General features: G+C 42.2%; 7 protein-coding genes and 1 long non-coding RNA gene across 11 annotated transcripts in view; 5 read left to right on the plus strand and 3 right to left on the minus strand.

Moving 5' to 3' along the window:
* Positions 1–216: 216 nt before the first annotated feature.
* golga1 (golgin A1) lies at positions 217–24633 on the plus strand. Of its 3 annotated transcripts, XM_084945778.1 has the most exons (24): positions 218–425; positions 1249–1531; positions 6034–6124; positions 10311–10385; positions 12336–12433; positions 12507–12539; positions 14624–14752; positions 14923–15092; positions 15248–15359; positions 15447–15530; positions 16466–16591; positions 16772–16867; positions 17232–17327; positions 17493–17588; positions 17783–17923; positions 18554–18628; positions 19472–19561; positions 19662–19764; positions 19877–20037; positions 20234–20395; positions 20512–20571; positions 21264–21488; positions 21594–21680; positions 21924–24633. In XM_084945778.1, exons 2-24 carry the CDS (start codon positions 1403–1405, stop codon positions 21999–22001), a joined length of 2517 nt encoding a protein of 838 aa, XP_084801904.1. In that variant the 5' UTR covers positions 218–425; positions 1249–1402; the 3' UTR covers positions 22002–24633. The 3 variants fall into 3 exon arrangements, with proteins under 3 accessions (XP_084801906.1, XP_084801904.1, XP_084801905.1); XM_084945780.1 differs by lacking the exon at positions 14624–14752 and having other exon boundaries at positions 217–425; XM_084945779.1 differs by lacking the exon at positions 10311–10385.
* Positions 24634–26165: 1532 nt separating this feature from the next.
* On the plus strand, positions 26166–28740 carry rpl35 (ribosomal protein L35). Its single transcript, XM_084945782.1, has 4 exons — positions 26166–26283; positions 26743–26879; positions 27750–27831; positions 28552–28740. The coding sequence occupies exons 1-4, from the start codon at positions 26281–26283 to the stop codon at positions 28699–28701; spliced, it is 372 nt and encodes a 123-aa protein (XP_084801908.1). The 5' UTR covers positions 26166–26280; the 3' UTR covers positions 28702–28740.
* Positions 28741–29774: 1034 nt separating this feature from the next.
* LOC146375562 (uncharacterized) lies at positions 29775–33917 on the plus strand. The gene is made up of 4 exons (XM_084945783.1): positions 29775–30508; positions 32751–32860; positions 32948–33166; positions 33676–33917. The coding sequence occupies exons 1-4, from the start codon at positions 30060–30062 to the stop codon at positions 33870–33872; spliced, it is 975 nt and encodes a 324-aa protein (XP_084801909.1). The 5' UTR covers positions 29775–30059; the 3' UTR covers positions 33873–33917.
* Positions 33918–33926: 9 nt separating this feature from the next.
* Positions 33927–42809, minus strand: LOC146375563 (uncharacterized). Its single transcript, XM_084945781.1, has 5 exons — positions 42647–42809; positions 39892–40091; positions 38678–38902; positions 36519–36660; positions 33927–35561 (listed from the first exon to the last, which is right to left on the minus strand). The coding sequence occupies exons 2-5, from the start codon at positions 40034–40036 to the stop codon at positions 35438–35440; spliced, it is 636 nt and encodes a 211-aa protein (XP_084801907.1). The 5' UTR covers positions 40037–40091; positions 42647–42809; the 3' UTR covers positions 33927–35437.
* A 40871-nt stretch (positions 42810–83680) lies between these two features.
* Positions 83681–106930, minus strand: olfml2a (olfactomedin-like 2A). Its single transcript, XM_084946634.1, has 8 exons — positions 106645–106930; positions 96245–96508; positions 95569–95676; positions 95249–95425; positions 93483–93720; positions 88534–88833; positions 88144–88329; positions 83681–86039 (listed from the first exon to the last, which is right to left on the minus strand). Exons 1-8 carry the CDS (start codon positions 106711–106713, stop codon positions 85435–85437), a joined length of 1947 nt encoding a protein of 648 aa, XP_084802760.1. The 5' UTR covers positions 106714–106930; the 3' UTR covers positions 83681–85434.
* A 5110-nt stretch (positions 106931–112040) lies between these two features.
* Positions 112041–226305, plus strand: nr6a1a (nuclear receptor subfamily 6, group A, member 1a). 2 transcript variants are annotated; one of them, XM_084946405.1, is made up of 11 exons: positions 112041–112356; positions 139491–139535; positions 177171–177194; positions 209968–210198; positions 212739–212794; positions 213642–213802; positions 214448–214678; positions 216758–217012; positions 219222–219343; positions 219424–219576; positions 220731–226305. In XM_084946405.1, exons 1-11 carry the CDS (start codon positions 112290–112292, stop codon positions 220859–220861), a joined length of 1476 nt encoding a protein of 491 aa, XP_084802531.1. In that variant the 5' UTR covers positions 112041–112289; the 3' UTR covers positions 220862–226305. The 2 variants fall into 2 exon arrangements, with proteins under 2 accessions (XP_084802531.1, XP_084802532.1); XM_084946406.1 differs by lacking the exons at positions 112041–112356; positions 139491–139535; positions 177171–177194 and adding an exon at positions 194445–194706 and having other exon boundaries at positions 220731–226304.
* Positions 147601–159117, minus strand: LOC146375566 (uncharacterized). The gene is made up of 2 exons (XR_014801817.1): positions 158632–159117; positions 147601–149811 (listed from the first exon to the last, which is right to left on the minus strand). It is a non-coding gene; the product is annotated as an uncharacterized LOC146375566 (long non-coding RNA).
* Positions 226306–269374: 43069 nt separating the features above from the next.
* nr5a1a (nuclear receptor subfamily 5, group A, member 1a) overlaps positions 269375–288358 on the plus strand; it is a 20669-nt gene continuing 1685 nt past the window's right edge. Inside the window, exons 1-7 of the mRNA XM_084945427.1 lie at positions 269375–269618; positions 271025–271143; positions 271472–271613; positions 272173–272828; positions 280387–280506; positions 281377–281524; positions 286705–288358. The exon at positions 286705–288358 is cut by the window's right edge and continues 1685 nt beyond it. Coding sequence (XP_084801553.1) covers positions 269387–269618; positions 271025–271143; positions 271472–271613; positions 272173–272828; positions 280387–280506; positions 281377–281524; positions 286705–286958 — 1671 coding nt within the window. The 5' untranslated portion in view covers positions 269375–269386 and the 3' untranslated portion in view covers positions 286959–288358. The remainder of the gene's footprint in view (positions 269619–271024; positions 271144–271471; positions 271614–272172; positions 272829–280386; positions 280507–281376; positions 281525–286704) is intronic.

The raw sequence follows: 288358 nt of genomic DNA on the forward strand, positions 1-288358 counted from the left end.
AACAAAACAAAACAAAACAAAAAAAAAAAATATATATATATATATATATTTTTTTTTTTTATTGTTTTATTTTTTTATTGAGCGTCTGTCTCAAAGCCACCGGGAATCCCCCGCTTCTGATTGTAATTGTGATTGCTCTTGGTGCCTACAGGGAGCGCTACATTTCCCCACCTCTAACTCCCTCTATCCAATGAGCAGAGGGCTAATCGTGACGTCTTCAGTCATCTGGGTGATTACGTGTAAAGTCTCCTGTATGAGCTGTAGCTCGCTGACTAGCACTGGCTAGCATCCCGTTGGAAACACAAAGTCTATAGGTCATATTACGGACTGCCACGGCTCCAGCCTTCCTTTCAGTGTTTGTAGAGAGCAAAAAGCATTTCACCCTCGAGAACCACACGAAGTGACTTTCAATCGAAGTGAAAATGGTAAGAGGAAGGCGACTTCAGTGTACGGGCAGTGTAACGTCAGCTAGCACCACCGGTGGTAATGTTAACTCTTATTGTTATGGTTAGAAGAGCTAGGTGGCTAGCTGTCTGTCAGAATAGACTCTCATGTCGTACTTTGTTTTTCCCCTTAATTAATTTAGCCCCAGGTTTGTCTTTGCTGCAGTTTGCGACTAAACTGGTTCTTTAGCTGTTGGGTTGAGTAGGGTAGGATACTCTGGAGCCAGGCCAGGGGAACTGATTTAGTTAGGAACTGCCCAGAGTCAGGGACAGTTGTTGTGATGAGTAACTGTAAGGTTTTCAGAGCTGCAAGAAAAGCCACATCAATGACACAAACGTTCAAAGGGCTGGTGCACTTGCAACAGGAACCACACAGAAACCTGTGGTCTCCTCGGAGTAACCAAAATGATTGGACTACAGTTGGAACCATGCTGGCTTCCCCGTGCCATGTCTGATGGACAAACGCTCTGTTTTACTGCCAGTAAAAGTTTGTCAAATAGGGCTGTTAGTGGGCTGTAGTGTAGCCAAATGAAACCGCCAGGATTTTGCCCGTCATAGATATGTGAGTCCAGCACGTCTACCACATGATGCCAAAAACTGTGGATCTTGTTCTGGACTCATTACAGCAATGTGACAGTTGTCAAGCGTGGACTTCTGAAGAATGTATAGTCTCCATGTTAAACACACAAATAACACATTACATATCCTTCCCTGTTGTGATTTCCTAACATCTCATACCACAGTCACATGTTGTGCACTAAGCTTCTTCCTGGATATTTAATAACTTTATTTTCTCATTTTGTAGATGTAGCAGTATGGAAGTACTATCAGGAACCTCTTTCAGGTGTTACTGCATAAGGAAGTGGTGCTGTCTGAGGCGACACAGCAGGGAGCCTTAAACTCTGAACACTGGGTGAAGAAACTGAACTGCACCCAAGAAGAGAAACTGAAAGAAGAATATGTTTGCTAAACTGAAAAAGAAGATTGCAGAGGAGGCCGCCACAGCACCTCGGAGTGGTGTTCGCATACCCCGTACCATCAGCAAGGAATCCATCACCTCAGTGGGAGCAGACTCCGGGGATGACTTTGTAAGTTCTTTAGAATTTTGACAGTTTGGTTACTAACATAAACCAAGTTTATTAATAGAAAAAAGGAGGAGTAGACTTCAGACTTGTCCTTGTTCTTTTTGCTTTAACATGACAGAAAACATTCATCTCTGGGTGGTCACTCAGTAACAGTTTGCAATATGTTTTCCTATATTACTTTAATGTGTTCACAGGTCCTTGGAGTGCTGCTTTGCATTAAATATTAAATGACCATTTAACACAGACATGATTGAGAAGTATTGTATCAGCAACAAAGTAAATGCATTTCACATTGTTTCTTTATGCTTTTGAACTCAGTTTTTCTCATGCTGACTCATGCTTATTTTTTAGTTTCATATTGTATTTCACTTATTTGTTGTTCCTGTTTTTGCTTTCTGCAGTTGTGGATCTACTAGTGGGATTGCGTATGCGTGTAAATTGTCAGTGTCAAAGCTCAGATATGAAGGCCTTACTGTGCTTCTCTGGCAGCTCCTGTTGATGCTAAACACTGTAGCCCTGGTAAATTAGTTATCCTCTGGCTGTCAGCAGAGCCATTCCTGGGTAGCAGCCCTTAGTTTTGATGGACAACGATCAATCAATCAATCAGACCTTTATTTGTCACATGCAAGTTGCCCTGCAGTGAAATGGGACCCCTCCACCCCCGACCTTACATACACAACAAAGACATCACATGGGGAGACAGGTCGGGGATCGGTAGTATTACAGAAAAACACTGAAATGCACACTACAATGGGAAAGTCCAAGAGTGAAAAAAGAGACCTCTACTCATGCTGGGCTCCTGGGAGGACAGCATGAGAACAGAAAACAAAAAAAAAACTCCTCTGCACAGAAAGCACATAAATGTCCACAGCACAACATTATGGAGCACGTGACAAGCAACTGGGGTGGGTAGGGGGTGAGGAGTAAGCAAACACAGCAGCCATCCTGCCCTGCAGCTATTTTTCCAGCGCTGGGCCCAGACCCGCCGTGTTCTCCAGGAGGGAACAAGCATCGAAGGCGTTTGGGAAGGGAGGGGGGGATGAGCGAGTGCGTATCAGTGTATGTGTGTGTGTGTGTCCAGAGTTCAGCTGAGACAGTCTGCCAGCATGCCTGTAGTAAAGGTGATGATAGAGTGGAGATGGGCTCTTTTGTACTGATTGTGTGTCTTCATGATCAGATTTGAGTCCAGTCTTAAGACCAACACATTTAATGCAATGCTGTGTATATTATGTTATTGTACTTGACTGTTTTCCTTATTTAAGAACAACTTTTTAAAGACAATTTCTTCCATTATAGTTTGTTAATCAGATCCATCTCAGTGTTAAAGCTCTGTTAGTAGATCTAATAAGTAGCTCTCGAGAGAGGAAGCCGGACTCCTGAGGCTCAGTTACAGCTGACTAAATAATTTAGTGAAGTTGCTTAGTCGCGTTACAGCCGGCTGATATGTTACTTTGTGTTTTTGGTTTGTAGTATAACAAACATAGTAGCATAGCTGCACACCCTGGCCAGCTTGTCTGCACAACTCTTACTGCTGGCACATGTATTTTTCTGTCATCCAATTTATTTTGTTAGAGCTTTCTTGCAGCTGACCAGCATTTGTCATGTGACCCAGCAGAACATCCTTCCATGATTTAAAACACTGGTTCTCAGATGGCATGCTGAGTCAAGTCCAGCCACCGCCATATTTTATGACAATACATCATTACTACAATCTACAACTACACAAAAGGTAGGATAAACTGTGCTGTCGGGAGTTGGCTAATGCTATCTTGGTGCCACAGGCTAAAGAGGGACTTGGAAACCAATCAGGCCTTCTGTTAGAAATCTAGCCTACTTTGAAAGGCACTGGGCCCGACCTATAGACGTCAAGACTCGGAGTCTGCGATGGTCTGACCATTGTGGCAAAGTCTATGTTAATAAAACACTGAATTGATGGCAAAACAGTAAAATAAAACTAGAAACACAATAACGGCAACACTCTCCAATAACATAGTGTAGATGTCCTGGTACGCTGAGATGCTAGAAAGGCTGTCAGTGTTGTCTTTGTTTGAAAATACAGTTACAAGAAGAATTGATGACATGTCAGATAGCATAGAGGCCTTTTCATGCGGACATGGATGCAGGTGTGCTTTGGTATATCTTGGACAAAATCTCAAATGACTGCATCATCCCTCCAGTAGAGCTCCAGAGGCTTGGAGAGTTTGTCAGGACACACTCCAGAGCATACGCAGTAGGGCTGCCACGATTAGTCGACTAGTCACGATTACGTCGACTATCAAAATCGTCGACGACTGATTTAATAGTCGACGCGTCATTTGAAGCTTTGTAAGATCACAAAAGACGCAGGAATAAGTAGTAGGATTTAAGAGTGTAATAACGGACTGAAACAGAAGATGGCAGCACTGCATGTACAAGGATGCCAGCTGCCGTTAAACCCCGAAGAAGAAGAAGTAGCTCTGTCCCAGAATTCATAGCGCGGCCCAGCGCAGCCCAGCTCATTTTCCAACAATGGCGGCAGCTAGTTAGTTTTAATGTTACTCTTATTATTCTTTCTGGGTCACAAAATAAACGTTTAACATATTTTCAGGCGAGAATGTAGCTGTGTAAACCTCAAATATCTGCTCAGTTTATCAAGACACCACATACTTTCAAAAGTGCTCCGACGTTTTCGGAGACGTCTGTTACCCACTAGCTCGATAGCGAGCCGGGGGCAAGGCTCAGTAGAGCCGGTGAGCACACCAGACTTCTGGCAAATCGTTTTCAAACCCACCGCCGTCTTTCGCTACTCAGGTTAAATATGATATATAAGTCACTTAGATAACTTGAAAATGTTATTGTTTGGCTTTTTTTTTAGTATTTTATTTGTTCCTGAGTGAATCGGTTTGGCTGAGATTAAAGTTATAGTTTTTACACAGCTGAATAAACGTCAAGCAGACAGCTGATTATCAGAAGTGTGAGATGCTCGAGAATTTACTCCGGTGTCCTGTTATATTTTAGATAGCAAGGAGTTTATTAAACTTCACCGAAACAATCTGCAAATTTCATTAAAATTTAATAAACTATCATCTTGTCTTTATTTTTAGTTAGCACATACCTTAAACACTTAAAGCTGTAAGCTAATGATAGTTATATAAGAGCAGATGCATGCTGGTGCAATAATCTGTACGTTTTACGTCCAATGGATGATGATCTGATTAGTCGACTAATCACAAAAATAATCGGTGACTAGTCGACTATCAAAATAATCGTTTGTGGCAGCCCTAATACGCAGAGCTTTGCAGACCGTCATCTACATGTTGTAGCTGTTAACTGACACCAGCGGGCCGTGTCAAAAATATGTGGACTGTCCTGCACGCTAATCGTGTTTGTTTGTCTTCTTTGTAGTGATGTAAAAACAGAGTATGAAACCATTCAAGTCGTGCCATGCTTCTCAGGGTGTTTTTCACCTTTGGTGCTTTATCCTGTTTCTCTCCCTCATGGTGAGCCCACTTTTCAGCCAGTCAGCATTTGTTCAGTACCTGTTGTAGTCAGATACCACACACAGACTTCCAGTGTGATGGCACCGGCTTTGCTGCTGCTTCAAAGTACAGGTCCTCTTCCACTTGCCTATGGTGTATCACGTAATGTTAAACTTGATTTAAGCCTCAAGTTTCAAATCCTGCATAGTGCTTACATTCTATTAAGTTAGACAACTGACCATGTTTTAAACTTAATGAAGACTAAACAGTCCATATCTGTCCCACTGTGAGATTTGTGTTGAAGGTCATGGAAACTCGCTGCTCTTTGTTAAAACTTCTATCAGGATTGTTGGTGTTACTTTTAACTTTGGATACTGATGTTAACAATCTGGTTTGTTCTCGCCTCTATCATTTAAGAAATATTACCAAGTTATGCTTGGCAATATTGGTGTCACACTCTGACCTTGTCATTCATGCTTTTACTTTATTTTGTCCGGATAATTATTAGTTAGCTGTCTCAGCAAAACCTCCCGGGAACCTCTTTTACTGGATGTTCAGAGCGTTACTGTGAGACTTCTGACAAAGTTGTCCAATTCCACTGCTGGTTTACTTATACTGGTTCCCTATTAACTTCAGAGCCACTTTAAGATTCTGGTTTTGACCTCTAGAGCTCTGCATGGACACACACCAGTGTGCATAAGAAAACCCTCACATCCATACGTCTCCGGCAGGTCACTGAGGTCATGTGATCAGAACCAGTTGACCGTCCATCACACTAGGCTGAGACCTAAAGGAGACGGAGCTTTTGCAACAGGGTCCAGGCTCTGCACACTCTCCCTCTGAGCCTGGCATCTGTAGACTCACTGATCACATTAAAGGAACAGCTAAAACTCATCTTTTTAAACTTGTATTTGTGTAACTTTTTGTTTTTATGTTCTAACATTATTTTGTTGTGAAGCACTTGATGAATGGACCAATGGATTGACCAGTTCCACTTCTATAAACGTCTGTATGTCTGATTTGTTTTATTATTTTATTTATTTTCAGGCATCTGATGGCAGCAGCTCCAGGGATGACCTTCCTGCCCAGCTCCTCAGAAGAAATGATCAGATCCGGAGGCTGGAGGCCAAGCTGTCAGGTATGATGTACAAGAGTAGTGTAAGCAGCTGAAGTGATGCAGTGTGCCGTTTTCAGGAGCAATCTGAGTTCAATTTAAATGCAAGTGCACCCTGTCTTAACTGATAATAATTATAATAATCTGAGAACATCTAAATGATTTCAGTTTTATCTCACACAAGTTAAAGATGCATATGTTAAATATAGAATTATAATGAGTAGAGGTAATTTGAGGATTAGCTGCATGAGACTGAGGCCTTTCAGCCAGGAGAAACCATGGAAACAAACAAGAAAATCGTATATACAAACATGCATTTAGACTTTTTATGGTCTTGGTAATAGAGTGTGAATGCTTCATGTTTATGAGCCCCACAGCACGACTGTTACTGCACAGTGTCAAAGCTGGGCAGCATGAATACTGGAGTTATTGTGCGTGTAAAGTATATGACTAAGGCAAAAGTCTGTGCTTAATCCCATTTCAATCAAATGGCAAACAGGTTTGAGTAGCAGGTGGGCGGGGCTGAAACAGATTTTTCAAAGCTGTTTGGCTCTCAGGGATTACGTGTACATGCATTGACCTTAATATGTGACACATATGACAGAAGATGAGGAAGAGCCTAATAGGCCCGTTTAAAGCAGGGCAGCTGATTTCTCTGCTCTCCATGCTGCAGTGCACAGACTGATGGCCATGAAGTGATTGTGTTAATGTCTCAGTGTGAATATTATTTTTAGTATTTAACTGTGTGTGGCTTTTTTTCTGTTGTAAATAAATATTGAACTACTTCTTTTTCTGTGAAGGTTCTCAGTCATCCAGGTCATCGTAGTCTAAGGAGCTTGCAAAGAAAAGCGTCTGGACTTCTTTAAGTTGCTTGAAGACGTTTCACCTCTCATCCGAGAAGCTTCTTCAGTTCTAAGGTCAAATGGTGGGGAGTCCCAGATTTAAACCCAGTGGGAGTTTCCCCCCACAGAGGGACAAAAGGACCCCCTGATGATCCTCTAATCACATGAGCCAAGGTGTGAAAGCGGGTGTGGGTCCCAATCAGCCAGGGTTTCGGGTAAACCCGCTGTGAAACCTAACCCCACCTTATCATGTGATTTCCTGAGGTCAGATGGCCCAGGATGTGAGTGGGCGTTAAGGCGTCTGGGGAGGGATCTCAAAACTGGATTATAGATGGCAGACAGTTGGTGTCGTAAGCCCCGCCTCTGTTCAAAGATGGTCGCTCACAGTGGACATAGATGCTTCTTTCACTCCTCTTTCAAACCATCTGTCCTCTCTGTCCAAAATGTGAACATTGGCATCCTCGAAAAAGTGTCCTTTATCCTTAAGATGCAGATGGACTGCTGAGTCTTGTCCTGTGGAGGTGGCTCTTCTGTGTTGTGCCATGCGCTTGTGAAGTGGCTGTTTGGTCTCTCCGATGTAGAGGTCTGGGCATTCCTCGCTGCACTGTACAGCATACACCACATTGTTAAGTCTGTGTTTTGGCGTTTTGTCTTTCGGGTGAACCAGTTTGTGTCTGAGCGTGTTGCTGGGTCTGAAATGCACCGGGATGTCATGCTTGGAGAAAACTCTCCTGAGTTTCTCTGATACACCGGCTACATAGGGGATGACAATGTTGTTGCGTCCTTCTTATCCTCCCTCGCTGGTGTCTGGTCTTCTTTTCTGTGCCTCTTTGCTGACTTTAAGAACGCCTAATTAGGATAACCGCATGTTTTGAGTGCTTCCTTTACATGTGTGTGTTCCTTCTTTTTCCCTTCAGGCTTAGAGGGAACATGTTCTGCCCGGTGGTGTAGGGTCCTGATTACTCCAAGTTTGTGTTCCAGAGGGTGATGGGAGTCAGAGAGGAGGTACTGGTCCGTGTGTGTGGGCTTCCGGTAAACCTCGATGCTGAGGTTTCCGTTCTCTTCAATGTGCACAGCGCAGTCCAGGAAAGGCAAACAGTCGTCCTTTGTGTCTTCCCTGGTGAACTTGATGTTTTTATCCACAGCGTTGATGTGCGCAGTGAAGGATTCCACTTCTTGTGTCTTGATTTTGACCCAGGTGTCGTCCACATATCTGTACCAGTGGCTGGGTACTCTTCCTTTGAAAGAGCCAAGAGCCTTCCTTTCCACTTCCTCCATGTAAAGGTTGCTGCAATAGGTGACACGGGGAGCCCATGGCACAGCCACGTTTTTGTCTGTAAAAGCCTTCGTTGTATTTGAAGTATGTGGTGGTGAGGCAGAGGTCTAACAGTGTGCAGGTCTGATCGGGTGTGAAGTTGGTCCTGTCTTCCAAGGAGCTGTCTTCTTGTAGTCGTTTTCTGACAGTCTCCACGGCCTCCGTGGTGGGTATGAAGAGAGAGACTACATCAAAGGACACCATGGTTTCATCTGGATCCAGGGGAAGTTTCTGGACCTTGTTGGTGAAGTCGGTGGAGTTCTTGATGTGGTGTGGGGTGTTCCCCACGAGAGGAGCAAGGATGGTAGCAAGGTGTTTAGCAATGTTATAAGTGGCTGAGTTTATGCTACTGACTATGGGTCTGAGTGGGACAGCTTCCTTGTGGATTTTAGGAAGGCCGTGAATACAGGGTATGGCATCCCCTGGGTAAAGGCGGTGATATGTAAGGCGGTCAATGATTTTGTCCTTTTCAAGGTCCTGAAGGCAAGCTATAACTTTCTTTTTGTAGCTGCTTGTGGGGTCTCGCTTCAAGGCTTCGTATGTATTGTTGTCACTGAGGAGAGTAGTGATCTTTGTGTGGTAATCTGTAGTGTTTAGGACCACGGTGCACCTTCCCTTATCAGCTGGTAAAACAGTGATGTTGTGGTCTTTGCTCAGGGAAGCGACGGCCTTCTTTTCCTGTATTGTGAGGTTGGATGGAGGGACTTTGGCACTGGAGAGCGTGGCTGAGACTTTCATCCTGATTTGCTCTGCTTCTGTCTGTGATCATTTATTAATCCGTATGGCGGTTTCTGTGGCTGTGATGAGGTCCACTATGGGCAACTGTTGTGGAGAAATGGCAAAATTGAGTCCTTTGGCTAATACTCTCTTTTCAGGTTCAGTGAGATTCCGGTCTGAAAAGTAATTCACCCATTTCTCCTGACTGACTTCAGGTGTGTTTTCTTCTCTGGGTTGTGTAGGTTCAGACTGAGGAGTGTGTGTTTTTGAAAGCAAGGTGTGAAATTTCCTGCGTTGTCTTTCTTTTCCTTTAGAGTGTTGGGCCCGCTGAGCCTTGTCCACAAACTTGTAAACCTCTTCTAAGATTGGAGAGGGTAGAAGGATTTCCAGTTCCTGCAGGGTCTGGCTGATCTTGCTCTGGAGGGCATCTATAGTGAAATGGACCTGTCTTATCCTTTCACTTAGAAGCTGATTTTGTGCTCTCTGTAGAATCAAGTCTGCTCTGTATCCCCTGACAGTGGATCCAAGGCGCAGGCTCTTAGGAACTACTCTGCTTTGTCTGCATCTTAGGTTGAAACGGAGATGGTTCCTATAATCCGCTAGTTTCCTTGATTCCCTTTCATACTCCCGCACCAGTTGAAGGGTGTTCCTCCCAAAATGTACGGCCTTAACGCCCACTCACATCCTGGGCCATCTGACCTCAGGAAATCGCATGATAAGGTGGGGCCAGGTTTCACAATGAGCTCACCCGAAACCCTGGCTGATTGGGACCCACACCCAGTTTCACACCTTGGCTCATGTGATTAGAGGATCATCAGGGGGTCCTTTTGTCCCTCTGTGGGGGGAAACTCCCACTGGGTTTAAATCTGTGACTCCCCACCATTTGACCTTAGAACTGAAGAAGCTTCTCGGATGAGAGGTGAAACGTCTTCAAGCAACTTAAAGAAGTCCAGACGCTTTTCTTTCCAAGCTCCTTAGACTACTTCTTCTTTTCTTCTCAGAATAATGGCATCCTTTTCCTTTAGTAGCTTTAATGACTTTCAATCCCTAGAAAAAGGTTAAAGGTGGCAGATTCTCACGCAGCCTTTAAACCATTATGGTTTTCTCAGATAAGCAAATCATCAGTATTTTTACCTTCCATTATTTCTCAACCATGTTCTCCCTTTTGTTTTCCCCCACTCCTTCTGTTCACCTCCTCTCCTGCTTCTCTCTTAACTGTCATCTGCCTCTTTCTCCTTCTTTGTGTGTGTGTGTGTGTGTGTGTGCCTCTTTCTCCTTGTTTGTGCGTGTGTGTATTGTTGATACCCCACCCTATCACCCTACTTCCCAACACTAGACTACGCTGAGCAGCTGCGAATTATGCAGAAGACCAAGGAGAAGCTTGAAATTGCATTAGAAAGGCATCAGGATTGTACGTACCTCTACTCTCCTCCCAATTAGCTTCCTTTCTGTTTCCTGTCTGTCAGCTGTACTAAACATTACCTGACACATTATCACTCAGAGATGGTTCAGGGTTCCAGATGCTAACGTCTTTAGAGAGTTGCTGTGGAAGTGCTTTTTCTTTTCTTTCAATCCAAAGTAGGATTGGGCTTTTTTTCAAACCACTGGTATGCAGTGTTCAGAGCACTGATTCCAGAGCCATGCTTTGTCTGTCACTTTGCTCTCAGTTTGTTCGCTTTTGCTAAGTGGTTTCTCAAATTTGCCAGAAAATATAGCAGCAGCTCCAAAGGCAGACTAATAAAACTCTCACACACAGTGTTTGAATGTTTGTTATAATAATGGTACACACCCAACATTTGCTACATTCTGGTCTATTAAACCTGGTACGGCCACCTATATGTTTATATACTCGTTTGTTGGGCTGTGTCTCTCACATTGTTTTAAGTTACTGTATTCACTGTGATGAACTAAAAACGGGGCTGGTAAGAAATATCAAAACCCTACCCGAATGCACGGTTGGATTGAGCAACAAGACCTACTTGCTTGTGACTCAGTAAGTGTAGCAATAGAATTTTTCCACTTTGTTTGGAGAGGAAGATTTGGGAACTTGGTCTGTGTGGCAGATGCTGATGCAAACAAAGTTTTTATACCTGCTGTAATACAAGCAAAGCTAAATATATTGGAGTATGCAAATGTTATATGTTCACACTAAAAGCCTCGAGCATTAAACACACACTGGCTGAACCTCCTTTTTTAAGTTTAGTAACAGGTGATTTGCAAAATCTTTAAATGTTAAACTTGACTTTTTGGCCATCTGTTTTAGCAAACTGACTCAGTTAATCTGAAACACTTCAGTTTGTCCCGTCTCTACCTTTGAATACACTCCAACCTCAGCATCTTGGATTGCAGCTGCTGATTTTATTCCTTGTTCTGCTCTGCAGCCTTCATGAGGGTCGTGCAGATTCAGGTAAAGCGACCCTCGTGCCCACAGCAGATCTCAAGACTAGAACAGAATCCACTGACCCCAGCTGCTATCAAGGATGGTAGATTTGGAGAATCCTCCGAAATGATATTGAGGACAACCACAACAGCAACATGGCCACCAACCAGTTGGTAGGAAAACATGAGATGCAAAGCAATGGAGCTGGCTTGCAGCAACAAACCATTCAAATTAAAAGCAAAGTGAATGGATAAAATAAAATACATTTAATATATAGTACTATAATATTGACAAATCTCTGAACTTTGCCTAAATGTTAGGTAAACATCTTTTTTGAAAACACAGGGATATCTGTCCCTCACAAAAATAATGGATTAGTTCAGGGAGATAAGTGATGTAAGCCTTCTGACAGTAGCACCAGGGATCGTGTGGCAAATGAGGAACTGGTTAGATGAGAGCTTATTGGAACATCCAGTCAACAACATCCTTAAGGAGTGAATCTTGGAAGAGTTAAACATTTCATCTTTAGCACTAAAACTATCAGCTATTCTCTCAAAGTTCTCCCTGAAACCTCTCGATTTAAAGCCCCACTGCCGTCCCTCCCTGCTTACTTCATAGTTTTCCTTCATAGTAAGATGGACTTGCTGCTCTGAGATTATTTGTCTTGTGTTGTAGTAATGTGAGTTGAACTCTGCAGTTTCTGGGGGTTCTAAGCTTTTAGTCTAGACGACGTCATTTCTTCAGGGTGGGTTTGTTGTGTTAGGATCTTTACTACCTTTCTGTTTCTGCCACGTGTCACGCGTTGCTCGTCTCTGCCTGTTTTTGCTTCTGGGATGAACACACTTGTTAAACTGACTCCAACTTTTCACAGCTACTAACGGCGCCGCTCTCTGTGCTGTTTAACATTTCTGTTCTGCTTGGTACATACAAACCTTTCTGTGTCCTGTCTGTCTGTCTCTTTCTCCCTCTCTCACTGCTCAGCATCCATAAAGAAACTTCAGGAACAGAATGACTCTCATCAGGTCAGCAGAGCCAAAATGGCAGAGGGGATGGCTTTAGCGTTGGAGAAAAAAGATCAGGTAAAGATGCGTTCTGTCTCACTTATTATAGAGGTCTGATTTGTTCTGAACACTTTCTATCCTCCTCCTGCAGGAGTGGATGGAGAAAATGGCCAATTCAGACAAAGTAAGTTACATTTCTTTTAAAACATGTAGAACAAATATAATTCTTTAATTTGAAGATTGCAAAATCTCCCCACAAAAATATAAAAGATGGACGTGGTCTGTAGGTTTAAAGGTTGGACCCAGTGCAGAATTACCTTAGCCTGCATTCTTTCTCGTGGCTTGACGGCGGTAACTTCTTCGCTCTAGTAGAGGAAAAAGTCCAGTTGTAAAGATCTATGGCAAACTGGACCTTGGCTTCTTGTCCGTTTGACCTCAGTAAACACTTCTCTGGTGGGTTTATGGGAGCAGTTGTTTCAGGTCAAGAATGATAAAGCCCAGTTTGTTTGGGGGGAGCTGATATTTCTGTGCTGTTCACTGATTGGAATGAATGTTAAACTGGTCAGATTTCTTTTAAAAATAAAGAAGCATTCTTTGTTTCACTGGCACAAATATTTAAATAACAGAAACAAAATAAGAAGAGTGAAAAATACATTACACCAGCAGTTGGGCAAATTATCATTCTTTAACACTCATATTCCTCAGAGTTTCAGTCATTACATTCCTACTAGAATACCATTACTTTTTATGTAAACATGGGTTCTGTCTTCTTGGTCACCCCTTTGTAATATGCTGAGTTATTGCTACCAACGTGCAACGTTTGGTGTATATCCCATCACAAAGAAGATAAAGGAGAAATTTTCCTTGTGGGGGGAAAAGAAGCTGCATAGTAATACTAGAGACCTTTACAATCGGTTCTTTCATGGTATTTGTCTTGTGTTTCACTGTGGGGAACGCCGGCTGCGTGACCTCAACAAAATCTCAAATACCATCAGCTCCTTTACACTTGCTCAGTGACACTCGTGTCAGGAGTGGCCAGAGCAGTGTTATATAATAGTGTCATAGCCTCAGATGTTATTCAAACACCTCTTGGTGACAAGTATACTATTGGGCAATAGACTCTGCCACTGCTTCTTTGTTCCCAGTATTTCAGTTGTAAATTGGCTCACGAGAGGTAGCAGTGCTGTTCTGTAGCTGATGCTGATGCTAAGGTGCCACTGGCATTTCTATCAGGAAGAAATACATCTTTTTAAAAAAAGTACAAGTACTTTTTACTCCAAGTTAACTGAAAAACACGAATATTCTTCTCAGTGCTTTAACCTGGTGGCTTCACTGTTTGTAACACTCAGCCTAAACGCTAATCGTGGCTGTAGCTTCTGTGTGCTAGAGCGTAGTCTCACAGGACTCTGTGTGAGCATAAGTAACGTATTTGAATCATAGGCCATCCCATTTCAGTGCTTCGTGGCCGTGATCCCATCATTTCTTCAGGTAGAAGAGAGTAAGGCATTCTACACCTTCGAGGTGTGTTTGGCCACTATTACAGCCTGCCATGTTGGTTTTATGTTGCATACCTCGTGTCCAGTCCATGCATTGTAGGTTTACCTGGACAGGACTCGGGGTTTTAGACGAGGACCAGTTACCTGTGTCCTGGACTAAACCACACGAGGCCTGTGTCTAAACATCGTCTTTCCCTTGGATAGCAGGAGCAGCTGCCCTTTGCTTTTACTAGCAGGTGTCTGGCAGCCTCATGGTTTCTCTTAAAGGGAGTTTCTGAGAGGTTTCTGCATAACTGTCTTACCCCACACATTTGCTAGGTTTTACCAGTTGGGTGTGTCTGCAGCATCTACAGAGCAGGTGAAAGTCCCACCCTTTTGAAGGGGACAGTTTCCCTCTAATGTTTGAATTACTGCAGCAGGAAATCTGCATTGTGACTTATGATGTAACCAGAAGTCACTCGTAACCCTACACCCTATCCTCACATGTAACCTAAGAAATGAAACTACGACTGGATGGCTTGGAAGGTTACTACGCAGTGCAGGCTTCCTGCAGGAGCTTGTTTTGACTCTGTCTGCCAGTTATCGAGGTGGGCCCTGTCCTGACGGGAGTGTAGCCAGCCAGGAGGGGGTAGTGTATTGGTATTTGAGCTCTTGGTGAGGCCATCAGTGAACCGGGGTCATATCCATAATCTTAAGATTCTGTACACCTGCATGAATCCAATAAATGGTGCATGTGAGAAACGATATTTACCTCAAAGGTGTGTTTGTTTAGGAGAAGGCTGCCCTGTCAGCTCGGCTAGAGGAGATGATGGAACAAAGCTTAGCACTCTTTCAAAAAAGGGACGACCTGGATGAACTGGAGGGCTTTCAGCAGCAGGAGCTCGCTAAAGTTAAACACATGGTGCGTACATGTGGTGTGCCAGCTTCTTCCTGACATTTTGCGATTAAGGAAAAATGGCAGTCAGTTATGTAGTCGTACATTGATTGTACCTTAGTGCAGGACTGGCGAGTCTCTACATTGGTTTGAAAACACTTTACGATGTGGTATGATGGTTGGATTCTGTTTATCAGTTGCTGAGGAAGGAAGAACTGCTGAGCCAGCAAGAGCGGGAACTTCAGCATAAGGAGGCTGATATTCAGTCGGCAAAGCGAGGGCTGGCCGAGGCTCGGGGGAAGCTCCAGACTCTGGAACGGCAGCACGAGGAGAGCTGCAGACTCAACTCTGAGCTGGAGATAGAGCGGTATGCAAAATGCAACGTTCGGTTTTTGTGGAGGGAGTCAGCATTTTCAACATTTAGTTGCTTGTTCTAGACGTGAGCTTGGATTTGTTGTGGGACTGTGATTTATTTTGTGACATGACACTGTAATTCAAAGAGCATTTATTGGCTCCATGTAGAGAAGAGCTGCTGCTGCTCAGAGAGGAGGCTGACAAGAAGGTCGGCGAGCTAGAGGGACGATGCCAGGAGCTGCAGTCAGTCATCCAGCAGGTCTCTGAAGACTTCCAGAAGGTCAGCACTGAGCACACTACACTACTACCACTACCATCCTCTCCAAAACTGCTTATTCACTTGCTGTTCGTTGCCTTTGTTTTTCAGTCACAGAGTATGGTTTCCACGTTGGAGAAGTCCCTCCATGAATTACAGACAGAACATGATGCTCTGAAGCTGCAGCAGCAAAAGGTCAGAACATGAGGGGCAGTAAAAATGTAATGCTCTGCAGCTAAACATCGACAGTCTGTGTCTAACTGGGCTTAAATGATATTTTATCATTTTTCGAACTCTCTGCATTTTGGCTCGTAGTTCATACTCGTTTTTTATGTCATCATTTTACAGTGGAAAAGCAAAAACAGGACTAATTTTTATTTACTAAAAATAATATAAACCTGGACTATCCATCTAAATAAACAGCAGCACAGCTGTTAGTGCGTCACTCTGCCAATCGGACATTTACAGTGAAGAAACCAGAAAAACCTTTTCTTCACTAAGACTTCCAGCACAGTTTGTCAAAAGGTGCCAAAGTCCATCTATGAGAGCGACCGGACTTCTTCAAGTTCCCTGAAGACGTTTCACCGCTCGTCTGAGAAGCTTCTTTAGTATCTATGAGATGCACAGTCTTCTGGTGTGATGAAAGAGTTTCAACCAGTATGTGTGCCATAAAGTAAACGCTCAGCACAACCTAGTAGTGGCAACATGATGCTGTGGGGTTGTGTACATGTGACACAAACTGGGACACCAGTTGGAGCAGAGGGAAACATGGATGCAAAAACATGTCATCCTGCAGGGAAACCTTTGCTCAGTGTTTAAGGCAATGACCTGAAGCACAATCAACTGCGTGACTCAGGGAAAATTCTGGAGCGGCTCAGTCCAAGAAGACTTCAGGCTGTTCGTTCCTGCCAAAAATGCTTCGACAAACTTGTTATTTTATTTTGAACTAAATTCACAAAACTCCCAAAAACCTGTTATTGTTCCACGTTTACGTTGTTGTTGACGTGTAAACAAATTGAATCTTCTTTTATAATGGGTCACATCAGTTTGTTCCACTTGTTTCAAATGCAGTTTCAGTCTTTTAAACCAAATGTTCTTTACCTGTTGTTGGCTTGTTGCTCCATCATCAGGCGGCTGTGACGGTGGAGGACAAGGAGCGCTTGTTGGTGGAGCTTCAGAAGAAGGTAACATCGTTGGAGAGACGACTGCAGGGGAACCTGAGCCAGGATGAGCACCTACAGGAGCTGCTGCAGGAGGTTAAGAACAAGTCTTGGGTCTACTTTATGACAGTAGCGCATGGCTGGCAGTTGACATGCTCACTGAGGTGTTGTTGTGTTTCATGGGCCCACAGATGTCTTTATAGTCAGGCTTCCTAATGAGAAAAAGAAATTAGAAGCACAAATGTAAGTTTATTCATTTTTTTGTTGTCTTTCCAGAAGTCTAGTCTGGAGCAAAGTCTGGACGGGACGAGAGCAGAGCTGCTGGCTGTCCGGACAGACCACGCTGATACCGTCAGCTCTCTGGAGGCTCAGGTAAAACAGCACATTCATACGCGATGGAGAACATTGTAAGGGGCCAAATACACATACCCTGTGTAAATAAATGTAATGTAATAGTCTGATGTAGTCAGCAGTGTGTCACTTTAGAGGGGACATAAGATCGAAGTGGGCCTAACAGCGTAAGCTGTGTTTTTTAAAATGTTCCCATTTAACTTCTTACTTTAGTTATGAAGTTGTTTTTTCTTCATTTCTGTTGCTTTCTGTGGCACTTTCCTCTTTTTACAACAGCTGCATGTTTATTTACTCCTGTTTTCTGGTTTTCATTCCTCGGATTACTTTGAACAAAAGGAGATATAACAAAAACAAACTTTAAGTGTTGTGTTTTTTGTGGCCTTAGGTGTCGAGGATGAGTGTCACTATTACCGAGCTGCAGACTCTTCTGCGACACAAAGACGACTCGTCCAGGGCCTACAGAGAGAGGACAGACACACAAGTAAGCTATGAGACAACAAACACTCTGCTCCGAGGAATAATGATAAAAGGATTCTAACCTGAGATTGCAAAGTGAAATTGAAAAGACTTTACATGGTGACATTTGGTATGATGAAGCCTCGATGAGTATTCATTCATATCATATTGATTGAATTGTGGTTTTCAGATTGCTCAGCTGGAGCAGCAGGTTGTAGAGAGCAGTGAGAGGCTGAGCAGTGCACAGCAGCAGATCGCAGAGAAGCAGCAGAACATGGAGAAACTGGTGAGTGCCACTCCAAGCACAGTTTGAGCCTTTAGAAAGGAGCCTGATATTATTTACTGAAGGCTGCAGTGTGCTCTTTCAAAGTCTGATCATGTTTGTGCTCAGTTTTTTGTTTCTTGGAGGAAAAACATGGACTTTCAGCATGATTACAGTAAAGAGTGCATGTCCAAACATACTTTTGTCCGTGTGCTCAGCAAGGAGAGCGGAGTGCAGAGAAAGCCTTTCTGGACCAGCAGCTGTCTTTGTTAGAGCAGCAGAGTCAGGAGAAGATGAGCCGACTGCAGGACTGTGTCGCCTCTTTACAGAAGGACAAACAGACACTACAGAACAGGCTGGTATGTTTCCTCCGTGTCATTGTTTTTATTCTGTTTGATAAATCAGTGTCTGATCTGTACCTGCAGACCCCAGACTGAACATGGAGGCTTTTCATATGGAATTTCCAAAAGAGGGATTAATCAGTAATGAGGTTTCCAGCCGGCAGTCGTCAGTCCGATAACTGACGACGTGGGATATATTCACTCAGGCGCAGACTTTGGATGGGCGGAGCAATGATAATCATTTGATTTGAGCGTTTAGAATTTATACGTTTTGTCTGGAGGGAATATTTTATTTTATTTTATTGTTTGTTTTAGTGTTGCTATAGCTACTTTCTGGATTAATCATTTATTGAGATGAAAGACTTGATTTCGAACTTACTTTTTGAGTGACGTTTTTAGAGTGGAAAGAAGAAGCCCCTTTCTCTTTGTTTCCCTTCCCACCATTGTGGGACATTTTGAAATGAATCGCTGCGTTTGGGCGCACTCTGAGGAGGGTGCAGTTGAAACAGCTGTTATTTTTTCTGTGGACTGCCTCTCTTAGATTCAACCAACATTATTAGCAAACTTATTCATCACTCTCGTAAAAACGATATATTCGTCCAACCGCCAACCTTAATCAGTACTTGTTCTGATGCGCACGTGTGGCAGGCTGATCTGGACAAGCAGATGAATGAGGTGGACTCTGTTCTGAAGCAGCGGACAGAAGAACTGGAGCAGTGCAGGGTAAGAACCACAACACACTGCTGGGTTGTTTTATTCAAGAATATGAACATGTATTTCATTTAAACAGGGATAATTGTGGTGTTGGGGGACAAAATGAAAACTACTGGGACAAAGAGAAGCTGAACAACCACAGAAATGGTCCAATCCAGAAAGTGGAGCACAAGAGAAACTATCAGAAAATTCCAACACAGTAAAAAGTTGTTTTACAACAAACAGCTTATTTCTGTTGGTTTGAAACCTCCATATTCTTCATGATGGAGCAGTTCACATTATTTGTCATCTCCGCTGAATAAATGTGAGGTTTTTTACCCCTCAGCAGTAAGAGGCCGCCGTGCAGGCTCACAGGCTGGTGGCTGGTTTGGACACCTGAGCCTGTCAATCTACCAAAACTCTGAGCCTAGTCTGAATGTTCATTAACATTTCATTTTTATTATCATCTTCTGCTTGATAGAAATCGAGTGTAGATTGTATCGAGTGGAAAGATTTTTCACTAAATGCTGGAAACGCAGTGAAGCAGCACTTTGTGTGTTTCTGATATATATCTGGTGTATAATTACTAATCTGGCAGTTGCTCTGGAGAAGCGCCGGCTTACTGCTCACCCTGTTGCTGTTGTCGCTGTTACTCCGTATATTACTCACTAATATTACCAGTGTTCACATTCTTTGGCACATTTGCCTCGTTAGTGCATCTTGAGTCATAAGTTGCAATCATTTGTTTAATGGCGCAGGTTTTTCACTCTGTCAGACGAAAAATACAACTTTAAAGTTTATTTTATTTAATGATTTTTGAAGTGAGCAGAGGTTATTTGTAGCCCACATTTTTGGTCTGTCTGTGTTTCCCAGGTGGAGCTAAACAGCCGACAGACGCTGAGCACAGAAATCGCCAAAGCTCTGGAAGAAACCAGACGGCAGAAGGAGGACCTGCAAACACAGGTCAGTGGATAAACTCAAACACGAACCTCTGCTGAAATAATGTGGTAACTCTGTGTGTACATCACCTCACTGTTTGTGTACGTGTTGTGCTTGATGTCAGGTTGCAGAGCTGAGTGCGGCTCTACAGAGCTCACAGCAGGAAGTGACCGCTGTCACTGAGAAGCTAGCACTCAGAGAGGAGGACATCAGATCACTGCAGAATGGTACACGCGTGTGCACTAAAGATCTTTAAAGAGATGGCGCTTAATAAAGAGCTTTAGAACAATAAGAGTTTAAAGCTCTTTATGTCTCCAAAATATTGTGTTTGCGTTGCAGAGGTGCAGGGGCGACAGGCGTCCCTGGTGGAGGTGCAGGAGGAGGCTGAGCGGCTGAGAGCCCAGCTGGAGCAGGTGGAGCTGGACAAAGACTCCCAGGTCACCAGCCTGAAGGAGGAGCTGCTCACACAGACTCAGCAGCTGGACGGCTGCCAGGCTCGGGTCAGCACCTGCACACGCTCAGACATCTTTGAACATACTTGTGCTGTATTTTATAATGTGATCGGCGTGCAGGTGATTTCCAGGCATTCACACTCATGGACTATTTTATCTTGATGGGATTTCTTGTTAAACTGAGACGGACTGAGTACTTTAATCAGACTGAATTAACAGTCCATGCTTGGTGTGAACTGTCTAGATCTCCTACCTGGAAGTAGAGGTGGAAACCCTGACCGAGCAGCTTCACAGTCATAGTGTAGTCTGTGAGGAGGATCAGAACGGCAGCGTGACCGTGGATGACCTGGATCACATCCAGAAAGTCAACAGAGAGCTGGAGCAAGAGCTCAGCGACAAGAACAGGGTCAGAGGCTTTTTGGCAATTCACATTTGGTCCTCTAGCTATGAATGAAAAAAACTACATGCATAAAGGCAGGTAAACTCACCGCCACACATAAAACTCTCTGATGATGTTTGCAGACCATAAAGCAGCTGCAGCAGAGACTGGCAGAACTGAAGAGGACGTTGCAGAAAGAACTGGTAAGACAATGAATGTTCAGTGCTGATCTTTTCTATTGTCATAAAATTGCCATTAATGTAAAGTCAGTTGTAGCAATAAAAAGTATGAAATATGTCTGAAGTGAAGTGTGGCATTAAAGCTTACTGCCCCACAGCAGCAGATCAGAATGAATTCTAACATTTTGTACATTTTCCAAATCACTGGAGTAAAACACGTTCGGTCATGTGACATTGCTTCATTCAGATGTTTAGGTAGAGCACACTTGGGCCGTGCACACAGAACGTACCCAGCAGAGGATCATGCACGTGAAACATTCTGTAAACAAACGACGTCCAGATGATTTTTAATACAGAACTCTGAACATAACCTGCTCCAGCCTGTTTTGGGTTTCAGTCTCTCAGCTGCAGACTCGGTGCTGTTTAAGGGTTTGAGAGTAAAGAATGACTTCCCCAGAGCGCGTTAGCTTCACAGAACAAGTTATTACGGCAAATTAGTAAGGCGTGAACCCTGAAGGTGCTTGGATAAGCCAGAATCCTGTCATACAGGCCTCAGGTTCCAAAGAAACAAAAACCTGTACTGTTGCTGTAACCTAAAACAATCGAGTTTTTTCTTAATTGTCAAATTTGTTATTGATTGGATTCTGCCTGCTTATCGGGTGTAAATGCAGAATGATTTGATTCTTTAAGTGCTTTTCTCTCTTCGTGCTCTGTAGAAATTAAAACCTGAGTCAGAAGCTGAAGGGAGGGAGAAGCTACCTGAAAGCAGAGCAGAAAAACCGGAGAGAGTTTGTCCTGACCCTGCACCTGCATCCACCCCGAGTCCCCCGACCTCCAACACCACAGTGACCAACACCTCGGACCTCAATGACTCAAGAGAAATTAATTTTGAGTATCTCAAGCACGTCGTCCTCAAGTTCATGTCATCCAGAGAGGCAGAGGTAACGTGTGGCTCTGCAAGAGTCTGGTTTGTGTTGACTGCATGACAGAGTCCAGCTGTGCTCCACACTCAGACTGAAGGTGCGCTGCTTGTTTTGCTCTGATAGGCATACCAGCTGATAAGAGCTGTATCTGTGCTGCTGAACTTCACTCGAGAAGAAGAGGACATGCTGAAGCAAACTCTGGAGTACAAGGTGGGCGGATTCTTCGCAAAAAGACATCTGTACAAATCTCTGTGGGAAAACCTTTCCGGACTGGTGACATGGCAGCTACCTCCATCTCTTCTATACAGTCTGTGGTAGTCACTGTGCTTTGCCTTTATAGAGCAGACCAACCTCCCGATACAGCCAAATGTCATCACGTGTATTATCATGTCTTCACCTTTGCTGCCTTATACTCGGTCTGTGCTAATGATTACTATCCCGTTTGTGTTGTAGATGTCCTGGTTTGGATCGAAGCCTTCTCCAAAGGGAATCGTCCGCCCTTCTATCTCAGGATCAGCTCATTGGAGCTGATTTTACAGCAGAAAGAGCTGAAGTGATGGAGAGACTGAGACAAAGACAGAGCACCTCCTTCCTGTCTAGCTCCCATCACTGAGCAGGACTCCAGCCTCCCAGTTTTTCCCTGGCTCTGTGGGAGGTACTGATGTGAGGACAGAGGAGGGGCTGCGCATCATCATTTAGGGACGAAGGCTTACTCATAATCAGTGGTGATTTTTAAAATGACGTTTTTGATTTTTCTTCAATCACATGACACTAATCTGATGGTTTTTTGTCAGCAAAAAGTGAGTTACTATGTGAGACATCACACAGGAGTAACGCTCTGACTGCTGTTTTTGGGGTTGTCTCGTTTCTGGTTAACTTGTTGTTTATCACTTCATTTTAACTCACAGAGGGCTTATTTAATGAAAACGTGTCACTTTACTGACCCGTACAGTTGGCTTTAGTATCAATGAGTTTATTTAATGGTATATAAATGGTTCACACTGGTGTCAAAGGACCAGCTGTTCTCACATTGAAGAGTGCTGCATTGGAGTCTGAAAGTCTTCTGTGGGTCACACAAGCCTTTGATTACATCTTTAATCTACACAGTGATCTGTCTTTCATCCCCGAGCAGAGCAAATCTGGGACCAGGTGTTTGGCTTTAATGGATTCATTTTGCTTCTCTTGCTGTTGATCCTCCATTAATAGTTTTTCTTCCATTTCTCTGCCACTGATGAGGTTTTCGGTCAACTGAGTCACCCAGAGACCGAGAGAAATAAAACACAACCAGTTCAAAAATTGGTCAATATAGAAATCTCTCTAATTAATCAATACTTGTATTTTATTTATTTATTTTTAATTTAATTTTAATAATTTGTTGAACATTTTTAATGACAAACTTTAAAGGTGAATTAAATGACCTGTGGTCCTCCTGCAGTACCTGCTTTGCTGTCTAGGCTGCAACTAACCACACTTTGGGACTCAGCAATCAAAGAAATCAAGGCTGTGATTAATGTCCAATATGATCATCATAATCCAACGTTTTCCTAATAGATGGCAATGCTGACCTTTCTCCAGCTTCCATGCATGTTGAACTGTAGTTGCTCTCTGTACTGTGGTGGATTAAAGATGTAATACCAATATGTGCCACAGTGTGGTGCAGTCACATTCTGATTTGCAGAGGCAGCCCGGGAAAGAAGACTGATGTGAAAGCTGTTTGATACACTCTGAGTCTGATCTCTACGGGCTGTTTTTCTTTTTCTCTCTCCTTTAACGCCAGTGTGAAAAATATAGGCTGTACATAAATTCAACTGAAATAATACAACTGTGGTCAAAGTTTTCATACATTCATCGTGTACATGAATGTGAAGTAATTTATGGTTTGTATTTCTTTGAACTGGTTCTTTTCCCAGGGTTGAATCATTGTAAACGTTGAAACATCGTACATGTTGACAAGGATACAGTCAGGCTCACTCACTCTCTTCCTGTTGGTGATTGTTATTGACTAAAATTGTTAGTTTCTCTCTGTCAGCATAAAGTTTTTGTTTGACAGCACTCACTGCATCATCCATTACTAAGAACAGTGGGAAGTCCAAGGACCTCAGTGAAGGTCGCAGAAGGAGAACTGTGAATTTACACAAGTTGGGAATGTCCATTGGACCCATTCCTAAACAACTACACTTTTCAAGATCATCAGTTCAACAATTGTACATAAGTACAAGTTATTCCAGTGTCTCACCACCTCACCGATGTCTGGAAGAAGAGTCGAGCTGTCATTCTGAAATGAGACACAACTGGTTAGGATGTTCAGGAGCAACCCAGAAACCACCAAGGGTCAGGTCTGCTATGAACTGCTAACAGCTGCTAATAACAGCATCCACAATGAAGGGAGTTTTACATCGCCATGGACTGAGAGAGTGCTGACCGAGAAAGAAGGCCCCGCTCCGAAATAACGTCTGCAAACTTGACATGAAGCCAACTGCCCTTTGGAGACGATTCAAAATAAAAAATAAAACCCAACAACACAAAATAATACCCAGTTCTTCTTCTTGTTTTTTTTAAGTTATTAAAGACATACTGTATAACCAATCCACCCTGGAAAAAGAACGGCTGAAAGAAATCACTGAAGTCCAAAATGAGAGTTTGTAAACTGACCACAGCTGTATATGATAAAAAAGGTGAATGCTCTGTAAATGATGAAGGAAAGGCTCTGCCTTCACCTGCCTTTGCTGATGTAAATCAAAGTACATTCCACTTGGCTGTTTATAAAGAGAAATCTGTACATACTGTATGCATTGAAAACTTTATAAATCAGTGAATGTCAACAGTGATCCGTTTATAATATTTATCGTTATCATAGACCTGAGCCCATACATGTTTCTGCCCCAGCTCGCCACACTGTCCATAACGGTGTCTTGTCCTGAGTGTCAGTCATGTGATTTGAAGTTTTATCTGTTTGTATATAGAGAAAGCAAGAGTACATCTTTGAATGCAGATTTGCCATCATGTTTTATTATTACAGGTAGCAGACTGACGTGGTTATGGACACTCCGTCAGCTTTTATACTCTGAGAATCAAAGAAATGACGAATGCACTTTTGAACCTGGTTGATTCTGCTGTGTTAAACACTCAAAGAGCTTTTCTGCCTTTTGTTTTTAATGACTCAGTGATGTTTCTATGACTGTTTTATTCTGTGACTCTGGGAGGCACCACTGCTACAGTGTTTGTTGTGTGAAAGTTGGTGGAGCCGGTGCTGTGCGTTGGTCTGGTTATTCACATTGGCTTTTCAACAGCTGTGAATGTCCACTTTATTTAGATCATAAAACAGTCTTAATTATGTGTTGCAAACTGTGGCCACCATGATATCACCCATTGGTTTATTATTATTATTATTATGAGGCCTCACCATTTTTTTTATAAACACATTAACACTAAACAAGTAAAACGATAATGAAATACAAAAACTTTCCTTACCAAAACTGAAGAAAAAGCTGATCTGTACCAGACAAGATAAAATCCATCAGATAATCCATTAAAATATCTCCAGTTCTGTGATCCTTGTAGTTCAGTTGGTAGAGTGTTAATCCAAAGGCTTTCCAATGCTGTAAAACTGGCATTTTAAAATGGGACACTTCATGGTCTGACTTCCTTTTAGCGGCAGCAGAAGTGGACCCTAGAGGAACTGCAGTGATGGTTTGAACTTATAAAGCTTCAGTGTTTTTTTCTGCTCGTTTGTTATCCTTTTAAAGAAAATGGAAATTGGAAAAGAAAAATGCAAACCCACACAGATTAGAAGTCTGTGTCCACAATTTACAAACTAAGGTGGATTCACAGTGCCTATTTTTGGTCATCTAAAATTATCCAGACCCCATTCAGATTGACCCCCCCCCCCCCCAGCAAGACTGTCCTATGTTTGTAACAATTCATTAACAGCATTAACTGTTATTTATTATTATTTGGTTTTCATATGTACCCGTTTTCAGTGATTTCAACTTTAATAGGAAATTAACCAGGCACATAATTCTTTCTCCCTTTTTTGCCATATTTTTCAAGTAACCTATATTTGACTACAGTGTAATAAAACTGGAAATTCTGTTTTTGGTGTGACACACCACTATTTTTAGTGGCCCCAATATGGCCAGCCTTATGAAAAAGGTCTGGAGGTGCCCCTGATGACCATGCAGATAATGGTTTTGGAGTTATACCGGGGAAAGCTGATATGTTTTGGTTGATGTGTCAGGGTTTTTTTTCCTAGCAGTAAACAAGAAAGATAAACGTAAAGGTAAATTAAAGGATCACGTAGTCTAGAGCTGTCTGTGTGAAGTAGTTTGGCTGTTTAGTTGGGTTTGAGAAACAGCACCTGCCTACAGCCCAGCATTTGTTTCAAATTCTGCACATTTGGCTAGAAAATCAACGTTACCTGATTTCCCCCCACACTTCTGACACTACTGTGGCAATATAACTCTGATATGCAAAGTTTTTTGCACACGTCCCATGTGCTGAGGTCAGGAAATGACAATAATACAATAATACAGTTGTACTTTTTTTGTTTAGCGGCTTCATTTGGTCTGTGATTATATCAAAGTTATATAAAAGTGTCTCTTTTCATTTGTTTGTACCTGTTTAGCTTCCGGGGGGTGTTCCACTGGAAGCGATTGTACTGCGTGGGTGGGTGTGTTGTTCAGTCCTCCGCGCCACGGTGGCGCTGTTTGCACGGTGAGAAACTGAAATGACGAAGAAAAAAATCTCCGGAAATTGCTTTTTGTGAGCACGCGGTGCGTCCGGCCTTTCCGACGGAGCAGCGAAAAGGAACATGGTGGGGGACTCTCACTCTTCGACTAACTGCCAAATTTTGGTCTTTAAGAGCCGCAGAAACTCGTCTGTTTCGTGCTATATGCGTTCATAAACTTCTTGGGTACTTGTTAGTGCGTATGTTGACAGGCAGGCTGCTACCAGAATAGAATAAAAGGATTTATTACGGAGCGCTCGTACCGACCAGCGCCGCTCAGCTGAGTTGCTAATCTGAAGCTAGTGGAAAAAATAGCGACAAGTAGCTACTGCTGCTGCGTAGTTGAACTGAAGCATTTGGTACAAATAACGTATCCTTGTTAATACTGGTAGCAAATAGCTTGAATATTTCCCCTAAGTAATGCGAATGTGTAACGTACGGATGATAATGTTAGATAGTCTTGCGTTGTGAGTGTTAGCCGAGCTGATGGCGTGTTAGATGCCCATGCTCTCATTAAAACGTGTTTGCTTGTTTTCTGTCATTCAGGCCAAAATCAAGGCAAGAGATCTGCGGGGCAAGAAGAAGGAGGAGCTGCTGAAGCAGCTCGACGACCTGAAAAATGAGTTGTCCCAGCTGCGAGTGGCCAAGGTTACTGGTGGAGCTGCTTCCAAACTCTCCAAGATGTGAGTACTGAACATAAATACATAAATCCTACTGAACCAAACCAACCCAGATGATCCTTAACCGGTCAGATAGGTACTTGTAGTCAGGGATGCATGGGATGTCATTCACTTAGCATCTGATAGCACTTGAGTAAATACTTTCCCAACCACGGTTGTAATGAGAAATGTTTAGTTTTGCTGTTGTTTCGCTGGGTTAATCTAGCTAATAGGCTAATAGGCTAATAGGTTTGGATTCCATGGCTCACTGCTGTCACTTGAAGAAGTACAGAATAAGTAATGACCATAAAGTCAGCAAGTTCAGAGTTGGCACACACTATGAAAGAGTTGTCCTGGGGATACATTTCTTTGCTATAGGTAACCCCATCTAAAGAGAAACTTGCATATAGTTTAACAGAAGTTTACATGGATGTTGAGTCATTTGAATAACATGTGACTGCTCAGACTTTTAGCTCTGGCTGATTTGTTGGCTGTGTCCGTTTTAATATGTTTAGGAAGCAATATCCTATTACAATGTGTAATTGAAATACCTGAGAGTGAATATGAACAATGACTTAAAAGCTAAGAAGAACAAATGAAGAAACAATGTAACCAAAAATGACTGTTTAAAGACCCACGGATTTGTCTTCAAGTCTTCATTTTTGCCTTAACATTGACAATTTCATTGACTTTGGTCCAGTGTTTTAAAAGCTTGTTTGTATATTGATGTGTGGTTCACTCTGTTTTTGTTGCCTGACCTGAAATACATACACAACAAGACATTTGTTAGAATCATTGCAGTTTTTTTTAGTACATTAAAACGGCTAATGTGCTCTTGTCTTGGACACTCTCCTAAGTGGTAGCACGGCTGACTTTGCTGTTTATTCTTCACAGCCGTGTTGTTCGCAAGTCCATCGCCAGAGTCCTGACTGTAATCAACCAGACACAGAAGGAGAATCTGAGGAAGTTCTACAAGGTGAGCCCCTCCAGCTGTTCCCATGTTAAACACACACATCTGTCTGCTTCAAACTCTTCTCCTTCGGTTCTTGCTGATGCATCGCAGCTGATTATCAAAATTACTTGTGACTGTATTTGATATTAACAAGTAAGAATTCTAAGCAAGGGACGACTGTGATTAGCCTGCTCTTCGTACCAGTAAGAATCACAAGTTAATTAAATGTTTTTGTTACTTCAATTTGATAAAATAAAAGTTTGTTTCCACCAACATCAATTAAATTTATAACAGCTAATCGGTCGTTTGACTAAAACAAGTAATCACTGTTATTAACAACAAGATTACTGCCTTTTTTCCCATTTATTCCAGGCTTTAAGATAGAAGAGGTGTGTAATAGTGGGTCTTTTTTTGTTTGTTTGTTTTAAGCACAGGGTATAAAAGCTGTGATGCTTTGACATGAGCCAGAATAACATTTAGAAACTTCTCCTGTGTCACTCTTTGTTCACTGTTACATGTTGTAAGGTTTTAGTCAGCTGCATTCGGATGCATTAATGCATCAGAATCTTACCTCTGGCAGCGCATTAATGCATCCGAATGCAGCCATGCTGAGTTCTTGTGTTTGCAGTGAACCCTCACACAAAACATTTTGCTCTCTAAAACATGACACATCCATGCTTGCAGGTGGATTTTTGATTGTGATTTATGCTTTTTAGCTTGACTGAAACATAACTGTTTTTGCAGGGCAAGAAGTACAAGCCCCTGGATCTGAGACCCAAGAAGACCAGAGCTCTGCGCCGCCGGCTCAACAAGCACGAAGAGAGCCTGCGCACCAAGAAACAGCAGAAGAAAGACCTCCTCTACTCAGTCCGCAAATATGCCGTCAAAGCTTAGAGGCATTTTCTAGTAACAAAATAAAATCTGTGGAACGTACTGTTTGTGTTGTTTCTCCATAAACACTTAAATACATAGAAACATGGCCTGGTTCATGTATGTATGTTATAGTAACGTTTCAGAAGTGTGTGCCTGCTCTTTAGTGTCTTTGTTACAGTCAGTCAAAAAGGAGATACCTGAAGTTAATTTCAGCAGCAATTCAAAGGGACATTTTGTGTTCATCAATCTAATGACCTGTGTATAGCCAAAAACACCACTAGAGGGCAGCACAGTCAGGGCAGTAACATCCCAAATACCGAATGACTCGTGCTGTGAATTTGTGAAGTCTTTATTTCAAAGGCACTGTGGCAACTACGAACAACTTCGTCGTAGCATCTGCTTAATATCAGATCTATCATGTCTACCAACAGCAGCTCAGTGATGGTGCTGGGTTAACTGGCACAATGCTGGAAGTCTCACTGCAGCCAATAACATGTTTTTCACAACAGGAGCTGGTACACGATGTTTGGGGACATACATGTATACCATTAGTCAGCAAACAGTGCCTCACGATATATGAACTTGAACTATTTAAAGTTATACAACCATTTAACTTTGTGTTTTTTAGGGCAACATGATGATTTCTGCCACAAACAAACACACATGCACATTTAAATACATCTGAAAAGACAATCACCAATTCATATCAGACTGAAGTGGTATAGAATTAATACAAAAGGCAAAAATTGATGACATGCAGCTCCCGGACCGCCTGCTTCATGTACTTTGGGTTCTGTCTTTCATGCTGATGTGACTTTACACGTACAGCTTATCTAAACAACTGTCTAACCCTTGATGGCAGTGATGTTCCCTGTTGCAAGCAGCCTCTTTCAGGAGGATAACACACCCTGCTGTACTGAAAACATTATTCGGGAAGGGTTTGAGGAACATGAAGACGAGCTCTTCATATTATCTACAGATTCCATCGATCTCAGCATCTGTTGGATGTGTTTGATTGACAGATCCAAACTGTACCTCTCTATAGAAGCTCTACCGTGTTCACAGGTTCAGTTTAATTCAGTTAAATCTTATGTATATAGAACCAAATCACAGCCACAGTTGCCTCAAGGCGCTTTATACTGCAAAGAGCCTACAATATTAATAATTAGCACCTGTAATAGTACTAATTGGTGCTAATCTCCTGAAGCCAGGACACCTTCACAGGTCCTGTAAAGTCTACGTTGTATCAGTGCTGGTCTACTGTGTACATAAAGTTAGGAAAATGGTTTTAATGTGTGATGATGGACGGCTTGTCTGTGTGTATTTCTGTGTATGTAGGGGCATTAATCTGAGCTTAGAGAGTCTTAGGAATGTGAGGAATGGTAATCACCTTTACTCTAATTACTTTTCTACCCTCACCATACTGTCAGCTACACTTGAGGTACCTCACAGCACATAACTCGCCCCTGTCCACTGCTGCGGCTCACACCGCCAGTATGATCCCTAACGCTGTCTTCCTCACACTATCTGTTTGTTTGGGCCTGTTTTGCCCGACTGCCTCCTCTCATGGGAGATCTGCTAAGAAGGCAGGCTGCTTCAGAGTCAACAGCTGCAAATGCATCATGGAGAATGGCAGCGGAGTTATAAACCTGAAGGCTATGGAAGATGCAGACGGCTTCCTGGGTCGTTTGAAGCCCGTGGCAGCAGGCAGTGTGGTCCCGGTGGACACAGAGGTCCTCCTGTCCTTCAGCCCCTGCCAGCATTTCTCCCTGCCGGATGACTTCACAGGAAGTGACTGCACCGATGTCGCAGCATGCCTCATTGTCAGGTAGAACGGATGCATTACTCTAACGAGCATGTAGATTTATGTCACACCAACTGTAGAGACTATTCGCCTCAGCACGTCTCTCTCTGTGAATTTGAGCTGTGGACAGTTCTCACCTGACTGTTTTAACCTCTGGTAAACATTTCGATAAACTCCAGTGGTTTCCACCATTGATTAAGGCTTCCTTTGTACTCTGTGTTGGCATCCAATCCCAGGAAATGTTGAACTGTAGACTCTTCGTTTCCTTCTCTCTGCAGTCATTTTTGAAGGAAACGTCTTGATTTATGTAAAGGAAACAAAAACAAGGCCGTGGCTCACAGCTTATTGAGTTTTCAGACTTTTAAGAAAAACACTAAATGTTAAACATCTTTCTTCCATAGTTGTAGACCTGCTTTGTGAATGTGAGCATAGGTTTTCTCTGAGCACTCAAGGATGCCTTACACGTCTCGCACGGGATATTTTAACTGTAAGACACCAAGTTTCCCACATTCTAGTTGTTAATGCACCACTTGACCTTTTCCAACATCAGCATCGATGTCTTTAAAGGAACGCATGCTCAAACTAAATTAGCACTGGCTGACACAAACTGGAAAATACTGCTGTGAGGTTTCTGTTCTGGATTGCTTTAAAAACATCTCTGCAGGTTTCTCAGGTAATTTTATCCTGATTGTCCTATTTTGTAAACATGTTTGACTCTGTTGTGCTGTTTTGTGTTTTCATCCTTCCAGAGATGGTTACGCATTGAGCTGACTGGTCTAACATCAGGCTTGTCTCGTGTCTTCATGAATGTGCATGTTCAGCTATAGCAAATGTGTTTTAATAGCTGAAAGAACCTTGAAAAACTCTCCAAACACTGCTCATCACACCCTCCTGTTCCTCACTGAGGACTGCTGTAGTAGTTCATCTGTTGTAAATGTATGTGTTCTAAATATTGGGGGAGTGTGTCCCCAGCGCTCCCGCCTGAAATCTACACCATGTCGTGACTCAAGAGGCTGTGCAGCTGCTGACTGAGATCACAGCACTGTGTGTGTTCTTGGTGTTTGGGAGTAAAAAAGGCCCGTGGCTGAAGAACCAGCCCAGTTAAAGGAATTTACTGAGTGATGTTACAGTCTTATAGAAGTCATCTCTTTCCTTCAGTCTTACTCGGGGGGTGAATGTACAATATTGTGCAAAATTCTCAACCCACCCCTCGTTTCTTTATATTTTACCCCCTTTAAACCCGCAGCTCTAATGGGATGTGTTTTTCTCGCCATTGAAAATATGCAGTTGTAGACTAATTGTTGCCTCTTTGGGTTTGATGTGACAGGCGTTCTTTGGTCATTTTCTTTTTTTACTGAATTCACAAACGTCTCCATCTGATAATTTAAACAACCTGTTTCCTCTAAATCCTCTTAAAGTGATGTTTGGTCATTTGTGATGAAGGTAAGTGGGCTTTTCCCCATAAATGTTGTCAGGTTAGAGTTGAAGTCTTTCAGTCGATTGCTGTGTGTGTGTGTGTGTGTGTGTGTGTGTGTATCGACACTGTAGCATTATTTCAGTACAGGTAACTGAAAAGTTGTAAAGTGCAGTAGCTCAAAGCACTAACAATGAGAGGTGAAAGTAGTTCTTTACCTTACTCACTAACATGTTATATGACAAGCAGTTAAAGTTAGTACCTAAAAATGGTAAAATCTTTGCAAACACTAATAAAGAATGAAAACCACTGTGAAATCTCCATCCATCTTCTTCCTCTTATCCAGAGCAGGGTTGCAGGGCCAGCAGCCTAAGCAGAGAAGCCCAGACCTCCCCCTCCCCACACACCTCCTCCGTCTTGTCGGGGAACACCAAGGCGTTCCCGGCCAGTCGAGAGATATCATCTCTGCAGCGCTAACACTACATTGGACACTGATGTGTCACTCCATACACATCAGTTGTCCAACTGAGTGGACATGTAGTAAACTCTTTGAAAAGTACATGTTTAAAAAATGACGTTTTAAAATCATAATTCATACACGACACGTTTAAACTCCTCCAACTGAATTCGTACTTAAAAAAAACACCAGCAAAGAGGTGTGAGGATGCTTAGAATTTGAAACTGTGATCCTGAAAACATTCACCGCTACAGGGTTTATTTTGTATTTTATTAAATATGCTTTTAAAACAGAGAATTTGAGATTATTTTATCACTAGAAGAAAACAATCCCAGTTTTTCTGCTTTACAAATGTGGCAGTTGCCTCAATCCCTCTGCTGTTCTTCTGTGAACAGGGATCACAGGCTCGGCGGACACGTCAGCCAGTATATCAACTATGGAAACCATGAAGGGAACGAGTTCTACTACAACGACACACTAAAGCTGCTGTCTGTCTCCTACTTTGGTGAGCCTCACTAACACACTAATCCAACATATACAGACGTTTGTTACTGTGCTGCCATACAGCCAACCCCTTCTTCTCCTGTCTCAGCTCACAACAAGCTCCCAATGACAGTCGTGCATTACCACTGTAATCCAAATCAGTCCACGTCTGTCAACCAAGAGCAGAGCCTGAGCAGCAGGGAGCCCCTGCAGATCTGGGTGGAGAGCCTCTGTGCTTGTCCAAATGCCTGTGCCGTGGGAGACCTGGGTGTAGGCACCATCTTCCTCATCATCCTCTCCTTCAGTGCAGCTGCATACTTCCTCCTTGGTAATGGTTTAAGTCCAATAAGTAATCCAAACCTAACAACTTATAAAATGCAACAAATTGAAGTATGTTGTTACATTTTATCATCATGTTCACTCCTCAGCAGGACCATGAAAGTGTTGCTTGGATTCAAAACAACATCATTTAGTGATGATGTTTATTGTAGATCAGATGTCACAAAGTCCACGACTGTTCAAGATGAAAGTGATACAAAGCAAATAGTGAGACTGTATACAAGTAACAGAGTCCAAACATCAGGCCGTGCTCATTTAATTTTCATTTAATGTGCAAAGTTTTGTTTAAAAAAAGTTTATAGTTTCTTCCCATCTTCTGTCGGAGAGAGGGGAACGTAGATGCTCATATAAACATAGCCAAGTTTCCAGTAACGCCATCAGTTGATGTAGAAGTAATCCCTGTGAGCCCAAAGCTCAGGCTCTCATCTGCTCTAAATACTTGTTTCTGCTTGTATGTCAGTGAGAGTCGCTCCCAGCTGTTCTTCTTCCTGCTGACAGGCTCCTGTGCACTGAGACCCTTTCGCAGCAGCAGTGGTGCCCAGATCTCTCCAGAGCACAGCGTGTGGTGCATGATCTGCTACCTGTTTGCCGACAGGAGGCCAGCAAGAAGACACGACACAGATGCGACAGATTGCACGCAGGACGACGAACACTGCAGCTCGCCTCGGCCTGGCTCTATTCTACAGTGTGCTTAAAGCACAATGAGAAAAATCACACACCTCTTACAGAACAAGTCAGACCCTACAGCTGATTTGTTGAATCCTTAATAAAAGACACTTTAACACTAACAACCAGCAGTGACGATAGCAATAACACACTGTCCCTTAAAAGGAGAACTTTAACTTTAGCCAAGAAGTTTTTCTTTGTACAATTAACTAATCAAACGAAAAAGAAATGTAACTCCAGCTCATTCATTTCCCACTGCTGCTGGAATAACTGGGACTTTAAACTGAGAATATTCAGTCAATCAAGAGATTTGTAAATATGATGTGAAAATGCATGTTTGGGTTGCCTTTTTTATTGAGCCACCAGATGGCAGTAATTTACAGGATGGATGCAAACAGTCATGAGAGAAACTTGGCAGACGCTGTTTTAGCCGTAATGAAAGAAAGGACTGACGGTACGTGGGTAATGAATGATCAAACACCGCTCATCCTGCTTGTCCTGACAGAAGGCTGCTGCTTTAGAGAGACAAGTGACTGAAAAACAGGCTTTTTCATTGTTTTCTGACACATCACTGAGTCCTTATTGACTCTCACGTTAAAAGACAAAAGTACAGCAATAACCTGTAACTTGGCCACTTGGGTTTATAAAGCCTTAAAGTTAGAACAGTGACTACAATAACCAACAGGTGCACCAACAGCAGCAGCTGTAGCTGATAGTGGACTGCCTGTCAGCAGACAACCATGGACTCTGTACTGGTGCCTTTGGATCATTTGTTTCCAGAAGGACAGCTGACGCAGAAAAATCACACATAGTTATTATAAATATAAGTAAAACAAATGAGTTATTTGTTTTATATACTAAGAAACAAACGTCTTTAACGAGACAAAATAATACACAAATTCTTCTTTCTATTCATTGATGGCTTCTCAGTTATTACAACACAAAACACATAATCAGGTAAATCAGGTAAACTGAATAATCATGAATCCTAAAACTGATAAAAGTCCAACATCCGTGTGGATGGAAGAAAAGCTGAATGTGGAGCATAACAAAATAAAATGTAAAAAGTCATTGACAAACCTATGTAGCTGTAGTTACAGGTGAACACACGAGAGTAACACGGCCTTCAAACTGACTGTTTGCAGTCTGGAAGTGCTTGATCAGCTCATCACATGACTTCAGGGAACTCTGTGGTTTCTATCGCTCTAATAACCTCAAGTCTTTGGTTGTGGTTTGTTAGCCGTGTCCTGTTCTCTTCATTCTCACGCTCTCCGTTTTCCACATTCTACGTTTTTCTAGTTTGTCGCTACAGCTGTCATTTGTCCAGGTTTTATTTTGAAACAATACTCCTGCTCCACTAACAGTATATGTATTGCACTGGCATGTCAGTTGTCCACAGAGATCTCATTAGTTTGACATTTTCTCAGGTGTCCCTGCAGTGCATAAACACCGTCGTCCATCAGAGGTCATCCGGCTCTCAGAGCAGAGCGTTGATATATATTCTGAGGAGAAACTACACCACCTCATTAGGTGTGTTTGTGTGGCTGGTCATGTGGTGATTCTTTTGGGGTTAAACTGGCTCAGAAGGTTGTGATCAGTTGGTGACGTGCTGTGGACTGCTGAGTGCTGGATTAGGCTCGTCTTCACTGGTGTGTGACATGTGTGAGATGGTTCGTTTGACCTCACGTTCTTCACCGCTGGTCTCCTCTGATAAATTCCTGCAAGGAAACACAATGAATATGTCCCAGTTTGAACCAGTATGATAAGTGTGCGTGGTACATAGTGTATAGTATATGTTTTTGTGCGTATGCAGGAGTACCTTAGCTGTTCCTACGAGATGTTTTAGACTATTTTTTAAAAGCTAACTAATGTTTTGTTTTCTAGTTTGTCACTGATCTTCACCACATCGGGAATAAAACGTCTCTAGCTAGGATGTAATGGTACAGTAATTCCATCGTTCCTTTAGGAAGTTTTTGTTTTTTACTGATGATCCTTTGAGAAATGTAATAAGAACATTCACAGCAGCAGGGGGCAGCACGTTACCAGCGACTGGGTTGAGATATTCCTTCCTCAAGAAATAAGAACATAAATAAGAAGAAACTGAAATAAATAAGAAGATGTTCTTAATGGTTAAATTCTGGGTACACCCTCTTGTGATACAGCTTCATGTTATATAAGCACAGCTCTGTCGTGGTCCAATATCAGCTCCTATCTCCTGAACACACTGATGGGAATAATATGCAGTCATTCTGCTTGCACCCGGCTGTGTGGGATTACTGCTCTTGGCTCTGAGAAACAAGACAATGTTGTACATGCTTGATAAACACCCAGCTCCAGTGAATCCCAGGGTCTCCCTCTGTCACTGCACTGGTATTTTACAGAGCTTCTTTTTATAAAACATCCTGTAACTTTATCCTTTTTCCTTCTTGTTGCATGGAATAATGCCATGGATATAACAAATCCCATTTAGGCCCAGCGGACATGACTTTCCATGCACTGCTGTTGCTCTAATTGCTTGGGAAAATAGTTTTTGTCTCCCCACCCTCGTGCTGACATCACTTCTGAGACCTGTTTGGGAAAGGAGGGTGAAAACTACAAATGTTTATCCCAAACAAAGCTGAAAGTGATGCAGATTAATCGTTTCCTATGACTTAGAACAGCCTCTGTGCTCATACCTCATCTCCCGTCCGTCTGTGTCCTGCTTCTCATCTTCACACAGTGATGACGGCAGATATAGATGGAGCTCTGAAACCTTTGTGGAAGCAGGATGCGTGTGTCGAGCCGGCCTCTCGCTGTCGCAGGGGGTTCTCGAGGTCTCTGTGCAGAGTATGTGTTTCAAAGAGTTTATCACTAAGACACGCAGCTTTGAACTTAGACACATCTACACTGCAGATGTCATTTACCGCTTGATCTGGGTGATAGATTGGGCATGACTACATCTGAACAACTGTGTCTGCTTATCACTAGAGGATATCCAAAAGGCAATTACCCAAACTGCAGCAAAAACATCCATTAATCCAAATACAGCAAAGCCAATAGAATAATAGAGAAAGAATGCAAAACAGAGACTTTCATGTCAGTTGGCAATGAAATGAGATGATTTGCTTAAGTCACCACAAACATCTGTTTCTCTCCAAAGCCAGAAGAAGAATTCATATACGCATGTTGTCTGGATATGATTATAGAGATTTACAGGCAGATGGAAGCTGTTGTGTTTGTGTGCATGTGTGTTGATCAAAAGCTCTTTTAAGTGGTTAGCAGTGTGAAAAAACAGCAGCTTTAGCCATCATTGCTAAACGTACACATGAATACCAGATAGTTCTCAATAATAAAGACGATATTGTGTTTGTTTTATCAAATCCCCAAATCACATCTGGTTTATTTTCATCAATCAAACTATAGAATTTCTCAAAGCTGAACATCAAAGACGTTTCTTAAATACCTATACATGAATCTGAATGACATCTACGTCTTACTTCAAAGAGCATTTACTGGGGTCAGGGTTGAGTTTGCTTAAAAATCACATTTTTAAAACCACGAGGTTACATTTCAAATGATTCATTTTGACATTTTAGTTTAAGAACTTTTATAATTGATTGATCCAAATGGTAACATTGTTATGAACAGAGGGATGTTAACTGAAGCCTAAGCCTGTGGGATGGATGAATTTGAAGAGGCTGTGTTTCTGTCTTGATTGGTATCAATAAGACAGAATCAGTCTGCTGTTAATGTGGGACTGAATGGGCTCAAGCTGTGAATGAGATGTTTTTAAAAATGTTTTTAATGATATGGAAAAAAACTGTAAACATATCTTATTTTTATTTCTGCAAACACAGAGATCCCTTAACTACTTAAATTCAGTCCAGCATAAGTTGAAACAGAAATTGTTAGCATCAATAGCGAGGCAGTTGTTGCAGGACAGCGATCGCCTTCTGACTGTGGTGGTCACTGAAATACTGAATATGAACACTTGAATGTATCACACATTTTTCCTGGTTGCAAGGAGGCTGCAATCCTATTTGTACTTTAGTGTGACTGAACTATAGGATTGCGCTTTGTAATATGTCACATGACCAAATGATACAAACGCCCCTAGAATTTAATGGGATTTTAATGTGTTTTATTTGAAACAACAGTGAAATTTTCATATTTCATATTTATCTTACAGGAAAGAAGAAATAACTGTAATATAAGTCATTTTAAATAGTGTGATGTTAAGCTGTGCATACATGTCTGCATTTAAAAGGAAAGTACACACAAATAAGACTGCAAGTCATTTTAAGCAGCGTGTAACTTCCAAGCAATTCAGTGGAAAAACAACATTTTCCCATCTTTCTATTCACTGTGCTTTTAGTGCCAATGACTATGTTATACTTGTGGCTTAACCTTGGCTTTCTATATTTGTATTATGCATTGTATTGGTTTGCATCACGGATGTTTAATTAGTCAGTTGTCCTTTTGTACTAAAAACACAAGAACTGATTCCACTTTTCATATTAGAAAAATAAATAAATAAATAAACAGCAGCAAATACTGCAGGACATAGGCCCATGTTATCTTATAATGATGGAGCCAAGGCAAAATTAAAGAAATAATAACTTTTCAAAAATATTTATATTCAAACCAAAGTGTAAGTGAGAATAAACAGAGTTGTGTGGAGCATTTTTCATCTTTTTGGCCTGTTAAACAAACATATTTGTGGATCTAGTGTAGAGTAATCACTAGAATTAAGCAAATGTAACATGTAATGAAGGCTGTGTGCCTGCTGTGGAGTGAAAACTGAAAACACATTGTTAACGTCATTAACACTGGACGTGCTTTTGGATTCATTCACCTGTTCTTTCATCGACTGGATCTTTGCTTTGGCCCACAGTGGGAGCTCCACTTTGTGAGGTCATCTCAGGTCTGCTCCCAGTCTTGGACCTTGATGCTGGTTTTGCTCTGCTTTCCAGCCTCAGCCTGATGCTGCTGAACAGTTTCTCATCTCCTCCCCCTCTGCTCTGTGGGATCACCCTTCCACTGCTGGGCCTCTGCAGGAGGGGGCAGCAGTACCCCTGCACTGTCACAGAAAATTGGAAAATGAATCTTCATCATATTATATACAATATTTAGCAAAACAAATGAGAATAACTCCATACATCACAAAACAAGACAGTTTTTATTCTCCTGACATTTACACTTGTCTTTTCCTTTGGGTTATGGTTAGTTATCAATGTGCCACTGCCAAAGAACATGCACCACCAATACAGGCTTTATAGGTATGTTAAGGAAAAGGGAGACCCTGGAGATAAATATCTTGTGAGTGCCTTCTTAAGTGGAAGCTCAAACTTTTAAAAAGTAAACTAAAGTGAAAAGAAAGAAAACTTTACTGTTAATCACAACTGAAGGTGTGCTGTGGTATCAGGCAGCAACAATGTTGCCAGTTAAGTCTTGTAACATACAGGTGGAACTGTCGTGGATCCCATTTGTTCCTTGAAGTCAAATAAAACACTGTGATGAAACATTACAACATGTGACGTATGGAATATCATTTCACAGGAATATTTATCGTTCCACTGGAACTGGTCTGTGTAACACTGACTGCAATCACAGCATGTTGTCAAGACTTAACCAAGGTCCTGCACCATGAGTAAAATAAAATAAAATAATATACAAAGAAAAGGGAATAAAAATAAAAATTGAGTAAAAATATAGTAACTAATATAATATATAAATGATAGTCAATAATAACAAAATAATAGAAGTAAAAGATAAGCACGTTACGTTAAAGCTAGTCTGAAGCTGAACAACCTAATGAAAAGAAGTATGTTTTCCATTGGGAACTGAAGACTGATAGTGAGGTAGATGAGCTAATCTGAAGAGGGAGAAGCTTCCAGAGTTTTGGGGCTGTGACTGAGAATGTACAAGCCAAGCAGGAATTTATAATTACTGGAAGGTACTGAGAAATAAAGTTAGCAGCATGGGACGCAGAACTGCTAGATACCAGGGAGTGAGGCCATGTGAGCACTCGTATGTGATCCACAATATTTTAAAACTGATACTACACACCTTGGAGGCCCAAACGCTCAGAGTCTCTGGACGAAAGCCACGTGCCAGTAGACGTCCTCAGTCTCGGTGGAAGGAGGTGGAGTCCTGTACCCGCTTGAAAGGATTTGGACTGAAAGTTCCTTCTTTGCTCACTGTGGTCATTCATGCTTTCACCTCTATCACAGTGCTGCTGTCATTCATCTGTCAGCAAACATGTTTAACTGCAAAGACAGAAAGGACACAGGCAGTGAGCATCAAATGTACCTTCACTAGGTTTGTTTTTGAACGCTATTACATTAAGCACTTTTATGGGCCTTGCAATTCTCATGAAATTAAGGAGTTACATGAAAAAAATACTTCTAAGAATCTGCACTGAACTTAGTAGGAGCTGAAACATATCTATCTATATATATATATATATATATATATCTATATAAATATATATAAATATATATAGATATATATTAAAAAAATCTGCATTCTCAGAGTAAAACCATGGTTTACATGTTACAACATAATGTGTCAACCACATGGCCTGGCCTGAATATTTCTTACTCTGCATACAGGAAGTCTGTAGGCGGTGCACAGGGCCTGGGACATCTGTACCACATTAATTACATTTTTTTAATTATTCATCTAAAGTCTCAGCAATGCAGAAAGTCATAAATAATAAAAAAAAACATTTTATTTTGGTTTCCTGTGCACACTAAACAACTAGTTTTTGTGTGTTTGCTTCTTTATTTGGTGGTGAGTACTAGTATAAAATCGAGACTGCAACCATTACTGCTCCATCTGCACATTATTTTCAAATAAACTTAATTTTTTGGTAACAAAACATTTGTGTAAAATTCCCACAAAACTGTAAAAATTTCCAAAATCAGCCAAGATGACATGTTGATATATGAAATTCAACAGTCTGTGAACCAAAATATGAACTGTATTATAACACATGACTGACAACACAACAGCAAATTCAGCAGTTTTTATGCTCACTAAAGGATCTAAATGGAAAATACGAATAGATACTGATTTATTTTCTAATGGCTGATTATCACTTTAGTTACTCTTATGCTTCTTTTAAAGAATGCAAAGTCTTTTACTCCTTCACTAATTCACAGTGTTGCTTTTTGTCATGATATCCATTTGCTTGCATATGGATATATGCGCCTGGTATGTTTTCTTAGACTGAAGAAAGAATTAAAATGAAAACCTTTAGCTAGCGTGGTAGTTAATCAGAGGTCTGTTCTCCTAGAGTCAGCCTACATCCATTCAAGCCTCATGACTGAGAGGAGCGAAAACAAAAATACACTCAGGAGTGTGCATCACCTCAGGGTCAACCCACAACCTCTGGGATAAAAATAATTCTAAACAGGGAGGGCTAGATGGATGTATCTGTCTTTGTTTGGGTGTTTGTTGGATGCCGCCCCCACCACGATGCCGCCCTGGGCAACTGCCCATGTCGCCCTTATCAAAAACAGCTACTGGCTCTGGCCATTGTGGTTCTCTGTATTATTGCACGGTCTTTACCTTCCAATATAAACCACCTTTAGGCAACAGTTGTGATTTGGCACTGCATGAATCAAAATGAATTGAACTGAATTAAACTGAGTCTTTAAATCACATTTGGACTGTTTTTGTGATTGTTCTTGTAATTTAAAATCCAATGTGGTATTTAGTTCATTTTGTGCATGTTTGTTTGTTTCAGATCAGCTTGCCACACTTAATGCCCGGTGTCAAAGCAATGGACAAGACAAGTGAAAGACAGTGCAGGGATGGTGGAGTGGGTGAAAACAAGCGTTAGGGATGATTTGTGACAACAAAAGCAGCAGAAGTGAAAGAGAAAGGAATGAAAGTAAGCTTTACAAGGCTGCAGTGACAGGAGACAGAGCTGGAGGTTGCAGATTTAAAGATGTCAAGGTCAAGTTAGAGAGGTAAGGTTGAGATGGTTTGGACGTGCAGAAGAGGGATGGAGGATAAAGTAGACAATACTCCATATACATGTTGAATATGGAGCAGCTAGGCAGGAGGAAAAGAGGAAGACCTCAGCAAAGGTTCATAAATGAAGGAGGACATTCAGAGAGTTGGTGTGACAGAGGAGGATGCCAGGCTTAGATGGAAGAAGCCGAGACAAAGAAATAAACCTTCAGTACTTTCTGTCCTCTTTGTCATGTTGTTCAGTGTGTAACCCTTCTGTTTCTGTATCTAACTCAGTATGGTCCTAAGAGAAATAAAATATTACTAATCACAACCACATGTAACAGTTGGGTGCCCCTCCCTCACCCTAGGTCATGCAGACGGCCTCTTCCTGTTCTCCCTCCCCACTTTTCCCAGGTGCTTGCTAATAGTGGATGATCTGATTGTTTAGATCCTCTCTTTAATAATGTGGGGTCTTTATCTCGCAAAATAAAGAAAAGACTGCTGCTGTGAACTGACACTATCTAGATAACGCTGCATTTTGTGGTCAGCAGCAGACTGATTAGAGAATAACCATTTGTATAGTATAAGAAGACCTGACAGACGTTTGTTTCTAACCTGGGACAATCCTGGCCAGCTGTTCACACAGGTTTTACAAGCCTGCTTTAACAGCCTCATGGATTTTAAAATAAAACAGACGGCATGCACCTCTGGAACGGATTTGGCCCTTTGGTTTCAGTGACTTGGACTTGCGGGGTTATCTACAGCATTTTAACAAGAAGCATGTGTGTGTGGTTAGAGTTACAGTTCATTAGACTGTCTTTCAACAACTTTCTAACTATGATAAAAGTTCTGCTCTTACCTGCTCTAATTCAAGTCTTTCAGCACGTCTCCCTGAGGAACCACATAGTGCAGTGTTGAATGAAATCCCATTTTGTAATGTTCCTCTGAGTATGGATCCACACCCAAACGCTGATTTTAGGAGCAGGCGTGTTACTGTAGTCCTACTCCACTGTTGCTAAGGAGCCGAGCGCTGCTCTCTGGGTCTGTTTGTGGTTGGTAGGGGTGCTGGAGAGGTGGGGTGACATGTTTTTCTTCTGTCATAGTTACGAGCCTTGGTTTGTATGTTACAATGGCATTATAGTCGATATTCCTGCTTTCTGGTTACCATGTTGAAGGTCTTAAGCTCAACAGTGGGCTGAAAACAGCTGATGGAGTTTATATGATCACGCGCAGCATGTTCATGATTTGACCCTGTGGTGTTTTTCCTCCTTTCCACTGGGTTAATTGGTGGGAACAGTGCTGCTGGAACATGGCAGCAGCATTGAGAGGCCTGTTAGTCCTGCGCCAACAGAGCTGTGGTTCAAGCTGTTAAAGCGTGAAAATAAAATCCAAACCAAGTGTTGTAAACTATCCCAAAGTACAAGGGTTTATGGGTAACACAGTCATAACAAAAATCTGAAATGATGCTCATTATTATCGGATGTGAACACCTTGAATCAGGACTGTCTGAAATCGCTACAGGATACCAACATTATTCCAAGTTAGAGCTTGTAACGACACCTTTTGTGCTTCTCCTTATTTTCTGTAGTAAACTCTTACATACATACTGTTACATACATACTGTTGTGAATATTCATATTGTGGCGTGTTGGGGGAGCAGCTAGTTCTCTCCCATCATGCCTTGGGACATGTGCTGCTGTTTAGATGTTCTTGTTTTATTGTTTATGGTTACGTTACTTTTAACTGTTATCTTCAATGTTGTGTTTATACTACGGTACAAAGTCACTGACAGTTATTGTTTTATAGAAATGCAGTACCATAAGTGAGCTCTGTTATGCTGTTATTGAGACTTGAAGCACATTGTAGCACTGGTACATGTTTAATATAGAGCTCCCCCTGCTGGCTTGGGGTTGAACAGCCGGCTACAATTTTCTGCAGAGCTTCATTGCTAAGATTTCTCTGCGTGCCACAATATTAAGTACGGCTAAAACTTCCAAATAACAAGCTCAGTGGATGTACAGGGAAGTTCTGCAACTCCTCTCTTTAGCGTGTTTCAGACTGTTTGTTTTTTTTCTCTCTCTTGTAACTTCAGAGCGGGTTCCTAACCTGGTGCTCTCAGGTAGACAGAGCACATCAACCCAGTGTTGCCAACTCCTCAGTAACGAAAATCGCTATTGGCTGTCCTAAAAGTCGCTAGAAGTCGCTAAATGACGTCATCGCCTAATTTGCATAATTGGTCATGCTAATCTAATTGTAACCTATGTTGTTGGAGAGAGAAATAACATCGTGGAAGAGGCATAAAGTGAGTAAACAACGTCCTAGATGCATTTAGAGTTTATTTAGAACTACAAATTACATTTCTTTTAGCAATTATTGGTTTTTTTAATGTCACAATTCCAACCCTGCTCCTTTACCCAGGCTTGGACCGGCAAAAGTGACCCGAAATAGGCACTCTGGTGGAGTTACTTTGTGTGTGTGTGTTTATAAGTAGTTTTAAACCTTGTGATCCACAAAACAGCATAAGAGTAAAAGAAGAACTGACTGCGTTACAGCACCCGCTGCTTGTTGAGAGTAAAAGCAATGCGCGCTTTCACGTCTTTTTTTAGCGACTTTTTTTAGAAAAAAAGTCGTTAAGGGGTCTGAAAACTCGCTAAATATAGCGACAAAGTCGCTAAGTTGGCAACACTGCATCAACCCACCTGCTGATCAAACCACCTGTTTAAGAGAGATAACAAATCAGAAGAAAGAGGGCTTAATGGGAGAGGGGAGGGAACTAAAGCATTTTGTTTCAGAGAGAGGATGAACTGAGGGGCTGAACAGTGTGATTTTAACTGCACCATGCAGTTACTTTAATGTTATTTGTTATCTTTTAAAAGTTAACATTCATTATGAGCGACACACTTGAGCCCGGACTTGCACTTGCAGCACTTTATTGCACCCTACCTTGTGGTTTTATGATTGGGTGAAACTGACCATGCTTACGAGTGGGTGTATATATGGATGTAGATATATGTATATACAGTATATGTATAGTATTTTTAGTGTCACTGTTGAAGGCTTCTTGTCTTATCTTTTGTTCCAAGCCGACTTCATAGATTCGGGTTGGGGAATAAAGCTATTCAATATGGATTTTTTAAAATGTCAACAGTAAAGTAAACGTAGGCAGACAGACACATATATCCTCCAGTATGTGGTTATGGTTGTTTTGGGAGTGTCTACTTTTCTCTGTAGTTTAGAACTTATATTTTAGTTTTACTTGAAGTATTTTTTGGCTGTTTTTACTGCAGCAAAAAGGTAAAACAGCAGTTGGAGATTAATGGACGACCAAAATTACTGTGACCGTGCGAAATAAAGGTGAAATCTTATTGCCTTTGGTTGCTGAGAAGATGGGGAGAGGACCAGGTGGGCAGCTACTCACAGGCAGGTAACATCTTCAGAGCAACTTTGGTCAATCAAGATGGCAATAAAATGACAGTTGGCTATCACTCATATTAGCATGGGACTGAGCTGGCAGTTACAGTAATACAGCAATTAACTCTGATAAACTGGCAAAAACCTCAAATGTGCCACTGTCACATACACAGAAATCCACAGTAACTATTTACATTAAGCATCCAGCAAGAACCTCATAGATTTGAAATTCAGAAATCCTCCACAAATAGTGACGTACTTTCTCTGCAAGATAGTGATTCATGTGCAAAACATCACCAAAATGTGAGCAGCTGCTAAGCATTTGAGCCATTATTTGAGAAATTTTGCTAATCTGTCTGAGAGACTAGCACATGTTTTGCTAGTCACCAAGAGGTTGCTTCCTTTTACTCTAATATGAGTGAAGCATTCAGACACAATATTAAAACCACTGAGAGCGAATGATACAGATCATCTTGTTAAAATGATCTGCTTGGAAACATTGTTTCCTAGCAATCACGTGGACACATATCACACACCTAGAGAGAACAAACAAACCTTCCTCTATGGAAACAGCACTCCCTAAAATCCCCCCCTGCAGGATAATGCACCACAAAACCTACTCAGAGTTGGCTTGTACAAAAGAGACTATGGCATCCAAATTCATGCAGAGGTCTTGTGTTAATCCTGTAGTGACTTACAGTTCTTTTGATAGCATGAGGTAGACCTACACAAGATTATACCAAAGATTCAGAGACTTTATTTAGAGCACCCTTTTATGTGAGCACTGCCGAGACAAGAGGAAGTGCATGCAAAGATGCCTGGCTGGGTAGTGAGCTGTGTTATGGTAAGGTGGCACATGCTTTAAAATGCCTCATTGACAGGATTTCAAGCAGGATTTCATTTTTATTTTTTTTATTTTATAATGGTGCAATCAGAGATGTCCTGCAGGCAGCAACATGAGGCAGTATACCCCTAGCTGTTATCAGCTAAGATAATAATTCAAAAGGTAAGTTACTAAAACTAAAGTCATGTGTGAGAAGTCAGCTCGACATTACTCAGTGGATTTAAGGTGCTTTTATCACCACATCCTACTGATTTAACCTGAACAGAGTGCAGGTGGAGAAGGAGTTCATAAAGTCTGCACTGCATCTGTCTTCACCTTCACCTTCGCTTGGGACCTGATAGAGCAGAGGAGAGTTTGTGGCCCTCAGGAGCGCATGTTACTTTTCATTTGCATACAGATTATATACAGAGCTGTTTGGTAACATTTATATCTGGTAAAGAAAACTGAAGCTGAGCTGACGATATGGCTAAATGCACAACATAGCATTTAGCTGAACAAAACACCCCGTCACTGGGAGTTTCTATGTTTTGTAATGTTGCTTCTGTACAGCACCAAAAACTGAACAAGATTTGTAGGAAGTTCAGACTTGTTCAATAGTCCAAAAGTATCGTGGAAACTCATTTTATACATATTCCTACATCTTAGAGTCTCACCAGGAATCATACATATTTACATAGTTTTAAATCTAAAGATTGGATCTTACATCCAAGTAATAAAAACAGTCTTAACTGGAGTTGTGAAACAACAGAAATACTCTGTACACAGGTTATGTTATTGGTGGACGGTGACTTACAGAAAGGCAAGCTGAGATGAAGTATATCAAATCTATTAATAAGAGGCTGCCTGCCTCACAGCCTCTTAGTTCTGTGCTTTCATCCTTTCTTGTTGGGGGGAGGGGCTTCCACCTTTATTAGATCTGAAGAGGAAACAGGAAAGCAGGGAGAGAGGAAGCGCTTGAGTCAGAGTCAAAGCAAAGCTACCACATTTAGTTTTCTGGCATATAGTCTCCTGCGAGCAGGTCCCTCCTTTGCTAATGGGACACATACTCACCCATGATCAACATCATGCTACAGATACCAGTGAAATCATAGTCACACAGAGGACAGCCATAAGCAGTAATTTGGACAGACTGATTCCCACAGGTGAGAAGCTTTATGGCAGAATGCTGCTTGAAAAGAAAGAAGAGATCCCTTTGGAATATTTTAATTCATGTAAGTTTTTAGATCTCAGTGGACAAGCGCTGGGAACCACCCATGAAATACCACTGGATTATACAATACAATACAACTTTATTTATATAGCACATTTAAAACCGAAGGTACACCAAAGTGCTTCACTACAAGGTTAAAACATAAGATATAAGATAAAAGGCTATAACAGAGTACAAAAAACCCCCAAAAGTACAGACAAAATAAGAAATAAAACATTAGAGCACAGTTTAGAAGATAAAATTAATAGGTATTCATAAATATAAGGTGGGGGTATTTATATAGTGAAACATTAGTAGAAGATAAATAACATAAGTGTAAAATATAGGGGATGTGCACTAACTAACTGAAAACACTCAGTCAAACAGGTAAGTTTTTAACTGAGATTTAAATAATTAGACAGAATCAGAGGCGCGAATAGCAGCAGGAAGATTGTTCCAGAGGCTCGAGGCTGCCGGGGCAAAAGCACGGTCGCCTCTGGTCTTTACCGGGATCCAGGCTGAACCAAAAGTAATTGTCCTGATGATCTTAGGGCTCTCCCAGGGGTATATGGACTAAGAAGTTCAGTGAGGTAGCAAGGCGCAGTATTGTTTATGATTTTAAAGGTAAGCAACAAAATTTTAAACTCAATTCGGTATTTGACAGGGAGGCAGTGCAGGTCAGCAAGGACTGGGCTGATAGAGGCAAACCTTGTGGTTCCAGTCAGAAGGTGTGTGGACAAGCTGCAATCTATAAGAAGGGCGGAGTGGAGACCAAAGTAAAGGGATTACAGTAGTCTAATCTAGAGGTCACAAAAGCATGGATACGTTTCTCAAGGTCCTTGTGTGGTATGTAGTGCTTGGCCTTGGAGATTTGACGCAGTTGGTAGAAACTACATTTAACTACAGAGGATACTTGCTTGTCAAACTTAAAGGAGCTGTCAAAGAGAACACCTAAGTGCCAGAAAGAAAGGCGGCAAGGGGTCCAAGAGTATCAGCAAATTGGCCCCGTGATGTATGGTTGTCGAACATCACAATTTCTTCTCGTTCAATATAAGAGAGTTATCGGAGAGCCAATCTAGACAGTGTAATGACGACGAAATGCCATTAGTCATCCGAAAGTAAATCTGAATATCATCAGCATAAAAGTGATAAGAGATATTACACTTCTCAAAGATAGAGCCAAAGGGCAGCATACAAAATGAAAACAACATAGGGCCCAACACAGATCCCTGGGGGAGACCACAGCAGAGGGAAGCAACAGAGGAAGAGCAGCCACCGATGGTGACGGAGTACGACCTATCCGATAGATACGATCTAAACCAGTTAAGGGCATTACCCCTTATGCCTACTGTATGTCCAAGCCTCGACAGGAGGATATTATGGTCCACCATATCAAACGCAGAAGTCAAGTCCAATAAAACTAAGACTGTAGCAAATAAGAGAAGGTCATTTAGGACAGTCAGCAGCACAGTTTCAGTGCTATGGCGCGGTTTAAAGCCAGACTGGAATTTGTCGCTGATAATATTTGGATCCAAGTAGGCCTGCATCTGTGAGAGGACTATTTTCTCCGATGCTTTAGACAAGAATGGAAATCGGCCTGTAATTTGGAAGGTCGTTATGATCAAGATTACTTTTTTTAGAACAGGCTGTACTACCGCATGTTTAAAGACTGTCGGGACGCAGCCGGAGGACAGTGATAAGTTCATTCTTTGACAAAGCGAGATGGGAGGATATCATGGACAGAGTTAGTATTTCTCAGTTGATCGATTATACGCTTAAGTGTGGGAAGTGACACCAGCTCAAACTGATGAAAAGTCGATGGGCATCCTAAGGTAGGGGCAGGGCTCCTCACTAAGGGGTGTAAGGCTTTTAAAGATCAAATTTTATCTGTGAAGTAATTTAAAAATTGTTCACAGAGAACATAAACTTTAAGTTTATGTTTAATAACCGAGGCTAGACCTCCACCTTTACCAGTGGGTCTGGGTGAACTAAAAAAAGATACAGTCAGGAGGGAGTAGCTCAGAGAAGGAGAGCGACTCCACAGGGCGCATCCAGGTCTCCGTCAGAAACAATGCGTCCGGCCCAGAGGTGAGGAAAAAATCCTTCAGAACAAAAGTCTTATTCACCAGCGACCTCATGTTTAGTTGCGCCATCCAGGTCAAGGGCGCCGTGTTTTTACTTGGAGCACGGCTCAATCAGCTTAGGTTGCTGCAGTGTACGCCACCCCGAAAAGTCCTTATCCAGGTCCGGATAGGCAGACAGGCCACAGGGAAGGCAGAGTTAACCTGTTGTCCGACGGGGCGGGTCCATCGATGGGTGACCAATCTAACAAAGAATCGGTCCCGGGAAGTGGGAGGATGTTGCAGGATTTCCATGGTAGCATGTAGATTAGCCACGGCCCGTGCTTTAAGGTAAGCCTTAAAACGTACACGAATACCACTCTGTTTACCCCACTTCCTGAAGCGTTTCTTGTACGGGAAGGGTAGAGGCGAGACGTGTGTGCTGGTGGAAAAATCCATCCGGGGCGAAGTGGCATCTCTCTCACCTCTGTTATTAACCTCTGTCTCTCTTCCACAGCATGTCTTTATCCTGTCTTCCTTCTCTCACCCCAACCAATCACAGCAGATGGCCCCGCCCCTCCCTGAGCCTGGTTCTGCTGGAGGTTTCTTCCTGTTAAAAGGGAGTTTTTCCTTCCCGCTGTCGCCAAAGTGCTTGCTCATAGGGGGTCATATGATTGTTGGGTTTTTCTCTGTATCTATGAAGCGCCTTGAGGCGACTTTTGTTGTGATTTGGCGCTATATAAATAAAATTGAATTGAATTGAATTGAATCTGCTATATTCCAACATGGATCCGGTCCATAGTGGTGAAAAGATCGAAGATTCAAAAGTGTTTGCCGATCGTAGGTAATTAGTACATTGCCACTTGGAGAGCAGATCAGGAGGATAAGGAAAATTAAACAGAGATCAAAAAGGAGGGGTCGAAAGCAGAGTCGAAGACAGCCAGTCATACACACCGGCGCCATCTTGGTAACTTGTTTACATTATATAATACATAAATGAACACAAATCTAATCCAAGTGTAAATAGTATCTCTGCCCTGTGAACTCAGATTGTTTCATACATCCTAGATATTTTCTTAAATTAAATAATAAATAAATAAATAAAGCTCACGAGGAAAATCAAAACTGTAAATCAAGAACGAGCCTTAGCTGTGAGAATAACCAGGAAACAAGAACAGAAGCTCTGACAGCAACAAAGGGACAACATGTTTATACATGGAAGACTTTTGGGGGTGAAAAACAAGACAGGAGAGAAAACCAGCTATCAGAAAAGATTCATACTAAACATGATACAGAGGCAGTGGGACACAGCTGCTCATAAGATAAGAGATTTTAAGGAGGAAAATACAAATCAATAACACCTTGTGAAGCTAAAATAATGAAATAAAAGCAGGTACAAAACCGAAACGTAACAAGAACTACAAACCCAGTAACATGACACACAGAGCCTTGACTGCAATACTGTATAAATACAATATAAAGCACCTTGAGACAACTGTAGTGAGTTGGTGCTACATAAATACAACTGAATTGAAACACACTGTCTGGCTTGGTTTTTGTAAGTTTTCACTTGTCTTTGTCCAAAAAACATTGTCCATACACAGATGTTATTACACAGTATAGTAAACAATGTAATTTCATGGCCTTGAATATGTCATCAGACTTCAAAAAACAGAGTGTGTGCAGTTTTGGAATCCATTCAATGAGGATGTTTATGTTTAGCACACTGGAAGATCAGCCTCATCTACAAGATTATATTAGAAAACATGTGAGTGCTTCCCACAGGCCCTGGGGACAGTGTTTCACATGACCTCTCACCACCACAGGAAAAAGGCGCTGCAGTGTTTTTCACCTGCCATTAGCTATTTAAGGCAGTTGGATGTTGAGCAGCTCTACTGATCTGCGGTGAAGACAGCTCAAGAACACTGAGCAATGAAAGGACATCAATCATCTGCTTCTTTCTGGGACCACAGTTTAATCTGTTGCTGCAAGAGGAAACAAATGATCCCTGTGGGGAAATTGGGTTGCAGCAATAATAAACTGTATGAAATAGTTTTCCTTCTTTCGTCTCCCTCCTTCCAGCTCGCCCCTTCAGTCTCCACTACTCATTAAATGCTTCACATCTTTATCCACTTTATCAGTTTCCCCATCGAAGCAATTAAATTGACCAATCCTTTGGAAGTCCTGCCTCCTCAAGCTATCGCCTTACTCAAATGTCACCGCTACAAACACAGTGCATTATATTCTTAACTGTGATTTCTTCTTATGCACACTTTTGGTCACTTGGTCTAACACATGAAGACACATGTTAATTTAAACATCCAACACCAATTTAGAGTCACAAAAGAGCAGTCACACAGAAAGGCTAGAATATACTTCAGAACTGGAATATCCAATAAAATGAATGTGGGTTTTATCACGGGGTAGTAAACAAGTCACTTATACAAAATATACAAAATATATTAACTTCTTCACATCTACCCGGTTCTGTGGCACTTTGATTTCAAATTGGGTTACAGTTAGGTGCTTTGTATACCCAAACGCAAACCTAAGAGAAGACCAAATTCTGTTTAATTTATATCAAGTCAATTCACAGCAACAAGGTGCTTGATACTGTGACATAAACGTATAACCCAGAGAAAACCCCGACCATCAAACCGCTCTGTGCACACGTTCTTCCCTGTGTGTGGGTTTCCTCTTACAGTCCAACATGCTTGTCAGGTTAATGAATAAATCTAAACTGACTATAGATGTAAGGATGTGGAAGTGTGAAAGGCTCCTGTGGTGGGAAAGAAATGGAGGCATCTTGACCACAGTGCTAATACTGTAGGGCTGCTTTGAGCATGTCAGAACTGCAGATAAATCTACAGTAAATGCACTGACACATGATGCTATTGAGATTTAATCCACATGTTAACCCTGGCAACACTCGCTGATGTCCAAAATAATGTGTGTTTACACCCCGCTTGTTAATCCCAAAGAAGCACGTCTGTCCACAGCCATCAGGCTTCTACACTTCCAGTTCTACAATGGAGTAAAAGTTGGCAGTGAGTACATGTTGCTGTAAAACCTGCCGTACATCCACCCATTGTCCGTCTGCCAAAGGGTTGGCTGGTAATTCATATGAAGCTGATTTTACTGTTGTTAGAGCACAGAGGGGCTGCAAACACTTTGGTGTAGTTCTTATGATGCATTATTAGAACATGTTAATTACAATAGTCTCTTGTTAGAAATGAAAATAACTTGCGGGATTTTTTGGGAAGTGATTACTAGAAAATTAAACAACTGCTGTTATTTTTCTGAATATTTTCCTTGCTCTCTCACTGGACTGATTTCTTTGGTTTGGGAAGGCTCAATAGAATAGTAATAATTTTACGCAATAAAATATTCTAATTTTACTGTCCAAAACTGAAGCACAAATTTACAAGATCACCTACCACACACGGGGTCATCTCATTTGTCATTTACGTCAATAAAATCATCTAAAAGGCACCAAAACGCACACATGGTTTATGCACAGTCTTCCTCAACCCATTAGAGAATGCTCTACACTCAATTTGTTTAAGGCAAAGGTTAAAAACTGGTTATGGACAAATCAAGTGTGTGATCATGTATGAGTTGTATAGTTTTAATGTTATATTTGGGAACAGAATGGTGTGTATGTGTAAGTTTGGTGATGGAGTTTTTATTATGAATGAATGATGAATTTTTATGAATTATTATGTCTATTTTTTTATGTTTAAGGACAACAGATGGAAATTAGCCTTTGGCTATAATCTGGCATGTTTACATTCATGTAATTTTTTTTTTTTTTTTTACATTTATGTTCATTAACATGCACTGTCCTAAATAAATTAAAAAAAAAAAAAAAAAAAATGCTGCCCCTGTTTTTGGCACTTAAATGCCATCACAGACACTGTTTGGTCAATCAAACACCCTGAGGGCTCGTCTAGACTTGTCACCAAACACGCACTCCCACAAAAAGTTTTGACACCAAAATTCCAGGTCCGTGATGCAACTCTGGGCCTATGCAGCTGTAATACAGGAGACGTTTCCAGGAACCTTTTCCTCTCAGCTGTTTCAAATATTTAAATTAGACGAATGTTTCTGAAACCATTTTGCTTTTGATTCACTTTGTATGGTTTGTGGTTCCGCAAAACGTCTGCATTTGTTGCATAACTGGAACAGATTAGATCTGGAAAAGCTAAGAGTGTCCACAATTGCTTACTGTTTGATATGGGCCTGTGTGACATTTTCTCCCCCTCTGCCTGAGGAATCCCCCCTCTGAAAGGATTCCAGTGGGAACTGATGAGTGCAAATGTGGAAATATTTCACAACACTGCTGGCCTTGTCTAAAGAATCATTATGCCACTTACTTCTTGTCATAATTCCAGGGTGGGGGATTGGGGGGTGGGGGTTTCCTGGTCAAAACATGATGTCATTGTGCATTTTCTCAGACTCAGCATATTGATTGCATTGTTCTTCGTGGGTGGGGGGTCAATGAAGCTTCACTGGGTCAAACCTCCCATTCATCTTGGATCCCCACAACACCGAGGAGGTGCTTCACTACACCTCCTGTGAGCTCGTGTCTTCAGCTGGGAGAAACGCTACATTGTTACATGCTCACAGCTGCTAAAGCAGGTAAGTGTAATGAAGCAAAAGAATCACCATGAAATCTGCTGTTAGCCTGAAGCTGTGATCAAAGTGTTTAAACATGGTACAAACTCAAAGGCATGAAAGGCAGATGAAAGACGCATGATCTGCTGTAGGCATAGAGGCCTTTTCATTTTGGGACACTAGAAAATGTGTTTCAGAAGCAAACACTATGTTTGCCTGCACACTGTCTTGTTTTACTTAATAATAATAAAAAATCCTCCTGAGCTTTTTCACTATTGATGTGCAGCATGAATAAAATCAGTTTTAAAGTGTCGTGGTATAACTATAGCTGTTGGGCACACTTCAGGGAACATTCACTCCTGGGCCAACTAAGATGTTGGTGTGGACATTAAGGCTTTGTCACAGCAAGCAATCCAAACCATGCAGCAACATATCAATGGCCTTGTGTTCTGAATGGGCTTATCTCATACTATGTGCTGGCTGAAGGTTGGTTCATTTTTGTTATATTATTTCTGCCCTAGAATGATGAGGACTTTACACCCTCATCTGTTATCTTCTCTGTGCTAATTTACATAAAAAGATGCAGACTCAGATTAAGCAGACTGAAAACTGACCTTCATTTAGGTAGAAGCAGCAAATACGTAAGGCAGATGAAAACAGAGTCAAATAATCCACACTGTTACAAACTAAGCATCAAACAAAACACTGAATAACAGAAATGAAAACCCAAACCACTGGATAAAAACACTGGATCATGACAATATTAACCTAAACAAAGCTCTATAACTACCAACCACGTTGCAGATCTTATGGTAGACTAACTTCACTAACTCTCAAAACATTGCTGTTATTTAGTTTTCCACTTCTGTTTACATCCAAAGTACAGAGCTGTACATTTTAGTTTATTAGAAAGACTTTAGGTAGAAACTAGCTAGCTAAAATCCTGCTACTTCTAAAACCATATAAATCCTCTTTTTCATGGATATTGGTTGTTGTTGAGCGTCCATACTGGTTTTTATTGGAACTTCAAGAATCTGGACTGTTTTTTTACTCTCATTGGTGCCTCATTGTTTTATTTTGGGAACCATAGGAGTGTTTGGACACAGAATTGGCCAATAATGTCAAACTTAACAAGTGAAATACTTAGCAACCTAAATGAAAAACAACATAATTCGTATGTATTTAGGTGTAAAGAAGTACAAGTGCATTCTGAAAAGGTTTACATTCAATGAATCACACATATTCCAAACAAGTGAACATCCCGGAATGTCTTAAGAAAAAACAAGTACAATTTCAATAATGCATGCATATCTCAGAATTCCACAGTTAGGCACCAAACGTTCATATGTAGTGTCAGGATTGAGTGTGTAGGTGCAAACGTAAGACACCAAGGGTGAAACAAAAGTGAGGATTTAATAACTGAAGAGTCCAAACGTAAGCTTATAGCAATGGCTGGAAGGTTGGTGTTTCAGTCAAATCAGTAACTCAGAGGAAAATAACGACACTTAAACAATTATTAGAGTCTAAAATTAAAAAAAAAATCCACAAGGAGCATTGGAGCTCATGAAATAGCCCAAAACAGAATATTCACAAAAAACACTGGAGCTCAGGAAACAGTTTACAAACAGTTCATGGGGCAGGTTGACGGCACAACAGTCTATAACAGAGTTGCTCAGGGGGCCAACCCAGAGGTTGACAGCACAGGAGTCCAGGAAGAAACAGTTCAGGGGGCCGACTGCGTGAAAAGCAGCAGCGCCAAAGATGACAGAACATTTCAGGAGGCCGGCCAAGTGGAAGGCGGCGGCAGCGCAGGTGAAGCAGGTTAATGGCCGGTGATGATGTGGTGTGGTGGATGAATTTGGCCGTGCTGGACGTAACAACTAGTGGCTCAGTGTTTCAACATTTGGAAGAAGGAACAGCTCTCACAGGTAGAGACTGACATGGTACAACACAAATGCTACGGCAAGGGGGAGCTGGGTGGCAGGTCAGGGGGGAGATTTCATCACCCCCACCCGAGATTGGGTACCAAGCCCCAAGTGTGATGGAAGAAGGATCATTTAGTGTGAGAGGTACTGACCTGAAAGATAGGATCATGGCGAAGCTTGAAACCTGGATCCTCCGTAGCCAGTTACCAAGATTACGTGAAGTGCCCTCAGAAGATCTACTAGATTATGTGAATGCAGCACTATGGGTGATACCTACCGTGACCAATACAGAGACTAACCAGCTGATCTACACTACAGCAGAAGAAATCAGTTGAAAAGCCACAAGAAGCAGTACAAGGAGCCACAAGGAGCAGGAACAACATGGAGAAGAAGACTAGAGGCCAAGATCAAGTTAGCATGGAGGGAGGTTAGCCAACTATCGGAGCTGCAGAAAAGTGCAATGAAGGAGGTGCCTAAGGAGTACAGGAAGCTGTCCATACCTGAGGCTTTGGAAACTGCCAAGCAGAGTCTCCACAGAACCAGCCAGGGTGTACTCTCAGTGGCAGGTGAACAATATGAGAACAGCACCACCAAGGCTGGAGACTGAGCAATACTGGATGTCTACATCCAAGACATCCAAGATAGACCACAGCGACCTCCCTGAACAGGGTCCAGTAACCATCACAGTGGCAGATATCCAAGAAAGGGTCTCCAGTATGAAGAGTTGGACAGTACCAGGGCCCCACGTGGTTCACGCCTATACCGGCTGAAGAAGCTGACTGCACTCCATGAGCGTCTGGCAGCACAAATGAACCAGCTGCTAATTGACAAGAATGGCTAACTGAAGGGCGGACAGTCCTGATCCAAAGGACCCCCAGAAGAGACCAATCCCATCCAACTACCTGACCAATAACGTGCCTTAGTACCACATGTAAACTCCTGTCAGGCATCATAGCGAATGGATGAATATGAATAGACATATACACCAGCTACTGGTCGACAAACCAGTCGCCTGAGACTGCAAGACTAGGCTGACCAACCTGTGCACTACCTGGATTGATTACAAGACGGCCTATGACTCAATGCCCCTGGATCCTGGAATGCCTAGAACTGTACAAGATCAACAGGACCCTAAGAGCCTTCATCTGGAACTTAGTTGGGATGTGGCGTACAACACTAGAGGCCAACCTCAAGCCAATAGCACAAGTCATGGCCAAGGGCGGGATATACCAAGGACATGCTCTGTCCCCACTGCTGTTCTGCATAGGCCTGAATCCACAAGCATCTGGGAATCCCACAGGCAAATGGAAACCACGAAAAGGCTGCGAGGAAAGCTGCAACCACCAAGTAACTACAGAGGTACAGTTCTCACCATTCAGCTGAGGTAAGAACAAGAGCCGGGCTATCAACACTTACGCTCTGCCCATGATCAGGTACCCTGCTGGGATAATAAGCTGGCCAAAGGAGGAGATGGAAGCCACTGACATCAAGACCAGGAAGCTCCTGACCACTGATGGAGGGTTTCAACCCAAGTCCAGCACCCTGAGGCTGTACGCTAAGTGGAAGGAAGGAGGCCGGGGACTGGTGAGTGTCAGCATCACAGTCCAGGATAAGACAACGAATATCCACATGACCGTCCGCGTGCTCAGTGAATACCTCAGGCAGCAGAAACCCAGGAAAGAGGAGGAAGAGGAGGAACCATCATGGAAGGACAGGCCCCTGCACGGTATGTACCACCAGCAGATAGAGGAAGTGGCTGACATCCAGAAGTCCTACCAGTGGCTGGACAAAGCTGAACTGAAAGACAGCACAGAGGCACTAATCATGGCAGCACAGGAACAAGCTCTGAGCACAAGATCCATGGAGGCTGGGGTCTATCACACCAGGCAAGACCCCAGGTGCAGGCTGTGTAAAGATGCCCCTGAGAAAATCCAGCACATAACAGCAGGGTGCAAGATGCTAGCAGGCAGGGCATACATGGAACGCCATAACCAAGTGACCGGCATAGTGTACAGAAACATCTGTGCCGAATATGGCCTGGAAGTGAAGTGGTCAAAATAGGTGACGCCCCCTACGGTGGTGGAGCATGACCGAGCTAAGATCCTGTGGGATTTTCGGATACAGACGGACAAAATGGTGGTGGCTAACCAACCGGACATAGTAGTGGCAGACAAGCAGAAGAAGACGGCCATAGTGATTCTGAATAACAGCAACATCAGCACGAAGAAACATGAGAAGCTGGAGATGTACCAAGGGCTCAGAGAAGAGCTGGAGAAGATGTGGAGGCTGAAGGTAACAGTGGTCCTGGTGGTAATCGGAGCACTCAGTGATGTTCCTCTATTCCACGTGCAGAAGTATTCTTGGGTAAGATATTGAATCTTAGTATCTTACCCAGTCTGAAGTGATCAAGTGGATGAAATCAAGTGAATCTGTCCATGAAATTAAAAAACATAATGCTTAAGGCATAAAACAAAGTGCCCTGTGAATGAATTGAGGCTATGGAAAACATGCCTTAAATACTCAGCTAGAATAGAAAAGCACTATGTAAGTAATAGTCAATTTAATATTCATTAAATATTAATATTGTTTAAAGTCTTTCTTCTGGTGCTTTGTTGTCCAAAGTGTTTCTACTTGTACAACAAGTTCTGAACCAAACTGTAGTGTTAATAATGCTTATTAAAACAGAGAGGTAAGGCAGGAGGCCGTTCAGTCTATAAACATCAGTAAGGTACGTCTGGATGCATGCTCAATCATCCAGGTAAGTAAATCTCCAAAGGTTGATTCTGTTCATCGGGACGCAGCGTTTTCAGTGGGAGAAACGTTTCCTCACTCATTCAAGTGACTTCTTCAGTCTGAGACTGAAGCATTAACGTTATTCATCTTGTTACAATTCAGTGTTCTCCTGGGAAACCCCAGGTTGTGGTATTTTTAAAGTACTAATTACTGTTTGAGCACTACATTTTGGTCTAATGCTCAAGTTTAACATGTTCTGTATAAAAGTTCAAATTTTGCCCTGAATGTGCTCATAAAGTCCAACATGTTCAACACAGAGAGATGTATGTATGCGCAGTGATGATCCTGCATACTGGAGGAACATCATGGCTTTTCTCAGATGTAGCCTGAGCCTGTATATTATACATCTTACTAGAATGATGAAAGTGTATGTGTGGGTGTGTGTTCCTTAAACCCTCCTCAAGATGTTAATCAATCTGGATGAAATTTGCTGTATGAACTCCCTGAGGAACCAGGATTACCAATCTTTATACAGTTATTTTATTATTATAACACTCAAATTAAAGATATTATTTATATTATGTGTAGTAGCTGATCTCAAACCAAACAGTAACACTATATCTACATTTTGTATATGTTGTTGACATTATGTCTCTGTTATGTTATGTATATGTTGGTAAACACATTTTGCTAAACAATTTTTAGTGCAGCAAATCTTGCACTCACCAAGGACAGACTAAAGTTTTCATCTGTAGAGAAAGACATTACTAATGGGTGGAGTGTAGCAGGCAAGGATTTCCACACGTGCTTGCCAGTGTGAACCATATATCACGAGTGTTACAAAATGCCTAAAGTGCTCTGACTGCAGAGATGGATTTAAAAAAAATGCTATCCTTTGTTATGCTTTTAAAAGAAGAAGTAATGCTTTTGCACATAAATTGTGCGTTCTAACAAAATAACCCTTCACATGATCCAAAGACAACAATCTTGATTTATTTCCCATTGTGAGGTCAGTTCTGCAGGGACAGTCAGATTTATGTTTTATGATAATAAGCCAAGTGAGCTCTAGTGATGCCACAGCAAAGGAATGTGTGTTTGCATGTCTGAAACGATTCAAGAGTCCAAAGTAAACAGGTAATGTTTATATTATGAAAATGCACATTTACACTATCACATATTTTACATAGGATAATCTATATTTTTATATGGATTAAATGAGATAATCAAAAGTTCAGACTTAATGAAAGAAAATGATCACCCAGCTCTAGACAGCATCTTTCAGCTCATTGCTTTGGATTCACAGCCTTCAGCTTTTGGCTCAGTGTGATCACACGCATAAGCCTAGTTTGCAACAGCAGGCAGCTGTTTTTAACCATAAACCATGAATCCACTGTGTGCAACCAACTCAGACACAAAAGGAGTTTTTAGCTGGTAAACTGGAGCAGTAGAAGCTCTTACAAGGCAGATACAAACTACAAGTTAATCTACTAGCCAAACAGCAACATGGCTGAACTTTGGGAGTAAACTACAGTTCACTTAGCAGAGCATTTTGATTAGTAGACTTTAGACTACACAGAAGGCGAACATGAAAAGTGAACCAGAGGGTGGTTCCTGTAGTTGGAGAAAGAAGTCTGAAGCAGCTATGTAGAAGTCTGTGGTAAAACATGGCTGTAGCTCAGAGGGTGGATCAGGTCATCTACTAATCAGAAGGTTGGTAGTTTGATCACTGGCTTCTCCATTCCACTGCCCAAGTGTCCTTGACTAAGATACTGAACCCGCAGTTGTGTTCACTGGAATGTGAACGTGTCTGAATATTAGAACGCACACAGGAAAAATGGTTGTGTGACTGGGTGAATGAGGCATGCTGTAAAAAATGTCACTACCATATGAAAGTGCAGTGCTTCTGGGCTTCATCGTGAGATCCAGTCCATGGTCTGTACGTCTCGCTTCAAACAGCTAAAATGGCCAAAACACTAACATCAAACCAAAAATTGGATGAACAAACCACTGAGAGACACTATGGTTATTACCTACATCTGTTATGTACACTTCATGATTTGATTCATGAATCTAAACTGGCCCCAGGCTGTCTTCTGTTAACTATTTGAAGCTAACATTTTCTTAGCGAGCTGACTAAATTGGCCACTTTCATCTTTAGCTTAATGCCAGGTGCATACCCATAGCGCTGATGTTGAGAACACCACTGCTATACACTTATACTTTCTACAGTAACAATGGCTGGAGCTTGTTGAGCTGAGAGGCATGCAGCTGTTTCTGGTTGTCTCTGGCTGCATTACTGTAGGCCACTGCCTAACTAGCAAGCTGGCCAACCTAACTGTAGCTTGTTTCCTGGCTATAGCATAGAGTTAATATCAACCCCCTTTTTGCTATGTGCAGGAGGTCAGGAGGGCCTATTTGTCTGTTGCAATGTTTTTGAAATGCTTTGTGGCATCTTCAGACGGTAAAGGCATTGAGCAAACATTTCAAAACGACTCATATTGAATATATCTAATACACCGGTTGCACAAACTCCTAGGACATAGCATAGCATAGCATAGCATAGCATAGCATCTTTATTTATAACGCACTTTACATCCAACAATGTTGACCAAAGTGCTACAAATATAAAACAAGATGACACCAATAGATTTTAGGTCTGCTGTATTTATTCACAAAACCTAACCTTAGCTCACTCTGAACGTGAACAACTTTACAGCAGCTGGAAACAGTATTTACAGCCAACATAGTTACAGGACCAGCTAAACATGGATGAATTGGTTACACTTGAAATTGACGTTTTAATGCGTCACATGAGCAGTAACAAGGCCCTGTGGTGACCTCCTGACTTCCATTTAACACATTTGGAAGTCAAATAACTTTGATCAGATTTGAGCTCATTTTTAGTGAAACAGCCTCTTAGCTGTTCCTGTGTTACTGTTTTGTTGTGTGCTGGGATATTAACACACTATTCGGGGGCTTTTCACCTTTTCTTATCCAAAATACCAAACACACAATCCTAACATGTCTTTACTCTCTCATTTTCAATCTGAACCAGTCTAAAGATTTCCAGTAAAAAGCATATTGTACAGATGTGTTGTGATTCCTACTGGTAAAACAATCAAACATGGATTTTAACACCACAGGGAAACAAAGATTCCTCAGAACATTATAAAGAAATATGGGTTTAAATGTTACTTTACTGTTTCTACAGAGAGGAACAACCTAAAAGCGCCAGCAGAAAATCCTGCTGCTGTGAGAGTTTAGAAATAATTTCCCAGTCATAATTATAACTTGGTGTATACCAATCCACAGAAGAGGAGACAGGAAATACTGGAGTAACAGTCCACTTAAAAGCATCGTAACACGTTCCAAATGTCTATAATGACACCAATGTTTTGTTGTTTTGTGCAAGCTGTTAACTTTAAATTATAGCCTATAGTTATGATTTAAAGTTAGGCAAACTCCATTGGCATTGTGAGTGCATGTAACATTTACAGTGGTACTCTCATCATTTGATCAAGTAAAACTCAAGTTTTGTCTCATATTTAAAGTGTAATTTGGTGTATTTCCCCCTAAGTTATCATCTTTTCCTGTGCCGGAGTTTTGGTGTCTGTTCCCCCCCAACAGCAAGTGAAAATGGAGAGAAAGCGTGGGCAAGAACTCATTCAAACACTAACTCATCCTCAGCTGACCCACTCACACTGTTTCTGATCCAGGAGACGCTCCCTCTCCAGGCTGCAGTAGACTCTGGGGCTCAACACTGTTTTTAATTAGATTCATTTCTCCAATTCCCCATAGCAGTTGCCTTAAGGCACTTTATATTGAAAGATAAAGACCCTACAATATTTAGAGAGAATACACAAACAATAGAAAAATATCCTATGAGCAACCACTCAGCAATAGTGTGGAGGGAAAATTCCCTTTTAACAAGAAGAGACCTCCAGGAGAACCATTCGACGACCATGGAAAAAACCATTTCCTCCCTTGTAATACCTGTAAAACCGTTCTGCTAGACCATCAATACAAATAACATTCTCACACATTAATACTGTGAGAAACTTTGGAGTTTTGGAATATCAGCAAAATTAGAAATATCCCGTCTCAGAGTGACGCTGAAAAACTAGTTCATGCATTTATTACTTCCAGGCTGGACGACTGTAATTCATTATTATCAGGAAGTCCTAAAAACTCCCTGAAAAGCCTTCAGTTAATCCAAAATGCTGCAGCAAGAGTCCTGACAGGGACTAGAAAGAGAGAGTTAGGGCTGGATCAGGGGACCCTGAATCCACCCTTAGTCACCATGATGCATTGAGTGTTTCTTCTTCAGTCACCTTTTTGACCCATTATGCGTTTACACCTGCCTGCATTTAATTATTAGTTATTAACCTCTGGCTCTCTTCAGCAGCATGTCTCTGTCCTGTCTTTATCCGCTCACTCCCAACCAGTCGTTGCAGATGGCCCCGCCCCTCACTGAGCCTGCTTCTGCTGGAGGTTTCTTCCCGTTGAAAGAGCTTTTCCTTCCCACTGGGTTTTCTGTTTTCTTTGTACTATTGTAGGATGTTAAAATATACAATATATGAATAAAACTGAATTTAATGAACTAGGAGCATCATAGTCAGGAGTGGATCTAGAGAAATTCTCTTCGGCTGGCACATTCAAAGCTTCATCTGCAGGTGTGACATTCACTAATATGTAAACATATATATTTACAAACATAGTTTAGAAATTTACTATTGTTATTAGCTCATGTAAACATATTAGTTGCAAAAAAATAAAATGCATTTTGATTTCATGTACTGTACAACCCAATTAGAACAAAGTCCAAACACACACAACACGAGGTGGCTCGATTAAAAACACCTGCAGTTTATTCAACATCTGTAACAGTTGCTGAAATTTACACAATCATGAACAAAATTATTTTAATTTTTTATCAGTTGATGTAAATAAGCAAGCACATTACCTTAGATGTAATTACCCTCATTATAGGCCAGAGCTGAAGAATATTCTGTCTGCATTACTGAACGCACACATTTCCATGTTGGGAAGCAAACGGCCTGATAATCTCATCCAAACTCTTTGCATTTCTTTTTAAGACTCACCTAATCATAAGTTTAGGTATTCAGTTTATTATATTTATTATATTTATTTATTTCACCGATCTGCACAATGTCGATCCACAGCTAATCAAAAAAGGCTTCAGTATGATAATGTAACATTGTTTTCTGGAGTAATTCAACTAGATTGGATTGGACAAGTCAACTAAAGCATTTATAAACATATTAGAGTCATCCAACACTTTTCTGAAAGAGAGCAATTGTTCCCTGATGAGAGCTCTTGGAGCACATATTAAAATAACAGACAAACTATTCATGATGTTGCAACGATTATCACCAAGGTGCTGCACTTCTCTTGGGTCCACATGAAACATTTGCTGCTGCCATTTCTAATAGACATGTCTGAATGTGTATAACTATTATAGTAGTTGCTATGGTAAGGATTAAGCACAGGGCACTATGGCAAACACAGAAAGCATTCTTGGACACCTCCTGTATGCTTGCTTATGGCACACCAGAATGTGACCCACTTACAGATGCCCCATCATACCCTTGGCCAACAAGGTCTGTAGTCCACCCCATGTTCCTCTAAACAACCAATAATCTTGCATGTAAACCCAGCAGCATCCAGTCTGTGTGCCTCTTGAAACCCCAGGAAACTCTAATGTACAGCATCATTAAGTATGAAAGAAATTTGGTCCAATTTACTGACATCCATGTATAATGACTAAAACGGCACTCTCTAACACTTCGCTTTATCTCCTCAGCAACCATTTCAGCCAAAGATGATAGAATTTCATTCTGGACTGTTTTGCTGGTGAATATTTTTGGCTTTTTGTTCCGATCTCCTTTAAATTTTTTCGTGGTTTATTTATATAATCCTAAAATCCCAATAACAGTCACCTCAAGTTCCCTGTAAAGTAAAAACCGTACAATAATACAGCCACAGGGTGACGGGGTTGCAAAGTGCGTTTGACATTTCGAGAAACATTGCCCTCAGTCTGCTCTGGCGTAGCCTGCTGCCAGCAGAGCCTGCAGGCTTGTCACTGCAGCCCACCGTGGGCTAGAGCAGGATTTTAAACCTGTTATACCTTTGAGATAACAAAGGAAAAAATGTAAGAATAAGCTCTGGTGGAATTGTTCTATGTTTGGATTAAAAGGGTATTAAGACACATTCCTTTAAAGACTGATTCAAAGAAACTCTCCCCAAGGTTTGTTGGCTTGTTTTTGAAAAGATCATTAACTCATGAGCTGTTAAAGAAGTTGCCAATGTCTTTAAAGATTCAACTGAGCTTCCACAAGTCTCCACTGGCCACCTGAATGGTCAGCTTCTGGAAAACACCCTGTAAAACACCCCACAGGAAATGACTCACCTGGTTACCAGTTCAGCACTGCAGATCCTGGACAACGACCACTTTCCTTCTTATTTGCTGTTGTTGCTCGTTTTCATTTGCTTTTTAGTTTTGTTTTTGCTCCCTTTCTCTGCTGCGACCGGCTGGGGTGAGACAAGGAAACAAGACAAAAGACATGCTGTGGAAGAGAGCCAAAGATTCAGTGCAGAGAGGTCTATTAACACACAGTGACTGAAGAAGAAACACCCAGTGCATCATGGGAATCCCCACTTTTAAATACTCTAGGAACAACAAGTAGGCCTGCAGTGTGAGAGCGAAGTGCTCTAACAGGGTGATATGGTACTACAAGGTCATTAAGATAAGATGGGGCCTGATTATTTAAGACCTTGTATGTGAGGAGCAGGATTTTGAATTCTGGATTTAACAGGAAGCCAAAACAGGAGAAATCTGCTCTCTCTTTCTAGTCCCTGTCAGGACTCTTGCTGCAGCATTTTGGATTAACTGAAGGCTTTCAGTGAGTTTTTAGGACATCCTGATAATAATGAATTACAGTCGTCCAGCCTGGAAGTAATAAATGCATGAACTAGTTTTTCAGCGTCACTCTGAGACAGGATATTTCTAATTTTAGAGATGTTGCGCAAATGGAAGAAAGCAGTCTTACATATTTGTTTAATATGTGCGTTGAAGGACATGTCCTGGTCAAAAATGACTCCAAGGTTCCTCACAGCGTTACTGGAGGCCAAGGTAATGCCATCCAGAGTAAGAATCTGGTTAGATACCATATTTCTAAGATTTTCAGGGCCAAGTACAATAACCTCAGTTTTATCTGAATTAAGAAGCAGAAAGTTAGCGGCCATCCAGGTCTTTATGTCTTTAAGACATTCCTGCAGTTTAACTCATTGGTGTGTGTTATCTGGCTTCATGGACAGATAGAGCTGGGTGTCATCTGCATAGCAGTGTAAATGTTTGCTATGTCTTCTAATGATGCTGCCTAAGGGAAGCATGTATAATGTAAACAGAATTGGTCCTAGCACTGAACCCTGTGGAACTCCATAATTAACCTCAGTGTGTGAAGAGGACTCTCCATTTACATGCACAAACTGGAGTCTATTAGATAGATATGATACAAACCACTGCAGTGCAGTACCTGTAATACCTACAGCATGTTCTAATCGCTCTAATAGGATATTATGGTCGACAGTATCGAACGCTGCACTGAGGTCTAGCAGGACAAGCACAGAGATGAGTCCACTGTCAGAGGCCATAAGAAGATCATTTGTAACCTTCACTAAAGCTGTTTCTGTGCTGTGATGAGCTCTGAAACCTGACTGAAACTCTTCAAATAAACCATTCCTCTGCAGATGATCTGTTAGCTGTTTGACAACTACTCTTTCAAGGATTTTTGATATGAAAGGAAGGTTGGAGATTGGCCTATAATTAGCTAAGACTGCTGGGTCTAGAGATGCTTTTTGAGTAAAGGTTTAACCACAGCCAGCTTGAAGGCCTGTGGTACATAGCCGATTATTAGAGATAGGTTGATCATATTTAAGATTGAAGAATTAATTAATGGCAGGACTTCTTTGAGCAGTTTTGTAGGAATGGGGTCTAAAAGACACGTTGATGGTTTGGAGGAAGTAATTATTGAAGTTAACTCAGAAAGATCAATTGGAGAAAAAGAGTCTAACTTAACATCAATGGTACTAAGAGTAGCTGTAGATAATATTACATCTGTGGGATGATTATTGGTCATTTTTTCTCTAATGATAAAAACTTTATTTGTGAAGAAGTTCATGAAGTCATTACTAGTTAAGGTTAAAGGGATGGTTGGCTCAACAGAGCTCTGACTGTTTGTCAGCCTGGCTACAGTGCTGAAGAGAAACCTGGGGTTGTTCTTATTTTCTTCAGTCAAGAGCTACTGATGACATTTTAATGGCTTCAGATGGAAATCACACCATTCTGATTTGGTTAGATCTGAGTTTAGCTTTGCTGAGCTTGTAGGAACCCTGTGACGATTAGCTTGTATATGATGCCTCAGTTCTCACCATCTGTATGCTGATGGCATTCAGTTGTCCTTTTCTTTGCAACTTACTTACCTGTTTGACTGCAGTCAAATATTTTTAAATGCCAATTTGAATTAAATTTGATCTTAAACTCTAACAGAGCCTCTTATCACTGCTCCAGATAATGACACCAAAGTATCAAACAATGCCTTGGTTCTCCAAGTTCTTGTGCAAAGTCCAGCTCTCTTTATGCTGTAGTTATCAGCCTGCTGTCTTTAGACACTCATGTCAGGACTCAGTCCTCATATAAGAATCATTGCCGCGTTTGTGCCATTTTTAATGAGGAATTGGTGCAACTTGTTAAAGCGTTCCAAAGTGGAGCTGTATGTCTTAACTAATTTTAGGAAGAGATAGCACATCTCGATTCATTTTAAAATCTTTTGACTGGCTCCCTGTTAGAGTCAATTTTAAAATTCTTGTGTTGCCTTAAAGTTTTGAATTGTAAAGCGCTCCAGTACATCTCAGAGCTTTCACTGACCTACTCTAACTGTTCCCTTCAGTCTGCAGAGCACATGCAGGTCTTTGTGCTGTGTAGTAGTGTTTTTTGTGATGTGTGGCACTTTGTGACCTTGCCTGTTAAAGGTGTGGTATAAATAAATTGTACTTATTATCAGAGATGGGCAGTAACGCGTTACTGTAATCTGATTACTTTTTTCAAGTAACGAGTAAAGTAAGGGATTACTGTTGCAAAAACGGTAATTAGATTACCGTTACTTTCCCGTAGGAACGCTGCGTTACTGCGTTACTAAAACCGTGATTTTTTTGCCAGAATGTCTCATGACAGTGACGTAAGCGACGTTCGTGACAACAGCTGTGTGCAGATCAACAATGGATCATATATCGAGTGCGGAGAGAGTATGAGCGTGCAGCGTTTAAAGCGTGGAAGTACTGACCTTACTTTGAGTTTGATTCCATAAAAAGTGACAAAAACATTAGTGTCCGTTGTGCGTGGGAAGAAAACTTCTTTTTACAGCGAAAAAAACCCCTAAACAAGCACCGAGTGCGCTATGACGTAATGGGAAATTCACAGAGAAACTGCCGTATCCTTCCACTGACCGCTGCGGCACACCTGCACCAGGGTAAACCTCCGCCTACCTCACTCCTGCTTTACAGGTGAAAATAGAGCAACAGGACCGCTAGATTTTGATTTTATTTATTTTCTGCTGTGTTTTACTTGCATCTATTTGAAAGAGTGAGTGTAAACACAAAAAATATTTTATTTTATGTGCTGGAATGTGCAGAAAATAGGTTTAGATATTAAACTAATTTCTTCCAGTCAGAGAATGGTGCATATAATTTAATTTTTGCTTGATGCATAAAGTTAAAAGATTAAAACTAATAAAACAAGTTTTAAAAAGAGACTTTTCCATTTGATTACATTTTGTATGATGGATTATGCAGAAAAAGTAGAACTGGGCTGAAAGATCTATCACTTTATCACCTATTCAGGTTGTAAATCATGTTTTAAAAAAGTAACTAAGTAACTAAGTAATTAATTACTTTTGAAAATAAGTAATCAGTAAAGTAACGGGATTACTTTTTTGGGGAAGTAATCAGTAATTAGTTACTGATTACTTTTTTCAAGTAACTTGACCAACACTGCTTATTATTAACCGCAGCAGATAGTATAACTATGCAAAAGAAGACAGTGATGCAGTCAGCACTCAAGGAATGTTCAATGCAACAAGCTAATGCTTGTATCTAATGACCGATGCTTCCTCTAAACTGTTTCCGTCTCCAGTGGATCCAGTTTGAGACAAACCATGAGATGGGTACAAGGCTTCAGAGTTGCACCACTGCACTTCAGTTACTTCCAGCACGGTTTTGTGAGAAGGAAAACTTGGTCACACACAGGCAACAAAAACACATCACTTCCTGTGAACTTTCCTTCCTGTTGAGGAAATACCAGACACAGTAAGCTGACTACAGGCTAAAGAACTGTGTCCTGTATTATTTATTGTAAATAAAATGGTAAATGGTCTGTATTTGTATAGCACTTTCCTAATCCCTAAGGACCCCAAAACGCTTTTACACATCCAGTCATCCACCCATTCACACACACATTCACACACACATTCACACACTGGTGATGGCAGCTACATTGTAGCCACAGCCACCCTGGAGCGCACTGACAGAGGCGTTTATCAGGTGATATAAAACCATATAAAGTCACAGATTATTTGTTTGATATCTGAACTCCACAAGCAGTATTTTTACGTTTTCAGGAATCCAGCCTTTGCAGTTTCCTTAGCAGACAATTCCTCAGAAAGAATGTCCTGGAATTATTCAACCTTTTGTGCACACCCCGCTTTCCTCACTGTTTTACAAGTGAAATGAAGTGTGCTCTGCCAACATCTGGCAGTAAATCTACTTTCATATTTGACTGTTTATGATTCAGCATGCTGTGATCCACCACATGATTCCTGTATTTGAGAACGGCAGGATGCAGAAACTGGATTCCTCTCACTGATATGCTTGGCAAGGCCACCTTAGTGGGTGAAATCACAGCTACGCCGGAATTCTGGCCGTCTCCGTTCCTGTCCCCTGTCTCCAGAGAAAAAAATTACAGCTCACTTTTATCCACAAAGCTGGGATTTTGCATGTGAGCTGAGGGAGTAAGGCTTAAGGAAGATGACCACGGCTGCTTTCTTTCGCTCTGTTCTCTTAGATCAGTGCAGGAGACCACATGTAAAAGGGCAGGGATGACTCACTTTTGTTTTTCCTAGCTCCATCTACATTTGCAGGGTGTCAGTTACATTCCAAATTCATTGGATTCACCACATCTTGAGCACATATGATAATAAATGAAAACAGTACTTTGAATTCTAGAGCTGATGGGAGACACATCAGCCGTCATAATCCAGTAAGCAAAGCATGAGTCACCATGAACATCTAACCTATTGCACCTTATGTTTCACAACATGGGCAGCTGCCCGAGTTGTCTTTTGTCACTTCCAGATGGTAATTTGACGTCCGTGTCGAATATTTGTCCCTGTGGGTCTGGAGGCATGAAAGATTTTAAAAATGCCAGAGCTCAGAGCAAACCAGTGTGAAACTGATCTGGATCCCTGCACCGGTGTCTCTGTGAACCAACCACAAAGAGGGGATTACACAGGATCTCCTCCCTTTTGACCTGTGGGTGAAATTGATTTAAGCAGCAGTTGGCCTCAATGCATCATCTTTGCTGTCAAAAGTGTGTCGTGGTTTGTTTTCAGCACTTTAAAGCTGACCGAGTTTTCAAACATTCTGTGCAGAGGCCACACGAAACAACACGCTGAAATGTCAGCACACTCCTGCATGCATATCTGCACTGAGCAGCCTCTATTTGACCCAACATGTCAGCAGTTGTTCTTTTGCCTCTTCACTACCAAATATCAGCAAACGACACTTTCACACAGTCCAATAAAGGTTCTTGTTTCCTCATTCGAGTCCAACGCTCTTTGGTTTCAAAGTATGCTTTGAGCTCCCTTCATTCCTCTTTTTAGGAGAAATGAGTTTGCACATATACTCAGGGTGAATTTTACTAATCATTCAGAACTTTTGGTGCAGTTGGTAAAATCCAGCAGCACCCATCGACTTGCTTCACAACACGTGCCATTTGGGAACTACTGGACTTGGTGATTTGTGCTAACTGACTGGAAATGTGTCTTTTTCTGTTTTCTACCATTTATGGCTGTTTGCAAGATCAGTCATACGAGAAACTTTTTAGGCTTCATCTCTCTATTGATTTAAGAAGAACAAATACTGAATATAGTCCTGGCTCAGAGTATATGAGATAAAGACTGCTGCCTGTTTTGCACAGTTGGTACCAAACACAGCAGAAAGCTCATGAATGTTAAGAAAACTGAAAGCTTGCTGTAAATGTGCTTCGCTGTTTTTGTTTTTGTTAGCCTGCAAATATAAATCTAACACTTCAGTCCTGTCAGTGATGCATTCCACATACAATTAAAAGCAGAGACTCTTCGGTCCACCGAATTTCCTTATTTATTGTAATCTGACAGTCTGCCTGCATGTTCCTTCTCTTTGTTCAGAGTTTTGAGGACTGATTTTTCCATTTTTTAAATCTACTATATCGCCTTGTTTCTCTGCATTGTATGTGTGTTTAGCTGACAGTGTTGGCAGGAGTCCGGCAGCTTCCCTCCCATGAAAAATGTAATAAAAGCCCAGTTACATGGTGTGGTCCAAAAGTGGGAGCCCACTAAATCGGTATGGATTAGTCCAGTAACCATAATCAGACAAAGTTATAACAAAAGGACTGTACTTTTATATTTTGGTTTGTTTTTAACAAAAGTGCTTTACACCATTTTCTCTCTCTCTCTCTCTCTCTCTCACACACACACACACACACACACACACACACACACACACACACACCTGTGGCAGCTGAGCAGCCAAGCACGTTTCTCACAGCTGCTGTTGGGAACAACTCGAGGTTTTCTGTCTTTCCTAAACAATCTGGATAATTAAGGAACTTGGGGTTGTCCACCGTGCATTATTTAACAGTCCACCTCTGCCACACGGGCAACTTGAGTTATAGAGCAAGCTGACAGAGTTACTTGGTTTTCTAAGTCTTCTTATCTTAATTAAATGTTCAATGGGGTTGAGGTCAGGTGATGAGAAAAGATAACAACACTTCTGTGTTCTTTAATTCAAGTATTTCTTTTAAGATTTTGGGTGCACTTCAGTTAAACAGATGCAGTATATCACATGACACCTCTCTCTGCAGATGCAAACCAGGGACAAGCCTGTCTCCTTGTCCTGGTGAGGCAGGAAACAGACCCAAGCATGCAGACTTGGAGCCAAACATGAAGAAGAGAAGACTCACCTTTTTGTAAATGGCAGCAGCAAATCCACAGCAATAATAGAAACAAAGAATTAAACTAAACTGAGGGCTTAAACACACACAAGATAATCAGGGAAAGAGACACAGCTAGGGAAAGTAAGGCACAGGGGAACAGAGTGAGTTAACGAGCAAGAAGGAAGCAAACGAGGTCAGGAGACTATCAAAATAAAACAGAAAACTAACACTGAGACTGAGACACACGAGCTTGACCAACACAAAGATAACTGGCTCTGCTGTCACTGCTTTGAGATCAGTTATGATCTGTGTATTGCATGTGTAGAAGTGCAGTCACTGAAAATGAATAGTTATGGTTCCTAATGAGGTCGTGACGATGAGCCCAAGGGCAATATCACGTCCAGGAAATCTAAGGGTTAACTAGAAAATTAAGGCTATGCAGGTTTAAAAATACAACAAAGGGAGAGCTATGGGTTCATATATGGAGCTAGTATTAGGAGGCTGTGGCGGAGGTGTGGTCCCGGGCGCGGCTGCAGGGGAGGAGTGGTGCAGTGAGCTCAACGGGGCGGTGCTGGAGATGCCGGTGAGAACAGCTGATGGCGATTTGGACTGATGGTGGTTTCCTTCCCTTTTTATAGTGAGACGGAGAGGAGCGGAGGGAGAGGGAAATCAGCTGGGACCGACAGCTGTCAGACGCTGTTCTGTCATAACCCAGTGGAAACTTTAAATAAATGTGGAATCTGATGATAAACACCTGTGTGTAGTGCATTTCACAGAGGCAAACAAGCCTTCTGTAATTTTTCATCTTAACAGACAAGTCATCTCTTACTAAGCACCTTGGGCAACCATGTCATGGAGAAGAATTGTAGTATCATCCTGTTTGCACATACTTCCTGTCACCCACTGTGAAATCCCCGTGTGTCCTACAGCGTTATGTTCTACATTCTGAAAACGTGACATCTGAGAGGGTCGATGATCTAAACTTCATTATCAGGAGGTGAACTCCAGGCATCATGTACACATCTGTTTTTTAAACTTGAAACTATTTTGTGAATCTCTGGGGTCATAATGCATACACACTCATGTGCACTTAAAGTAACCATATTAATAAATAAGAGTCTCATCCATGGATAGCTTGTTTACCCTGATGAAAGCCTGTTTATCACTCATGACAATTTGGATAGGTTTCAGACCCCCTTGACCCCGATTTGATAAATTAAGAAAACGTAGCTGTTTGAGCCCTTATAATGAAAATATATTCATCTTTACTTGTGTAAAGTCTTCAACACAAAAGCAATGAGAACAGCTATCAACTAGTGCAACAGACTCAAACTTCTCAAGGATAAAAGGAAGGAGACTGCTGGGGTTTGAATATAATACACTGCACTAACAATATTTCCACAGTTCACTTACAGCATCTTTGCTTCCTCTGGGTGACTCAGGAGACACAGACGCCCCATCATGTTGGTTCCTCCCTGATGGCAGACATGATAATAGGCTCCATTTTCTCACCCTACAAATGCTTTCACGCAGAACACTTAAACCTTCCAAGATTTTTCATTATGTCTATTAATAATTCAGAAATGCCCCAGATCACTTCCAGACGTTCCCTGCACTATTGTCCAGTGAATGAAGCCTGTGTGATTGTGTGCACGCAAGACAAATATGTGTCATAGCTGTTAGCCTCTAGACAACAGCTGTCTGTGGTGCAAGGAATAGTGGACAGAAACAGCAGAGCTGACCATCACTACAATGGTCTTATTCTATATTCGCCCAGATTCCAGCTTCTGACACTCTGCCAGAATTCAGCACGGCTGATGAGGGATATGGGGGGAGGCTCGCTCTGTGCTGAGCTGCAAGTATGTGTGGGATTGCATGGAACCATCAGAATACACTTTGATCAAAGCCCACCCATAATGTCTCTTTGCAACTGACATTTAGTTGCACTTAAGTGGTGCTGAATACTCGGGCCTCATTCGAATTCCTAAAGAAAATCTCGGAGACATCCTAAAATCTTACAACTGGAGAGTAAACAAAGAGCCAAGAGACGTGAATGCTTGAGAATAAAACAAGGCGATGGCATGCACTGAAACCATTACATGAACATTATGCAGCACTGACACACCAAAGACAAGCAATACCACTCTTGCACGAGTGCAGATGTACTGAATATCAGCACTGCTGTAGTACAGGCCAGACGTCTACTTTTACTACCGACCTTCATTATGATTCTGGGCTTTTGGCTCTACATGATCAGGTTTGTTTAGATTAGAGAAAGTTGGGTTTTGTTTTAGCCGCGTACCGCTGATGTCAAAGTCATTATCCACGTCAGCCCAGCTCTCACCTTATGCCATCGGAATATGAAATTCATGGAGGTTCTTTTTATTGTTCTTCCAAGTCGTAGTAATCAGGACAGAGATCGTTCTGACACGATTCAGAAGTTATTTACATTTCACTCAAAAACACAATCAGCCTGTCTTTCTCCTGCGTTGGTACCTTGTGGTATAGAGACTTTGTTGGGACCTCTAGTTTGAAAACTTGCACCGTCCCTTCTGCACAAGTTGAAAGTCTCGGGTAAAATTGCAGATGCCAGAAATGAACGTCATTTTTAAACTGATCCAAATCTCAGGTGAAGTACCCATGACTGTAAAGGCAGAGCTTTTCAGTGTCAGTATTTGATGAACCAACTGTATACTGGCTTCAGTTAAACATGGGCTTTACATGATCTTGAAATCATGGTATTCTGTTTTCACTGGATCCTTCCACAGCATCACAATATTTTTTGAAATGGGACAACAGGCGTGTATTAGGTGTACCGTGAATAAATCCAACAAATAAATCTTGTATGTGACGAGGCAACAATTTAACACTCAGCTGCAGAGTGGTGTTAATGTTTGGCTTTAGAGCTGGCATCTGTTGCTGGGTGTGACAGTGTGGCAGTGGAGCTGCCTGAAGACTGAAGCTCAACTCTTTTGTGGGCTTTCATAAATGCCAGCCAAGGGCAGCTGTTAGGATGTACTTATCACCAGTGTAGTTTGCAGTATTCGCTCTGTTAACTGAAAGTTAAAAACTAAAACTAAACAAATTTATTGCAATCATTACTGTTGGACGTACACAAAATCCAGGTCCCACTTATGGTTGTGGCGTTCCACGTATGTCCTGCCTGCTAGCATCTCGCACCCTGCTGTTATGTGCTGGATTGTCTCATCTTTACACAGCCTGGGGTCTTACCTGGTGTGATAGACTCCAGCCTCTGTGGATCTTCTGCTCAGAGCTTGTTCCTGTGCTGCCATGATTAGTGCCTCTGTGCTGTCTTTCAGTCCAGCTTTGTCGGGCCACCTCCTCTATCTGCCGGTGGTACATACCGTGCAGGGGCCTGTCCTTCCATGATGGTTCCTCCTCTTTCTTGGGTTTCTGCTGCCTGAGGTATTCACTGAGCACACGGTCGGTTGTGGCCATTTCACTGATGTATTTGTGGATGTTTGTTTTCTCATCCTGGACTGTAGTACTGACACTCACTAGTCCCTGACCTCCTTCCTTCCACTTAGTGTTCAACCTCAGGGTGAAACCCTCCATGCATGGTCAGGAGCTTCCTTGTCTTGATGTCAGTGGCTTCTATCTCCGCCTTTGCCAGCTTATTATCCCAGCAGGGTACCTGATCACGGGCAGGGCGTAGGTGTTGATAGCCCGGATCTTGTTCTTACTGTTCAGCTGACTCTTCGGGACTTGCCTGACCCTCTGCAGGTACTTGGTGGTTCCCAGTTGCCGGTGGGATTCCCAGGCACTGTCCTCAGTGTCTGGAATGTTGCCTTTTGGTACTGTGATCCCTGAGTTCGGACAACCTTCCCTCTCTTCGTTACCATCTGAAGATATATATGTGTGTGCTTCTCAAAAATAAAAGTAAAAAGTGTTTCCAGTATAAGTGGTCTGGAAGTAATTTGTCAGCTCTTTTCTAAGGGGCTTTCTCTCTGACAGGCTAGTAAAAGAGTCATCACTGCTGTTCCACTTCTTATGGACAGAGTCTTGGAAGAATTACATGGCATGTTTTCACTAATGTATATCGATTTATTCACTCAGAGCACAATGTGGGTGGATGTGCATAAGGTCTGTAACTGTAACTGCACAACATTTAGACTTGCAGTGTTTCTGGGGCAGAACAGGGAATGTGTGTGACGAAACTTGAATGCTTGCCCTGGGCAGGATGGGTCATCGCTGGAACAAAAACAAAACAATAATAGAGCAACTGGTGGGGGGTGTTGAGCAGCCTGTGTCCTTGGCTCAACTCTCAGATAACTAAAGTTGTAAAACATGAGAAATTCTTTAAAAGCTTGGGCATCACAGAAAGAGTTGTTCTCATTCATTGTTACAATTTGAAGATGTTGTATCACATTATTAATCAAAAGATGTCTGAGTGGAGCCTGGCTGGGTGTTTTCTCCTCATTCAGGTCGATTAGTGGGCAGACTTGGGTGGAGCTGCTTATACGAGGACTGTGGTTCTCTCCCAGACTGACTCTACCTACAAAGTAAGTAACTCGTACAGCACTTCAGGAGCACTTTATTAAAAGCACTTTAACTAGCACTTGCTTTATCACTGCACTTTAAGCATAGATTGGCACATCAGTAACCATTTGGACACAATAGGTTTAATTATTTATTGAATATTTATTGAGTATTGTATCAATTATCAGGTAGCCTGTTGTTCCAGGTCCTGCACAGCTGCTCCTCACTGATTGTGGTGGTTGTCTGTGAGGAGGAGAGAATTGCTACTGGGAACAAATAAGGTCTACTGTTAGGGAAAACATGGGCACATGTGTGTGCAAAGTCTAGAGGTCAGAGTGTTGGTGCAGAGAAGCTGCTGTGAGATGTGGTTACTCACCTGTGCTTTCTATGTCCTCTCCAGGGTGTTCGGACAAATGTTTCCTCGGAGGTCCGGACACCATTTAAACTTCCAGGAGGGAAGGGAGTGTGGGCAATCTCTGTACGTGGGGTTCTGGTGTTTTCATAATAGGCTTAACGTGTAAGGTTAAAGTATAAAAGATTTAATTATCAGAGAATGATAAAATGTGTGTATATATTTACAGAATGTTGGTGAAAAGTTAGAATTTGGTAAAGTCACAGAGTAAACAATGGTTTTGTCCTTAACAGCTCAGAGTATTTAAGGCTGCCATTTGTCATTAGACAAGGGAGTGGATGCTGTTGTTAGAAGACTTGGACTGCCACTGAGTGTCACGGCTTTAGATATATGTGGACACCTCTGGCTTCCACCATACTGTGTATTTAGTCTCCAACCCCACTGAGTTGGTGTCTTGTTTGTGCTCTGGTGGTGATTTCTGGTCTGTATATAACCAGACTCATAAAGTGAAATAGGCCAGTGGCAGAATTTTCTGGTGCTTGGAGTGAATGGTTAAAGTTTGAGTTGGCTACGAGACGTGAGTTTGAGAATTTGGAGAAGCTGATGAACTTGACTGTCCAGGTTGATATTTCCTTCTGTGCCAAGTCGTCTCCTTATCAGTGCAGAACTGAAGAAATCTGACAGCTGAAATGTACGGGAGGTCTGACCATGGACTGGGAAAAAAAACAGGAATCGTTGCATCACCGACACTAATCATACTGATGAAGCTCACACTTTATAACACACTAGCATCCATCTCCCTTTGAAGCCTGTCTGATCCAAGCCTGTTACTCAGATCACTGTGTCATCAGTTTAGGACCACCAGCATGTGGGGACAGAACCAGGAGGCCCTACACACGACTGCTGATTGGAACCAATGCGCTAACCAATAGGAGAGCCACAGACCCACGACATCATTCAGGTCAGAAAGTATTTTTATCTTCTAAAGCCATGACCTGTAAACTCAAAACCAGATATCTTGGTCCTTTTGTTGTTGGCAACGTGATGAATCCATCTGGCATCTGTTTCACCCTGATTTCTACGTCTCCCAGTTCAAACTGGTACCCTCCAGTCTCTGTGACACACCTGCAGCCCGAGCTAACTCTCCCCGTTCCTCTTTATAGACTCTGACTGCCAGTCGTTTATTGTGAGTCCTTCTGCCAAGTCTCTGTTCACCTTAATGAATGAATGTGTGAAAAAACCTTTACTGTGAGGTTCTTTGTGATATCGTGCTTTCTGGGTGCAATAAATCTGTAGCCGTGACAGAAAAGGAATGTATTACACATCACCTGTTACTTAAAAAAATGCATTGCATTACTGTACAACATGGTGCTCTGAGGTACACAGTCATACACAAGATCATTGTTTGAGTGTAGAAATATAAACACAAACCCAACAGCAAGGCTGAAGACGTCATAGTGCCTACAGGGATTCATCTGTAGAAATGGGGGCTACAGTGCTACAAGCCTGCATACATCACTGCGTCTGTTACCTGCTGGACAGCTTCGGCTGTTTGGATCAACATAAATTCAGCTCCAGGCTTTTTTCCTGGTAGCTTTATGCTAGCATGTTGTCTTAACAGGGGTTGTATATAAGCAGCAGTAGATGGTTTGTGGTTTGCACTTTAGCTTCATATAAAAGTTATGCACAAGGACTGAAATCACATCAGATAATCGTTGTCCAAACACTGGAAAAAAGGGCATTAATTGGTTTGTTTGTACTCTCTATTTGAGAATAATTTTATTGCAACTGAGTAAGATTTATAAGAATGAGTGGGGAGATGGGCAGGAGTAACATGACAAACAACACCACATAGGCTAAGACAACTAGAAGGTGAATGATAAACCTGTAGAATCAGCTGTCCTGCTAAAATATCTAAACTTTTTTACCCTCAGTACTCAGGTAATACTGTAAGACCAAATGGGTCTTGGGCCACCTGTGGCAACGATTACAGCCATGGTCAAAATGTCAGGTGGTAGAAACTTTGATTGATTTAGATTCTTGATCAGATTAACATAATCAGGAGTTTTCTGGTGTGGATCTAAAATGTCAATTTCTGCTGCCTTCTTCTAGTCTCAGAAATATCATTTTTAATCTCAGTAACATTTAAGCCAAATAAACAAGTGGTTATATAATAGTTATATTACTGGGAATGACAGCAACTCAGCCACAATGTGGTAGGCCACATAAAACCAAAGAGCGGGGTCAGCAGATGCATAGTGCACAGAGCAACTTTCTGCAGAGTCAGTTGCTGCAGACCTCCGAGCTTCATGTGAGTAGAGAGCTTCATGCAATGGGTTCCCATGGCCGAGCAGCTGCATCCAAGCCGTACATCACCAAGCGTAATGCAAAGTGTCGGATGCAGTGGTGTAAAGCACACTGTCACTGGACTCTAGAGCAGTGGAGACAGGTACTTGTCTGACTGCACTGTGCCAAGTGTAAGGTTTGGTGGATTATGGTCTGGGGTTGTTTTTCCAAAGTTGGGCTTGGCCCCTTAGTTCCAGTGCAAGGAATTCTTAATGCTTCAGCATACCAAGACATTTGTCACATTTCAAGTTTGGTGTGGATGAGCTTGACTGCCCTGCACAGAGTCCTGACTTCATTTAGAGAGGAGACTGTGAGCCAGGGCTTCTCATCGAACAGCAGCGTCTCACAAATACGCTTCTCTAAGGCTGGTCAAAATTTCCCATAAACAGCTGCTGTAGCTGATTAATCCAATAGAGAGAAGTACACCCTCTAATTGTATGTTACCCCACAATTCATAGCTCAACCATTCTATTTCTACAGTAAATATCTGTACCATTGTATTCCATTAAATCTATCGGATTATAAGCACACTACAGTAATTCTGTGGTTTCTGTAAACCAGAGTAATTTTAGGGACTTTTGTTCTCCTAAATGAAACATCTACATAATCAACAAACTATAACATTGTAAAACTAACTGTTTTAAGTAGTGTGGCTGAAATGTTTTGTGTATAAGTGATTGGTTTACTGACTGTTGGTAAATATAAATATAAATATAAATCCAGGAGCACAACAATAGTCACTTTTAGATTTCTGCAATGCTGTAAATCTTTGAGGGTTGTTTTTCAAGGCTGGGACAATAATTAACAGAAATGAAGCCGGTTCAGCCTAATTTAAGAACTACAGCAGCTTTTTTTCAACTTGTTTTATGAATAGTTTTTCTGAGCCTCATCTACTAAAGCACATTGTTCATAGCTGTATTTCTCATTTCTTCTTATCATTAGTCAGGTATAAATATTGCTTTGTTTAGAATTGTGCAACATTTGTCTTTGTTATTATTACACAAAGTAGCGTTATTGAAATGTGATGACAGCATCAGTTTCCAACAAGTGGAGCTGGGTGTGAGATTGCTTTGAATCCTTGATACAATTCTGCACAATTGATTCCGATGTTTCAGTTTTTCACAAAGCCTGCCATTCATCACTGGCAGGGAGGCTGAGAGACGCTCGGACCAAGTCTGAAGGAAAGACACGAGGGAAGAAAACTAACTGGCAAAGGAAAACAGAAGTTACAGAACGATAAGCAAACAGGGAAATGTGGCTACAAAAGGAAAACAGGCAGAAACACAGTGAACTAATAAACTCTGATATAAATAGTAAGTGCGACTGACCGTGACGGGCTCAGACTCTTTTACTGTGGGCTTTTTAGTCAGTTTGTTTTAGGAATTGATAAACAAGTGACACTTCATATGAATTCTCATACGTTTTGTCTCCACCCAGATGAAAAAGGGTGGAAGGTGTCAGGCTGGGTGAGTGGCTGTGTTTTTTCCTTGTTTTCACTCGCAGCCCCGCCTTTGGGCTCTCATCAACACACCTGGTGGGCTCACCTAACAGCAGTCCAGCCATCACCAGCCAGTGTTTAAGGCCAGCAGCTTATCTACCTTCCAACAGTTTGTCTGCTGACCAGTTAGTACCAGTTAGCTCACTCTGGTTCTTGCATTCTTTGTTTTTTATGTCTCGTCTTGTTTCTGCCTGTGCCTCTAGTGTTGCTACGGAAACAGTCTCTCTGGATATTTGGATCCTGGACACATGCTCAGCTTCACTCTGCTCACCTGCCTGCCCTCCCGCCTCCCTCATCTTGGGCTGCTGGACATTCCCAGGTCCACCTCTCAATTCCTGCACAGTCGTCAAGGATGCTCACCCAGCCACCTGCAGCCGTTCCACTCCCGGGACGCTCTCCACCTACTTTTAAAATAAGCCACTTGGTGTTAGGTTATTTAGTTCATCCTCACCCCGGTTTCCTCTTCTCAGCTAATCGTTCTCTCTTTCCATTCCAGAAGACCTACGCCTGTGTTACATCTTTCCTCCCCCCCGTGAATAGTTTCAGCTCTATAGTTCTGTCCCACACAAACATTTCCCTGTGAGACTTTTTCTAAATAGGATCTGTGTTTTGCGTCTCAGCCTGTCCGTGTCTCGTTCTGCCTCTTCGGGTCCACGTCCTCGTCATTGGTAAAATCCTACCCTAAGTCTAGGCGGGGTATTAAAATGTATCTTAGGTGTTAAGAGGTTAAACTCGAGCTTGAGCTCATTGAACAGATACAAAGAAAACAAATTCTAGAAACCAAGAATGTAAATGTAAGCAGTCGGACTAGAAAGATCTGGCACACACATGCCCTGATCTCCAAGAGGCTTTGGCAACATGCTGACTGTACAGCTTGCTTTAATGCACAATAATGAATATGAAGCAAGGCATTGCTAAATGTTCACTTTATCTTCTTATTTATGTAATATTACTTCAGTGATTTATTAAAGTCCGGATGCTGCACAGCTCTGTTGTTCCTGATTACAGACAGATGCATACTCCCCTCACACAACCAACAGATTGGGCTTCTTTCCTTGCCAGAGATGTTTGATCAGATTTGGAAAGGGACTCTACAGCTCCGTTTGTTTCTTTTATTTATCTCTGCGTGTGCCAGACTACCTGTTATCTAGTCATCATCCTCACATGCCAAAATCAGTGGGTGTTTCAGAACATCTTTGTCTGTGTTTCTCCTACAAAATGTTGATGCGAGGTCCTGACACAACCTCTCCTCCTCCATAATTTCCAAAGGCCTTCATTGTGTGTAACACAATGGCCTTCTTTGGTGTGCTTCTCACTGCCTAAACCTCAGGGAAGCCCCCCTTTGCAGAGAACATGGGACATTATTGAGTGTGTGCCAGTTCTCTTAGACGAGCTCAGAGAAGTGCTTCATAATTGGATTGTTACTCAGTATTAAAGAGGATTTCATGAAGCTTGGGGATAGAAAGAGGACTGATTCATTACACATTTCAGTGCATCTCTAGAAAGGATGGTGCCACATACTCACTGTCCAATCTCTGCTCTTACATCCTGTTCAGCTGACCTTTTCTTTCTGCTACAGGAAATAACCCAAAGGGGTTTTAATTGAAGACACATTGCCGTTCTTTACACTTGAGCAGTCGTGAGTCCTATTTCCGTTTACACTTTATTTTGAGCACGAATGTGTTTGCAATATGTTGCATACTTTAACTTTTCTGTCTTCTACTAATAACTTAAAGCTTAACTTGAAAGATCTGTCACATGGCAGGGATCTACATTTCTTTTTGGAAGAAGACGCAGCCATACTATTGTGTGCAAATCACAAATCCACAGCTCGCCAATCATCCCGTCGTTTATTCTCTCGTCTTCTAATCATAAGCAGAACAAAGCCAGAGTTGGACAGTTTTTATTTCGGTAAAAGCTTTTTAATTTGTGTCCCAAACATGAAAATTCAAAACAATAAAACATGGATGGATCTGCAACCTGATGATTCAATTTGGTTTTTAAATGTTTGTTGAATGCACAGGGTGAAGAGTCATCTGCTTGGGTTGGACTACATTATCAAACACATCCCTGCTGCTAAAGCAGTCTGTCATCACAAAGGGTTTTGCTTTATACCTTTGAATTTGAGGGGCATGCTTAGGGTATGGTGTTATTCTAGGACTAAAGATTAACGCCAGAGTTCATATGTTTGTCTTCTACACTCTCGGGCGTGTTCAGCTGAGTTATGCATGGATGTGTATGCCTTTATGTTTACACAGAGGTCCAGATAAATTGTTGCAGGGCTGGGTGTGTATCTTTAAATGTGCTTGAATCACGCAAAGGAAGTTCCTCTTAGTGAAGAAAGGCCTCAGTACAGTGGAGGCCTGTAAGGGGGAGTGCCACCTTAAATGAATTCAATTCCACCCATCCACATGAGTGTTATTGCTCAATAGTATAATTTCTGGCTCCACAGTGCAACATAGGAGACCAAAGGTTCTCTAGTAGAGGTACCGTGATGCCATGATGCTACATGATGCTAATAATCGGGAGGCTGACATGAGCAGGAGCAAGTCAAGATTTATCCTGATTTATCCATAGAAGGCCACAAATTGTCAGCATTCATCACTACAGCATGTGTGGACATCATTATTCCATCACAACATGTTCAGATTTGTGACAGAGTTCAGGACTGGACACACTATTAGTGCTGTACTCATCAAAGATACAGGCTTTTCTTACACCCGTTAATGAACCTCGCTATACGGGCGTAAAACTGAACATCTGAGTTCACCAACAAAATGAGGACCACATGCATGAAAGTACCACACCCATCATTCAGCTCAGTTTATTTCTGTGTCTCCCTCTAGAATTGCATGACGTGGAGCTCGAATTGGAAATGTTTAAATCTGCAGCCAAGATGCAGACAGCATGCCCTTATTACCATGACCTGGGGCTCCTTATGCTGTATTTTGGGACTTCAGATCAAGTGGAGCATGGTGAACTTTACCCAAAAACTAAACACAGCTCATGAGAGCGATGTTCTCCAGAAATCAGAAGATCTGAGTCACTGGTGGTCATCAGCCTTCAAGAGGAGGTGCAGAGGGAGGGGCGAGTCCTGCCGTGGGGTTTAACTGGTCGCTGTGGAGGGATTTACGAGGTTTACAACAAACGGTTATAATGGAAATTTTATTTCATGGCAAAGACACACACAGCAGGTTGTAAGTGCTATGTTTATGTTGCATAACATATCTGTATAAAGACTTGAACTAATCACTGCAAACGGCATTACAGTTATGACTGAACTTGCAGAGCTCCGAGATGAAGCAAACACGAACGCAGTCTTCTATAAAGAGTTACCTCATGGGCTTTAAAGCTTATAATCCTCAGTATATGTTGTCAAAACAAACAAAAGACAAAACATTCATGTTTTAATGAAGACTGCACAGCTAATGGTGACTGATCACACTTATTCCTTTCCACTGTTATAAAAAAAATACTCAATAGTGGTCATAGAGTTGTCATTAAAATGAGTAAAGCTTCATATTTCTTTTATACAGAAATGTAACCAGATCCATGGAAAGAGAAAGCGGTATGCTATTGTCAAATACACTCCTGAAAATATATACAAAAAACTTTGTGTACATTATTTGTTTTATCTTTCATATTTGACACATCCCTCAAAACAACATCAAAGAGACAGGAAGCACCGTGAAGTCGGACCGACAATCAAAGTGGAGTCACGATCAAAGTGCTCGGTCTCGGGATGGATAAGATGGCAAAGTGAAAAGAAAGTATTTCACAAAAGCAGAACTGTAGAGACAGAAATAATCTCATTGGTTGAGTTAAATGCTAAAGGGAAGGAGCCTGACAACGCTTTCATACAAGTGGTGGAATCTTGGATAGCAAACACTTGCTGAGATGTTGGTGGCTGAAGCCGATCTTTCATTGTAAAGTTCATCAGCACATCTGTTGTTGGCTAACTGGTGAATTACCATAGATAGCAAGTTAATACCTAACCAGGTTGGACTTGTGGCACCGATGAAGGCCAAACTATTTTATTCTTTATGCTACAAGTGTTACTGGGCCCTCCTCTCTGTGATGTCCCGCCACAGGTTCCTATCCTGCTTCTAAAACATGCCAAAATGATCTCCGGAATAATATCAGGACATTACTTGGAGTTTTCTAAGAGACACACTGCACTTATGTAACTGACTATATAACACCATAAATACTATGCCTGCTTTTAAGAGCAGGTTATACTAAGATTTATAAAGAAACATTTATGACTAAAGCTAAGCTAATCTATTATGATAGCGTCCTTCATTCTGAACTGTTGAAAAGCACGGTTAGTAGGTTGGCACTGCCTTACAAAAGTTTAGCCAAAGTTAATATGAGTCATGCAAAACAAGAGGAATGTTCTTCCACCTTTGACAGTGTAATCGAGTTAGGAGTGGAGAATTCGGTCAATAAACTGGAGGAATGACTTGCACAGCACATGCACACTGCTTCAAACACTCATTTTGAGTGTCTGTGTGATGTAGAAACAAACAAAGCTGTCTATTTGAAACTTTCTCTGGAGTAAAGCCTGCCAGCCTGCTGACATTTGATAAGTGAACATCTCTGAGCTTCTTGTCAACTTTAACTGAACTAGTGAGATTATTTCCACTGTTCCCTGTCCTTGCTATTAACATATTGTACAGTCATATCCCAATACATGTTGGAGGCAGATGTGCTTCTTGGTACACTTTGAGGTCTGCTGTTTGAATAGCGTGCATCGTACTGGAAGGCTGGTGTAAGTTCGTCCTTTGTCCCGTTGAGTCCAATATGGCTGCTTCTAGGCTGTCGAATACTAAGAATCTTCTTTCCATTTAGGTGCCACGCAGGCGAGTCTACTGTTAGCAAATCTGTAGCGCAAACTAACTACACTCACTCGTCAACAAAGTTCACCCGATATGTGACCTGGTGGCCATTGTCCCAGGCGTACAAAAGTTTTTCCTTTGGGTTGTAGTCAATCTGGGTGGTGAAGGAGTACTCGTTGGTAAAGGGCAGACGTGGGATGGCTTCAGTGTTGGTGTGGGTGTCATAAGCATAGCTCACTTCACCTTCTTTCTGGTTGTACACATTGACAGCATACAAAACGCCACAGATGATGAAGCAGTTTCCATAAGAGTTCCTCTTGAGGCCCGTTGTGTAGGTGGTTTCCTTTTTTAAGGACAGGTCTCCTGGATCGAGTTTACTGATGACGATCACCTCTTGGTCATTGTAGTCATAGTCAACAGAAGGATAGATTACCCACAGTCCACTTTCATCCACTGCAAAATCAATGTCGGAGTGGCCCCTCCACTTCCAGGGGGTGGTGTCCTCATAGACGACATCGTGCAGCTGTGTCCACGCTGCCACGTAGCGCATCCTCAGGTCGTACTTGATGATGTTCTTGGTGAAGGCCCGGTTATAGTAGAAAGCTCCGTTGTAAACCACGTGACCTGTGCCTATCCAGTTGTAAGGCAGTTTGAACAGGTTGCTCCAGCGCCCTGAGGTAAACGGGAAGATTCAAACGTTAGCTTTTGCTTATTTAGTATGTAACCATAGTCCTAAGTCTCCTTTGCCAATGAGCAGCACTTTTTCCTGCATCGAGTCCAAAAACTCAAAGACTGCTGCACTGCGATATATATAAAGAACAGATTATGTTTACTTCTCGTCAACCTCTCAAAATCTACTAGATTGCTAGTAACTCATCAGACAGACACAGGGTCTGCATTAAGTTGCTGTCCAGCCCTTTTTATACGACTTTTCCACAGAACAAATAGAAAACTTTTTAACCAAAGCTACAATGAAATATTGAAAGTAAGCGACTTCATTGGGTGGGTTTTTTCAACCCTAACCCTCGATGCACTGGTGGTGAGAAGTTGTACTTTTTTTGGCCTTTTTCAGCTTTGATAGACTCAGTGAAGAAAAGACAGGAAAGCAGGGGCAGACATGCAGCAAAGGGCCGGACCCAAACCCGGGCCGGCTGCTCACAGCTACATGGCGTGTAGTCGTCCGCTCAACGCACTGAGCTAAACCGGCGCCTGAGGTTGTACTTAATACTGGAGCTCGGCTGCATTAGCATATGTCATGTCTATATTTAAAGTAACAACGAGTACATCTAATTTCATGATTTTAAGAGTTTTTGTTGCTCAGTATATAAATTCCAAATTCCTTTTTTACCAATTCAGCTTTGATTCTGTATTTATGAACTTAATAGATACAATAGTATGCTTTATTATCATTTTAATTGTCCAGGACAGGAGATTTTGGAACACACATTAAATATGTTACAATGTATAGAAAATAGAGATGTAACCGACTGATACATCTTCATGTTGCAATGGAGTGACTAATTAGCTTTCACATCCTCTGCTGTATATATAATTTCCCCAACTGCTATCCTAACCTTTCAACCACATGATAATCAATTTTGATAATGATGATAACTGAGGGCCAGTGAAGGACAAAAACAGTGCGTGCCCCACCCCGTTCCCCTTCATACACATGTGCACACACACTAGGCCCATCCCTGAGGCCATACACGTAATCCTCCTCTGCTGTGCCCAGTTCAAAGGAAAGGCCAGAGCACATGTCAAGGAACAGCAGGCATCACCGCCACTCACCAAGATACCTAGTCATCCGCACACAGCTCTGAGCTCACCACGCTGCAGGACGCCTCACATGTAAGTGCGTTTAGAAAGCCCATTGTCCAACCACATCTAGATCAACAAGTCAAATCCTAAAAGGGGAGATCATCTTAACTCTCTTAGAGAGTGTAATCCAATTCCTCTGTTGATTTGGATGTAAAAGGAGTGGATTTTCCCACCCACTGGAGCCATGAAGCAACCAAGCAGCCTACATTCCACAGATCTCATCAATCTCACAGAGCTCATTGGATTATCAGCATGAATCAGTGTCACAAATGTTAGAACAAAAAACAGCTATTAGTTAAAGCAGTTACACAAGTATGTTAATAATAATGGATTGCATTTATATAGCGCTTTTCGGGACCCCTCAAAGCGCTTTACAATACCACTATTCATTCACTCTCACACTGGTGGAGGCACAGCTGCCCTGGGGCAGACTGACAGAAGTGAGGCTGCCATATTGCGCCATCAGCCCCTCTGGCCATCACCAGTAGGCGGTAGGTGAAGTGTCTTGCTCAAAGACACAACGACCGAGACTGTCCGAGCCGGGGCTCGACCGGCAACCTTCCGATTGCAAGACGAATACCCAAGTCTTGAGCCACGATCGCCTGTTGGGATCACACCATTTAAAAGACGCAGTAAACGTATCTGTTCGTGAACACTGTAAGGACTATAAGCTGCTTCAAAAACCTTCAATTCAAACTGTAACACAGACTAAGACATGGCTAACTTTACATTTCTAAAGAATTATTTTCACCCTGATTGTAGTGGCTGCTCAAGCTCATTAAGGCATACATAAAGGTGAGAACACGATTAAAGTAATAATTTATTTGTCTGTTTTTTTATCTAGGCTTTGGGTCTCGGATAGGTGTAGGACAATAAATGTTATTTAGCTTAGTCATGGGCTGAGGATGCAGAGACATAATAGACTTGATGCCGGTGTTGTACCGAGTACTGTCACCTTGTTTGAAGTTGTCCAGGTTCCGGAACTCCACGAGGTTGTTGCCATAGTAATAGTTAGTGACGTAGATCTTGGAATCCTTGGCCAGGGGATCCTTCATCCAGGCACCCTCATTGCGCCCATAACTGTGCTGCTTCTCTGGCAGTTCAATCGATGCTAAAGTCCCCTCACAGTTGAGGATCTTTCCTGAAAGTAACATAAGCAGAACATTCACCGTGTACGCCTGGGAGAGAGTGACTTGCATTACCATGAGCTTAAATCAATTTCACGCACAGACATGTGTTGGCAGAGAGAATGACCCAATTTTCTGCTGCTATAATCGTCTGTGTTACTGGAGTCAAAAGCCTGAAACCCAGAGCATGCTGAGCTCAGTGAGGATTCATGACTTACCTGCTCTGTGGAGACTGGGTCGGCTGTTGTTATTGGAGTTGTCGAGCATTAGCATGATAGTCGGAGCTGGTCTTTCAGATGCTGGTGCACTCTGAGTGGACACAGTAGTGGGTACCGAGGTGGTGGAAGGTGTGCCGCTGGTGGTAGTGGTGGTGGTTGTAGTTGTAGTGGTTGGAGCTGCTGTGGTTTCAGTGGGTTCAGCCACAGTGGACTCGGCAGTTTCAAGGACTAGCTCAGCTTCTCTGTCCTCAGACTGGTTTTCTGTGACGTGATGGACTGTGTATGTTTTGGCAGAATGGTCTGAAATGGAGGGCAGAAGCACACGAAGTGACACGATTGAACAGAAACATTCCTTTATAAACTTCTATAGATTACATATTGACTAATTTACTTTGTATTAATACAACATTTAAGTAGTTGAAGTTATTGGATAAATTTTATTATTGCATTTAACTCTGAGTGAACGTGGTGTTCCCCTCACGCTGCAACCAGCAGTAGACTGAATATGAATATGAGGCACTGAACAGGTCCCAAAAGTCTCCGGATCTAAATCTGTACACTCCTGTGATCACAATTGGAACGAGGCTTGTTTCCAGACTTGTTCTGGTTCAAGCCCGATCCACCCTTCAACCCACAGAACCAAAATATTTTGCTGCTAATATCCCAGTGCCAGACACCACAGGAGATTCTCTCCGCATGTCCAAACTGGTCAGAGCTCAGTCTGCTACTGCATTAATTTGTGTCTAAAGAGTAAAATGTTACTGGATAAAAATATGTAGCTGAAAACACAAACATAAATTTAAGAGTGCTAAACCTGCTCTGCAAGCTAGCTGCTGACAAACTGATTTGAAGTCACACAAGTACAACTATAACTAATATAACTCATTTCCAGTTGAATCATTCGTATATTAAAGAAACAACACTAACACTGTTTGCTCGTCTTTATGTAACTAAATATAGTGACTTCTCTGACGCTGTGAAAAACGTCCAACACTGAAACTCCACAGAGTTAGCTTTCATTGCAAATAAAGACTCCAGTGAGACTGCAAAACAAGGAAAGGCATCCCTCAGGCTGTGTGGTGACAGGAGACGTTAGCTATTTATAGCTGTAAACAAACAGTTTTTTGGGTTGTTTTGGCGATGGTTACTTTTGGGCTAGGTAGGTATATTGAGTTTTACCAAGGGTTTTTAAACCATGGATCGTGGCACATGCACAGTGGATACAGCTCGCTGATAAAGGGACAAATGTAACAGCCTGCAGTGCTCCAGAAGTTCACATCAAAGGCAAATTCTGTATGAATGATTCTGAATAATGCTGTTTGAGACAGGATATGAAATAAACTGTTTACCTGTTTAACCAAAACTACCCATATCAGTTGTTTCAGTCCTCTTTGTTGGGTACGATGGAGTGTTATGCCTATTCTGAAGTTCTAGAGTAGAGATCATTAAATGCTGTATAAGCGTTAAAATCCTGATGCTTAACTAAAACAAAAACCAAGCATCAAGCATTAAATGACATATGCTTGACTACACTAGCACACTGTTGTCAGTGTGAAGACAAAGAAAGCCAATACTAAAGTAGATAAGGTGCCAATTAAAGATAACTTCAGGGTTATTATACTATGAAAAATCTTGCAGTTGGCAATGAATGTTTCAAACATCATAGATCCATCGAGGATTATTAAATGTCTTCGTTATTATTATACATTTGACCATAAGGGGGCACCTCAGAGCTTTTAATTACTCCAAAAATCACGGTTTGAAATAAAGTGATTGGTAAAGATACCTTCAGTTTATGTTATTTCTACCAGAACACCCGGATGAAGCTTTAGAAAGACGGGAAGCCAATAACCATGAAAAATTCTTCTCAATATCCACATTCTCATGGCTAAAGATGAGAACACTATTCATAAAAGAGAAGTGGAAAAAGAGGGAGAGTTCAGTATTTAAGGTGAGAGCTAGAGAAGAATAGATCAGTATGTCAATTTAATTTAAACTGCAGTAATTCTGTTATAGTTTTTTGTTTGTTTGTTTTAAATTCGGATGTTCCCCTACAAAAACACAGTGACGACATTATGACAGGTGTTTGAAATAATGGCTGGAGTTTAAAAAATGTAGGAAGTAATAAAGTGTGCTCAATAGACCACAGGAAATGCCCCCACAACCTGAGGCTTAACTAAGGAATGATTCAGGGTCACCTGATCCAGCCTTACCTGTAATACCACACAGAGTAGAGCTCGTTAGCCACATGTTTGTGAAAACACCGACGTTTACTTTGAAATAAAAAGTGTTTCACATTTGCTCTTTGTAAGCAGCGCTGTTTCCTGTGCTCATAGTTATAGCATTAATTGATATGGTACATATGGTATTGATACGGTGTGTCTTAGTCTGCCTGCCCATCAATCTGCTTATTGGTTCCACTTGCACTTGTGCTGCAGTCAGGTGATTTTAATTAGGAACAGTGTACAGTGTGGATATGGACATGCTTTTACTTTTATTGCAGAAAAGGATGAGAGCGCAATGGTAAAGTGCAAACTGCATCCATGACAGAAACAACACCATTATGCTGCTAACAGCTTTTACAAGCACCTACACAGACAGCATGCTAACACTAAGCTAGCCAAGAGCTAGCCAAGCTGACCCCAGCCCAGCAGTCGAGCAGCCAAAGACCATGTGTGTGTGTCCTCACTAGGACAGGGATGTGTGCTGGATTCTGGGACTGTAGCCTATTAGTTTATATTGTTAAATGGTAATTATGAGACAGACAATGTCTATATTCATGTCATTACATTACATTAAAGTGTTCTAAGTAATATGTGTAATGCATAATGCTTTTTTGAATAATGACCCCAACTCCTATAACAACAACAATGGGAAATATCTGTAAAATGCACAAACATTTGACTGCAGTGCATGAAAATTATGTGCAGAAATGTGATGTATTTGATGTGCTGCTTGGTGGTGACTGTCAAAGCAAAGCCAGTGAGAACCCAATCGATGAGAGAATCCATAAGAAATGGAATAAATAAGTGATAAGTGATAAATAATGGAATATAAATTGCTGAATTCTTATCAGTTCCCATCCACACTGTATACACACACTGAATGCTTACTCTAGTTCTTCATCAAAAACAACAAATGTTTTGCTTCTTTCCTTATAATTCAAACTGCTGTTGCCATTAGTAAAATGTACTCAGTCTCCTTCTGGTCCTCACACAGTGACTTTGGTCCTGACAGACAGATGTGGGGAGCAGTGCTACATAAGCAGAGACCTTAACATACTCTAAGCGTATGGAGCTTATGGGCACCAGTGGCAACAATATTCTGAGAACATTACCAGAATCCTTCAGAAAAAATGAATGCTGGGTAAGTGTTCGAGGACGGGGCCTTCATCTGTGTTTGTAAAGCAGATGGGATACACATTGCACTACATAAAAAGAGCCTGTAAAATGCTTTGACATGGTGATGAAGATATGCAAGGCCATGGCACATGATGCCACGTTCTAAAGAAAAAGCATTGCCATACATCAGTCTCAGTCTGGAAAGAACTACTACAAGGTTTCAATGTCCCATGAGGTCAGTTTCATAGTTAATATGCAAATGAGCACTGATTAATGACCGTGAGTACCATCCAGAGAGTTGGTGAATGGCTGCAATCAGGGATTTAGACTTCACTGAACACCAGTTCCACTGAGAGGAGAAACCTTCATGCAAACAGCTGCGGTTCTCCTGAAGGTCACGAGACGCCTGTTCCAAAGGCGACTCCGTCTCCACAGACCCCCGTGTTGAAATGGCAAATTTAACAACACTCTGAACGTGTTTACAAAATGGTTTTGACCTTTTTTCGTGACTGGCAGCTTTTGCAATCAGAATTGCGATCTGAATGCAACGTTGTGCCAAACACAGTTGCTCTTCTGTAAATTCTCTCCGGGCTCGTCTTGTTGGTTTTGACCTTTATGGATAGTTTCCTCCACCATAACAGCTGCAGAGTGGGTGACTCAAGTTATCCACTTGGATAAGAGTGACGTTTAAAGGAAACTGTGATTGACAGGTGTGCTAACACAAACTGTGTGTCGCTGTAGCCAAATGTGCCGAGAGGCACAAAAAGCATCAAGCTTTCCCGGATGAATAAAGGTCCCTGCATCCGTGCTGCAGATTATGGAAATGTAGCCGAACAGCGATTTGACAAGAGCGGGTGGGCTCTGTCAGATTCTCATACATGGCAGAACACAGAGTGTGACAACCTTATGTGCGTGTGCCCTGTGCAAACGCAGCATACCTATTCACTCAACTAGACTTAAAGAGGATTGGAAGGAGTCAGGAAATGTTTTCTCTGCACTGGTGAGGGTCCCCTCACGTTATTGTGAGAAGTGAAGCAGAGGCATGTCATGGACATGGCAGCATTGCATTGAGACAGCATTCCATCAGCTCCATGTGTTTTGTCATTAAAAGATTTGGATTTCCTGCTCGCTGAATGTGCACCAGCAATCCAATTGGACACTCGCTGGAACAGCTTTGCTTGAAACAACACCGGAATAAACCTTGCATTATGGGGATCACATGTGCCACACAGTGATGGATTCCCAGTTTTATTAACTCAAGTGTAGAGTCTGCAACACAATTACAGCCTTATCTCACACTTACTTAAAGATTCTCAGGAAGGCTTTCTGCTGAAACCAAATCGAGCTGGTACATGCTCTGGTTCCATGACTCTGGCTGCAGGCTGATCCTGATCCAGGAAAGTATCATAGGCTCAGATTAGATTGCTGAGGAAAGTAATTTGGATCGTTTTCAACACCCACAGTGGATCACACACAGATGATCGCACACACATGGGAGAGCAAACTCAGCTAAAGTGTGAACACGCTGTTTGTTTTAGCTCGTGGAGGGCGGCGTTCTACGAACACACCGCTACACTCTGAGCGTATACAGAGAACCAAAACCCTCACCTCCTCTGTGCTCATCCTCGTCAGCTTTGGAGGCCTTGTAGTACGTGATGCCCCTCACCACGCCAGGCTGGTGGCCGACCACCTTGGTTTTGACTGTAGGATCAGGCTTTACCAGTTTCCCGTGTTTAATGACCTCTTTCTTGGGCTTGACAACCTTTTCTTTGGGAGGTTTGGGAGGGGGTTTAACAGCAGGGCTCTTTTTGTTGGGTATTTTTACAGCCTCCTTGGTTTTTGTAGCCTGGAAAGAAATTCACATTATGTCAGGATATTAGTAATAGTGGCCTGTGTGTTTTATACGTGGGTGATTAGTTCACCCTTCAGGTGTAATGAAAACGTAATATAACTGATGACTAATCTTACTACTACTGCTCTTCTTTTAGAGGTTTACTACATCCTTCTTTTCCTCCATATTAATGTATCTCTATGTTTGAATCTCTCTCTTTCTCTCGTACAGTCAAACGTTTGGACACCATCTCATTTATTGTTTTTCTCACTGAAGCCATCAACACACATGAAATATGAAAAATGTTTTATATTTAAGATTCTTTAAAATAGCCGCCGTTTGATTCCTGCTTTGCTCACTCTTGGCTCTCTTGATGAGCTTCATGAGGTCGTCACCTGAAATGGTTTAACAACAGTCTTGAAGGAGTTCCCAGAGATGCATTGGGTTTAGGTCAGGTGACAGTGGAGGTCAGGCCTCCATCGCTCTCCTTGGTCAAATAGCCCTTACACAGCCTGGTGTGTTTGGGGTCGTTGTCCTTTTTGAGAAATAAATGATGGTCCAACTAAAAGAAACCAGAGGACGGCATGTGGCTGCAGGATGCTGTGGTAGCCATGCTGGTTCCCCAACAGTGTCACCAGCAAAGCCCCCCACACCCTCACTCCTCCACCTCCATGCTTCACAGTGGGAACCATGCTTGTAGAGACCATCGTTCAGCTTTTCTGTGTCACAGTAAGACACGGCGGGTGGAACCAAAGAGCTCAAATTTGGACTTATAGGCCAAAGCACAGATTTCCACTGGTCTAATGTCCATTTCTTGTGTTTCTTGGCCCAAAACAAATCTTCTGCTTGTTGCTTTTCCTTAGTCGTGGTTTCTTAGCAGCTATTTGACCATAAAGGCCTGATTCACACAGGCAAACATGGAAACAAGGCAAAGGATGGCTACTTTGAGGAATCTCAACTATAAGACATTTATAGAGTTATATATTATCAATTTATTCTTTCCACATATCTTGCTTCATATATTTGATATCTTAAGTTTGTATCTACAATGTAGAAAGTAGTAAAATGATGTCCAAACTTTTGACTGGTACTTCCTGATAACAGTGGTTACATTTTGCAGCTCTTTTACATGCAGTATTCACACATGTCCTTCAGCTTCTAGTTAAAGTGTTGTTTCAGCAAACGTCCCCTGAGGAGACCCATAAATTCCTTTAAGAACGATGCACAATATTTTCTCAGCAATGTTTTCTTGAACATGGTCACTCAGAAGCAGTAAAAGTACAATAATACAAATGTGACGCAACATAGATTCCAAACTGTTTGTTTTGTTTGGATTATGACCAATATTGTAGCTAATCCAAGTTTGTAATGCCAGAGAACTCAGAATTGACAAGGACATAACTACAGGCATGTGTTCAGTTTAATTTAATTTAATAGTGTCGTGATTTAACTAATAACACACAGTACTGTTTTTAAAGTCTGTCACATACCCGTGCTGGCAGCAGCACAAAGACACACTGAAAGCTTAGACTGTGTTCCTAACCTGTGCTTTGCTCTCAGCTGAGTCTTTCTGCAGCAGCTGCAGGCTGAGGCTGGAGATCTCCTTCTTGATGCTCATCATAATGTTGGAATAGTTCTCGTATCTCTTAAACTGGTTGGTGAGGCTCAACATGCTGTCCCGGACGAATTCATTCTCACGTGTAAGGTTTGTCTTGATTGTCTACAACATACCAGCATTAGTGTCACATTTCTCTGTCCATGAGATTAAAAAAGAAAAAAAATCACAAAATCCTCAAAATTCCCAAGCCCGTGCATCCTGACCGAGACTTTGATTATAAATATGTCAGTGTGGGTTTTGCCTACCTCTTCCAGGGTGTTCATCTGAGACACCACCTTATTGATGTAGGAGTGGACTTTTAAAAGATCCATGCTGTAAAGCGTTCCCTCGAGGAGGTCCACCATAGATTGGAGCTGTTCGTTCATACGATAAAAGGAGAAGAAACGTCATTAATCATCGTCTCCTCGTGACACAGCTGACAGCTTTATGTGCTTCTGTTTAACCACAGTAATCGCTGAAGTGCCCTCCAAAGGCATTTACTATCACTCTGCCTGAGTGCTCTCATCCATCTCAGTGCTTTATGTTTGTGCTCTACTCCTAAGTGCAATCATATTAGGTTAATTCATTCTTCCAAGTGGAGCCGGAGACGTCAGAGTGGCCTTTAGGTTCATGTGGTACAGTGGGCTTCCTCTGCTTGTCCGATTCTGTGCGGAGATGGTTGTTATTGCTTTGCTTTTAGTTACATTTTGCGAACTAAACAAACTGAAATAACTGAAATAAATGCTATTTTGTTTTCTGTAAAATGACATTGATTACGTTTACTTTCTTCATGACTTCATCTTTTCGAAACTTAACAGGATTTTCAGTGTCTGAATTTCCTGACTCCTAGTGGGGGAAAACAGGCTAAAGAAAACTGTGTTTTTGCACAAACACATGCTGTGACTCTAATAATCACAGTGACTGCATGCTGCATGAGCTCACCTTTAATAACTCCGGGGCCTGTTTCTTCAGCTTCTCCATCTTCCACTCGTTCTCGCAGGGGTTGAGGGAAGATGGCGGGGCTGTGCACGAGCACTTACAGTCTGATCCAGAGCTGACCGTCTCCACTGTGTAGAAGTCCTCCACACGTACACTGCCACTCTTCAAGCGCAGACATGCATCCTTGCTCAGAGGGCGCATGATGCACTTACAGCGGCAGTCTGAACCTTCTGACGTCATGCGAACAGGCTCGGTCTCTCCGAAAATCTGAAAGAAACAATGTGATATATGTCCTTTTCAAAGCCAAAGAAAGAGAGTCATTTTCTGTGGCATTGTGTCATATATGTCATTAGGTACTTTACATACACGAAGTGGAAAACATCTTCGCTCTAATCCTGCCTTGAGCGAGCTGCTTCTGCATTACTGACCTGGATGGTACTGTTATCTACCAACCTTTTTTGGATTCAGGAGACAGACACTATCTCTACTTTTAAGATTAGGCTTCAAACTTTCCTTTTTGCTAAAGCATATAGTTAGGGCTGGACCAGGTGACCCTGAATCCTCCCTTAGTTATGCTGCAATAGGTGTAGGCTGCTGGGGGATTCCCATGATGCACTGGGCGTTTCTTCCTCACTCACTATGTGTTAACAGACCTCTCTGCATTGAATCATGCTTGTTATTAACCTCTGTCTCTCTTCCACAGCATGTCTTTATCCTGTCTTCCTTCTCTCACCCCAACCAATCAGAGCAGATGGCCCCGCCCCTCCCTGAGCCTGGTTCTGCCGGAGGTTTCTTCCTGTTAAAAGGGAGTTTTTCCTTCCCACTGTCGCCAAAGTGCTGCTCATAGGGGGTCATATGATTGTTGGGTTTTTCTCTGTGTGTATTATTGTAGGGTTTACCTTACAATATAAAGCGTCTTGAAGCGACTGTTGTTGTGATTTAGTGCTGTGTAAATAAAACTGAATTGAATTGAATTTTAAATGTTGCGTGTTACTGTTCCTTCCTCTACCAGGGAATCCGCAGCTTTTCCAGTAATCCAGTCTTAATCCCTGCTGGATTTTAATGAGTAACGAATGTTTTTTTTAATACAGGGAAACAAAAGGAAGGGAAGGAAACTGATCTTGAAAAATAACAGCGTGTTTCCCTTCTCTGGAGTTTTAACGGCTGTGACTCACAGGAAGCCTTCTGGGACAAACATAAATCATTCGGCTTCATCACCAGCTGGCTTGCTGCTGCCAAGCATGATGCCAATGCCTCTGGCATGCCATGGCTTACTTAAAAAACAAGAAGCAAAATACGGCAGCCAGAGCAGACATTTTCAACCTGAGGCTGTGCAAGCTGACATGAGGTGAGAAACCTTTCACACCGGAGTTCACCTTCAGATTTACTGGATATTTGATTAAACATTCAGGTGATGATGGTAACTTGGCAGTCTGAGCTCTCACACTGAAACATTTACACTCAGTTGTTGCACTAAGAAAGTTCTCCATAGTGTTCGGTCATGCCATTATAGCTGCTTTGTTGTGATGCAAACAAGTTGTCATTCTGCCTAATGTCCGTTAACACCAGATTGCCTGCAAACACAGAGGGACTGCGAGCTGTCAGATTACATCACCTAATTCACTCAGATTTACAGCTTTGTCCTACTGAGTTTAGCCATCAGTAAAACATATAAAAATGACACAAAGACCAAGACTCCCCACATTTAATTTTAAAGCACATGACAGTAAGCAGAGGCTCATCATTTTACCTTATTTAAGTTAGCTAGGGTAGGTATGTATGTAGCATTGGGTCCTCTTAACTTCTAATTAATCGATGGCACTATAGCAATACTCACATGTACAGCACACTGCAAGCTGTTAGCTGATGCATGACAACTGTTACGATCTGCGTCTTTATTACTAGCAGAATGAATGAATTGCAGCATTTTCACGTCTAAATACTAATAATTGTTTTCTCGCTGTGGTTAAAAAAAAGTGTTTCTCACTCTGCAGAATTGTTTTTTCAGACCATAATTCAAAGTTATTACTGCTGGGACCATGTGTTGGAGGAGGTCCCGCCTGTCATCCCTCCCTGGAGAGATTTAGGGTCTGCGATAAATCACAGGACAGGTGCACATGTGGGATCACTTTGCTGAGATTCTTCATTAATGAGCTGTGGTTCAGCCCTCACATGACTGAGCTTGGAGGGAGGATTTGATCCTCCGACCTCACGAGCCAACATCTTTGAGTTTAGTGTCTCTTTTCTAAGCTTCGATCTTTGAAAAACACATTCACAGAAAGTCTTTAAAGTGTTCAAAGTGTTGCACCTGCACGCTTGAAAAGTTACTCTCTGACCTGATCAGTTTATTGTTGTACACGATGCAACATCCAGCAGCTAGCTGTAAGTCAAAGACTTATACTATGATACATTTACTTTGTCTGTAAATGTGACAAAAGCCACCTCGTAACTGTATATATTGTGTAGGCGTAATGCTGATGTTTTATGGACTACTGGAATTGTCACAACACGGCTTATCTCATGCACCGCCGTCCTCAGATAACATTAGCTAAAGACAGCTAAATCAACTCGATGGCAAAACACTGATAAGACTGGACACAATTCAACTGGACCCCAGATGTGAGAAGCTTTATTTTGTTAATGTGACATTTTTTCACAAAGTTGGATCCAGGTAAACGTTCAGTCGAATTCAGCAGAATTTGTTGCATTAAGTGTGAGGTGTCACAGGCCGTGGATTCATATGTGACTGTAACAGCTCATTATCTCACAGACTGCTGCACACTTGTGAGGGTTAGCATCAGTTGGACGCAGTTAAGCTGGACATCTGTGAAAGGTTTGAATGACAGCGCTGTCTAGAGTCTGTCTGCTTCACCGTCCCAGATTAAAAGCTGAAAAAACCCCAGATACTGATGAAATGCACCTTTTGCAGTTTAAAAAAGGCGACACAATATATCACAATGTGTTATTGACATACTCGACAGCCTGCTGCCTGTACAGTCACTTGTGCGGATGGCTCAATATGATGTTCATGTTGTCTGTGTAGATGTGTCTCTCTCTCTAAAGCTAACACGTTTAATGTGAATACAGACGATTACTGGTTTGGTCAGAGGAAAACAGTTCATGTATTCATTTGTCAGCGTTTCCATTATTTGCATCTGACTGGCAGCAGGTCACTGAGAAAGACTCCTGCTTCTACTTTGATGGACTTTCATGTTCGGACTGCGTGGAATCAGCAGGCTGACCACATGAAAATAACCTGCACGTTTCCTCATCTTTACATGCAAATGAGACTGTGAGGTATTAGTAAATATGTAACTTTCTCCACTGATTATTCTGGACCTTGCTACAATATAAAACACAGCGAGTCGACTATTTACATAAAATCTCACGTATTTTCTATGTTTTGGTCGATGGTATATTAATGAATTTGTGACTGTTTGTCCTGGTCGAAGCACAGCTTTTGAAGTCTTTCTGTAGTGCAGCCGCAGGCTTAGTGATGGCAAAGAGGGTTAGTGGTAAAGGTGGTGGTGGGGGGGCTCATTAGTGAAGGAATGTAGGCCGAGTGATGGGAAAGGTGTAGAGGGTGTTTCGTTTTGGGGAGTGGATGATTTCCCCTACTCTACAGTACACATACTGGGAGGGGGTCTTGATATGGGGCAGGACTCCTGTGTGCAGAGCTCAGGTAATCCTGACCCATGTCAAGTGTAAAGGCAGCAGCCTGACAAATCACACACCCACATGAAAATAGAACGGATTAGCAGATTAAACTTCTTTAGCAGGGGCTCTGCCTATGGCCCCGCTGAGCTGCATTGTTCAACCCCAGCTTAACACCAACCGCTGCATAGCAACATCAGCTTTAAGGTGGAGAAATTCCAGCAAGATTGACTTTGGTGCCTGGTTTAAAGTCAAGAAGGACTGAGTCATTATCTTGTGGGCTTTTTTGTGGCACCTATTGTGAACAATCTGAATCCCTCTGCCGGTGAGAGCAGCTGCTTCCTTCATCTGTCAAATCAGATGTGCCTATATGCCTAACTGACCATCCAGCATCCCATGCCAAGCTGACCTATCAGCATGGGAACAGCCAACACAATTAACAGTGCTAATAATTAAGAGTACAGCGCATTTAACGCATGCTTTGAGCTCTGAGTCTTTGGCCTTGACCTATCAAGTGCAGTCAAGTTTCAGGTCAAAAAGAACACGGCTCAAATGTGAACTCACGTCTGCACGATAGGAGAAAAAGAGCCTGCACGCTGCAAGGAGCTCTATTAGATCAACTGCTGCAGCCGTTAACAGCTAACGTGCCCTGACAGTGATGAAGCGAAACCCCAATTGTGCTCAGGATTGTTTAAAACACACAACGTGCTACACAAAAGGCCGCCGCATTCATTAGCCAGTGTTTCGGGAGCACCGGCCTGTTGTATCTGCAGCTGTGCCCGTACAAACAAGGATATCCTCCCCTTTTAGAGATCTGCCAGCTGCTAATCACTGGGACAACTGTGTAGTGATGAAGGCAGGCATGGCAGGTACAGTATGTTCAGCTGCATCTTTCATCCTCCCTCAAACCCAAACATCAGCACTCTGTCTGTCTTTGGAACCATTTTCCCACAAATGCCCAGAGAGGGCACCGTGAGTTCTAACCCTTCAAGATTTATAGCAAGAACTATGCCTTTAAAATCCTCATCATCTCCTTTCAAGGGTACTCGAGAGCCAAAGTGTGATCCACGTTCCACTCCGACCTGATTTTTAATCTAATTAGCAGTACTGAAGACACACAGTGCCAATACAATGATTACCGTGGTATTTTTATTAAAGCCTTCAGTCTGGAGATGAACCTTGAAGTCGCTGGTTCAGACAAAACTACCAGCATTAGCGTGCAGATGTTAATTAGCTCAGCACAAAGTGTATCAAGCACTCGCAGCTTTTAGGGGTACACATCTACATTCCTGCTGGATCTGTGTATCTGAGCAAATAACACTTAAAGCTTTCAGTCTCTACTCAAAGACATATACACCTTCATGAGTTTCATTTCAGCCACAGTCATTTTACAAAAGCTCCGAAAAGTACTAAACACATTTTTTTTATGACACATAATTATTTTGTCGGTTTTTAAGGGTGCAAATCCGCTGAAATCTCACAGATGCAAATCAATCTGTCATTGTTGCACTATCGTAATAACTTCAAGTGCAAAGACACACTTCCCTAATTATTAGTGTCTGCTTTGTGACTTCAACCATGAGTGGAATGATTGCTGTTGCCAAAGCCTTTTCTCCAGATGATTTCTCATCCCAGATGTTTATTGGAGCCATTAAGAGCTGCAAATTCCATCAGTGTTCAGTGACACAGATCCTCTACTCCATTTTAAAGCCATTTATTCAACAAACTGATTCAACCGTGAAAAACAAATGCAATGCTTTGGTGGTATCAATGTGAATGCTATTTTTACTTGAACATAATATTTCCACAAATTCTGACCTTTACATTGAAGTAAAGCTATATTGTAACCTGTGCGCTTGGTTTAGCAGTGTTTCCTCACAGTGAACAGGTTTCCACACAGTTCTTCAACAAAGTAAATACGGTCAAGTATGGCTAGCATTAAGGAACTCAACTTTAAATGACAACTTAGAATTAGCCACTAGTTAGCTTAGCTACCTAGCCATGACCGTGCTTCGCTAAAAACCTAGAGACTTGCAGATCTGATATTTAAATGAGATATCAGTCTGATAGTGACCCAAGAAGTTTGATTAGATAATGATGAGGACAATGAATCAGTTTTATATTGTTTTGTCTTTATTCTGCAATGCAACAGCAGAGCTAACAGCAGAGCTAATGTAGCATAGAGGAAGCTAACAGTAGTTTACAGGTATTTCACGCTGCAACATCAACATCTTCTGTTTGTGTGTTTGTGAAAGTTTTTGACTTTTCAGCAAACTGTTGTTAAAGTGTGCTAAAATAAAAAGATCCAAGCATAACCACGGATTACTTTTAGCTCATCTAAAAAGTCAGACTATTGATACGGTGCAAAACGTGTTGGTAAGCTTTTAACATACTTACATAGTTGTCAATGTGATTAAATGTTATTTCACTTTAGCTGAAACAGGAGAAACAGCTGCGACTGTAGCCTAGTAACTCTGCTTTGATGTGAAATAAAACCAGTGCAAATGTATTATGAATGATTTATTTTTCCCTTCCTTTATTGTGTGCCTGTTTTCATTTATCTCACTAATAAATTGCAATTCATATATTTGTGTTCATTTCTTACATGTACAGATGATTAAACACTGATATCAGATCAGTACTGGGCATCGACAGCAAAGGTGTCGTTATTGGATCGGAATCGGAGAAAGCTGGATTGGGCCATTCCTCAACAAAACTAGTACTACTATTTGTTAATACTTGGCATCTCTTCTATAAATAATTTAAGGAAACCTGCACTGACACAACAGTGAAAAGAGCAACACCGAAGTCACATGACTTTAACCCCTGCTGACCTCCCGTGTTCAGTGTCATTAAGTTGAAGGTTCTCAACAACTTCTCTAGTCCTAAAAGTTTCACAGTTTAAACATGGAGTTTATGTTCCAGGTGAGGGAACCAAAAGTGCAAAAAAGTCCTCTCCTTCCTGCTGTAGGTGTCCAGACGACTAACTGTAGGATGGATGTAGCTTCTGGGTCTGAAAAGCAAGGAGCCTTTAACTTGGATTGTTTTACCACCAGCAGGTGGTGACTCTCTGGTTTCAGGAAGGGTTCTGCTATTAAAGACGTCTACGGGAAAATGACCATCGGTTATCTTGCTCTCAGTGAGCTCAATCTCTAGTTTCAGGTCTACGGATTAAAATACTGAGATTATTTGGTCAGTATCAGAGTCAGAGTATGCTCACTGGGTGACGGCTTCATGAACAACACTTTACTATTTTCTTCAGTAGGAGAATTTGCAGATAGTGAAATAAATCGGAAACATTTTTCTTTGAATCCTCTCAATTACAAATTGAGCTGCACACAGGGTGAAAAGGGTCTAACCCTTGTAATGTTTAAACATATGAAACTATTTAATTTATCTTTAAGAAAAGGGGCAATAATAAGAGAACCATGTGTACCAAGCAAAATCACAACTTAGTCAAATTCCCGTAACGTACAGAGCTGCAGAGGATGAACGAGTCGGGGGGAGAATAGGTTTTCTTCAGCCTCAGTGTGACAGACACACGAGTCTCTCATTTCCCACAGCTTTGTTTTAACCACAAACAGAAACTTAACTGTCTGCAGACTGATAATGTTGACTCTTCATCAACCTCCATGTGACACCCCCAATTAAACGAAGTTGTGTTGGCATAAGACAGCATGACAGAAATGTCATTTCAGGCACATTTGAAGACTACAAGGCAAACTGCAGCACCTGCAAGTCCATAAATGTTTAATCGTGCCCAGGCTCTGCCACTGCCTAAATGGCACAGACTGTCTCGCTGAGGCAGACTCAGTACCCCACTCTGCTCTTTATTCCTCCCTACCCCCTAGTTGACCTTGTCCTGATTGTCCTCAGGTTTGTTTACAACCAAAATAAAACGCAGGTGCATATGCCGGTTCCCACGCCACCCTCCGGTGCCCTCGCTGCCCTCCTTCTGAGCAAGTTTTGTCTCTTACTGAAAGCACCAGTCTGACTACAGTAACAAGGAGTCAGCCATGACACTGCTGCTGCACAATGAACGAGGCATGACTTCATACTGATATAGAGCTAAAATAATAAATAAATGGCATCAAATTGTTTGTGTAGATGTCATAAAAATCTCTATCATTTTCTACTTTTGATGTAGAATTGTTGAGCAGTAGGTGACGGCTGTAGCTCAGGTGGTAGAGCAGGTCATGTACTAATCACAACGTTGCTGGTTCAGTACTTAGCTGCCCAAATGTGCATGCCAAATATCCTTGGGCAAGATACCAAGTTTCTCCCCGATGCATCCATCATAGTGTGAATGTTAGAAAGCACTGAAACAGTGCTTGTATGAATGGATGCATATTGCTATATAAGAATCAGTGCACTTACAATTTAATAACCTTACTTAGAGGATAAATCATACAAATAAGTGCTACAAAAATCAAGGCGATGCTAAAAAAAACACTGCAATTCCTAAAGTGACCACTTGAGGCAGAGTGCATCCATCCATTCTCTTCCACCTATCAGTTTTTAGGACCGTGCAAACATTGGGCGGACATTCAAGTTCGACACAGAAAGGCACTGGTCAGACCAGCGCAAACTGGGTTTTTGGGAAAAAAAAGCACAAAAAAAAGTTCAGTATTAACAAACAGAGTGCAGTTATAAGAGGAAGAGGTGGGAACTTTTATATATGTGCCTGACCCTGTTGCATATATATTTCCAGGAGTTCCTTTCTCAAGGGGCCAAATATAGAGAGGGGAATATTTAAATCAAGTATGCAGTCTCATTTATTAACATTTGCATCACAGAATTTATTGCTAATTGCACCAAAAAACAGCATGTCTTGCTTGTGCTTGATATTGGAATGAACTGACTGCACCTGTGTTAAGGAAATAGTGCAATGTCTGTAAATCGCCTGTAAAGCTAATCCCACCTATTTAGGGGTTGGACTCACACACTATTTTGTGTATTTTAGCACTTATTAGTAGGTATCTGAGTATGTCTGAGGTACTCATACAGTCTATAAATGAATCTTGTTAATTAAGTGTTCTAGTGTTAGCTGATAACTTAGTAATCCATTCGCATTTCTGGCTACAAAGAGCCACGGCCACAAAAACTCCAGGTTTGGAGGAGGTGAAGAAGGAAGTTCAAAAGCCAGTGTAATGTCACAGCACTACAGCGACCAGTTCCACTGTTACATCCAGTCGATCTTATCATAAATGTTTATCATAAGTGGACAACACATTTTAAAGCCTCAACACCAGCATTTTTTAAAATGTTTTCTGAACAAGCCTCGGGACATTTTTTTTCCAAGCCAGAAATTCCAATATTTAGATGCAGGGGACTAATAAAATACTAGAATTTCATTCACTAAACCTGAAGCACAGACTTGTTGGATGGTCAGTTCCATTAAAATGCTCCAAAGCACAAACATAAGAGAGAAGACCGGCGGAGTGACTGAAATGATCCAAAGTAAGATTTAGCAGCGTTCACCTACAGATGACACACCTCTCTATCAAAGTGACAATTTCCCTAACTTTGAGCCTTTGTATTAAAAGAGTGAGAAATGTCCCAGGTGTCAGACGTGTTCATGTGGTCAGTTCTGGTAGTCTATGGGGGCTGGCTTGCTTTTGGAACTAAACTCAAGTCCATTAGAGGAGCAGCGGGTTTGTGCTCTTCCTTATTGGCTGTTTTTCAGCCCCAGTAATTGCTCATTGGTTACTGACTTTTCACCAAGTACTGTGGGTTGTACCAGCTGTTATCTAATTTATACATTTTGCCACAAGTAAGCAGACACCTGCTTATTCCACCTATATGTACTGTTGAAAGTTCCAAAATGAGTACGCTGCTTTGGAGTTTCCACTCGTCGAGTTGCAGGCATTTCTTCAGCTTTAAGGTCAACATGAAAGATTCAGATGTTATGCTTCAAATGTTAGACGAGTTCTTCGGTCAGCTGGGAAGAAAAACATGTTTATGTTCTGGCTTTGTGTATTGAAATGGTGCAAAGTGACACAAAGTTGAAAGCACTGATGGCAACATTATCACTCCTCTTCACTGGAACTCAGGAAAGTGTTGCCAGTACTGCTACTCCCAGTGTTACACCCTGAACTGCTGCTATGCATGTACCACTTGTACTAATAATGGGTTTTACTCTTCACTGACCTACGCTGGTGCTAAAGGGGCCACCCTGATAGAATCAGCAGCAGACGATTGTTGACAGTCTCTCTCTCTCTCACACACACACAGACAACCCTCTGGTCCACAGGCATACTGAACATATGCTATATCTTCTGGCAGTGTGTGTGTGTGTGTGTGTGTGTGTGTGTGTGTGTGTGTAGCTGGATTAAGCTGAGGGAGAGTGAGGGCTTACTGTAGTCCAGCAGCTGTACAAACACGGCAGCCAGATATTACCGTTCCCTCACTGAGTGCCATCTCTCCCACACTCTGCTGCCACAGTCCTGAGCGCACTGGAGGTGTCATTACAGGCACCTATGGTTACTGTTGTCGCACAAAAGCCCTCATTGGGAGGATTACCTCGAGTCACAAACAATGACACAGAACCCGAACCATCTGCAGACCTTAGACAGGAAATTTAAAGCTCCGGCTCGAGGGAGGTGTTCGGAGCCACTTATTTGTCTGTCTGAGAGCCTCCGTGAAATGGATCACAGTCAGAGGTGCGCATGAGCACAGAGTGAGCGCTGTTAGAGTTTGGTTTGAAAACGCGCAGAAAAGTCCCACAAAGTAAAGTGGTCTGTTCTTACCTTGCTCTGTGAGGACGCATTTTTACACAGAATCAGCAGACAGGCCAGCAGCTTCGTATAGCTCCACATTTTCTCTCGTGCGTCAGTTTGTGCGCATAAAATTTAGAAATCCAAAGCGGGAGGTGCTGCAGGCATTCCAGAGCGCTGCGCCTATTTCAGCTCCATTTCCACTTTGCACAGAACAGGGTCGTACAGTATGCGTGAGCCTGTGCGTGTGGATGTATGGATGGCTGGATGTTGGTGCGCACTCTGTGTTCAGCCAGGCGCGTAGTGTGCATCATCCGTCATCCGCTATCTTCCGCGGATGGGAGGGGTTTACACGCTAATACCCATAATGTGTGTGTGTGTGGTTGTGTGTGTTCACTGTGTAGAGGACGGATAGCTTCGGTTTAAAAATATGTGCTTAGAGAAAAAAAAAGTAGAAAGATTATTATCCATAGCCACTAAATTAAACTACTTTATAAGTGCCTGTGATTTGGATTTGTAGTTTCCCATCCGTGCATTTAACTGTTCTCCGACACTGCGTCGCTCTTTGCAAGTTTAAAGGCGGTGATGAAAGTCGCATAGATTTTCACAAGACTAAGCTCTAGTATACACTTGAATGCCTGTGGCGCCACCGTCTGGACATTGATCCGCCGCATTGTTGAGCACTTCTGTGACTGTCGGGGTGACAGATACAGTACTGCGCAAAAGTCCCGACCTACCCGTGGTCTTGTAGCTCACCATCTTCAGAGGATTTTTTGTTAAACCAATTAAATGAATCGTTCAAGCATACCACACATTTTGTGTGAAAACATATCAGGAAACCTCTGGGATGATTTTGTGCTGCTGACATGAAGCAAAAGACAAAGTTCTCAGACGAGCCTCAGTCTGGACGCTTCTGAGGCTGACGGTAGTTCACCTGCCTGATGCTTCAGCCTCCCGTGGAGGAGCAGTCAGCAGAGACATCTGCAGGACATGAGGAAAACAGCATGTTTAACAATAGCTGTAGATAGAGCCAATGCAGACTACTGATGCTTATTTAGGTTTCCTTTGAAAACAGCTGAAATGTCCCACTCTGTTTGAGGAGCAGGAAAACTAACTGTATGCACGTTTTTGTGTGTCTAACACAATTATTACAGCTTGTATTTTCAAATTAGTTGTTAGACTTTTTGTTTTTATGTCAGTTTACTTTCTGTTTCCAGAGCAGGTTTGCTCATTTCAGTGTAGTTTTTAAGCGTTTCACTGTTAGCTTTAGTCTTTTTAATTATGATTGTATACGTCAGAGGCAAGATTAAGGACATCAGTGCAAGTAATGCAATGAAAATCAACTCTTTCAAAGCCACTGACTCACACACATCTCAATAAACACCTCCATCAAAGCCTAATCACTAACAAATATCATAACCTCCTTTTTCGTTTTTGTTTTTATTTTTGTTGCTTTTCCAAGTTCAGAAAAATGTTTGTTTAATTTTTTTTTCAAGACTCAAGTTTTTATTTTTATTGCAGTGAAAAAAAAGTGTACCTCACATCTAACTATGAGAAACTTGGTGTCTACATTTTTCCCATCTGAGATCAGGTTGAAAAAACCTTAAAGAAAAACAAGTCTGTTCTCTGTTTAAAAGAACCTTTAAAGCCAGGAAGTATCCTGGGTACACAGATGAGTATGAGTACCAGTGCAGAAAAGGAAATGATAAAAGAAGATAAACAGGACCCACAGAATTCCAATATCCACTCGCCACTGGGTTCCTTGAAACCTTGGAGGAGTGTAATCAATCTTTCCCCCCATTTTAATTCAGTTTTAAGTTAATGTAAATTCTTTTGTGGGTTCTAAAATAATGAATTGTTCCAAAAGTGTTTGTTGAAACATTGTAATAAAGTACTACTGAGCACATCTTATTCCACACTATTGTTTCATGCTTGTTTTTGACAAACCTTGATCTGTTACCTGGAGGACTCTGATAGAAATCCTGTTGTGTGTGTGTGTGTGTGTGTGTGTCATATAAAACCCCTGATGATCAAAGCGGCTGAAACAATAGGAAACTAACACTGCACGGGGATTATCAGAAACAAGGCACAAAACCTGAATACTACTGTGCATCCAATCACACTCAATTCAGTTCACAACAACAGACTGTGTGTCAGGTGCAGCAATATTAGAGAGAAAACCCAAAGTGATGCGATCCTGTCTGAGCAGCACTTGATGGCGAGTGGAAGGCAAAGCTTTTTTATAAAAGAACCAAAAGTACAGACCAAAGTTACTGACATGTAGGAGTGGCAGTGGATTTATCACAGCTGTTTCTACGTCATGATATTTTCAATTAAGGTTAGTGGGACTTATAAAACATTATAAACATTAGAAAACAGGGAGCTGGCACTCCAAAAAAACAAAACAAAAACAAAACACATATGAGGAGAATAACTTCCACTGAAAAACAAAAATACAACAACAACTCTGAGACTTTAACTTTAAGCTGTTTTTAATCCGTTTTGATTGGTGAAATGTGAAAATGCTCTTTATACATTTATACTTTTGTTGTCCCTCTTCCAACTGTTAAGGACACATTTTTTCTTTCAAACTCTGCAGTGGCTTTGCGCTATTATCACATAAACAGAGACTTTAAATGGTTGGTTGTAATAACATTGTTTTTGAGTGAGGTTAAATACGCCAAGTGACATACGTTTTAACGAGCTGCCAACAAAAACACGTCCGGTAATATTAAATGTTATTAATTAATTATTAAATAAAACGTAGGTTAATTATTCGCATGAAGAAACCTTTCTCTGGTACGGTGGCTGGTAGCCTTTCAGCTAGCAAACCGCTTTTTCACACACAGAGACTTTGTAGAGAGACCATCAGAGGGCGCTGTAACCCCCAATTTATTCCTCGCCCTACCGTCTCCGCAGGATGGCAGCAGACCTTTAACTAGTGGGCAGGTCACTTTGCTCCTCCAAACAACAAAAGCGCTAGTGTTTAATCACAACAACGCGTAGTACACTCAGAGAAACGTAGCCAAGGTTAGAAAAGTGCAAAAATATCCTTCTTAAATTGCAGATGCAAAGCCGGAGACACATTTGGATCAGTGAACTCACCACATGCTAGGACAGTTTATTGTGAGCGCACAGTGTCCTCAACACGTTTCCTTTTGTTTTTCAAATTTCGAGTAGCTAGCTAGCTAGCAGCAGAAACTGATAAAAGCCTCCTTTTTAGTGTGAAATAGACCCGAGAGTCACTACCCGAAGTCTGCTCTGCACAGGCCCGTCCACCCAGCCGCCTCCTCGGTCATGCTGGGTGTCACGGTTGCTACAGAAACGCTAAACTACTGTGAACCGATTACATTAAGCTCGCACTGCAGTGACTTGAATGTCTATGAATGTTGGCGTTTTTAATTACCAAGCGGTATGATGCTGCATTAGTGCACCTTACACCCGACGGGACAGCGACTTTATTGGGCGAGCCTGGACCTTCGAGGCCCGCCCGAAACCCGACGCTGACTCAGCGAATGTGTCTCTGTCTCTGGTTACTAACCGAACAGCTGTCCGGTAACTATGATTAGCATTATCATGCTAGTTTTCGTCTTGTCGTGGTAAACGCTGGCCTTCAATTTTACCAGAGGCCAGAAAAGGGCGGTTGCGAAACTTCATGTCCCACAATTCCTTCAGACCAATAAGGCACGCTTGTTACGTAATATCTGTTGTGTGTTTGTGCTGCTTTCGCGTTATGTCGGAAAAACCACAATGCAAAATATTAAATAAACAAATCAGCAACCATGCTGAACAATCTAACGCTGAATAGTAATAAAAATAAAACGATTCATCTGTTTTCAGTTAGATTTAAAATAGATTTAATAATAAAGAGATCTCACCTCATACTGTGCTTTGGTATGTGTGAGAAAACAGTGATGTCTAATGTTTTCATTGTGAAATAAACACACTTACATAAGTAATTCATTTTGATTTGTTCAAAGGTCTAACAAAAACTGAGTTTATTTGAATTGTTTAATGAGCATAGTGAAGATGATTTATTTCAGTTATTTAATTATTTGCTTAGGAAAGCAACTTTTGGGGCGTATTCTACCAAATCTGTGTCAGGCTTATGTTCTGGATGTTTTTCAAATTAGTAAAATGACCAGGAAGTATCTAAGTAACTTGACAAAAGCTGGTCAAATTCTCTAAATGCCTGGAAAAGTTGATTTAGTGCTTCCTTTCTTGTGTTATTTTAGCAAGGATACACAGGACAACCCTTTACAAGAGAAGGAGATAATGCACTTGTGGCCTTTTCAGTCATATCTGCTGGGTTTCCTGTCACATAAGAAACAGGATTGTAATCTTGAACAGCCATTTCATGTCACTTTTGTAACTGCTAGCCAATATGTCAGTGTTTTCACAGTTTGAATTTTCATTTTTTTGTAACTCTTTCCAATAAATATTTCTGAAATACTCAGAATGTTTTTGAGACCCTAAATACAAATCTATTACAGAACTGGTTAAAAAAAGATTGAAGTAGCACATAATGTGTTAGTAACTGTGCTTGGGCAACCGGACAGATGGACCTGGAGTAACACGTCAATGTTTAAGTTGAGTCAAGCCTAACTACAGACAATCCAGCAACAGTCAGTTATCAATCACTTGGTTTCTCTGAGAATTATACTTCAAGAGGAGTTTAATCAGACATTCCTCCTCCTATCAGACACACATTTTGGAAGCTGGTAGGTGAAAAATTCATTTTCTTGTAGTGAAGGTTCTCAGTCATCCAGGTCATCGTAGTCAAAGGAGCTTGCAAAGAAAAGAAGAAGAAAAGAAGTCCAGACGCTTTTCTTTGCAAGCTCCTTTGACCATTTTCTTGTAGGTTTTACTTTCTGAAAACTATGACTTGACCTACTCTGCTCAGTTCCAACTCCACTCCTGAACTTTACTAGGATAGCTTAGCTATTTATCTTATACTGGGCCTTAGTACAGCATCCTCTCTTAATCAAGCTGTTTATTTCCTTTCCTCCTTCCTTCTGATCGGCTGGCCCTAAAAATAAAACTTGTGGTAGGTGGGCTTCTGTTTACAGTTGGAGCTGTTTGCCTGAGATGCCCATATTAGGGAGACCTGCTGTCATCATAAAGTGTCTAAATTAGAAATAAAACTGCCTGAAACTGAGTGTTTAGAGCAGTGTGAAGTCTGAGTTTTTGCTTCTCAGATCTACACTGACTTCATCACTTGAGCATCTGAAACTACACCCACTAATGTAAAGAGATAATAAATCATAGATATGAAAAAATATTGTGTCGTTATTATGTGAAAGGATTTCAGTCATAATTATAAGATGATGTGACATTTTGCATAGAAGCCTTTGTCCAAGACTCCCATCACCACTAATTGATGGAAGAAGCTGCCGTCCACCACCCTCCTCGAGATCCTCAAACGCACCATCAGTGGGGGGTGTGGATCCAGCTATTCCTTGCTGACTGGAAGCAGGAGGGTCAAAGCATGGGTCCGCGGTTCGAGTACTGAGTCAGTCAAGCTAAACACGGCGACCGAAGCAGCGCCAGCTTCACTTTAGACCGAACCGCCAGTGCTGTCATCCTGCCCCTTCACCCCCACGCGCGTGGTTCTTTCTCCGCGGCGCGAAGGGGCGACGTCGGACTCGAGCTGACTCGGGTTCAGTCCATGCAGGAGGATGGAGATACAGAAGAGGGCGACTGGGTTCGACTACCCGGAGAGAAACGACGCCAAGCCAGTAAACGGTAGGCAAACCTGACGTGGAACAGCCTCCTTCGCGTCCGCACACGAGCACACGTAGCCCGGCTGCTGCTGTCTCGGGCACCGCTGCTCACCTCAAAACATGAGCGCGTGGCTGTGTGATCAGCGCCTCATCACTGCTGCTGCACGAGCCTTTCACGTGCACCGCAGCCTTTCTGAAGCGGCGCTGATGAAAACGCGCAAGTTTAAAAAAAGGAGCAGCGGGACAGCCGCGTGATTTTATTTTTATTAGACTCGGAGACGTTGGTAACGAAGTTAGCAGTGTAGCACGGATGAGTTTGTTTCACTGGTGGACATGACTTAGTCGTGTGTGTGTGTGTGTGTGTGTGTGTGAGACACACAGAGAGAGATGGCGCTGGGCTCGCTGGGAACTGAGGTCGGAATGTTTTTATTTGGAGGTGGTCAGTCAGGCTCGGGAAGATCGTAAAAGGTGAACTTTTGAACTTGGAGAATGCCCCGAAGCCTTTAGTCCTTTAAGTCCTCAAAATCCGGCACTTCACAGGATGGCAAAAAGGCCGTAACAGAGGATGCAGAGGTCCATCCCCCTACTGCACCGGTCCCGCTGACTTTTGTTTACAGTGGCACGGTGCTGCTGGAAAGGCTTCTTATTCAGTGTGCCTGATACTCGTTTCTAATATTCTGTGATACTGACCAACTCCAGGCTCACACTAAGCCCACAATGCCTTGCAGCAGACTGTCCCAGGCGCCAGTCCCATATCGTGCCCCCATGCGGGTGGCTGAAGATTTATTGACATTTTCAAGATTAAAATTCCTTTAACCCTGCCAGCCCTGAGGACACTCAACGTGACTTATGGATATTGGGGTGGACTTTGTGTTCTGATCCACTTAATAAGTCTCATTATGAAGATTTAAGACTGTTTAAGAAGCACATTAGATTGAAATGTCCCCCTAAGAATTTCCCTTAGATTTCTTAATTTAATAGTAAAATTAATGCATACATTTTTTAGGCTTAGTTTCATTTTAATACTGAAATTATTTCGTGAATGTACCCAAAATTATTTATTAATTTTGATTAAACATGAATGTCTGTGAAGGTTCTCAGTCATCCAGGTCATCGTAGTCAAAGGAGCTTGCAAAGAAAAGCGTCTGGACTTCTTTAAGTTACTTGAAGACGTTTCACCTCTCATCCGAGAAGCTTCTTCAGTTCTAAGGTCAAATGGTGGAGAGTGAATAATTTAATATTTTTTTAAAGTATGTTTTGTGGTGGGGACTGCTGCTTGAGTCATTTCAGGCGTTGTCTTTGTTTCACTGAAACACATCCTCTGTGCGTTCCAGCAATAAGCAACAGAATAATCAATAATGAGGACAACAGCCTGAGCAGTTCTACAGATTAAATCATTTTAATTTTTCAATTGTAGCATAAAAACACGAGTAAAGAAATACACCCCAAAAAATAAAAAGTAGTTTGTGAAACGTTTTGAAATCATTTTAGGCTCGTTGATAATTCTGTAAATAATGTTTTCCCTGCATATTGTTAGAATATGTCTCGTCAAAATGTTTATTTCTTCGTCATGTCTTAATTCATTAATACCTGGTCTTAAAATTCAGGATATGGCAGGAATTTCTAAACACCACACATGACTGAAGGAAACTAATAAACACTTAAAATGCACAGATAACCGATTATTCCACGTTTCTGTGGTGGTCAAACACAAAAGTTGATGATTAAAAATGAACGTTCAGCCTTCAGCTGTCGTTCACACTGTAACACCAAACTGTGAAACAAACAATACTTAATATTTACCCATGAGTCAGTATCTTTAAAAAGACTGATAGCAGCTGATTCAATGGTCAGTGTTATCTTTGCAAACAAAACGGCTTATTGATCATTTCTAATTGTTTGCAGAGTAGAAAACAGTAGGTAAACAGAAATGATAAACAGGAGTAAATACATGAAAATAAAGTAACAGACTGAGTATTTGTAACAGTATTTTACTTTGAATGGTTTTGGCCTGACGTCACTCAGCATCAGCTCGTATATCCACACATCCCTACTTTCTCGTTTCATTTGAGATTTGATCTTGAAAGTGAACACTTTGATACTTTTTCATCAAAAGATGTTTAGCAGAGTGAATATTGTTGTTTACTTTAATGTGAGTTTATTTAGTAAAGTAATAGAAACCACTTTGAGATTTTAATCAAGTACTTCCAGCTCTTCACTGCAGTTTGTTGCTTTTCTGTGTCATATGGAACAGTAAACAGCGTGTGTGCCCCCCCACTCCCCTGCCCCCAACACACACACACACACACACACACACACACACACACACACACACACACACACACACACAGAAGGGAAGATAGGTTTGATGCATGGGTGAAGTAGACTGGCATGAACTGGTTGAAACAAAGTGCTTTGTCAGCCCCTGCTCTGCTGGTACATTTGTTGTGTGTGTGTTTTTCCCTTGGGGCAGAGTGAAGGGGGTAGCTGGCAGTGGGTGGGACAGGGACAGGATACAAACACCACCCCCACCATCCCACCCCCGATTCTTGAATGAGCCAGGAGTACAGTAGAGGCGTGTGGGGGTGGAGTGGAGTGTGGGGGTGACAGGAATGTAGATGTGATCCATCATGTTGTGTTTTTTTCTTTCTTAAGAACACTTCCTCTGCTGCCACAATATCAGTGTTAGCATCAGCAGACACACACACACACACACACACACACACACACACACACACACACACACACACACACACGTGTTTTCATTCAAGTTAATCAAGAGAAAAAACAAAAATCATTGCAGCGCCTTCAGCATCATAGTGATTCTTGTCTTTCAGTCAAGCCTTTTTTGAACACACTCCCCACCAGGTGGTGTCGTGCTTGTTGTGTTGTTTAAAGAAAGAAAAAGATAAATGTATCAAAGAGTGATAATACAAAACCAATATCATGTATGTTTCCATTTATAATGAAAAGCTCATTGTCCTCTGTGGTCTCTGTGGATGACAGACTTCGCTGTGCTGTAAACTGAAGCTCAGTTTTCATGAAGCAGGACAATTATTTTCTCTGTTCGACTCGTGAAAAGCCTCGAGTGCACTTTTACTCTGTGGCTGTGAGTATTTTAACATCAGATGGTGAGCGTCCATATGGACGTCTGTTTTGTGACGGTGTGGACTCGCCCATATTGACTTAACATCACAGCGCACCGTCTACACATGCATTCCAGGCGGTGGTTTATAAAGAAGTGTAGCAAGAATGACTGCTTGGCTGTGGGTGTCTGCAGTGGAGTGTAACCAAAGCATCAGGTCCATCACAGGTTCAACTCTGTAAGTTTTAACAAACGAAGATGTGTTATCAGAAGATCCTGTAAGTGCTGCAATAAATGCACATCGCTGCAGTGAAAAACAAACAAATAAAGCAGGTGGCTTTATAATGTGAGCCACGATCAGGGTTATCACACAGGCCTGTAGTCAGTGATTAGACAGATTTCTAAAATGATGGAGTAATACAAAAACCTACAAAAATGTCCTGTTGTGATTACATTACAAGTACATGTTTGGTTTTTAAAGTATATATTTGTTATTAAACATTCAGAATCTGTATTTATATTTATATATTTTTATTTTCTTTATATATCTGCAGCTGTGATCACTGTGATAGTGCCCTCAGTCGTGTCCAACGTAGAAATATCTCTAGATTTTCAGGTTTTCCTGTCTCGCTGCTGCGTCTCTCCTGATAATATGATAAGACTTTAGTAACAACATCAGGATCTGTTTGCTCTTTCATGATTATCCCACATACTGAGAGGACATCTGGCCTGATTGGTTTAACCTTCTATTTAGATGTCAGAGGTCATTACAGCTAATCTCAATTTGATTCTTGACCCAAGACAGCGTGCGTGGAGTACAATCTGATTACATCTTCTGCAAAATGTTTAATATAACTCAGATCCTTTTTTCACCCTTACAGGGAAACATTCACCTCCCTGATTTCATGTTAAGATGAGAGAAACTATTAAAGACAAGTTAGTCCAGTATGAGCGGTGAAAACTGAGTCCTCATCAGTTCCAGAGGTCTAAATGCTGCAGTTCCTTCATGCTGATGGTGCTGTTTCCAGGCAACACATATTGCGGGTCAGCTGGTGATGGATGGGATAAAAGACAAATAATGGGGAGATTAATTAACACCATTTTAAAGGAACTAAAAGAACATGTTGGATGGATTAATTCAATTTTTAATAATGTTCTGGTTTGTTGTTCCAAAATGTTCCCCTGCAACAAGTGAAATATTTTAGTTTGGTGCTCAATTATTTCCATTTGCTTTCAGGTCCTTAAAAAGATCTTGTCTCATAAAATCTTGATAAATATTTTTCCAGTTCCCTGTGATGGTCTAAGCCTTTTCCACTTCACTATGCTATTTTCAGTTCACAAACACTTCCAGGGTTTTTTCGCCCTGAGATCTGAATCTTCTCCTAAAGTTCTGCTTGTTGTTTTCTTGTTGTGTGTGCTGTGATGGACATGTTGGGGGAGGTGGCGGATGAGAGCTATGGGAACGGCAACCAGGGATGTTGCTCTTGAAGCATTAATGGCCCTGGTCTCTGCTGACCTCACCGTAACCCAGGAAAGTATTTACAACCTTCACTTGATCCATGAGGTATGGGGCTGGGACTGCTCTCTCACAGAAGTTTGCTGCCTTGATCCTGGCATAGGCTGAGCATCTAACAGCTGCTAATGAGCTGTGGGGGAGGATGACGAGGGAGGACATAGCATGCTGCTGTGAACCATATTTTGAGAGGGAATGTATTACAGTAAGTATAATTGGTCTGAGGCTGTTGGCAGTGCTTTTGCCAAGCTTCTGTTGTTTTTGACACGAAGCCTGGGCCAAAGGCTGTAAATGGCTTCAATTTGAGTTTGAATTTGGGTGGAAGATGAGTTTATAGGCAGCTGTAAAACACTGAACTTGGTATGCAGAGTAGGGATCCTGTAAAGCTGCAGTACTGAAGGATGCAGTTGTCTGGGAAGTTATAAAAGAGCAGCTGAGGAACTGCAATATTTCCATTTTAAAGGGGAAAAATAGGGGCTTCTGTTGCCACTCACTGCAGCTAGGTGTCACTTACTGGGATATCTGAATCAAAGATTTGCCTAAAGCAGCCGGTGACACCCTGGAAGTCTTTAGGGAAATATGGGTATTTCCTAACTGGTTGGCAGGTGTTTGCTGGAGGTTGCAAGCTGTCACTGGGTGAAACTAGTTGCAAACAGTGTGCAACGCAACGGTCCATGCAGCAGGTTAGGCAGCACTGTCTTTGTCAGGAGAAGAAGATGGAGAACAGTTTTTCCCCACAAACAAAGCAGAGCTGGGTTTAGTGTCTCTAACAAGTCTTCAGGCATCCCACCAGAAAAATCTAAGAACCCTTCTTTACAGTTGTTTCAGGAGGAATCTGGTTTTACAACACAGGTGCAGCACAAAATACACCTGAGGGAAAATGTTCCAGCCTCCAGAAAGTTCTACAGAATTCCAGCTGCAGCTTGGGTAATTGAAACATCAACAAATGGTGAAGCCTAGTTATGCTAGTCCTAAAAAAAGATGGATCAGTGTTCAACTTTTAGCCGTTTCCCACTAGTACCCACTGGGCTTAGCTCCGCTGACTCGACTTGACTTTTAGGTTTTTCCATTAGGTGGGAGTACCTGATACCAGGTACGTTTTTAATACCTACTCTGCCAAAGTCCCAAGCCATCTGAGTCCCCGATTGGCCAGTTAGTGGTGTCACTCTTGAGTCCTGCACAAAAATCAAAACCAGCATTTTTGAAACCCAGCAAGAAGTGAAATGGTTCTCCAAAACCAACAGTGTGGTCCAGCGACGGTGTGCAGTCCTGTACCAACAGTTTAGAAGCAGGTGTATCATCGCCTTGATGTCCACCATTGTTGTGTGGTTTGTGTTGCATTGACATTTTGGGACGTTCAGCTGAATCTGATTAGCCGAGTGGGTACTAGTGAAAAAAATTGGAATTAGTCTTCAAGTTTGATCCCTTACCTGATACCTCGCATTGACGAACTCTTGGAAAGGGTGATGAAAAGCTGTGGCCCCAGCGCCAGAGACAAGGAAGGCGACAGCCTACAAACTCCTTTTTGGACTGTTTCAGTTCAAGTTGCAGCAACCTTTCAGCATCTCATGGACCAGGTGTTGATGGATCTGTGTGTTCTCCACCTCAGATTTGCTGGCTTCACGAGCAGTCCTAATGAATGTAATCAGACACAGAGCCAGGTGGAGTACCTTGAATATGAGGTTGGACATGGACAAGTCAAGACTTTAAGTGGAGAAAGTGGAAGTCATTCATGCATACCCAGTGCCCACAACAAAGAGGAAGGTGCTGGCTTTTGTAGAACTAGTGGGGTGGCACAGTAAATTTATTCCCTACTTTGCAGAAAGGGAAGCACCTCCCTGGGATCGAACCACCGAGTTTTTGATTAGTACCTGACCTGAGACTCCTAAACTGCAGCCACCCCGTTCTCTTCTTTTTTTTCTAAACAGCTCAGTAGTCCCCCCATGCTGGGAGTACTGGTCATAGGTGACTGGCAGTGGAACCATAGTCGGGTGAAGCTCAGCACAGGACACTGATTGTTTCACAGTCAACAGACAAGATACACACAGAGCTCTGTGCACATCGTCAGGAAAATGCTAAACGGTGACTCTTCTCATTACTTCAGCACACATGCGTTGAGTAAATGCTGCCTGTTTGGACACTTCAAGCTGGTGGTTATGAACGGACTCAAGAATGCGTACACTGTAGTAATGGAAATATTCTGAATGCAGTAACTTCCTGCTTTGCTTGTGTGAAACATTAAAGCAGTATTCACATGCAGAACGTACATAAAATATGTAAGTTATTTCTTCTTAGATATTATTTTCACTCCTGAAATAGATGAATTTACAGCATTTTTTCGAACTTAAAAGTGAACTAATGAAGAAAAACTTTAGACTCTTATTTATTTATTTTATTTATTCAGGACAAAGTAAGAAAAGGCTGAAAAAGGCCAGTTTCCCAGCTAAAACTTTTTTTTTGTCATTTTAACATTAATTACGAGGACACATTATAGCCTGCACCAAATCCTGATTAATGTTGTTCCTGTTTGGTGTAAGGCCTTTCTTGAGAATACTGTAAAATGTTCTTAATGAAGAAGCAAAGTTTTAGCTTTTTCATTCCTGTTTTAAACTCTTTTATATTGCTGTTCAGCCTGTTTTTGTACCTGTAAATCAGCTAATGCCGATGGATTGGAATGGGACACATGAGCAAACTTAACAGTTGCAGGTTTTGGTTTTGTTCAGGGGTGGGCGTCGGCGTTGCAGCAGTGGTGGTGTTGAAATGTTCTGTCAGTTAACTGACAGACGACCACCGCAGCCAACTAACATGATGTTTATAGGTTTAGTTTCGAGCTGGTGTAACCGGACAATATCGCCTCATTTTTAGTGTAAAAATGTGAAAGTGCGACACATTTGGAGCATCCTTACAGTGCACACTGAACCTTGTGGCTCCATAAGCAGACTCAACTGTTTCTGCTGTTTTGTGAGATGATTATTATCAGATGGCTGCTGCAGGGCTTAGTTCGCACAGTGCTTGTACACTCACCGGCTGTATGAGGCAGTAAAACTCTAACCCCTGGTATGATGAAAGGGAAGTTGCTCCTTTGAGCATGTCAGCCAGCAGTGATGGTGCTCCCCCCCCCTGCCCTCTGACCACAGCCTGACCCCCAGCGTGACTGCCGTCGGGATTACCACAGATAAACACAACGTTCACCAGCTTCACGTGGATGAATGCTCTATGAAACATTTATCCCACTGTTTCATGTCTAAAGTGGGTAATCAATTCAGTCTAATTATATATTGATAACAAATGATAACATGTATTGAAATAAGTGGAAAAATACACACTGTTCAAAATAAGCAAGCCTGTTTCTGCACGTCTGTTCTCACCTTGACTTTAATGCTGCATTCGTTGCCTCCTGTGCAGACGACCTGTCGAACAGAACCAGTCTGCTTTTTCTTCTCAGACCTTTGACATCAGATGTTCTTTTTTCAGCCAGTTCTCTTAGAGATGCTTGTGTGGCGAAGATCTGACTGTATCCTCCATTTCTGAAACACTCGGACCAGCCCGTGTGGCACCAGTAACCATGCCACCTTTACCGTCACCTTTCTCCCCGATTCTGATGTTCTTTTTGAATTTCAGCAACCCCGTGTCTGTCTTTATTCTTTAAACTGGGGTCCTCTACCAGAGGCCTGGGAGCTTGAGTGTCCTGCACAGCATCTTTGCTGTTCCTAGGATTGCGCTCTTCTGGACAGAGATCTCGGTTGTCCTCTCTGGGATCTGCTGGAGCCACTCTCCGAGTTTGGAAGTCACTACCCCAAGAGCTCCTATCCCCCCTTCAGCTTACACATCTTCTCTAGCTCCTCTCTCAGCACTTTGTGTTTCTCCAACTTCTCATGTTCCCTTTTCCTGAAATTGCCATCACTTGGTAAAAGTACGTCTATTACTACAACCTTCCTCCTCTGCTTGTCTACTAATACTGTGTGGGGGCTGATTAGTCATCACCGCTTTGTCCATCTGTACTTGGAGGTACTACAGGACCTTAGCTGGTCACTCTCAACCATCCAAGTGGGCACTTTGACCTCAGGACATCAAGACCATACTCAGCACAGATGTTCCTCTATGCTATGCCAGCCACTCAGCTACAGCGTTATATGTCTGCCCTGCCTGCCAGCTTCTTGCACCCTGCTGTGATGAGCTGCATTTTCTCAGGGCCATCTTTGGTCTTGCATGGTGTGGTAGACCCCAGCCTCTATCGGTCTTGTGCTTAGAGGTTTTTCCTGTGCTGCCATGCTTAGTGCCTCCAGCGTGGCTGGTGCATGCCGTGCAAAGGCCTGTGCTTCTGTGGCGACAGGCGCTCTTCTTTTTCGAGTTTCAGTGGCCCGAGTTATTCACCAAACTGTTGTGGTCATCTTCCTGATGTGCTTCTGGATCTTTGTTGTTTCATTCTGGATCGTGCTTCTCACACTCACTGGTCCTTCCTGGGTTTAGCATAGAGGCTGTTGAGCTCGGAGTGAGACCCTTCATACCTGATAAAGAGCTTTCTTATGTGTTTTAAGGCAATAAGATTACAGATATACAGCAACTATGTATATTAAAAAATCAATGTCAGTACGAAAGAGCTTGCATAATATCACACCTACACAAAATGCTATTATGGTCTGTTCTACACATGAAAAGTCAAACATTTGTGGAAACTCCTAAAATATCTGGATCTTAACAGACCTATAGCCTGTGCAGGGCTCTTCTAGCTCTTCTAGCTTTCAAAGCAGAGACTGTGTTACATTAAAATGCTGCTGGTGTCTTCAAACTGTGCAGTCAGGCATGGAGGGGAATCTGCTCTCCATCATTTCAGCCAAAGCATGTGCTGAGAAGTTGAGGGGCACTGGGACAGCAGCATCACACGGTCACGGAGAAGCAGCAGAGAGGACAGAGTAGATGCTCCTGTGTGCTGTGTTACACAACAAGGTCAAGGGTCATGTGTAGAGGTCAAAGGGATGACCGCCAAGCAGCCTGTGAAGGCAGCCCTTGAGTTCCTTAACAATCTGTCAAATCTAATGGAGCACTGAGCGCTCAGAGCCTGTCAGACTGAAAGTCAGATTACTGATTGTTTTTTGAAAGGCTGTGTTTGATTAAGAGTTTTACCTGTGGGGAGAAGTACGAGGGACTTTTGGATCAGGTTTTTATTTAATGAACTTGGAAAAAACTGTTGAAAGCATCGTATTTATAACTCTGTCTGCCTTCACTCTTTATTTACCCGGAGTTAATAGAGGCCGCCTGGTCTTCTTTGGTAAGTTTAGTTCATTTATTTTATATTTACTGTGGAATGCAACAACGGTTTAAAGGGAAAAACACGATTCTTCAAGATTATAATGAAGTGAAAACTGATATTCAGCATGAACAAAACATCAGTAACAATCTGTGTGAAATATGAATTCTAATAACTGTGTACGAAGTTTGTTGACTTGTGCTGTCAGTTTTCCATATATTGTCACTTTTATACAGAAACTGTCCAGGTGTTTTTGTGTGGTAGATACTAAAGCAGTGCTGTCCACCTGGAGACAGAGACCCACCTTGCTCCGCTCACACGGCCACGGCGTTTTAATTTTGAACTTCCTTAGGTGGCTGTAGCTGCCTTAGACTGTCCTTCGCTGCTGTTTGTGGGGGAAGTGAAATGGTTGAAGCTGGGTGTCGGTGGGCAACCTGATGTCAATGAAGCCCCAAGTAGATGAGCACACGGGTCTTCCTGGAACTCCTGGCGAGCCCGCTGTTTCTGCTGGTGTTTGCCACATGATTCTTGGTGAATTATGAAGCTGTTGGTAACAGAAATGTCCAAGAAATAATGGTAAACTGTAATGTACCGCCTCCTGGTTTTCCTGTGGACTGAGTGGCTCCTCAGCATCAATTCAATTCAATTCAATTTTATTTATATAGCGCCAAATCACAACAAAAGTCGCCTCAAGGCGCTTCATAGATACAGAGAGAAACCCAACAATCATATGACCCCCTATGAGCAAGCACTTTGGCGACAGTGGGAAGGAAAAACTCCCTTTTAACAGGAAGAAACCTCCGGCAGAACCAGGCTCAGGGAGGGGCGGGGCCATCTGCTGTGATTGGTTGGGGTGAGAGAAGGAAGACAGGATAAAAGACATGCTGTGGAAGAGAGACAGAGGTTAATAACAGATATGATTCAATGCAGAGAGGTCTATTAATACATAGTGAGTGAGAAAGGTGACTGGAAAGGAAAAACTCAATGCATCTTGGGAATCCCCCGGCAGCCTACGTCTATTGCAGCATAACTAAGGGAGGATTCAGGGTCACCTGGTCCAGCCCTAACTATATGCTTTAGCAAAAAGGAAAGTTTGAAGCCTAATCTTAAAAGTAGAGATAGTGTCTGTCTCCCGAATCCAAACTGGAAGCTGGTTCCACAGAAGAGGGGCCTGAAAACTGAAGGCTCTGCCTCCCATTCTACTTTTAAATACTCTAGGAACAACAAGTAGGCCTGCAGAGCGAGAGCGAAGTGCTCTAATAGGGTGATATGGTACTACAAGGTCATTAAGATAAGATGGGGCCTGATTATTTAAGACCTTGTATGTGAGGAGCAGGATTTTGAATTCAATTCTGGACTTAACAGGAAGCCAATGAAGGGAAGCCAAAACAGGAGAAATATGCTCTCTCCTTCTAGTCCCTGTCAGGACTCTTGCTGCAGCATTTTGGATTAGCTGAAGGCTTTTCAGGGAGTTTTTTGGACATCCTGATAATAATGAATTACAGTCGTCCAGCCTGGAAGTAATAAATGCATGAACTAGTTTTTCAGCGTCACTCTGAGACAGGATATTTCTAATTTTAGAGATGTTGCGCAAATGGAAGAAAGCAGTCTTACATATTTGTTTAATATGTGCGTTGAAGGACATGTCCTGGTCAAAAATGACTCCAAGGTTCCTCACAGCGTTACTGGAGGCCAAGGTAATGCCATCCAGAGTAAGAATCTGCTTAGATACCATATTTCTAAGATTTTCAGGGCCGAGTACAATAACCTCAGTTTTATCTGAATTAAGAAGCAGAAAGTTAGCGGCCATCCAGGTCTTTATGTCTTTAAGACATTCCTGCAGTTTAACTAATTGGTGTGTGTTATCTGGCTTCATGGACAGATAGAGCTGGGTGTCATCTGCATAGCAGTGAAAATGTATGCTATGTCTTCTAATGATGCTGCCTAAGGGAAGCATGTATAATGTAAACAGAATTGGTCCTAGCACTGAACCCTGTGGAACTCCATAATTAACCTCAGTGTGTGAAGAGGACTCTCCATTTACATGCACAAATTGGAGTCTATTAGATAGATATGATACAAACCACTGCAGTGCAGTACCTGTAATACCTACAGCATGTTCTAATCGCTCTAATAGGATATTATGGTCGACAGTATCGAACGCTGCACTGAGGTCTAGCAGGACAAGCACAGAGATGAGTCCACTGTCAGAGGCCATAAGAAGATCATTTGTAACCTTCACTAAAGCTGTTTCTGTGCTGTGATGAGCTCTGAAACCTGACTGAAACTCTTCAAATAAACCATTCCTCTGCAGATGATCTGTTAGCTGTTTGACAACTACTCTTTCAAGGATTTTTGATATGAAAGGAAGGTTGGAGATTGGCCTATAATTAGCTAAGACTGCTGGGTCTAGAGATGCTTTTTGAGTAAAGGTTTAACTACAGCCAGCTTGAAGGCCTGTGGTACATAGCCGACCATTAGAGATAGGTTGATCATATTTAAGATCGAAGAATTAATCAATGGCAGGACTTCTTTGAGCAGTTTTGTAGGAATGGGGTCTAAAAGACACGTTGATGGTTTGGAGGAAGTAATTATTGAAGTTAACTCAGAAAGATCAATTGGAGAAAAAGAGTCTAACTTAACATCAATGGTACTAAGAGTAGCTGTAGATAATATTACATCTGTGGGATGATTATTGGTCATTTTTTCTCTAATGATAAAAATGTTATTTGTGAAGAAGTTCATGAAGTCATTACTAGTTAACGTTAAAGGGATGGTTGGCTCAACAGAGCTCTGACTGTTTGTCAGCCTGGCTACAGAGCTGAAGAGAAACCTGGGGTTGTTCTTATTTTCTTCAATCAGTGATGAATAGTAAGATGTTCTGGCTTTGCGGAGGGCTTTCTTATAAAGCAGCAAACTATTTCTCCAGGCTAAATGATGATCCTCTAAATTTGTGACACGCCATTTCCTCTCCAGATTACGAGTCATCTGCTTTAGGGTACGTGTTTGAGAATTATACCACGGAGTCAGGTACTTCTGATTAGAGACCTTAGTTTTCACAGGAGCTACAGTATCCAGAGTCGTACGTAGTGAGGAGGTGAAATTATTAACAAGATAATCGACCTCTGTTGGAGCAGCGTTCAGATAGCTGCTCTGCTCTGTGTTGGTACAGGGCATTGAAGATGATAACAGTGGGTGGATTATATTCTTAAACTTAGTTACAGCGCTTTCAGAAAGACATCTACTTTGATAAAATCTACTCTCCACCGCTGTGTAATCAATTATTGTAAATGTAAATGTTATCAGGAAATGATCAGACAGGAGAGGGTTTTCAGGAAACACTGTTAAATGTTCAGTTTCTATGCCATATGTTAAAACAAGATCTAGAGTGTGATTAAAGTGGTGGGTGGGTTCTTTTACAGTTTGAGAGAAGCCAATTGAGTCTAATAACAGACTAAATGCCATGTTGAGGCTGTCATTTTTAGCATCTACATGGATGTTAAAATCACCCACAATAATTATTTTATTTGAGCTCAGAACTAAATTAGATATAAAGTCTGAGAAATCAGACAGAAACTCTGTGTAAGGCCCAGGTGGACGATAGATGATAACAAGTAAGACTGGTTTCTGAGTTTCACAGCTGGGGTGGACAATGTTAAGCATCAGGCTTTCAAATGAATTAAAAGTCTGTCTTGGTCTTTCATTAATTAATAGGCTGGTGTGAAAAATTGCTGCCACACCGCCCCCTCGGCCTGTGCTTCGAGGTTTCTGGTAGTTAGAATGACTCGGGGGTGTTGATTCATTTAAACTAACATAATCATCCTGCTGCAACCAGGTTTCTGTAAGGCAGAGTAAATCAATTTGTTGATCAATTATTAAGTCATGTACTAACAGAGACTTGGAGGAGAGAGACCTAATATTTAATAATCCACATTTCACTGTTTTACTCTTTGGTTCAGATGTGGATACTGTACTGTTCTTTCTTTGTAATTGTTTATGTTTATGTTGTTTGTTGCTGGTTTTTAGTTTGTTTTTTGTCTTTTTGGGAGCTGACACAGTCTCTATGGAGATGGGTTTTTGGGGGGGTAGCAGGAGGAGAGAAGCTGCAGAGAGGCGTGTAAGACTGCAACTCTGCTCAGGCCTGATTTGTCCACTCCTCCCATGTAGTGGTTTGCTCAAGACAAACTTTATCCTTCATCCATGCCACTTTCCTTCTGTCTTTTACTTTTTCTGTCAATTGACAGTAAAAATGGTTCTTCACACCTGCCTCTCGCTGCTCTGTGTGTAGGGCTGCCACCATTAGTCGACTAGTCACGATTACGTCGACTATCAAAATCGTCGACGACTGATTTAATAGTCGACGCGTCATTTGAAGCTTTGTAAGATCCCAAAAGACGCAGGAATAAGTAGTAGGATTTAAGAGTGTAATAACGGACTGAAACAGAAGATGGCAGCACTGCATGTACAAGGATGCCAGCTGCCGTTAAACCCCGAAGAAGAAGCAGCTGTGTCCGGTATCATAGCTGTGTCCAAATTCAGGAACTGCATCCTCTTGTGCCCACATTTGTAGGCCGATTACGTTACAGCGACACGACGAAGACTGTCCACATTCGAAGACTCCGACAAATGTAGCTGACAAATGCGTCCTTCATTTCCCCAGATTTGAAAGATGGGTCGAGTGTATACTTCGTGGTCCAACCTATCCCAGAATTCATAGCCCAGCCCAGCTCAGTTTCCAACAATGGCGGCAGCTGGTTAGTTTTAATATTACTCTTATTATTCTTTCTGGGTCACAAAATAAAGTTTAACATATTTTCAGGCGAGAATGTAGCTCTGTAAACCTCAAATATCTGCTCAGTTTATCAAGACACCACATATTTTCAAAAGCGCTCCGACGTTTTCGGAGACGTCTGTTACCCACTAGCTCGATAGCGAGCCGGGGGCAAGGCTCACTAGAGCCGTGAGAACACCGGACTGCCGGCTAATCGTTTTCAAACCCACCGCCGTCTTTGGCTACTCAGGTTAAACATGATATATAAGTCACTTAGATAACTTAAAAATGTTATTGTTTGGCTTTTTTTAGTATTTTATTTGTTCCTGAGTAAATCGGTTTGGCTGAGATTAAAGTTATAGTTTTTACACAGCTGAATAAACGTCAAGCAGACAGCTGATTATCAGAAGCATGAGATGCTCGAGAATATACTCCGGTGTCCTGTTATATTTTAGATAGCAAGGAGTTTATTAAACTTCACCGAAACAATCTGCAAATTTCATTAAAATTTAATAAACTATCATCTTGTCTTTATTTTTAGTTAGCACAGACCTGAAACACTTAAAGCTGTAAGCTAATGATAGTTATATAAGAGCAGATGCTGCTGGTGCAATAAGCTGTACGTTTTACGTCCAATGGATGATGATCTGATTAGTCGACTAATCACAAAAATAATCGGTGACTACTCGACTATCAAAATAATGGTCTGTGGCAGCCCTAGCTGTGTGTCATTCATTCTTACCTGTGAGTGGACTATGGTGGCAGATGCATTGCTATGATGTACTGTAAAGTTCTGTAAAGCTTGTCATTTGTGTGAACTGCACATGGTAAAATCTAGGCAGGGCTTATTTTTCTGTCTGTGTTCAGACAGCAGTAGCTTGTGAATGCTTTGTACTACCGTAATATGCCGAATATCACTGTAAAGCTCATCTTCTCTTCTTTCTGAAACTTCTTTTCCCCAACACAAACGGTGACTGAGTTATGGTCATTTAAAGAGTGCTTGTAAAATGGGCCCTCCAGTGGGCCCATGGTAACAATGAACTTTTCCCAAGGACCAGCAACCTCAGCAAGATCTCTGCTTCGGTACATCTCTTTTCATTTTTCACTGGTCATGTGCTCACAGCAAATTATTTTGACTTCTATTTTACAAATCTGTAGCTCTATACGTTTCCCCCCCCAACCGTTATACAACATATAACATGGCTTCATTTTTGTTCTACAGTTTTGTGCAAAAAAGTAAAAAAACTAAAATAAGGCTTCACCTTTTCATGTCTTTTGCCTAATCATTTTGCTTCCTTTTATGTAGAGCACAAGCTTAAGTGTTCATTAAGGTGTTTGTCACATAGATATAAAATAAGCTCAGATTAAGCAGGTGTTAAACACAGGGTGCTTAGTGTATGTAAAACATGTAGTTTGTTGCTGTTTTGGTTTATGTGCTGAAAATGGTTTATTTGTGTATATTCATGTGTTAGACTTGTACATAGTTAAACATGTATGGATCAAATAATGTTGAATTCTGGATATGGATTTGTAAGCAATGAAATTTGAAATAAGGGGGTAGGAAGAGGACAAGCTCGTGTTAGAGCGGACACATTCTGTACACATAGACATGAAAACTTGATGATTTTGAAGGTTTGTTTTTTCTCTTGTTGTTTCAGTTATATTTGCATGCTTGAAATAAAATTCTATCTATCTATATAAATTTAAAATTTCATTATTCTTGTTATTTTTTTAATTCCAGTTCCAACAGTAAATAGTTTTGTCACTTGTCATTAAGTGTGATTAAAGTGCCAAAGTAAGTATCCACAGCTGGCTTATGCAACAACCGATGCAGAGCTCATTAAAGATACTTGAAGCACTATTTTTGTAATTCTACTGTTTCAGTAACCCGGCCTTTTCACTGTCACTTTTGCAAACATTATGATGAACCTGTTTACCTTTGCTGACCGAGGCTAAAACGGCTTCATTTGATCGTACTTTGCTTTCTGCAGGGATAGGTTTGAGGGGTCATGCTTCTTTCTGATGCTGATGTTTATGGACTAGAATTTACATACATACCTGCACTCTGGATGTGTCGGGATGATACTTCAGTCTGAAGCCTGGAACACCTGGGGATCGAACCGCAGACCTTCCACACCTCCCATCATGTACATTCTGCTTGTTCATTAGTGCTGCACGGTCGAATGATGCTCTCCTGTCTCCTTTTAGCCAGCAGGCATGTGGATATGAAGTTTATGACTATTCTGAATCTGCCTTATGATTCCTAAAAAGTAGCGTATGTAGACCTGCAAGCTGAATGTTTGTACTCTTAATTTCTTCCATCTTTTTAAGTTCATGATATGTTTGATGAAACGCTCGTTTTAACATGTTTACTACAGGTTTTCTATTAAGTTTACAAACACAGATTCAACAGGCTGTGCACGCACTGGAAGTACCTTTGACCCAGTGAATGTACAGTTAGACTTAATTAGCGGCCAGCTGGATAGGATGATTCCAGTAAGCAGCACGGCTAAAGCCAGGTGGTCGTATAACAGTGACAGCGTCTCCCCTCTCCGCTTGGTTATAACCCATCTGCTCCTTCAAGGCTATCTAAAGCAAGCTGAAACTCCTTACTGTTATGCATGGGTGTCTCTGCTGGAGGTGGGGTGGGAGATCAAGTGGTGCCCACGGGGTAAAGCAATCCTCTCTACTCTGACCTCTCAGCAAGCGCAGGATTCATTATGTCCTGCTGTTGTGGAGTGAAAACAATGGTCTATCTGTGGTCGGCACTTCCTCTCATCCATCTTCTAGTCAGGGTGGGTGATTGATTAAGCAGAGAGCCGACGTCACACAACCCACAACTGTATTGTTCATGTACATACCAAACGAGACGTCATAACCTCGTCATAGCAACATGCTATTATAGTCTTTGAGTTTCTGTAAATGTCCTGTAATCTTAGTTGTAGCGTCCTCAGTAAGTAAACCCATCACTCAGCTCAGCCTGCAAGAGATACTGAGAGAAAGCTAGTTTTCATGAAATGGGTAAAATTACTGCTGGATACTGTCTGATATCTGTCAGCAGGATAATATGCAAGTAATACAGTTTTAATCTGCTGACAATTTAGAGTCAGTGTTGGAGTTAGGATTAGGGTTAGGTTTATATCTACCTGTGTATATGGGATTGTCACCTCTTTGGAGTGTCCACGTTCCAAAACGTATAGAAGTACATGTATGTAAGTGCGTACTTGATTAAACGGGGAGCATCTTCTCATTTCTGAAACAACATTTGTTTAACATTTGGCTAAAATGGAGCCTAACCCCGAGTGTTCCTCCAGCAGCCTGGTAGATTTTTACGGCGTTATTTCCGTGCCTCTATTCTGAGCGCACGGAAAAAACATTTTGCAAGTACAAATGTTGCATTTTGAGGAGAAAATTATTTAGAGTGAAGAAAAGTTTAATTTAATAAAATTCATTGCTGCGTGCAGGAAATGTTCAGTGTTTGCTATTATCCACATCCACACAGTAACAGCCCCTCTCGCTCAGTTTTTGGCATTTGCTCTCAATAGAATAGAATAAGATGAACAGAACAACATGCAATACAAGTACTAATAAGTAAGTAATTAATAAGTACTAATAAAATACTTTATTACATAGGAAAAAGTGCACTTGGTGCTGTTGCACATCGAGGACACAATCATCCATTTTTATTTATTTATTTTTAGGGTTAGGGTTAAAACCAAACCAGTAGGACCACACATCATATCTATCAGGGTCTCATGATATGTTTAATGGGCCGTTGTGTTTGCAATGATGCTAAAGAGCACGGTGCATCTAAAACAGCTGTTAGGTAACAGTTGAGGTTTGTTTGAAATACCGACCAAGGCCTGCCAATTAAAGAAAAAATGCCGCCATCTATCCTCCCTTTCTGTGAATGAGCTGTATGCATGTTTTGTATGCATATGACAAACCATATATTTCAGTCTCCTGTCAAGTTGAAGGTTAACACTGTTTGCTGGCAAAACACTGAAATATTGACCAAAATCTTCTTTGCGCTCGATGCAGTACCAGCAATAATGACCCACAACGTTGACTTTAGGGCATCAAAAACTGAAAAAATGAGCCTTTTACGAGAAAAGAAGTAGATGACAAGCGTAGAACACATTAAAAGGAAGAATGGAAACACTGGGAACCTAAAGAAGTGGCAAACAATGTGCTGTGAACTGTGTATTATAGTGGCATGTGGGTCATTCAGAAAGCTGTGGACACTGTTGTTTGCAAGTGTCTGATGAGACGTCTTCACACAGGAACTGACTCGGAGTGATGTGATGACATGATAGGAAAAAGTGACAATTAATGACTTGAAGCGATGATGGACAAATAACCGTGAGTGGGTCCCAACTCCAGCCTTTCAGCTCCTAGTGGAGCGACTAAGATGACTGTCAGTGACAACAAAGAATACAACCCATAGAAATATAAGGGTAAGTACTTTGGAAGGTTACCTAGGCAACTGGAGCTTGTAATGTCAACTAGGCTTAAATGTAACTTGACTGACCGTACAGTGGCCAGGAGACGCTGAATGACTTGATATTAGAGATGAGACTTTTTCCACTCAGTCATTCCCCGAGCCTTTTTACTGCAGTATTCTCATATAACAAAGTGTTTGCCTTTAAATATTAGCATTAAAGTTGAACTGCCTGAGCATCACGACAGAACGGCGATCCGATAAAAGTGGTCAGTTTTGTCTTTATTAGCAGGAGGCTGCTGCAGTCAAAAGGGGCAGGGATTATCCTGTTAATGGGCTTATTCACGGTATTCAAAGAAACACTTGTGACCTCGCTCATGTGGCCAATAGACGGGTTACTCTGACATTATATACTCTCCCACTTTTCTACATCCCTGTCAGTCTTTCCCGTCTTTGCAATGTTCAGTCTTTCAAAGCAGGCCGTTCCAGTTTAGCATGATGTCCCAGAATGCTGCTGGGTGGGTTTTTTAGCAATGAAATCAGAATGTCTCTAGTCTGGTTGGCATGGCAGGTAGAGACTAAACTACTCGGATAACAAACTGGCGTTGCCCTCCGCTGGCCATGTGGAACCCTAGCCCATCTGGGACAGAGGAGCTGGGACGCTGATGGACCGATAGAGTTGCTGCATGAGTGCTGTGAAACCCCGGGCAGTGTAATGGCTTCAGGTTGAGGATTTCTGTAGGTTTAGGGGACCGGTGTATATTTAATATGGAGGAAATGTAAATCTTTGTGGTGTCATGAACAAACATGCCCAGCCTTCTCAGGATGGAACAGAGCTTATCTTGTATTGTAATACACATTTACGGTCCTGGCTTGGAATAGTACTTGCTCACTGCAATACATAAGGAGTGAAATCATTACAAAGTGAGGCTTTCTTCTTTGTAACCACACTTTAGATTTTTGAGCCGTTTAGCCAGTAACTTAGATTAGATGCAAGTAAGACTGGACAAAAAGACTGATGTTGCATGTTTATTTATTTATTTAGGACAGTGCATGTTAATGAACATAAATGTAAAAAAAAATAAAATAAAATTACATGAATGTAAACATGCCAGGTTATAGCCAAAGGCTAATTTCCATCTGTTGTCCTTAAACATAAAAAAAAAATAGACATAATAATTCATAAAAATTCATCATTCGTTCATAATAAAAACTCCATCACCAAACTTACACATACACACCATTCTGTTCCCAAATAAAACATTAAAACTATACAACTCATACATGATCACACACTTGATTTGTCCATAACCAGTTTTGTGACACTCAGTCATTGCTTGTTCTTATTTAGAGCTGTCAGGCTGGTATAACATTCTTATATTTTAGCCTGTTGTGGTCTGCAAATGCAGAAAAATACATTTGCTCAATACAGCTCAGAGCTGCCCGTTCTGATAGGCTGATGCAGTATTGAGCCACTTGTTATAAACCTTGCATTGAGCATGTCTCCATCCACAGGGGGACAGGAGGCGGTATGTTATTTTGATAGCGAGCTGATTAGCCCTGAGGTTGCAGAGGTTTTAAAGGTGAAAGGTTAAAGATGCAGCCTTTCATTGTCCGCACACAATGGGCCACGGCGGAGCAGGCTCTGCTGCATTGGCTGCTGCTGGAAGCCTTTCCAGCCTCAGGCTATCACGGTCAATAAGCCGTCATGAGGATTAGCAACAGAGACCACACACTGGAGAGCTCTGCTGCTGGTCTGTTATCGACAGACACGACAACCTTGTACGAACCGAAACACGACTTGATCCCAGTTAGTGCTGGGCCATATCATACCGTTCACAGTAATACTGGTATAATGTTGGGCAACGATAAGAAAATGAAATATGGGTAAGAATATGGGTAAAACGCACAGTGCCTTTGTTTTCATACGCACAAGGCGCCGATGGCGAATGAGAAGGGCGAAAGCGGATCGTTGAATGAAACGATGAACCAGAACTGGTTTGTAAAAATGCTGCAGCTTCACTGGTGTGGAACTGGTTTAGCTTTTGTCCGTCAGATACACAACAAAGCACTATTTTTGGTAGCGCATGCTAGCGGGCCGTCGTTATTACCGTGTTGTTTGGAAAATACGGCGCACTTAAAATCAGTCCTTTGATTTTTCTGAAAGTCGACAGAGCCCCTTATAATCCCGTGGGCCTTATGTATGAACTCTGGTTGTGTTTACTGACCTCGAAACGATTTTATGTACACGGCGCTCGAAAATCTGTCAAATGTTTCAGTACGACTTTGCTAAGCTACGAAGCCGCACCGCTCGATGGATTGTCGGAGCGTTACGGCTATCGTAGGCGGAGCCTCGCGGAGTGATACGTACTGTGCTTCAACATAATGTTACCGTATTGTGTGTGTTTAACCTCTTTTTAAGTGTTGTGGATATTATACATAACCATGCTGAGGATATGTCGGCCAGTTTCCACTGGAAATGCCTTTTGGTTAAACTGTCAGCGAGGAATTTACATTTGCACTGTTAAATTTTTATATAAGTTTAATGCAGATAAAAAAAACAGCTGCTTGATGAAGTGAAAATACATTGATGGGGTTTTTTTTTTGCACTAATAAAGTTGTGGAGTTGTAAAGTATTTTGTGTCAATTATATCATCTGTTATATCGTTATCGCAAATTTTCAAATGTATATCGTGATAAATATTTTTTCTCTAATCCCAGTCACATAAACGTTGTTATTAAGAGCTGACGAGAGAGCAGAAAGAAAATTGGAAAATGATGTGTGGCAGGACCGCTGTGCTCCCAGCGTGGCCTTTTACACACACTGGCCGGATATTGAAAGAAGACTTTCCTGCAGCACATGATAGTGTTTTAGATTTTAAATGTGTTGTTCTTGCTTCCAAACACCCACCATCTCCAATAATCTCATTCAAATCTGTAGTGACTTATACTCAGACCTCTCGTACGACTAATGGAAACAGAGTAGTAGTCAGCTATGCTTACGGTTCCAGAAACAATGGTTATTCAGAAAGCAGTGAATACTGTGAATGCAGTGCCCTAAGACACGTCTTCACACAGGAATGGACTTGCAGCGATGTGCTGAGTGGACACCATAGAGGAGAAAAATCAAATTAAACAAATGAACGACTTCACGATGGTGCTGGGTCCCAGCTTAATCTTTTCAGCTTCAAGGTGAGCGCCTAAACTGACTGTCAGTGACAATGAAGAATACTCTGCTGTGAATGTAAAGAGGGATAAGTACTTTAAAAGGTTGCCTAGGCAACAGGAGCTCAGATTGTCAACAGTGGTTGTAGTGATGAACGATAGTGTCTGTGGACCACCACGGCGCTCCAATCAGTGTTAGTTTTGCTCATCCCCCATTATTCATCATTATAATAATCATATGTTGATACGACACTCAAATCTTGCTTGTTATAGTTTTCATGTTGAATCTCCACACGTGACAGATGTGACGAGTGTGGCTGCATGGCCGTGTGTGATGAGGGCACGATGAAGAGTGCAGGAGACACAGGTGGGAATCTTTTGGAAGAAACAAACAAAAAGCGACAAAGTCTTTACTGTGGTATTCTCATATAACAGAGGCGGTGTTTTTAACCCTTTAAAGCCGGTCAGAGCGGGCACGCTCTGTTTTGCGTAACTATTTTTAAATCCTGGTAGCTCTGCAACCACGTAAGCTAGCGCAATAATTTGTTTTGCATATGAAACCGGAGGAGTTGTACTTACATCTTATGCCATCAGCTTGTCCTCGGTCATGGTTTCCTTCCACATATAGCTTTGAAAAACTGCATAAAAAGCACTCGCAGCAACAAAAACATAATATTCCAGAAACACGCTTTGCCGATCCGATCAGCTGTTCGTAACACTTCCTACATCCATCAGCGCGAACTCTCGCATGTCCGCCATGTCCTGCCCGAAACCGGAAGTGACGTCATTTTGCGGAAATGTAGTTTTTTGCCTTCAGGGCCTCATGAGCCTATACTGGTGTTTTTAAAAGTTATCTTTGACTTTATGACTTTCTGAGTCGTTTCTGGGATGCTTAGGACTCATATTGCACTGCTGGAAATAGTTTATTTTGATGTATATGCTGCTTTTATGCAAATTTGCATCATAATATTTCTTTTCATTTTTCCTGCAGTATATAAAAATTGGTGTATTTCAAAAATAAAACTATAAAGACACTCAAAATAAATTTCCTGTGGTGGGAAACTGTTTTGTGCAACTTTTTTGTATTTACAGTTTTGAGGGATAAGCCTCTCTAACTAGAAATATATGTTAAAAAAACAAAAACGATTTTAAATTTTTTTTGTAGTTTATTGCACGTTTTTGAAATTTATGTAATTACTATGCACTTAATGCAGACATATTATTAAAATTTGGGTTATAACGGTTGTATTGATGTATAGCAACTTGAAATGCTCCCAAAAATGTCTCCACAACATGTAAAAATATAATATAAGCTCTGGCGGACTTGGTTCTATGGCAGGTCTTAAAAGGTTAATTATTAATGTTGGTTTCTAACTGTAATAGGTCTCCTGCTTTTGTTACAATCTTATGGACGACACCAGTGGACGTGGAAACATTTGGCACTGACGCTGTGTCTGGATCCAGCTTCAGAGCTATAGTCGTGTTAATTGCTGTGAGCCTCACAAATGGAATCCCACTGATGCCCATTGTTGTGTGTGGGGGTGTGTGAGGCGTTAACACAAAGCACTGTTAACCAGGCTACTGTTAACCATCTTTAATAGATGGTTTTTATTACTCATGTATGTTTTTGAAGTTTTGGATGCCAAAATACATTTTGTGTCAACGAAACTGTAAACGATAAATATATTTGTCCACAGTTCCATTCTCTGGTTCGTGCTGATGTGGAGACAATGATGAGGCTTATCTTAGGTACATCTGCCATACCTACACATGCCTCTTATAACTAAACTGTAATTGTAAGAGATGTAAGATAAAGACAGTTGGTGTAGACACATAAAAGTATGTTGTGGTCCTTCAGTCGACAAGTTCCAAATGCTTTGAGAGATATAATGGCTGGAGGTGAACTTCTCTGCAGTTTGAGGTGACATCCAAACTTCTTGTCTCACTTCAAAGCTGCAGCTTCCCAGAACTGTGTCGAGGTGGGGAACATTCAGACATTTGTGCTTGTTACATGGATGTTACATATGTAACGTATGTTTGTTCGGCTGACTGAGGCACGCGTGTGTTCGTGTGTGTGCTCCGGGGAGAACATATGCCCTGGTGTTGGAGGGGGGTTGGGAAGGAGGGGTCAGGTGTAGGCAGCTGGCGTGTGTCGGGTCAAGGGTCTACAGCTGTTGATAGCAGGGTGGTACACTGACACAGATGGGGGGGGGGGGGGGTTATGCACCAACATTCTGCACCAGTCTGGATGTGACTGATGGAGCTCGCTCGGTGCTATGTAAGTGAGAACCAGTCACTTGGTGGTTGCACAGATGGCCAGGCTGCTGCAGGAGGTGAGACGGGGAAAAAATGTGGGTCTAATAAAGCTGAGACAGCAAGTGGGTAACTAATATGAAGCAAACAGACTGTCGTGGGGTTAGGGGAGCCCGATGATGTGTCAGGGTGTGCATAAAAGATCCATAAAAAATGTTTTCCCACTGTGTGGTCCAGCGCTGTCAGCTTTTACTGTTACTACTAGTTTGGTGGAGACTTTGCGTACAACAGTTCTTCATACATGGACGCGGTGACACGTGAAGGAAACGTGCTGTGAAGTGCTTCCTGCAGAAGCAGCATCAGATAGGAAGGTAGGAAGTATTCCCTGATCGGGGTTAGTGTTTGTTTCATAACTGATGACTGAAGCCTGGTCTCACAATAACCACGTTAGCAAGTCAAAATGAATGATAGTAAAAACAAACGTGCATGAATGAACACACATAAGATAAGAAGGTAAGCTCTATTAAAACTACTCATGTTGTGTTAAGTGTTGGGGGATTGATCAGAGTTATAATAATATTTTGTTTTTTTTACTTTTTATAATGAAACTTTTTTAGCTTTAATGTTCTTAATGATGTGAATATTAGAGGTGAATGTGCGTGGCATTAAAGTTGAGCTCGGATGTTGCAGCGCTCTGTGATGGCAGGCGACTCACAGGAAAGCACCCAAACTTCATCAGGTTGCTTGTGAAAACTAAATTGACCAAACTGAGATCAAACCAGAGAAGTTTCCTCTACATTTTCATTCTAACATATTCCCCACATCACTACAGCTCCACCACCAGTCTGTAGTGCTGATACAAAGCAGGATGGATCCCCGCTTGGAGGATGTTTATGACCAATTCTGATGGTAACTGTCTGATTTTATTATTTTTTTCCCAGTAGAAATTGAGATGTGTCAGACTGGGCAACGTGTTTCCAGTCTTCTGTTGTCCAGCTTTGGTGAGCTTGTGCGAACTGTAGCCTGAGTGTGAACAATGATGGTGAGGTGGCTGTGGTCTGCTCTTAGGTCCACTCGGTCGCTGTTGTGTCACACCTCTTTGACACCACACACACACAGTGTAAGGTCTGAGTGGGTCTGCCCTTTATTACTCCATGTAACTGAGAGTGCTCTTTCTGTTTCAGATTTGTGAGTACTCTGTACTGCCTCAGTTACTTTGTTTTGCTGATTTTTATTTTGGTTCACTATTTTGTGACGTCTAGTTTTAGTTTACTTGGACGCCTTGTTGGTGATCATAGAGTGCATAGACTGCATGTAGCTTTCCAGGCTTACAGTGGGAGCCCCTTAAAACTGCATTCATCTTAAAGGCCAGCAGGGGGAGACTCCTCGAGCTGCCAGATGTATTAAAGAAGGGCCCTGCTTTTCTCCTGCTGGATGACCTCACGTAACACTTTCCTGAGGAGTGCACGATCTTCATCATTAGTTTAAATGCAACATTATGCTTATATTGTAAATTCCAGTCTCAGTGGAGCCAACAGGTTGAATAAAGCAGTATATGCATTACTATATGATACTGCAAACCTGTGCTGCTCCTCACATGCTACTTAGTTTAAAATCATCAAGAGGATCAGAAAGAGTTTCCTTAGAGGCTTCACACTGAGTCTTTTATAATACAGCCTGTTGTGGTGGGAGATTTGTCACAGGGGTGAGCATGAGTCATGAACCAGAAGGAAATAAGAGATCATCTCAATCTATTTACACAAAAAATGACATAAAATGAAGGAGATTGATGCTGAGTTTGCTAAAGTAAGACATGAATTTTAGTGATGAGGTTACAGGTGAAAAGATGTTTAAGACACTGGACTGAAACATTCACACATCCATGATGCAAGTCTCCTTTTCCACTGTGAGATCTAGGATCAGAAGATGGATAAGCTATCTTTATAAAAGCATAATAGTCTTAAGCTGTGGTGTTTAAACAATATTCTGTTGGTACTCAAAGGTGTGTGAAACCTGTGCCACTGATATCAAACAGGATGGCTTTCTCTGCATGCATCCTCATCAAGCCGTGTTCATATCTGCAAGGACACACTGTGATGGGACTTTGTGGCCACACTCCCCTGGCTTACAGACAATCTTTGTTTTGCAGGTTGATCATCTAGTTCAGGTAGACTACTCTCTCCTCTGGGCTCAGCTCAGCATGTCTGCTCTGCTCACTGTTGTTCCCACTGTGCTGTAGCCTCCAGGCTTCCAGCTTAAATGAATGGACTGGCCTTAAATGGCTTTTCTACCTGAGCACTCAAAGGGCTTTATGTAACTTGCCTCATTCGCCCATTCGCACAAGCTTTCTGTCTAACATTCATTGGACATGTCCAGTACACCAGAGAGCAACGTGGGGTTGGTATATTTGGCATGCAAACCAGAGCAGCTGTTAATAGACGACCTGCTCAGCTACCCTGAGCAGTAGCGTTGGTCAGTGTGGATGTGTGGGCTACAGGCGCAACTCAAGTCTGACTGACTGAACTGCCAAACTAAAAGAAGCCAAACTTTGTGCTATAACTTTTGTGTCTTACAGCAGTTAATTGCACGTTCGAGTTTGTGAATCCTTTTTGTTAATATTATCATAATTGCCAGTATTCTGTAACAATTGGAGCACTAACCTCGCACCTCTTTTCTGCAGGTTTTTACAGCGATCATCAGCTTGAAACTGAGCACAACAACATGGGTAAGTTCATAAACCTGCACTTACCTCAGATTTCAGTCTTACTTATCTTCCCTTACTTTTCTGTTTAAGTACTAATGAAAAATATTTCGTTACATTTGCCCCCAGTATCTGTTTACTCCAAAATACATGAACTTTTCTCTGGTCCAACAACGCTGAACCTCACTTTTAGTTTCTGATCTTGAAAATGATCTTTAGACAAAGATCTCCCTCTAGTGGTAAAGTAAAATGTGAAATTAATAAATGGGTTCTAGTTTCCAATCAGAACCACAAGAGGGGGGTATAAACCCAACGACAGCCGCTTCCATCCACACGAGCATGGAGAGAGTGAAATCCAACAAGTGGAAATGAAATGTCTAAACACATTTACACATTTCATAAAACAACGAGTCTTGATGGTCTGCTTCAGCGATGTGATCTCAGAGAACTTCAATAAATGAAAGTAATCGACGTCTTTGTTGTCTTCAACATCTCTGCACGGTGGACGGAGTGCAGAGATGCAACACGAGCTGTAGAAATGTGTCAGGAAGACGTGACTCCTGGTTTCAGGGGAAGCTGGATGCAGGGGGACAGGGTGAGGCAGTGGTCCAATGTTAAGGTCCAGGTTCAGATGAAGTTCACTCAGGACTCCCCTGGCTGCCATTGGAGCGCCAGGTGGCACCATGGAGAGGGTCATAGGTCATGCACAGTTCAAAAAGTGCTGACCTCACCGTGACTCCACGCTGACCTGTTTGTGTGCAGCTCTGCTCTCATAGTTCCTCCATAAACCTGCAAGAGGAAAAAGGGCTGTGTGTGTGTGTGTGTGTGTGTGTGTGTGTGTGTGTGTGTGTGTGTGTGTGTGGAGGAGGGGTCGCTAAGAAGTAGAAGGAAGCTGAGAGGAACTATTAAACCTGCGCACACACTGAATGGTGGGCATTGTCAGCGTGCTGCAGGAGAAGGCGTGGATTTATGAGACCAGGCATGATTGGGTTGTAAACTTGACGAGGTGGGTTCGCTCTGTTAGCTCTATTCTCATCCCAGGATGCTGCAGTGCACGCACTGGGCAAGGGTGACGCAGAGGTCAAGGGGGGCTGAAGAAAGCCTCCTCCGGCTTGTAAATGCTGTGACAGGGCTGGGAATTCACAGACCTCCATTCAGTGACCAAAAAAAGCCAGGTCAGGGACCGAATAGCTGCGCTAGCTGCAGCTGTTTCCAACACGAGCCCAGTACATGAAGTCCTAATATCAACTCTGTTATCTCAGAAATGTTTTTTCTTCACTAGAATCTTTATCTCTGAAGGTGAATCGTGTTGTGGTCATGAAGCAGCAGATGGTCATTTATTGGAGATGGATTTGTGCGCCGTAGGGCTGTAAACCTACGACAGTGTGCTGTCCTGGCCACAGATGTTCAGAGCTCTTTGGGGAAGCGTAAAGAGATGAAGTCCATTTAAAAAAGAAAGAGCTGCACACTTCATCACTCACACGTCCATCTCCATCAGTTGGAAGTTAACTGTTTAAAAGCCAAATTCATGCAAATCTCTTGAATTCGTGCGGCAGTGACATTTGATTTGATTCTGGGAATAACCGAGCGTGTCAGAGATGAACCTCGGGCCAAAAACGCTGAGTGTGTTTGAATTAATAGAAGGTGATTCTGTCTTGAACAGGGAGCCACGGAAGTATTACTGGGAATAATATTTTCATGTGTAAGGATCCCGGCTGCTGCATTTGAATGTCCTGAACTAGTTCTACTGAAAGTCCAGTGCAGTGTTACAATAATCTCACCTGCTTGTCATGAATGCCAGGTCAGAGTCAGGTTTTTTAACTTGATATATTTTTCAAGTAATAGAAAGGAGGTCTGGTGGCCTTTTTAATATGATCATCAAAACTTGAATCACAGAAATGGAAGTTAAATCTGATCAAATTTAGACAAATGAGAAATCTCTGTCTCGTCTCCAAGTTTCGACACATCTGCAGTTAATGTCAGTGCAGCTCATTGTGAACAGAGGTTAGAAGATCAGAGTAGAATGTAGCTTTGTATCATCTACATAAGAGCAGCAGGATACATTATGACTCTTCATATTATTACCAAAATACTAGATAAAGGTTGAAGAGTAGTAGACCAAGGACAGACCCTTGAGGAACCCCTGACTGAAGCCTGTGCAGATCTAAAGTTATCGATCGAAATATTAAAAGTTCGACCCTTTAGCTGTGATGTAATCCAACCAGGAAGCTGACCTGTTAAAGCGACTCATGAAGTCTTTGAATTAAAATGAAAGGGATCAAATAAAACCACGACTGTGAGTCACTGCTGGTCTTCAGGTCCTCGGTGACTTTAGTAAGAGCTGTTTCTGAAACCTTATTGGTCCTTATCATTACAGACTGTGAGAAGTTCTTCATGCAGCTGTTTGTAAATGTGTTTTTTCCCAAATATTGAGCTGAGAAAGACAGTTTAGAAATATCTGTAAATACTCATGGCTCCGGAGTAGTGGAGTGATTACGGCACATTTGAGAGAAACAGAGCTGCGTGGATGGGATCTAGATTTGTAGGTTAGCAGGTATGTGGACTCACAGCAGTAGTTTGATAAGAATGTGAAGCAGTGCTGGATAAACTAGAACAGCACACATGACCTCTAACACTAGAACATTTGTTGTGGAAGAAAGAAGCAAATTCATGACATTTATTTATTGAAAGGATTTTGGTGAATGTGGTTTTGGAGCGATTAAGTCGTGTAAAGATGGATAAAAATAAACGACTGAATTAGACTCGTTATTGTTAATCAGCTGGAAGCTGATTGGGTGATGGGCCATTTCTATAGGTTTCAAAATGAATTTGTAGTTTATGTATATTTTCCATTTTAAACATAGTTAATTTCGTGTTTTGAGCTCTGCCTCCAGTCGCCCCTGTGCTGACCTGGTCCTCATTCTTCTCTGACCCCCTCCCCTTCAGTGACCAATGGCTTATCAGTGTCCTTTGGTGATGGTCTGTGGTTTCGTGGTTAATCATTACCAGGTGGGGACGAGACTTTCTCTTCTCAACTTTGTCCCTGAGCAGTTGGACTGACTGGATCTGTACACACAGTTTCCCACTCAGTCCTGTAACTGTTCTACTCAAACTAGAAACAAAGCAAAATAATGTAATATATGTATTTCATGTCCATCGTAGTGCATGTGGACTGGTGGTCTATAAAGAAAAAGAGGCCATGAAATAGTTTAAGAACATTTATTTCTTTTTGCATTTATCAGACTGGACCTGGTTGACTGCGAGCAAAAATTGATACATTTAGTTTGTTTATTGGTTTTGTTCCTTCAGTTATTATATTGAAATTCATTCCCATAAATTGGTATGACAAATAAATACTTTACAAAGTCACTCTGTGTTTACTCATATGGAATATTGCAGGGTTTTTACCTCACGTTTGTTAATGAATCAGTGACCTCTGCAGTGGTGCACATTACAAATGATGAAGGTAAAACGTCGACATGACATGTAGGGCGGTTTTATGATATTTATAATATTCTAATAGTTGTTGCTTTGGCTCAGCTGTTGGAGGAAAGTCCTGCGTGCAGTCCTTTCACTTCGTTGTTCTCATTGTTCGCTCTGATGTGCTAAAATATTTGCAAACAGTTACAGTGTAACAGTGAAATGAACGGTCATAGAACAGCAGAATACTGTGTGTTTACATTTGCTGCGGCCTTTATCTTCCTGGTGCTGCTGCCCATGCACGGGGAGTTTGGGAGCTGGTCATCAGTAGTTTGGTATCAAGGGCTGTTAGCAAATGAGAAGACGTGGAATACATTTCTGGAGTTGTCATCTGACAAAATAAACTCTTTACACGACGTCAAAGCTGCTTTTCATCTTTCTGTTTTACTGATAGAGTCACTACACAAAAAGTGTCACGAGTTAAAGGCTCTGAGGGAGCTGCAGACCAGCGCTGTGTTGCTGTTTCGGAGGATGAGATGTGAGAACTTCAAAGCCGATGCAAGAGATGTGCCAAAGCAGCTGACCTGTAATGTAAACGTGCCTCGTGAATGCGACACTGCACAGCACACACCATAAGGGGGCAGTAGATCCCTGCTGGACCCCCATGTGACGTATGATCCCACGTGCCACCTGGACCCAGTGAACTCAACACCCATATGGAAGTACTTGGCCTGTGCCCAGCACATGCTTCTCCTTTGTCCTCACATAACTGGGCTAACTGCATATGGCTGTGTCCAGAAGTCATTCAGGATCACCAGGTTTTGATTTTCCTGCGTGCTACAAAGCAGAGCAGTCAAACACTTGCCCTGCTTCAGATGCCGCCTCTTTATTCCCTTCAGCTCACATAAAGTGGATTTCACCGTTGGCGGGGCTCTGCTGCTGCCCTCTGTGCTTTCTCGTCGTTTTAGCCTTTAATAATTTACGTTGAGCCTAGATTTCTTCGCTGTGCCTTTTTTCTTCCTTCGCTTGATGCGAGTTGCGTTGGCGTTGGACTGCAGGTCAGCCTGCGGAGTGTTTCCAGGTCAGGGAGAAGTGGGTCACGCAGTTCCCAGTGTCAGTGCCTGTAACTTCACAGTGTATGATGACAAAGCCTGACACCACAGGGATAAACAAGCACAGTTTGTGTGGCCCTGATATAAGTAGCAAACCGTGTCCATCCGCCGCGTGCAGGCCTCTGTAAATAGTCCTCTTTACTCACAGTTGCAGAGAACCTGCGCTGACATTTCATTTACTCATTTATTTGTACATTAATCCCTCATTGAATGCCAGCACAGTTTACCTGGAGCTTTAGAACTGCAGCAGGCGCTTAGTGGCTCCAGTTTATAGAAGACGAGTGTTTTCTGCTGCAGCCGAATCCCAGATAAGAGGATTTCTTTAAAAAGGTCGACATTTAGATTTATTCTCTCTACGTTCATCTTCAGTTGTTTTTGTGCTCAGGTCAACGTATTTAACTTTTCAGTTCTTTCTTTCATAACATATCGTAATATTTTAAACACGGATATGTGCACAGAGTTTATGTTCCCTGATAATACACAGATATGTACGCAAAATGGATCTGTGGCCCTCTGCTGCTTAGTAAACCAGTAAAGAAGTGACCCAGGCTGCTCCTCAATGCCCCCCCAACACTTTCCCACTGTAAAACAAACACACACACACACACACACACACACACACACACACACACACACACACACACACACACACACACACACACACACACACACACTTTGGGGGTCTACTCTGTCTGGAAAAACATCAGTGTGTTTGAAATTTCCCAGCATGTTAACATAACCTTACAGGGCAGTTACAGCACGATTATTCCCACATGCCTGCGTCTCCTCCAGTGACATATGGAAATAAGGCTCAACCCTTAAAAAAGTGTATATATTTAATCATATTTAAGGTGATTATAAACTGAAGTCATAATATATTTGGGTGCTGGTTGTGTAATTACAAAAGGCTGCTATTGAAGCCCCCACAGCAGCCATGTCCGTCCTGTCCCTGACAGGCTCGCTTCCAGCCTTGGAATTCCTGGAATGTCGTGAAGTATGACTGACTTTGTAGCTCGTTGTATTTCCAGCCTGGCTAAAGGAAAACGAGGCAACATTAACAAACAGGAGCAGAAGTATCGCTGAGGCTTTCAGTTAGTAATGGAAAACTCGGGTTGTGGAATTCAGCATCTGGATCGTGGTGGGAGGACCGCTTTAGGCAACACTCCGAGCCCCCTGCCTACGCTGTGACTGCCCGCACTGAGGGAACAGTCGCCGCAACATAACAGTAATGCTAAATCCTCGATGTTCACACAGAGCCAGGATTCAGGGAATCACCAAACAATCACATGAAGCCTGGAAAAAAGAAAAACATGCTTTTAGTCGTTGTCAGTGATGCATCAGTCACACGATACAGTGACACCAATAATAAACAAATGATACGATCATACAGGGAGCGGCTATAATTCTTCCTTTCAATGACATGTTGTAGTCTACGATATATTAATGTTCTTAGATTATCCCATGTCCGAGTCTTTGCTCGTGTCACTGCTCATGTATGGAAAACCAAGTTTCAGTAAAATTCCTTCTTCCTCACTTTTCTGAGCATTTATTCTCTGATTTTAAGAATTCTCCCCTTACATGTGAGCACGATTAAAACCCAGTGTTTGTACTCGCAGGTGCTGGGACTGTGACAGGCCCACTGTGGGGAAAACAGTCTTAAAATCTTGTCTGTTTGTGTTTCTTTTGTTATGCGTCTTTTCAGACTGTGATCCATTTGTAGAATGAAAGCATTGCTCAGAGGCCGGGAACAAACCTTAGAGAAATCGCTTGCTCCCTGTGATCAACTTACATTTTGAATTTAATTGCCATAAAAAAGACAAAAAAGTAGTTTTGTAGATGCATTTGACTTTGATTTTCCCTTAACCCCCCCCATCAAACTTCTGTTCATATCAGAACTTTTCTGCTTCAGTGAGACACCCTGATATTATGCATAAATATATATGTATGATATGTATGCATAAAAAAAGAATCTAGTAATGTTAAGAAGTTATTATAGTGATAATAACTGATTCATTACTGCAGTAAGTCTTATAGTAGATGTTGTAATAACACACGGTGGATTTCTGTGACCAGAATTACTGTGATAAAAGTCAAAATGTGATATTGTGACAGTCCTTTTGTTAGAGATGTGCTGTTGTGTGGTGACAGTAATTGTACACTAACGGCTGCACAACAACAGTGGATAACAACGCATGCAAACAGCCATGTGACGTGCTCGTTGTGCAGACGGTGCAGTGTACATGTGGACATTCTTAATCCTGGCTTGGTATGCTTTCAGAATTGCACAACAATTTAAACTAAGTGATGCACTACACAAGTAATATGTGCATGAAGTTCTAGAACAAAGGTGTATGTGTTGTGTATACTGACTTCATCTGCCAAGGCAGCATTTGAAGAATTTGCTGCTGGGATCCATCCACACAGATAGTTTCAGGATTTATTAGTCCGGCTAATAAAAGGTTCTGAAATCGCATGTTTAAAATGACCGTACTCATCATTAGAGTCCTTGTTGCTCTGAATAGTTCTTATGAACAGAGGGCTGCTGGGTAATCAGCAGCTCAGGGTGTGTCGTGTCTCCGTTTAGCCAAAGAGCTCGTTCCTGTCATTACTGTGGAAGCGTCACAGCTGGATGTTATTTAAACCTGGGTGAAAATCATGACAAATCGTGGCTCTACACACTGCCAGCTGTTAACAATAAACTGGTATATGTTTGAAAAGGTGTTCACAGGGCAGGGTCAGTGATGGTTATTTAAAATAAATCTTATGTAGAGATGCACGCAGAGCTTCTGTGTGTGCATTCCAGTACATCCATTACTCCCATGTTACTGGGAGTTAAAGTAGCATCTGCTGCTGCTTTGGCAATCTCAGACTTCATGTGTGTCACAATTATTTCTGTGAACAATTATATTGCACAACATGAGCTCCCCTCCACAGGAGCCCTGCCCCGGTCACATTCATGGCTTTATTAACTGATCAGTTCCTTCGTTTGATGAACCCACCTTCTCTTCTGTCTTTTTCTTGGAGGCCTTCTACAAAAAAGCTTCTTCTTTAAACCCAGTCGTGGTGTTTGGGTAACGGGGTGTTTGAACCGCAGTCTGCATTCATTGATCAGTGAGTTATTCTGCTGCAAACCCACCGACAGCAATGAATGTTTATTGCAGCCTTAAGAGTGAGCTCCTCCAGGGGTGCAGCTCCTCTGATGAGGTCTGTGCAGGAGACTCGATGGTGATCGGCTTGATCCAGAGTCCGTGTGCAGATGTGCAGACTGTTGTTTTCTTTCTTAAATGTTGCAGTTAATAAGAGCAGAACTAAAATGCATCATGGTAGAAAATCCAGAGTCATTTGTGCTGTGGTGTCCCTCAAGGTACAGTCAACGGTCGATGGTTTTCAGTCAGAGCTCAAACTCACCGACAGCGTTGAATGTTCCCCACGGGCACCAGAGAGTGACTGTTTTACAAATACAACATTTTAATATGTGTTGAGTTGTAAAGTTGTACGAACCTGCAAATATGACTGTCACGATACTTCGAACTTGATACTAATATTCAGTAAAATACTTGATACATGATGACATTTTTATTATCACAGACGGGGAAATGACAAACTTAAGAGATCATTTTCAAAATATAGATTAGAGTAACACTTGTCTGTCCAGATCTATTGAGCCACAGCTTTGTCATCATATTTTCATCCTGATCAAATACAGTCGCTCGCTGTTTCTGTCTGGTCCTCCGCAGCATTTTCTCTGTTTCAGTCGTGGACTTGAAGAGATGAATAACATTTTTAGACATGAATAGCTGTGAATTAACGCCGCCTTCAACTGAATAAGCTGAATTTATCTGAGTAAATGTAGCTTTTTTGACTGTTAATGTTACAGAGTGTCAGTCTTTCAGATTGTTTTGCTAATAGTCAGCAGAATACTTGAGAAGCTAGTTGCAATGTGTCAGCAAAATTAGCGTGTGTGCTGTTTCTTTGGTTAACTCTATCAACAAACATTGAGTTTATTAGCATTGCTTTCTTTTAAATGTTACTATATGCTAGCATTGCAGAAACGATAGCCATGAAGTTAGCTACTGTACTGTACTTCATTAGCCTGTGGTTGCTAGCTGAGTAGGTAAAATCATTGATAACAGATCTTCTGGGGAAACATTGTTTACCTGGCGTGATATCGTTAGCTCAACAGACGGTGTATGTGAGGTCGTAGCTACTGCTAGCTCTGTAGATAATATTAGCTAATGAGTGAACAATTTCTAGCTAAATAAAAAGGCTGGAGTATCTGGTTAGTACAAAGCTTATAGCTAACAAAATTAGAATATGCGGCTTATCTAATCCCATTTAGGTCTTTGACAGACCTGACCTCACTGCAGTAGTTTCTTACAGTGGGCAGTTCTGCATTTATCTGATATTTATTTGTTTCAGCCTCGGATGATCCTGGAGACATTTTGTGGTTTATTTTCGTGCTATTTTGGCTGTGCTAAATGACTATAACTCGTATTTGCCAGGTAGAAACCTGGCCTCGCACTTGGTGTCGCACTGAGACTGCAACGCCCTGCGATGTCCCAGCAGCCAGAGGTTTGATCCTGGGACGTACACCTCCTGCCACAGCTCTGCACTGCTGCTGATGGATGAAATCCTGCAGCAAACTGTGGCCATGACAAACCTGCACGGGACTCACTCAGTGGGTTATGTGGACACAGAGCAACTGCGTTTGTGTTAACAGGTCAAAAAATGAATCCGTTTAAATCTGCAGGGTGCTGCTCTGCTGCGAGCCCCTCTCATCAGCAGTGTTACTTTTGCACGGACAGAAAGAGCAGAGCTGGCAGCAGCGCCGGAAGCTTCCATGCAAAGACCAGTCTGTGCATTTGCTCCACCTCAGCTGGAGTCCCTCTTTAAAGGGTTAATATTGTAATAATATATGAAAATCAATGTTGCTGCCAACTGACCTATCTCAGGAATCATATACTACTTATTGAAATTATTTTAGTTTTAATAATAAAACATCAGCAGCTGTACGGGTGTGTAAGCATGCTGTTCTTTAAAGGGTTAAAATCCCAAAAGTTTGATTAAAGATGAGTCGTTTTTAAAAAACTGATGTTTTCACAGCTTTTTTGGGGAAGTTACCATTTTGTGGTCACGAGTGTCAGATGTCCTTTTTAATCTGACGTTAGATTAATTGCTGCGATCATACAGCAGTTTAAGGGAAGGTGTCTGTCGAAGAGCTCGAATTAAACTACCTCAAACTCCTCTGAGCAGCTGGATAGTTACTGTCTGCTTATCGCAGCTCTTTAATGATACATGCAGTACATGTTAAATTATTACCTGTCGGGTAGTAAAGAGCTTTTGAAAAATCCATATTTGTCTCACACAGACGCACGTTTTCCCTAAAACTGCTCTAACGTCAGGTGTGCCAGTCGTTTCTGTGTTGTGTGGTTATAAAGGTGAGAAATATTAACTTTGAAGGTAATTTCCCACAAAAACGACAAGCTGTGCTGTTTCACAAGCCTTGGTGTCTGTCAGTGTGCGCTGCTGTGTTTGTCTTGGCCTGCGTGGAGCGCCTCCATGCCAAAGCACGTTACCACCCTTGTTGGCGTGCAACCTCGAGTGACGGTGACGAGAAGCCGGCAGGAGCGAGGAGAGGCGGTGATGCAAAGGTTGTGGTTTCCTTTAATAGCCCCGCAGACACGATGAGCGCCATCGTCTTCGTTTTCACTAAACTACCGAGAAAACTGGAGTGTCTGCGCCGAGCCGGCGCTGCTGTCACGTTCAGCCTGAAGCAGAAAAGAACAAAAAAGGAAGCCGGGGTAAAAAATCTGACAAGTTGCAACTGAAAAGACAAAAGATAAGAGTCAGTCGGGCTGGTGGAAGGAGGCGAATGAGCGTGATCAGAGAATGCTGCCGTGCCCCACAGCTGAAACTAGTGCACTGCAGTGTTGAGCTAGTTAGAAATTACTGTTCCCTTTACCCTGCGCTGAACCTCAGCTACTGCTCTGGGAGTGCGCCTTCCTGTGTTCGCCTCTTTGAGGTTGGAAAATCATGCAGTCATGTTTTATTAATGCTCTCTGTGTCTGTCTCGCGCTCCGTCTTTCTCTCCCGTTTTGACTGCTTCCCCACAAAAGTGAAGAAGAGATTTGGAACGGCGTGTTTTATTTGTTCTGCATCCTCTTTTCGCGTTGAATCGAGCCGCTTTATGTAGGTTGAGGTTTTGATTTGGAGGGGAACTGAAACCGGTTAGCGAGGTCGGGAATATATGATGCAACTCATTGTGCAGAGATTTGTTGCAGTTGTGCAGGATTAGTGTTGAGATGGTGGATGTGCACATTCTCCTGCTTTCTGCATAATGAATGATCACTTTGGGAAGAGAGGCACGATTCACTCTCTCCCACTTTGACACAGTTCACTGACCGTGGACGAGACATCACTGGAATTGAGTGTTGTCGCCCAAAATCATCGGAAACCTGGAATTCTGAAGATTATTTGTCCATCAAAATTAAATAAAAGGACCAACGTGGCGTCACTCTGATAAATAGATAAATACTTGTCTTTATTGGACCGTAGCTTGTGAGTCACTTGGTATTCCCACGTGAATTTATGAGCCGTGCTCAGGCAGACGAAACGGTTTCTTTTCACTGAATAAATTCTCCCTCGTCTACCTAATTTCCTGCAGTGTGTTTGCTCTCAGACGAGGTGGGAAGTAATAATTTTTCAGGCCCCTTGGCTCTGGCTTCAATGGCTTCCCCTCCTTGGCATTTGGACTTTTTGGCTGCGAGCCCGAGATGCACAAAAGCTTTCCCCCACTCGACTCCCACTTCCTGTGTGTTAAGGGGCTACGCATCCACGCCATCACCTCAAACCGATGACTTATTGAACAGTTTTAGGTGTGGTTGCACTTCCTTTTTTCCCTTTGAATAACACTCCTACTGGCGTGGGTATTATCATAACAGAAAAAGTTTGCATAACTGACAAACTTTAAAAAGGTTTAGGGTGTAAAAATAGCCGAGGGCGAGCATGAGAGGCTGACGGGGCCAGAGGGAAGAGTGCAACAGTGTGACTGAACCAGTGTGAACCCTGCGTCGTCAGCACATTCCTGGGGTTGGACAATGAGAAGCACACTGTGTACTGAGTGGCGCTGCCTGCATAGCTGGCTGCTGTGCAGCCAGGAGTACGTGCTGCCTGAAGTGAGGCCAATGCAACACAGATGCACAAAATTCTGCAAAATGCTCGATGAGCTGGGGAAAAGTGACCAGGGTAACTGTGGCACTGTCACTTTGGTACCGTTAACCCTGCTGAAAAAGTCCGATGACCTAAACCATAGGTGTCAAACTCTGGCCCGCGGGCCAAATTTGGCCCGCAGCCTAATTACATTTGTCCCGCGAAGCCACACCAAATTACTATTAGAGCTGGCCTACTGGTATTATACAGCTAATATATATATTATTTAGTATTAAGCTTTGCTTGTTCCATAATCAGTTTTCCAGCAAAACTTATTTGAGTCCATAAGAAAAGATTCATCCTTATATCTGGAGGAAGATTTTTTTTTCAGTAAATATTAACGTTAGCCCGCGACTTTGTTCCAGTTTTGAATTTTGGCCCACTGTGTATTTGAGTTTGACACCCCTGACATAAACACTTGCTTAAATTGAAAAACGTGGTCTCTGTGGAAATCTGTTCTTAGAGCAGAACAACAGGCCGTGATTTTTATTGGACTGGGACTTGTTCGATTTAAGGTAACTGATCCTGGATTAGAGGCTGAATGATTCCAAACTCCTGGAAACTCACAGTATAAAATCTTCTTGTGCCCTTTTCACAAATGCTGCAGGGACCCATAAAACCGAACGTATTTAGGAAATGTGTAGTATCGGTTCCTGCCGCTGACCATCCAAAACTGTCCTAACATGTGCGCGTTTCCTCTGACAGTACAAATGTTATGCACCTAGTGTAACTGTAGCCACAGTTAACCCAACACTCCCAGCACAGCTCCAGTGCTTGTTCAAAAATAGGCTACTCAGGCTGGGAGCCTGCCAGCATATGCTCTCACACACTTTCCCATTCCATCAAGCCTCTTGACAATGATCATTATACAGTCCACTGGCGCTGTGAGACATCTCCTAATGGAAGAGCACGAGGAGATTAAATCGCTAAAATCACTTGGGCTGCGAATGATCCTCTTGGTGGGCAAACTCAATCAAACCCAACAAATATGCCTTAATTGCTGTGTCAGTCGCAAAATAGGCTTAAAGTCAGATTGGACGTTTTAATATCTGCTCGATTAAGAAGTTTTATAATGAGATGCTGCAGTGCAGCGGGGTCACTCTGTACCACATTTAGCTGTCACGCGTTTCCAAAATGAGCTGTAATGCTGGCTTCATGTCGTGCATTCGGGATGATGTCACTGGATTGCTCTTATATTGAAAACTGACGGTTCAAGTTGCTTTGATTGGTAAGAAAAATGAGCAAATGACATTTTAAACATTATTTTTGGTATTAATTTGTCTGCTGGCAGCATCGCTTTCAAAACACAGGTGCGCAGACGATGCCAGAGAATCTGTGTACAGCGTCTTATTAATGCATTTGGTTTTCGAATATTACATTTAACATGTTTGGGACGTCACAGTTAAGTTCAGTTTGAGTAGGTCAGATCATAGTCGTCTCTGCACTACAGTATACCAACATCTACAAGCATTAATCTGATTAATCTAAACTTTGTTATGTTGTTTTGGAAAAATGCAAACGTGTCGAGGTGGTGAGACACTCTGCAACCTCGACTCTAGAAAAGCACACAAAGATGTCGTCATTTTGCATAATATTTAAACGTTATGATCGTCTGTGACAAAGGTTGGTGCTGCGTCTCAAAGCTCTGGGCTCGGCCGACTTCAAGGTTCAGTGTTTGTCTACAAGTACAGGTTCTCAAAATATTTTCTGTGCATATTTCTGAGGATCTAGCAGACGTTTACAGTCGTTCAAAAGCATACTTGCTGAACTTGCAGCGTCCATGCCAGGCCCGCTCCAGTGCAGGGACTTCCTCAGGCGGAGTGCCAAGCCTTTCCAGAAACTCCCTGCCTCCACGTGCCATGGATCATCTCGTCAAGGCTCCAGGGGTTTCAGCGCCTATTCCTGCTGCCAGTCCCTTCCTCGGCATTAACCCGTGACTCTTTCTTACCTCTCCCCTCCATCTCCTTGTCAGTTCCTCGTTGCAGCAGGCTTGCATCCTCCCCTTTTCCCTGCTGATTGGCGTGCTTCTGTTTTCCCTCTCTCTGCCTCTGCACCTTTGAACCCGGCGTCGATGCACTTGATCGCGTCACGTCAGTCTGGCTGCGGCTGACTTATCCACTTCTGCAGCACGCCTGAGAGAACTGCACTGTATGTCACACTGCTCTCTCTTCTCCAAAGCTTTGTCGGCTCATTTCGGTCGTGAGCACCGAGGCTGATGAATATGTATCTGCGGCTCCTTCTCGCAGCAGTTTTGAGGATCTCTAACAAAGCGGGATGAGAGAGCCCTTTGTGGCTGTCTGCTGGATTTAACCGTGACATTTCTCTGTTGCCTGCTGCCACTTTTTATCTTCGACAGACTCTATTCCCAGGTCGCGCTCGCGCCCCCCTTTGAACGCTGCCATTGTCAAATCTCAGACCCGCAATCCGCATTTCAGCTATGATGTATATCGTTATTAGCGACATACAGTCTCTTTGAGCCTTAGTTGAGTCAGAAATGTTTCACTAACAACACTGAAAGAAACCCAAAAAGCTCACTTATGGTACATAATCCATGTTTTTTAATATGTGGAGTCGCCGCAGTGCAGTGGCGGGAACTCGAGGATCAGCGTTTCCTCTGCACTCCAATTCGCTGCAGTAAATCGCAGCGAGCGGTGAACCAGGCCGTCGCCATCTTCGTCATTGTCATCGTCGTCATCTTAAACCACCTTCTGCACCCACCCCACCCACAAACAACGGCTCAGAGCGAAAATTGTGATTTCATATTTGTGTTATCAGTGGGAGGCAGCAGGGGAATGACCTGGACGCTGCTCAACCTTTACTCCCGCCCGTGCCGCCTTACAGCCAGGCGCTGGATGGAGCTCGCCCCGTGAGCAGAGCTGCTGTCGGACGCAGTGAAACGCCTCGTTGTCACACCAGTGATGAGGGCGTTTGTCTTTACTCTGCCGTCCCTCTTTCCTGCACCACCCTGTCCTCCATTTTTAGCGCCGTTCTTCCTAAGCTAAACCGAGCCACCGCGCTGCGTCTGTACTTTGTCTTCATTTTATTTCTATGAAGCCACGTTACCCAAACATCACAAAGCATTGCGCCCCTTCCCAGCAGGGGATTGTGGGGACACTGTGCCCTTAATGCGCTGCTCTGCGCTTTGTGCTCTGTTGACCCGATCAGCTCCGCCTAAGCCTGAGTTAAGCTCATCTTTTTTGTCCTACTGTATTTATGAAAGACGGGCGAGCGTCGAGCAGATATCGACGTTCGTCGGACACTGCGGTATAACTCGGGGACGCCTGAGTTGGAACGCCGCAGAGGTCGGCGTCGGCTGATCCTCTGCGGTTTGACGGCAGAGTTGCCGAGGCCGCTGCTTTTCGGGTAGTCGCTCGGGGACTTAACCCTCCTCATTTGGCACCTTCCCCCTCTCCCTGTGTCTCGCTCTCTCTAGCAGAGGAAAATCTCTGCTGAATTTGTGTCTCCTTTCAGATTTCTAAGAGGCGTTAAACCTTTCTGGATTAAAGAAGCTAATCTGACAGGCAGAAGATTGTATTAGCCTGAGTGTTGGCAGAGCTTTTAATTTCTCCTCTCCTTTCATCCCCCCCATCCCGACTGCCTCTCCTGCTGACCTGCTAGATGGTATTATTGTGTTTTTCCTTTTGAATTACAGCAAAAACATCCACATCTTCCCGCTAGTCACGCTCCTCTTTTCGTCTCGCACGCTCTCTATCCCACTCCTTCCATATCTCGCCTTCCTACCTCTCTTTCTCTCCGGCTCTTCCAGCAGTGACAGCATACTTGCGTGAACCCATGATTTATCATTTGCTAATCCGTGCTGATTATGGAGCTTTCCACGCGGCCCTTATCTGTTGCTGAGCTCGCTTTTCACTCCGTAGCTGCCAATTATCTTTGAGGCAGCCTGCAAACAGACCTGTCTCTGTCAGCCAGCTGCACAAGCGCCACTGAGGCCTCTTACTCTGTATACACAAGTGTGTGAGCACCGGAGCGCTACCGACAGCCTCCCTGGGTACATGTACTTTTGGTCCGAGTGCTTATTGAAATGTCAGTACTGAAAAAGCTCAATAAGGTCTCGCCGAGCCCCACTGCAGAGGGGAGGGACGGGAAGATTGGAAAAGTAACCTCCATCGTGCACACTCAAAGTTTGCGTGTTAGTGTATCAGCATCAAGGTCAGGAGGGATTCGTGCGAGCTGCCGCCTACGCAGTCAGGATGGGAGAGCTGGGACGGCGATGCCTCGTCGTGACTCGCCCAACACTTCCTCTAGCTGAGCGGCGGCACGGCCAGCGTTGGCATTTGACAGCACGAGGTCATCGAGGGGAGTGAGGCCTTGCCCGCGGGGAGGGTATGCAGATCACGGCGGCGCTCAGCTGACGCGGCGTCCAACCGTCAGCGTAATGGGAAGTGACATGCACATCAGAGCAATGTGGGTCAGAGCTCCAGACGACCAGCCCACGGCCTGTATCTGCTCTGCCTGTCTAATCTGCTGCAGCTCGACCAGACGAGGCTCTCTAATCGACCTTGATATTCAGTGAGCACGCATTACCATCTCCCCTTGTGCTTCAAACACACTCACGCACACACGAAGGGACCATCTGAGACTTTTAAAAGAGTCAAATGTAGCGGGGTGCCGTGGTACGACGATAATTAATTGTCAGGGAGGAAGGAAACGAGCAAGCGCGGCACGCTTGGCCTCGGGCTCTGCAGCCGTGCGCGGCAGGCCACTTTGAGTCTGTTTGGACTCCACGATGTTCACGAACTCACCGAACGTGCGTTTATCGCACGTCTCTGCTGCTGTTCCTTTGATGTGTTTAATCTCCACTTTTAAAATATTTATCTGAGAGGCGGGATTCAAATGCCGGGGCCTGCAGTTTTTCTGCAGTGCGATGTGGACTGAGCTGTGTGTTTTCCTCCAGTGGCTGAAAATGGGTCGAATGGACACACAGCTTAACAGGATTCCCATGACATGGTTGGCGTCTGAAGGGAGGAAGAGGAAGGGAAAGGAAAGGCCAGGGGGGGGGCGTCAGTAGGAAGCAGCGGTGTGGGGAGGGAAAATAGCAAACTTTTTTGTGAGTGTTTGCTGAGCACCTGTGTACAGAAAACAACTCCATCCTAGCTGGAGGGTAATGACACATGTGTTGGGGGGGGCTTGAAGTGTTTTGACATTTTCTGCTCAAACAGGATTTTTTCTAAGCAGAGGGAAAAGGCCCAGAGGAGTTCAGCCTGCACAAATCTGCCTCTGCCTCATCAAAGGCTGTAATTTCCTGTTCATTTCGGGCCCCCTTCCCCCAACCCCGAGCTCTCGTCTGCTAATCCCACCTCTGCAAAATGCCCCCACTGTCCCCCCCAATCCCGGGGCCCTCCTGCTGGTGTCCTGCCTGCCTACGCTTCAGCCTGCTCCGCTCCGGGCTGGGGTCTGGGGAGGCTATACGCTTTGTGTCAGCAGGCTTGTGGCAGAGCGTCAACAAATCCTCATTGTCCCGCGCGGGAGTGGTGACAGAGGAGGTGGATGGGAGGGGTGGAGGAGGCATCGCTGTCTGGTTTCTATTCAAAGCCACATATACACACATGTGTGTATGTATATCGCACACACGGGCCTGCGAGGGCACAGAGGGGTTTACACAGCTCCAAGCTTGGGACCAAAGTCCATCCAGAGCACAGGTCGCACTTACACAACCGCTGCCTTCCTGAACTGATCAGCCAATCAACAAGTGATAACCGGACCCGAAGCACCAAGAATCCTAAAAACACAAAGAATCCCTCGAGTTCACGTTATCAGTGTGTCAGCACAGGACTCTGTAACATGCGATCCTGTAACAGTCAACAAAGTCCTCGCATGCAGACAAAACCCTTGTGTGTTAGCAGCTGCATGTGGGCCGAAGAGTGTAGTTTCCACTCAGAGCTTGTGTTGATTGGAGGCTACAGAGTGTACAACATCAGCTACCGGTGGTGAGGGCTGAGATGTGTATCTGGCTAACAAGACTCTACATGTAGAGGCATTTCGCAGAACGGCTCTGTGCTCGTCCACTTCTGTATTTGAAATTAATCTTTTCCAGACCGCGACTGTTTTGTTGTCACCGTCGGTTTTAGCCCTAAAGCGATTATACTCGTCTGTAACAGCTGCTTTTTCTTTGTCATCACCAGCCCAGACTTTATTTTAGCGTGTGTATGTGCGAGCTGTTTGTGCTGGTGTTAAGCCCGTGTGATGGCTGTGGATGTGTTTTCCTGCAGCAGCCATGATGCACATCTGTGATCTGGGGAGATGTTTTTGTCAGTTGTTGCTACCCCTCACGCACATAGCTTTTTTTTTTTTTTTTTTTTTGCAGTGGATTAAAAGCTTTGGACAAAAGCAGACCGGGACAAAAAAAAAAAAAACTGGGACGGCCTGCATTTCCTGTTACCAAATGCATTCCAAAACCAGCGACCCCCACGCCAGCCGGCGGGGGAAACCAACGAAAAAGGGAATAGAAAAAAACTGCCTGTGTGAAATCGCAGTTTCTCTTATCCTTCCTCTTTTGTCAGCATCTATATTAAACCACCTCCTACATTTACTCTTCCTTTGCTGCCTTTCTTAACTTATTGACATTTTGAATTGGACAGCGTCAGTATTTCTTCTACACAAAGAGAACATTTTAACTGTGACAGCACGGCAAATTATTTTTAGCTCATTCAACTGATGCATCCTCTGCCTGCTGAATGAGCAAAGCATTCTGGGGGTTTCTCAAAGCGGGAGAATTGCAAGGTGAGCACGCCGAGAGGCGGTCATGAAGCAAAGCGTGGACACCCCCTTAACCCCGACCACTCTAACCCTCGTGCTAAAGCCGGGGTGTCACCTCCCTTCCCCTCACGGAGCAGCAGCTGGCTGACCCGTCCCTCCACTGCAGCCTCTAATGGCTGACCTGCCCTGTCTGGCCGGCCTCTGCTTGCTTTTGTGCGCCGTCTGCCTCAGTTCGTCCCCACTGAAACACTGCTGACGAGCCCCGTATTCCCACAGAGCAAGCTGAGGTGAAGAAAAAAGAATATCCAGACAGACAGACACGCAGACGCTTCACAATTTGCACACTTTGTCCCGCACACACAATCCCTCTGCCCCCCCTAACACACACACACACACACAGCCTCTGTCTGCTTTCACACAGTTTTGGACGAACCGTACCGAGCACCAGGTAAAGAGTGCTGCTTTAGCTGGAAATGAAAACATTTCTTTGTCTTTTTTTTTACTAGTTTAACAGTTGTTTAAATAAAATAGCAGCTGTTAGTTTGAGTGAGATTTTGAATGGACTCGTGCTCTAATTTGAAAGTACAGCAGAAAGAGTGAAAACATGCTTGAATCCGTCACGCTGGAATTGAAAAAGACAGACGAACAGTTCAAATACTTACGTCAAGTGCGACCAAAAGTTCAGCGGCAGCGTGAAACTGTGGCGACGTTAGGAGGGAAAAATCAAACACGAGAGCAAAAAGCTTCCATATGTGAGGAGAAAGCTCATTTAGGCTGGCTGAGAATTCACTGCTGAAATGAGTTGAACGGGTTCCTCTCGCTCATGTCTGCCTGTCTCTCCCACACACACACACACACACACACACACTCCTGACACGCAGTCTTTCAGCGTGATCTCTCTGCCTCTAGTGGGAACTCAGCCAGTAGTTTGCAAATACAAGTGCCTTACAAATCTCTCCCCCTCTCTCGCCCTCCCTACCTCCCGTTCCTTCCGTGCTTTTACACAGATAAACAAGCGCATGCATTCCCACATGCATGCACCCCCACTTCCTTCACACACACACACACGCACACACAAGTCTGGCGACGACACAAGTTATTGAACTGCTCCACATTTTCTTGCATGCACTATATATGAGGCGGTTGACGGACAGCAGCACATAGTCATGTGTGCAGCCAGGGCTGCTGCGATTGGCTGGAGGCCTGGGAGCTGAGGGGGGGAGGCGGAGGATGGCTGCGATTGGTCCGAGCTCAGACCATTGAAAGCAGAAGATTTTCTCTATTGAATGGCTGCTGCTCTGGGTGGAGCCTGAGTGACGCTGCTTGGGGAAGAAACCTGCATCCGGAGAGTTTTGTGCCTTTATTGGAGTGTTAACAGCTGTGGATGAATGCTGTGGAAGTGTGTGTGCCACAGCTGGGACACTCAAACAAGGTGGTTTTGGACAGAAAAGCCACGTCTGAAATGATTAATCAAATATTAGATAGCGCTCAGTTTCATTCACATGTTTTCTTTTGCATTAGTAAGCTTTCTAAACATGCATCTCATTCATTTTACCATATTTGAAAATGTGCTTTTACTTATTTGTTTTTACTGATCAAAGAAGGAAACAAATCTGCCACATTAACGATTGGCTTTGGTCAACGCAATGTTAAGAATACATCGTTGATCGATAATGCTGGGGCTGCACCTGTATGTCTAATATCAGAAACGGTCAGCATTGACTTGGATTTTATTGATATGGTTTTTACACGGCTCGAGGTTCTGTGCTGAAGAGCTGAAAGTCATCACATTAAAGAGGGTTTGTTTCTTTAAGTGGGTTCAAATAGAACAAAAACACAAATACAGGAAAAAGATGAGTATCAACACTTTTGTTATTATTATTCCAGGTCAGTGCACATCAAAGTAATAATATTTATCTGGCTGTCTTTCATTTACAGATGCAATGCTGCTGTAGTTTTGAACCCTGACAAAAACAACAGAAGGAGGTCATGACGTATGATATTAATGAGCCCGATAATCCAGTGGCTCCCACATAAACAGGAAGATTAGGAGTTGTAAAGCCACCAGTCTCAAATGTGCGTGGTTATGTTGTAGTGTAGGTAGCTGTAGTGAGCGATCATGTGGAATGGCACTGTGCTCTAGTGCGGCATTTATCAAACTGGCGGCTGCAGACTTATCAACATATGCGTCCTGCCGCCTTCAGATGGCTGCAGGGATTTTCTGAGCTGCACAAGTTTTTAATGCACCATAACCAGCTGTGGTCATCACATACTCCAGAAATCACTGGGTGATGAATTCATACTGATTTACTAGCATTCCTGCTTTGAGAACATCGAAAGTTTTGATGACAACTTACAAACATCTTTTGGCAGAGGCATGTTTTCTAGCATTAGGTAATTTACAGATTAAGCTTTATTCTGTTATTTCTGCTCCAACTGTTCAACTGAGATCATCAGAGTGGAAGCAAAGTCACGTTGTCCCAGAACCACAATATCTGTTTTCTCACAAGCACCAATTAAGATGACCTTCATTTGAATTACTCTGCACCTGTTTGTGCCTCTCCCCTCACCTGCACGCCGTGCTTGGAGCATCAGAGCGTCACACACGTGGCTACATCCAATTTCAGGAATATCCTAAACTGTTACAGTGCTGCGTGTACTGGTCTTTGACTAAACGCTAGCACAGCAGGAATCCATCCATTCCACTTATCCTTATCAGAGTCTCCACAGTAGGAATTTAAAAAGCAATGTAGGTAACAAAGGTGTAAAACTATGTAGTGTTTCGGAATTGCATTCAAACTCTTTAGAACGTGAATGTAAATGGACGAGTTCTTATATCGACCTTTTCTACTATGTCTGAGCACTCAAAGCGCTTTACATCACTGCACGTGTTTTGTAACATCTGTCAGTGTTAGTGGAAAAACTTACCCCAAGCAGACATATTGAAACTGGGGGTTTGTATCCTATGTGTGATTTTTGATCATAGGTAACGAAGCAAAAATGTCTCATAAAACCTTGTCATCCTGTGGATGAACTCCAGTTCTACTATTTTGGACTGCGCTCTACACACACACACACACACACACACACACACACACACACACACACACACACACACACACATACATACATACATATATACATATATATATATATATATATATATATATATATATATATATAATATATTATATTCGTCCCAGTGGTAAGTGACTCCCAGGAACAACAGCAGAGATCTCTGTCCAGAAGAGCGCAGTCCTGGGAACAGCTAAGATACTGCGCAGGACCCTCAAGCTCCCAGGCCTCTGGTAGGACCCGAGCTTGAATTATAGAGCACCCGCAGGGGCGAGATGGGAATTTTCTTTTTAAATTTATATAATGTGTGTGTGTATAAATATAGTTGCTTTAGTAAACCAGCCTTATAAACACTGAAGCACGCAGCATGAAAGACAGCGGGCCTTTCTTAAACTCTTTCTGAAGCTGGATGTTGTGTCCAGATGCTTTGTGGCTGTTTTGACTTTTTAAATCAGGAATGATTTCGCTCGAACAAACGTGCCAGATACACAAACTCTTATCAAGGTTTTGCTGTTACTCAGAGTGAGAAGGACATTGGTTTGAGTGGCAGATTCATTTGTTGTTGTAACGAACTCAGTTCTTTCATTGTTTTCACCATTTCTTTCTTTCTTTTCTTTTTTTTGGCTGACTACATTTTTACAGCTGGAGCAGAGTTTTTAAAGTTGTTCTTTTTTGTGGATGTTTGCGTAAATTAAAATTTCACCAGACATTTAAAACCATGCTATGCACTTATTATGGATTGAAAAGGATTGGGATGAGTTCATTGCCAAAATGCTCGCTGTCGTGGAGGTGGTTAAGGAAGATCTGGAGTTTATTTAGCCTGAGCTGGTATTTGCCCATACAGCACTTGGTATCCTGAGGTTTTTGAGAAAATGTGAGTTTATGCAAGAAGGAACAGAGCTCGGTTTGTTACGGAGCTGGATTTCCTGAAAGCAGTTTCTTTGAAGGACACGACAGATTTCTCCGTTTGTCTCTCCTGGTGACTCTGTGGTTTCGGTCTTTGGCACATTTGTGTGGCTGTGTTTCACCATCTGATGGATGTTGTTCTGTGACGTGAAGCTTGGTGATTGGTGTGTTTTCTGAATCTTGCTTTGGCCACACAGAAGGCAGAAGACAAGAGGAGAGTGTTTGACTGTCTAAGTTTGGGTTTGGGCAGGCTGTACTGATGTTGGGAAAGGTCAGATCCTTATTTAGGCACAGGTGGGTCGTATTGGGGTCTTCAATGTTCCAGCTAGCTGAAGTAAGTTTGCCACTATCCATCCATCCATCCATCCATTTGCTTCCGCTTATCCTTTTCAGGGTCGCGGGGGGCCTGGAGCCTATCCCAGCTGTCATAGGGCGAGAGGCGGGGTACACCCTGGACAGGTCGCCAGTCTGTCGCAGGGCCAACACACAGGGACAGACAACCATTCACACTCACATTCACTCGCACATTCACACCTAGTGGCAATTTGGATTATCCAATTAACCTATCCCCACAAGCTGCATGTCTTTGGACGGTGGGAGGAAGCCGGAGTACCCGGAGGGAACCCACGCAAACACGGGGAGAACATGCAAACTCCACAAAGAAAGACCCCGGCCTGATGGTGGAATTGACCTCAGGACCTTCTTGCTGTGCGGCAACAGTGCTAACCACCGTGCCCAAGTTTGCCACTATTTCACCCAAAGCAAAGAAAGCATCTCTGAGGTAGCCGTCACATTAACTTGTCCAAACTCTTCCTTTTAGCGTCTGCTCTGTGTGTTTGTGGCTCATTTTGATTTCTCTTATATTTTTAAATCTTAGCTGGTAGATCTGTTTGTATTATTTCTTCCACTTTATTTTTAGTTCATTTAGTTGACGTTTGAGTTTATGTTTAGAGTGAGGACACCACATCCCTCAGCCTTGTCGCTGGATTCAGTTCCCCTCCTTTTGTTTACTTTGGTAAACGGCCCTGCTGACGTTCATGTTTGTTCGTGGTTATTTATTCATTTTTTCCATTTAGCAGACTCTATAGGTATATTTTATGAAATGCATTTTTGCATCGATGTGTCCTCGCTCTCGTAGCAAAGCAAGTGTGCGTGTGTGTGCGTGTGTTTTCGCCTTCCCCATGAGTGATGACGGCATACCGAGGCCTGGAGCGCAGCCAAGTGCTTTCATTCACACATGATTAGATCACTGTGACCTGGATAACACGCAGAGCTCCATACTTGGCAACACGCTGCTGCATAAGCCTTTTGTTTGGCTTTAACAAAATACCTCCCCGGCTTCACTCGCCTCCCAGTCACACCCGAGTGATATTAAAGCGTCAGGACGACAGAGTCGATCCACCGATCCACTTCCCTGTCATCTAAATAACGTGCGTGCCGTTTCCTCACCTGAGCTGCGTCCTTACCCGGCCGTACGTAGACCCCAGAGATTTTGTTTTTACTTGGGTCATGTTACGTTTGACTGCAGTGAGGGAGTCACAAAACACAGCTTTGTTGTCATTCTTGTGTCTTGTTGTTTTGTTGTTGGCTTGATGCTGTCTGGAGATGTCAGGATGCGTCACTGTCTTAGAAGTTTTTGAAGACAACTCCGTTGGAAAAATGAAAGCGTCTCGAATAGAGCTGCCACAAACCAATATTGTGATAGTCGACTAGTCACCGATTATTTTTGCGATTAGTCGACTAATCAGATCATCATCCATTGGACGTAAAACTACAGCTTATTGCACCAGCAGCATCTGCTCTTATATAACTATCATTAGCTTACAGCTTTAAGTATTTAAGGTCTGTGCTAACTAAAAATAAAGACAAGATGATAGTTTATTAAATTTTAATGAGATTTGCAGATTGTTTCGGTGAAGTTTAATAAACTCCTTGCTATCTAAAATATAACAGGACACCGGAGTATATTCTCGAGCATCTCACACTTCTGATAATCAGCTGTCTGCTTGACGTTTATTCAGCTGTGTAAAAACTATAACTTTAATCTCAGCCAAACCGATTTACTCAGGAACCAATAAAATACTAAAAAAAGCCGAACAATAACATTGTTAAGTTATCAAAGTGACTTATATATCATGTTTAACCTGAGTAGCGAAAGACGGCAGTGGGTTTGAAAACGATTTGCCGGGAGTCCGGTGTTCTCACGGCTCTAGTGACCCTTGACCTCCCGGCTAGCTATCGAGCTAGTGGGTAACAGACGTCTCCGAAAACGTCGGAGCGATTCTGAAAGTATGTGGTGTCTTGATAAACTGAGCAGATATTTGAGGTTTACACAGCTACATTCTCACCTGAAAATATGTTAAACGTTTATTTTGTGACCCAGAAAGAATAATAAGAGTAATATTAAAACTAACCAGCTGCCGCCATTGTTGGAAACTGAGCTGGGCTGTGCTATAAAGCTGTAAGCTAATAATAGTTATATAAGAGCAGATGCTGCTGGTGCAATAAGCTGTACGTGTTACGTCCATGATCTGACTAGTCGACTGTCACAATAATGGTTTGTGGCAGCCCTAATAGACAGATATAGATATATAGATAGATATTGTTGTCATTGATAAGTTGTTAGTCGTTAGTGCTCAAGTGTGCAGTTTCACAGCATCAAGGTAGTGCTGGTGAAAACTCATCCTGAGACTTCACGATGGGACTTCAGTGAGTGATGGTTCACGTGTTCTGTGCTGTCCATGGCTCTAAGATACAACGTTTCTTCCATTCAGACCAAAGTGTGCTGCTCTCTTCACTGAGTAGGAAGAGGCAGAGCTAGGGATGGGTATCGAAAACCGGTTCTTGTTGAGAACCGGTTCCCACTGTTTCAATTCCTTGGAATTGTTTTCCATTTTTGGAAACGATTCCCTTCTCGATTCCAGTCACCCCGAATGACGTCACCACGTTGCGGAGCATCATTTACCTGGCAGGAAACACGGCGGCTCAAACGCTCAAAAGTTTGGTTATACTTTACGAGAACGGATGACAACAGGGCAACTTGCAATACTTGCAAAGCAGATATTTCATTTAAGGGAGGAAACACTACGAATATGCAAAAGCATTTGCTCACAAAACACGCGATGACCTTAAATGAATGTCGTAATTTTAATTCCGCTCCGGACTCGTGAATCTCAACCCAGCAGCAGCGGTAACGTTTGCACGTCCTCTCCCGTTAACGCGGCAGGTAAATAATCAACAACAGTGCATATTATGTTAGCGCGATCTGCCTTATTACAAAACCTGCCATCACTGTGCATTTAGTGACCATGATGAGAGAGACAGACAGAGTCTGGCTCAGATGCTGGCAGTTCTCGCTGCAGTCTACCGGTAGCGTCTCCTTTCAGGCCAGGATAGACGAATGTCACCGAGCAGTGACTCAGTTTGTGGTCAAAGGCTTGCACCCATTTGCCACAGCAGATGATTTTCAGTAAGTGAATGTGTTTAATTGTAGGCAGGGACATTACTGGATATTCTTGTGTAATTGCTACAGAATAATTTATGTTATACTTTGTTATTGCTACAGAAGAATATTTATTTTATTATTTTACATTTACTATTTTTTTTTCCCGGGGACCCTGTGACGCCCCATTGAAGAGCCGTAGGCTGGATCTCTTAAGATCTCACTGTTGGGTTTGTAAGGCCATGTTACTGCTAAATTTCTATCTTGTTCAAAGAGAAGATATAAAACAAAGTTCTAAGCTAATCGACCTTAGTGTTCTCCTTTTTTAAAAAAAGAATCGATAAAGAATCGAATCGTTAAACAGAATCGAAACTGGAATCGGAATCGTGAAAATCTTATCAATACCCATCCCTAGGCAGAGGACAGTTAGTGCACAGTCTGTAGGTTTGTGAATGGAGTAATACTCTTTTCTATGAAATTAACAACTTTCTGGTAATTTCACAGTTGGAATAGCCTTGAATTCAAAAACACGTGCATGGCTTTAAGAGGAAAGCTTTTATTCAGAGCATCAGTACGAGCCAGAATATCCTTCAGCTGTGCTAACAGGCTGGATAAGCCTTTAACACGAACACGTCAGGTTGGGTTAAAAGATGTGCTGCTACAATACAGTCGAGACATGCGCTGAAAATGTATTCAAAAATACTTAAATCTTTAAGTTTTATGAGTGTTTGTTTTCATTAATAGCTGATATTTACATTTGTGATAAACTTGATGTTTAATAGAAATGTTTCTTTTTTCAAAACTGATTGCAAAGTGATTTTAAAGCTTTGAGTGGTGTGGATATTCAAACTGTTGTCCTGCACTCACGTAGAGAGTCGGGAAGTTACAGCGTACCACGAGGACAGACACGTGGACGCTTTAAAAAATATTTTCTTCTGTTTATCTTTCAGAATTTAACATATCATAGTAATGATCATTTAATACATTATAATAGTTGCTCTGCTCATTTTGGCAAATGCCATTTAACATAGTAGAGACACAACAGAGAGACGTGCGGCGCTTTGCGGACGAGCTATTTCAGCCGCTCCTTTGATCGTCACCTTCAGTCTGAAACGGTGGAAGTGTGTCGTCATGACAGCGTCTCTTATCTTTTCATTCTTTCTTTGCTTCAGTTTCCAGTGTTTGTGCTAAGCTAGCTTAACAACATCCTGCTGAAAGTTTTAAAGTTATGCTAATGGTATGAAAACTGCAATTTCACAGTGATGTTTTCCTTTTTTATACGTGACATCGGCTCAGTTTGCATCTCCTCCTTTAGCAGTCGACACTACGCCTTCACATTAGCATGTTTTTCTGTATCGAACACGGCATCTTTTTAAGGGATCAGTTAATTACCCTGCCGGGCCTGTCTCTGAAACACCTCTTTGTTGTGCTAATACGCTCTCTATGATAGCATCGCCATCCTTAACCTTCTCCATGTGTACAGATAACCCAGAGGGGGTGGAGTGGTATATGTAGGGTGCTGGGAGTTGGGTGGTGGGGGTCGGAGGGGCGTCGTTGCAGCACGTCCTCCAGCTGTGCCTGTGCGATGACAAGCCCGTCCTCTGCCAGACTAAACAGAACACGCAGCTTCACCTGCAGGGCTTCCTCGATGCCTTTTCCTTTCCTTTTTGTGCTTCCACTTGTCTTGTGACTTTGGTGAGGATTTGGGGCGATGCGGGATCACAGGCACATGTCTGCATTGCAAGCTGTAGTTAAAGCAGCTGCTGTTCCCTACTGCAGTGCGATTGGTAGGTTGGTCTCTCACCAATGTGCACTGGCCTGGCTGAATGCACTGAACCAGGTTTTTTGTGCCCATAGCAGTTTCAAGGGAGTCATGCTTGATCTTTCTGGGCCACATGGAAACTAGGTCAGTGTGCTGCGCTGTCAGTCATGTCTCGCTCGTGTAGGTGTGTGTGTGTGTGTGTGTGTGTGCAGAATAAAACTGTAAAATAGGGCTTTTACATAAGGATGGGATGGCTTCCACAGATATGCAGTGTTGCTATTATGGAGATTGTCTCAAACTGCAGCACAACTTCCTCAGCCCCCTCCGTACGCTGCCACATAGGGAGTGAGCAAGATAGAAAGAAACAGAGGGTGGGGGGGATGAAATTCTCATGCTTGGTTCAGATCCCTAAGAATGCTTGGGAAAGCAGGATCTTATTATCACAGCAAATTTGCAATGTGCAGAGTGGAGGAGATTAGATGCGTCTTGCCTTTGAAGTGTATTTTCCAACCATTGTGTGATGGCAAATTCCATCAAGTGTTGGAGGCAGCCATGATAAGAGGCACGGGTTATGAATGCTGCGCCATTAAAAGCTGTCATTTGAGCAATAAGATGAAACACTCCCAAACTCCTGCTAAATGGAAAAAAATCTCGCCTCATTTGGGCTCTGTCATTCATAACTGTCTCAGATACTAAAATAACAAGGTGCCTCGATGGCCTGGATGAATGTGTCAGAATATGTGGACTGTGGATTATAGTGTATATAAATGAGTGGGTATTGGCTTGTGAATAGGGGATATTTCCCTCTCAATCAACTCTGTTTATTTATTTATTTGTTTACAAAGGACTGACTGAGGGCTTATGTTTCCGGAGATCCTACTGGACTTTGATCAGGCTGCCTTGGTATGACCTCAACTCTTGACCTTCACTTTGAGCACTGCGGCGTCCAGGAGTTTGGTGTCAGGACATGCCCAGTGTCACCAAAATAAGTTCCCTCCTCCCAGACGCACTCCTTTGCTCCTCAGGGGCTGCAGAGTGAAACACTGCCTGAAGGAACCTGCCTTAGGAGTGATATCAGCCTGGGCCTCAGATACTGTTGCAGCTTCAGACCAAACACAAACAGCACAGAGCTGCAGGAGGTGTCTGAACATGCACGTGTACATACTTCTAACACAGTTGGTCTACTTTGTCTTTGACATCAAAATTGTGGCGTTCTGAGTTTGCAAAGTGCAGAATAATAAATGTTATTGTTCATTCTTTCAGTGATTCTTTCAGCTTTTAGCGCTCGCTGGTGGTGATCCTTTAGCTTATTAGTGGCTGTGAACGATGGATAACTTCTGATTCCCCTGGAAATAAATCTTTTGTATGATTGAAATATTTGATCCAAACTGAAATCTCACAGGAACTGAATGATCAAGTTTTTACAGTTAAGTCTAAGATTTGTTGGGCAAAGATATATATTTTAAAAAATGTTCCTCTGTGTACAACCCCAGTAGGTTTTAAAACAAAGAATCACAGTATGACAAAAGTGCAGAGTTTCAGCCCTGCTTCAAGAAGTTTAACAAAAGTTTAGCATCAACATTTTAGGAATTACAGCTGTTTTCGTGAGGCTCAAAAATTAGACAACGTGGCCAGGTGAGGCCTGTCTCCTGATTATTCCAGGACACTAGGGATGGGTATCGTTTAGGTTTTATCCGATACCGGTGCCAAACCGGTACTTTTGAAACGGTGCCGGTGCTTAAACGGTGCTCAAACCGGTGCTTAAAGAATGGAGAACACAAAATTGGTCCAAAAACCTCTCATGTTCAGCTGTTTTTTTGTAAAAAGATAACAATGTTAGCCTTTTCTGCAGCTATAGGGCATATATGGTATCACTCTTGGCTGGAAGCAGTGCTTAAACAATGGAAAAAACACAAACTTTGTCCAAAAACCTCTCATGTTTAACTGTTTTCCACTTTTTCTTTGGTCATTTTAGCCTTTTTGTCCAGGGTGAAGGGAGTATCTGCCATCAAACAAGAAGACAGCCGCATGTAACTATGGCGGTGTTTGCTAGTTCACCTTACATGCATTAATGTAATAACGTGGTTAGCCTACTCAACGTAAATTACACACGAACAACATTAAGCTACTCACCCAGAGAAGAACGTCTGCTGCTGCATCATCATCCTCATCATTTCTGCTACACTGGCAGGGCTAGGGGCCAGGACTCTCCTCTTCGGGTCTTTGGGGGATGTTGCTAACTCCGGGTCTGATAACAGGCACCACACCCGCAGTAGATGTGCACGGTGTGAGGTCTCGCAGCAAGCTATCAAATACGGCGCGTTTCTCTGCTTTTTAAAAAAACGCTATGCGTCGCCAGGTGTTTCATCGGATTCGAGGTGTTACCTCCTTTGCACAGTATCACAGTATCACCTTAAAGCACTTGTTGCAGGCTGCTGAGTTTGCATCTTTTGCTGTGAAGTACAGCCAGACTTTGATCGCTTCGCCTTGGGCGTTTTTAATCTGTAGCTCTGCTCTAAAAGAACGTACGTACCTGGGCCCGCCTACTATCCTCGGAAACGTAAAATGATTGGCTAGAATCTAAAGTGTGTCACAGCTCAGGAAAAAAAAGCACAGAAATAAAGCACCGAAATGTGCGCTGCGTTTCGGTCTGGTTACTACCGTTTATGTCAGAACCGGTGCCATCATGGCACCGGATACCGGTACCCATCCCTACAGGACACTTTGGGCAGATGACACATCTGGAGCTGATGCCATGATCCAACTCACGTTCATTATGTTGCCACTGACATCACTGACAATATGATGTCCAAAGAGATGTTGGGGCAACTAAAGGAGGCTGTTATTTAGCTCAAAACCCAAATCAACCTCAGAGAGGCGGAGACAAATCCAAAATCTGCTCCGTTCTTTAAAAAGAGGTTTGGAGTGGATAACTGTGCAGCACTGAAAGCTCTGGAAGACCACAGGAAAAACTAAGAAAAACCCCTTTACAACATTTAGCCAAGTCAACTACAACGACTGCATCTGCTGTGCAACCAGCTCCCAGTTTGGACTCGTTAGACTACTTTCCTTTATGATAAAGCACATAATGGATCAGGTGGCTCACCGTCCTTCCTCAGTTACACTGCTGGATGCCTAGCCTGCTGGATGCCTAGCCTGCTGGATGCTTCCCATGAAGCATTCAAAAAGTGCTTTGAGGGCTCAGGTAGAGTAGAAGAGCACGATACTCACCATCTTCAAGTCTGATGTGAACAATTCAGCGTCACGTGTGATGTCAGAGGACTTCACACACACACACACACTCAAATAACAACGTTTAAAAATCAGTGGTGGATGAAAACTAGGGAATTCATAAGAATTTAGCAATTCCATTATCGATATCACTTCCTTATCAGTTAGGTTCCTTATCGATTCTCATTGGCTCGTCTATGAGCGTCACCAAGTATCATGTCAATTCATTGCCTGCTGTATGGCCAAAGCTTTGTTCATGTTGAGGTCATTACTCAAATTACACATATTACACAGAACACTTTTCCTAAAAGTAATGCAGTACTTAATTACTTCCAAGAGAAAGTAATTGATTATATCACTCGTTATTTTACTGTCATGTTTCTCTTCGTAGAACGTAAAGCCGACAGCTTGAAAACCAGCAGACTTTACAACGACCCCCACAGCGCTATGAGCGCTCAAAGCTTTAGACAACTTTATACAGTCACACAAGCACTTTTTCTAAGCTGTTAAGTGCTTAACTATCTAACATCCATACACATGGGTTAGTGCCTTGCCCAAGGATATTTGGCATGCAGACTGGAGCAGCCTGCGATCGACCCACCAACCTTCCACTTAGTAGCTGACCTGCTCTGCCTCTGAGCTACAATCACTCCATGATTCTACTTTAGAATCATGAACAGGTAGAAACACATGATGTTTTCATCTGTTTGTTACCTGTTGAAGTTCAGGATCTGGCTGCCTGGCTGAGGTCGGGGTTCACTCTGGGTTCTTGTTTAGCTTAGCGTTAGCATGCTCTCTGTGCAGGTGCTTGCAAAGAGCCAAAGCTGTGTTAGCAACATATTGCAGTTTTATGTCTCGGATGCTTGGATTCTGTTTTTTATGTAACAAAAATAAAAGTAACGTGCACGTGCGTGCTTTACACTGCGTTCCAAATTATTATGTAAGTGATATTTTTCTCTGATTTTCCTAAATAGTCGATTCAAATGACAGTCGGCATAGTTTTGCAGTCATCAACCATTAGAGTATAATTCAAATGTTACTCAACAAAACTGCCAATGAAAACAGTGTGTTTGTCAAAAATAAAAAACTTAAAACGCACTGTTCCAAATTATTACACACACAGTTTCAAAACATTTTATAGGTTGTAGAGAATTGAAAACGGTCATTTGTTAAATTTGCAGCATTAGGGGAACATATTCACTGAAATCAAAAGCTATTTCAATCAAAAACATCTAAACAGGTCAACTTATTACATATTAACACAGGACCCCTTATTTGATAGCAGTTTTACAATTCTTGCGTCCAAGGAACTTGTGGGAACTTTTTGGAAAGTTTCTGCTTGAATGTCTTTGCAGGATGTCAGAATAGCCTCCCGGAGCTGCTGTTTGGATGTGAACGGCCTCCCACCCTCTTATTTGTTTGCTTGAGGATGCTCCAAAGGTTCCCAATAGGATTGAGGTCAGGGAAGAATGGGGCCACACCATGAGTTCCTCTCCTTTTATGCCGATAGCAGCCAATGATGCAGAGGTGTTCCTTGTAGCATGAGATGGTGCATTGTCTTGCATGAAGATGTTTGTGTTGCAGAAGGCACAGTTCTTCTCTTTCTACCATGGAAGAAAGTGGTCAGTCAGAAACTCCACATACCTTGCAGAGGTCATTTTTACACCTTCAGGGACCCTAAAGAGGCCGACCAGCTCTCTCCCTGTGATTCTGGCTCAAACATGACTCCACCACCTCACTGCTGATGTTGCAGCCTTGTTGAGACATGGTGGCCGTCCACCAATCATCCACCACTGCATCCACCACTGCATCCATCTGGACCATCCAGGGTTGCACTGCACTCATCAGTGAACAGGACTGTTTGAAAATTAGTCTTCTTGTAGTTCTGGGCCCACTGCAGCCGTTTCTGCTTGTGAGCATTGGTTAGAGGTGGTTTATGCACAACTGCAGGTCTCTGGAGGATCCTACAGCTTGATGTTCGCAGGGCTCCAGAGGCACCAGCAGCTTCAAATATTAGGGGTGCAACGATACACAAAATTCACGGTTCGGTTCCATACTTTGGTGTCACGGTTCGATATTTTTTCGATACAAAAAAAAATGTTCATGCTTTTTTAATTTGTCATTTATTAAAATTATAAATATATATTTTAACTCAAAAGTACAGTTTTTAAATTTAATGTTGCTGAAACAACAAAGTAATAAAAAAATAAATCTATCTGATGGAGAAATCACTCATCTTTGGAAAAGAGAGTTTATTACAGAGAAACGTCTCTTTCCAAAATAAAAGCTATACTATACGCTTCTTCTGGGCTATATTCTCAGCAGCATGTTAAACATATCAGGTCCCCATAAGGAGAATCCTGTGCTAACGGCTGTCTAAATGACTCGGGTAAAGTTTGTAGCATGCGTGCTTGTTGTTTTTGTCTGCTTCCACTTGTCTTTGCACGAGGATGATGTCGGCGTAAATGTGCAGTCATATTCGTTGTGTTCCCACTAGTGCTGTCAGCGTTAATCTGAAATGACGTTAATGCCACAACACGGCAAATCTCCGTTAACGAGCTACCGCGGATCGCCCCGGGAGTGGGGCTGGACGGCCAACACGTTAACGAGCTAACTGTGCTAACGCACTAGCTCCCACCCATGTAATTGAGCATTGCGTGGCACATCCGACATACTGTTTTACTTTTGTCCATGACGCGCTTACCTTCAGGGTCATACGTCACATGAAAACCAAAATAGTTCCAAAGGCCAGATCTGAATGAGGGTGGGGGAGGTTCAATTTGCCATGTTGCAACGAGCTTAGCTTCTGTCTCGCTAGCTTGCCCTGCGCTCAGTGAATCTGCGTTCGACTACTCCGTCTAGGCTGCACTGTCGAGCGCAGATCCACTGAGCGCTCAACACACACAGCATCAGAAGAAAAGTTGATAAAATAAATTAAAAATGTTGTATTGTTCGATACATATGCGTACCGAACCGAAAGCACTGTATCGAACGGTTCAATATCGATACGAGTATCGTTGCACCCCTATGAAATATGTGTTTGCTGCTTTGTGATGGACTTTTAGCAGCTTCTCTCTTAACCTGATGTATTTGTCTGGCAGAAACCTTCATCATTGTGCCTTCACCTGCACGAACCCGTGTGTGCTCTGACTCAGCCACAAATCTCTTACATTATGGTGATCACGCTTAAGTTTTCGTGAAATATCTGAGGTTTTCATTACGTGTCCAAGGCATTCAACTAATTCACGCTTTTCAGCAGCAGAGATCCTTTTTCATTCCTATATTGCTTGAAAATGGTGGCCTGCTTAATAATGTGGAGGGAGTGTTTGCAGCTCTGTCACAGTGTGGAGTCTTGCAGAGGGGTTTCAGTTCTGTGTGAAGATCCTCCGTCACTAAGTTGCAAAGATTGTTTAACATTTGCTTTAAAAAATCAAATTTTTGCACATCAAAATCCATGTTTGTGCTGTTTCTTCAGATATTGTGTGTATGTATAATGTGTGCTGCAGCAACAGTCTAGGGTCCTCCCCCTACTCTGGCTGTGAGCTGCACATGTGTGACACACACTGTGTCTCTTCATTGAAAGTTAAAATTGACTTGATCAAAGTAACCCGATACTATGAAGACTACGTATGTTGGTGTGGCCTCAACCGAAGCCTCAGAAAAGAGTACTCCCCCACATACTTGTGCTAAAATATTGAGGTGGTTTTTGGGGAAACCTTCCCACCGAGCTCAGCTTCAGTATTTTTAGACTAAGTAGAGGTCTGAGAAACAACACTCGCGATCCCCCACCCTTCTCCTTTTTCCCATTTCTCGTCTGTGGAGGGACTCGTCTGTTCCCTGCTGGATGTTTTTCTTTCTAAGCGGATGAATATGAGGATGATGTATGGAGTTTCCTCAACCATGTGGTGTAAATACGGTGTCTGCATCATTAAAGGCTTTATGAACTGTTTTCTGTTTTAATGTCTCCACACTGACAGCTAACGGATTCGTCCCAGGTGTCTCCATCTCTGCTCCCATATGTGTGCGTATGGAAAAATGGCCCGTTCCTTCTGTTTTCTTGTTGAAGTGGAACTATCGCAGTGCTGTATGCACATCTGAGGGCCCGCATGCACAGAATAATTCATTTGATGCTTTGATACGCGATAATGGACCCAGTAAGGTATTATTCATATGCCCCAGATCTCTTTGGAGAGTATGACTTCTACAAAGTGTCCCGCTATCTTCCTGAGTGCCCCCCTCCCCTCTTTTAAGACTCTCTCGTCATTTATTATTTAAATCCCTCCATAATTCATCCAGCGCCCGCCAATACCCCTTCTTTGCTCATTCTTCATTTAGTGCAAATTAGCACGAGCTCTGAATGTGCATTTGTGGAAAAGTAAGCAAACGGAAAGAAATGGCAGCGGGTCGGTCCGGTGGATACAACTCGATGCTTATTTCCTCAGTCCTGCCTGTGATGTGATGCCATGTGACATATTGAGTCTAATTTGTAGCCTAAAGAAGCAAACAGCTGTGGCCTATTTTGTTTAGCTGTTGTTCGGGTGATGTCACCGTTTGTGCCTCGTAAGGCTGCCTTGCTTTTGGCAGTTGGTGTGAAGATGTCAGGAGAATTTTGTTAAGCTGCTGATGAAGAGGACAGGGGTTGTGTAGCCTTTAGATAAATCTGATAAGTCAACCAAGGCGGTTGTGTGCAGTTTGGAAGACATCTATTAACGAGTGTCACAGATTCACACATACATTGTTGCTATATTTTCCTATGTTGGACCGTTGGGACGTTCATAGAAGCCACAACAGTTTTCGCCCAGGAGGTTGCTGCCGGCATATAAACGTGGACGACCACGAAACTGAAGCTAACCCGAGCCAGCCTTCACGTCTGTGATCCCGATGCTGTTGTCGTTTACTTTCACTAAACAAACAAATCACTCAAAACTCCTGCAGCTGTTTAGCACCCACAATACTTCCTGTTTAGAAAGTTCTAGGTAGCGTGTATAATGAGCTCATCAGCAAAACTAGAAACACTTTTGGACACTGCTGTCATTTTGCAGTTAATTTCTGATGGAGCGACATCAGAGACTGCGCTGCACGCAGTGGTGAACTCACTATATACTGTATATTTTTGGTCTCCACCTAACCGGTTGCAGCAGATGGTTGCCCCTCTCTGTTGTGGAGATCTCTTCCTGTTAAAACGGAGTTCTTCCTCCCCACAGTCCCCGAGTGCTCCTCATTAAGGAGCGTCTGATTGTTGGGTCTTTGCTCTGTTGCGGGTGAGGTGACTGTAGGGCTGTTCGATATAACGATATATATCGGATAACGATATAAAAACATCTATCGTTTCATTTTACGCTGTCGTTTGTTTCGTGGTGTCGCAAAATAAACTGTTTACGGCAATATTTTTCATGGTTCTGATGGTCACTGTAGTGGCTATATTCATTTCTTAAAGTTCTCTCTTTCTCTTATATTTTATATAACCACACTACGGACGGACAAGCGCCTGTTTTTATGCGTTGTCGTTAGCAACAACGACGGTAAAACCATCGCGTGTCCGCTGGTTTAGTTTCCACATTAACCTTTCACAATAAAGTTCAAGATCCTGTTCAGACTTTTCAAAATAAACTGAATCACGTGAAAGAGCAGATTATTTACGGATGAGAAGCAAAAAAGAGCCGCCAGGTGCTAAATAATCAACCTCAGACTCAAACGTTAGAACAGGCTTTTCCTCGCAGCACGCCGTGTAATAAATACTCACAAAGAAAACGGCGGCCGTTACAACTTATGTCTAAAAATGTATCGTTTCATGCATCGGTTAAAACAGCGGTCCCCAACCCCCGGGCCTCGGACCGGTACCGGTCCGTGAGTCGTTTGGTACCGGGCCGCGAGAGTTGAGGCTCAGGTGTGAAATGTATGGTTTTCATGGTTTTTATCGGTTTTCAGCGTTATTTTGTTATCGTTTTTATTTACTCGGTTTACTTCGGTACCGGTACTAGTTTTATTTTGTTGTATTTATCCGCGACACCTTAAAGGCCGGTCTGTGAAAATATTGTCGGGCATAAACCGGTCGTGGCGCAAAAAAGGTTGGGGACCGCTGGGTTAAAACACTCGACTCCAGGTACGCGACGCCCAGCTGGAAACACTTCACCAAGTCGAGCTGCCCGAGATTCACAGAATTTACAGAAAATGTTACATTTTTGTGATTTATATCGTTATCGGACGATAGAATTCTTAATATCGGGATATGAGATTTTGGTCATATCGCACAGCCCTCGGTGACTGTTGTTGTAAATTATGAAGTTGTATTTAAAAGTTGAAATGAACACTGAGCAGTATCAGAGCCAGGGCTGCACATCAGTTGATTATTGAAGAATGTGAATAATAGTTTAAGGGGATCTTAAACGTGGTATTACAGCGTTTAACTGATTGTGTTTCATTTGCTCGCAGAGAAATGAAGAGTCCGTTTAGTTGTGGTAGTTTCATTTTAATGGAAAGAGACATAATATCGATCAAAAATCCAGAATTTAAAAACACTTCTGGGCAAACTTTAAATCATTATTTCCGTCTCTGTACTGAAGCACATGCGTGACTTAACTGCACAGTAGTGTACTGCTGAACTGAGTTCAATATTCATACCCGCTCCTTCCTCCTGTGCAGGTCTCAGCACGTCAGCCTGCGTCCCTGCTTAGACATAACATTACTGCTGAAAAAGCCGACAGTCTCACTGCCTAAATATGCACTGACGGTCTATATCTGTTGATCATGCATATTGATAAGAGTTTTGTTTTCTGTGTCCACAGATGCAGTCGGGGAAAATAACCTGGGTAAGTGGAACATTTTGGGAGAATTCAGATACGCTGTACTGAAAGTTACTGTAAAGATAACACGTCAAATATCAAACGACTGAAATACTGTGGTTGGTTTTTTTGCCAGTGTTATTACTACAGCCAGCATTAATGCTGGTACTAGTATAGTCTAGATACGTGGCATTAATTCACCTTATACAGCACACATCGTGTTGGACCGTGTAGCTGCCTTAAATAATAATTTTCAATAAAGTCGTCCAGTTACACTCTTTTCTAGCCTTTGGCGTCACGTCTGCCCGGTGACACATTTACCGGCTCACACTCTTCTGTTAGTATTATTGGACATTAACTCAGCTCAGACTCATGTACCTGGTCCATGCTTGATGGGGGCTCACTTTGCTGAGATGTCCAACACTGATCAGCATAGTCAGTGTAGAGCTTTGTCACTTTCTTTCTTTCTTTCTTATTATTTATTTCTTTATTTCTTTATTTTGAAGTGGACATTTCCTTAATATTTATGAGAGATGTGAGTTTGCTGTTTTTGAACGACGTCACATTGGACTACAAAAAGAGAGACTGATGCAGAATGTAGAGTTTTTAACAACACATGGATTTCTAAATATGTGTTTATTTAAATCAGAGGTAAATGTGCTCAGTTATGGGAGAGCAGCCATGTTTAAAAATTACAATTTGAATGGTCATCATGTGACTATGAGACATGCACAGAAAAGCTGACTGATGCAGAACAGGAAGAGACATCTGAGCTTTTGACCGAGCGTTACATCCAAGAATGGAGCAGCCACAAAAAACAATAAAACATTTTGTAAATGGCTGTTAATCAAAGAGTCGGCCACGCTTATATAGCCTGTGCAAAATAAACATTTGAGAATATGCCATGCAAACTGTAATACAACGTAGACAGGACACTGTGGGAAATGTGGAGCTTAGTCCAAAAACAATGTGGACAATTTTGACTTGTTCTCCTTGACTGTGGACGAGAGCTGAGATGCTGGTGACGCAGCCCAGGTCACCTCTGTATGTCAGATATCGAAGACTTTAACGTTACAGAAGAGCTAGCAGCAATGCTCCGAAAGGAGGATGACAAGGAGTGATTTGGGAATAAAGGAAAACTGCAGATGAAGAATTTGAACTACAAGCAAACTAGCATAGCGCTTTGTATAAAAATAGGATTAGTTTTTGTTTAAATGTTAAATAATGATAACGTGATGGCCTGTTTCACATCTTCATCGCCTAATTGTAACGTCTACTCTTCTACTTCTACTAAGCAGTTTATAAAGAGATAAACAGAATGGAGTCCAGCTGATTGGTGCCACAACTGTACCAATCAGGTCCAAACTGATCCAAAGCAAAGGCCAGCATAGGCAGGGTGGGGGGCGGAGACCAGTGTCAGGGGTGAATTGTGACAGAAGGATGGCAGCAAGAGTGAAGGAGAAACCTGCTGTGATAGATGGTCCTAACAAAGACAGGAGGTCCATGCTCATGCAAAGGATTGGTGTGGTACAAGAGGAGGCTGGAGATGACGTAAGAGGACATACCGTATTTTCCGGACCATAAGGCGCGCTGTCGATGAACGGGTCTGTTCATACATAAGGCACCCTGGATTAAAAGGCACATTAAGTGAAACCAAACAGTCAGATAAGTCAAACGTTGCTCAACTCATTCTTCTTGCTTCCTCCACTTCCGTACCATCGATTCATTAATGTTGAGCTAGCAAGCTAACTTCCTGCTAACTTCTAACTCCGTTGAATTTAATAAATCTGTTTTCATGGATGCCTGGATGTTAAACTTCATTGTTACACCTGGTAAAGCAGCAACGCTGATCATTTTATTAAAGATGAAAGAATTTAGACAGTTTGTAACTCTCAGTGTTGCTGCAGCGTTCTTTTGACTTTAGGACCTTCCAACAATCCAGCAAGCGGTGCGGCTTCGTAGTTTAGCAAAGTCGTACCAAAATAGTTTTTGACAGATTTCTGAGCGCCGTGTAGCACATAAAATCAGCTCAGTGAGCATAACCAGAATTCATACATACGGAGCACCGGATTATAAGGTACACAAGCTCATATATATAAGGTACACAAGCTCATATATATAAGGTACACTGTCGATTTGTGAGAAAATTAAAGGCTTTTAAGTTCACCCTATAGCGCAGAAAATACAGTACATAGAAAATAAACAAATAAAAAAGAAATACATATAGAAAATGAATCAAAGACAATAAAAACACACATAATGTAAAATACATATACATACCCCCATTAAGCTGTGTCTAAAAATACATAAAATAAAAAAGCAAAATTCAATTGTAGTAATAATGTGAAGTACAGTTTTATGTGAAATGCAGATGTTTTGTGACAGCTATAGTGTAAAGCAGCGGTCCCCAACCCCCGGGCCTCGGACCGGTACCGGGCCGTGAGTCGTTTGGTACCGGGCCGCGAGAGTTGAGGCTCAGGTGTGAAATGTATGGTTTTCAGGGTTTTTATCGGTTTTCAGCGTTATTTTGTTATCGTTTTTATCGTTTACTCGGTTTTCCTGGGTCTTTTCATGTGTGTTATGAATAAATCTTCTTTTGTTCGGTACCGGTACTAGTTTTATTTTGTTGTATTTATCCGCGACACCTTAAAGGCCGGTCTGTGAAAATATTGTCGGGCATAAACTGGTCCGTGGTGCAAAAAAGGTTGGAGACCGCTGGTGTAAAGTACCAGAAAAAAGACCTGCTCAAAGCTCAGTTACCTGAGTGGTTACTATCCTCTGTGGGTCACATATGCTGTGGGTTTGGCCATTACTTCATTTAACTAACTCAGAATTTTAAAACCATCTTTGCATGAGAGGATTCACATTCATCAGCACTCAGTGGTGACACGTACAATATGGGACGTCTGTGATCGTAAATCCACAGAAGGTTATGAACATTATATAATGTGTGGTGTGTCAGAGCTGCAGGTACAGGAGAATTCTCTGTTTAAATATTAAAAGCGTCACTTCAGACCTCTTCTGTGCAAGTAGGCAGCAAAGTGGAGCTAACTTTGGCATCTGGAGGAGCAGCATTAGCACAAAGCAGCTGTATATTCGGTTAGTTGGGTAGATGAGTTCAGCTTTCCATATGTAAGAGCACAGTCTTGGTACCGATCAGCCTTCCATGTGCTCATAAACAGCTGATTATATCCCTGAACTAAGAAGCATGCTGATGATGACATGTGTCCAGTGTCTAAAGGACTTTAGAGTTGGTCACTGCTATACTTGTGTGTAGTTTGCTAGTAACAGCACCTACTTCCAGGACGCTGTGTCCACACTGCTGCTGTTTAGGAAACTTCCACTGGTTTGTAGTTGCAGGTTAGCTTTGGTTAGGTTTCTCAGATTAGATCATGGTTCTAGCTCAAATCCAGCCTTTCAATTACATTATCCATTTCTTAGAAAGCACGTCTGCCAAAGAAAAGCACACGAACAACAATGTTTACTGCCGGTACAAGTTCCCATCACGTCCCCTGAGAGCTGCATGCAGGGCTCCTAAAGGCCGAGGTGAGACGCAGCCAGCCCGTTGCCTCTTTGTCTCCACGCTGAATCCAGCGAGACCGGCGTCTCCTGGTGTCTCTGCCTTTGTGATTAGAGATCTCCTTTGGGAGTAATGACAGAATTGTGCTCCTGTCAGTTCCTGCTGCTCAGAGTGGGCTAATAGTCATGTTAGCGCATGCAGCATGTCATTAGCTCTGCGCTAGTAGCCCAACGAGGGGCGAGTCTGTCATTTTGAGGCTAAATCACAGGGCGGGTAGGCCGGAGATCACAGTCACAGCGGTTCTCTGTAGCTCCAGTGTTTCCGCCCACCCTCCTCTGCCTCGCTTAATATGCACCGACTTACACATACTGTATTAACTCTGAGGAATTACTGCGACGTGGGCTGGAGAAGGCAAATGGAAGTCAAAGAGAGCCACTCTGATGGCTGCTGATACAGCGATCATTCAATCAAAATCCTAATTTGAAACACACTGCTTATTTCTGACTGTGATTGGATGATTCATGGTTATCACTCGGATGATTAGCAGGCTTGCGTAGCATCTATCAGAGCATGGGCTAATCTGCTTTGATTATTAGCCTCTAAGCCTTCCTTCCACGCTGGGCTTGTCGGGTACGGAGTGATGAGAAATTGCGCTCTCCTCGTGTTTGTATTAATCTATCTGTGCTCACTCGCCAAACTGATAATTGCACGGCCCAGGCTTCAGATCACCCCCTCCCCCGAGGAATGTTTTCCTGTAGCCTTAAACATGCAAACATTCCTTTGCACTCGTGTGTAACGTTCCAGCGTATCAATCAGTTTTCACAGAGTAGATAAAATTTGCACATTCTTACCGTGACAAACAAAATCTCCACCCCTGTTGGGTTACATTAGTTTCAGGTGTTTGGGTTTGTTCTGCCCGAGGGATGCTAGTCTGGTTTGGCTCTTCCCCTCTGCGGTTTCTACTGACCATCAGTGGACGTGTGCACTGTCAAACCTGAAGAAAAGTCTGCTGACGCTTCAGCGTGCAAATCAGCCGTCTGCATGGAGCGTCTGTTACATGTATGTATGCCATGGCAGAATGCTTCTATGCACAATAAAAACTTCTGCACATTTTGCAGCTCATTGGTCACAGTGGGCTTTTAATGCTAAGCACAACTTGCCCCGCAGCTGAAACTTTATGGGGAATAAGCTGAGCATGATATATATTTAAAAAAACGTTCAAGCCCGTGGCTCCATAAGAAGATAAGAAGTGGATCTGTTTTTTGATCCACGTGAGGCAGATCTTAGCAAAGCCGTGGGTTGATCCGTGAGTCTGTGGGACGAGCTGATAATTGCGAGCGAGTGTGACCGTGTTATACAACACGCACGCATCTTCACTCGGCGCCGTGACCTTCTCCGCTGAGATTTGCGTCCGCCTAACTGCCCTTTTGCTGGGGCATGTTGTGTAAGTGAAGGGGCCACGACGTGAATAACATTGGTATTTGTGCAACATCCTGTGCTGAGTGGAGAACTAACTGGAGCAGGAGAATGGCGCTGTTCGGCGAGGTTCACGGCTGTTATTCCTACAGGCCATGAGCGTGAAAGCAGCTAATGACATCTGACAGTTCTGGAGCAAGAAGAGGAGGGCTGGACAGAAGGGGGTGGGGGAGGTTGGGGGGGTTAAGAGATAGAGTGGGATGGAGAGGGGGTGGCTGTGGGAGAGTATGGGGGGGTGAGAGAAATAAGGGATGAGCTCGGTGTGGACAAAGCAGGGATGAGGGATACGGGAGGGGAAGGGCTAAAGAGGCGAAACTGTTGGGACCTATTGTTAGCCACTGTAGAAGACGGCCTCCCAGTGCCACCACTATGGGCTTTTACCTCTATCAGCATGAGATGTCCAAATATTCTACCCAGATGTCGTCCAGACCTCAGAGCTGAAGGTTGCCAGTCTTTAAATCTTCGATGTCCACATCCAGACTCCCCCCTGAGTTCATGCAATGGCTGCCATTTTGAAATCTGCCTTTGGGGGAATTCCAGAAACGCTCTCAAAGCATCCAACACGCTTACGTCCTCGCAGATATGTTTAGCCCCCCGCCTCCTCCAAAAATACCCCCCAAAAATCACCAAAGTGAGTTACCAAACCCCCAAAACAGACAAAAGATTGGGTGTAGAGGTGGGGGGTGAGGATTGGGGCGGTGACAGATGGAGGGAAGAGGGAGTGGGAGATGAGTTGGGATCCCACTGTAACGTGACAGACCCCCAGTCCCACCCGAGCTTCAGCACCACTGCTTTTGAAGAAGGCGTAGCGGGCGTCCTGCTGCCAGACTCACCTGTGAACCCGACACGGCGGAGCGATCTTATTGTCTCGTCCTCCTTCAAAATAAAGGTGTGAGGTTTACGTCTGCTCGCCGCTTCGTGGCATTCAGACAGACACGTGTCTGCGTTCGAGTTGCACGGCGGGTGTTGGGTGCCCCCAGCTGTTTTGTACAGGCTGCGTGTCAGTGAAGTTTGGGGTGGGGTCTCCACTCGAAACCCCGACTGTGGGTTGTACGTTTGGGCTTGTCTGCATTGGTTTGAGCTGTGTGAGTATTTTGAAGCATAATTGTGCTGCTATACTTTCACAAAGCTGCTACAGAGAACTGTGAAAATCATTTTCAGTCTCCAAAGCAAACGAATTATGTAAACGGCCTTTTGACAGCCTCATACAAATATCTGTACTTTGATCCAAAGCAGTCGTCCACCAGTGGAAAAGAAAGCGCTTCTGGTAAGAGAAAGCAAACATCAAAGGTGGCGCTGGCTGTTTGGCTGTGGATGAGACGAGCAGCAGGCGAAGCAGCCCTCAGCACCCTCCTCCCTCAAAGCTGCTGGCCCACATCTATACATTGTGATGGCTGCGGTCACACGCTGCTCTGCAGATTGTTGATATCTGTGAGTGAACAAGTCACCTCATGCTGCTGACTTATCGGGCTCTTTGTCTTCTGAGCTCAGAGGGGCTCTGGGTCTGTGTGTGACCACCCTCTGCTGGGGGATTTTGGTACAGCACCTCCATCACCACTATAGCCTGACGATGATGTGACGGTGCAACAGAATGTTTTGTTTTAATGAGGTAACATCTTTCAGTGCTTTGGTGAAATGATATACACGTGTCCTTTGTTTCCCACTGGGCTTAAAGGCAGCATAAAAGCAAAGTTTGGCACTAAACTGGGATTAAACGCTGTCATTCAAAATATTCCACAGTCTAGAAGGTGTATTAACAAGTGAGTGTGTGGTTACCAAGGTTACTGCTGTAATGTAAAATATGTTCTGGAAATTATTCAACATCATTGGCATCGTTACAGTAAACCACACATTTGTCTGTAAAGCAGTAAATACTACTGCATGTGTCTTAAGGCAAGTGATCACATTAGTTACTCCTGATATATATGTATGTTTACATGATGGCAGAACAAAATCAGAAAAAGAGAATCTGTAATAACTGCTCACAGCATCGTGATATCACATGTGCTTTATAGCAGGACACACAGTAGCTGAGTTTCACACTGGGAAGGATTAACATGTAATTTTAATGACTTTGCTATTAAATTATTGCCAACTAATCAATACAGAGAGAGAGAGGGCGTCAGTCAAACAGGGGTGTGTTGTCACTTCTGGGAAATTGTTCTTGAAACTCACTGTGGAAAAAATCAACAGGGCATTGGGGGGGGGGAGTCCCTCCTCCTGTCCTCAAGCTTGTGACGAAGGCATGATTTCACCTTTGACCTTTTGTCATGCTGACTTGGCCCACTGTTCCCACAGCTTGAGCATGAAATCTGGTCAATATTCATTGTTTCAAAATCAAAGCTAAATGAAGGAAGAGCAGACTGTTGATTAGGGTTTGGGTTTCACGTGACTGAGTGAGCACTCGCTGTGAGTGCGTTTGATCTTTTTTAAATTTAAACTTTACAGAGTTAAAAATGTTACAGAAACTCTAAGTGACCCATGAGAAACACTTAAAGTCACCTGAAGGAACAGAACAGAAACAGATGCAGCACTCGTGTTTGCTTCAAAATATAAGCTAATAAATATAAAGAGTCACGTGTCGTGTTAATAGGCTTGTTCAAAGGGCAGGCAGTTTAGAAAGCAGTTTCATTTCATGGTGTACTTTTGTTTTAATTATATAAAAAATTAAAACTTCAAAGCAACTTGAATCAGTCTGCAGAAATGCTGAGTGCCTTGCTGGATTGCATGCAGTCCGCTGTTCCTCTGCACGTCTGTCTTTAGCAACGTGCAGCTGTCCTGTCAATATGTTAACATCTGCAGTCCCACCTGACAGCCGTGCCGACACAGTGATGGCACCAAAGGAAACCACGAAGCTTCATATCTATGAGTCATACTGGGTAATGATTAAGATCAGCCTCCATCAACATGACTGCCTCTTTTTGAAATCCTGGGTTAGAATGAATTACATGAATGAACAGTTTCTCGTATAAAGTAACTGTTAGACATTGAACTTTGATGTTTTAACCTTCCATGTGTTTAATGAAAGGTTGGCATAATGATGGAAACACCTACTTTGACTTCCCGGTGCAAGAATATCTGAATATGTGTGTGAAACAGAGGCCAAAGTGTTGCACTCCACCTTGCTTGAACGTTAAAGGCTCCTCCTGTGTGTAACGGGCACATTGCAGCTCTGACGTTGGATATTTTCTGCTGTGCAGGAGTTTGAGACCATTAAATGCCAACATCAGGGTTTTGTCTCTGACAGTTCAACAGCTTGTTGTGCAGTTGCTGGTGCATCCATCCAGCAGTCCTACAGAGAGATTTCTATTAAAGCAGAGCTACAGAGACCACAGGCCAGTGTTGCTGGGGTATTTTAATCGGGATCAAAGGAATTCTGGGAAACTGGTCACAGACGAGGTAGCGGATGAGGAGAGTATTAAAACACTCGATCTTCAGGTGGGCAGGAAGAAGATCTGCACTGAAGGTTACGCTGTTGTTTGACATGCAGCCTCGTTTGGACTTGTTAGAGTGAGTGTTAGTGTTACAGCCAGTAATATTACTGTTAGATGGATTTCTGAAAGGCTGTGAGATACTGAGCTCAAGTCACACTGGGATTGTTTGTTTTCCTCCTGGCTGCAGGCAGATGTTATGCAACCTGCTGGCTTTTTCTTTTATTGTCTTATTGTTTCTTTTGCCACATTTTTGATTCATTATTTGCTTTGTTTTTATACGATTTTACTTAATTTATATTTAATTTACTACTAAAAACTGACCTGTGGTTTAAAATGTTTTAATGCAAGGAAGCAAACTAAAGCTAAGCAGAGCGTGGTGACTGCACAGGAATGGACACACAGCGATGTGGCAACCAGAGCTCGAGGAATGTCAGCAACCTGGAGCAACGACTGGAAAAACACCGAGTTACTCAGAGTGGGAAAGGCCCAAGTTAATGTTATGTGGAAATGTAAAATAAGCCAGAGAAAGTGGCTGCTAAACATTTATCGTAGGCAGAGCTGACCTGAAGATGGTCTTTAGAAGCCAATAGTCTGGACGTCATCATCTGTCATTTTCCTGTGATTTGAAGTCAAATATTTAAAATGTGACTTTCAGCTTTCATTCACAGTGTTAACAAGAATATTCCCGTTTAGGAATGACAGCTATTTTTATACATCGTCAGTCGTTTTCAGAAGCCCAAACATAACTGGGAGAACTGGTCGCAGCTCTGGGGCTGGCCCTGCTTTGTTGTTTAATGCTTTACATTATGGGACTTGATCTTCTTCCCCACGTCGCCTCCATAAACAGATCCCATGAGATGGTTTATATTAGCATCAACATACACTGATCATGCTAATGTCGATCCAAACAACATAAAATTAGCATGTTTTGTATTTTGCAAGCTGCATTCTGCGCTTTATTCAAATTGAATGTGATGAGCCCCACGCTGTCCAAACCCCGGACTACACTCTGACCAGCAGATGATTCAACCTGTTTTTATATGGCTGAAATATTTAGAAATGGCTGTAAAATAAATTGCAAACATAACTCAATTAATGAAGACTGGCGTGTGATTGGCTGTTTTCGGGCTCGCTCAGTGAAATCTGGAGACCAGGTCAGCTCAGTTTTACCGTTTCTGCCTTTGGAGCGTCCAGCGAGAGAGCAGCCGCATGGATCCACTCATCACCCAGTGATTACCCCCAACACTGATATTAATCATGAATAAAAGCGTTTATTCCACTGGCTTCCAAGGTTTTTCAGCCTCCTATAGACAATGAACTCCTTGTTATCACATGGAGATCTGACTGACCGAAGGTTACACTGAGACTGTTGTGACTGATTCATATTTAATAAGAAATCCAACAAACCATCAGCAGTTCGGCTCGTCTGTCAGTACAATATTACAGTATTAGTAGTGTTAGAAACCCAGATGTTGATGATCTGAACATCAGGAAACGTTGGCTGTAATCTGACACTGTCCTTATAGAACAGTAAACCTGAGCTGACCTGTTTTTAAACGTTATTATTGAATACATCGAGTTGGAGACGAAGCGCTGTTATTCAGCCTTTTGTGTTAGGTGTGTGGGTCCAAAATAAAATTGTGTGTAACTCATGAAAATCCCACCCTTGATGTGGTCTCATTCATGTGCGACCAAAAGACGCATGGAATTGCCAAAACACAAGAGAAGGATTTGTAAGCGGCTTTTATTTGGTCCTCTGAACATTCATCATTGAGAACAACTTTGCTCTTAGGAGAAGTTTGTGAAGGTTTCCGTGCTGGCCTTTGGCAGGGTGAGGCGGCTCGTTCCAGGTTTTAGTCCGTAGATCAGCACCTCAAAGCTCTGAAGGGAAAAGAATGAAAGCTAAGTGTTAACAACAGTCAGAAATAAAGAGCTGTGGGTTTACCCGTCTGTGTTTCAGTGTATAGCTCAAATGCTAGAATGGATGGATGCTGCCGATTGCTTAGGGAAATGGTGTGTATGTTTGCAGGAGAGCAAGAGCCGTGCCGCCTGTTTTTCTTGAAGCTCTTTGTCTGAAGAGTGGAGAGGTTTGTGACAGTGTGGAGAGGGGGAAGGGAGCTCAACCAGAGCAATGCCCTTTGTTACCCAAATGTTCAGGGAAATCCAGCAAACAAGCCACAAAACGGCTCTTTCCAGCTGACTTTGTACCACATCAGCGTTTAGGTACAGAACTTTGATTTGTTTTCAAAATGTTATGCAAACATACAGCATTTTAGCCTCTCATGAAACATGCAGTTGTGATACTAAGAATTTGTCTTTTTCATCATGTGAAAATCATGCATAAACTATGATTTGATTGTTTCTCCTGGTCTCAGAGCTGTGAGAGGAAGCCTGATATCGACATCCTTTAACCCTACACTGCAAGCTTCCACACATTCACTGGTTGCAGACTGCATTGACCCGACATGAAGTAAAGTTAAAAGGGATTTCATACAGTGACAGCATCGCCAACAGCCCAGGGCCAGGATAGAGAACAGGCCTCCCATCTTCTCACATACATCTTATATACATACTCTGTCTTTAGTTGTAGTAAATTGAAGCGTGAGTCTATTACATGTGACATCGTTTTATAGTAAGTATTTATGGCACAGTAGGTGATGACAACACTTTGTGTCCTAATGCCGCAGACAAAAGCAGGAAGATCTTCTTTGATTTTAGCTGTGCTGTTATGCAGCCGTAGCCAAGGTAACTGCCTCCTCTGAGTTAGGTGTGTAACCTGGCAACAGCTCTGACATGTAACAGTAAGTGTACTGTGATAATGAAGTACCATTATGACAGCGCTGTGATCCTGTGAACACATTTATTGAAGTGTTGCTGAAGATGATAGTTTTCCTTCATCCAGCTGCTGCCCAACCTGTGCATTGTTACCTTTGCAACCGTGGCTGCTCGTTCACGTCGTATATCACTTCAGTTTTATCTTCATAGTGCACATAAGCAGCTGACTTGGCAACAGTGGGAACGAAAAACTCCAAAACAGACTCATTAAAGGAAGTGTTTGAGGCTGCTGGACAAAAGAGGAACGCAGTGCAGGACTTAACAACGTGAGACTTAAACTGTATTTGCAACAACATAAATACTAAATACTCTGTAATAGTGGATTCACAAGGGCTCTAAAAGCTCTTCAAGAGCACGTCTGTGTAAAGACTCAGATTGTTATCAGAGAAAGTTGATAACACTAGTAAAGATGATATAGATGTACGAGCTGCCGCACACAACGAGCAAGAAAGCGATGTTGCAACCCAAACAGGGAACACAGGTGGAGTGAAGGAAACCTTTGTTTCTTACTGTAATCAAATCAAAACCACCTCCAGTTTAAATAAATCACTAAACCCTTCCTCGGATCACCTGTTCAAGTTTGTAGCTGCACCCATCCACTGTCAGTTTAACACAGGCTCAAAGGTAAAGTTAAATACGTGCACATGCAGACAAACCCTTCTTACTACACTTGTTTAGTACCGCAACTTTAACCTCGACTCAGATCCAGACATGGGAGACAGTGGCGTGTTTGCTATTTGCCCTATGAGCAACAGACATGTTGCATTTGTGTCTCAGCAGTGAGCCTGTGAGGTGTTCAGTAGGCGAAGAGTGAAACTGCATCACGGATGCATCACAAAAGCTACACAACTGTCAAAGATGCACATGTGATACAGGCACTTCTAATGTTTTGCATGTCTGTGCAGTCAGTCTGTGCTCGGTTCCACTCGGTGTGATTTGAGTTATATATTTAATAAAAATGTGACCGTGGCGCACGTTTGGTGCCAAGCAGCATAGATATGTGTGGTCTGTGTCAAAGACAGTCTGGACCTCTGAGTGTTATGTGTGGCTGTGTGCAGACAGGAATAGGACCCAAGGTGCAGACTCCGGAGACAGTCGTGAACTCAAAATATAACATAACTGGAAAAACTCAAAATCAACTTAAACCGGAGGACTGACAGAACACACAGCTAAGTAAACGGTAGATCGCGACACAGACACAAAGAAACACAGGGCTTAAATACACAGAGGGAGCAATCAGGGAATGGGTAACAGGAGGGAAACACAGCTGGGGCAAATCAGAACTGACGAGACAAGGAAGCGTAAACTGAACACACTGAGATGAGACAGAGACCTTCAAAGTAAAACAGGAAACACAAAAGACAAAGACTCACATGCAGGCACTACAGAGGGAACAGACGTGGGACCAGGGCAAACACAGACACTGACTGGACACGGGGATATAGCAACTAAGGATACACAGAGACGCGAAACAAACCAAACAAGGAGCCAAAAAAAAAAAAAATAATAATGCAAACACCGGAGCCCGGAAAGCAACATAACAAAACACAGGCTAACGACAGGCGCAGGCGGCCAGGAAAAACAGTTCACACAAAGGTCAGGGGGCCGGCCCAGAGGCTGACGGCACGATAGTCCAAACCCGGGCAGTTCAGGGGGGCGGCCCGGAGGCTGATGGCCCAAGAGCCCAGAAAACAGTTCAGGGGGCCGGGCAGGCGGGAGGCACCGGCGGCGACGGAGCAGATCAGGAGGCCGGGCGGGAGGCACCGGCGGCGACGTAGTTCAGGGGGCCGTCCATGACGGCAATGACGTCCAGTCATCTGCCTGGAAAGCGGCCGGACAGGCCGGACAGGACGTGCAGGCCGGACAGGACGAGCAGGACGTGCAGGCCGGACGGGACGTGCAGGACCAGACAGCATGGGGACCTCAGGCGCAAACAAAGCTAGACGGAGCGAGGCAGGACCAGGCGCAGCTGAACACTCGGAGGCTGGACCAGGCGAGGCGGAAGCAGATGCTGCAGGCGGCGTGGATGTTGAGGTTGCAGGCGGTGGAGCCGGTGGTGGCTGAATGGTCTCGCCAGAACAGTCAGCAGACACTAGGATGTGCTGGCTGGGTCCTCCCGGACCCCCAGCTGATGAGGCAAGAGGCTGAACGGGCCCCTCGGACCCTCCAGCGGAGACAGGAGGCTGAACGGGCCCCTCGGACCCTCCAGCGGAGACAGGAGGCTGAACGGGCCCCTCGGGCCCTCCCGCTGACGAGGCAGGAGGCTGGACGGGCTCCTCGGACCCTCCAGCGGAGACAGGAGGCTGAACGGGCCCCTCGGGCCCTCCCGCTGACGAGGCAGAAGGCTGAACGGGCCCCTCGGGCCCTCCGGCGGAGACAGGAGGCTGAACGGGCCCCTCGGGCCCTCCGGCGGAGACAGGAGGCTGAACGGGCCCCTCGGGCCCTCCCGCTGACGAGGCAGAAGGCTGAACGGGCCCCTCGGGCCCTCCCGCTGACGAGACAGGAGGCTGAACGGGCCCCTCGGGCCCTCCAGCGGAGACAGGTGGCTGAACGGGCCCCTCGGGCCCTCCAGCGGAGACAGACGGCCGAAGCGGTTCCTTGGACCCCCCAGCAGGAAGAGACGGCTGAAGCGGTTCCCCAGAACCCCCAGCGGGAACAACAGGTGGCAGGACAGAAAATTGAGGAGAGGAGCGACGGTGGCGTCGTTTCCTTCTGAATGAGGGAACTGAAACTGGCGGAGAAACGGAGACCTCTTCATCGTCCGACCACATAGCTGCCAGGAAAAACGCAGGCGAACGAGAACCCGGCTGGTGTGGGGAGGGAGAGGAAGTCCGTGGCAATGTTGAGACAGGAGGAGAGTGTGTATTGTCCTGGGGCAGCGGTGGGGAAGATGTAGTGAGTGAGAGAGCAAGCTCACCAGCCTTGACTTGCTCTCTCCAGGCAGTAATGGTGCCGTCCAACTTAGTGTCCTTAGCAAACTGAGAAAGCTGAGGGTTATGGCGAATGATGGCATCTACCGCACTTAGCCCGACTGCCATAGTCCGTAAATCCTGTGACTGGGCAATGCGGTCGAGCAGACTCACCATCCGCATCATCTCGCCGTTGAACTCCGAGGAAAAAGAGTCTGCAGGGTCCATGTTCTGGTCGTGATCTTCTGTTATGTGACGGCTGTGTGCAGACAGGAATAGGACCCAAGGTGCAGACTCTGGAGACAGTCGTGAACTCAAAACAGCTTTAATATAGAACTCAAAATATAACATAACTGGAAAAACTCAAAATCAACTTAAACCGGAGGACTGACAGAACACACAGCTAAGTAAACGGTAGATCGCGACACAGACACAAAGAAACACAGGGCTTAAATACACAGAGGGAGCAATCAGGGAATGGGTAACAGGAGGGAAACACAGCTGGGGCAAATCAGAACTGACGAGACAAGGAAGCGTAAACTGAACACACTGAGATGAGACAGAGACCTTCAAAGTAAAACAGGAAACACAAAACACAGACTGAACAAAAGACAAAGACTCACATGCAGGCACTACAGAGGGAACAGAGACGTGGGACCAGGGCAGACACAGACACTGACTGGACACGGGGATATAGCAACTAAGGATACACAGAGACGCGAACTAGACAAGGGGATATAACTGACAGGGGAGACAGAGCGACTAGAGAAGACAGAGACATAAACCAAAAGACAGAACTCTAACAAAGAAACCAAAGACTAGAATTTATAAATAATAATAAACTCAAAAAACCCTGGGTCAACGACCCAGGCATCCTAACACTGAGGGACAGAAAAACCAGAAACAGTGTTAAATAAAAAATGAATAAATAAGATCTAAAAGCACATTTTTGTTGATTATTATTTATCTGTTTAAGAAAAGAGATTTTATATAAGAATGATCATTTTAAACGGGTAAATGTTGGACAGCTGTACACACACACTCACACACACACAGTGTCCCAGGCCCATCCCAGGTAGCGCCTCCCTCCTCGTGACCACAGATAGGGCGCTCGGCGCTGTTTTGTCTCCCATTGACTTCAAGGTTAAAGGCAACAGGGGTCATTATGCTGTGGGAGGATAACTGCTAAGGTCAAGGGTGACTCGTGGTACATCCCTCCCCCACTGCACGGCGCAGGTTTGATTTGTCATCAGTATCGAGCTGATTCCACTTGGAGTAAAAATATTGTGTACCAACAAAGCCTGTGTCTGTTAGCATTAAAGTTATTCTTCCTGCCGAGGAGACGCTGTGTGCTGCTGTGTTTCCTGTGCGTAACCTTTGAAAATGTCTCTTAAGCAGGACTATAAAAGTAAATAAAGGGTTGCTATGAGAACAAAGGTTTTATCTTGTCAGCTCCACAAAATCTGCAGCAAAAATCTGCACGTGTAAAATTTTCAGGTTAAGGATGGTTTTCTCTACGTTTGTCCCCTGGTGAAGAATTTTAATATTCAAACGTGCATGTACAAATATACTGGTCAGTTCCTTCGTACTCTCGTCGTGCACAGCTATGTTTGATATCCAGCAGACGACACACTTTTAGGTTTTCTCTCTCTCTTCTTGACAGATTCAGTTAGATTTTGGGTTTGTTGCCCAACCACTGTTACTGTAACACACAGATATTCTTACACATTATCAAACTGTATAGTGATTCAGTTGATGGAACCATGAATTCTGCTCTCTCTGAGAAAATCCTGAAGGGAAAAGTTTGGGCGTCAGTTGGTTCCCTGCTTGGATCTGAAACACATCCGCTCGTTCACCTCTGACTAACTGAAGCGTCTGGAGCGCTCGTATCAGTGTCTGGACTTGAATCAGACTGAGATGCTTTGCAATGAATTTTATAGGCCGTTCATGCCTGAAAACCCTCCAGCTGGATCAGTCAACGTTACTTTTTCACACCTTAGAATAACTTAAAATAAAAACTGCATTTTGTTTTTACTCTGGTTATTTCTAATGTTACAATTTGTTTGATGATCTGAAACATTTAGGTTCAACAAATATGCAGAGAAATAAATCATCAAGAGGCAAATGCTCCTTTTTGGTTCACAGCCGATCAGCAGATTCTGAAATACTCAGACCAACAATTAAGTAACACGTTGTGATGCTTGAACTTCAGCAGGTCATCCAGAGAAGAAGAGCTCAGCCCACCGTGGATTTTGGGGCTGATAACAGGAAAGGATGCGTTAGGGCTCCTGTGATATTGGCCGTTTACTTCATGAGAGTAGTGGTCCTATTATTAGGATATCTATAGAAAGTTTGGATCATTTAAAAACATCTGTAAATGTTTTACTTTTTCCCAAACGAATTAAATTCTAAAAACAAATTTTCATTTTAAATGATCGATTACTGTCGCCCGTGCTTTTTCTTTGGACAGCTCCAGTTTTGGTTAATCTAACTGGTTTTCAGTGCTGCTGACATGGTTTGGTTGACTTCTAATGGTAAGGAAGGCCAACATGGAGCTGGGATGTTGCAGCTCTCACCAAGGTGTTTGGTTAAACTCCTGCTGACCCTGCTAAATGACTCATAATCAGATAATAAATATTTCCCCCGTGTTGTGAAATCAGTAAGCAGAATCTTCGCGGCTCCTGGTTACCATCCTTACTCTAATCCACGTAGCATTAGTGAGGTTTAGAGGTCGGACGGGCAGCTTCAGCATGAAAACATGTGGAAGGTGGGAACGTGCAGGAACACAAAGTGTCTCCGTGCGCTGCTGTTTGGCTTCCTGCTGTGCTCACTTTGTAACCAAGCAAGGTGTGAAACTTTAACCTGCTTCCCCTGTTTCGCTGAGCGTTTCAGTTAGTTAATGTCATTGTGTTTTGCCAGCTTGAACCTGTGTTTATGCTAGGGCATGCACGTCCTCCTCCCAAGTGCCAGAGGCGCAGTTAAAGGGGAGGCTAATTTGGGTGTGAGGGCTGGGAAGAAAGGGCGGGGGCAGCATTGTTGAACGCCAGTGAAAATAGGACTATCATTTCCACTCAGATAACCCCTAGCTGTCATTGGACCACAAGCCAAGCGGTGACCCCGGGGGCTTGAACTCTTGCCGGTCATGTGACCAGGCAGTAAAGTGACCAGTGCTGGTCTCTCTGCGGTCAGAGAGGGGCAGGCTGTCGAGGAAAGAGGTTGGTGGGGGAGAGAACAGAGGAGCGGGGCAGAGAAAGAAACCGAGAGCAATGTGGAGAGCAGGCCCAGTGGCTTTTTCCTTTAGCAGAGTCCATGCTTGAATGGGGTCCAGGCAGACTGGGAGAAGCATGAAATGGATACATGGGAAGGTAAGCAAGGATCACTTTCTTTCCTGAATGCGTCCCACGTACAGGTAGTGCAACTACATCTGAGTGGAACTGAGAATATATTTGAAATGTATGTATGAAACTCAAACTGCAGCACTGTTGATCGTCACTGTTGGTTTCTATCTAATATTTCGAGTCTGAATAAACAATGTGATGCATACTGCTTGTGTGCAGGTTAGTTAATGATTTTCAGGCCGGGCTAATGAGCAGAGAAATCCCAGCTTGTCAGAGCCTCGCTGGCTTCCAGCACTTTGTTTATGTGCTGCTTGTGACGTAGCTGCAGCTGCACGGTGCACCTCCATATGTGCTGCTCTCTGCCATGTTGCTCACTTGTTATCTTTTTCTTCCTTTTGGCTGTTTATGCAAATGGTGTTGTGTGCTGGGACAAGAGGAAATGTCAAAAACAACAAACTGGTTTTTGGCACTTTCCACACTTTAATTCCGCCCACCGCTGCTCCTCCCTTCCTCCTTCCCTTCCTTGTATCACAGGAATTTGGAATGGGGTCCTTTCTCACTCTTAATATCAGCCCCACGTGAGAGGGTGTCTTTTTGGGCTTCGGTCACACAACGTTTCAGCTCAGCTTGGGACAAATTGGACGGACGTCCACAGACACACAGCGCTTTCTGGCCCTTCGATCGATGTTTTCCTTTAAGGACTTTGGGTTGGCATGTGGAGGAAGCATGCTACTGTACTGATCCCCTCCCCCTCCTTTAATCCCCTGAGCCTGGTTGGTTTGTGCTCAAGCTGAATTAGGGTTAAATAGCACTGCTGCACCTCAACACCAACACCTTCTGTTTTGCAGTAGTTCTGTGTGTGAGGAGGATTGTATTAAGCCCAAACTAATCATGAAGGAGAGGGAGAAAGCAAGCATAAGAGGTTGTTTATGTGGATGAAGGGGGCAGAGGCTGTGTGAAGATCAATAGTAACAGTGGGGGGAGGTCAGGGACTCCTGTGACTCTGTAATGCTCATCTATAACACGGCTAAAGACGCTTCTCAATGCAACCACTGCTTTTTCCCTAATTTCACTGTGAGATATCCGCCATCTCTCCCCGGCCACGTAAAGCCAAACGCCAGCTCCATCACGCTGTGCATCTTTGCTTTCTTGTTGTTTTGCAAGGGTGTGTTATTTCAACTGCCCCTGCACCCTTCCCCCAGGACAAACACAGACACACACTCAAACAGGATAAAACTTATCTGATGATTTGCAAATGCAGTTTTTGCCTCTGGGATTATTTACAGAGAGCGATGTGTTTGCTTCAAATGAGGCAAAACTGGCAACTGATTTTTAATGCAGGCAAATTTACAATGTTTTGGCCCCTTTTCTGTGTTACATGGGAGCGGGAGGTCATCCTACCGTGTTTAGGAGGTCCTGTATTTTAATACAGAGCAGATTTAGCACTTTTATGCAATTGTGTATCGCAGGGCATGGGCTGTGAAACTTCCCACATGGTTTGCATCAGCATGAACTGGCAAGTTAGACCTGTCATTAAAAAAAAGAAGCTCGGGGCCAAACAAGCTGGGCTTCAATGCTCTGCAACACAAATGAGAGAGGAACAAGGTGCAGATGAGCACACACACATCTGAGACTACAACAAATCATTCCTCCGGTGCATTTCTGGATACTTTTCCACAAAACCTTTTAGAAAAATGTATCAAATTCTCAATATAAGGACTCACAAGTGTTAGCAAATTCCTGAGATGGCACAAACTGTCCGCACATGAGGGAATATAGGAAGAAGTGGGAAAAGCACGAGGAATAAATGTGTTTTTAAATAACAAGACTTAGCAGTTTGTTGACTCACATGTAGAACAGGTCACCAGGTTATCAACATCATCACGTCTAAATGTTGGGCTCAGTCTGCGTGGCTCAGCGGTCACATGGTGGATGTTTCCATGTACTTAGCAGCAACATTTGAACATCGGTCGCACAAAGATAACAATGGGTTTTTTTTTTTTCAACACACAGCTCCTTTTACATAAAAAAAAGAAAATAAGAGCGGCTGAGGGAAATATTCAGTCGGACATGAGTTTCCTGGTTATTCTGTGCAGTTCATGACTGTAACAAATGGCAGCTTGTAAGACTTCCAATGATTCCTCCTTCTGTGAGAAAGCAGCCCGTCAGTGTTGTTTTTGTGCAGCATTAAGCAGCTGCATAATAAAGGACTTTGATAGTGAAACACTGTTGATATTTACCTGATGTTTCATTAATACAGAGATAAAATAAGACGTCTGTATTCCTGGTGTTACATTTTTGTGAACCATAAATCAGAAATCTGGTGTTTTTACTGCTCGTTCTACAGAAAACTCTGATTTTACCCTTTTTAACACATTTTTGTGGCATTACAGTTTTTCTGTTAGACTCTTTCAAACACGTCAAGCTTTCACAATATTCACCATATTACAGGGTTAGGATTGTTTGTGAATATGTAATTAAAAACAATTTTTCTGTTACGTTAAATTCTTAAAGCTCATTAAACCATAGATGGCTTATCAGTAGTTCAGTTGGTAAGCTTAAGTAGAGTATTGTCAGCCTTTTACTAACATGCATATATGTTTTAAAAAACATAACACCAGCACACTTTACATGGAGACACAAGACCTTATGTGGAATTAACATTTGCCAAATAAACATTTCAAATCTCTTTCAGATGAAAACAAAGCTGAGACAATGAGTCAGACTCCTGTGGTCTCTTTCCCACAGAATGTAACAGAGTGGCATTACATGCTCCTGACATTAGCATTACATTAATATGGAGCCTAACTTTGGTGTGGTATTACTCAATGCTAATGACGTAACCTCTGAGTGTGGGTGTATATTATCAAGACAGCAATGTCAACAGGTCAGTATTGTTCTCGCTGATGAGCTCAATCTGCAACTGCTTGCACATCGCTTTCAAGATTAGCATCACAGTGTCGGCCGCCAGGAATGTCAGATCAGAGTCCCAAAGGGTCTTCGCATGCCTTTAACCTCTGTGAATGTGGTCATGTACATTCCTGTCATAGTCGCGGGACACATCCTCCCCTCCTTCGAGCCCCAGGTAGGAGAGATAAGCTCGAGAAGAAAAAGAGATACGAAGAGGAAAATGAGAGGCTGAGGGACGGGAGAGAGGGAGGGCGTCGGCGGCGGAAAAGTACAGCAGATTCCTGCAACCCCCGATCCCTGTCTCAGCTGGGCATGATTGTGATGGAAAGCCTGAGACAAAAACCTGAAGAGAAAACCCTTCATTGGCAGGCACTGCTCTGTCAGCCTCTCAAAGGGCTGCTTTACACTATACATCAGCCTTTGTGTCTGTGGGATGTGGACAAAAGGGAGATTTGGCCACGATACATCTCTGTTCCCAGCATGATGCAGCTCAAAGAGGGTCAAACCTGGGACCTTCCTGCAGGAATCCACCATTCTTACTGAAAAAGCCCCGTTCGTGCACGTTCAGCTCATTTGCTCAGATTCTTTATATTTATTACAGTGAACGTTTCCTGCAACTCACGGGGAGCAGTGAGGAGATGCAGGTGATGCTTGTTTAACACTGAACAGGGCTACAATGTTTGACTTGCATCTCCTGGTTTGCGTTAAAGTTTGGAATGAAACCCAGGCTGACCCCTGGGAAACAATGCAGCCTTTAATGAGCCCTGGGGGGTTGGGGGTGACTGTGTGTTTGACACAGAGCATTGGGGGTTCTTGTAACCAAGAAGAGAGAGGGTGGAGTTCAAGATGAAGCAGTGCTTTTATGACTCCTTATCGTCACCTCGGGGGTAAATTTATCGTCACCTCGCCTTTTATGACCTTGTGATAACCTGAACATTTCTGAAAAGAGCCTTTGAGAGGATGAGAAATATTGCACTTCAGCTGCAGAAGGCTTTAATCTCATGCAAAACCTCACTGTTACACCAATACGTCTCTGCTGTGTCACTTTTCTCCACAATGGTTTGTCTAATCAAGCCTCGAACACAAAGCGGTTATCAAGCTGTCGTTGTGTTCATGTGTGGAGATGATGGCAGTTTCTGCCTTCACACTTGGAGTTAAAGTCCAGCGTGATCTTTGCTAGCATGCCAGCATTAGTGTCAAACTCAAAAGTACGATCTACACACTGCGTTTCCCACACTGCAACCGCAAGCCACAGCTTTTCCTGCCCCTCCCTCTGCTGGCCCAGTCTCTTAACATGCACCAGGTCAGGAGCACTAACAGTAGGATCGTGTTGCATTATAAGCAAAAGACAAAAAAGCACATTTTCACAAACACGTGCATACATTTTTTGTCAACTTATTATTGTAGGTTTTCAATTAAGTCGTGCTAAATAAATCAGAAAGATAAAAAGTCCATCCATGAAAATATTCCTACAGGACAATAGCACTGATTTCATTGTTTATCAGAACGAGATTAAAAGCTGAGGTCAGATTATCTAAGCACTGTCTGATCTTCTGAAACACTCTTGTTAAGAATTTTTAGTAGATCTGGAATAAAACTACGGCTGCCACAAACGATTATTGTGATAGTCGACTAATCAGATCATCATCCATTGGACATAACACGTACAGCTTATTGCACCAGCAGCATCTGCTCTTATATAACTATCATTAGCTTACAGCTTTAAGTGTTTAAGGTCTGTGCTAACTAAAAATAAAGACAAGATGATAGTTTATTGAATTTTAATGAAGTTTGCAGATTGTTTCGGTGAAGTTTAATAAACTCCTTGCTATCTAAAATATAACAGGACACCGGAGTAAATTCTCGAGCATCTCACACTTCTGATAATCAGCTGTCTGCTTGACGTTTATTCAGCTGTGTAAAAACTTTAACTTTAATCTCAGCCAAACCGATTTACTCAGGAACAAATAAAGTACTGAAAAAAGCCAAACAATAACATTTTAAGTTATCTAAGTGACTTATATATCATGTTTAACCTGAGTAGCGAAAGACGGCGGTGGGTTTGAAAACGATCTGCCGGGAGTCCGGTGTTCTCACGCGCTCTAGTGAGCCTTGCCCCCAGCTAGCTATCGAGCTAGTGGGTAACAGACGTCTCCGAAAACGTCGGAAAATATGTGGTGTCTTGTTAACTGAGCAGATATTTGAGGTTTACACAGCTACATTCTCGCCTGAAAATATGTTAAACGTTTATTTTGTGACCCAGAAAGAATAATAAGAGTAATATTAAAACTAACCAGCTGCCGCCATTGTTGGAAACTGAGCAGGGCTGCGCTATGAATTCTGGGATAGTTTGGACCACGAAGGACACACTCGACCCATCTTTCAAATCTGGGGAAATGAAGGGCGCATTTGTCGGAGTCTTCGAATGTGGACAGTCTTCGTCGTGTTGCTGTAACGTAATCGGCCTACAAAAGCGGGCACAGGAGGATGCAGTTCCTGAATTTGGACACAGCTACGATACCGGACACAGCTGCTTCTTCTTCGGGGTTTAACGGCAGCTGGCATCCTTGTACATGCAGTGCTGCCATCTTCTGTTTCAGTCCGTTATTACACTCTTAAATCCTACTACTTATTCCTGCGTCTTTTGGGATCTTACAAAGCTTCAAACGACGTGTCGACTATTAAATCAGTCGTCGATGATTTTGATAGTCGACGTAATCGTGACTAGTCGACTAATCGTGGCAGCCCTAAATAAAAACCAAATAAACAGACAGTGAGCCACCAAGATAAAAAAGCAATCATCAGTTTCTCTTGAGCCGAACATGAACATGGCTAATCCACAAAAATGAAAGTTCATCTAACAAAGTAACATTTTGCTTGCTGAAAAATTCCTTGTCACAGTCAAAAGATATGAAATCCTTAATAAAGTTCAAAAATGGTCCTCAGACATCCAAAAACCTTTTGTTTGTCCTTCACTCTATCTTCTAATAAAACACGTGGCATAATACTCAACGATATTATCTTTTTAGTTTAGTTTTTTTTTTCTTTTTTCTTATTTTTACTTGAATGTTTTTTTCCTGGAAAGCAATCGGAAACTGTAAGAAACTTTTTTTGCGTCTATAAAGAGAAACAGAACATATTTGGTTGGTAATGTGAGCGAGCTTTGTGATAGAAGACGTCAGTTTTACTGTTGTGTGCATGCACTTACAGTAATTTTTGGTTTTACATGCTTTTACTTTGAAAGGCAGATTTTTTTTAGTACCTGTTGCTTTTATGTCTGTTTTCGCTTTCACTTGAGACCTGAGCCATGAGGGAAGAGTTCAGTCGCATGTCAGAAATGTCAGGGTCAACTATTATATTTAGAAAGTCATGAATATTTAACTTCAGTCATCTGCTGGCAGAAGGAGGAGGAGCCATACGATGTGACATGCGAGATCAAGTGTGTGAAGGTGTGAATCGCTCTGTTTTATATGGCAGCCATGCACTTGAAAGAGGGTGAGAGATTTGGCAAATAAGCCTGAATGAAGGCAGCTAATAGCTATTGTGTTTTTAGCTCAGTGAAGGAAGTTGGGTGTTTCACGTGGGGTGGCCTGTGAAATATGTGGTTTTAATGTGTTCTCTTAACGGGCGCTCGGGCTGACAAATGGCTGGCCGAGGAGGTGACGACACATACGTTACACTGTGAGGTATTTGATCTGCCACATTTTATGGCGCCACAGTACAGTAGAAGGATTTATTTTCTTTTTCTTTGGGCTGAATTTGTGCTGCTGCTGTTAGAAGAACAACAGTTCGTTGGGTCTTTATTCTTCACGAAGGTGTCGCTCTGCGACGCTCATCAGCTGTGAAGCTCTTTCTATTCAGACTGAAGTTTGCCTGAACCGCCCATCACTTCACACCTGAGTCATCTCAGTAAAGTTTATTCAGTTTTTCTATGCAGACGCTTCAAACACCGTAGTAAGATTTCATATAGTCGTTCAGTAATCCAAGTTTCAGTGTGGAACACACACTTGTTTTTTGTGTGTGTCGATACCGAGCAGCAGAATAAATTCACTGTGAGAGACTAGAGTCATCGTTTTATGTGTAACATCACACCAAGAAACTAACAAATAGATTTAGCCAAGAATAAATAAATAAATATATATATATATATATATATATATGGGCTTTTTAACCAAACACATGCCTTTAAACTTGATACCAGTACTTCTACCAGTAGTAAATAATGAACAAAGGGAAATAATAACACTGCTACTACCATTGCTAATAATAATAATAACTTTGCTTTTGGTTATTTACAGTTTTACAAAACACCATGAGTTAATAAAGTCCAGGCAGCTCGTTGCACAGACTGTTCTGCATTTATAAAAAATCAGGTTTTTGTCAATTCAAAGAAAATATTTGTTTTTTAAATGAAAAAACATGAACTTTCCTGTCATTTATATATTTCCTCACTAATTTGGTGGAGATGAGTTTAGACTTTTCTAAATAGGAAAAGCTGCAAAACCTGGACAATAAAGTTCAAACTCTATGCCCTCCGTGACACTTTCAAACACTTCCAGCTGGCCACATGTAGCGCTGTTCGATATAATGATATGTGTCCGATGACGATATGTAAACATCTATTGTTTCATATTATGCTATTGTTTGTTTTGTGGTGTAGCAATATATTTTCATGGTTCTGATGCTCACTGCAGTGGCTCTGTTCATTTCTTAAAAGTCTCTCTTGTGCTTATATTTAAAATAATCACACTACAGACGGACAAACAACTGTTTTTACTGTTTTTCGTTAGCAACAACGACGGTAAACCCAGCGTGTGGCTCCGCCGTCTGCTTGTCAATTTTCCACATAAACCTTTCACAATAAAGCTCAAAATCCTGTTGAGATTTTTCAGAATAAACTGAAATGATCGACATTATTCTCAAACATCAAATTTCTGAATATGCATCAAACAAATCACCTCAGATAAAAACATGAGGTAACTATAAATGGCGCTCACAATCGACGCCCAGCTGAAAACACTTCACACAAGTCGAGTTGCCTGAGATTCACTGAATTTACAGAAAATAAACTATTTTGCGATGTATATCGTTATCGGGATAAGAAATGTCATACCGGGATATGACCATATCGCGCAGCCCTGGCCACATGGGAGTCTTTGTCGTGCTGATTCTGGCCCCCGTGCCTTATGTTAGACACCTTTAGTGTAAGCTTTTACCCTTTAATTTGTATATTTGCCAGTATTTTGTTATCATAAACTATCCGTCATCGATATTCATCCGAGTCTAACTTCTTGGTAGTACCTGGGAGGATGGTTGGTTGCAGTGAGTTTGTGTTCCCGGCTCGCACTGTGCTCACTGTCCTGGAAACACTGTAACGCTGTGGGCTTCCGACTCGGACAGCGGTGTTTTGGTTACTTCTGTCACATTTTCTCCTGCTTCCCTGCCTCCATGTTTCCGCCCTCCACAACATGTTTCCTTATAGAAGTAATGTAAAGCCCTTTGTTTAGATCCTGATCTGCTAACATCGTCATGGTGATGCAAACAGGATAGGCAGGTACGCACGTTGAATGAATCCAGTGTTCATTTTATGTTATGCACTCGATTTTTTTGCACTTATAATAGTGAGTAAGACTGTTTGAGATTAAGAGTAAGGAGATGTGAGGACAGCATGTTTGCTCTGAGTGTGTCCATATTGCGTTAGCTTGTCACTTTGCAACAGGTGCACTGCTGCTGACAACATAGAACTGAAGTGAAAAGATCCGCCCTGTGTCACAGCACATGTACGTTTGGTGCATCACTCTTGAACATCCACTTACTTAACAGCCAGTTTGTGCCTGACTGCTTTAAATGAACCTCTTTATAAACCAGTCTCCATCCAGTAACACTCAATAGCTCACCCAGTCACTGTGCTCGTCTCCCCACAAAGAGAGTTAATGAAACTGAGGAGCAGCTACATTCACTTGGAGTAATAGTAATAGTAGTCGTTTGATTCATTTGAGCTCTGTTAGGAAAAGAAAAAAATGTATAATCAGTTTTTTTGAAGATTATCAAGTTTTAATGAATTAGCAGTTAAAAGTTGTTTTATTCAGTTTTTGCACTGATTATCTGAAAGTATGAACATTTTGCAGTTCATTCAGGTTCACTTATGTGTTAATGCTTTAATATGTTGAACGTCAGTGAAAGGTCACCGTGTCTGTTATGAACCTGAATTGCAGGACTTTTCATGTAAAGCCTATAACAGGATGAAGACCGCTCTTATTGTTTGTTAATGTTAATATTTCAGAGCCAGTGTTTCTGTTTCTGTGCTGTTTCTTCCTCTTTATCTTTGAGGTCAGTTATTATCATATCATAGCTTCCCATTTCAAAACTTTTCAACCAATCAGATCCAGAGGATCCAGATGTGCTAGTCTGCAAAAGCAACTAAAAGTACAGCAAAACTATAGTAGTAAGTCAAAATGTATGCTCCAGATTCTGAGTGTTATTATTATTAAATCATCTCTACACTTCTATCAGTTTCACAGTGAAACCAGCACAGAAGCATAAAGCAGGCAAACTGATCTTCGTCATATTTAAGTGCATCGAGCGGGCATCATGTGTCACAGGCTGCCTGCTCTAAGCTACAGGGAGTGTTTTTGTTTGTACATGCATGTGTGACTTCCTGCTTTGTGCTACCTGCAAGGAAGCAACTGTGCAAACTATCCTGATTTCAACTCTGTGTATGAAAGAAAATGATGTGTGGAGCCAGTTATACAGTGTGTTTGAACATTTTTCATTTTTAATGGTTTGGAAACGTAAAAATGCTCAAAATAAAGTTTTAAAGGTCAGATCTGAATCGGTAATATTAGGAAAGACAATGATGAAGATTATCATTTGTTTTTATCGTTTTATACTCAGGAACAACCTCAAAAACTGAATCTAATAAAACATTAGCATTGCATTAATCATGTTTCACTTACATTGCTCTTAAGAAAATGATCAAACGAGGCAGGCGATGCTTCTCTAACTGCTGGGCTTCCTCTCAGACTTAACCTGTGTACCGTAGAGAGTTAATCAGCAGAAGAGTTCAATTCTAATCCCAGGACGGGCTCGCCGTGTGACGGCCCATTGTCTCGTACAGTATAGCTGCCCCTGCAGTCTTCAGCAGGCAGCAAACTTAAACCTCACACCATTTAAATGGTAATCTGTCTCTGGGCTTTAGAAGTCCTCTATTCACCATCCTGGGAGAGGCTTTATGCCACGCACCCCCACCCCCCTCTGCCTCCTTCTAATTACTTTTAGTACATGAGCCCGGCAGCCTGCTTATCCAGGCCCCTCCCCTCTCTCTGGGAGGCTTAGCTCTCACCTCAGTCACATATCTCTTTCTGATGAGCTGCCCCTTCAAATTATACACGCACAAAAGTTTAATCCCACTCATTTGAATAATAAAGATTATGTTACTGTGGTCTGTTTGTTGTCAAAACACTGAGCCTTCTAATCAGGAAGGCATGACTGGGTCAACCATTTACAACAGCCACAGTATCAGGTTTCCCCAAGCCAGCAGTGTGTGTGTGTGTGTGTGTGTGTGTGTGTGTGTGTTGGATTCTTCTGCTGATTTAGCCACACACACACAACAGGTTCAAAAGTCATGTTCTTCAGTGTGTGATTTTTGTCCAGCGCACAGGTGGGTCTAATGTTCAGACTCACCAGGTGAACCTTCCCAGGATGAAGTAGAAACTTTATTAAATCAGTACCAGCTCATTTTGTCGTTATTCCAAAGTCGGTTGACTCGTTTGCTTAAATGCAGGTTGATTCTGGCAAACTGTTCATTTAAAGACAGGATGTGAAACTGTGTTCGAGGCAGCGCATAACAATAATAGTTTCATTTAAAAAATGCCTGAATGACTTCAGTTAAGAAATACTGAGGGTTTAACTTTAACTGCACTATTTTATAGTTAGAAGGGCCCAGATGGCGAGTACAGGACATAAAGGTACATCAACAAGCTCTAGAAGCCTTCATGCAGTCAGTCTCAGGAAACATGTCTGTCACCATTGTTGGCTTACCTGTGTGCAGTGCATTAGACATTAGTTATTTGCATTAGACACGAGTCTTACATTAATAAGATCTACAGGTTAATCTTCACGCTCAGCAGGCAGCATTAGCCTACCGAGCAGCAGCCTCCTTCTGACTTGTTGGTAATGGCTGTAGCCCTCTGTCATCACAGCCACTGGTACCAGCAGAACAAACAGACAAAAAAAAGAAAACCTAAAAGCTGTTCCCTCAACTCATTTTTAAAACACAGCATACAAACAAACACAGGTGAGTCCTGCATATCAAACATTAGAAGGTTGTATCACAACTCGGAGAATACTTTAAACCTGCAGATTGGCTGGCAGGCAGCGCCTTTGTTCTTAATAGGACTGGTGTTACACGAAGTCTATGACAAAATGACCCTGCACTAGAGCCGGGCGATATAAGATTTTTCATATCACGATATGTTTTTTTCATTTCAGGCGATAACGATATATATCACGATATCAGCCAAATAACTATATTTGTAAGATTTAAATGTGCCGTTGCTCACAAGTAAAATGTGAAATAATCAGCAGCTTGTTTTGATTTAAATATTTATTTCCCATAATAAGTTCAACAGGGTAGATGTGCTTAAGGAACACGAGACTTTTTCAGATAAATAAAGGCAAATATTGCAAACTACACAAAAGGCAGCCGCTAAAGCATTTAAGTTTCAAAACAGAACGAAACAGACTAAATTGTCAATTCCACTTAGAAACAAAATATTAATTCTAAAAATAAATCTTAGTTTGTTTTACAGAAGAACTGATAAAATTGACTAACTTTTGTCAATATCAAATAAACTGAGAACTAAAAGGAAATTCTCCATCTCTCCTTGTTGTGTAGCTGAGCTTTTCCAACAGTTTTAACAGTTACTTTAGTCTGACAAAAGCCGGATGACGAATTAGCGCTTCCAGTCAGAGACTGAGCTGCACCGCTTTATTGTATTTCCAGACTTGCTTTCGGCATATTTACAGTGCCGCTGCTCTGTTTTTGTCAGACTTGAAATAGCTGAAATACCTTCACACTGCGGGACTTCTGTGGCTCTTCCGTTCGACAATCTCTCCGGCGTTGGAGCCGTCATCTGTTTTCTCTTCGGTAACCTTCGGTCACCTCTCGGTTGATTTTTCTCCAGTTGGCGCACTCATTTCCTCCATTACCGGGCGGCACGGCGGCTGGCTGCTTCCCAAATACACATGTGCGGCTTGGCACTTGTGCTGTACGTAACAAGTCACGTGACGTGACGCTGCGGCTGTGATTGGTTCGGCTCTGCGCTACTTAATTTGGATTGGCTGTTCTTCTTCTTCTTTTTTTTAAGAGAACAAGAGCGGTGAGGCCTATCGCAATAGTTTAACTTTTCTATCGAGAAAAAGTTATTTCGCAATACATATCGTTATCGTTCTATCGCCCAGCTCTACCCTGCACCCATTTAATGGATGATATTAGTTAACATTCTTCCTGATAAGTTTATGGTTTCAGTCGCTAATTTAAAGTCTTATTAAATATCAGACAGTGGTTTGAAAATCTCTGCACACCCGAATGAATGACGGGTGCATCGGACCAAGATCTGTTTTTATCTAATAGTTAGAATCTCAGTTTTCACTCTTTTATTGAGTCACAACATTTCGGCCCAAATAACCTTCCAGTATCATCCATCCGTCCGTCCGTCCGTCCGTCCGTCCGTCCGTCCATCCATCCATCTTCTTCCGCTTATCCCGAACGTGGTTGTGGGGGCAGCAGCCTAAGCAGAGAGCCCAGATCTCCCTCTCCCAGCCACCTCCTCCAGCGTGTCCTGGGTCTGTCCCGGGGCCTCCTCCCTGTGGGACATGCCCAGAATGCCTCACCTGGGAGGCGCCCAGGACGCATCCTTGTCAGCTCACCTCAACTGGCTCCTTTCGATGTGGAGGAGCAGCGGCTCTACTCTGAGCCCCTCCCGGAAAGCTGAACTCCTCACCCTATCTCTAAGGGAGAGGCCAGCCGGCCTTCGGAGGAAGCTTCCGCCGCTGTTATCTTCAATATCATTGTTTTGGTCACTACCCAAAGCGCATGATAGGTGAGGGTAGAGACTGCAGCTGCAGCACCACTCCGTCTGTCGGTCTCCCGCTCCTCTCTCTCCTCACTTGTGAACAACCCCGAGATACTTAAACTCCTCAACTTGGGCCGGAACTCGTCCATGACCCAGACTGGGTACCCCTCCTGTTTCTGGGTGAGGACCACGGCTCAGGTGCCAGAGGTCACCTACTAATCAGAAGGTTGATGGTTCGATCCCTGTCTGCTCCAGTGTATGTGATAAATATCCTTGGGCACGATGAAAACCTCCTTTAGAAAATATTTGCAAAATTAGAATTAAAGATGATATTTTCCAAATCTGTGTGTTCAGACTGTAAATGCTCAGCACAGACACTGAGCACTGCAGTGGAGAAACGGAGGCCTGACCCTGCACCTGGGGACGAACAGAGCGAGATAAATACCCCAAACCTCAGGTGGATGATCAATGATAGGAGCTTCCATTCCCGTCCTGCAGGACTGATCCTGCAAATTCCTGAAACAGAACCAACCTGGAGTAAGACGGGTGGCATTTTGTGACGTTTGATCTGTCAGAAAGGGTTTAAGAGGGTGACCAACTTCCTGGCACAACATCACAATGAGAACTTTTTCAAAATGACTTTGATGTTTTATACTTGTCAGATCCAAATAATCTCAAAGATGAAAGAGAAAAATAAATGAATAAGAAATCAAATTCAGTTTTTCCTGTTATGAAAAACAGGTTGATTATCTGGATTTTTAGCAGGTGTAGCTCCTGTGGGTGCAGCGATTGTTCGACTGTTCGAGAAGCCTGACGTCAAACTGCATTATGTTAAAAACTAAACTTCACACATGGTGCTTGATGCTGGTCTGTTTTCAGCTCAGAATAAACGTGTGCGCTTGTTAAGCTAGAAATGAAGTCAAATGATTCAAGTCTTTGCTTTGAGACGTGGCAGTTAGTACAAGGGATGAACTGACAGCTGTTATTTTACAAGAATCTGTTTCAAAAGTTCTTAATTATTCCATTAAATTAGTAACATTATTCCTAATTCATTTTTAGAAATCCATTTACTTATTTCTCTTTTTTTGTTGCATTTTTAAAAGATTGTCAAAATCATTTTTTTAATTCTGAAAATTTAAAAACATTTTCCACTAAGTTTTCAAATTTAGAATAATGTTATTGTCAAAATACAAAAAAAAGTATTTGTCGCACAATTAACAGTAAGTAACAAAATGACTCGTATTTTGATGTGCGTGGCTCTCCTGGTCCTTCATAGAGGAGGGTGGAGAACAGCTTTTTGGTGTGTGTGTGTGTGTCTGTGTGTGTGTGTGTGTGATGAGGCTTAACTCTGCGAACAGCCGAGAACACGCGCTGTAACTTAAGCTTCATTATGTGCGTTCTGTGGCCTGGAGGTAGATGGAGGATTAAGGAAAGATTTTCAGCAGCTTCCTCAAATTGCTGTCTTTCCAGTTTGAGAGTAGCTCTGTGATTAACAAAGTGTAGCTTCACAAGGATGGTCCTGTGTTGGCTCCGGCTCTCTCTCATCCTCTTCCCCTCCTTCATGCTGTATTTCTCCTTCTGCACGTCTTGTCGAATCGCCGTGCGACCCGTTTCCCTCACTCGTGGTCACCAGGCTTACAAACACTCATTGGTATCATTTTAACTTTGATTTCACATCATTTTATCCAGAACATCAAATAGGTGTGAGCCCTTTCCCCACGTGTTCCTACCACCTCCCTTCCTAACTGCTTTTCATTGTTTGAAGCAATCAGCTGAAACTGCGCTCTTTAAGGAAACAGAATGAAGGTTAATGATTGAAGGGCCGCCTGTGTGGAACATCTGTGCTAACACTAAGGATGCAGCAGGTGCTGGGTACAGTAATACTGTCACATATTGTTACCTGAAGCAGGTTTTGTGAAATGTGTTATGTTAGCGTCAGGTGTCTTGTAAGAGAGACGTTTTTATCAGACACTGCTGTGGGGAAGAGGAGAGAAAGGACGCGCTGCAAACAAACCAGCTGTGTCCTCATTCAGACCTGCAGACGTTTCTCTCCATCGTTATACCTCGATGTTATACCTCCACTTTCACTAAATGAGAGTTGGAGCTTAAGAATCCTTTGGATTATCCAGTGCCTGGCTAGCACTTAAGCCCCAGCCGCCCTCGTGATTTCAATTAAAAATGTGTGCCTTCAGCAAGGTTTTTGCTCCCACTCCCTTTTTTAAGCTTTAGATGAATTACTGTAAAGACGCTGATGGAAATGGCTCTAAACCCTCTCCTGTGCCCACTCTCCTTCCATCTGCAGATGATCCAACTGACCAGCGTACTTGCCTTATCTGTGGAGATCGCGCCACAGGCCTGCACTATGGCATCATCTCCTGCGAGGGCTGCAAGGGCTTCTTCAAGCGCAGCATCTGCAACAAGCGCGTGTACCGCTGCAGCCGCGACAAAAACTGCGAGATGTCACGCAAGCAGCGCAACCGCTGCCAGTACTGCCGCCTGCTTAAGTGCCTTCAGATGGGAATGAACCGTAAAGGTAAAGTAGATGTTTCAAGCCACCAAAAACAGATGTTTGTTTGGTAATAAATGTCTGACTCATCCAGTTGTGGTAACAATGAAGCATCAATGACAAAAGAATTAGTACCCAGACCAGAAAAGAGTCAGAGGTACTACAGTTGAAGGTCGTGTCTGGAGAGTGACTGGCCTCTTAAATGAAACGTCTTCACAAACTTTCAGTCACCTTGTTTTTCTGCTTTTAACAGTTTTTCAGTACAGTGCACTGTCAGTATGACTCTGAAACCAACGGTAGGTGAACTGATCATCTTGTTACAGGGTAAACGGTTCTTATATGACGCTTTTCTACTCAGAGGACTCAAAGCAATTTACACAGCTTGCCTCATTCACACGAGTTTTTTCTATCCTCTGTTTCATACTGTGATGCATCCATCGGAGTGTCTTGACCAATGATATTTGGCATGCAGACTTTGGCGAGCACGCGGGGATCGAACCACCAAACTTCCATTTAGTAGGTGACCGGCTGTACTTCCTGAGCTGCAGGCAACCTTTGATTTAAGCATTCATGTGGACTTCACTGTGCCACTTAAACACTGTTGAAGACGCAGCACTTCCCCTGAATGTCCACGGCAAGCCTGAGTCAATGAGGCCACACGTTTAAACCATCCACACCTAAAGGATGGACGAACAGATGCTGTTCCCTGACTCGAGCCTGTCCCAACCATCATGGGGGAGTTTGGGATTGGCCACATGAATGCTTAAATTAAAGGTTTCCTGTAAGTAGAGCCGGTCACCTATTAACTGGAAGTTTGGTAGTTCGATCCCACCGCTCTGTCGCAGCGCTGACAGACCGGTGGGACTGTGGTGCCGTGGGTGAAGGTGTGTTATTAACCCTCTGGGGTCGATGGACACGCCGCTGCCTGCAAGTCATGTGACCGGTTTAAGATGACATAGTAACAAGATGCGACTCTGCTGAGTCTCTGTTTAAATTATGGTTAAAGTTAAACTACATGGCAGTTTTTAAATGTTGCTGATAGGCCAGGTTACACCAGAGTTATGATAAAACATCCACACACTGCTTTTTTCTAAATACTATATGTTTAGTGCAGGAAGGAACAGTGAACATGGCCGCGCTAACAACAACAACACACCAAGGAAAAATGCCTCCCCTTTCCTATTGGTGGAAAAATGTACCAATCCAAAAACGATATGGCTGAATGTGACCTTTGTTGTTTAGGAAGAGGTCAAAGTTGTGGGAGAGAGTCGGGATATCGATGGGAGAGATTTGAGATGTTTAGCGTGTTTGGAGTGTGTAGTTAGTGTGTAGTTGTTTTGTTCTGTGTGTCAAAAGTACACCGCTGAGTGTCACAGTCAACGGCAGGCTGCAGTGTAAACGCTGCGTCCAGGTGGAAGACGCCTCCTGCTGTCTCGTGGTGGACACAAACTATTTTTTGGAGTTGCACAATAATTTGTGTGGCGTCTTACTGTGACACCTAAACACTTCCTAATTTTTCAACTTCTCATTTTCAACTTCAAGTTATGTTTCTTGACTGATTTTTTAGATCATTGTGTGAATGCAGTAAGTCACCATGAATAAATAACTTTATTTATTCAAGACGAGCTAAACGGTTTTTAAAGGTGAAATACAAAGTAGTCAAAAACAGCCCAATAAATCCTGAAAGATGAGGTTTAAGTTTTTGGTAAAAATGTGTTCGCAGTGCAGATTTGTGTAAATGTAAGCACGTAACAGAACCTCATGTGGAGTAGCTTCTAGATCTACATGCTTATTTATGAAAAGGTTCTACAGTACAGAAAATCTAAATTCATATTTTTTATGTTACTGAAACTATATGGGCTAAATGAGGAGGTTACAGACTGTGTGTATATGGACCGTGTATAGATCCGCCCCTGTAATTTAGATGTGTCAAAATCAGGTTTTTAAGATGCTGAGTGGCCAGAGCTGCTTCTGTCAGGACTTTGCTCCGTTTATCTGTGAGCTAAACAAACAGCTGCTCGCAAAGTCTCTGAAAACCTGGAAACGCTTGAATGTGTCAATTCTACCAATAAATCTGTTTCTCGCTGCTGGACTTTGGGAATGCTTAGTGACACACACACACACACACACACACACACACACACACACACACACACACACACACACACACACACAATCTAAGCTGCAGTTTTCCTTCCACAGACATGTGCTGCCCCCATGTGGCTAAAACTTGTAAGTGACTGTCCTCATGGCCTTATTCTTCAAGTGCCTGTCTTAGAATGGAGATGAGACTGGGACTCACCCAGCCAGACACACTAATCACAGCGATTTTATCTACACTGCAGAAACACTTTGTAACACTCACACACACTAAGACTATGAGATGAAATGTACTTTGCTTGTAAGTGTACCAAAAAAATATGACTGCCCGCCAGCAGGAAAGCTGTATTTGGAACTGGATGGTGGGACAGTTTTGCGTGATGTGCTTTAGCCACTAGGGAGAGCTGTGACACCGATCATGTTTGGTTAATGGAACAAATGACTTTTTCCTGTTTTTTGACATGTAGCAATCAGAGAGGACGGCATGCCTGGAGGGAGGAACAAAAGCATTGGACCTGTGCAGGTAAATGGACTGAAGGATTGTGTTGTTTGTGGTGCGCACTGACCTTTCCCTGGCTCCCAGTCAGCCTGAGCATCATCGCTGTGGCTCAGCCTCTGAAGAATTGTGCTTACAGTAAACCCACTCAGATCACAAGCCATTAAATAACACAGAGCTGGAGTGCTGCAGTCCTACTCTTCGGGATGCTCATAATGAGAGCGAGCCCTGACCTTGTTATATCATCTGTATAATTGTGTAGCAGCTGATTAGTCCCCATTCAGCAGTGCCTTTATTATTAATGTGAAGCGAGGGAACAAATGGTCAGAAAAATGTGTGACATGAGGATAAGTACCACTGTGCCGCTATTCACGGGGAGGGAGGCGCTCGATTCATTCGGGCTCAATTGAACGAGTGAAAACAGAGAAACACGGCTTCCATTAAGAACCAGCGCCCTTAATGAAAGCAGGACCTTTCTGTCATGAATATGGAATGAAAACGCCTGTTACAGTATTTGGGATGAACTGATAGAAATGAAAGTGACTTGACCTCCCTCAGGCACGAGACGTGGTATGCGCAGGCGTGCTGAAGCCTTTCAGAATGGCTTTTGTCTGTGTTTTCTGCTCGTGCTGACCTGCACAGATCTTATTATTTTAAGTGTGTGAATCATCCAATCAAACGCGCACACACACACGCCTCTTTTCTTTCTGTGTCATTATGTGATTGTGTCCTTGCTCCTCAGCATTTTAATGAAAAGCCGTGTGCTGTTAGTTGGTGCTAATCAATTGAACTGATGCACATGCATGGATGTGCTGTAAGCTCCAAACCTCCGTGTGTGTGTGTGTGTGTGTGTGTGTGTGTGTGTGTGTTCTAGATAACAGAGGAGGAGATCGAGCGGATCATGTCGGGCCAGGAGTTCAAGGAGGACGCCCCGGAGCACACCTGGGGCAACAACGGCGACAGCGACCACAGCTCGCCAAGCAACGGCGCATCGGAGGGCAACCAGCCGTCGCCTGCCTCCACTCTGTCGTCCAAGTGAGTCGTCGATCTCATCCGCTCAGCTACGCGCCACTGGCACTCGCCCCATCTTTGAGATAATGAGCCGGCCCTGACAGTCTAACACCTCGTTCCCATCTCACCCAGACTTTAGTTAAAGTATTCATGGGCCAAAGAATGCCTGAATATGCAGCTCCTCAGGCTCGCTGATCACAACCAAACACAAAGAGCTCACCGCACTATCTGCTGTTCTTGCTTGGAGACGAGCATATTGTCTATCTGCACTCATCAAGGACAAATATTGTCTAGGTGCTTGCATGATGGCATTTATTTTAGTCTCATTTTGTGTAAACATCAGGTTTTATCTCAGCAGCCTGAAAACTATTCAGGGGACGGCTTTTCTTTTTTTATGAGATGGAATTAAACCTTGCCAGAAATGAACAGCAAACAGAAAGCCTGCGTCGCATGCGCTCGTGCACATGCCCAGAATGCGAAGTTTAGTCTGCAAGTTTGTGAAAAAATGCAAAGAGTTTGATTGGGGATGAAGCTCAGCACATCAGGGTGAGGTTAAAGGAGGGTTTGCCTGAGAAATGCAAACCCCGACGTGTGCGCCAGCGTGTTTTTGTCCCCTCAATACTAACAAAATCTGCATTACTGTAACCTTTGACCTTTGTGTGCTTCCAGTCGCTCCGCTGAAATGAACGGCTACACGGCAGCCCTGCGGGACCAGTACATTAACACCTCCATGCCCACGCATTACCAGCTCTTGCCTCACCTGTTCAGCTACGCCGCCCAGTCTGGCCTGCTGGCCTCTCAGCCCCGCAACCTCTACCCACAGCCCCACCCTCTGGTGCAGCAGCTGGTGGCTGCTGAAGAGCTGGCCCCCCTGACCACTCCAATGCTTATAGAAGAAGAGTGAGTTCATACTCAGCATTATGCGTTGTGTAGAGGCGCGGCCAAATGAAAGGAGAAAGCAAAATTCTCAATTAGATACTCATTTTGTAGCAAACAGTCCTTCCCAGTAAACCAAACTTGTTAGTCTTTTTCTAATTGTATGTCGTGAACGTTGCCATTTACCTTGGTAAGTGAGATGCAGGTGTGTTGGAATAGGAATTAGGCTCTTGAACCTCTATGTCAATATTTTGAGAGCCTGGCGCTCTCACAAGCGCTCCAACAGGAGGATATTCTCTGAATATAAAGTTCATCATATGTTTTTGGTCGTTGATGCTGACTGTGTGAGGTTTCTTCATCATTTCTTCCACTTCCACATACACTGAAGCATCCCCACAGCATTCATTCCCACCATCAGTGTTCTTAGGGTTGCCTTTTCTTCCTGTGTACAAACACTAGCAGTGTCGCTGTGACCAAACAACTCTTAGTGTTATTTGACCAAAGGACAAAGGATTGTCCTCAGCATTCTTGCCTTGAAGGAGTCTCTTCTGCTAACGTGGAGCTCTTCTGGTCTACAACCAAACATCTCCTACTCCTGTGAGCTCTTTGCTTTATTAGTTTCTCCCCTCCAAGTCTAAAGTGATTTGTTTTTGGCTTGATGCATTTTCATGTGGCAGCTCAAACTGCTGCCAACGTTTTTATACGGCGTGTAAACTGGAAGATAAAACACGGCAGCGTTTGTGCTGTGGCTCAATGAAAAGCTCTGTTGTTCAGTGGGATAATAACACTGACCATGATCAGCGTTTTATTCAATTCAATTCAATTCAATTCAATTTTATTTATATAGCGCCAAATCACAACAAAAGTCGCCTCAAGGCGCTTCATAGATACAGAGAAAAACCCAACAATCATATGACCCCCTATGAGCAAGCACTTTGGCGACAGTGGGAAGGAAAAACTCCCTTTTAACAGGAAGAAACCTCCGGCAGAACCAGGCTCAGGGAGGGGCGGGGCCATCTGCTGCGACCGGTTGGGGTGAGAGAAGGAAGACAGGATAAAGACATGTTGTGGAAGAGAGACAGAGGTTAATAACAGATATGATTCAATGCAGAGAGGTCTATTAATACATAGTGAGTGAGAAAGGTGACTGGAAAGGAAAAACTCAATGCATCATGGGAATCCCCCGGCAGCCTACGTCTATTGCAGCATAACTAAGGGAGGATTCAGGGTCACCTGGTCCAGCCCTAACTATATGCTTTAGCAAAAAGGAAAGTTTTAAGCCTAATCTTGAAAGTAGAGATAGTGTCTGTCTCCTGAATCCAAACTGGAAGCTGGTTCCACAGAAGAGGGGCCTGAAAACTGAAGGCTCTGCCTCCCATTCTACTTTTAAATACTCTAGGAACAACAAGTAGGCCTGCAGAGCGAGAGCGAAGTGCTCTAATAGGGTGATATGGTACTACAAGGTCATTAAGATAAGATGGGGCCTGATTATTTAAGACCTTGTATGTGAGGAGCAGGATTTTGAATTCAATTCTGGATTTAACAGGAAGCCAATGAAGGGAAGCCAAAACAGGAGAAATATGCTCTCTCCTTCTAGTCCCTGTCAGGACTCTTATCCCAAACTAATTCTAGTATGAAAGTTAGAAATGCTCTGTTGACATTTCTTTGTCAAAATTAGAAAGGTTTGTGATTTTGAAAGTGCAGGAACTTTCTGATCACATCTTGATTTTTTTCAGCATTACATTATTTTAAAGATTCCTTTAAATACATTTTGTGTGATTGTTTATTTTTTCCTCATTATTTTACATTTATTCCTCAGCTAAATTCAGTGAAATGCTTTAGGAAATGGCCTGAAGTCAGCTGCGCTCTGTTGGTAACAGAGGTTAGAATTAGCTGAAGGCTAAGCAGATCTGCTCTGTGAAATGAGGAGAATATAGAGGGACAGGAAATCAGACGGTGAGGGATGTGAAGGCTGCTGAAAACAGGAATAAGTGAACTACAGCTGTGTGTTGTGGAGTGGGATGCTGATTTGAGCCACATCAGGCCCATGATGAGAGTTTTCCTGCCCACCACACATCTGTCTCGTTGTTGTTTGCTCACTAGGTACAAGGTAACACAAGTGGAGCTGTTTGCTCTGCTGTGCCGTCTGGCAGACGAGCTGCTCTTCCGCCAGATCTCCTGGATCAAGAAGCTGCCCTTCTTCTGTGAGCTCTCCATAGAGGACTACACCTGCCTGCTCAGCTCCACCTGGCAGGAGCTCATCCTGCTCTCCTGCCTCACTATCTACAGTGGCCAGATCTTTGGAGAGCTGGCCGACATCACAGCAAAGTACACGCCATCTGACGACGAGCTTCAGGGGTGAGTGGCGAGTGCTTAAAGAGCAAAAGGAGAAAACAATTGGGGTGTTTTGTTTATGAGCTTTAGAATAACTTGAATTATTGAGGAGCCAAAAAACACCCACATTTACTCCATTTAGTTTATAACTATTAAATACCTCCCCTGAGTTTCTTAGAGGTGCACAGAAGAAACGATATAATAGATGGACACTGTGACGTCGCCCACTGGTTTCTGAGCTCTAGTTTGTTTTACCATCATCACCGTGGTTTAAAAAACAAACAGACAACAATAACTTGTCAGGAGGAGGGGCAGGTCTGCTTGCTCATTGGCTAATCAGTGGCATTAGCCAATGAGCAAGTAGAACCAAGTTGAACCCTCCTTGTTGAAGCATAGAATTACTTATATTTCCAAAAGAGACATTATTTTTGTATTCAATAAAGGCCAAAAAAACTCATCAGGAAAGTGTTTACAGAGGTCAAGTCTTTTTGCAGCTACAGCTATCGCCATCTGGTGGCCGTTATGGCATTTCTGCATTGACGTGCTTTTACCAAACTAGAACCTGCAGTCAGCTGTGCTTCACTTACTGCTCTCAGAAACCTCGTTTCAGCCACAGCTGTTTTCTCTTTTTAGGGAAAGAGCTATACGTTTACCCACTAGCAGACAACTGATAGAGTTAGCAACTAGCTAACTTCTAAAGCAGATCTTTAAGCAAAGTCAAAGGCAAGACAATAGGGCTCTGAATGATGGCTTACATTGCTATTTGTGTGCTGGTATTATAACAAGACAGCTGTTGGTAACTTTGTAACTGTAATTCAAATCATTTATTCATACAGCAGCTGTAAAAACTCTACAATAATAGTTTTTTGTAGAACGTTTTGTAAAACCTTCTGCGAATGTTACAGTTACACTTTACTGGCTTAGCAACATAAATCAGTTATTACTATTACCATTACTATTGAATATTGAACTGGCATATTTTGTACATATTATGTAAGCCTTATCCAGTCCTATGTTTGTGTCACTAACAATGTTAGCTAGGTAGCTGGCACAGACAATGACCTTTAGATTGTTTTCATATTATTTTCTATCATCAAAAATCAAAATATTATCCAGCAGTTAAGGAGTTGTTAAGGAGGCTAACCGTTTAGGCGACAGTGCAGAAACAGCCAAGGCTAGCTTCTATGCTAGCTTCTATGCTAGCTTTTAGCAGTAGAGAACTTTTGAATTACTATATTGTAATTTTGTAACAGAGACTACTTTAAAAGTAACCTTTCCAGACACTAAAGTTAAGTAGCTCAAGCAAGAACAACAACAAGTGATCTTATTCTATAGTCTTGATATTGATACGTAGCAGAAAGAAACTGCCTTCATTCGTGTTGTCTGTTTTGGTAATTCAGCCTCACCCACAGCAGTCACAGTGGGGCTGTTTCACTATAAGATATTAAATGTTTCTTTTTAGTCTCTGGGAGCTGTGCTAATTCAGTATTTCAGTAGAAATGAGAACAGCAATCAGGAATCCAACATTCCCTCTGCACAGCCAAGATGTTTCACTTTGTGAGCTCATCATCTCTAAAAGGGCTTAATATTTTTCTCCAAGTGTTATTGCTGGGTGAGGCCCAGTGAAGTGGTCCGTGAACAGGAGGCCTCCTCAGAGCTGAGCTGTGGCTAGCACTGTCTGGCATGTGTACTATATACGCTTGTTTCACTTGAAGTAGAAAAGGATGCGTGGGGGAAGAGGGGGAGTGTTCCTGTGTAAATCAAACATGTATAATTTGACCTTCTGACACATTCTCCTAATATAACTCTGCTGCTTCAGTCAATTTGCCCACAGTTTAGTGGTTTTAGACGTGGACGTTTGATTTACAGTGGCATTGTTGAAGTTTGTGAAAGAGATTAGAAGTGCAAGGCAGAAAATTGATGTTTAAAACGTGGAATGAACTTATGAATCTTCTCTTCAAAAAGCTGTGGAATCAGCAGGACGCTTTAAGCACTTTTAATAGATCTGACATATTTCCTCCCTCATTTTCTTTGCCTTGTCCATTGAAGCATGGAAGCTTAAGATAGTGGTGCTGGGGGGATTTTTGTCTTCTTTTTTTATGTGGATTGTAGTGAGGACAGCAAACCCACATAAGTCTATATCATAGTTTGAGTTGGAGCCTTAAAGGCACCGTCTAGCTTCATAGATCTGCAGTTTTCAGCTTAACTGACAGGTCTGTGTGTGATTCCTAAGATTCAGCGAGGATGGGATGGAAGTAATGGAGAGGCTGATCATTCTGTTTCGCAAACTCCACCAGTTAAAGATCAGCAATGAGGAGTACGCCTGTATGAAAACCATCAACTTCCTCAATCAAGGTAACAACAAAGTCTCCAGCGTGTTGACTTTTTGCCATCGCGACCTTCCCCGCTTGACTGTGATAGTTTCTGCTCCACAGATATCAGAGGACTGTCCAACATCTCCCAGCTTGAGCAGCTGAATAAACGCTACTGGTGTGTGTGTCAGGACTACATTGAGTCCAAGTACCCACTGCAGCCTAAACGCTTCCCTGAGATCATGATGTGCCTGCCGGACATCCGCTGCATCTCAAGTAAGGCCTCAAAGAACTGTTTAGGCTGTTGTTGAAGACTGACTTTAGAAATGCACTCAGATACTCATATGTTAGTTTGTTTGAGCTACAAAAATGTGATACTATCCAGTGTTTTGTGCCACACCGATTTATATTCAGCCATGAAAGTCGAAAAGCCTGTGTTTCAGTTTGTGCCCTTATGACCTGTGTTGTTCCCCGCCCTCTGCAGTGCCTTGTCTTTGAAAAACACTGAAAATACAAAAACCGTTGCAAAATTTTATGTTTAATGAATTATTTGGTTAAATTATTTGAGCTAATGGGATAAAAGAAAGCATGGCTTTTGTCATTAAGACAAACTATAAAAAGTGCATTAACCCTGTAAGACCCAACCCATCAGAAAATAGCCAGAAAATTCAGAATTTTTGGAGCTGAGATGTTTAATAACCCTTATAACAAAATCCACAAATTTTATTTTGCTATATCATGTTGTTTATGATTTATTTTTTTGTATTCCATTTGATACATTTGGCTTTTTCTTTTTAACAACAATGTTAATTTTAAAAAGCTGTCCATAACATTTTGAAATTATGGCAAGTATTGATCATGTTGATGGGTTAAAAATCTAGTTACTTTTGAGGTTTTAGCTTATTAATTAAATCAAACACAATCAACTGTTCATTTTTCTGGTAATAAATACAATCATGGCCAAACCTTTGGATAAATACAGACACTTTGCATACATTTCTTTTAGTTACCAACTCTTTGAAACTTTTGAATGATTGGTCGAAACAAGTAATCTAAATAAAAACTGTGAAATAAATGCTACTGCCAGTAATTTTGACCATGACCAACTGTAAACTAGACGTAACTGAACCAAAATCAGCTTCATAAGTTCTAAAGAAGTAAATGGCCTCAGTAAAAATCGTGACAAAGAAAGGTCGTTAGATTTTGTACACGTAACCTGTCCAAATTGGACCGTTTAACACGAGCTGGGCACACTGCTGGAGCCAGCCTCTAGTGGCCGCCAGAGGAACTGCAGCATTCGGCACTTGGGTTGGCTTCATTCGTCTCGCAGGTTGCCTCCTGGACACGACTGTGACCAATGAAAATGTTGGCTGTACAGAAGCTAAGCTAAACATGAACTAAAGTGCCGTGTGTCTCGGGTTTCTTCTCAGCAAAGCTGGTGAACGTCCCTCTGGAGCAGCTCCCTCTGCTGTTCAAAGCAGTCTTGCACTCCTGCAAATCCAGCCTGACCAGCTACAGGACCGGCCCGTCGCCCTGCGTGACCGCCTCCACCGGAAACTAAACCCTGCCCGACACCCGAGTCGAGGACTGGTCTCCCCTCTCGTGAATGTGACAAGCAGCTAGTTTGTTTTTTGTAACTTTTTTCTTTATATATTTATTACACGACAGAGCTGAATGTATGCTGATTTACACTGTGCACATGCTTCTGTACAAAACAAATGCTCGTAGATGCATTGGTCTTTGGAGTTTACAAGCGTGTATCCATTTTGCTCCATGTGTCAGTGTTGCCATTGTTAGAGCTAGACTTTAAAAGAGTTTATTTTATACAGATGGGGCGCCTAGGCACGCGCGACGAGTGTTTTGAGACTACCTCAGGAAGATGTTGTTGCTATTTTCAGGTACCTTTTCTTACTGTTAAATGAAGAGTTGCCCAGTCTAAACCAAAACCCTGTGGATGCTTTGGTACCTCAATCAGAGATGAATGTTCAAAGAAGCTGCATAAATCAGTCTGAAAAACAGTTTTTTGTTACACTGAAAATGCAAAATGAATTAGCAAAAGTACTCAGACATCCTGCTTTTAGGAGGCGGTCTTGTCAATTTAACATTCCATGAGTTAAGGTGGCAGTTGTTGGATCTGTGGGATCATCGAATAGGAGCATACGGGTATTTTTTAACAATCATAGACTAGGGATGTATGGCTTTATTGCAGGGGAAGGGGCGGATAGCTAGGTTTGCTGTTTTTCTTTTTATTATGTTTCTCTCTTGACCAAAGTGTTATGCAAAGATTATATCAAGCGCCCGCTGATGGGTAGGGAGCTGACAGCTCAACAAAACCCTTTTCTTATCCATGAAGGACGAGGATAAGAAATGAATCAGTCTGTTTCAGAGGCAAGACGCTCTGCAGGACAGAAAAGGTCCACGTTTCATTGCAAACATGCGCGTTTTGTCGCGTGCACACATATGCACAGAGCAGACACGATGGCTCTCATTTTGTGCTCTTCATTGCCAAGGAAGATGGTGCATTTTCGCCTGCTCTCGACACAGCTGGGTGTATGTGATTAAAAATGTGCGAGCTTCACGGGTGAAGCACACCGATCAGCCACAACGTTGAAATATCGGGGAGGTTTCTGATGTGTTGGCACATTTGGGTCTGTCAGCCCATCTGTGCTCTCTGGCGGTGGGTCGCGTCACGGATAACGCTTCCTGCAGGTTGAATTTTGAGCTTGATTCAATTTGAGGACTTTGGAGAGCAGGTGAACAAACCACGCTTTCCCCTAGTCCCGGGGGAGACAGCTGGTACTGGGGCACGTCATCATTTTTAACAAACACCACATTACTGATTACCCAAGGTTAGGGTTGGGTTTTTGCTTTACTCACAATGGAAACGGGCCCATAAATTTTAATTTTAATAAATTTTAGCCTTGGGGAAGGATTTTTATTTGGGTGGTTGGATGTTATTGTAACCCTAACCCTATATGGGTTGGCTCCACATTAACCCCAGCACACTCAAGCTCTCCCAGCAGAGCTTTGCATAGTAACAAGGTAACGATTACTGGTCACTTCACCTGTCCGGGGTTTTGATGTTGTGGCTGCTTGGTGTTGCCCATCTTAGTGTAACCCACTGAAACCAACCATTTAAACGAATCAGTGTTTATTGATCCATCCGTTTTGCTTAAGAGGTTCATTTCGATTTTTCAAAACAGTTGTTGAATTTCAAAGTTCTATTGGCCAGTTTTGAATGGCAATCAAACATTTTTAGATGTAGAATGTAAATCAGACCACACTTGGTTTCCACGGGCATCAGGCCGCGTGGACATCCAGGTACGGTCCGACTGTTTTTAAATGAGATGAAAGTGAAAATATCATTTATGCAGAACTGGCTTAAAGTTGAACGTCTAATCGCTTTAATCCAGCCGTAAGTGGACTCGGTGTGATCGGCTAGGGCTTTACCTCAATCAGTTTAGGCCAGGTTTGGAGAATTTTAGGGGATATACCCCTGGCTTGCATACCCACAGATATGCACGTCGTTTTAAAAAGTGTAGCCACAGAGAAATGGTCTTTATTTTTAAAGTGTGAGATTATCATTTCTGACCACTTGAAGTGTCTTTTCTGGCCATTTCACGATTTGCGTCATTTGAAATGCAGACAAAGTGCAGTCCCAGCAACCACTCCCTTTTTTGCACACGACAGTGAGGTTTGGAGACCTTAACCCTTGATCTTGGCCACTGCCCACCCAATGTGTTCCTCTCTCAGGTCCCTGCTGACCTGGATATATACAGGGTAAAGTGAGTGTTATGTATTGCATTCAGGAGTTCGTCAGTGACCATACTGATGTACTTGTAGTATTAGTAGATGTAGCTTCCAGGACATTGTAGGTCCTGTTGTAGAAAGGTGTTTTTGTTTTTTGTTGTTTCAACTTTATTTCCCTCAAGGTCCCCACCCCACCCACACTCCCCTTCGGTGAAAGTGGAATTAGTTTGCAGGGCAGGTTTTCTAAAGCTCTCGGCATTGATGACGGACGAAGCAAAAGGCAGCGGCATCTTTCCGATGTCACGGCTTCCCTCCCATCGTGCACAGCCTAACGAAACCACAGTCCAATCCAGCGTTCCTTCTTGTAATGCTTCAGTTAGCCTCTTTTGATTTTTTTGAATGCTTTAATGTACCTTTTGTAGTTTATAATTAAGAATGTCTTTTTAGCTTTTTTGGGTTTGATTTGGAGTGAAGACAACACCTATCATTTTCTAAACTTTGGCTGATTTCTTCATTGTTGTTGTTGACGTTCACTTGTTCACTGTGTTCATTAAAGAAAGTATTACTCAGGCTTTGTCAGCAATGCTTTACATGCACGCTGCTGACATTTTGGATCTGTTTGTGTAATCTTGGAATAAGTTTAAACCTCAAATGTTGTGCTGTGGCGCCGTCTCTGGAGACAAAAGCCTCGTGTTCATCCATCAGGTGACCAGCACACCACACGGGCGTAGGGTTACGTTTGAGCCACGTGCCAGACGAGCACAGTTTGATAAACTCTTAGGTTTCAAAGTTAATCTTTGGGTGGAATAGATGTGAACCTAACCGTTACCATGGTAACCAGGTTATCATGCACCCGATTACCAGTGAGTCCACATTTTCAGAAAGTCTAAGATGTTTAAATTCTTCAGTTTTGTTTCAGGTTGTATAAAAACAGCTCGACCGAACCCTGATCCTCCTCGGGTCGCTGGCTAACTGCTGGATGTTCAGATTTTGCAGAGATGAAAAAAACCATTTAATGTTGCCTTTAGCGGCGCTGAAATGTTTGGCTTTTAGCTTGAGATAGCTGCCTCCCTCCCAAACAACTGATAGTGTTATGTTTTTAAAAAACATACATGTAGAGGCAGCATTCCTCCACATGTATTAACTGAAAACATTAAACCAAACTATCTGACAAGATTACATTATCATGTCGTTTTGGTGAACCGACCCTTTAGATCACAGTATCTCAGGACACTTCTATGTACCAAAGGTCTCACTGTGATGAAACGGTTCAAATCCCCTCAAACGCTGCTCAGAGACCCTGTCAGGCTGTCCCGTGTGTCTGTGCAGCACTGCCAGAAAAACAGCAAAATGACTGGAGGAATGCGCTGAACATCACACTGAGATCTGACAGTGCAGCAGGATCTGAGGGGTTTCTCCTTTAATGTGATGCCAAACTGTCTGCTTATCAGCGGTGAATCCCACCTTTGCTGGCAGCACTCTCACTTATTCAGCGTTACAGTTTGATACACACACGCTGGTGTCTTTTTTTCACTTCCTGTGTTTGTATTGGTTGTGTGCAGACAAAGGGATGTGTCATCTCTAAACTACCTCTGTATTTTTCACACTGTTACTAATGTTCATTACACCAATGTTTTTTATGAGTTGACCTTACATGTGAACCACCAACACTTGTTTTCTTCTTCGTAGCCTTGTATTCCTCTCTACCTCAGGTACTTTTAGGCCCTCTTCCTCCTTTGTTTCTTGTTTTTAATGTGCTGTTTCATGTTAAATTAGCATCATCTTATATTTCACTCCTGCCCTGTTATCAAAAATCGCATACCAAAGATGAACGAATGTCAATGACAATGTCAGTGCACTGATTAAGCATTCATGTGTTATGTTCTGGCTGAAGTTAACCAGTGTTGCATTTTTCCATGTTGACCTTATCCAAATATGCCTCATTATCTGTTGAATTTGCTGTATTCGCCATACCATGATAATCCTGTGTGTGTGCGTGTGTGTGCGCGCATGCACATGCGTGTTTGATTGTTGTTCGTTGGTGAAGCAGAGAACACACTCAGTATTATACCACAGCAGCCGGTGCTGCATGTGATCAGTTGTCAATCGCAGGATGTAACTGTGCTCAGGCTGACTCTTCCTCCGGTTCACTCACTCGTGTAACCGTAACACTGTGACCACAGATGGACAGACGGCTGTGGTGTGAGCACTGGGGCTGGACACACACCCGGGCTCAGCCTTTAAAGTCGCTGTCCTGCTGTTTAACCTTTAACGCCATCAACTTATTTGTAAGTGAGATGTTCAAAAGACTCACGTTGCTACAGTTTGTATTCACCACACTTTCTATATAATGCTCGTCCACTCCCTTTAGTTTTCATCTGAGAACAGCAAGTGGGTGTGGCTTCTAAACCAGAGCCAGAGATGACCATATTAGGGATTCCTGTTCAAACTGACTTCATACATGTTGGTGGGCCTGGAGCATTGTTTTTATGCAGACACACACACAAATAGACATTTAGGCCCATATTGCTTGTCCTGGATGGAGCTCCATCCCCTAATTCCCTGTAACTGACAACACTATAGACAGAACAGCAGGTGTCCAGCTGTCAGAGCTTTGTTACAGGCACACGAGGAGCACACCGGCAACATATCTCAGGGAACAAACAGATTCATACACAGTCATCAGAAACTGAAACGCCATTTATGTTTTTTCTCTTCAGAAATCTCTTGTCTGCTCTTGTTACTTTAACTACCTGTGAAGAATGTGATCCATTATGTGTTAAAAGCATGTTTAGAATGTGTTAGGACTTGAAACAAAATAAATGTGAACATTATGCAAGTGCACTCGGCTAACTTCCAGTTTCTCGCTGTCCAACTCTTGGCTTTTCTACGGGGAAGATGATAGAAACTAATGAGACCGTGTTCCATTCAGTCACTGATAGGCAGAAGGTGTGCCGTTAAAAGCTGAGGGACCGGAATTTGGATGCGTTTGTCCCTGACCTTCTGCTTCGTGTACTCCAGTGTGGTGTTCACAGCGAGATAGTATTATTAGGATAAACACAAAGTGTGTTTCAGCCTGGAAAGGAAACATGCCAGGTCTGCTCATTTACTGCAAGTCATAGCAACAAATAAATGTATTTTTTAAACAATCTTCAAATATAATGTGCTGATGACAATAATTTGCCTGCCGTTGTTTCATAAATGCAGCTTTAAAATATTTCTTATCCATCCGGGTGCTCTAAACAGCTGGAAATTTAAAAAAGCGTTTTGGATAACAACTGAACCCCCCTAACTTTATGGGGGTACACACTGAGATTCACCCGAACCCTGCACATATAGAAACAGACTCGGTGCAGCTTTCATCCCACATTCACCATCCAGCTGCTGTTTGAGTAACAACTGCTAAAACTACAGTACCCAGGTCAGTGGTGCGTCATCATTCCAGATGAGTTTATGGTCTCAGTCACTAGTTTCATGTGTTAAAGAAAATATTAGATTTTTGAAATGAGGTGACTTTTGTTGTGATTTGGCACTATATAAATAAAATTGAATTGAAATGAATTGAATGTTCCCCACTGGAGTCGGTAATATTTAATGATTGTGTACTACAGTGTCACAGTCAGAGCCACACCATTCATGAAGTGTGGTTTCAGATGGTGATGACCAAAGCTCGTAGTTTGAGCCTGAGCGTGCTGATCGTGCTCCGTTTCACTAAAGTTCGACTCTTTCATTACCACACAGCACTGGAGTGTTAAAAGAAATGATTTTAAATACTAATCTGTCACAACATAGAGAGTTCTGAACCATCGTGGCAAAAACATGGCGATGTGGATTTTGACAGACTGTCCTGGGTTACAGCAGCGGTCCCCAACCACCAGGCCGAGGACCGGCATCGGACTGTGGGTCATTTTGTACCGAGCTGCAAAGAAATAATACATTTGTTTCAAAAAGGGTTTTATTTTCATTAGTCTTTGGGGTACTTCATTTTTCAGTATTTAGTTTACAGTTTATACACACACACACACACACACACACACACACACACACACACACACACACACACAGGTCCTGGCCTCTCAGCCAGGCTTGTTCCTCACATTTGAATTTGTGGTTCCTGAGCTGTTGGTGTACACAGTATGTTAGACAAAGAATGTAGACGTTTTTTTTAAAAAACTACAACAAAACATAAATTACGGTCCAATTAAAAGCTTCATACAGTACAGATATAAAATATAAACTGCTGTTGACTGGTATATGCATTGTAACAAACAGGCCTCAGTGGAAGAAGCATACACAGCCACAAAGTTTGATACAGGCACAATCTGGGTTACCAGAAGATCACAACAACAGTGAACTGGCAAGTTTTTCATCCTTACAAATGTAGCAACAGGTTTTCCAGCTGTACAGGATTTATTGTTACAACAATGATCAAACCCAAATGTTCTTACTTTCTTTGCTAGGCTTAGTAGACGTCTACGATCTTATACCAGGTTATATTAGACTGAAAAAATAGCTCACAGGATACCACCATTAATGTTTCTATTTAAAATGTATCATCACTTATAGTGTCATTTGCAACACTTTATAGAACAAAAGTAATGTAAAATAAAGCAGTTTATTATATTCAGCTTTATCACTCAGAAATCACATTTTTAAAAGTATAATATTACAATAGGTTTGTGGGGCAAATTTCTCTGTAAATTGATCCGTTACAAACAAACCTCAATAACTCCTGCAGTATTTTACTTGATCTTATTTGATCGTACTGTTCCTTTATGATTGTCTAATGATGGGAAATAAAGACCCAGTGTCCTGTTGGCTTTTTGGCTCATAATAAATCCATCGTATCGTGACTTGGGCTACATCTTATGTAAACTGTACAGCAGATGCAACCACGTGGTCAGATGTGGTTTGATTACAGTTTATGGTGTAGTTTTCATCTAGGGCAACAGATGATCCTGTACATGCATCATCCTCTAAGCTCAGTGGCACTATTTAAAGAGCTGTGGTGATGTCATTTGGTATATCACAACACTGCATTGCCAGAATTGTTCACTCATCCATCCAAATAATGAAATTCAGTTATTCCAATCATTTCCATGGCCACAGGTGTATAAAATCAAGCACACAGGCGTGCAGACTGCATGAATGAGTCGCTCTCAGGAGCTCAGTGAATTCCAGTGTGGTACCGTGACGGGATGCCACCTGTGCAACATGCCCAGAAATTTCCTCGCTACTAAATATTCCACAGTTATACTGGCATTATAACAAAGTGGGAATGTTTGGGAATGTTCTCTGGGTACCTCAGCTTTGTGCCACTGCTCACAGACATGCATGTTACACTAATCGCCATCTCTCTATGGTGACCCTGTGAGAGACTGGCAACCCATCCAGGATGTACCTTGCTTCTTGTCCCATAATAGCTCTAACAGGCTCTAGTCCCCATTCTTACCCTGAAATGACAAAGGGTCAAATAATTCAGCAAGGAAGGTGTGCAGAATCCATCCATACACATCCAGTGCAGCAAGATGCAGGTGCTTCTCAGCATATATGAAAGAATAAAAGATTTAAAAAGAAGAGGGACTCGTCCAGCAGGGTTTGGTATATTATCTACCACCCAGCCGTCCTCTGTAAACTGACTGGTACTTATACCTTTGTACTCAGCTGATCATTCAAAGGACTTGCTACTAAGTCTCATTCACACATTCACACAGTGCCCAAGCGGTTTGTAATTCTTCTCTGGCGTTCATTACGCTGCCCAAGAAGTTAGGGATCGCTTCACCGACCTAACACTTTACATTCAACCTACTTTAAAAATATTCTTACGGTTTTGTTCCTGAATCGGGCACATGGTAAAGTGCACACACTCATGCACACGGGTCATCTTGTCAGTGAGTGATGGTTCTAAGTGGGGCTGCTGATTGCATCATGAGCGCAGAGCAGGCTGGAGGTCCAGGAGACATCGCTTTATCTCCTCAAGGCTGATGGAGTGGCTTTTAACAGGTTGTCCTAACCCTCCTAACCCCAACCGCCCACCACCCCAACTAGCCTCTAATCAGATCACAGCTAGTCAAGGCTGCTGATTCCCTTGGGCACAACACCACCACTGACAACTGGAGGGCTAGGGTGGTGGGGGTGTGACAGGATGGATTTCAGACACGATTATGTAAGAGCCCAGAACCTGAGGCTTACTATCTGCAGGAGATAACCATCTTGCTGCAAAGGCGTGTTTATTTGCCTCGTGTGTTGGTGTTTCTGGTCTCACCTTGGCACACAGCATCACACGCTGCCCTTCACAAATGCTAGCCACTGAGATTGTGTTATCTCTCCACAGTCCAACATCCTCTCTCTTTGATAAAACACATAGATGTTTTACACAGTGATAAGATTCCTGGCCTGGACCCCTCAGTTGTACAGGACAACCAATGCTTCACAACTTCAGGAAGGAATCTAAACAGTCAGGATTTTTCTCTTTCCATTCTTTATCTCATTTAAGCTTCACAATTACAATTAAACGTTCTCTAAAGAAGCACTTTTTTCATCTAATGAGTCTTGAATCTACAAAACGGAATAATTTATTCAGTAAAAAGACCCAAACCACTCAAAGTCAGGTGAAGTAAGTTAATAGTGATCAGTAGTAGTTTTTATGGCTACCTCACGACAAGACTCTCAGGTTCTGTTTTCAACCACACACCATGTATTCAGACTGATTTTCTCACCTGTCAGTAAGTTCAGGTAATCTTGGTGCACCATGGAAATAAAGCTTACACCACGAAAGGGAATCCATCCCATCCAAGGTTTGTTGTCATTATCCATCCTCTTTCATTGTAGTGGAACCAAAGCCCCACGGCAGATGGTTATTTCTCTCTGTGATATTGTGAAGTCATGACTTTTCTTTCTTAAGTGCCACGAGATGTCTTATGATTTGGTAAATATATGAGTCAGATGAATGTTAGAGAATTTATAATGTGGCAACTCCAAACACAACATGAATCAAAATCAACTGTGTATGCGCTCAAGGTCATGTGATGTATTGAGTGTAGGCTGTATGTAAAGGATGGACATAGTCACCTGGTCTGAACAATGAAGCCCATGATGCACATTTCAGTTGAATGTTCACACACCTGCGAGGTTTTAAATGCATGTTTAGTGTGATACCCACAAAATGCTCAGTGAACAACTTTAAAAGCATTTGAAATATATTTGAAATATATTTGAGCACTGGAATTCAGATTTTAAATGTTTAGCATCAATCCTTCATGTTTAAGGAAGAGTTAAAAAGAGGTGATGATGTCCAGGCAGAGACTTTCAGCAGGCTGTGTGTGTTTGGTGCTTACTGACGTAACACCTGATCTATTTTTCTTTTACAACAACTTTGTCAGAAAAAATTCCAACTGACCAGCCTAGAAGAACAGTTTCTTAGTTTCTTAATATCACAGGACATTTTTAGTTTTGGCCACAGATGGAAAAACGTGGTCTGACATGTCCTGGTCAAAAATGACTCCATAACTAGTCCTGGAAGCCATGATGATGCCATCCACTGACATACCTGGTTAGACGCCATGTTTCTGAGGGTTTTAGCTTCAGATCCAAGAACTTCAGACATTTATGGCTTTTAGACGAGAAATTCATTTTGAGTATAGTTTGGTTAAATGTATTTCATAGCCACTAAACTATGCTGTCATTGTTTCACATGCTGCTTTAACCAAAACATTTTCTGCTTATAGTCCAAGAAGCGCTTTGTCAGCACTCAGAGATTCTCCTCAGGTGTGTTTCACTGATAACACAGCTCTCAAATCTGTGAACTGTACAAAAGCACAAAGCATTGATTCAGTCAGTGAAGTTGTTAGTTTGTACTTTGTGATGAGAATACATCACAGTGCACAGATATCAGATGTGCTGCTGCGTAAATCTTTCAAGCATGCGTCCCAGTTAAGGTGAAGGACTTCCTGAGGACATATTTATTTTGACTAATGATGGTACAATAAACACAAAATTCTCAAATGCAGATTCAGGTTCGACCAAAAGTTTCACCATATTATTTGTATGTGTAGTAGAAGTCACTACCAGAACTATAGCATGCTGTGTAAAAGTCTCGAGCCCAATAGCAAACATACATGGGAATACAACCTATGGGATAGTCGGTACAATTCCAACAAGCTTAATAGTCAGTATTTGGTATGACCGTCTTCATCATGCAATAAAACCTGAGCTGGAAACAGCTGCACTACTCTGCTAACCCAACAGTCATATGACCCCCTATGAACAAGCGCTTTGGTGACAGAGGGAAGGAAAAACTCCCTTTCAAAAGGAAGAAACGTCGAGGAGGATTCAGGGTCACCTGATCCGGCCCCAGCTGCATGCTTAATCAGAAAGGAAAGTTTTAAGCCTTTGTATGTTGTCACTTCTATTTCTGAGCACCATTAAAGCACAGGAAGCTCTCCTGAATGAAAGGTGTCGCCACTCAGACTAGACAACTGCATAAGCGCCGATAAAGAAGGAAGTAAAAGCTGAGACAGAGGAAGTTTCCTAATTGTGTAAGAATGATCACAGTGAAAGAAAATCTCATCATCCTGTAATTAGTGTCATTTAACCAAACTGTAGTTTTATGGGAAAATTTAGAACAAATAAAGAAAAAGCAAAAGCAGAACTTTGAAATTATTGTCTGTACAGACAGATATAATACACTGAAATGTAGTAATGCTGTATTAGAGCTGTATTATATTAATTAGAGGGAGCCTCCTCAGTGAGTTTGATAAAATGCAGGTTTCATGCTAATGAAGAGCGTTTCCTCTCAGACGTACATGTTCAGTGGTGCCTTACAGCTGTGTGTGCTGAACATGACAAAAGGCCATCGACACTTGGAGGAGATTAAATGGTTCATTTTTGCTGTCTAAGGAACAAAGAATGAGAATAAATAAAATACTGTTTTAAGATGTTCATGTACGTTCTCTCTTTATATCCTATTCTCTACATCCACCTACACATTAGTTTTGGTCGACTTTATTTGCGTCACTTGAGAGATGTGTCAAGGTTAGAACTGCTTTACTAAACTCCGCCTGTTTTAGCATCTTCTGGCGTGCACACTCCACCACGCTCCCGAAGCGTGCCTTCACCTGGTGTGGTCCTCCTCTGGCCCTCCTTCGTACGCTGTTCCTCTCATCTTGTTCCCCTTGACCCTGACATGCTGTGACCTGAGGCTGATAACGGGACAGCAGACCGCCATTCCTCACCCTTTGCCAGCTGACATACTTCCAGCAGGAAGGAATAACCTTGTTCCCTCACATTCTTCTCTGTGCTCCTGAATCTAATCCCTGGTTGTCTCTCTTTTTGCTTTCATTCACTTTTAGTGATGCAGCTGCTTTAAAGCCATACAAATAAAACTAGTTTTGAACACTGAAAAGCTTGTTTCAGATTCTGGGTTTTTCACGTGTCGATAACTGGGACAGAATTATATTCCAATGATATGGAGGGAAAAAGAAATGACGTTCTTTATGTCGGTGCATTTCTCTTCATGGGCATAAAGACTTTTTCTGTTAAAATGTTATTTATCCAAACTGGCAAATATCATACAAAGAGAGTTGGTTTAATGGGAGCCTACACACGACCTGAACCCCGAACCTGCTCGCTGGTCACTCGGGGACCGTGGCATTTATGGAGGACCACACACATCGAAATAAAGATTTCTGTGGTTAAATCATGAACTGTACAATAAATTATGCATCTGTAAATTCATTCACAAACTCATTTTGTATTATTTTATTAGTAATTTATTATTTAATAATTACATTTTAAACAAAAACTATTTTTAAATCTATTTGTTCCACATGAATTATTAATTGATAATGAATTATAAATCCAAAATGAGTTTCACAACAAAACAGATTTTTCAAAATCGTTTTTAAAACACAATAAAAAAAGAGAAATAATGGTTTTCAAAAATCAAAGATTTATTTCTCATATTTAAAACGGTGATTCTACTCATTTCAAAATCTCATTTCTGAAATCCTGACGCAGAGCGAATCAGCCCCACGGTGCGATGCTTGTGTACTACATTGTTATAAACTGTATATTCCTCTCAGTCATGGATGTCAGTGATAAATCAGCAGTGATTCACCTGCAAGTAGGTAAAACCATCGCGTGTCTGCTTGTTTATTTTCCACTTAAACCTTTCACAATAAAGCTGAAGATCCTGTTGAGACTTTTCAAAATAAACTGAATCACGTGAAAGAGTATGCAGAGTGTTTACGGATGAGAAGCAAAAAAGAGCCGTCAGGTGCTAAAAAATCAACCTTAGACTCAAACGTTAGAACAGGCTTTTCCCCGCAGCGTGCCGTGTAATAAATACAAAGAAAACGGTGGCCGTTAAAACTTATGTCTAAAAATGTATCGTTTCATACACTTCACGCAAGTCGAGCTGCCCGAGATTCACAGAATTTACAGAAAATGTAAAATTTTTGTGAGTTATATCGTTATCGGGACGATAGATGTCTTATATCGGGATATGAGATTTTGGTCATATCACACAGCCCTACTTGAACCTGTTCCAAACAGGTTCACCACCAATCTTAGAAATATGGTATCTAAGCAGATTCTTACTCTGGATGGCATTACCTTGGCCTCCAGTAACACTGTGAGGAACCTTGGAGTCATGTTTGACCAGGACATGTCCTTCAACGCACATATTAAACAAATATGTAAGACTGCTTTCTTCCACATGTGCAACATCTCTAAAGTTAGAAATATCCTGTCTCAGAGTGACGCTGAAAAACTAGTTCATGCATTTATTACTTCCAGGCTGGACGACTGTAATTCATTATTATCAGGATGTCCAAAAAACTCACTGAAAAGCCTTCAGCTAATCCAAAATGCTGCAGCAAGAGTCCTGACAGGGACTAGAAAGAGATTTCTCCTTGCTCATAGGGGGTCATATGATTGTTGGTTTTTTCTCTGTATCTATTATTGTACTACTGTGCAATATAAAGCACATTGAGGCGACTGTTGTTGTGATTTGGTGCTGTATAAATAAAATTGAATTGAATGTTTTTTTTCTGGCTCCCAAATCTGAGGAAAGTAGCCCTGTACATCTTGACCATGTTTGGCTCCACATACAGCTGTGAGGCAGCTTTCTCCACAATGAACATAATAAAAACTAAATATCGTTCCAGGCTCACCAATGAGCACCTACACATGTGTATGAGAATGGCCCTGACACCATTCCAGCCCAGATTTACAATCCTGGTAGGGAAAAGTAAAGCTCAATTCTCTCACTGAACAACAGAAAGTGGGAAGTGGAATATAAGGGGGAAGAAAGAGAAACTGTAAAATTGATACAGGGCAGTGATACAAGGAATGAGAGAACGGAAGAGCACAGCAGCTTACAAAACACGTAGCCATGTTAGCACATTACCTTCAACAGGTGGTCAGGCTGAGTCCCCAGGTGCATGCTGGGAAGTCCAGCTCTACCTTTCACTGCAGAGCCTCTTCATTCGTCACATATCCGTGTCGGGCAGAGTGTAAATCCCGAGGATGAACGGCCTTTGTACAATCAAACATACAATTCTTAGCAGTGCAAAACTACAACCACAAACAGTGTAGCAAAACCCAGGCAGCCAGCAGCCTGTGTCTGTCCAACCAATCAGAGGGGTCCATGCACCGCATTGCTTCGGGATTTCAGAAATCCTGTTAGCTTATGGATTACCTATTATATTAACTTTATTCCCAAACCTTTATTTAAACATCAGTACAATACAAAGTAGAATTAAACAGTACTACATTAAAGGTGTTGTACTTACAAAAATTGTAAACCATAAACAAACAAATAAACGTTATTCAGAACCTACAATATACATGTGCTAGAGGGAGAAGTTTAGCTGATTAAGCCAAAGAGTAAAGTGATTGAAGGATCTTCTGGTTTTCACATACAACAATAGTTAGTACTATTCTGAAATAAAGATCTGATAGATTTATTGTTGCTTTTAGAATTCTTAGAAAAGCAAATCTTATCAACAAAAGTTTGTACTGGAGATGCCAAGGACCTTTGGCATGAAGTGATATTAGGTAGATTCTTAAAAAGCATACAAACCCCTAATGGTATTGAGCCAAATACTTTAGTATAATCATTACGATTTACATTTATAGCTAAATTTAAATGTAGACAAAATTCTTCCATCCATTCATCTTCTTCCGCTTTATCCGAGGCCGGGTCGTGGGGGCAGCAGCCTAAGCAGAAAAGCCCAGACCTCCCTCTCCCCAGCCACCTCCTCTAGCCTATCCGGGGGAACACCAAGGCGTTCAAGTTCAAGTTCAAGTTCAAGTTCAAAGTTTATTCGCCACATGCAGTGGCAGGTTGCCCTGCAGTGGAATGAACCCGCCCCAGGCCAGCCGAGATATATAATCTCTCCAGGGTGTCCTGGGTCTGCCCCAGGGCCTCCTCCCGGTGGGACATGCCCGGAACACCTCACCCAGGAGGCGCCCAGGGGGCATCCTTGTCAGATGCCCGAACCACCTCAGCTGGCTCCTTTCGATGTGGAGCAGCAGCTCTACTCTGAGCCCCTCCTGGATGGCTGAACTTTTCACCCTATCTCTAAGGGAGAGGCCAGCCACCCTTCGGAGGAAGCTCATTTCTGCCGCTTGTATCCGCGATCTCGTTCTTTTGGTCACTACCCACAGCTCGTGACCATAGGTGAGGGTAGGGACGTAGAACGGCCGGTAAATTGAGAGCTTCGCTTTTACACTCAGCTCCCTCTTCACCACGATGGACCGGTGCACCAATTCGTCTGTCGATCTCCGGCTCCCTTCTCCCATCACTCGCGAACAAGACCCCGAGATACTTGAACTCCTCCACTTGGGGCAGGAACTCATCCCCAACCCGGATTGGACAGGCCACCCTTTTCCGGCTGAGAACCATGGCCTCAGATTTGGAGGTGCTGATCCTCATTCCCGCTGCTTCACACTCAGCTGCGAACCGCTCCACGGTGAGCTGGAGGCCATCACCGGATGAAGCCAACAGAACCTCCGCCACTTGGCTGCGCCTAGAAATCCTATCCATAAAAATTCTGAACAGAATTGGTGACAAAGGGCAGCCCTGGCGGAGCCCATCACCCACCGGGAACAAGTCCGGCTATGCGGACCAAGCTCTTGCAACGGTTGTATAGGGATCGAAAGGCCCGTAGCAATCGGCCAGACACCCCATACTCCTGTAGCACCTCCCCAGGACACCCCGAGGGACACGGTCGAATGCCTTCTCCAAGTCCACAAAACACATGTAGACTGGTTGGGCAAACTCCCATGCACCCTCAAGTATCCTTGAGAGGGTAAAGAGCTGGTCCAGTGTTCCACGACCAGGACGAAAACCGCATTGTTCCTCCTGGATCCGAGGTTCGACTAGTGGACGAACTCTCCTTTCCAGCACCCTGGCATAGACTTTCCCAAAATTCTTCATAGGAGAAAAGCGTACCATTTGAATCGAATAATTGGTTGGCTAAAACAATGTTATTCCTAAACCAACTACCTAAGAGGAGAGATTTTCTTTTAAATAGGATATCGCTGTTATTCCAGATACTGTGTGGACTAAAGTTATGTTTGTAAACAAGAGTCCATGCCAAAAAAGCTTGACGATGAAAAGCAGAGATTTTTATAGGGATTTTATCAATATCAAAATTACAAGTAAGGTAGCGCTGAATTTTTCCTAACTTAGAAAACATGTACACAGGTATAGTATTCCAAATGGAAGTAGGATTAGTAATTAGATCTTTTAACCAATTTATTTTGAATGTGTTATTTAAAGTGTTCAAATCTAACACATTAAGTCCTCCATTGACATATGAGTTCATAAGAACTGTTTTTTTAATGTAGTGTGTCCTAACTTATCAATCTCTTTTATGAGTTTATTATCAAGGTGCAATGGCAATGCTGCATATGTAAGACGAGAGATGCCTTCTGCTTTAGTTATTAATACTCTGCCTTTTAACGACAAATCTCTTAAGAGCCACTGATTAAATCTGTGTTTGAGTTTCTCTAGAATATGACAGAAATTTTGAGCAATTCTTTTTTCCTGGTTTTTGGTTATTATGATACCTAAATAACGAACTTCTTGTTTTATTGGAATGTTACACAAAGCTGTTTTCAAAGATTCTTTTATCGCCATAAGTTCACATTTAGGAACAATTAAGTACAATCCAGAAGCTTTGGAAAATGTGGAGATTGTTTCAGTAGCAATAGATATTTGATATTCATCTTTTAGGAATAATGTAGTGTCATCCGCTAACTGTGTTATGAGTAAATCTTTGCCAATTAGCGATATACCTTTTACATTGCTTGACTTCATATGGTGAGACAATAGGTACGGAGAAATGGGGCAGCCTTGTCTTATCCCTCTTTGTGTAGCGGGAGACTACTGTACCCATACGGCTGTGTGGGGGCGATCTTCTGGTAACGAAGTTGGGAAACTTCACCCGAACGTGTTGAGTCCAGTGTCCTCATTATGCATGGTGTCAGAAGTGCGAACGGCGGGTCTCCACGGTATTTTCGAGTACAGTACAGTGCAGTTAACTTGCGAGAGAAGTTTTTGCATGGGTGACCCGAAAAAGACCGGCATGCAGGTGAAGTGTGGCCGAGGCAGTTAACAGCGCTAGCAACAAGACGCACGCGCTCGGTCGAGCACGAGCCTCACATGTCGGAGGAAGGAGACGGGGTCTGCGCACCGGTAAGCTTGGATTCTGAACGCGAGGAAGCCAGGGATCCACACATCATGATGGCGACCACGGTACAAATAACTCCCCCAGAAACATTTGACTTTTCTCGTCCTGCCGACTGGCCAAAGTGGAACAGAAGGTTTGAAAGATTTCGCATTGCAACCGCTCTCGACAATAAATCAGATGAGTATCAGGTTAACTCACTCCTGTACGCTATGGGAGATGCTGCTGATGACGTTTTGGCAGTTTTACCACTGAGCGATGCAGACAAAAAGAAATATGCAACTCTCAAAGAGGCATTTGACAAACATTACGTAGGAAAACACAACATAATTTTTGAAAGAGCACAGTTTAACTCCAGACGGCAACAGGAGGAAAGTACAGAAAGTACAGAGTTGTTCATCACTGCTGTGCACAAACTTGCACTCAAAGACGAACTCATAAGGGACAGAATTGTGGTTGGCATAAAAGACAAAAGACTGTCCGAGCAGCTGCAAATGGACTCATTGACACTTGCTAAAGCCATTGAGAAAGTTAGGCAGAGCGAAACGGTAAAGAAACAACAATCAATACTTCACAGCAGCGCGGCAGTGGAGAAAACGCTGAACATGGACACAATACGGACAAATACAAAACGTGGGAAAACGCAGACGTGGCAGAAGAAAGAACAAAAGCCAATCAAGCAAAGTGAGGCCAAAGTGAGGCTATTAAGCAGGCCAGCGTGTGAGGCTCTGGGTCTTGTGTGCAGAGTAACAGAATTGGTGACAGATTTCAGGGCAGCATACCCCGATGTTTTTAAAGGTTTGGGCGTGCTGAGGGAGCCTTACCACATCGAGCTAGAACAAGGAGCTGTAGCCCTGTCCACCCCAAGATGTGTTCCTCTTCCTCTCAGAGATGCCGTGAGAAACGAGCTGCACAGAATGGAAGAAATGGGAGTTATCTCCAAAGTCACTGAGCCTACAGAGTGGTGTTCTGGCATGGTATAGCATCGGCGCCGGAACATTTCCAAAGGAGAATGTCAAAGATGGTGGAAGATTTTGAAGGGGTGATTTGTCACGCCGATGATGTGCTTGTATACGGCAGGAGCATGACCAGAGGTTGCACTGTGTGCTCCAAAAGTTTCAGAAGGAAGGTCTCACTCTGAATGAGAAGTGTGAGTTTGCTAAATGTCAAATAATCTTTGTGGGACACAAAGTGTCAGCAAACGGCATTGAGGCTGATCCCAATAAGGTAACAGCAATCCAGCAGCTGCCACAGCCTCAGAGTGCGGCAGATGTGCGCCGTCTCATGGGCATGGCCAACTATCTTGCCAAGTTCATGCCACAACTAGCCACATTCACCACACCGTTAAAGGAACTGCTAAAAGACAGAAACGAGTGGATATGGGCGGAGCCACAGGAAACAGTGTTTCAGAGACTAAAGGGGATATTAAGCTCTCCAGAAGTGCTCGCTCAGTACTCCAACTCAGCAGATACACGAGTCGCTGCAGATGCATCGCCATATGGTATTGGAGCTGTTCTCACTCAGAAACAGTCTGACAACTCCTGGAGACCAGTCACATACATCTCAAGAGGTCTCACAGACACGGAGAAACGCTACGCGCAGATAGAAAAGGAGGCGCTCGCTGTAATGTGGGCGTGTGAAAGACTGTCATCTTACCTCATTGGCCTACAGTTCACTCTAATCACGGATCACAAACCCCTGGTCCCTCTTCTGAGCACAAGAGGCCTGGACGACCTGCCTCCATGCATCCTGAGATTCCACCTCAGGCTGCTGCGCTTTTCTTTCACCATTGTCCATGTTCCAGGGAAGAACCTCGTCACCGCTGATGTCCTCTCACGAGCACCGCTGGCGGGGCCTCCTTCTGCTGAGGATCTTCAGCTGGAAAAAGAGGTGGAGGTTTTCGTGGACTGTGTAGTTTCATATCTCCCAGCCACAGATAAAAGGCTGGAGGAGATTAAGTTGGCGCAGGAAATGGATGACCTGTGTAGAAGGGTGGTGAATCAATGTGCCACAGGCTGGCCAGAAAAAGGTAAACTAGATCCAGAGTTAAAGGGGTACTGGCAATACAGAATGGACTTCAATGTGGTTCATGGTCTTCTCATGAAAGGGGAGAGACTTGTGATCCCACCTCAAATGAGAGCAGAGGTTTTGTCATGTTTGCATGAAGGCCACCAGGGCGTTTCAAAATGCAGGACCAGAGCAAAAGAGTCGGTGTGGTGGTCGGGTATCTCAACTCAAATACGTCAGATGGTAGAAGGTGCGAAACATGTCAAAAACACAGGTTACAGTGCCGTGAACCAATGCTGGCAACTCCTGTTCCCGACCGCCCATGGCAAAAAGTAGGCATGGATCTGTTCGAGTGGTCAAAGAAACACTTCCTGCTGATTATTGATCTTTTCTCAAGGTACACTGAGATAGCTGAACTGAGACACACATCAGCAGAGGTCACTATTAATGCTATAAAAGAGGCCTTTGCAAGACATGGCGTTGCTGAAACTGTGGTATCGGATAACGGGCCTTTAGCCCTTTGCACTTTGCTAAAGAGGACCAGTTCACACATGAAACGAGCAGCCCCAGGTACACCCAAGCCAACGGGGAGGCAGAGCGCGCTGTTCGTACCATTAAAGACTTGTGGAAAAAGGATTGTGACTACAACAGAGCACTGCTAGCGTACAGGGATTACCACTGAAGGAACCACTGGAGCAGTAGTTGGACCTGCCAATGCCCCCAGATCTTATGTGGTAGAGACAGACAGGGGTTTTCTGAGGAGAAATAGGAGCCACCTCAGACCAACAGGGACTGTTACCAGATCTGGTCGAGAGGTGAGACCTCCTGAAAGATTGGATGTGTAATTCTCTGTAGTCATCCGTGCATGCCCTATTCAAAGCTGGGTTAAGCTGTTAGAGATGCTGTTGGAGTCAAAATGTTAAATGTTGTCATTGTGTTACTTAAATTTGTAAGTCTTAGTTCAAGCAGTATGATCAAAGACATTCCTTTGTCTCTGACCACCACTCCAACCAGTCTGTTGGTGGGGGAGGCTGTAGTGTTTTATTATAGGGACATCTGTTTTCTTGTTTAATTCAATTCAATTCAATTCAATTTTATTTATATAGCGCCAAATCACAACAACAGTCGCCTCAAGGCACTTTATATTGTAAGGTAGATCGTACAATCATAGATACAGAGAAAAACCCAACAATCATATGACCCCCTATGAGCAAGCACTTTGGCGACAGTGGGAAGGAAAAACTCCCTTTTAACAGGAAGAAACCTCCGGCAGAACCAGGCTCAGGGAGGGGCGGGGCCATCTGCTGTGATTGGTTGGGGAGAGAGAAGGAAGACAGGATAAAGACATGCTGTGGAAGAGAGACAGAGGTTAATAACAGGTATGATTCAATGCAGAGAGGTCTGTTAACACATAGTGAGTGAGAAAGGTGACTAAAGAGGAAATACTCAATGCATCATGGGAATCCCCCAGCAGCCTAATCTTAAAAGTAGAGATAGTGTCTGTCTCCCGAATCCAAAATTAAAGCTAATACTTAACAATCGTTATCTAATAAGCCAATTGGTCTCCAATTATCAATCATTAATAGTTAATTAATATCAATCAACGTGGTCAAACCTTGACTCATTGTACTGGGAAGTTGTTGGTTTCCTATGCTTTCTGTAAAAACCTCAAGAAGAAAGGGAGACAACTCTTAAGAAGTTTGCAGACAACTCTTCAAAGTTTGATATAATTCTGCAGTAAGACCATCGGTGCCTGGAGATTTATTATTTTTTAATAGCCCAATTGCATCTTTGACTTCTTCTAATGAGATGGGTAGATCACATAATATAGAATCTTCTTGGCTGATAGATTTAACATTCAGTGATTCTAAGAGGTGATCTGAAGCTTCCTGAAAAAAATGTAGAGCTATAAAGTTCCTTATAAAAATGAGTACAGTGTTTAGAGATTAATCTGTAATCCTCTGTTATAACCCCATTTATCTTTCATTTGCTAGTATTATTTATGCTTGAGTGTTTCTTTTCTAAGCTGACGAAATAATGAGAATTACGCTCACCTTCTTCAAGTCATTTAGATCTGGATCTGATAAAAGCTCCTTTTGCTTTGTCTGAGTAAAGGCGATCTAATTTATCTTGTAATTTAGCAAGGTTCAATATATCCTACATATGACATATAAACAAATGTCAATTTGTTTCTTAGATAACTGTGTAATTTGAGAGATTGGATTTTCTTCCTCTAATCTTTTTGATTTCGCATTAAGGCTGCCAGCCTTCCTTAAATATTTGCCAATTTCAAATTTTAGTAATTCCCAGTTATTTCCAAACTGTAAATTTTCTTGAGCCGTAGACCAATAGTTTGAGATCAGATCTTTAAGATCCTTTTTCACGTCGTCGTTCTGTAATAATGAGCTGTTGAGTTTCCAATATGTAGATTTAACAACAGAAGATTTAGGGAAGGAAGTTAAATTTATTTTAATATATATGGCTTTATGATCTGTTGCTGGAGAAGGCCATGCACCTACATCTATGCTGTCGCTATCAAAACATTCTGAAACTAACCAAAAGTCTGTCCTTGAATGTCTTGAGTTGGAATTGTTGCACCAAGTAAACATTTTGGTATGAGCATATTTAAATCTCCTGTCTATGAGCTTAAGGCGTAGCATAACAGCTTTCAATGTAGTATTAATTCTGTTCGAATGTCCTGGAGGAAACGTATAATATAATAATATATAAATAAATATATAATATAAAATAATTTGGCATTTGGAAATTTATTTAACCAGCTAGATATTTTTTTTTCAATCTTCAAAAATAAATTATCATTTTCTAGCTTCGCGTTAAACCCATATATGTTAGTTACAATTAAAACTAAATCGTTATATTTCATGACTTGACATATGTAATGACCTGCAGAATCACATTCTGTATGTAAAACATCCCCATTATATCTGTTTTTCAGGACTGATACCCCTGCTGATCGTTCCGTTCCATGAGAAAACCATATGGAATTTCCCCACTGAGATCGCCAAAAACTAACATCACTGAGAATAGAGTGAGATTCTTGTAAAAACACAAAGTCAGATTTAAGTCGCTTTGCATCAAGAAAAATGGCTTTACGTTTTAAGTTGTTACGAAGACCCCTAGCGTTAACAGAAACAAAAAACAAAGAACACAATTTGACAAAGAAACGAAAAAATGTGTAATTGGTATGTAAATCGAAGATAAACTTTTAACCTAACACTGAGATCAGCACTAGAATATGAAAATGTTCACAGTATAACAGTATAAACAAGTATAAACAAACTTTAGACACCTAATGAGAGCGTAATCAAAAAATAGTGTTTTATCTATTTAACAATAAACCTTTTTTTGCTAACAACAGAGAGCAATTTAGTCAACCAAACATGACATCCAACAGATATCAGGCACATCAACATAAAGAACACCTTGTAAACAAACCTAAGAAGAACTGAGATTCAGGGAATATTGAAGAGTTTATGTGCGAATTTCAGATACATTGATGAAACCTCGACCTCCAACAAAGTAGGCAGATTTCCCTTCTTCACGTGCTTTCTTTATAATGGGCCACAGCTCAGTCTGTTTTCTTTGTCCTCTCTCGTCAGGTCTTCAGTGAACCGCAGATGATTATTCTGAAGGAAAGGATTGTTCTTGGCAGCTTTCCACACCGCATCACGAATTCTCCTTGAGATGAACCGGATGATGATCCCTCTGGGTCTCGGGTCATTTTGTTTAGGTTTCCCCACTCGATGAGCGACGTCTAAGACCTCTGGAAGCTTTTCCCTTTCTGCTGGCAGAATCATTTGGCATATGTCAATCGCCTTCTTCTTTCTCCAGCTCTGGTACCTCATACAGTCTCAGGTTCCAACGGCGGTTGTAGCGTTCAACTTTAGAAATGCGTTTGTCACATTTCTGTGTAAGCGTTTCGTTGTTCTCAACCCTCTTCTCAATGTCCATAATCTTATCACTTATATCCTTTAGCTCCGTACGAACTGTTCCTACCATTTCTTCTATGGTGTCGCTTCTGGTGTTGATCAGATTGATCAGGGTGTTGACAGCATTAGCTTTCAGGGAGTCACCATCAGAGATAATGTTGGTTTTTTAGCCACTGGTGGCTTGGAAGGTGTTACTGGTAGTGGTGGAAATTCTTCTTCAACCAACTGCTGACAATCCATTTCTTTCAGGTAGTTATGGTCGCTAGCTAGCATGCTAGTTGCATGTGGTTTGCTCGAGTTAATCAATCTTTTCTGAGCAGATTTCAACATGTTGTTGTTATTAAATTTGGTTTCAGATTTATCAGGTTTAATATGCTGATCTTCAAAAAAAGTCTTGGAAGCGTGAAAGACGTCGAATAGGTGCTAAAAATCTGCTTTATTGTATTCTAGTGCTGAGAGCTCGAAAAAATCCTCCTCTTCACGCCGCCATCTTGCCCGCCCCTATTATATTAACTACTGGATTAACTAGTTAATAGCTAATCTGTGAGCTAACAGGAAAGGGAAATGAATTTCGAAATGAGGAGTAGAATCACCATTTTAAATGTCAGAAATAAATCTTTGATTTTTGAAAACATTTACTTATTTCTCTTTTTTTTTTATTGTGTTTTTAAAAAAATTTCTAAATCTGTTTTTTTAATTTGGAATTCACCTTACGTGCATTAATTTAATAACGTGGTTAGCCTACTCAACGTAAATTACACACGAACAACATTAAGCTACTCACGCAGAGAAGAACAGCTGCTGCTGCATCATCATCCGTCATCATTTCTGCTACACTGGCAGGGCTAGGGGCCAAGATGCTCCTCCTCGGGTTTTTGGGGGATGTTGCTAACTCCGGGACCGATAACAGGCACCACACCCGCAGTAGATGTGCTCGGTGTGAGGTCTCGCAGCAAGCTATCAAATACGGTGCATTTCTCGGCTTTTAAAAAAACGCTATGCGTCGCCAGGTGTTTCATCAGATTCGAGGTGTTACCTCCTTTGCACAGTATCAGCTTAAAGCACTTGTTGCAGGCTGCTGAGTTTGCATCTTTTGCTGTGAAGTACAGCCAGACTTTGACCGCTTCGCCTTGGGCATTTTTAATCTGTAGCTCTGCTCTAAAAGAACGTACGTACCTGGGCCCGCCTACTATCCTTGGAAAGGTAAAATGATTGGCTGGAATCCAAAGTGTATGACATCTCAGGAAAAAAAAAGCACAGAAATAAAGCACAGAAACGTGCGCTGCTTTTCAGTCCGTTTACTGCCGTTTATGTCAGAACCAGTGCCATAATGGCACCGGATACCGGTACCCATCCCTAATCAAGACATCACATATTTGTAAAAGTTCGGAGACGTCTGTTACCCACCAGCTCGAAGCTGACCTGGAGGTCGAGGCCCACTAGAGCCGGGGGGAACACCGCACTCCCGGCACATCATGGCTCGACCTCCCGGTCAGCTTCGAGGTGGCGGCCTCCGAAGGATGTGACCTATTTTGCGAGATCTCGCAAAAGTTCATCTTCAATTTTTTTTCCCTAATGTCCCTTGTGGGGCTCCGTATGTTTCAATCTACTTTATATTGTGTAAAACTTATTAGTTTTAGTTGGTTTTGTCCTACTAAACACTGGACATTGGATAGACGTGCAGATCATGTCTATATTTTGTCTTTCAGTACTTGGCCAATTCTTGACATCTATAGAAAGTCTCCATTTTTCTTTCCCTCTGTGTAATATATGAATGTCTGAGCCTCTGTATTGATACTTCATTAACATGTCTGTAAAAACTGACATGATCAAGCACTAGTGTTGTCAATCTAGCGGCGGTGGCAACAACACAACATGACAGATTATAAAAATGGAGCCTTGCACGACCAGCAAAAACAGCACCGAAACATCGGCCTGCACCAGAACTTCAATTTCATCACATGGCTCAGACTGACAGGAGATGAATGGTAAGCGTAAAAGTGCCTAAGAGGGTTCATGTAAATGTCTTTTCACACTTAGTTTTATCTTTGCTATAATAGACTCGATCTCCAACGTCATACATTCCTATATGGCTAAACTGCTTTCTCAGTTTCAAAGAAAACTGATTTTTCTCTCCCACATCTGCTGGGGCGGTTCTTAAATAGTATTGTTGTTATTCAGCGATAATACACAGACACTGAATGAAGACTCCATTTGGAGGAAAGCCAGTTAAAATTTTAGAGTTCTTCATCTTTTTAGTGAAGTTGTGAAAATTCTTCAGATGTATTCATTAGTATTTTTCCTTTTTATTGTCACATGCTGCACTCCATGTGCCATCTCCCACCTCAGTGAAGTATGCTGTCAAATACAAGGACATTTACAAGAAAGTTCAACATAGTTTTGCTCTAATCAGAAAGAAATCGTAGAATGTTTATATTAGCATACCGTTTTTCATATTCAATTTGTGAAGAAAAAATGCAATAATGTGTAGTGAAGTGGAAAAAAAGCTTAAAATGTGGTTTCTACAATGCATTCACCACTGGGAAAATATATATAACATGGAGGCAAATGTAATTTAAACACACACACAGACAGTCTGAGAGAAGGAGAGGCAGGACTGTGGGGTAAAGACTGGAGCTGGTATGATGGAGAAAAGCAAAGTAAATATACTGAAGAGTTGCTGTGATAAAAAAAAAGGAGAAGGTTTACAGTGAGTTGTCATTCAGCACACAGACCCTCTCTCTATTTTAAGGCTGGGCTGCAGTTTTTCCTTTTTGCTAACCCTGATCGTTAGTGTTGGATCAGGTGAGCCTGAGTCCTCCCTTAGTCACGCTGCAATCAGTCTAGGCTGACGGAGAGTGTTTTTTCTTCGCTTACCTCTTTTGACTCTTGATGTTTTATACACCATTTAGCATTTAATTATTAGTTATTAATATTACCTGGCTCTCTTCCACAGTGTGTCTTTAGTCCCGTCTCCCTCCTCTCACCTACAGATGGTCGCGCCCGATGGTCGCCCCTCCCTGATCCTATTTCTGCTGGAGGTTTGTTCATCACAACAATGTGATTGCTCTCAGGGGCTCATTTAACTGTTAGGTTCTCTGTATTATTGTTGGGTCTTCACCTTACTTAAAGGGCTTAGAGGTGAGTGTTGTTGTGGTTTGTTGCTATATAAATAAAACTGAATTAACTTAAATTGAAATTAAACTGAGTTGGAAAGGAGTTGCAGCACTTTAGGCTCATTAAGGATAAAGATGGAACTAATGGGTGAAAAGAGTGTATTGCCCAAATGAAGGAAATGAAAGAGAAGGAGGAAGTAAGTAAATCAGGAAGTGCCGAGGATTTATAAGGAGGAAGTGAGGGCAGCTAAGAGAGAGAGGAAGCCTGAGGAATGACGAAGATGTGTACCGGTACTAGGTCTGTGCGATATGACCAAAATCTCATATCCCGATATAAGACATCTATCGTCCCGATAACGATATAAATCACAAAAATGTAACATTTTCTCTAAATTCGGTGAATCTCGGGCAGCTCGACTTGCGGGAAGTGTTTCCAGCTGCGCGCCATGTAGCTGGAGTCGAGTGTTTTAACCGATGCATGAAACGATACATTTTTAGACATAAGTTGTAACGGCCGCCGTTTCCTTTGTGAGTATTTATTACACGGCGTGCTGCGGGGAAAAGCCTGTTCTAACGTTTGAGTCTAAGGTTTATTTTTTAGCACCTGGCGTCTTTTTTACTTCTCATCCGTAAATAATCTGCTCTTTCACGTGATTCAGTTTATTTTGAAAAGTCTCAACAGGATCTTGAGCTTTATTGTGAAAGGTTTATGTGGAACAAGCGGACACGCGATGGTGTTACTGTCGTTGTTGCTAACGACAACGCGTAAAAACAGGCGCTTGTCCGTCTGTAGTGTGGTTATATTAAATATAAGAGAAAGAGAGAACTTTAAGAAATTAATATAGCCACTACAGTGACCATCAGAACAATGAAAAAATATTGCCGTAAACAGTTTTTATATGTTTTTATATCGTCACCCGATATATATCGTTATATCGAACAGCCCTAACCGGTACCATTTTTCATGAACAGAGGTGATGGGGAGTACTGTAGAAACTCCAGGGGGATATCGTTGATGAGTCATACTATGAAGATATGGGAAAGAAGATATGCTGAAACTAGGTTAAAAAAAAGGTGAAGACCATCAGTTCAGCTTCATGCCAAGAAACATGTTTGCTTTGAGCGTGTACGGTGGTGTGTTTGCCCCCGTCCTCATTTTCTGTTTCTGCTTCATGTAGAAACTGCCTTTTGTGTTTACTTGTGTGTTATAATATTTACACTTGTTTAAATGTGACAAACATACAAAAAATAGGATATTAGGAAGTGGGAGAACACTTTTTTGCATCGTGTCTTTGTGGATGTAGAGGAAGCATGTGGTAGCATGCCAAAAGAGGAACTGTGGCACTGCATGAGGAAGTCAGGAGTGGAAGACAAGTATATAACTCCAGGCATGGTAACTCCGCTCTCTCACTGGTAAGGGACATCTCGTCCATGATCTCCTCTGTGATCGTCAGTTGGACTTTCTTTGCTTGACTGAAACATGGCAACAGCCCAGTGACTTTGTTTCTCTCAATGACTCCATCCGAGTTTGTTTACACCTGTCAACCTTGCATCTCGGGGAGGGGCGGAGGTCTCGCGATAATTCACCGGAAGCACTGGAAAGTTCTCCCTGTCTCTGCCCCTCCCTCCCATTCATTTGAATACACTGCACTACAGCTCCCTGGATCTACCCCCACCATCATATGTGCTGTTTATCGGCCACCGTAATTTTCTGCTCTTCTCACTCTCTGTACTTTCTCCAAATCTGATAATTGTTGGTGACTGCAATATTCATATGGACAATGATAAAATCCCTCTTTCCAGAGATTTTGCTCCTTCATATTTGTGTGACCTGCTCCATATCACCACTGTTTCCCGCCCTCTCAGATCATCATCTGCTATTCATCTTACTGTTCCGTCCTCACGCCTCATCACTATGGGGAGCAGAGCTTTCAGTCGCTCTGCTCCTCGGCTCTGGAACTCTCTTCCTCCTGCCATAAGAAATATTGACTGACTCCCTTTCTGTATTTAAGTCACAGCTCAAAACACATCTGTTTAAACAGGCTTATTCGCTTTAGTGCTGATTTTATCTGTTGTCAAGCTCTGTTTAGCATTTTATGTATTTTATGACTATTGTTCCTTTTATTAATTTTGTTCTTTGTAAGGTGACCTTGGGTTTCTGAAAGGCGCCCTCAAATAAAATGCATTATTATTATTATTATTATTATTATTATTATTATTATTATTATTATTATTATTATTATAAGGGTGGTGCAAGACATGTATGAGGACAGCAAGACAGTGGTGAGATGTGCAGGAGTGATTGGCTGATTCAAGGTGGGAATGGGATTACATTAGAGATCTGCTCTGAGCCCCTTCTTGATTGTGGTGGTGATCACAGGCTGACAGATGAGGCAGGCAGGAGTCTCAGTGCAACTATGATGTTTGGGGATCACATTGTGATCTGTAGTGAGAGTAGGGAGCAGGTGGAAGAGAGCCTGGAGAGGTGGTTATGCACTGGAGAGAAGAGGAATGCCAAGACAGACAGAATACATGTGCAAGAGAGGCAACTGTGAGATGATCTGGAGATGGCAGAGGAAGGATAGTTGAGATATTGGACAAACAATGTTGAGTATGGAGTTGCCAGGCATGGAGAAATGAGGATGGCCTCAAAGAAGCTTCGTGGATGCAGTGAGGAACGATATGCAGACGGTTGGTGGAGAAAGGATGATGCACCAGAAAGGTAGGATGGGGTGCACGCAGAGGATCTGCTGTGAGAACACATTTAAAGAGAGAATGATTTCAAGTATCTTACTGTTACTATTATATAACACCTTACTGCATAAATGTTCTCAATTAAACACAAAAAGTTTTCTTTATTTGCAAATTTGAAATGTCTAATTTGATCTTGATGCATGCATTACACAAATGCATTGTCAGTCATTGTTAGCTGCATGTAAACTGCAGCTTGCAACATGACATGATACTCTCATGTGTCCATTTAGACAAATTCAATTATAGAAAAAAGCAGAACAACAAAAACTAACACACGAACCAAAAACTAACTTGTGAACAATGCACGGGCATGCAAGATGAAATACAATGTGAGGGTCACAGTGTTCTACGTGTAAGAGATGAGCCTTTGCAAACCTGGCCTGTGCTGTTCACCACAGGAGAAGTTTCCTCCACGGTTAGCCTCAGACCCTCACCTTTCACTCGACCGTGTTAACTGTCATTAAAAACCATATGCAACACTGTGAAACCATATCAATCAGCCAAATAGATATATAAGTGTACTAATATCAATGTGTTCCACACAGTAACACATGAGCCTGCCCTGTATGAAAGGAACACACGGTTACTGTGCTGTCAAAGATTTGTAGGCATTCACAGAAACAGTATGTGTACCTTTGAATGTAGCATAATTACTCAGGGGCATCTGGACCATCACATGCCCCTGAGCGGCATTGGAACTAACAACGAAAGCGACTCCATTGATTTTAATTGAGTTCACATTTTGCCACTCTGTTTTGTAAGTAAGTGCATTCAGAACTGCCTTTCTCGCTTCAGTGTTTTGCTTGTTCTTGAGTCTGATGTCCATGGTTTTGCAGAAGCATCTTTTATGGCGGCTAATTACCAACCACCCTGTCACGGCCTTGAAAATGAATGTAATTCTGGATAAATCTACACTTGAACATCTGGTGTCCAGATAATAACATTTCTCTGCACTGCTCTCATACTGCAATAAAAAAAATAATGTTTAGCATTAGCGATGCTGGAAATGGTGATTGTGTGGTGAGGAGGACAGATTTTAAAGGAATCAAACCCAATAGGCATCATCTTCAATTTGCAGTTGATTATATCCATAAATATATATCAAAAAACAACAAACAAAAACACTCTCGCTGCAGAAAGGGAGCACGTTAAAGGGGAGAGAGAGCCTGAAGGGCATTTTAAAAATGTTAGGAAGGGTTCACAGAGAACGGCTGTAAACATTCTCATAGAGAGGAGCTGAAGAAGCTCCTGCACACGTTCAGCAGTTTGGCTTACTTGGTGGATCCCTCCCTTTGAACCATACGTGCTCCAAGGATCAACATGGTTAAGTAGTTTTGTTGTCCAAATAAAAAGTCTTTTATCCTGTTAAGCTCTTTAACATTTCAGATAATGTCAGAAAATGTTAACAAATGCTAAAAAAAGCTGCAGTGAGTGGCTACGTTTGCTTTTCTTTACATACAGGGAGTGCAGAATTATTAGGCAAGTTGTATTTTTGAGGAATAATTTTATTATTGAACAACAACCATGTTCTCAATGAACCCACAAAACTCATTAATATCAAAGCTGAATGTTTTTGGAAGTAGTTTTTAGTTTGTTTTTAGTTTTAGCTATTTTAGGGGGATATCTGTGTGTGCAGGTGACTATTACTGTGCATAATTATTAGGCAACTTAACAAAAAACAAATATATACCCATTTCAATTATTTATTTTTACCAGTGAAACCACTATAACATCTCCACATTCACAAATATACATTTCTGACATTCAAAAACAAAACAAAAACAAATCAGCGACCAATATAGCCACCTTTCTTTGCAAGGACACTCAAAAGCCTGCCATCCATGGATTCTGTCAGTGTTTTGATCTGTTCACCATCAACATTGCGTGCAGCAGCAACCACAGCCTCCCAGACACTGTTCAGAGAGGTGTACTGTTTTCCCTCCTTGTAAATCTCACATTTGATGATGGACCACAGGTTCTCAATGGGGTTCAGATCAGGTGAACAAGGAGGCCATGTCATTAGTTTTTCTTCTTTTATACCCTTTCTTGCCAGCCACGCTGTGGAGTACTTGGACGCGTGTGATGGAGCATTGTCCTGCATGAAAATCATGTTTTTCTTGAAGGATGCAGACTTCTTCCTGCACCACTGCTCGAAGAAGGTGTCTTCCAGAAACTGGCAGTAGGACTGGGAGTTGAGCTTGACTCCATCCTCAACCCGAAAAGGCCCCACAAGCTCATCTTTGATGATACCAGCCCAAACCAGTACTCCACCTCCACCTTGCTGGCGTCTGAGTCGGACTGGAGCTCTCTGCCCTTTACCAATCCAGCCACGGGCCCATCCATCTGGCCCATCAAGACTCACTCTCATGTCATCAGTCCATAAAACCTTAGAAAAATCAGTTTTGAGATATTTCTTGGCCCAGTCTTGACGTTTCAGCTTGTGTGTCTTGTTCAGTGGTGGTCGTCTTTCAGCCTTTCTTACCTTGGCCATGTCTCTGAGTATTGCACACCTTGTGCTTTTGGGCACTCCAGTGATGTTGCAGCTCTGAAATATGGCCAAACTGGTGGCAAGTGGCATCTTGGCAGCTGCACGCTTGACTTTTCTCAGTTCATGGGCAGTTATTTTGCGCTTTGGTTTTTCCACACGCTTCTTGCGACCCTGTTGACTATTTTGAATGAAACGCTTGATTGTTCGATGATCACGCTTCAGAAGCTTTGCAATTTTGGGACTGCTGCATCCCTCTGCAAGATATCTCACTATTTTTGACTTTTCTGAGCCTGTCAAGTCCTTCTTTTGACCCATTTTGCCAAAGGAAAGGAAGTTGCCTAATAATTATGCACACCTGATATAGGGTGTTGATGTCATTAGACCACACCCCTTCTCATTACAGAGATGCACATCACCTAATATGCTTAATTGGTAGTAGGCTTTCGAGCCTATACAGCTTGGAGTAAGACAACATGCATGAAGAGGATGATGTGGACAAAATACTCATTTGCCTAATAATTCTGCACTCCCTGTATGCATGTGGAGTGTTGATAAATGGCAGGTTGTGTGAACTCCTGTGACGCATGAAGGTTGGTTAATTGGTGAATGTAAGTTGGTCATAATTGTGTATTTGAGTTTAAATGATTATTAGCTCTATGATGAGAGGATCGTGGGTACTCCAGGACATCTACTACACCCTTCCTCTGCATTACAGGTGACTCCACTCATCCATCCAACAGCTTCTTCAGTTGCTGCCATCAGGAAGGAGACTGAAGAGTCTTTGTCCATCAGGCTGTCAGGATGCTGAAGTCTCTCCGTGCTCTGTCCCTCTTGACTCTCACAAACACCACCTCTTCCCTCTGGACACCCCCCACCCCACAGACATACAAGACCCTGAACCTCCACCATCGCCCTTTCACTGACTCCCCCACCTTACTTGCCCACAAGCACTCAGATTGTGTTGGACACTCTTGTTTATATAAGATTGTACTGTGTTGTGCCATTTAGTCAAAACCACTGGAATACCAGAGATGCGAGGTGTCCTTTAGTGATGTTTCTGTGATGCACTTCATGTAACTGGTCTCACTGTTTCTGTTCCTGAACCAAACCAAAGCAACATGCTGGTGAAAAACTAAACACGAAACTATGAGTGAAACCTCAATCAGTCATTTCTTAACAGTAAATAACTATTAGCTCTTGTCTAATTAACTATCATATTGCCTTTTAACTATTTATTAAAATTATAAATTACTATTTATAAATGATGATAAATTACTATTATTACAAAATGCCTCTTTTTGTCTGTCTTTCTGTGTTAGCCATGCGTCACACTGGTGACACAGTGTTCCTGTTGAGTCAAATCACACAAACAAAATATTTTGTTGTGAGAATGAGTGAAGAAAAGCAAGAAACTGATCAAATCAGTCCCGCTGCCTGCCTTTTGTTCAGACGGCCAGTTCACTGCTGTCAGTAAGAACAAACAGAGCAGAAAGACAAGGCCGAATGCTGGAAAGTACTCGGAGATATGCACAGTTTGGAATTTCATGTAATTTGTTGCCAGCAGTCATAACAGACCAGAACACCGGGCAGCTTTTCTGGTACTACACAAGCATTGATGTCGTTGATAGTCGTGTTTATAATGCTCAATATCAATAGATAGATTAAAATCAATATTTTCACATTTGATGCAACCCATTATCATACTGAGTGAGTAGTTTGGTGCTTAAACCCAGTAAAAACAGCACAAACTGAAAGTCAAAGTGATCTCTCCTTTTGTTTGTGAGGTGTCTTTCTTTCCCATCTGCCTTAATGATATATTCATGTATCGTATGTTGATCGCACAACGTACACACAACACCACAGACGGACATGAGATAATGATGAGAAATGCTTTATTTACCCCACACCTGTGCAGTTCTGTGAGCCTCAGTAAGTGATGGTCAGGATTATTAATGATTAACAGTTTATTCATTATGTCTTCTACACTGTCGCTTCCAGAGTGTCCGTGCAAGCATCAGTTTACTGCGACTGCATTCAAATCACTTTCTGTTCGGTGTTTGGGTTACAATATTTGAATGTGTGTGAAAAGTGATATTAAAGCTGTGCAGTGATGAGATGCAGATTAATGTTTGTGTGACTGAACATCAAGTTGAATCATAAATCATTGATTCAGTTTGTAGAATTATTAATAAATGAACGTTATCATTAATATAACCTCTCATTCATTTTCTGAAGTGTTTTGTAAGTAAAACGTAAATAAGGTGAAGAGCCACGTGGTCAGGATGTGAAAGTGTCTTTGTGTCCGTTTGTCTTATTGTGCGTTTTCTATTGAGCCACAGCAGCTTATATTTGCTCATCAATAAATCCTTTGAAAGTTATGATTTGAGTCGGTATTATTATATAAACTGTTTTCTCCCCAATAGTCGATTTACCCTCAAACAAAGTAAAATGCCTGGGTAACAGTAATATTACTAGATTATTAGTAATCACATTTGCTTCATAGGTAAATGTTTCTTTCCTCATTATCTCTCTTTGTTAATGAGATGTGCTGCAGATTCCAGTGGAAATAGAGGCAAGCAGCGATAGTGACACAGTGATTTAAAGGACCGATGCAGACACTGCACGAGCTTAATTGCAGCTTTATGCTGTTTGAGATGAAAAAACAACATTTTAATTGGTGTTTATGTTTAGTTTTCCCTTGACAACGACAGTTTTCCTTGCTTGGCTGTTGTATTAAAGAAAGTCATTTCTTACATACCTGTTAGTATGATGGGTTTAGCTTTATTGCTAAATTGTCTGTTGGTAACATGGCCACCATTTGTAGTTTATTCGATGCCGAACAATTCTTATATATATCTTATATAGAGCTTTTCTATTTTATACAACAATCCCATTCAAACAGGACTTTTTTCTACAGCTAAGTGCTTTCTGTCTAACATTTCATGCACATTCACACTCCAACGAACACATCAGGAGCAGCTCAGGGTTCAATGAGAATACTTTGGCATACAGACTGAAGCAACCAAGGATCGAACAACTAACCTTCCAGTTAGCAGAGGTCTGGTTCTGTGTCCTAACAAAACTATTGTGTATTCATTTAAATTTTATTGATAACTATTTGTATAATATATGACCATGTTCCATAAAGCCTAACAATGCACTGGCAACGTATGCAGAGTGTTCTCCACATTTCACCCAATGGGCTCCTGTACCTACATGAGTCTGAATTAGTTGGTTAAGAATTCGGATGAATGGATGTTTTACATAAACTCCCCCATTAGTGGGTTCATTTTAAATAACACCATTTCCAACTGCTTCACATGGGAATTCAAGGAAGTGGTTCATTACACAGTTTCTGCCAGCTGTGATGGATTACTATACAGGAGATATGTTTAAGTGCAATCAAGGTTGCAGTTGAGTTCAGCCTTAACTAACAATGTTTTTCTATTGTTAACAGAACACAAAAGCCAACTTCACAGAGAAGCACGGCTAAGAATAGGACCGTTTCAAAATCACGAACATTATCAAGGGCAGAAAGTGGTGATTTACCATCCCCCCACCCCCGTCCACAAACACACAGACACACGCAGAGAAACCTCAGTCTTTGTACTGTGTGCCAAACGTGGAACGTACAACACTGAGATGATGTTATTGGGCTGTGGAAAAAAGTGAGTTAGAATTTTACCTTTCAAAGACATTTAAACAATTCTTCATAGAATAATTTATGGCAATGAAATTACAGTCAAAGTTTTGCCACAGTAAAAATGATTTCACATATAAATTCTTGCTTATGTGTCTATAAACCCCACTGACTGAAAGATAACTAAAGTCATACATTTGAAACAGTGATTTGCTGTTCTGAATGTTCTGGATGCTTGATCATCATGTGATGAACCGCTCGGCTGCAAATTATTACAAATTGACACGAAGAGAAAAAACTTTTTGGTAGTTAGTGGTGAAACACATCACATTTTAAACATTAAAATCACAAAATCACGTTCAGTGTACTTGCTGCCATCGGGAAGGAGACTGTAGAGCCTCCAGACTAGAGCCAGCAGACTGAGAGACAGCTTGGTCCATCAGGCTGTCAACTAACAAGGTCAACACAAACAAGGACATCGGGGTCAAGCGCATGATTGCTTCAGGTGGAGGCAGAACACACACCTGTACAGACCTGTACACACACACACACACACTTATATTAGAAAGACAGAGGAGAGGGAAAGGTTCGTACGAGAGAGACAGACAGAAAGTGTCGAGTCATGTGGCGAGCACAGAGGGATCGTGACACATACATGGTTACATTTGTGAAGCAGACAGAAGTTACTGTCCCAAGTTAGAAACTGTCCATGAGTGAGGGGAGAAGAAGGAAACTGACAGATGGTTGGTGCCGTGGCTGCTGTTAATGCATCGGTGCACTTTGCCATTTTATGCTCAAATATACGCATACGGCATTATTTATCTAGAAACCATCAGTACTGACCTAGTGCCACGTTAAAGGGGTTTTCTAGCTCATACATGTTTTGCATGTGGTCCCCCACATGATTTGTGCAATACCTAAGTCTATTTTTGTAACCTGTAGTTTTCCTGAGCCAGGTGAAGAGTTCCTCATTAAGAAAAAAGGAACAAAAGCCAAAAACTTTCAAATGCTCTGTTCTCTCAGGCATCAGGCCTACGTCAGGGGTGTAGCTCAGGAAGTAGAGCAGGTCATCGACTGATCGGAAGGCTGGTGGCTCAATCCCTGGCTCCCCCAGTCTGCATGCCAAATATCTTTAGGCAAGATATTAACCTTAAGTTGGTCTCCGATGCATCCATCATGCCCCACCAGAGTGTGAATGTTAGTTAGTGAGCACTTAAAGCAGAGAAGATAGTGAATGTGGCATGTTGTATAGAGCGCTTTGAGTACTCTGGGAGCGAAGCAAAGCTTTATATAAGAATCAGACATTTTACACAAAAGCAGTGTAACAACAATGTGAACTCTGAGTTGGACTGCACTGAGGAGTCCACTCATGTTTATTTTTGGGTGGAAGTATACACGTAGTATTGTGGCTTCAGGCTGTTTGTAACTCTGGATAGATGCATTATTAACTGATAGATGTAATATTAACTGATAGATGCATTATTTGGGGTCCCTTTAAATCAACCAGAATTCAATTATTAGGTGCTTAAAATTATGCTTATGTAATATGCTGTATGTTGTGAAAGATGTCAGGCAGTGGTTAAAATAAACCAACAGGGGGCACACGTCAGCCAGACAAGTCAGCAACTATTAGCAAGCAATCACTATTTCCCTTTTTAATGAACAAACCATTTAATGCAACATTTGTGCAGGTGAATCTGGAGTAAATTTAAAGAAGCGCTGTGGTTCATTGTATGGAGCACAGAGATATATTAGGGCTTTTTGTTTTGACCTTGTAGGACAACACTGCGGAAAAACCCTGCCAAGTTTGCTTTCTTTCCTTGCTATTGTAGTCATTCTATTTAATTTCCCTTTTCTAAGTGGCTTGTTGTGGTTGTGCCCCGACTTGGTCAAGGACAAACACGAGGACACTGAATGTGGGCTGTTTAGCACAAAATCCCACTCCTCGTCTTTTCTTATCGTGCAACACGAAGCCCTGATGCTCTCACCTGTTCACAAAGCTGTCAACTCAGCTATAGATTACCCAATTTACTTATATGAACTTGATTATATGAAAAGGCTAATGGTATTTGGTAATGTGCTCTGTAAGACCAGGTCACTTGTATGGAAGAGGAATATTGTCAAAAAAAAATCTGTGAAAACTTGAGGGATAAATTTGTATCAAAAGCCAATTTTTGAAGCTAACTTAACTATCACAGTTTTATACACAGTGTATGGTTTCAGCTGAAGCACCTTTTACTGTCGATCAGTCTATGCAGGCAGATTTAGTCACTTCATAGAAAATAGCCCTGATTTACAGCATGGATGAATGCATGGTAATAAGACTTCTTGTGAATACTGAGCAGTTAAATTAACAGTCACAAGGAATTTTGAGTCCATGTGTGCTTTAAAAGCAAAGCTCATGGATTCATAAGAGATGAGGACCTGGCCTCTCGTGACCTTTGGACAAATCCAGTGAACAGTTGAAACTTTCACTGTAAAAGCGTCACATAAAAACAGAACGTCTGCTCTTGTGTTTATACAAAGTGAAGGACAGTCTGAAGACTGTGCCGCTGTTGACACTCCTGGGTTCTCTGACTTTGATCAAATGTTTGATTTTCTTGTGGTAATAGGCCATTAGCAAAGAAAAGTACTGTCTGTTAAATTGTATATACTTTCAAATATCATCCTTCCAGTCTAACAGAAAAAATAAAATATATATTTGGCCCACACAGAAGTAGAGCTGCACTGGTGCAGTAGCTGATCATCTAAGCAAACCCTGATGCTTAAAGCAACATTTGTGAGTGCAGATGATAAATATAGATGATAGGTAAATAAATAAATAACCAATACTGATGCAAACAAACTACAACTAAGGCAAAATGATGCAACAGAATATATAAACAATACTTTATTGAATTATCTCCACCAAGGAGTTTCTGTTGTTTTGTTGTGTTTGCATGTGTGAGTCTGTGAACACAACAGCATGAATTCTCATGAAAATCTGTAGAGTCAAGAGTGGGGTCCTATTAACAATACAATAACTCAGTCTGGCTCATATCCACCAAGGTCTCGAAGCCTTATACCTTAGAAACTGTGAGTCTTATAAGTGTGGTGCGTACGCTCAGCGTTTAGAAAGAGCATCGTCACATTTGACCTCTGATCTTCATTTTACATTTCAGACCGATACTTCAAGTTGACCCCAAAACACATTTTTCTTCAGTATGTTTAAAAACAAAACAACTTTAATACAAACAAAATTCAGTTCCCATAAAAGTAAATACTGCTGAGAGAGTACGGCATTGCATTGACGTATTGAAGTGTTGTACTGCACTGATGCAGGTTTGCACTCTCACAGTGCTTTCTTGTTGTTCATATATTCTACATATCCCATGCATGTGATATTCCTGAGTTTGTGCAGCATGTTGGAGACTGTAGTGTCTGTAAATGACATGCAAAACTTTCCATATTTCCAAAAAGAAAAGACGTTTACGGGTCAAACTGCAACAGTCAATAATTGTAAATACTGTCACGTCGTGTCCATGACAGGAAACAAATTCAGTGGTTCCCCTCAAATCTTTTTTATTTTTCAGTAATTGTGAATATTTTACATGTTACACTATATTTCATAAAATGATGAAGTTGCAGAAATGAAAATGAAACCGATCACATACCAGATCCAGTTTTCTGCCAGTCATACAAAGCTTTGGGTTATGACTGCAGCTGACCTGATGATGGTGCGGTGTGAGCTTTTAGCCCAGGGACGCTTCTTAACCCAAGTCATCATCAGTAATGACCTTCACACGTATGCTAACCCTGTGAATTTGTAATTTTTGCTTAAAGATTACTCTTCAAAATCTTGGAAATAAGAGGACAAAGAAAAGGACATGATTCTAACATATACACATCAAAAGTCTTTTACATTTTTTCCCATGACTGCCTGCTGTTTGCTGTCATTTAAAACCCTGATTTACTGATCCACTAAGATCCATCGTGTCCCTGGCAAATTGTCCAGCGTTAGACACACGATGCTTAAAATGCACAAAAAATAAGAAAAATGACCTTTTCAATAAAGTTATCGACATTCTGGCTTCATAGTGTTTCCATTAAGAGCTTTCCTATTTGGGTCGTACAAACAGGAGATAATCCTATAACCTATGACCTCCTGACCCAGTATGAACCTTCCAGATCGCTCAGGTCACCTGGATCCGGTCTTTTATCAGTTCCCAGAGTCAGAACCAGACACGGAGAAGCTGCATTCAGCTTTTATGCTCCTTATATCTGGAACAAACTCCCAGAAAGCCTCAGATCAGCTGAAACACTCAGTTTATTTAAATCCAGGTTGAAGACTCACCTGTTCTCAGCTGCATTTAAATAAAGCACCAAATCCGCACTTAAGCTTAAATTTCAAAACTTACATTTTAACTACTGATTTTTTCTACTGTTCTGATTTTATCTGTTTTGATTTTATATACTGTTTTGTTTGTTTGTTTGTTTGTTTGTTTGTTTGCTTGTTTTAATCAATTTTAAATCATGCTTTTTATTTGTTTTTGTTTCTAATGTCTCTTTAAAGCACTTTGAATCACCTTGTTGTTGAATTGTGCTGTACAAATAAACTTTCCTTGCCTATAAAAGAGGTGGATGTTAACCCAAACAGGTCTCAGGTGACTCTGTGAAAGTTAAAAAGATTAAGTTCGTTATTTAACACATCAAACTGACTGGATATCTACTTACAGTGTGTTTTTGCCTGCCGTCAGTGTTGAGCTTGCTGTGCATCACAATGAGGAGGGTCCATGTCCCAGCTCATGTTTGTAGCACACACGGATGCCTCATTAAAACAACCAAAGCTAGGTTGCAGTGAAATGTGTTTGATCTGCAGAGTTAATTAATAAAAACATCTTTTCCTCCACATTAATGGAGGAAGTCAATGACTGACATATCTTAATGAGTTGAGTAGTATTGAATTACACAGTAATATGTAGAAAACAGAGTCCACAACCTGCTGCCCGCACTCTGGCAGCATGTTGAAAGTAAAATGTCTTTCCAATATAGAAACTGCAGAATGAAACTGAATCAGTCCATTTAACCAGCCCTTTGAGCTCCTTCCAAATGGTCTGTGGACTGCTGGTTATGGGAACGTAACATTTCTCGTGACGATGATACAGAATGAATCAGAGCAACTGAGCTGTTCATCGTCACAGTAATAGTTTCACTTCTGGGGATCATAGCCAACACAACTCTCAGCGCTCAAGTATTGTTTATATTGCTAATCTGAAAACCTTGAAGCTATTCTGACATAGTGATTACAACCTCTTCAGCTCACTGGATTATCACGCAGTGATGCAGGGAAAACAAAATCCCCTCACTGGTATTTACATAAACCCAATCTTACTCATTTTGTTTCCAACTTTCCAGATCCCACTAACACAGATACGTATTTCCTGACAGAGCAGCACCTGACAAAACGAATGTTTCCTGATCAGTAGTTTAACTTCTTCATTGAGTAGCCTCTAAATTTGGAAGCTGTGCTTCGGTTTGTGTCTTTATAACGTGTTTACAGTCCCTCCCCCAATGACGAAGAAAAATGTTAGCTTAAACAAAATGAACCAACCGCAGTCGTAACCCTGGGCAACCAGAATATGTCGTTTAAAAAAGAAAAAAGAAAACTTTTGTTTTGGCAGTCAGTGAAACAAAGAAATAATTGTTATAACTAATAAACATCAAAAATATTTTTAAATATAAAAATGGCCAAAGTTTCCCCAAAGGACAGGTTGAGGGTAGAGTTAAAATGATCTATATACCTGTAATGTTTGAGACTCTAAGGATTATTTTGACATGTTGGTAGAAGGAAGTCAGGCTCAGACCACCAACACTTACAGATAGTTCAAGCCAAGCTTAACATTTGTTCAGAAATAAGGAGATTTGTAATCTGCCTGCTTTTCTGCATCTTTATCTTGATCACAGATGGGCCTGAGTCCTGTCAGCGATGGGATTTCATTCTGCTTTGATGCCTCATTGGATTCATTCATCACATTGAATATCTCAATAAAACATGTTCAAGTCATTTGAAAGTGCTGTCCTTGCTGAAATAGATATATATAGGATACTTTGTCAAAGTATCATGAAGTGCACAGAGGAAACAGGAAAAAATGGTGGAGCTGCATCTGCAGAGACTCTGTGAACGTGGTAATCCCAATTTCTGACTGCTTTCTTTTCTTTTCTTTTCTTTTGGGTGGAAACACACAGACCACACCAGCACTACATGACTGGAAAAGGGGATTACAGAGAGCCAGTCTTTCACCTTTTAAAATCTACTGGTGACTCCTCTGATTTAGGGTTGTGTTTCCTTTCCTTAGAACTTTTGGAAATAATTTTACCAGAAAAACTGTTCTTCATGCTAACATGTGCGAGCCTTCATTTCAGATGTGTCATTTCCTCTAATTTCTGAAAATGTATGTAACTACAACTAAAACCAACCCTAGTCTTAATCCCAGACCAGTCGACAGGATTTCTTCTTAAACAATCACAGTCAGACCCACAGTCTGATTTTCTTTTGCACTTGCAGCAAAGTTGCATTAAATTCTTCAAATACATGATGGTAGAGTAAAACTACAAATATGAGATGGAGGGTAGCCTTGAAAGCACGGCAGCTGAGAAATCTTTCCAAGAATTGAACCCATTTCAGTTTTTAATATTGTTGTGTAATGTATACTTGTGAGTGAGAGACCCATTCATTATAGTTCAGATGATTTTGCTTTAATTATTTTTTAACAACAGCAAACTCCTGTAAAAGAGAATCAATAAGCTGACAATCTGAACTTGATTATATGAAATATATATGACAATCTGAAATCTTTCAATTTTCCAAACAAAGAAAAACATCCTGCTGCCACTTTCACCCAGAGTGATTGCAAAGCAATCTGCTTTTATCCACAAAGATCCTGCAACTGTAGCACAAAACAGCTGTGTGTGTGTGTGTGTGTGTGTGCGTGTGCGTGCGTGTGTGTGTGTGTGGGAAGTGGGGGTGGGGGTGGGGGTGGGGGGTGGGGGGGTAGATGAACAAATAAAAGGGTGAAGTCAAAACACCAGCCAGGCCGTAGCTCTTCTCATTTATTTGTTGTACAAATATATCTGGGAGACAGAGACAGAGTTGTCTGATGCTTAGCTCACTGACCTGTAGCCACAGCACACTTGCAAAACAAAATCATGCCAGAGACAAACAGGAGATAGGCCATATTTCTTAGTCCCTGTGACAGAAGGGTGGGGTGAGGTGCTGGGATGGGGGTCTCCTCCTGCCAGCTTGTCTGGGTAGGTGCCCTGTGCTCCCTAATAATCGGAGCTGCAGATATAGGCCAAGGCAGGACCTTGTTGTGAGGTCAGAAGGGAAGCACGATGATCGATAGAAGCGGTCTCCCTGAGCAAACACTTCAGTGCTAGATATGTGCTGTGGTTAGCTTAATGGTCTTTGCATTAAGCAGTTAGAAACAGACATAACTCATCAATGTCCACCAACAAACTAGGGAAAGGGCAGCAATGATTAATGGTATATTAAATCTATATGTTTAAATGTATCCTGACATCCTGAGCACACTGAAAAGTCAGGAACTCATTTTTCCCAAACCTAAAATTAAACTGGAGACACTACAGTTACCGAAAGATCTGGGCGGGTGGGGAGTGCCAAACATAGAAAATTATGTTCTCTCAATACAAGTGAGGTTTCTCTCTTCCTGGATACATGAACATTCTGATCTGCCATGGCTAAATATTGAGGAAGTATTATGTAAACCATCTTCACCTAAATGACTTACCTCACGTAATAAAGCAGGGCTCTAGACTAACTTTTTGCCATGGGCGTACCAAAAAGTTAGGCGTACCGGCACAAAAGTTAGGCGCACACAAATTTTATAATAATTTATATAATATAATGTGTTTTTCTGGATACACTGTGCTTTTTCAGCATTCAAAGATTGATGACACCGTGTCAGAGCACTGGCTATGAATTTCAGAAGGATCAGGCCTTAACTTAACAGAAAAGTTAGCAATAGTTCTTTTCCTATTACAGCTACATCCACTTCTGTCGTGCCTAGGCTGCTCACTAGGGCTGGGTATCATCACTGATTTCTATAATCCATTCGATTGCGGTTTTCAAAGTCCCGATTCGATTCAACTTAGCCTCAGACAGTCAGAAATATTATAATTCTGATCATTTATCAGTACTGATACACATGAGACTTCATCAGAATTGTGAACATCACAGCAGATGCCTTTGTGTGAAAGTAACTGAGAATAAAACAGAAAAACATGAAGGAGATTTTCCTGGTCTGGCTTTTTATAGCAGATAACCGTAAAATTATTCTACAATGTTCTGCATATAAAGTTTAAATTTCTTCAGTATTGAACAACAGAAAAAATAGGCTTTCTTGTCCGAGGTCATTTAAGTGAAAAAAAGAAAAGAAAAAGAGCAGCTGACAGCGCTGTAAACAACGGTAGACTGGTGGGTAATAAGCGACTGAATAATACAGAAACCAGAGATTGGAGACGGGAAACTGTTCTTGAAGTACAGAGAGAGATAGAGAGAGAGCTAGCTGTGCATGGAGTGTGATTTTAATAGTCATGGAAGCAAAACAGCAAAATTCATGACGACATTGATCAAATGTGAAGCGCAGTTTGCTGCTTCTTTTGCTGCTGGCTCGGTGAATTTTGGTTGGAGAGAGACAAAACCTGCAGCTCAGAATCAGCGCAAAAAGACGTAATCACAGCGCGGACCGGACGCATCAGAATCGCTGAGCTCCGACAGCGTGTCCGTCTACGGGCCGTCGGGTGAGAAAGCCGAGAAAGACAAAGCTGATTCTGATGCGTCGGGTCCGTGTTTACGTCTTTGTGTGGAATCCGTGTACCTGCTCTCATCTGCTGTTTGGTTGTTGTTGAAATGGTTTGTGAGCTTTAATCTGAGAATCTGGCGTTTCTGGCAAAACACAGTTATATTTAAAAGTCGATTCAGGATTTAATGAATTGATATCGCTTTATTCAAGCTACTCACCTCCCACTTCCACCTGCACTTTCAACTGGACCACGGCCAATCAGAGAGGTCCCGCCCCTTACTATCTCTGATTGGTTTAGTCCACGATAGGGGCATAACGTGTGTCTGTTGTTGACCACAGGGAAGGTTGCAGATTTATTTATTTATTTTTTTGCTACCCGAACAGTTGGTCGCACAGGTGCAACCAAATATTTTTTTTTAGTCGCACCACTGAAAAATTTGGTCGCATTTGCGACCAAATTGGTCGCACTCTAGAGCCCTGTAAAGCACAACCCACTGATATATAATGCTATGTGGACGTGGGGAAAACTGAGAAAACTTTTTAACAGTAGTCATCCGTTTAATATTTTGTCAACACTTATAAATAATCCAGACCTTCTGACATAGTGTCGAGCTTTGTGGGATGGCATAAAGTAGGTGTAAAGAGTTTTTATGACCTCTTTAAACATGGTGAGTTTAAATCATTTGAATCCCTGAAGTCCCAGTATTCTATGTCAAAGACTGAGTTTTATAAGTATTTGCAATTGAGAAATTATGTGTTAAAAAATGCTAAATCATTACAAATCTCAACTGCCTCTTCTCGGTTGGAGAAATTTCTTCTGGATAACAGGGAGCATAAACATTTTATATCAAAGTTTGATTCAGAGATTTATGCCCTAATTGTGGATAAATTGGCGTGGTTGAAAAAATCTTGGGGGACGTTGCTTAAATGTGAAATAGATATACAAGCATGGGACAAAATCCTGCTCCTTCCATCTAAAATCTCTGTTTGTAACCAATTTAAAGAACTTCAGCACAAAATTTTGCACAATGTGTATTTTTCTCTGTATATTTATAGTAAGTATAATATGGGAACATCTCCGAATTGTCTCCAGTGTAAGGCCAGAGTGGGCACTAGATTCCACTGCTTGTGGGAATGTGCTATTATCCAGTCACTTTGGAAAGAGGTCTGCGCCAATATTAGTACAGCCATTGGTCAGCAGGTGACAGAAAACCCATTAATGTGTATATTGGGATATATTCCTGTCTCACTGGTACAACATGAGCATGTAATTCAGTCACTGTTAATGTTGGCCAGGAAAAGCATTATGTTGAGATGGGTGGGGGCTGAGCCTCCCTCCATTTCTCTATGGAAGTCACTCATCATTGATGTTATGACTCTGATCAGGTTGGGACATTATACTGATGGGAGCTCCTGAATTTTTGTGGACAAATGGAAGAAACCACTGGAAGCACTGGGAGTAACCTGTAAACTGGATCCTAATGGACAACAATTATGGACATAAATTATCACAAGTTCTCTGTGGACTCTGGAGAATGTGTAATATTCTAGTGCTGTGCAGTGTTACTGTCTTGGATGTGAAGCAGTCTTGTATTTGTTGGAGGGAAAAGTTAAATAAAAGTTAAAAAGAAAAAAGAAAAAAAAAAGAAACTCATTTTTTCTTTTTTCATTGTACCAATAAAGGGAAAACAAAAAGTGGACCCTTAGTGTGCATGTTACCATGACGCTTATAAAATATCCATGACTATTTATTCTGATGCCACGTGAAGGCCAGCCACAGACACAACATGCTGCTGCAGTGTGCCTCACAGAGGAAAACGAAACATTACAAAAACATTTTAAACGTATAAAATTCAATATCTGCACTAAAACTGTGTGAAATCAGATTTATGATGCAGAAAACGCAGATAACCAGTTTTTCTTATGTTCCCATGCTACCACTAGGGGGTGCCAAATTTAAAGGACTCCAAATCAATACACTGCCTTTGAAATCTCATCAAGCTGTGTTTTATTGTCATCAGGTTTCATGTCGTGGTCCTGGGTCGGTGACCCAGCGCTTTGTGTTTACTGTTATTATTTTCTAGTTTATTCTGTTTTGTATTTGTTCGTAGGGTTTGAGTCGTGTGTTTAGTGTTCCGATCATCCCTACCTGTGTCTTTCCTCTGTGTTCTGCCCCCGAGTTGGTATTGTAAAACAGTCTGTGAGTTTCCCGTTCTAGGTTTGTCTCGTTATGCCCATTAGTTCCAGCTGCGTCCCCTCCTGTGTGCCATTTCCTGATTACCTGGTGTGTGTATTTATACGGTGCGTCTGCCTGAGCTCCTCGTCGCGTCGTTAACGTCAGTTCACCCTCATGCTGTGTGGATCTCCCTGTGTTTCCCGTGAGTTTATGTTGTTTCCCAGTTTAGTTTGCTTTGTATGCTTGTTTTCCCGTGCCAGCAAATAAAGCTGAGTATTTTGAGTTCATCCCTCGAGTCTGAGTCCTGCATTTTGGGTCCACCGCTCCTGCTTGCCTGCCTGCCACACAGCCAACCATGACAGAAAACCAGAGTTTTTGTTTTTGTCTGGATATCCCAAACTGCTGCAACACACACAGTGTGGAAAAAACAAAGCCAGGAGCACTGAAGGTGCAACCAAGCTTTAACTATGGTGTAGACACGAAAAGAAGTGGAGCAGTAGTATGTAAAAGTATGTGAACAGCACTGTGGAGAGAAACAGAGTGCCAGACAGGATTCTCCAATGCTGGAGAATGGAGAAGTGCACTGGTACTGAATTTCAAGAACAAGGGTGATGTGAGGAACTGTAGAAACTAGAAGGTCAGTAAGAATCTCACTGCATCCAAGAGAAGAACTGTGGTGCTGTAGGAGAAAGTGACAGAAGTACATGACAGTGGTGCATGAAATGCATTCGGACAGCAAGACAGTTGTGAGATGGGTTCAAGGTGGAGATGGGATTACATCAGGCAGCTCTGACCCTTTTCTTGTTTGCAGTGCGGATAGACAGATGAGCTCAGGTAGGAGTTTTCCTAAGCAAGATGTTTGCACACATTACTGTGAGTGAGAGTGGGCAGGTGGAAGAGAGCCGGGACAGCTGAAGGTATACGCTGGAGAGAAGACGAATGAAAATCCGTAGAAGCCAAACAGAATATATGTGTGTGAATGAGAAACACAAACATGTGCAGAGGAGGGTTAGAGGATAGACTGGACAAAGTATGTTCAATATGGAGCCTCCAGGCAGAAGGAAACAAAGAAGAGCTCAGTGGAGGTTCATTAAGGTGGATATTCAAAGGGTGGCTGTGACAGAGGAGGATCCCAGGGATAGGATGAAACTGTAACTGTGTGTAACTGTATTGTTGCAGTTTTATTGTGGAACAGGTGTCTTATGTAAATGAGACCTTGAGTCTCAGTGGGCTGAAGGTAATGAAGGTTAGATAAATAAATAAAATGGAAACAGATGATCTGCTGTGGCGGCAAATAAAACAAGAACCCAGAAGAAGCGTGCTAAGCAGCAGACACTCAAATTTCATTTCACCAAATCTGATGTAAAAAGTCCTTGTAGGTCATAACATAATATACTTTTACTCTGATAGTCCATTAGAAATGTTAGTAAAGGCACCAAAAGCAAAGCATGGCAGAAATGCTGCACCAGGGAAACTATCCAAAGAGGTCAAAAGTGTTTTTCATCCCAGGCTGTAACTGCTGCAGTTTGTGGAACTTCATTTTTCCGCTCTGGATTTTGTCCTCTGGTAATACTGTCTTTATTACATCACTGGACCTGTTTTCTTGTAAACTGAAGAAACACAAAACAAACAGGCCCACCTCCTCAAGGACAGTCAGCGGTCTATGAAACTGTTCTGATATGAATGAATGTGAGAGTTTTGCAGCACAACTGCAGTTACCATTGTGTTCATCCGGTCTTTAAAAATCACACTGGGGGCCTAACAGTTGAGGACTCTCAGCTTTGTCCGTCTCACAGTGACCCTCAGCGCCCTGACGGATCTTCAGGAGCCACCCACGGCTTCCTGCATCAGCTAACAATAGGCAGTTGGACTTTTTCTTTGCGCTTACCAAGCGAAATGACTTGTCAGAGTCAATTATTATTAATGGCGATGTGTATCGTTTTGCTGAAACACCCTCTTATGTGCTGGCACCACTCTGTAGCATGTAATCAATCAGCAAGTGCAGATAAATATAGCAATCTGCCTCATGAAGTAGCAAACATGGTCTCAATAGCCAGTGTAACAATAAGCTGATAGACTTACTAAGCAATATCTGTATGTAGGCCTATAAGGCGTTAGCCTGTAGCATAATTAGGTTAAGGGTTTTTAGGCTTATAAGATTAAACATAAACTCATTTTTAAAATCTCTTCTGATTACATGAAATGTGCAGCACACTCACATAAAAACTAACAAAACTACAGTAACAATATATTTTAGAGTAATCGTACAGAAATACGCTAAAACACTAAAACACCATCGTAGCCGGTTTCGTTTTTTCCCAGTTATTATTATTATTAACGTTAAATTGTTTTAGGCCTACCAGAGTTGAAACATTTCTTTTTCTACTGTAATGCAACCATGTGGATCATTCAAATAATGAAAGAAGAAAACAAAGATCGAAAGAAAACACGCGTGTTTTATTCTCTAAACGTCTAAAGCTGAGCGCTTTCCTAATCTTTATTTCTAATTTGTTCATTCACTTGCACGTTTAGTGCGTCTCCTCCATCGGCTCGGCTCTTCTGTCCAGGCATTTTTCTGTGGCTGCAGAGAGCATCTGTCACATGACTCGGCATCCACCAATAGCAGCGTGGCAGCCGAACTTTGGCGATAAGGGAATCGCAGTAAAGAGCGAGCGAAGGAAAGGAGTTTCACTCTGAGCTCTTGAATGGTCATCATCGTACTACACTTTCTATTGGCCCTTCTGGCTCCTAAAGCATCCCGATATAGACAGCACTCACCCGGAATTCTGTTGGCCTTTCTTTCTTTCTTTTTTCTTTTGCTCTCCTCTGCAGCCCATGCAAGGCTGCTGCAACACCTACATCCAGGTTTTAATCATCAGACAATCATCACTGCCTGCCTGCTGCCTGCTGCTCAAATGTTGGGAGACAAGGCTCACGGTAAGTGCCTCTGTTTTCCTACATGGCCTTCTACACTCCAGCTTCTGTCACCTTCAGAGCTGTGACTTTTTATTTTAACCAAATGCTTGTCAAGAAACAAAAATCAGCGGCATGCAGTCAGAAAAATATTAAAAGAAACACATAAGCTCCAAAGAGCCACAACGCGTCGTTTAATTATTAAGTTAATTAAGACTGTTTGAAAATAAGACGGCAGCATTTTTTTCCTCAATGCAAATTTCAATTAACTGAAACAATCATCAGGAAAACATCTGTAATTTTTTTTTTACATTGTTTTAAAATCTTGAAATATTGCTGCTGTGTAAAAAATAAACAAAAAAATATGATATTGGTTATGATCTAATAATAATACTATCTGTAAAACTGCGAGTCCTCCACACTTCACTGTTCAGCGGCCTTCATTTCGTTTTACCGCCGATTCACTTCAGTGTGTGCGGACAGTTTCTACAGAAACGTCAAAAACAAACAAACAAAAATGGTAAAAATAAAAAACTAAAAGTAAACATTTGGCCGGATAATCAATCACCGCCGCATGTGTCTGTAGGTCCATGAACGACGTCTGAACCAGATGAGACTCAGCAGCGGAGTCAGATCAGGTGAAAGCAACAAAACCACAACAACAAACTGTAGACACATTTCATTGTTAAGAATAGTCTGTCAGTTATTTAATAATGCAATAGACAGAGTCTCATTGATGCCGATAGCGGCTGTATGTAGATTCACTTTTCTTTTACTTTTCTTAATTTAAAATAAATAAATAAAAAACAGGTAGATGTACGTATAACGTTTTTCTGCAGTATGCCTACGTAGAGATGTGCTTCTCTAACAACACACAAAATTAAAGCTTAAATTTACTTAAATAACCTTTCGGGCAAAAGTCTTCACTTTGGATAAATACATCCGCTCTTGTGTTTTTCATCTAATTTGTTTTTATTTATTTTTTATTTTTATGTATTTAAAAAATATTATTTATTTATTTAAAATCTTGCATAACCCAATAATTCCACTCCTACATAACATTTATTTAACTGTATGATGTAAACACACTTCATAATTTACATCTAGAAATGCGTGTAAAATAATTAAATGATTTATTGCAATTTATGTATGTAAACTTCTATTAGAAAAAATCACATTATCTTTATTTCATATCACATTCACATGAAAACAAACTGTCAAAGGTTGAGATGAAACTACAATAAATTGTAGGAAAATGATTAAGTGCCGAAAAGTAAAAAGTCATGTTTGTTGGAATAATGCATAATATTACGCGAATCTGTATTTTTTTTAAATTCGTTTTTTATAATCGATAATTCTTTAAAAAACACGGCAGAAATAATAATCAGAGGCGATTTGCATGGTAGACTTACTGTGCGTGTGTGCGGCAGGTGTGACTTTAAAGGTGATGGAGTACACATACGACGAGGACCTGGAAGAGCTGTGTCCTGTGTGCGGAGACAAAGTGTCTGGATATCACTACGGCCTGCTCACCTGTGAGAGCTGCAAGGTACGCAAACGGGAGCCATGCGCGAGGACATGTTTTTTTTTATTTATTTGAAAATTACCGCTAACCACAAACCTGCTGCTAATTATTTCTTTTACAGCTGTTAGAAATAACTGTTGAACTTTGTCTGAATTTAATTTCCGTGAAACATAAATGCAGCGAAAAATGGACACTTACGTTATCCCAATTTAGCTAACGTGTGGAGGCTTCAATGTTAATAAAATGTGCTTCGAAATAATTAAATCTAAATACAAAAACGGCAGTCGCTCTCGACCTTTTATTTTGAAATCTAAACCCAGTCGTTTGATACCAGTGTGTCGCTCGTCTTCAGGGCTTCTTCAAGAGGACAGTGCAGAACAACAAGAGGTACACGTGTGCGGAAAACCAGGAGTGTAAAATAGACAAGACCCAGAGGAAAAGATGTCCCTTCTGTCGGTTCCAGAAATGCCTCAATGTTGGGATGCGGCTGGAAGGTAAACTACTACAATAATAATAATAATAATAATAATGATAACAACAACAACAACAATAACAATAATAATAATACTAATAATAATAATAATGAAACAGGGACATTTTGCCTGTGATTTGCCACCATTTATTTTAATACGATAAAATAAATATAATAAATAATATTAAAGTCTATCTGAGGCCACTTCTTTATGCGATGGTGCTGGCTATCATGCAGTGTTTCCTGCACACATGGGATGGGATTGATTCCCAGACAGCAATGCAAAGGAAAGCACCTGCTTCCGTAGCAGAAAAACGACACATTCTTGTCTTGCTGATAAAATTCTGGAGACTCCCCGGGGAAGAAGGAGTAAAGCTGCACAGACTCCTCGGGGATTCTTCGCAGCCCTAAAAAGGGAAGCAAAAAAAAAAAAGAGCGACAAGGCTGTTATTTACTTTGTAGGAATACTGTGAACAAGAGTTTAGTGCTCATACAGCTCAGCACGTCTGCACAGTGTAAGAGGCAGTAGATGATTTTTGGGTCTGTAAACCTGTTTTCTGCTTTTGTCTCATGTGTGACAGCGGTGCGTGCAGACCGCATGCGTGGGGGTAGGAATAAATTTGGCCCCATGTACAAGAGAGACAGGGCCTTGAAACAGCAGAAGAAAGCTTTGATACGATCCAACGGTTTCAAGTTGGAGAGCACGGCTCCTCCGCCAGCCTCTCCTCTGCAGGCAGACTACAGCTTCACTGGCACCTTGCACACCCTTCCCACCATCTCTAAAAGCCTGCTCCCCTCCACCCCGAGCTCCATCACTCCCACAGACTACGAGGCTAATCTCTACGGACCCCCGTCTTTGGGTATGGCCATGCAGTCACACGTGCCCCTCACCACCCAGTACCAGTACACAGCCTTTCCCGGAAGGGCAATCAAAGCCGAGTGTCCCGACTACACCAGCTCCCCTGAGACTCTTACAGGATACCCTTACCCAGACATGTACCCCTCAGCCTCGCCGCAACCCCCCAGCCTGCCGCCACTGGTTCTGGAGCTGCTGCGCTGTGACCCGGACGAGCTGGTCGTCCAGAACAAGATTGTGACTCACCTGCAACAGGAGCAAAACGGCCGGGGTCGGCTGGAAAAGCCCAGCACCTTCAGCCTCATGTGTCGGATGGCAGACCAGACTCTGTTCTCCATAGTGGAGTGGGCTCGGAGCTGCATCTTCTTTAAGGAGCTGAGGGTGAGTAGCACCCTCTTTACCGTGTTGAGTGTTTGAAATGAACCGTACATGGTTTCACTTGCAAAACATGTGACAAAGACACAATACATGTACATACAGGCTCCATGCAGTATTTTAGTAAACCTGAGATCTACCAGAAAATGCTTCATAACCCAAAATTTGAATTTTCATGTGGCGCATTCACCCAAAAAGAATCTGTCTGTTTAGATTTGAGGGATGTTTTCTCAGACTCAGCCGCTTGAATCCCACATTTGGTTTTCCAAGAATTCACAAATAAAAACTGAAAGAAAAGATACGAAAGAAAACACATATTGATCCAGTGACAATCAAGCAGTACCAATCATTAGTAGAAGCCGAACATTTCTGAACATCTTTTAAGGTTATGTCTAAAATATGCAGAAGTGAAAAAATAAAAGTTCATCAGGCTCATAAAAGCTTTTTACAAGGACGGCTGAATCCATTCTTCCTTTGTTTCTGTTTGCTGTTTGTCAGAAAAAGGGAACACGGTGCCGCAATGTTACTGTTTCTGAAAAGGATTAAGACGAGGGCTTGTTTTAAGTCTTTATTAATAAGTTCACAGGCTTTCAGACCCAACAAACACATGAATGCAATTCAAATGTGATGAAGCTGGCGCCCACGGCTGACTCACAATCCACTCGCAGTCCATTCAGAAAGTGTTCACAGCACGACTGCTGCTGTTATCACGTTCTCATAGAGGCTCTCGCTTGCTTGAATTCATGTGAATGCTATTTCTGATTTCACATTTCTCAAATGTCCCGTTAATTTTTACTGCAGAGGAGAATTTCTTTTTCATAACTCTTAAAATATGTTTTTTTCCTCTAAACGAACAGAAAGAAGTGCTCTATTAAACTTCAATAATTATGATGTATGACAGTAATGACAGATTAAAGCAAAAACAAGGGTCTTTCTGAGGTGTTGAGCAACCAGAACAGCTTTAATTCTTCAAATCTCTCTAAACCTGCTGAAGGGAGAAACACCATTCTGCCAAAAACATCTCTTATTTGGTCGGGTATGCTGGTGACACGTCATACAGGTGTTTGATTGGGCTGAGATCTGGTGTGTGTGAAGGCCAGTGCATAAACCTGATGATTGTGGCCCGTAGATGGGGATAAGCAAACCTAAACCATGGCAGCAAAATGCCTCACCAAGCATAACAGAGTCAACCCAAGGAATTGATCCTTTTCCTTTCATTTGTCACCAGTCCCCATTATTACATTATATCATGTCCTGTTACAGTCAGTGCCTTCAATAAGTTTTTCTTGAAAAATCAGCGTTCCTGATATTGAACTGTTATTTACAACACTGCGCAGCTCTAAAAAGCTGGAGTTGGACTAATTGGACTAGTTGGTCTGATGTTGTTTAGCTGTGTAACAGAGTACTTTCAGCCTCTTATTTCCTCCTGGTAGGTGATAATATCACACACACCTCAGAGAATGATGATCAAACATCTGTCTGTGTGCCGACCCGTCTGCGTAAGCTGTAAGCTGTAGCAGCGCAGTCAGAATGAAGTCAGAACTCACTGCGCTGCTGCTGATGGCACTGCTGCACGCACACCTCGTATTCTGAGTGAAAATGGAGAATTATTATGCTTTCCTGACAAATCAGACAGGTAACACAACAAAGACGAAAATATCACCTTCTTCAATAAGTCATGATATGATGTGTCTGTGCTGACGAACAATCATCTGTCAACCAGCCATGGCCAAAGGGATTCTACCAATTAAACAGTTTAACTAGCAACAAAAGGTCGATGCTGTCCTTGGTGTGATTTGGTCCTTGGTGTCTTTTCATCAGATGCAGTTTATTTACTAAGGTACAGTCAGAGCAGTTCTGCTCCTTTCCTGCTTCACACGCCGTCACGTCTAGATATTTACTCCTGGGTCTTGGATGTGAGGAGCCAGTGGTTCATATTCTTGCATGTGAAAAGCATTGAGTGGTTTCCTTATGACTGGATTTACTGCTTGCAGCAAAAAGATCATGCATACAGCAATTTATGCAGTCAAGTCAAAAACTAATCATGCAAAATTACCAAAAAAAGAAAACACAAGAAAATCTACAATGATCGTCAGATAAACCTTTCTGTGAGTCCAACCTGCATGCAGGGAAATGGAATTTGAATTGTAACAGTTCTTCCCATTGAACTCAGTTTTTCTTTCTCCAGTGACAAACACTCACCCCCACCCCTCTCTCCCCACCCCTCTCTCCCCCACCCCTCTCTCCCCCATTGTCAGAGGCCAAACAGTTATGTTTTTAAAAATGTTAAATATAAGAAATTGATCCGATGAATTTTTTCTAAATGGAAATAATCCGTAGTTCAAACAGCATAAATTTGAGAGTTGACATTGACTGTCAGTGGGTACAGTACTGATCTACCTTCATGCTTGATTTTGATCTTGGCATGCTTGGCTAAATGCTGCTAATTCTGACAAGTAAAGACAACATTTAATCTTTTGCAACATTGCACAAAATAAATAGACGTAACATCTTATTAGTTTCAAACATTAAACACAGTATTAGGCCCTCTGATGTTTTTGTACAATTTTGTAAGCTTTTTGTGTATGTGTGTGTGTGTGTGTGTGTATGTGTGTGTGTGTGTGTGTGTGTGTGTGTGTGTATGTGTGTGTGTGTGTGTGTGTGTGTGTGTGTGTGTGTGTGTATGTGTGTGTGTGTGTGTGTGTGTGTGTGTGTGTGTGTATGTGTGTGTGTGTGTGTGTGTGTGTGTGTTTGGAAAGCTTTATTGAGTAAGTGTAGCTCACAGCTTCCAGCTTTTATAACATTTTATTCGAGCTCACTGTCCTGCTCAAATAGCAACTCAAAGTATGAACTGAATGGACTAAAAATGATTATTTGTTTCTGAGAACATCGATGCATGCTGATTAATTTATTTTATTGTTACTTATTTATTGTTATTTTATTGTTACTTTGTCTGTTTATTGTCTCAGAGACAAAGCTCCCATTGTGGGGATGATGGTTTTTTTGGTTGCATCTTCTCACACTAACACAACGAGGTATCTTTATACTGCGTCTGCGCCTGTGTGAGGGGATACTTGGCCAAACTGCTGCTCACTCTCAGCAGCACAGGAGGAACACACAGCAGCTCATCACATTTTGTTATCGACAAATATCATCAGAATATACAGTAAATTTGAATATCTGGTCATTTTAATCCAGCTGCAGACATTTAATTCTTTCTTCACAGAAAAGTCACGAGTTAAAACAAAACTACTGATAATGTACAAAGTGTGTGTTGGTATACAGTCGACACAAGCACAGTACAAAGTTTTAATCAAGCAATACAAACAATTTATAATTTTAAATAAAGTAATGCAATTTTTTTGTTAAATGGGATAAATATCCTCTCAGTTTTAGTTAAAAAGATGTTCTAGTGTTTGGTCCTGACAGCTCCTCTAAGGAGGTCAGGACCTTGGCCTCCTCACCAGTAACATCAAATCATCTGCTTGGGATCATCTTTGACCAACATCTAAAACTAAACTCGCTAAGCTCATCCAGTCTCGTTTCCTTCATCGAAGATATGTCCCCCCAAAATCAAATCTTTACTGTCATTCAATCATCTGGAACTTTAACTGCTTTAACTACATATCATACCTATTTGCGCTTTCCAGTTTGGCTGAATCTGTGGTTTGTTTTATACAACTGCTGAAAAGTCATTTTTAAAAATCTTTCCCTCTATATTGCATCTATTTGTAGGTATAGAAGTGTGTTGGAATTAATGTTGGACAATGGTTGACAATGTGTCTGCATGTTGGAACATGCATAGTTATACATTTGAGCTGAGGAGCACTTTTAACTCTGTGATATACAAATACATTTATAGTAATTATAATTATTATTACTACTTCACTTTATGTGAAGCAACAGCAGAGCATTATGCTCGGCCTATCTATGTCTTCAGTGATTGTCAGAAGCCCACTGCACTCATGGTGTCACAGATTCACAAAATGTAAATTTTGTGGAAGAAACACAAAAAACAACACATTGTGACAAAATATGCACACGCTGGAACATTCCACAACATGCCCATTCCCAGTTATTAATTTACAGCTAGAAACATAATAATGGTCATTTATTCTCATCAATTATCAGTTATATTTTACATAATGTAAATGGAGAAGGTATTACTGTGGGGGGGGGTGTATACACCTCTGAGGATTAGCATGGGTTACACAAATACTTCATGTTAGTCTTCAAATAATGCAAACTAATTAAAAACTGAATATAAGATACAAAGGTGATTTTCTTTTTGCTAATATCAAATGATTTACTCATACATATATATAACCCGGCAGCAGGAAATCAATGAGAGCTAATCTTAGCCTTCTGTAACCTTAGGCTTTGTTATTTAATATAAAACATTTTAATCAGACTTAGAAATAGTTGTAATTACAGCATCTAATTTGTAGATTTCATTTAAAAGAGCACATTATTATAATTAGTAGTAGTCATAGTACTAGTAGCAGGACTGCTAGTACATGCTGCACAATTATTTTTCCTGCTTGGACAAACAGACATAATCAATCACGACAGAACAATAAAAACAATAATAAATAAGCGTGCTTCTTTTTTTAACCCATTGCTTGGTAGTTGGAAGGCAACGTGATGGTATTGTAATATCTGATATATATAACATTCTTCGTAAGATATATTGTAAATGCATTTTAAAGGAAATATTGCTGCTATAGAGAAACCTAAATCTGACAAACAACAGATTTACTTTGGACTGGTTTGGTTCTCATGGACTTCATGAAATGTCTAATTCTAGATGTCAGACTAAACAACAGCTTCCAAAACATAATTATATCGCTTCAGATTTGAAATATGTTCTAATTTGCATTAATGTCTAATTCCCCATTCATAAAAGTTTTGTCAGGCCATGAACCAAAATACAGAAAAAGATGAATAATTCTGGTTTTCCTCTTGTATCCTTATTTTGAAGTGACAGCTTTTCTCACAAGTTTCATTTCCCTGCCAGGAGTCTCCTTTTATACACATCCAATGTACTTGTGTTGACATTTACACCATTTTTATGCACAGTGGACAGCCAACACGGACAGTGAGAACAAAGCTGTGCATATTTTGCCAAGAAAGCCTCCCGCTGAAAGAGCCGTTTCCCTGGGCTGGATAATTACATTCCATGCAGACGATAACGGGGGAATGTCAGCTCTCCATCGCAGCTCTTCTCTGCACTTGCCTACATTGTTACTAAATTATTTGCAGAATGAAAGCTATCGATTGCTGCAATTTCCCCAGAGGTGGCCTTTGTCTGTCATATGTTTGACCTTCTGCTCACCTGGTGATGATGGAAAACGTGGCTGAGATGCACACAATGAACACAAACGCTACTAAAGGCTGGAAATTTTACTTAAAATACATTTTATTCATGAAAATATGGACAGAAGGCAAAAAATGCATTTTGGAAAGACTGCAGGGTCAAACTTATTAAAGATCACATCTAAATATTAAATCAAAAACTTTGGATTAGTTGAATGTTGCTTTCTGCTCATGAATTATTGCTTGTTTTCTTTGCTCCCCAGAGTGTGTGATATATTAGTGAACTTGCACTCAGAGTGTTACTGCAGTACTCCAAGTGTTTCGCTAGTTACTAAACACAGGTGCACAGAAAGCAAACAATCCCCAGGTTTGTTTGAAAAACTGTCATATCACTTCTCTATCAAAGCTCAGAAGATAAATAACTGACTGATTGCCATGCAAGAAGCTCTGCTACTATATTCCCATGCTTGCACTGGTACTGCATCCACATTTCTGTTCCCAAGTTGCCACTTTGACCAGAACTGTCAAAACTAATATATTTTCTTAAAAGTCACTAACACCGTATTTGTTAGCTGGCAGGGCCAAGTCCAGCCTCTGCAACTCAAAATGTAATAGCTGTCTTTGGAAGATCAAGGCCGGAAACAGACCTAGAAGGAATGGTGAAGTACATTCATCATTCTCTACCTCGAGAATAAAGCTGTGTTCATATCAGATCATTCTGCCTTGCAGTACTTGGGCCAGTATAGTTGCTGGAACGCTTTTGGAACCCTGAACAGTTAAAACAAGGGTTCAGCTGATAGCTGGAATCAAGTTAAAGTGTTTTGAGATATAATCAATAAGTCCTCTGATTTAGATTTTTTTGTAGCCCTGTTCTTTTGTTCTGTTGTCATTACAAAAAAGCAAACTTCAATCATATAGCTGTGGCTGTCCAATAAGAAGAAAGTAGCAAGACGCCCAAATTATTACACCAAAGTGTTACTGCTTAATATGAACAGTTTAACCAGACTTTATTTTATCAATGTGAAAACCAACTGATGACCAAATGAAGCGATCTGTTAGGTTACTGCTAACACAACAAAGTATAGAAATAGAATTGGGGGTTGTTTTTGCTACATTCAGAATCTAGAAAATGTTTGTTTCTAACTTTGCTTTTTTAACCAAATAGGTGATGATTTTTAAAAATTCCTGAACTGCCAACCCCGCCCCATCGCGTGACCTTTTCCACATGCAACACAGATATCGCTTGGGAAATATCATCACGGTTGGCTGCTTTGCAGAGGAATGGATACAGTATCAGTGTGCGGTTGCGATGTCAGTAAAGGCAGTAGACTATGACAGACAACATTTACAGTTTCCTGTCATTTCATAAAATATGGCCCTCACAGGTAATATGACACTTAACACGTATATACCTGACATATCAGTTTCAGCCCAGCAGAGACAGAAACATTAAGAATCCATGTGGCAAATGAAAGAAACGCCTTCCTTCTACACTCAGCCTGCTATTTCTGAGCTTTTTTTTGTGGGCCGCAGCTGAGTGTCCAACTTCTCTTGGAGAGGAAGCAAAGGAGGTCGCCGAGACCTCTTGCTTCCTTAACCCCTTCCTTTATCACTGCACGCCCAGACCCCCACCACTGCACCGGTGCAGATGAGTGTTGTGGCAAGATTGCAACCTCTGTGACTGATATATAGCTTCATTCAGATGGACTGTAATTCTGTCAGCTCCATGTCAGATGAATGGGGTCTGGGCCTATTAGCAGCTGCGACCGCAAAATTACTGACTGCTGTGTCCTTCACTTTACAGACAATATTGTGGCAGCAGGATTATGGGTGTGATACAGTTGGGTGGGGGGAAACACATATGCACCCATCCCCCAGAGCAGAAAAGGGAAAGGTGGGGGTGCTGGGGAGAGGTGAGGAGGCTGGAGAGGTCCTAGGTGTTGCTGGGCCAGTATGAAAGGAGAGTACACACACACACACACACACACACACACACACACACACACACACACACACACACACACACAGATGCTGTTTTTGCTATTAAAAGCCTAATTTTTTCCCCCATATTCCTTTTTTTTTTAACTAATTGGTGACAGTGGTGTAAATATTTCTTCTTTCTGGTCAGAAACGAGCTCAATGTGAGAGCGAGTTTATCAAACAATATGAGATGTCTTTTGTTTTCCACTGAGTTCATCTTTGTTCTTTGTCTGCTTTTCTTGCGTCTGTCTGTCTGCGTTTCCTGAAGGTGGGAGATCAAATGAAGCTGCTTCATAACTGCTGGTCTGAACTGCTCGTCCTGGATCACATTTTCAGACAAGTGCAACACGCAAAGGAAGACAGCATTCTGCTGGTGACCGGCCAGGAGGTAACAACTCCCTCGCACAACTTCCCATCAGCACACCACCCAGTGTGCTCCACGCATTGCACCCAATCCAGAGGAGTTTTGTTTTTACTGTTTTTGTATAAAAATATATATTCACCATGTTTAGCAGTATTCATTTATATTTCACTGGCTGTTGATATCTGTACTAACATATTCTGATCCTAACAGTAGTTCAAATTCTAATGCAAAATCTCCATGCTCTAAACTATATATATATAGAGACATATGTGTCTCATCAAAAAAAACATATAATTTTTTTTTATTTGCCAACAATTATTAGTGAAATAAACTTAACAGACATATAGAGAAAAAAAGGGAAACTGTGGAAAGGCTGTTTATCCAATAAATCTCTCAAAGTCCAGTTTAGTGTTAAAGTTAAGGCTATTTATGTTTCTTTGTCTTTATTTAATTCATCTTACTCGTACATCAGTGTTTGCAAGCATATATAATTCTGGTGGTTAGACTGTCATCATTGTGAGGTGCAGGGAATCTGGAATTTCCCCGGGATCGATATTCTCTACAAAATGGGTGCAGTTAACCTCGGGGAACAAGTAAGCTTTAGTGTTTGGAAAGTCAAATACTTAACATGACACTGTGGAAAAAAATAAAATGTCACACTAATTTTCTCAGAGGTGATCCTAACCTTTGGGTTTTGAATGTAATCGTGTCCCCCGCTCACTGCTGCCCCGTCCAGGGGGAGTGGATTTGTTAGCCACGTGCTAAACAGGCAAATGCTTTAATCCTTTGATAGGCAACAAATCCTCCAACGCACTAACCTGGGGGATATTTGTCCTTTGCTAAAGTCTCATGAATATAAGGGGCAAAGGAAATAACCAGTAGCCCGTGTTGCAGGTGGAGCTGTCATCCATCCTGTCTCAGGCTGAGGGGACACTCTCCAGTCTGGTCCAAAGAGGTCAGGAGCTGGCAGCGAGGCTGCGGGTGCTGCAGGTCGACCGCAGAGAGATCGCCTGTCTGAAATTCCTCCTCCTTTTCAACCCAAGTGAGTCATCTTGTTTGTGCATCACTGCTGCAATACAATGAGGGGATGCATTATGACGGCAAATAACTACCATCCGGCACCGTTATCGTTGCTTCCATCCAACTTACTACGGTGTTTTTCACAAACTGCTGATAAGTTTATCAGCTCAGAGGCTGAAGGAGGAGACACAATACAGACATTTCAGATAGAAAGTCTCTTCTTCTAAAAATGATTATTTAAGTACAGTAAGAGGGAACCTTTTGACCTTCTTTGCAAATAAAACAGTTTTGAAAAGTGTGGACTTATGTGTGTGGTCTGTAAATCACACATTTTTCAAAGGCTAGCAGATGCAAAAATCAATCAACTTCGTGGAGCTGCACGGCCATACTGGTGCTGTCTTTTCTCAGATTGTGAATAGCAACACTGACATCCTAATGAAAAAAAATGTCACAATTGCAGATAATCTGCAGGAGCCTTTTTATCTATGAGGTTACAAGTGTTTTCCAAACTGGCCTTTTTCCCTCCAATAAATTCACTTAATTAAATTTCTAGGCTTGACAAAAGCTGATATTAACAAAGACATCCTCCTCCATTGTCCACTAATGGCATTCAAAAGAAGCGTAATGGATGGGTCTATCATTTGATAGCAGGGCCGGCATTCATGTAGCGGCTTGTGCAGATGGAGAGAGCATAAATGTGGCTCGAACAGATTCCCTGAAGTGTTTGCTGTTTAGCGCTGGCAAAGCAGGGAACAAAGAGCTTTTTGAATGAGGAGAGCACTTGTCATAGGCAGAAAATATTTGCTGCCTTTGGCAGTGGCTCCTTTGCTTGCTCTGTTGCTTTCCCTCATCTTCAGAGTCAGGTTTGTCAGGGGTAATTTAATTGCCCTTAAGCAGTTTGAAAAGATGATTCAGAACATTGATTCAAAACATTTAATTACTGCGTGAATGGATGAGCTCAGCTGATGCTGAATGCCAGTCCACCAGAGGGCTCGGCTATTGTCTCACATGCACCGCGCACGCATAAAAACACACACGCAGCCACCCACACGCATTCACCTTACTAAATACATAAAGTATAGGTACATCATACACATAAACCTAGTACGTAGTACACTGAAAAAAAGGCCATGTGGACATTGGTTGCACACAACTGTTTTTCTTTGGCAGAAACTTAAACAACTGAGTTAAACCAACACAACTTATTCATATTCAATAAACCTGTGCATGTTGTGTTGATAAAACGCGACTGAAACATGTTTAGATGAAGTAAGGTGAGCTCTTGGAATATTTTAATTCTTCGCAATTTTGTCATTTTATTTCAACACTATTCAATAAGGTTTACCCCAGTACTACTTGGTCACTTAAATACTACATGTTGTCTTCATATTACATAATGTTCAACAAAGTCTAGAGTCGGGTTAACATAAGAATTGAATGGATCTACAACGACTACCATCCTCTTTATCCGGGTTGCAGGGTTATAACCCTGAAGTGATAGGATAGGTTAAGAGGACTGGACAGCTCTATCACATAGAGACAAACAACCATTTGCACTCACATTCACGGTAATTAAGAATCACAAATTAACCTAACTCTAATAACTTTCAGCTGTGAGAGGAAACCAGAGCACCCAGAGAGAAACCACTGCAAACTAGGCAGATTGTGGATTTGAACCCAGAACCTTCTTGCTGTGAGGCAACGGCACTAACCACCAAGCCACCAATCCAGAATTTACAAAAGCAGGAAAGCTATGATTTCAAGGCTTGATGCAGAATTTTCTGTACGTTTTTGTCCTTTACAAGTTAAACCACAATAAATAGCGATAGCATACACGGTGTGTGCGTAGTTGTCTGCCTCCTGTAACTCCACTGATTTTCCTGCAGCTTGAAATCTCGTGTGATCTTGTGAATTTCACGAGTCCAGCAACTAACCACTCTCACTAGATTGTATCAGGTCATCTCAACAAGAACAAATTAAACAGATCCTGCATGATTTAATTACATTCAAGAAAGAAACATGAACTTTTTGTGTTCAAATTACAAGGAAGCCTTTTTTAATGTAACAACCACCCAATTTACTGTGTTCGGTATACTGAAAAAAGTAGAGGCGGCTGCTTGACTTGACTGAGATGGATGCCTTCCTCAAACCACGATCCAAAGCGCGCGAGACTGAAATCCCGTGCAGTGTCGCGCGATTTAACATTGCTATATTATTGACTTACTTCACTCGAACATGATATGAACAATTTAATCTACCCTCTCTGCATATCATGTAGTTTCTACACTATATAGTTACATTTAACTTTAAAGCATGAGGCACTTGTGTTAAATACACACAAGATGCTTACATAAATCCAAGAGATGGCCAATCCCTTTTTTTCAGTGTATTTATCCCTCAAATGAATGATTTATGAGCGCTTTTAAACCGATTTTGAAATAAAGCCTTGAGTCCTGCTGCACCTTTTGCTCTGAGAGGGAAAAAATGTTCTTTTCTTGGCCAGTTCTGGTTGGTCAGTAATGGTTACCTTTTCCAAAGGTAACCTTTACGTCCAAATTTGGCTAAAAAGTGAAGCCGACTTTTCATAATTACAAAAAAAAATGTTAACATTGAATATAGATCAGACCAGGTCATTGTGTGTTGCATGTTGAACTTGTATGGCCCTCAAATCACTTGCAACACACGTCTTTGTATGCTACATTTTTGCCAGCCCTTCCCAACCTCCACCCATCCATGGCCCATAACGGCCCCCACCTGTGCCTGGCTCTGCTGGAGGTCTCTTCCTGTTAAAAGGGCTTTATTTCTCCCCACCACCACTATTTAAAATGTTGGGCTGAATCGCTGCTATATAAGTAAACAGTTATACTTGGTAGTGGAGTGGTTAACACTGATATGGAGAAAGGTCTGGATTCAAATCTGCTGTGTTTGAGGAATGCACACGTGTTCAGCGCTCTTCCTTTGAACCTGAGGTGACGTTCGTTGTTGTCAAAAGCGTCTTTTTAACATATTTTTGCTGGGTGGGAACAGATTACAAACACCAACCACAAAGCTTGTAGAACCTTCATACCTGTGGCTTAACGAGCTGTTCATGATACTGATAACGCAGCCTTCAAACTGGGCGGAAATGAACCTTCAGCATCATCAAACAGCTAATAATATTGTTCATTCATCGTTTTGTGCTCATCACAACCAGGCCCTGCCCTTCGAGTCAACAGGATTGTTTCGTTTGGGTCTGCACGATATGACTCTGCCTCAGTTTGTGTTTCTGATGCTGTTGGTACAACTGCAATTCCAAGGTGAAAATGTGCAGCTGTGGTGAAGATGAAAAACTCTGTATATATATATATATATATATATACATGTAAAGCCAAGGTTAACGGACATAACAGAACAATAGTTAGATACTTAGAAATGTTTCTAAATGAAAATGGTCTTTAACACAGAGCGCTGCCGGCTATGATCAGTGTGAATGTAAATCGCTCCATAAGCCTTTACAGAGGTAACTAATTTTCACATTGGTGTGAAAAATTCAATTCAATTCAATTCAATTTTATTTATATAGCGCCAAATCACAACAAAAGTCGCCTCAAGGCGCTTCATAGATACAGAGAAAAACCCAACAATCATATGACCCCCTATGAGCAAGCACTTTGGCGACAGTGGGAAGGAAAAACTCCCTTTTAACAGGAAGAAACCTCCGGCAGAACCAGGCTCAGGGAGGGGCGGGGCCATCTGTTGCGACCGGTTGGGGTGAGAGAAGGAAGACAGGATAAAGACATGCTGTGGAAGAGAGACAGAGGTTAATAACAGAAATGATTCAATGCAGAGAGGTCTATTAATACATAGTGAGTGAGAAAGGTGACTGGAAAGGAAAAACTCAATGCATCATGGGAATCCCCCGGCAGCCTACGTCTATTGCAGCATAACTAAGGGAGGATTCAGGGTCACCTGGTCCAGCCCTAACTATATGCTTTAGCAAAAAGGAAAGTTTGAAGCCTAATCTTAAAAGTAGAGATAGTGTCTGTCTCCCGAATCCAAACTGGAAGCTGGTTCCACAGAAGAGGGGCCTGAAAACTGAAGGCTCTGCCTCCCATTCTACTTTTAAATACTCTAGGAACAACAAGTAGGCCTGCAGAGCGAGAGCGAAGTGCTCTAATAGGGTGATATGGTACTACAAGGTCATTAAGATAAGATGGGGCCTGATTATTTAAGACCTTGTATGTGAGGAGCAGGATTTTGAATTCAATTCTGGATTTAACAGGAAGCCAATGAAGGGAAGCCAAAACAGGAGAAATATGATCTCTCTTTCTAGTCCCTGTCAGGACTCTTGCTGCAGCATTTTGGATTAACTGAAGGCTTTTCAGTGAGTTTTTTGGACATCCTGATAATAATGAATTACAGTCGTCCAGCCTGGAAGTAATAAATGCATGAACTAGTTTTTCAGCGTCACTCTGAGACAGGATATTTCTAATTTTAGAAACATACATACAAATCTTTTCTGAAGCATCTCCCAGTCCTCTCTGGTCCATAGTTAACTTTTGATAATAAAACTTTAGTCTCAAGAAGACAGAAATGTGCAGAACAAATTATAACAAGTTATTTTACTTCAAATGGTGCTGAGTCAACGCTCATCACTGTGGTGACCCGTGCAGGGTTTAGTCTGGGGCGTGGTTGTTTGTTAAGCCATCAACATAAAAAGGAAACATCTGATGTCTTGTTCCAGCTCCACACTGTGCTGATGTACTTCATCCCCATTTATAGCTGCCAAAGTTCACAAACATTTAAACAGCTTTGATGTTTGTTGGCTTGAATTCATATTTTTTGTACACTGATTGACTGACTGACTTTGGAGATATGCATTTTATACACAACATCCTCCATGTCTGACATTCATGGTGATGGGTAGGGTTTAACATTCTTCATAGAATTTGTTCCGTAGTCTGAACAGGCTGCCAATGTCAAATTTTATATATGAGACAGACTTTACACAACATCTGCTAGAAAAGCCACATTTCTACTGCAAAAATGTGTCTGTTTACATATGACTTCAAACCCAGCATTAACCAAACCGACCTTGGTCTCCACCTTGGACAGCTCACCGGTGATGTGGCGTATATTAATAAATGAATGATTTCTTTCTCCACTCGTCAGCCAGTTTGTAATTGCTCACACATTAACCTGAACTAACTTTGCTCTTTTTAGATGTAAAGTTGCTGGAGAACCAGGCGTTTGTGGAGGGCGTCCAGGAGCAGGTGAACGCTGCTCTGCTGGAGTACACCCTGTCTGCCTACCCTCAGTTCCAAGAGAAGTTCAGCCAGCTGTTGGTACGGTTGCCGGAGCTGCGCTCCCTCAGCACGCAGGCCGAGGACTACCTATGCTACATGCACGTGAGTGGAGAGGTGCCCTGCAACAACCTGCTGATCGAGATGCTGCACGCTAAGAGGGCGTGTGTGTGAGGAGCGTGAGCAGGACGCTCCGCCACCATATATTATTTGTCTAGGTGAGAGTGTGTGTGGACGGAAAAGAGCGAGTGACGAAAATGTTGAATGACACTAGACAGGTTCCCCCGGGTCACCTTTGTGACACTTTTTATGTTTTGAGTTGGATGGAAAAAAAGTTCCTTAAAGTTTGGAATTATAAAGCTGCGTGTGTGCTCACCGGTAGTTTGGAGATTTTGAATATTAATGTTTTCATGTCCTGCAGAGCTACATTAACGTGACCTTATACCTATAAACTGGATTTTCTAACTTGTTTTCAAGCATCTAAAGTTCGACCTGCGTTTAGAGTTACATTTTATCTATTTTGAGCAAATATAACATGAATCCCACAGAGCTGCCCATCAAACAGTTACTCTTTAGATACACGCCATCCATTGCCACCTTTTTCAATCTGTAACATTCACACCCAAAATATCTTTGTCATATCGCTACCAAATTTTGACAAGGCCTTCAGCGTGAAATTTGCAGTCACATCACTGGATGGAGGTATTTGCTGGATGAGCAAATGTTTACTTTTTACAGCAAATATTTGTTTTCTCTTTCCAAAGTAATATTTTAATATCTGAATGAGACGTTTTTGATCCCAGTATCTGATGCTACATCCTAGATGCTTATCCTAGATTATCTTTATTATTTTGATGATGTCATGTCGTCAGACTAGAGTAGCACTGCTAGAGAAGCCCAACAGACATAAATAAAGTTTAGTTTAAATCTATCTAGATGTTAATATATTGATAAACGCCAAGGCAGTCTTGAGAAAAACACATTAAGTGTTTTATCAAACAACAAGAACAGAAAATGAGAGAAAGGCAGAGAAGAGAGAGACAAACAAAGCAGGAGATAAAAGAGAGAAACTGTACACAGCAAAGCTTTGGAGCCGACAGGAGCTACAATAGACACATCAATGTGCACTTGGTAATGACAATGACAGCAAACACGTGAGAAGCACGTCTGTAATGTTTGTCCTTCGGCTCAGTCCGTAAAGATGCAGGGAAGTAAAAGGTGCATCTGGTCACATTTGGTTCATCCATGCGAGTCGCGTGCTCATTCACACTGGTGTCACTTTTCAACACATCGGGCTACACGCCATCCAGGAGCGATGCGTCTCACGCGGATTTTGATCAGATGATCCAAACTTGTTGCTTTCAGTAAGTTCCTTTGTTTTCAGAAAATTACAAAAGGAGGTGAAAACCCACATCTCAGTAGCCCTCGACTGCTTTGTGCTTCTGAACTGAGGTTTAAAGAGTTTCAGTTTTCCTTGAAAAAACATGATTTGAGCAAACACACAAAACAAATTTGTGAGGACTATTTTCAGCCACCATTGTCCATGTGGTGGACGGTAGCAGGACTGTTATGTG

Source organism: Perissodus microlepis, chromosome 12 (assembly GCF_051167445.1).
Source record: "Perissodus microlepis isolate ML-2025 ecotype Zambia chromosome 12, ASM5116744v1, whole genome shotgun sequence".
NCBI classification, from domain to species: domain Eukaryota; kingdom Metazoa; phylum Chordata; class Actinopteri; order Cichliformes; family Cichlidae; genus Perissodus; species Perissodus microlepis.

Bases quoted from the DNA above. Each gene is read 5' to 3' on its own strand.
- nr6a1a (XM_084946405.1), top strand. From the start codon at position 112,290: ATGGAGATACAGAAGAGGGCGACTGGGTTCGACTACCCGGAGAGAAAC. The intron at 112,357-139,490 runs GTAGGCAAACCT...TCTTTTCTGCAG, and splicing joins CGACGCCAAGCCAGTAAACG to GTTTTTACAGCGATCATCAG. The intron at 139,536-177,170 runs GTAAGTTCATAA...CTGTGTCCACAG, and splicing joins AACTGAGCACAACAACATGG to ATGCAGTCGGGGAAAATAAC.
- rpl35 (XM_084945782.1), top strand. The intron at 26,880-27,749 runs GTGAGTACTGAA...TATTCTTCACAG, and splicing joins GCTTCCAAACTCTCCAAGAT to CCGTGTTGTTCGCAAGTCCA. The intron at 27,832-28,551 runs GTGAGCCCCTCC...CTGTTTTTGCAG, and splicing joins ATCTGAGGAAGTTCTACAAG to GGCAAGAAGTACAAGCCCCT.
- LOC146375562 (XM_084945783.1), top strand. From the start codon at position 30,060: ATGGTAATCACCTTTACTCTAATTACTTTTCTACCCTCACCATACTGT. The intron at 32,861-32,947 runs GTGAGCCTCACT...CTCCTGTCTCAG, and splicing joins GCTGTCTGTCTCCTACTTTG to CTCACAACAAGCTCCCAATG. The intron at 33,167-33,675 runs GTAATGGTTTAA...TCCTGCTGACAG, and splicing joins AGCTGCATACTTCCTCCTTG to GCTCCTGTGCACTGAGACCC.
- LOC146375563 (XM_084945781.1), bottom strand. From the start codon at position 40,036: ATGAATGACCACAGTGAGCAAAGAAGGAACTTTCAGTCCAAATCCTTT. The intron at 38,903-39,891 runs GTGTGTAGTATC...TTTCTGTGACAG, and splicing joins TGAGCGTTTGGGCCTCCAAG to TGCAGGGGTACTGCTGCCCC. The intron at 36,661-38,677 runs GTGAATGAATCC...TACTCTGCACAG, and splicing joins TCCAGTCGATGAAAGAACAG to AGACCTCGAGAACCCCCTGC.
- olfml2a (XM_084946634.1), bottom strand. From the start codon at position 106,713: ATGTGGAGCTATACGAAGCTGCTGGCCTGTCTGCTGATTCTGTGTAAA. The intron at 93,721-95,248 runs GTTAGGAACACA...ATTTCTTTCCAG, and splicing joins CAGCTGAGAGCAAAGCACAG to GCTACAAAAACCAAGGAGGC. The intron at 88,834-93,482 runs GTGAGGGTTTTG...CCTCCATTTCAG, and splicing joins CGAGGATGAGCACAGAGGAG to ACCATTCTGCCAAAACATAC.
- golga1 (XM_084945778.1), top strand. From the start codon at position 1,403: ATGTTTGCTAAACTGAAAAAGAAGATTGCAGAGGAGGCCGCCACAGCA. The intron at 20,038-20,233 runs GTCAGCACCTGC...TGAACTGTCTAG, and splicing joins TGGACGGCTGCCAGGCTCGG to ATCTCCTACCTGGAAGTAGA. The intron at 20,396-20,511 runs GTCAGAGGCTTT...TGATGTTTGCAG, and splicing joins AGCTCAGCGACAAGAACAGG to ACCATAAAGCAGCTGCAGCA.